The sequence below is a fragment of the Vulpes vulpes genome, chromosome 4, assembly GCF_048418805.1.
Source record: "Vulpes vulpes isolate BD-2025 chromosome 4, VulVul3, whole genome shotgun sequence".
NCBI classification, from domain to species: domain Eukaryota; kingdom Metazoa; phylum Chordata; class Mammalia; order Carnivora; family Canidae; genus Vulpes; species Vulpes vulpes.
This window is the reverse complement of record NC_132783.1, coordinates 126,658,819-126,894,373: the sequence shown is the minus strand read 5'-3', so window position 1 is coordinate 126,894,373 and position 235,555 is coordinate 126,658,819. Positions and strand designations below refer to the sequence as shown.

The window sequence follows — 235,555 nt, the reverse complement described above, 5'->3', positions numbered from 1 at the left end:
GTCCCACATCGACATCGAGTCCCACATGCTCCCTGCATGGAGTCTCTCTCTGTGTGTCTCTCATGAATAAATAAATAAAATCTTTAAAAAAAATAAAATATTGAGATATATAAAAAACTTGTTTTAGGCCACTTAATTTTGGGGCCATTTATTTGCAGTGATAAGTAACAGAATTCTTTGTTTAAAAGTTGTATAATTCTACATTTTCTATAAATGAAACTCTTTTCTTATCTCCTACTCTGACCTCAGATTAACACAGCTTAGAAAGATTGAATAGTGTCGACCAATTTCAAGTTTTGCTATGGTAAGAATTTCCCTAAGGATGTCAACATTAAGAAAAGCTACAGTTTATTTTATAACAAAGAGGTTCGTTTTAATGGGATCCATGGTGTATATAGCATCAATTTCTTTTCCCATAAATGTAGCCTTAATTTTTTAGAAAAATCAATTGAAACAACAAAAATTTACCTAACATAGAACTATGAGTTTGACAAAAAAAGCATCTTGAGAGAATGACTGTCATTTGTAAAATGAGTAGTAGCATTCCTTTTCTTTCTTTTTTACTAATCCCTGATTTACTATCTCCACATTTGCTTCAAATACCTCATTCACTTATATATGGATTCTTTCACTTATGTATAGATTCTTTCAGAAAAATTTTACAGAGTCCCTACTGCATTCCTGACATGATCCTAAGCATTGGTGAAGAAACTATGATAACTAAGAGGTAGTCAAGGGGCAAGCATTCTATCAGGGAAGACAAGTGTGCTACTAAACAGAGCCCATGCTAAAATGGCAGTAAGCACCCAGGAGACTGGGAACTCAGAGATGAGCAGCAATGCCTAAAAAAGTCAGGTGAAAATTCCAGAGAAGGTGAAGTTGCATTTAAAAGACAAATTTTGCAGACAAAGAAAAAAATGTACAGATAAATAAATGGTAAAGGATATTTCAGGCAGAGAAAATAACATTTGCAAAGGGAGGAAACAGTAAGGCAAAGATGACAAAACTTCTGCTGTGGATGTAGCAAAGGATTGATGGGGGAGAACAGGGGACTAACAAGAGCTAAATAATGGACTACAGTAGAGATGGGTGGAGGGCACAGAGCGAAGAACTCTTATGCCAGAAACTCACAGTCAATGGCCTTTACTCAATGCTCTCTATGAGGCCCACCGGATGGAGAGCATGCCCACCACCATCACCATCCACAACTGATTAAACCAGAAGCATATACCCAGCCCAAAGTCAGTTCATCCTTTGGTTTGATTGTAAGCAAGCAGATTCTCTATCTCAGACTTTTGCCTCAAGGGATATGATTGGAGACTACTCTGATCATACGGTAGTGAATACTGGATCAAACAGCCATGAACACATGGGGTCAGCTCTGACCTCATGGCAAGCCAGAGCCAGAAGCAAGTTAATGCTTCAGGGCATCAGCAAAGCTACAGGCCTCGTAGAGTCTGCGGGTAAGAAAATAGAGCTGTCATACTGAGAGAGGCCGAAAGGAAGGGGCAGGCAGTCAGAATGAAAGTGAGAATGAGAGAGAGAGAGAGACCCATGAAAATAGCCACCGAGAGGTCATTTCTGAGAGAAGAGCATGGGATTGCATAATTAGGCCATGTAGTAAAGATGTCAGCCACATAGGAACCTGGTTTTATCCATTGGACTTGACAGTTGTTACTGAATTCAGAAAGAATACGGTCTCAGAGGACCTATGGCCAGAGTCTAGACACTATTATTAGGAGTTCTGAGGCTACAGAGTGTACGAAATAAGGTGAATGAAATGAGACAGACACTGATGACTTACCCTATCAGCCAGTAAGGCTGTGGGAGATGGCTGCAAGCATGAGGGGATTCAAGACACATCCACATGGGCCACCTCTCTCATATTTTCCTAACTGGAGGAGGAATCCAACTCTGCGTTCTTCTGAGATCAGCTGCCTTCTCATTCATTAATGATCATAACCAATGTTGCTTATGTTCTATCGACTTCACCGATGTACAACTCAGCTAGTCCCCACTTTGTCTAATAACTATTCGTGTGTTCAAAGACTGGATGCAGGACTTCAGAAAATGTTACCTTTTAGGGAAACCTGTGCAGCCTGGGGCTGCAAAGAGATGGAGCAAAGTGAAATAGGTTTTGTATTGTTTTCTCTACCACTGGGATCTTTAGAGTGTGATTACGTGCCACGTAGATAGTAGAACACATGTCGACAACATTTCAAGGCTCATTATCTTGCTGCTGACATAGCAGTTGATGCCTTATCCACAACAGTTTGTGGTTTCTCTTTTGTCTGGTGATACTGTCTTTCAACAAAAAGCAGGGAGAGCGGGTATGCCAAGCGGTCTGTAGGGGCATGAGTTATGTCCTCCAGTGGCTCTTGGAGGACCACTGCTCGTGGTAATATGACATTCCCATTACTCACCCTTCCCCTTCCCTCCCCTGCAAAGGGGCTAGCACCTAAAATCTTTCAGGAAAACAGCTCTTGCATTTAGAACAACAATTGGCTTACTTTCACCTGTTTTGAAGGAGAAATGAGAAAAGGAAAAAAAAAAAAGGCAATGAGTAATGACCAAAGGAAGGGAAAAAACCACCAACAGAAGAATGTCCTATGAGAAAGCTCAAAGCTGAGTTTTATTTGTTTGTTTATTACTGGCTGAGATATAAAGGGAGTTTAAAGGGTAGAGCTGCCTTCTCTGGTTAATATATTGGCCAAATCCATCAAGTCTGATCGTCTTTGCTTACCGCCAGGGTGCACCAATGCACACACTATTCCAAACTTCTAACAAGATCAGCATTTTTAGCACTTAATAGTTGGGCTCAAGTCACTTTTGAAAAGAATGCTGGGGAGTTGGATCACTAAGGCTCTGTTTATTATAGCGCAGTTCTCAAATCCTCTGGATTTCTTTTTATCACATCTACAGTCTGTTCTGCTACATATGTGTTTTTAAATGCAAATCAACTCAAATGCAATCAGTAATTAGGGAAGTGATATCAGCATGACATAGAAAACAAATTGGACCAAACATGGTTTTTCCCAGTGTGTTCTTGTCTGAAGCAATCAACCGTGTAAGCGTTTCCACAGTTAAATAAAACAAAACTTTAATGGTATTTGAAGCGTTTGAAAGAAAAGAAAAGCTGAAAAGTCTTTAAATACCCTCTTGTAGTTGAGGAAAGGGGCTGGCTTAGTGGCCTGAAGTACCCGCTCTATTGGCCACCAGGCTGAACTCCCTGAAGAAACTGCAAATGGAAGATTGAGAATTTGGGAAGATATTTTCCCGTGTGAAAACAAGACAACAACAAAAAACAAAACTACATAAAAAAGAACAAACTCCCAAGTTGCATTTTTAGTTTGGATATAACTGTCCTTTATCTAAGTGACTGTTGCTGAAGACCTGTGTCTCCACTGGGGAAGCTTTGAGACATGGAAGGCAGACTGCTAGATTTTCAGGGCAAAGGCTAGTGGGGATTCAGCTCAATCTTACTATCTTCAGGATTCTTGTCATTTTTGTTAGTGCCCTCATTAAAAAGTGCCATGGCTTTTGAGGGTCTGCTCCTCACCCTATTTTTTCTCAGTGAGCGCTGTTATGTTTAGGGTGTGATTTTGCAAAAAGTGAAGGACGCATATGTGCAATGGTGTGGCTGAAACACCCGCACCAGTATTTTTCTCGAACAACATTCATGTAAGACTCATAACACCAGACATTTTCTACACATTTTACATACATTATGTCGTTTAATTCTCACAACTTAATGAGGTTGGTGCTATTACTATCCTATCTTTACAAACGAGGAAACTGAGGACCAGAGAATAAATGGAGAGCAGAATAAAGAGTGTTTCAAGTGGCTAGGCATCTGAAGGGGGTAGGAGGGAGAGGTCCTATTCTTTAAGTTATACCAGTTGGAGAGCTATCTTAAAAGGTGAGTTTGGGGCAGCCCCCGTGACCCAGCGGTTTAGCGCCACCTTCAGCCCAGGATATGATCCTGGAGACCCAGGTCCGAGTCCCAAGTCGGACTCCCTGCATGGAGCCTGCTTCTCCCTCTGCCTGTGTCTCTGCCTCTCTCTCTCTCTCACTCTGTCTTTCATGAATAAATAAATAAAATCTTTTTAAAAAAAGGTGAGTTTGATGGGAAGTCAGATTCTATTAGAATGAGACTATTATATACAGGTAGCGGATAACCTTACTTGATGAGAACCAGCTTTCAAGCTTTGCCATACACGGTAATATACATAACCAATTTCCCCTTTAACTCAATATTACTCTTTTCAAGCTTTTATTCAAGTTGTCAATAGATATTCCATATGAAGCAATTCGATGCTGTTTGCAATGGACTATAGTTATTGCACTGGTAGGAGTTGATTAATTGCAACTTCTTATCTTCCTTCTTGTTTCCTTCCTTCCTTCCTCCCTCTTTCTTTCCTTCCTCCTTCCCTCCTTCGTTCTCTGAGATTAGGTCAGCACAAAATCAGGCCAGACATGGAAAATGGAGACCCCACAAACCTCCTGTATACAAGCTTTAAAAGGCTCAGTTACTTACTTTTTTCTACATGTGAAATTGCCACCGATAGAGAAATTCTTTCGGAAATTGATTTAATGAGAGTAAATGAAATTTTAATGGTAAACAGGCATTGCATAAGCTGCCTAAGGCACGGGATGCAGTCACTAGCAGAATGTAATAGGTGATATTATCCACAGCTGCCTTTCTGTCCATCTGAAGATTAGTAAAAACCCTTTTCGTTTTCATAATGAGTTCATAATGCAACGAAGTACTATAGGAGCTTGCCGCATCCCCTGCTAATTGTATGCTGGAGCTCTGAAAGGAGAAAATTTCATCATTGAATTACCATTTTATTTGGAATATCACAACAAGGCAAGAATGTATAAAAATGGAGAAGATAATGCCTGTAAATTTATAAAGAAAGAAAGATGTGACATTGCCTTTTACAATTTCCTTTTCATTCTTTTGTAGTGAAATGCTCTTCTATTTTTTTTCTTTCAAATTTTCTTTCTGATAGCAAGTACCTGAGGCTTAGTTACAGTTCTTCTTTTGAGAACAAATCTGGATTTTAAAAAATCCCAGTAGATGCAGATCAGTGTTTAGCAAAGCATGAGCTAAGGACCACTCCTATCAGAATCACCTGAACTGCTTGCTAAAACAATATGAAATCTTGGTGCCAAGATCTATTCTGAATTATAGAACTCTGTGTGGGGTTCTAGGCCTCTACATTTTAACAAGGACCTTATGTCTTTTACATATACTAATGTTTAGTATGCAATCACTGATTTAGAAAATTCAGAGAATTCAAAATAGGTGTAATTGTTTCAGCCAAGCAAAATACCCATTGATTGATTAATTGGTTATTATAAATCTCAAGTTTTTCTCTGACATTTTGTGGACAGCCTTTGTTTCTTCATCCAAATTGAGTCAAGAGAATTAAATAATCCACTCGTCAACTGAAAACTAAGGACCAAGTCAATAAATCAAAATCCAATTGTGTAACCAATCGCAGAAGTCTTATTTGACTGAAAAATGGCATTTAAAACATCTGTACACAAAGTTTACTAAAACAGTTTGATTTATGAGTGCAGTAGCTGCCTTAAACAACCACCATCCCTAATATCATAGATATGTTTACATTTATCTTAAAAATCTTTAGTTTCAAATAATGATGCAGGTCACCCGGAACCTTTATGTTGCTAAATCTAAGAGACTCTTTCAGTACCTAATTTCCTTGACTTTTCAGCAGCCATTTGACATTGCCGATTACTTCCTTTTTGAAATAGTCTCATCCCTTGGCTTCTGTGAGTCCACACAGTGTGAGTGAAGGTGATGCTTCTTTACAGTAAACACTTAAATCTTGATGGCTTAACACAAAAGAAGTTTTTTTCTCACGCATGTAAAGTCCAATAGTGTTTTCCCCTAAGGGATGAGGAAGGTTTCTGACTTCCTCTTGGGGTTTACATTGAGCCATTAGATGGAGAAGAGACAGATCCTTATGGGAGATTTTTATGCACCAGCTTCACCAAAGTGTCCTTCATCAACTTCTGTTCCCATTCCATTAGTTAGAGCTCAATCATATGGCAACATTGAATTTCCCTGGAGGCTGGGGAAAACGCTCTAGAAGGAAGAGGAGGCAGATGGGTGCTCAGATAACAATTTTTGCCAAACAAACTCTTCTCATTTTTTTCCCTACCTCTTTGCATATTTTTTCTCAGATTCATTTGTAACTCTGTTCTTTCCCAATCCTAAAAAGTTGATTAACCTCATGGTGTTGTTCTAAGTCTGCTACTCTTTTTGGTCCCCAAATTTCCCCTGGCCAATGCCATTCTTTCACATGGCTTTAATGGATGTCTCTAGCCCAGGGAGCCCCCAGAGCAAAGTCCAATCACTACTGAAACTCTACCCATCAATGTCTCAGAGGTACCTCAACCTCAAATGTGCAAAAGTAACCTTGTCAGTTCCATCATTTCCCCTTCCAGCCTCCCTTGACATAGTAATTGGCACTAATCTTCACCAAATTGCCCAAGTCAGAAGCTTGGGAGTGCTCCCTGACTCCCCTATGCTTCCTCACGTCGTCCAATCAATCATTAACCTTCAGGATTCTAGTTGCTAATTATCTCTTAAATCCTGTCATTTCTCTCCATCTCAATCTCCAATATCTTGATAAAGTGTGTGTGTGTGTGTGTGTGTGTGTGTGTTTCTCCTTCCTGGTTTCTAGTCACAGTCCTGTTCTCCCCAATCTACTCTGCACACTGCCATCAAAGTCATTTTTATAAACTTGAACTATGGTTATATATTTTCTCTGCTTTAAATCTTTCAATGGTTTCCTTATGTCCTTTGGACAATAAAGTCGAAGCCCTTTAACATGGTTTATGGTGTCTTTCATAATTTAGTTCCATTCCCTCCCTTGACCTCCTGCTCCTTCCCCCTCACTCTTTCCCTTGAACATCCAATTTTCTTTTGGCTATTTTCTAAGATATGTCATTCTTTTTCCTTGGGACCATGTTGCTTCTTTCATTTAAGAACACTTTTTCTTGACCCCTTTCAAAGTCTAAGGCCAACTCATTTTTCAGGACTCAGCTAAAAATGTCACTTCCTTTTAGAGATCTATACTAACTCCTTAGTTTAGATTAGAAATCCTGCTTATACTCCTGTGACACCTAGGATTTTATTGTATTTTCTTGGTTAAAATGTTATTTACTCCATTTTTCTGCAGTCCTTATGAAAGTAATACCTGTATCTATAGTGTTTACTACTGTTATCTCCAAAGTTCTATCTAGGTGGGCAATCCCATTAGGAAATTTGTTGGTAAATGAATAAAGTTATTAAGTGAGAAACTTCACCAGCTTCTGTCATATTTCTACAAATTCTATGATACAAATGGCTACTTGTATATCATAGTTAAATTCTCTGTGAAACAATTTTCCGGAAGTCCAACTTTTGATAGCATCTTGACCTAGCATCTCCAATCACATTCTCTTATGAGAAGAACAGGACTACTCTTTATTTGCATGCCTTTGTTCATTCCCATTATTATCAACATCTCAACAAACTCTGGCAAAGCCAAGGAATGATTTCCCTAATACCTCCCAGAGGAACCACAATAAAGGAAATCAGAGACATCTGTGCATTGTTTATACCTCCATAATCCTTTCTAGAGTTGTAAATTACTTGGCAACAGCTGGGCAAGAGAGGAAGGAGAACTATTCTATTTGAAAAAGAAGGTATGAATCCAATAACCAACTCAGTGCTTTGAAACTTTATCATTCCTTGAGTTCCTAGACCCAATTTCAAACTGTGAAGGGGGTGTTTCCCACACCCAACAAGCAAATCTTGGACCCCAGCAGGGTGTCAGAAAAATCAACTCAATTCTGATATTATCTATGGAGAGATAGTACCAGGTTCCACAGGTTAAGGGTTCATTCCTACAAGACCACAAATCCCCTTCCCTGCCCTCACTTCAAATGTGAGTCATAAGCCTAGGTCGTTACCTGTACTTCTGACTAACCAGTTATAAATCAGAGGTTCCAACAACCTCCTCTTTGGGTCTAATTAATTTTCTAGAGCAGCTCACAGAACTCAGGGAAGCATTTTACTTACCAGACTATTGGTTTATTATAAAAGGCTATAACTCAGGAATAACCAGATGGAAGAGGTGCACAGGGCAAGGCATGGGGAAAGGGCATGGAGCTTCAATACTCACTCCAGAGACACCATTCTCCCAGCACCTCCATGTGTTCACCAACCTGGAAGTGCCACTGACAAGACCCCTATGGGCCCCCCTCCTTTTTTCAGAAATGTGAACTTTATCTTTAAGAGATGAACAACAGCTGGCTTAGATCAGTTTGAGCTTGACCACTGGCTGGCCCCTGCGCAGATGGACCATGAAGCATCCCACAGTTATCTGTTTCTCACTGCAATGTTAAAATTTCCTTCCAAGGAGAAGCACAAACCCCATTAACATAACATGCAATGTATGTCTGAGCATGTTTCCTTAAGACACACTCGAGACATTTTACCCACCTCTGTGTATGATGACAAAGTTTCCCTTCTGAATATTTACCCTAAACCCTAAATAAAAAGAATCTGTTCACGTCTGCTCAGGGAGTGATGGTTTTGGAAATTAATCCCCATGATCTCTAGCCCTTTCTGCCCTTACCAAAGGTCTGGGGGTGGGACTGAAAATTTCTAACCCTCTAATCATATGATTGGTTCTCCTGGCAACCAGCCCTATCACTAGGTGGGATTCAAAAGTCACAGCATTAACATAATGAAAGACTTTTATCTCTTAGGATATTCCAAGGGTTCTAGGAGCTCTGTGCCAGAAACAAGACAAAGACCAAATATATATTTCTTAGTATAAGCCACAATATCACAGTCATTTATAAAGTTATAGTATTTTTTTATTAGAATCAGAATTGGGGCACCTGGGTGGCTCAGTGGTTGAGCATCTGCCTTCTGCTCAGGTTGTGATCCCAAGATTTTAGTATCAAATCCTGCATCAGGCTCCCCATGGGGAGCCTGCTTCTGTCTCTGCCTCTCTGTGTCTCTCATGAATGGATAAATAAAATCTTAAAAAAAAAAGAATTGGAAATTATAATACTAATTAGAGGACAATAGTGTATTGCATATATGCATAAAATGAGTAAAGACAACTTTGACTTTTGAAAACTTAAATTGAAGAAAAAAATGTGTAGCCTGTGTGGATGTTGGTCTGTGCCACTCTGATCCCCCTCCAGCACTGAAAGATTTATTCCCAGAGCTGTGGACAGCTATCTGCCCTCTTTCAGGATTGCCTTAAAGAGAGCCAGCTTTGCCAAATGGCACAATCTTTTCCCAGGGCTACTTGCTCCGCTAACTGGTTTACTTGGGAAAGTAAAAGCCTGGGCCTATTGACCCAACTTGAAATAACTCTTAAGGAATCCTAGTTGAATTTGGAGCTTCTGGTGGAGTTGGCTAAGGGTTTAATGTGAATGTACCACTTCCCCAGTTCTCTGTCTCCAATATTGACTCCTGCTCTTTCCTCACTATTGAACCCAGGAGCACTAATAAACTTCCATGTCAAGTTTGTGACACAAGCCCTTTATATTAGGCTGGAAGTTTAGTCCCAGTTATGAATTTGCTTACTCTGTTATGAGTTCTGGATGTTATCCTTGGGAGATTAGATATGGTTTGTTCAATGAGAGCCACGAGGGAATAAGATTGGGTTTGGTGATAAAGGTGGTAACAGGAGCATGAGACAAAGGACAGACTAACTCCTAGAAACTTTAGCTTCGGTTAGGTAGAATTACTTAACCTTCCTAGGTGGCCTTTAAATTTTGCTCTGAGAGGAAACCTCTTCTGCCTCTGACCTATAGAGAGTATGTAGCTGTTCTTATAATTTTGCTTTTATGATTTGCCTTACACTGTTAGCTTACTATTCTATTTCCACTCAAGCCTCTCTAGGTAGAAATACAGATTTCTACCAGTAGAATACAGATTTTTTTTAAGAATACAGATATTATATCTAGATACTCCTACAGAGTTTCTAACTCAATGTCTTGGATATCCTAATAGCTTAATATTAATAAATTGTTATTGAGTGAAGCTCTTTAAAAATAGATGTCTACTTAGTCATTTATTCCTCAGCTTAGTCCTCCTATGTAGAACTTTTTTTTTTTTTGGTACCCAATCTGATTTTAAGATGTTATCAAAACTACTTCTCAAGACTGGTTAAATATAGACTTCTTTAATCCTCTTTGTTTGCTGACATGTCTGAACATAACAATTTCCATTATAATATAAAACTGATTCCAGTTAAAGTTGAGGACTTAGTATGTTCAAGGGACCGGCAAAATGCTCTACATGCAATCTTGAAATCTTCCTGGATTTTGAAAAAATATCTGCATGATTTTTTTAAAATTTTTATTATATTTTATTGTATTTAAATTCTTTGGAAGTTGACAATCCATTTAAAGACTAATTAGACTATTTTTCTTAATTAGAATAACTGATTAGTAACAGGAACCCATATTTGGGTGCCTGGGTATCTCAGTCTGTTGGACGTCTGACTTGGTTTTTGGCTCTGATAGTGATCTCTGTGTTGGGGGATAGAGCCCTGTGTCAGGCTCCATGCTCAGCTGGGAGTCTACTTAAGATCCTCTCCCTCTCCCTGTGCTATTCCTCCTATTCTTGCATTCTTGCTCTCTCTCTCTCTCAAATAAATAAATAATAAATAATCTTTAAAAAAAACCACAAACAAACCATCCTTATGCATATCATGTTAAGAGGATGACAAGTGTATTGTGGAGTCTGACTTTAGGCTCTGAGCACTCAGTGATAAGACCGGGTCTTCTGGGAGATAGCCATCCAGGACAGATGCTAAATCTTCTTTGACAATTTAATTAGTATGCCCTATTTTCATTGCTGTTGGAGCTACTCTTAGTTTATCAATGAAGGAATGAGTTAGTTCCCTCCTCATTCAAAGAGAATGGAGCAGTCAAAAGTCCAAGAACCACATTCAACTAGGAAAGAATGACAAATACAAGTGGCTTAAAGAGGAGGGTGTAAAGGGGAGGTAAGACTTCAAATAAGAAGAGCAGATTAAGTGTGAGTATGAACAGATTTCTTTCTGTGAAGAACAGGGCACTGGCAAGAGGGATTTAAATTCAAAATTCATTTCATTTTGGCATTGAGTTCCTACTATATGTTTTCCTGTCCCTGTGCTGTGGTCCCTGCTCTAGAAGAGTCAGCTGTGGGGGATTCTGACAGAAACAAACATAACATCAGTATCCTAAGGCAAGTGCTGATGGAAGAGTGGAGAGCAGCCCCAGTACAATCTAGAAACTTGAACTTATGTCCACAAGAGGTTAAGCCATTTCTCTCTCTGGGCTTTTAAGAGGTTTTTTGGGGGAGGAGGGGGAGGCGGGAAATATGTTTATTTTGCTCTATTGAGTTATGCTTTCCACATAATCTGCTTAAGAAAATCTTTGTGTTTGAGTAAGAAATTGCCTGAAGGAAATTTAACTTTATTCTTTTGTTGACAGTAAGTTTAGCAAAATCATTTACTGTGTGCACAACTTTATCCACCCACAAAAGAGATTGCAGTCAGAACTATGTTCTAATGAAAACAAGGCTTCTATTTTCTGCATTTATTTATACAGTGTGATGAAAATTACCCCACACTTCTCTCTGATATGCTTATACCTGTAGCAACTCCCTGCAGATCTGAGAATTTTCCACAGTCTTGGAAGAAGCAAGAGTATACGTCGGGGAGGGGCAGGATGTGTGTCAGCATCAGGTCACTGATTTCAAAATGCTAGCACCTCAAACTGGGGGCAGAGTTGTAACTGTGTAATCTGTAGAAGTTTATTTTCTGTTTTTTATCTGTCCTTTCTAATTAAAAAAAAAAAAAACCTTTGAGGAGGAGAGGAGATGGTGGCTGTTAGCACATTAGCTTTATTTTTTCCTCCCTGAGACTATACCATATACTTATTTTCCACAAGTGAGAATCAGTACTATGGACAGAGGACAGAGACCTGGGTTTCAATTCTGACTCTACCACTAACTAACTAGCTGTTAGCATTAAAACTCATTATCTAACATCGATTAATTTTCAAAAATAGCCATGTCTTGAGTTCCTGTGCTTTGTGTATACAAAGGAAGCAACAGTGTAAGAACTATATTTATAATCTGAATTGTTTTTGTAAATATACATAGGTCTTGTTTGTCTTTGATTTGTTTGGTGAGCAAAGAGAGAGTAACCTTTAGCTAAGGGAGACTAAGCAGTTTAGGATTTAAATATCAGTGATTCAAGCCACAGTTCCCTTTTCCTGTATCATTCCTTCCTAAAATGTAATGTCACCTAATCAGCAGATCATACTAAATCCTGTGATTATATATTCTCAAAAATGTTTTTCAGAAAGTTTATAAAGATATACAGCTGAACTAATTCAGATGGAGGTAAACCACCAGAAGATGTGGGAATGGGTCAGATTGGGGGCATGGGGAGGTAAAATGGAAATAATTTTACCATCAGTCTAGGATATGAATCAATCCTGCCAACAATCACAAAATTTAACTCTGCTCTTCATGGTAGACAAAGACATAAGAAGCAAAGGCATTGAGATATAAAGTAAATCTATTATGAAAGAAGAAGCCTTTCCTGGTAATAAACTCCACAAGAAACTTACAATTCAAATCCTTATGCAAGAGACAGATGGTTAAATTTGCTGCATAAAATAGCAAATAAACCCCAAATAAAAATGCTTTAAACAAATGAGCCGCTATTTCTTTCTCTTGTGAAAGATGGAGTCCCAAGCTTTTTGGAGAATCTTCAAGGTGTCACCAAGGACTTGGGCTCTTATTTTCTGTTCCATCATCCTCAATATTTGTACTTTCCATCCTCAAAGTATCTTTTGATCAAACATGACTACTGGTGCTTCAGTTATCACATCTGAGTTTCAAGCTGTCAGCAAGAAGGGGTAAGCCCCCCAAATTATTTGTATCTTCCTATTTAAGAGAATTTTCCAGAACTCTCACATACCCACTTCTGCACTTATTTTATTGGCTCCAGTTTAATCACATCATAGGGCAGCCCTGATGGCCCAGTGGTTTGGCACCGCCTTCAGCCCAGTGTATGATTCTGGAGACCCGGGATCAAGTCCTGCATTGGGCTCCCTGCATGGAGCCTGCTTTTCCCTTTGCCTGTGTCTCTGCCTCTCTCTCTCTTTCTCTGTGTCTGTCATGAATAAATAAATAAAATCTTTTAAAAAAATCACATCATATAAGGATGCAGGATTGCCTGGGAGGTGTAGTTTTCTTCTGGGTAAGTATACTCCACTAAAAATAGCTGATGAGCAACTGGTAGTCTCTGTCACAGAGGAGAAATGACAAAATGGAGAGTATTTCAATAGCCATTTTACGTAAAATTTAAATGTGGCCTTTAAAGAAATAAGTTATAAGAGACAAGGGAACAAAGTGTAACGACCTCAAAATATTGATGCATCTACACCATTTTAGCCCAGGTCTCCAGACTTTCTCAAAAGAAATGAATGCTAGAGCTCCAGAGAAATAATCACATGTTTAACATGTTGGCTCTAGTTTAAGTAATCACTTCTCTAGGGACCAATCTACTTTTAAAAAAATGCAGTTCTTATAGTGAAGACAGAAATCTAGTTTTTAGGAGATTTAATCAATGCAGAGTCTTATATTCCTTTAGCCTTCTAATAGGCAATAAATAACACAGATCTTTCATTTGCAGCCTCTATAACAACTGTGGGGAAAGTGCTTTTTTCAAAGCAAATACTTCTGTATTCTGGGTATTTGGAGTTTTCCCTAGTTCTTCAGATCTAAAGAGGATTGATGGGAGCCCCATTCCCTGGAATGTGGAAGACCAGTGCCCTTTCCCAGATTGCCATGAGCTCCAGAGGGACTTGTGTTCTCATGGTCACCTCTGGCTTTGGACACCTGCTTCCAACCATTGGCTCTGATTTTATGAATTGATTTGCTGTCCTGCTCGTGTTGTTTCTCTCATATTCTGCCCTGAGGTAGGACTTGGATCTTTTCCTTTCTTTTCACATACACAAAAAAATGCAACCTCCCACCCCCAAAATTAACCAACAAAAATAAGCAGATGCCTACCTATATGAGGTAATTTTGTGTGAGTAAAAGACTCTCCTGAAGTATATCAGAATACAAATGTGCCATTGCATAAACACGAACAAATTAAAATTAAACTGTAGACGTCTTTGGGATGAAAAGTCCTTTAGCCACCATATACCATAGGGAGCTTCATTTTCATTTTTCTCTCCCTCTGACCTCTTCTCAGCTCGTGCTTTGCTTATTTCTCTGTTCTCATATATAAAGTAATAAAGCTCTCTTTGGTCATTACCCCCAAGTTACCTTGGCATATTCAAGTTCCATTGAACGGCACAGCTGGTTGGCAGTTGTGATCACACGCAGCAAGTTTTGAAGGTATCACACCTGCGCTGGCCTACCCATGGCCCGTTTGTAGCTGTGGAAGTGAGAGCCCTTGTCATGATAAACTGAGATGAGGCATGTGAACAGTGAATAACAGTACTGGGAGTAAGTACATGGTGGTCATTCAATAAATCTTAGGTGCTATTATTAGCATGACAGTCTTCAACTGATAATGCTTTTTTCAATGAAAAAAAAGTGCTGAGTCTTCCTACTCTTGGGGTGCAGAATAATCCTAATTTGGATATAGAGGCCTCCAGAATCTGTGTACCCTTCCAGAGATGCTTGGTGCTTATATCATGTGACTGTATTTATTTTCTTCCATTGCTAATACACAGGACGTCTGTTTGAGTCCACATGTCAACAGTTTTGTTTATCAATTAAACTATCTGAAAGTTATGTGCTTCCTTTGTAATAAAAAATAAGGTTGCGATCATGAGAACTGATTAGAGTGCCAATTCATTTTCCTGAGAGATACAAAAGAAAACAGAGAAATAATTTGCTGAAAATGGAGCAATACATACAATTATTTTGATGAGGGTCACTGCTAGAAACCTGGATTTGTTTGTATTATGGGATGTATAAGGGCACTGCGACCTGCCTCATGTTCTCAAGGAGACATAACTGAATAAGAGGATAAAAACTGAATGGCAATGGGAAATAAGCACAGGAGGAGGATTCTTTAGAGCTATGTTAGAATTATTGTTAATAGTCATTTCCAGAATTTCAGGAACTTAATTTCAAAGTCATGTCCAGAAAGAAGAGATGAATAGTCTTTGACCTATTGAGTGCTTGTTATCTATGGCTATAGTATAGCTTATGCCCGCTGTGAATTCAACTCCTCAAACTCAGAAACTGTGTTTTATTTACCCTTGTATTTCTTACCTCACTTAGTGCTTAGGACCTGATAGATACTTTATAAAGATGTGTTGAATGAATGAGTAAACTAATACATTTATAAATGGATCAACCCATCAAACAATCTACAATTTAATTTCTGGACTTTTCAACAATGAGATTTCTCTTTTAGCTTTGACGAAAATAGAAAAAAAGGCATCACAGTCCAATTTTTAATATTACTTTATCACAACATTCCATGAACTACGAGGTAAAATTCTTATGTCAGTTTTGCTAGATTAAGATGTTAATGAAGAAAAATTCATGAGCCTTGGCATTCTTTTTTTAGCTGTTTTACCTTCACTTTCCAAAAGGGCAAAATGAACATCTGTGTGTCTGGAACAAAAGACAAATTAAAAATAAGAGGTTAATTAGGCATTAAATTGACATTTTAAACACAATTTTAGTGCTATGGAAGTGGTGAAAACAATCATTTCAAATGTGTTATTTGGGGGAGGTAGATTTTATTGATTAGTTTACTCAAAAGCTGACTCAGTCTGAACAATTAGAATATCAAGCAAAGAACACATATGAAACAAGCTTTGGAAGAATTCTCCATTAACTATTATGATTGTTGCAAGAAATAATAATAACATGTTTTGCACAGCTTTGTTATCAGGAGCCTTTACATTTGACATTTCAGAAGCAAGGAAAGCGAATAGCTTAAGAAGTTGAAAAGCCAATTCATCATGATGTCTGACATTTGGGAGCTGATATTATCATCTGTAATTTAAAATTCAGAATTTATAAAGTGCAGTCATATAATACTTCCCAGCAAACAAAGGTCTTGCTGAAATGTCTATACTTATCTGGGAAATAACATAGAGTCACAAAAAGCCGATGCTTTTGAATTTGAATGCTTATTCTTGCCACCTCACCCCTCAAATTTTATAAAATAATGAATTTCTACCTTCTGCAATCAGCAAAATTGTGATGATCAGCAAAATGCACAAGAAGCTGATTTTATGTATGGAGATTTAAAAATCTACTATGACCTTTTTGATCATGGTTATGAGTCTTTTCTTGACCATGTATCATGTGGTGTTTGTTGATCATTTGTTTGCTTTATTTCTAATCAAAGTACGATAGCACATGAAAATATATTTGGAGCTACTCTAGGATACTGCTGAGAATACCAATCACAGTTGTGCTATTGTGTGCTTATGCACAAGGTTTTCTAGTCCAGAGATTCCGATCTGACAACATCAGGAAGTATTTTCAGAAACAGCTGCATTAGAATATATCCATTTGGAGAAATTCTACAGGAACCCCAGCCCCTCAGCGTCCTGGGGCCCAGGTTATCTCCTTGGACCTGAAACTGATCTTCCAATTTCCTTTTCATTAACGGAATCAGCATTAAGATGGAGATTTCTGGTCTGGCATTGATAATCTTGCTGCTTTCCTAAAGACTGGTTTGCTCTGTGCACTATGCTCAGCTTTCTTGTAGTTACTTTCAGATGAGAGAAACAAAATATTCCCTTTCTTCGCTTCATACAAATACTTCAAGAAAAGGTACCCAGTGATTTGTACAACTGACAACTGCAACCATTGCTCCAGGGCAGATTGAGAAAAACTCATATTCTCTTTAACACAACCCAGAAGTGCCTGTTCATCTACCTTATGGCAGAGGCATGTGTTTCATTGCTGCTCTGTGATCTAATTCAGAGGAGAGATAGCTGCGGCATTTTCAACTGATATATAAAAATAGCTGGTTGCACTAGACACTGTCTGACGTCAATGAAATCATTAAAAAGCAGTGACCAGTCTGCAGAATGTCTCTGATTGCAGCTCAATGTGCAGATACTTCAGCCACATCATTTTTTCTTTTGACAGACAGCTATCTTTTCTTACTGTAAGATAATTTTCATCAGTCATTTAGCTAATATGTGGTTAAAGCTCAAGTTCTTCCTACTCTTCCATGGCACATAATCTGATGTAAAAGGTCAGCCACATTTGAGAAGGGTTCATATCCTGTGGAGATAGTGGGAACGGACAGTTGAGGACCTTTGGAAATTTCTCGTAGACTTCTAAATAAATGTGAGCCCACAGATTAATTAGTATTGTATTGGTTTCCCACCACAGGATTTGTGCTGAAACTTTTGAAGGTGACTGAGGACACTTGTAAATTCTTTCCAAAAGGTGGAGCTCATACCAAGAACCAGCTACAAATACCAAAATGCCAGATGGGGTCTGGCTCAGGAGTTTTCCAAATCTGCTATCCTGTTAGAAGTTTGACTGCCTTTCCCTCCAATATGGAGTCCCCTTCCCCATTCCTCACTATCAAGATAAATCCTAGCCATCCTGAAAATCACCCTGAAGTCTTGCCCAATCACTCTGCCATCATATTATCTTTGCCTTTCCTGATCAAACTACTCCAGTCCATAAACTAGTTTAGACCTCCATCAAAGTCTCTCTTTTCAGTTTCACAAAAGAATGCTTTCCTGACCTGTTTCTGTTCACTCCCTCTTTTACCATACCCTAGAGCAATTCTTCTAAAATATCAGTCTGATTATGTTAGCTCCTTATTTAACACCATCAGTGTCTCCCTATGTGAGAGCTCACCAAGCTTCATGCCTTTTAATCAGATGAACTCATTCATGTTCTAGCCAGAGGCCAATTAAATGAATCTGTTGTTCTCCAGCTCTTGGGACCCTTTATTTTACTCTATCCTTGCATTTTTATCATTAACCCATTCCTGCAACCATTTGCCTTGTGATATACTTCATCTATAGTGCTCGCCCTTCACACTTGACAGATTTGGCTTTCTTAATGTTAAACAATTGTGTTCTTTTTTGAACTAGGTTTGTAATAGTGCTATGACTACTTAGGGAACCGTGCTACTCAACCAATATCCAGACGAGGTTCCATGTGGAACATAGCTCAACTTCCTTTTGGGAATAGACCAGATGCTCCCTTATTACTGCAGGATAAAACCTGTGGCACACTACACGGAACCTGAATCTGTGGTTTCAGACTGTTCTTCCACCAGTTCCCACCATACACCTTATATCAGCCACTGGGCCCATCACAATCTTTCATTCTTCCACCAAACTATGCCTTAAGTTCCTTAAGTTTATGAAGCCCCTCCACCATTTACAATTTGGCACACTCACCCTTTAATATCAAAATCAAATATAGTTACCCCCAACCAATTTAATTGATCCTATTTACATGTTCCCACGGAAATGCATATTTATGTTAAGTACTTAAGTTTTGTACAAAACTTATGTTTTGTAATCTGTTTTTTTTCCCTAAAACTTGACTTTCCACAATGCAAGAAGCTAATATTTTATTCTTTTCTATATCTAGAGATATAGATATAACACAGGGTCTGTCAAATTATGGTTCCTCAGCAAGTGTAATTTTTTTTTGTACACTCACAACTCATTACTTTCACTTCAGATGTTGTATTACATTTGTAATTATGTAATTATCTGTATGATAATTGGTTTTAGCTTTCCCTTTTATAATGTAAGTTTATTCCATGAGAGCAAGTATGTTTATATATTGTTCACTTTTGTATCTATAGGAAATAGGAGAATACCTGAAAAATAGGAGTTTTTCATATTCATTCAATACACGAATGTCTCTTCTTTAGAGTTCAATTATTTATTGAGATTATGAATCTTAATTTAGGCTTGGGCATACGATTAACATCTCTAATGGCTGAAATGATGACTACAGGTGGAACATTGGATTATGCGTTATTCTTTTTGGCAAAATTCCCTTCCTTTTAACTGTGTTGGTAAGAAGCTATTCACATTTGAAAACAGTATGTATAGGAAGCTAGCAGGCTATATCACAAGCTTCTCAAGATAAGCCATCTTGTGATTCTGGACTTGGGTTAGTTAATTGCCTAGGTTGGCACATCATTGAGGAGTAGGACTTTGTCCTTTTGTTTAAGTGTTTCATTACATAGGTGTTTATAACTTGTTGGACAGATGCAGGTTGTAGTTAATGACTGAGAGCCACCACTAAGCAACTATCAATGAAAAATACAGAGCGATCAAATCAAATCAATAAAGATAGTAAAGATCAATTGCAGGAAGAGATGATGTAGTTAGACTTAATACTGTCTGGCCTGTTTCAGTCCACTTGGAATGTGTTTTTGGCTTAAAATACATTTATTGTAAACCATGTTGTTATTGGCAAGGTTTTTAGGACCCTTGGGAATAAAATTATCTTTCCTTTTTCTTTCTTATACTTTCTATTTTAGTGCAAACAGCATGAGGTTGGGAGTCAGGGAGTCCTGGGTTGAAATACTACTTACAAATATTGCAATGTTTTGAACATTATTAGCCTTTGAGAGGTCCTGCTTCTTCAACTTCATGGCTGTCAAGGTTGAAATAAACAATATGTATAAAATGCCTGGCAAATTACTGAAGCTGGATAAATGTCAGTTTTCTCTTCCTACACATTATCCCTTGATTTTCTCTTTCTTTGTTTTCCTTACCCCAACTCCTTTGTCACAGTCTTCCCAGTCTGTGAAACTCTTGATGATTTTCTTTAATTTCCAAGGTATTGGTTGGCTAAAATGTTAGCCTAGAGATTCTCCAGAGTTCTGTAATTTAGGAAAATTTGAGCCTTCCCTAAGCATATCAGTAACTAGTGAAAAATTCTGTTTTTTATTTTTTTAAAAGATTTCATTTTTTTAATCGTGAGAGATGCATGGAGAGAGGCAAAGACTTAGACAGAGGGAGAAGCAGGCTTCCTGTGGGGAGCCAGATGTGGGACTTGATTCCAGGAACTGGAGATCACAACCTGAGCTGAAGTCAGATGCTCAACCACTGAGCCACCCAGGTGTGCCTATTTCTTTATTTTTATCTGTTTCCATTGACTGAAGAGTTTAGAATCTTTCTTCAGTATGCTACATGTCTACAGCTAACCAATTTCTAGTTGGATATTGTAAGCTTAGATTAACTGAGTTCATCTAGAATTTTATTGGGTTGAGATTGGGCTATAGTTATAATAGAAGGCAGAGAAAAGATGGGTAAATATAATGTAGCCTAGTGAAAAATTATTAGATCTGTAGTAAAAGGACATTGCTAAAAATCATCCTTTACTTGTTAGCTAAATAAATTGAAATAGGCCATTTAAAAACTCAGTTTCTTTATTTACAGAATTGGATACTTTTCTGACAGGGTTTTTGTGAATTTGAAAGACATAGTGCATGTATAAAGTTTATTTTAAAAAGAAAAGCATTCTAAATGTTGTAATTTAATTTTTTATAAGTTAAGGCAAAGGCTAGTTCCCAATCCAGACATGACAAAAGAGGGCCTGACTATGTATTTGGAAAAAAATATAATGAAGGTTAGCCAAATGGAAGCAGACCAAAAGGAAGGAGATCAATATTTGTTCAGTTCTTAGAATTTCCTGGGGCACAGAAATTCTAACTCATACTTCTCTGGTAGATGCCCTAGAGGAAAGGAAAGAAACTTTGGCTTCATCCTGCCTCATCACAATATCCAGAATCCCCTAGATGCCTACCAGAGAAAGTTGGTTCAGCTTTTTCTCAAGAAGTTGTTCCATGCAAGAAAAAACGCTCAGCCTGACTCCTCACCCACAGAACTAATCTGATATCTATTAAACCATTGGGATGGGACTTGAAGATGGATTAGTGGTTGCTAAAGATATTCTAAGAGATTAAAAACAAAACCCCTGGAATGCCTGGATGGTTCAGTGGTTGAACATCTGCCTGCCACTTGGGGTGTGATCCCAGGGTCCTGGGAAAAAGTCCCACATCAGGCTCCCTGCAGGGAGCCTACTTCTCCCTCTGCCTATGTCTCTGCCTCTCCTTCTGTGTCTCTCATGAATAAATAAATAAAATCTTTTTTTTTTTTTAAAAGAGCCCGCTCTTGTGCCCATACCAAGTGGCCCAGGGATAATTAGAGGAGTTGAATGGGCAAAATTGTTTACCTGCTCACTATGAAACCCGTTCTTGAATTCTTCTATTTTGGTTACCATTTGGCATTGGTAATTGGGAGACGTGAGATGAGAGTGGATAGCTTAGAATGAAAGAAACCTAGAATTCTCAAACAGAAAAGTTGATAGATTACTATTTCGTGCTCTCTCCTCTCTTTTTTTAACTTCAACTCCTACTCAACCATCCTTACTCTCAGCTGATGAATGTGCTTTCAGTTTTACAGAATACACCATGGCGATCACAGGTCCACAAGTTTCCACATTATATCTATTCACTGGCCTGCATCTACACCCTTATATTATCTTTTGAGAGAGAGAGAGAGAGAACAAAAGAGAGAGAGAGCATGAGTGAGTGGGTGTGGGGAAGGGAGCAGGGGAAAAAGAGGAGAGGCAGAGGGAGAGAGAATCTCAAGCACACTCCACGCTGAGTGCAAAGCCCAATGTGGGGCTGGATCTCACAACCCTGAGATCATGGCCTGTGCCGGCATCAAGAGTCTGGCACTTAAAAGACTGAATTACCCAGGCGCCCCTGAATCCTTATATTCTGTTTTCCCTTTTGCTACTACAGATGAGGTGTCTATGTTCCTAGTAGGGCAACCTGTTCAGTTGTCCATCAGATGCCATTCTCACATTCTCAGGGCTATTTCCCCAGTAATACGCCTCTCCTGCATCAGTAATTTTCCCTCCTGGTGGATTAGTCTCATTATCTACTTATAAGCTCTTATTTTCACAATCTCAACTAAACCTTACTTTCCTTTTAGTAATCATTCAATTCCTTTACTCTTCTTAAAAGTGAAACTCTTCAAAGTGCAGTCTTTACTCACTACCTCTATTTTGTCTCTGCCATTCTCTCTTGAATTCATTTAAATCATGCTTTTGCCTCTATTATTCCAATAAAAGTACTGTGGTCAACAAGTTCCAGTAGCTAAACCCAAAGGTCAAATATCAATGCTCATCATAGTTGTCCTTTCAGCACTATTAGACACAATAAATCATTTATTTCTTTTCTTTGATTTTATCCTCTTTTTTTTTTTGAAGTGTTTTTTAATTTCTTTAGTTTGGTTTATTTATTTATTATTTTTTAACTGGACTTCCAGGATGCCACTCTTTTCTGGTTTTCATCATCCTCATTAACCACTCCTCAGGCTTCTTAGCTGATTCCTCTCTATCTACCTCACCTTAATGATGAATGTTGGTGTATCCTGGGGGCTCAGTATTTGCACTCCTTCTTTTTCCATGGTAATTTCATTCAGTCTCATGCCTTTAAATCCTAACAACACCTTGATGATTACCATTGTGAAACTTGAAACATAAACCCTTAAAATCCAGACATATATATGCAACTGTTTTGTTGGCATCTGTACTTGGAGTTTAATGAGTTTATTAAATTTAGCATGTCCAAAACTGAATTTTTGAGCTTTCCTCTCACACCTACTCTTTCCTTGTCTTCTTCCTTGCAGTTTATGTCAAATCAAGTTTCCTTGGAGTCATCTTTACTTCCTCTTCCCTTTTCAGTCCAAAAAGAAAGTCTTGATATATTTGATATATTTACCTTCAAACTATAACCAGAACCTACCACATCTCTTCACCTCTACTGCTACTATCCCAAACCACCATCATTTTTTAACCAGAATTATTACAGAAGACTTTTAAGTGGTTTTTCATGTCTACCCTAACTCCCCTGACTCTCTTGTTAACACAGTGCCCAGAGGAATCCTGTTAAATCATAAATCAGATCATGTCAAGAACTTTGACACACATTGAGCTGGCTTCCATTTAGTGCAATTAGTTGTTTGATTCAGTAGACTGCACTTTTAAGAAGCAATATTCCTGGGAAATATTAAGGGGGGAGAATTCATCCACAGGCTCATCTTTTGTATTTGTTAAAGTTTATCCACATGGGTATTAACTGCTTGGCACTTCCAACTTGTGCAAGTATGGGTTTAGGTGCCTGGGGATCTGCAGTAGTATCAACAAGAAGTCCTGGGGTAGAAGGAAAGAAGTTATATCCATCAGAGTCCACACAGAACTGGAACAAGACACAGATGAGGCTAAGATGACTTCAGGGATGCATGAGATGTCCAATAATCTCTGCTTGAAGTGTTCTTCTTCAATGTTGACATAGCTCACTTCACCTTCATACAAAGATGGTCTTTACTCGAATGCCATCTTCTCAGTAAGACGTTTTCTCAGCTTCTTATTTAAAATGTAGCCACCTATATATTCCTAATACACATTTCCTGCTTTGTTTTTAAAAATTACTTATTAATTTTTATTGTTAGCCTTCCTCACTAGACTTAAAGCTCTGGGATAGCTGTGAGTTTTGTCTGTTTTGTTCATTGTTGAATTACCAGACTAGCATGTAGTATGTATTCAACAAGTAGTGAATAAATTACTTATAAAAATTCTTGACTGGTACTGTAAGCTTTTACAAACACTTGAATTAAATACATGGAACATTCTAATTAATGTGTAGATCATATGTTTATTTTGTCAAATAATCAAATATTTTAAACATTCAAAGATAAGGTGGAGTATTTCCTAAGTAGGTCCTAAAGCAAATAGATGAAGGAGAAGATTTGTTAGTGTCCACTGATCTATGGGATGCTAGTTTGCAAGCTTCTTTATTCTTCTAAGTTACCTTTTAATAATTTTCTTTGTTGATCTTTTCCATTAAATCTCTATAGAAATAACTACAAGGATTGGTGATAAGCTCATTCTTTGTTCCACCCGTCCCTGGATGTTAACAGTGAATCCCTGTGAGTCAGACAGTGATAACAGAAGACCTATGAACACAAGGTTCTGAGTGAAATGGAATGTTGAAACAAAAAGGTGAAGTGGAAAAAAATGACCTAAGTTAGTTCCTATAAGCATACATAATAAGCATCATAAGTTATGAATGTTATTAAAAAATAATCATCGAGATCTGCTTTATTTGGTTTAACTCTGAAGAAGCAATAATATTTTCTATCATTATAATTGAAGGGGAAAAAGAGCCAAATAGTTAGTAGCAATGGTAAAACTTTTTTCTTAACAGTATTATTTTCTTCTGGGTGCTTGCTATGTGGGGGCCTGGTGAGTCATTGATCCAGATATGCCTGCATCTACATCCTGGTTCAATCAATTATTAGCTTATGTGGCTTGGGGTAGGTGTTAAAGAAGTCTTGTTTTCTTTAAAGAAAGTTGAGATGATAGTACTTAAACTTCAAGGTTAATATTCTTTTTAAAAAAGATTTTATTTCTTTATTCATGAGAGAGAGAGAGAGAGAGACAGAGACAGAGACACAGGCAGAGAGAGAGAAACAGGCTCCATACAGGGAGCCCGACATGGGATTCAATCCCTAGTATTCCAAGATCACGCCCTGGGCCAAAGGCAGGTGCTAAACTGCTGAGCCACCCAGGTGTCCCCAAGGTTAATATTCAACAATTAAGAATGGATGAAGAAAGTACTAGTTCATAAAAGATGTTTAGTGCAGGCTAGATCCTCCTATGTTAATGGTTATCAAGAAACAACAGTGTTGTCATAGAGTGTAAAATAAAAGCATGAAGTGAGAAATAAATAAGTTAAAGTAATTAGACTTTTTAATTAAAAATAATAATTTTATGTGATGATTTCAATTCTATTCGTATCAAAGATAAAAAGCATTGTAATTGGCCCAGCATTGAAGATCACTCTGTTGAAATGTCACAGATAGGACACCTCAGATATTTGAGCTCCAGGGTTATGGTGTTCTCTTAGCACTTGTATAATTTAGAGAAACTTTCTCTTCCCCGTAAAAGTTCATTTGCTGTCTAGAATATCTCATTAAGCAACAAAAGTCTGCTTAAAGTTAACAGTCTAGAATATTGCATTAAGCGATAGAGAGATAATTAAATTCAGTTTGCAAACTAAGGAAGTTGATGTCCAGATGTGCCAGTTATGAATTTATAGCTCCAAATCAACACTTCATTGCCTGTGTTGTGAAAATATAGCTGGGTCCTTTAAATAGATTTCCTTTGTCAGCTGTCACAATGTTAAGTTTTAAGGGTTAGAGCATATTGGAGGGAAACTCTTTTTGGGTTCCTGGACCCAACTCCAACATGGGTGTTGGCAGGACTTCCTATACAACATCAAACACTTCTCACCCAAACCAACAGGATGTCTACAAACTCATCTCAGTTCTAACCCTATCTCCCCAGAAATAGCATTAGGTTGCATAGGTTGAAGGTTCAGTCCTACACAGACTGTCCTCCTCCACACTCCAGATGCCAGCAGCAAGTTCATGTTGTTACCTGCACTTCTGTCAAACTGGCTACAAATCAGAGGCTCCCAAGTCCCCCTCCTTGAGTTCAATTAATTTGCTACAGTAGCCCACAGGACTCAGAAAAACATTTCTTTACTAGATTACTGGTTTATTATAAAAGGACATAACTCAGGAATAGTCAGATGGAAGAGGTGCAGAGGGAAAATCATGAGGGAAAGGCGTGGGAGCTTCCATATTCCCTTCAAGCCAGAAGCTTTATTACATAGGCACAATTGATTAAATCATTGGCCATTGGTGATTTTTTTTTTGGGGGGGGTTTTTAAAAATTGTTTTATTGTGATAAAATATCCACAATGTGTATTGTCCTAACTATTCACAAGTGTACAATTGAGTAGTATATACATTCACAATGCTGTACAACCATCACTGTTATTTATACCCCAAAAGTTTTTCATTGTCCTCAAAATGGTCTGTACTCATTAAACACAAATACCACTTTCCCCTGGACCCCCAGTAATTATGATTCTACTTTTTGTTTCTGTGAATATACCTACACTTGGTACCTTGTGGAAGTGGGATCGTATAATATTTGTCTCTCTGTATATGGCTTATATCACTAAGTACAATGATTGCAGGTCCATGTTATAGGATATATCACAATTTTATTCCTTTTTATGGCTGAATAATATTCCAATGAAGTATGTACCACATCTTGTTTTCCCTTCATCTGCTAATGGACACTTAGGTTGTTTCTATCTTTTGACTATTGTGGATAATGCTGCTATGATGTTGGTGACAAATATCTGTTCCAGTCCCTACTTCCAATTATTCTGAATAAATACGTATAATATATATTTTACATATATAATATATACTACATATTATATATATAATCTAGGAGTGGACTTACTAGGTCATATGGTATGTCTATGTTTAATCTTATGTGAAACTGCCAAACCATTTTCCACAATGGCTGCACTCTTTTACGTTCTCAACAGGTGTACACAAGAGTTCTAATTTTTCCATATCCTTCCCAACACCTGTTATTATCTGGTGTTTCTGATTTATGTATGTATGTATGTATGTATGTATGTATGTATTTATTTATTTATCATTATTATAGCCCTCCTTGTAGGTGTAAAGTGCTGTCCCATTGTGGCTTTGATTTGTATTTCTCTTGTAACTACTAATGTTGGGCATCTTTTTCTTTTTTTACAAAATCAATGCCCAGAAATCAATGGCATTTCTATACACTAACAATGAGACTGAAGAAAGAGAAATTAAGGAGTCAATCCCATTTACAATTGCACCCAAAAGCATAAGATACCTAGGAATAAACCTTACCAAGGAGGTGAAGGATCTATACCCTAAAAACTATAGAACACTTCTGAAAGAAATTGAGGAAGACACAAAGAGATGGAAAAATATTCCATGCTCATGGATTGGCAGAATTAATATTGTGAAAATGTCAATGTTACCCAGGGCAATTTACACGTTTAATGCAATCCCTATCAAAATACCATGGACTTTCTTCAGAGAGTTAGAACAAATTATTTTAAGATTTGTGTGGAATCAGAAAAGACCCCGAATAGCCAGGGGAATTTTAAAAAAGAAAACCATAGCTGGGGGCATCACAATGCCAGATTTCAGGTTGTACTACAAAGCTGTAGTCATCAAGACAGTGTGGTACTGGCACAAAAATAGACACATAGATCAATGGAACAGAATAGAGAACCCAGAAGTGGACCCTGAAATGTATGGTCATCTAATATTCGATAAAGGAGGAAAGACTATCCATTGGAAGAAAGACAGTCTCTTCAATAAATGGTGTTGGGAAAATTGGACATCCACATGCAGAAGAATGAAACTGGACCACTCTCTTTCACCATACACAAAGATAAACTCAAAATGGATGAGAGATCTAAATGTGAGACAAGAGTCCATCAAAATCCTAGAGGAGAACACAGGCAACACCCTTTTTGAACTTGGCCACAGGAACTTTTTGCAAGATACATCCACAAAGTCAAAAGAAACAAAAGCAAAAATGAACTATTGGGACTTCATCAAGATAAGAAGCTTTTGCACAGCAAAGAAACAGTCCACAAAAGTAAAAGACAACCTACAGAATGGGAGAAGATATTTGCAAATGACATATCAGATAAAGGGCTAGTTTCCAAAATCTGTAAAGAACTTATTAAACTCAACACCAAAGAAACAAACAATCCAATCATGAAATGGGCAAAAGACATGAAGAGAAATCTCACAGAGGAAGACATGGACATGGCCAACATGCACATGAGAAAATGCTCTGCATCACTTGCCATCAGGGAAATACAAATCAAAACCACAATGAGATACCACCTCACACCAGTGAGAATGGGGAAAATTAACAAGGCAGGAAACAACAAATGTTGGAGAGGATGCGGAGAAAAGGGAACCCTCTTACACTGTTGGTGGGAATGTGAACTGGTGCAGCCACTCTGGAAAACTGTGTGGAGGTTCCTCAAAGAGTTAAAAATAGACCTGCCCTACGACCCAGCAATTGCACTGCTGGGGATTTACCCCAAAGATTCAGATGCAATGAAACGTCGGGACACCTGCACCCCGATGTTTCTATCAGCAATGGCCACAATAGCCAAACTGTGGAAGGAGCCTCGGTGTCCATCGAAAGATGAATGGATAAAGAAGAGGTGGTTTATGTATACAATGGAATATTACTCAGCGATTAGAAACGACAAATACCCACCATTTGCTTCAACGTGGATGGAACTGGAGGGTATTATGCTGAGTGAAATAAGTCAATCGGAGAAGGACAAGCAGTGTATGTTCTCATTCATTTGGGGAATATAAATAATAGTGAAAGGGAATATAAAGGAAGGGAGAAGAAATGTTGGGAAATATCAGGAAGGGAGACAGAACATAAAGACTCCTAACTCGGGGAAACGAACTAGGGGTGGTGGAAGGGGGGAGGAGGGCGGGTGTTGGAGGGGAATGGGTGACGGGCACTGAGGTGGACACTTGACGGGATGAGCACTGGGTGTTTTTCTGTATGTTGGTAAATTGAACACCAATAAAAATTAATTAAAAAAAAAAAAGAAAAAAGAAAAAGATGCCATTGGTGATTAATTCAACTTCTGATCCTTCTCTCCTCCCTGGAGGTCTAAGGGTGGGACTAAAAATTCCTACCCTTTAATCACATGATTGGGTCCATTGGCAATCTTCCCCCAACTCTTACGTGGGGTCCAAAAGTCACCACATCAACATAACAAAAGACACTTTTATCAGTGTCAATGCTTAGGAAATGTCATGGATTTTGGGAGCTATGAGCAGGTAACTATGGATGAAAACCAAATATATATATTTCTTTTCAATCACAATATCATAGAAGCTAAAGGAAGAAAGTGTTATTGTCTTCTGGCCCCAGTTCTTCTTCTTGCCAGCCTCCTGCCAAATGATTTGCTCTAGGGCTGGGTTCCTGCAGTGCACAATGCTCAGAAACACCATCAGCTAGCAGCTTCTTCCAGGGATGGCTCTGTAACAGAGACTCTTGTGTACGGCACACCTCCATCCATGGTTTCTCCTATCCCTACTTCAGCAACATGCAATGAATTCTGAGGCATTACAGCTCCCTCTGGATGGCTTCCTCCAGAGGGCAGGTTACCATCAAGTTTCAGTGACAAAGCATCTCAGCAAATGCACAATAAGAAATGGATCTTACTCTGGGAGGACTTCTTTTTCGGATGCTCTATCTCAGACCTGGAAGTTGAGACTGCTCATTATTCCTGCTATTTCTATATTCTTTAGAGTTCTAATTCTTCTTATTTCCGGCTAACCAATTCTCTAGTACTTCAATATTTTGTTATAGTTAATAATTATTTGTGTTAATCTTTCCCTATTCAAGTGACTATGTGGTTTCTGTTTCCTTGTTTGATCCTCATGGGTACACTAAAGTTTGTTATTATCTATGTGGGACCACGAGATAACAAATCTGTTCTATCTAGATGCCGTTCTGTTAACTTGTTAACACAAGTTTATTATATCTCTTGAAGTGCAACCAAAAGTGGTAAATAAAAAAGGATAAAGGAATTATTAATCCTATACTCCTTCTACTAGGGAAGGCATCTACAGAGACATGTAATGAGGTGAGGTTGTAGGAAAAAGACACATTATTTGAGCAGAGTGTGCTAGAATATTATTTTTTTGAGTTACATAGTAACAATGTGAGAATGTTGTTTTTGGTGTTCAGGTCTTCCTGTATTGTCAGTCTATAAGAAAAAGAAGTTCCAAATGAGTCTTTACACACTGGTAATTTGAATTTCGACCCTGTTTTGATTTAAATTTATTAAACAACCAAATCAACCACTGAACTGTAGGGGAAATCTATCAAAAGAAAGATGGATGATACATTGATATTATGTTTGAACGAACTGTGGTTATTCCAGCAATTCTTTAAGATATTTACTAACTGATAGTAATTTGAAGAGTGTCTGCCAACACCATCTACTTTGGAAATAGGGCCTTTGCAGATGTAATTAGTTAAGATGAAGTCATACTGATTAGAGCTGTCCATAAGTCCAGTGAGTAGTGTCTTTATAAGAAGAGGAGAGGACACAGACATAAGCATGGAGGTCAAAGCAATATGGGGAGGGAGGCAGTGACTCATCCATAAGCCAAGGAACACCAAGGGTTTCCTACAACTATTAGAAGTTAGGAGAGAAGCATAGGATGGCTCCCTTCACCCCTAATCTTCCAACACTAACCAACCAAATGTGCTGACACCTTGATTTCAGACTTACAGTCTCCAGAACTGTGAGAGACTAAATTTGTTATTTTGAGCCACCCAGTTTGTTAACGCAGCTCTAGGACACTAATACACAGTTATTGTAGTATGAATTGGGAATTCACTGGTAAATAAAACAAAAACCATTCATGTCCTCATGGCTGCTGGTCATCTTTTGACATTTTCACTGATAGTTTAAAAACTTGTTTATATATAATATTTTTATTTGGAAGGCCCTTTTATGTTTGTAGCATCATAAGAAATTGTAGCTGCTGAAATGGCAGCCAAAATTTGGTAATGTGGCCTTGTGAGGAATCTTGTTAGATGGGGTCATCTATTAAGCCTTCAGTTCAGTTATTACTAAATAACTTTTGAGGAAATCCTGCAGAAAATCCTGTGGAGCTCCTAAACATTAACATACACACAGAGATAGACACTGCACACTACTTCATTCACTTCCTTAATTCAGAAACGCTTTATCTCAGGTATTAGGTAGATTCGACTCAGCCCATAATTTCAACAGTGACCCCAAGAGGACAGAGTTGATGACTTCTGAACCTCCTGCGATTAGTATTAATTAGGGAGAAATGATTTGGTGCTACCAAGGCTATAATTTCTCCCATTATAAAACCATTAATTTCACCTTATTACTTTCTTCTGGAAATGGTCTTGCTCAGAATTGCCTGTTACTTCCCTACAGCACGAATCCTAGCCTGTATCTCGTTTGGACTAAACAGCACACCTAACGTCCTCTTGTATATTCTACATCTTAAGGATTTTCCTTTCTCCTCTTTTTATGTGAATCACTGACTTTATTCTTATATTCTCTGTGGTGCTCTTAGCATATTGTGCATTTTGAATGAAGACTTACTTTTTTATATGAATGGCTTTAGGGATATAGATTTTTAAAGTTTTCAATACTGACATCTTAATTGCCTCTGGAATGTGAATAACACCTTAAAACATACTATTTCCCAGATGTTAAGAGCCTAACATGAAAAAGAAATTAATTAAAAATGACTCCAAGGAAAGTATATGTGAAAGTTTTCTCTAATAATTTTGCAACTTTTCTATAAGTTCATTGAAATTATTTAAAATAAAAAAGTAAAACAAACAGAAACCCTCTAAAACACAAACATTAAAAATCTACTTAATGCTAGTTTTTGCTTTCTTATCTCCTTTGGGACTTAGAACTGAAGTCAAAGCCAACAAGCCCAATCTGATGAGTAAATAAAGGCAGTGCCCCCATCCAGTACATGATCTCAGAGGTGATTGGAAAACCTTGATAGAGGACATTGGTATTTGTGCCTGACGGGAGCACCTTCTCACACCTTGTAGCAGAGTTTCGATTTTCCTTGTAAGTGACCACCTCCCATCCCACTCCATTCTCATTTGTGCAGTGCTCAATTGGGAAATTGACTTCAGCTCCAAATCAGACCAGTCAGACTCAATTCTGTTTCTTGGTGGAAGTTATTGGGAAAAAGAAGTGCTCCTTGGTCATCTTGACTCAATGTAGAAAACTCTACTTAAATATAGTCAGTGCAGAGGAAAGTAAAACTGAGAGATGGAGAAAATTCAAGCTCTCATGAGACTGTGTGAGATCCCAGATCCAGTTTATCCCAAAGCTGCTTGTTTCAGTTTCAAATAGACTGGGAAGTAGCCCCCTCTTTTTTTTTGGGCGGGGGGACTTAAATTAACTTGAGTTGGATTTCTATCACAAACTGAGAAAGTAAGAATTAGCTTGGACTGAGAATGTAAAATCTGCTTGGCCATTCATCAGGCTGGAATAGCAGGCAGAGATAAAGCCAGTTTGGCAAAGTGAACAGGAAATGCTCTTTCTCCCAAGGGCATACTGTGGTTCTAAAGTGTCCTAAGAATGCCCTTCTTGAATGACAGTGGCTACCTGAAAATCCAACAGTAAGAATGAGACATCCCACTCCTGCATGCAGGATCTAAGTCACTCTGATGCAGGTGAACAACCTCTACTCACAACCCAAGAGCAGAGCTTTGGAGAAGGGGTTTTCTCACATAGTTATCTTCTTTGTAGGGCCAAAGGAAGTAGGACACTGGGTCCACTTTGTAGTCCAGACTCTATACAGCTTTACTCAGCTTCGAATGTATTAAAATAGTGTTGCATTGAAATGTCATCTAAACTTCACCCTTTCACAGAAATCTGTAACCCTCTCCTTTCCTTTGTTTTGTAAGATGACCCATGTTTCATCTTCTGTGTGGTCTCCCTCATAATAATGGGCAAATTAATCTGATTTTTAAACTGATTAAACATATAAAACTGATCTGAGAAACCAGTAACAAATAGTTACAGGTGGCTTCAGGTTAACTAGATGTAAGAAACAAAAGGGTTTTAATTATTATAGCCTTTTTCCAATAATAATTCCTCCACCCAAATTGGCTTTACTTATTTACCTTTAAAGATTTTATTTGTGTATTCCTGAGAAACACAGAGCGAGAGGCAGAGACATGGGCAGAGGGAGAAGCAGGCTGCCCATGTGCCCCCAAAATTGGTTTTAAAATTAAAGATCTGGTCATGTAATTCTCCCCCAAAGTAAATCTCCTGGAAAACTCAAGACTTCAGAGTATCTCATTTGGACTAAACATTTATCGTAGGATAATTTCTTAAGAGAAGGCGTAGCCATGAAGATAAATTTGACTAGTTGTTTTAAAGTTGAGCTCCATAGTAGTTACTCAGAGTGGGATGCCTGTGCCAGGAGCATCGGCATCGTTTTGGGGGGGCTGTTTGAAAGGCAGAATCTGATGCCCCAGCCTTAACTTGCTGAATCAGAGTCTGTATTTCATTAAGATTCTGGTTGTTGTATGCATCATAAAGTTTGAGAAGTGCAACCTCAGGGAGTCTGGAGTGTTTTCATAGGGCTTTCCAAGAAAACTCCCAGGTGGGCAAGGGGACACACGGCTATTGGCCTTTCCCTTATGAAATACATCCTGTGATATATTATTTTGTGAGTTTTACTTTTTACTCTATGTAAATGCTTCTTTAATACTTCATTGTGAATGAGCTCGTTGGATTGTAAGAGAATAGGTTTTGTTTGCAGCGAATAAAGGAAGGATCCTACTAAAGAGAAGCTATGAACCTAAACATTAAAGTCCTCTACCCAATTCTGTCATTTGCATGGAGACGGCTGCTGGGAGAAGCTGCTGCTTCTTTTAGAGTACGAGCACCTGGGGTCCTAGAATGGCTCTAAATAACAGAATCGAGAAGGTGGGTCTATCAGAGGCCTATTGGTATAAGAACCAGGAAACCTCGTAGGATAATTTCTTAAAAGAAGGTGTAGCCATGAAGATAAATTCGATCAGGAAGAAAGTTTGGTCTTCAGAGGGAAGTAGTTGATTTTAGGAACATCATGGGGGCTTCCACTGGAATTAATTTCTGTCCCAAGCCCATAGATAATGGGGGAGGAGGGGGAGAGAAAGAGAGAGAACTGATTTTGGGGTAACTACTATTAGGGTAGTAAAGTCTGTCTATTAGAGTCTAACATAAAGGAAGGAGAAGTATTTCACATTTGCCTTTGTTCAGCTTTGATTGCTCACCCCTTTGGCACCTGAGGGCTTTACCTTTGCTGTGATGCCCAGCTGGGGATAAGCAGTGCCTACTGGACAGATTCTTGAGTCTGGTGGAAAAGAGGCCAAGATTGGAGGCTGAAGTGAGCATCGAGATGAGGAAGTAACAACAGCCAAAACAGCCAACAGCTGGAAAATGTGTTTTTTTGTTTGTTTGTTTGTTGTTTAACTAAGCATACAGGGAACATCTTCTGGGAACCCAGGAGAGTGTGGGAAGGGAGCAGTCTTGTTAGAAGCAGGAGCTGTGGAATTCTAGTTAATGTATTCAGCAAACCCCACTTGTGTCTACAAGCAGAAGCAGCATGGAAGAGTTTGCAAGGGATTTTGTGGAAATTCAAAATGTAAAAAAAACCTGACAAACCCCCAGACAAAAAACGAAATAAAACAAAATGTAATCCTTTTCCTCACCCTTTCTCAGCTCTTTTTAAATAGCTGCATCATAAGCCAGTTTCCCTGGGTAGATATTCTTCGCAATGACTGAGTTGACTTTATGGCTAAGAGATGGCGTTTTTCTGCATTTAGAGTGAACACCATGCAGTATATTTTCCCCTAAATTCCGCCAATGTTAGTATTTCTCCAAGGAATACAAGACGTGGAGGATACTGACTTATATTTTTTTGAACCCTCCTCACCACCAGTGCTCAGCATGTGCATGGCCCTTCTCAAGCACTTGTCTACCATTTGATTGGGTCACATCTACTCACAATTTAATTTCATTGTGTCCAAACATGTTTTAATAACTGCCATGCCCTGGGAATGCAGAAATAGCTAAGATGTGCCTTCTCTTGTCAAAGTTTAAGTCAAAGATTCAAAATCTTATAGTCCAATGAGAAAAGGATTATTGGTTCTATATTAGTATTTTCTGCTTTTTCCTCATGCCAAAATGAAAACCAGTCTGCAGACATACTTTCCCCGCAAAATGAAAGAAGCACAATTTAATAATAGCTGAGCACTTGTGTTGAGGCAAAAGATTTTCTCTCAATTATTTCTCGGTAAAACCCCAGGAGGTCAAGTTTACACATTTCCATGAGGTTAAAAAGTGTGAGAGGAGAATAAGTATTCTGACAAGGAGTTCTTCAGGAACTGTCAGCATTGGCATTCTTCACCATCCTCCTCTGCCTGTCACTGAGGGCACTAAATCCCACTTTCTAGAATTCAATGTGGTTTTAATGTGGTTCACCTTTACTTAATAGCTAGCTGCAGATGGTTCCAGGAATATATCTATCCACTGAACTGAAGGATATATGTGGTAGAAGGTGCTTCGCTATATTCAGGTTTGCTTCTTGAACTTGATTCCAGGGCAGCCTTTATTATGGTTTATTATTAAGGACTATGGTGAAGCACATGTTGAGAGAGCCAATGCTGAAACCATCCATCCCAGGATTAATAAGCCTCAGCCTTACTTTCTACTTTAAAAGAGGTATTTCTTCCAATTTCAGGTGATGTTTTCACTCTTTTGATCTAGAAAGCATCATCATTTTTACCCTGTGTGGAAGAGACACTTCTTTATGGAGTCTGTGTTACCTTATGAAGTCAGCCTCTCGTGGGAAGGAAAAAGTTTCATCTGAAGTGCTGGAGGCAAGGAGAGGAGCGAGAAGAGATGGAGCCTCCACTTTGGCTGTTTTAGAGTCATGGATAGAATGTGGTAGCCGAGCTTGAACACAGCGTTCCCATGCATGAGGATGGGGATATGGCAGGGAGAGATGGGGAATCCACTGTTCATTAATGCTCGGCCCTTACCAACCAATTCCCAGTTGTACTTGCTGCAGAAATTGTCTTTTTCTTCTTAGGTTTTCAGGAACAACTGTTCAAACAGCTTTACTCTCTGGGGGTATTACTTTGAAAAGGTCATTGAGAATAAATGCATGTTTGTTTGTTGTTTATTTATTAAAGGACAAAATGATGCCACCTGTTAGCTCCATGGAGAAAGTACCAAAGATGTGCTTCATCCATTTTCCTAAGGGACATTTTAGAAATGTCTTGAAGTGCTTAGCAGGGAGCCTACCATAGAGCAGGTATTTGGCAAATGTTTGCTAAATAACTGACTAAATGAACAATGGCTCCCATAAACTATGGCAATGTTAAGGACAAAGATATGATTATGTGGAGCATTTTTCACAGGTACACACTGTTTTACAAATGTAGAAATCACTACAGCTTTATAAATAGAAATCCTCAATGTCATGAACCCATGAATGTAAATGAATGTATCTAACAAGCAGAGGTTTTTTGGGGGGACTTATGTCCAAGTTCAGTCCCCCAAATAACCTTGGACTGTGTGTCTTTTGTTTTGTTTTGTTTTGCTGAATCGTATTTAAAGTACTATTACAATGCTTAAATTTTGTTTGAAGGCTGATTTGAACCCTAATCCATAGACTTTATTTGGTGAAATACAAAGGCAATTTCCTTTTTGAAATAGTGTTTCATCAGGCAACACCCTTTTTGAACTTGGCCACAGGAACTTTTTGCAAGATACATCCACAAAGTCAAAAGAAACAAAAGCAAAAATGAACTATTGGGACTTCATCAAGATAAGAAGCTTTTGCACAGCAAAGAAACAGTCCACAAAAGTAAAAGACAACCTACAGAATGGGAGAAGATATTTGCAAATGACATATCAGATAAAGGGCTAGTTTCCAAAATCTGTAAAGAACTTATTAAACTCAACACCAAAGAAACAAACAATCCAATCATGAAATGGGCAAAAGACATGAAGAGAAATCTCACAGAGGAAGACATGGACATGGCCAACATGCACATGAGAAAATGCTCTGCATCACTTGCCATCAGGGAAATACAAATCAAAACCACAATGAGATACCACCTCACACCAGTGAGAATGGGGAAAATTAACAAGGTAGGAAACCACAAATGTTGGAGAGGATGCGGAGCAAAGGGAACCCTCTTACACTGTTGGTGGGAATGTGACCTGGTGCAGCCACTCTGGAAAACTGTGTGGAGGTTCCTCAAAGAGTTAAAAATAGACCTGCCCTACGACCCAGCAATTGCACTGTTGGGGATTTACCCCAAAGATTCAGATGCAATGAAACGCCGGGACACCTGCACCCCGATGTTTCTAGCAGCAATGTCCACGATAGCCAAACTGTGGAAGGAGCCTCGGTGTCCATCGAAAGATGAATGGATAAAGAAGAGGTGGTTTATGTATACAATGGAATATTACTCAGCCATTAGACATGACAAATACCCACCATTTGCTTCAACCTGGATGGAACTGGAGTGTCTTATGCTGAGTGCAGGAAGTCAATCGGAGGACAAACAATGTATGTTCTCATTCATTTGGGGAATATAAATAATAGTGAAAGGGAATATAAAGGAAGGGAGAAGAAATGTGTGGGAAATATCAGGAAGGGAGACAGAACATAAAGACTCCTAACTCTGGGAAACGAACTAGGGGTGGTGGAAGGGGAGGAGGGCGGGGGGTGGGGGTGAATGGGTGACGGGCACTGAGGGGGACACTTGACGGGATGAGCCCTGGGTGTTATTCTGTATGTTGGTAAATTGAACATCAATAAAAATTAATTTATTTAAAAAAAAAAAGAAATAGTGTTTCATGCATTGGGCATAGTGAAGGCTCAGCAAAAAGTAGATTTCCTTTACCCTAAGCTTTTAGCCCCAGGATGGCATTTTATAACAATAACACTAAATTAATGTAATATTTCTGTATTGATATTGGTCTTCTTTGTGGTAATATCAGAAGCTCAGAGCATCAGACTTTGGAGATACCTAACTTTGATGTAATGGAAGTACTCGTGGCATTGCCTTTATTGGTGGAGAATATATCTTTTCACAGAGGAAATCCTTATATCATGATTCATATTTTTAAAAAATAATTATATTTTCTCATGCTCTGAATCATGTTCCATGTAAGAGATCTACTTTTGGACTTATAATAAAGCATTGATGAATATGAGATAAAAATAATAAAGATAACTGGTACCAGGACTTTATTAGCATTTCACTGGATACAAAGAAACTTTTTTTTACATTAAGAACAATAATCTTATCCAAAAAATTCACATTTGCTAAACAGAACAGTGGTAGGTATGTATTTTCTTTACACCACATTAAATTATCAATGACCAGATCCTAAAAAGAGAAGGCACAGATCTGTCTCCCTCTGGTGAATTTCTGGTGTCTAATGAAGGAAATGTCACCAGCTTTGCAAACTTCCATCCTTTAGAAATTAAGCAAATCAAATAAGAATATGTGTAAGCAGGGACCATGAGATGGAAACGTTGTAATAAGGAATTTGGATTTTATTGTCACTTATAGGAATTTCAAGAAAGGAGGTAGGTACCAAAAATGTTCCAAAACTCTATCCACATTCAGACCACATCAAGGATTCACTGTTGGATACAACAGTCTTTGAAAACTCTATTTTAGGAATTCCAACATAATTCTATTCTCTGCAAACTGTTCTAGAAACCGGCCCTAGATATCTTTGTTCTTACCCTGGGGTGTCTTGAGTTTTCAATTCCTCTAAAAAAAAAAATGCTGGTTGCTATAATCTGCTTTGCCAAATCTCCCTGTCAGGTACTGGTTCATTGTCAGGGTCCATGTTCTATTCGTTGAGCAACCAAGTTTCCTGAGAAAGTACTGACAAAGTTGTGCCTATATCCCAGACTCTTTTTTTCCTTTCTTTTTTCAGCAATCAAGAGGGTTTTTTTTTTTCTGTATCAATGTTCTATAATTCCATAGATGATCAGTTCTAAACTGATAAAAATAATTTGCGGTAGGGTGTTAAAGAGGGGAGTAATGGATTAGATTGTTACCTCTCTGAGTGAAAAAGAAATTGAATTTTAAGTTGAGTTGGAAAGTACTACCACTTTCTAGGGGCATTTTTAACATGGAGTGTGTTTTGGGGCATCCCAGTTACTGGGGAATGTCATTTATGGGATTAATGGGGAGACTCTAGAATGGTAAAGGAAAATTTTCAATGTGGTGGCATTAATCTTATAGAGGCACTTGCTTGATTATGCCATCTATATTTGAGTTGGTCCTTTGTAAAGCATTCATGGAACTTGGGATGGACCAAACACTTTCCTTCACGAGGGGTATTAGGACTATAGATTTCCATGAGATATCTTAGCATAGGGGTTTAGAAGGAGGTAGGAGCTCACCATCCATTATATATATAGCTCATCTGAAAAAGAGAAAGGCAAGACAGATAGGGCTGCCAGATTAAAGAAAAATACAGGACACATCCAATTAAATTTGAACTTAAGATAAACAATGAGTAAGTTTTTAGTATGTCTCATGAAATGTTTTGAAAATTCTTATACTAAAAAATATTATTTATCTGAAATTAGAATTTTACTGGGTGTCCTGTGTTTTAACTGACAAGCCTAAATATGGAAAAGAAATAATTGAGGATGGAGAAAGAAGAAGTAATAAGAGGATTGATTAATATTCCACACCCAGATCCTAGGCTCAAGGAAGATGACAAAGTTTTTGCTTTGAGCATGACAACTCATGCAGATCCTTGAATTAGTCACGCGTTTTCTATTGCTAGACTACACGTAGGCAGATAGCAAAAGTGTAAAAGGATGTTGCATGCCTATGTTTTGAGAAGGGAACCATGTTGGAACCATCCAATTTGATGGGTCTTTAGCAACTCTCACAGAGTCCAGGGAGTTCATCTTAACTGAGAAGATCCAATCTTTAAAAAGCAATGGTTTTGAAGAAACGATTTTTTATGGAAAACTTATGCTTACATGCAGAATGGTTCCGTGTTTGGAAGAACAGCTTTTGAAGTGCACTGGTTCTGTTGCTGACGGAAACAAATGTGAATCTAATTTTTCTGCATGATAATTAAGTTAATAAATGATTGACATTGGACACTTTTGAGAAGCTTCAGGTGCTCCACAAGCTTAACTATTTGCTTGAGGGAACTCAGGTAATTTCTAAAGCACATTCCTCATGTGATTTTATTTTTTAAAAAAGGCCATTTTAAACAAAAACATTATTTCTCTTGAAATTTTAATCCCAGATTACAACAACAAAAAATGGCAATGATTTAAGGCTGGTCATAATGTGCCCTTTTTCTTTAGGATAAGTTTGATTTTTGATAAGATACAATATATTAACACATAAACCACATACAAGCACATACTTTTGACTCATACAAATATACATTTAGAACTAATACCTATGAAATAGTATCACAAATGAAATAAAAACTGCACAATTTTCAACAGATTCAATCAATACATTTTACAAATTCTACAGAACATTTTATTGATGTCATTGGGAAAACAAACAATTTAGAGCATTATTTAAAACTGTATGTAACACAGGAGCCACCAAGAAGTTATGGCAAATATAGCATTTACACCATTGTGTCACTGAAATCTAGTTGAAAAGACTAAAGTGCTGTAAAATAAAAATACCTTTAAAAACCTTGCTTAGCATATCCTGAAGGACACTGTGCTTTGTTTTCTGTTAGCAACTCAAAACTCGAGCACTCTCTTTATGGAACTCTCATTTGGATGAGTGGCCAAAAGTTAGGAGACTGTGTCACTGGATCTGTAAAACTCTAGAACTGGAGACTCATGAGAACATGCATTTCCTGAGACTTCCAACTTTCCAGTCCTGAACAGGTAACCCTGGCTAAAACATGTTAGGACCTCAAAGAACTTAAAACAGCTTTTAGTAAAGATGAGTGTCTGTTGTAATTTATATTCAAGACTATCTTCAGTTCTCCAGCCTTGAAGTGTATTTGCAATGTATTTAGACTATTACTGCTAGGCATTTCTTATTTATGAAGGTCTTATTTTTCACTGATTTTCTAGAGATTTTTTTCCCCTCTTAAATATTTGAATTATGTTTGTGCCCATTAATGTAGGAAATGTTGATTTTAAGAATTAAAATGGCAATAGAATCAAGTTGAGTGATTGGAGAGTGCAGTTTTAACTTGAATAATGTGTGTGTGTGTGTGACATGTACATCCTGTGTGTGTTTGCATGTGTGTATACATACAGGTGCATACATGCCAAACACTTCATGCTCTAGTACATTCACTGTTAGGTGGCGCTCCATGAAAAGTGAGTTTTCCCAGTATGGCTGAAAGTGAATATTGAGGTCATATAGCATATCCTAAGGCTTTTCAAAGATGCCTCCTCATTCTCTGCACTCATATGATTGTGTAGTAATAAGGGAGACATGAATGATAATGGCAGGAGTGTTCATTATTTTGGTCCTTCAAAATTATAGACAGGAAAGCAAACCAAATAAATGATATTTCTTGCATATTTTCCCTCATCCCACCCATGCCTTTGATTTCCTGCGGCAGATTGACTAAAAGTTGGATTTTGTTTCTGTTTTTTTGCCTTGCAGGACTTGTGGCATAAAGTCTTAAGAAAAAGAAAAAAAAAAAGAAGAAAGAAACCAATCTAAAACAAAAAAGTGCACCAAGATGTATCTCCTACTATCTTGGGGCCTATTTGTAGCCCTTGTGCTCCTAGCTCTCTGGAAAGACAATGCCCTGCTAGGACAAAGGAGCATAGGCTGAGGGTAAGCTCTGATTGCATAATACTAGTCCTCACCCCCACTGTTTATTTAAGGCCCACAGTCTGCTCCCTAAGTGTGCTCCAGGGCAGGGCCAATGGACAGAAGACAACCAAAGATGCCTTCTCTCCATTCCCCTTTCCAAGGACTCCCTCCCGGTGATCTCCCTCTAGCTGGAGGACCCCTGGTCCACTTCTATCTGTTCCCTCCTTTAGAAATTAAGGCAAGTCCATTTATTCTTGGTGCCTGCTACATAGGGACTATATGTCCACATGGAAACCATAACATTGACTTGAAAATACCTTCCGTCAAACAAGGTTTCTGTGTGCATATCATTAATAGCAATAAAAAGCTTTCTCCAGTTAAAAAACTGCACAATTAGTCTAAAGCTTCAGCATGTTTGTTTTTTCCCAGCACCTAAATGACAAATGTGACAAAGCTAATTCTAAGCAAACATTACAAGAAAGCATCTAAGTGCAAGAAAATACAACATAGTTACCTCTATATTTTATTCATTCTTCATTAATATGTTGAAAGATTTGTTTTCTGTCATATTTATAAGTCAAATCCTTGTGTCATTGCAAGTGTGCTTGGCTAAAGATCCTCCTGAGGGATGAATAATGAATCATCAGAGAGAAAATCTGCTCACAAAGCAAATTTACAGGATGAAAATTTCAATAATCCATAGTCTTTTAAAAAGGATTCATATTCAATTGCACATGAATAACAGGTGAAAGAGATAAAAAGATAATAAACCACAAGAGGAGGAAAGGTGGACAGAAAACCATATTTGTAAAATAATTAAGTCCCAAGCTAGAATATTTTACAAAAATATTTGAATATGATTGGCTACTCTACTTTCAAAGGTCTTACTTCTGCTCTTTTCATCCCTTGTTAAGGGCTTCAGTCTCAAAATTAAATTATTTAATATTAACAATGTTTTCACTTGAAAAGAACTGTGTGTCTGGCCAGGTCTGTGTGTGTCCGTGCACATCTGTATCTGTCTGCTGGCGGGAGTGGGTGGATGTTGGCGTACTGTGTGTAGCGAGACATAAGACACACAACTGTAATGTGGAACTGTTGTGTGTATGTGCCTGCTATAGGTCTACCAAGCAGACCTATACACGCTGCATAAGCATTCTCTTCAGTATAAACAATTTTTCTTGCTTCCCTGCAACTGCTAATAAATACTATTTTCTGACAATGAATATTTATAATCTTATAACCAGCTCTTGATTCTTCATAATCTTGACATAATCGTGGGATCAACCTCCTGACCTAGATCTAGGAGATTAAATCACATGCCCTATGTTTAAATTAATTAGAAACCGAGGGCATGCTTGTTGTTTTTCCCTGTGGCCCTACTTTGCATGGACTGCATTTTCCCAAGAAACTATTGAGATGCAAATATTTCTAAACACAAACGTAAAATAATTCATAATCACAAGAATTTCAGCAATTTAGAGATTTGTAGAAGTGCCTCACAATATTCTTGTGAGGCACATAGGTGAAGGCTATTGTGCTCTTTTAAAGTTATCTTAGAGCTGTCAAATATTACAAGGACACCAAAGAGGAATCGAGGCAAAGTCATGTTACCATTTTTATTTTCCTGTAGACCAGGAATATCAAACGTTGGAATACAGAAAGGTTCCATAAAACTTTTGCCTCTGCCATAGTCTTGATTCTGGGGTAGGATAGAACCCAGAAGTGATGGGTCATTGTGAATTTTCAGTGCATCTGCCCAGATCATATGTATTTAGAAATCTCATAAAGACATTTCATGGATCTTTGAGACATTATGGGTATAGTTTCAAAAACTGCTCTAGTTCTTTCTGCCATCCTTCCTTTTTCCTCAACTTCAAGTAAGAATTTGAGTCAAAGCCTCTCAAAATATGTTCTGCAAAACCTGGGATTTAGAATTACATGTTTGGAGATCCCAATTTCATAGGAAAGCTTGCACAATCTTTGACTTCTGTCTTCTTTTTTCCTACCTTTTCTTTTTTAATCAAGAGAATTGTTAGGAGAGATTTTGTAAGAGTTCTTTTCAGAGTTTCCTGATTTTGACACATTTGTCATAATTTTTCATTTACTGAGCATTTGCAGGGCAATATTATTTAAGACATTCCTGAATTAAAATGGCATCCATCTCTTTCCCCCTCTCCCATTTTTCACTACAGAGTTGGCACAAATAGTTCTTCCAAAAAAGTTTTTACACTATATTTATAGCTGCCTTAAATAGAAATACTGTGAAACGCTGTTATTTTCATATAACACAAAAATTACTGATTATGTCTTCCAATATTACTGATGCAGGGAAACTGACTTGATGCATATTTTCTATGACCAAAAGTTAGCAATGATTGACCAATTGCAGATGGCTACAGAATATTATATTATACCAAGTCTCACAAAAACAAATTTCAGTACAACAGTGTAATACACATTACGTTGGGCATTCAATTATTTTGAGTCCCATACAGCATCTGATTAAAAAGAGCGCGGGAGAGAGGGAATGGAAAGGTTCACTTAGAGGAATCATTGTAGGAGCCCTACGCTGAAATCAGAAATGCAATCAAGTAAACACTCATGAGTTAATACGTTACAAAGACTAATTCTGAAAAACAAAATTCACTGGTCTTTTTTTATCTCTAACACTAGAAGCAGATTTTACTCATCAAATGGGAAATGAAATATTTATAGTAATGCAGAGTACAATAATAGTCACTGAAGAAATGGTTTCCCCCTTTTCCCACCCACTATCAGCCTAATCCCCTCAGAGACCAGTGGAATAGGAAGATTAGAGTGTTTATAGATAATATGTCTAATACAATGAGTCTTCTCAATCTTACTCATGGATACTCCAAATGGTACTATCAAGTGTTGGCTTCTCCTTCATCAAAGACATAGTTGAGCTTTATGACAGTGCTGATGAAATCACCAAGTTCTACAAAATCGGCAGTGACAATATTGATACCACTCTCTCCTGGCTTCTGTGTGCGGACCCACTGCATCATGGCAGGAAGAGCTCTGAGAAAGGAAAGAAAAAGAGAAGTCACAGAAGGCAGGATACTATTTTTCAAGCTTACAATAGCCAGGCTTTCCTTTAGTTTTCTAACATATTAAAATAAATGCCTCAGTTATAGACCTCTGAAGGGACTCTGCAGGAGAAATATTCACCATAGTGGTCCATACTGGACTTTTCATCTTTGGCAATCTTAGACGTGTAAGAGTTTATAGTGCAGCTTTTCCACTAAGTAAATGACATACTTGTACTCATATTCCAGTTTGTCATGGTATGATTGCAAACCCTGCAAAGCTAATGGGGGTGGTGAGGTCAGAACTGAATACATGCACTTAACAAACATTTATTATGAGCTGGCTATTTTCAAGAAATATGCTAGATACTGTAAATAGATACAATAGCAAAAACTCCTGCATCCAAAGAATGCATGATTTGGTGGTAGGCAGGTGGATAAAGAAAAACTTTTAAAATGACACAATCAGGACAAAGAGGGACAAATAATAATAATCATAAATTATATAATTTCATAGGAGGGAATAAGTGCTATAAAAATGGGGACAAAAAATGGATTTGGAGTTTGCAGGTAGAGAGGGGTGGTATAGATTACTACTTAAAATAGGATGGGTTGGGCAGCCCGGGTGGCTCAGAGGTTTAGCACTGCCTTCAGCCCAGGGCCTGATCCTGAAGACCCAGGATCGAGTCCCATGTCGGGCTCCCTGCATGGAGCCTGCTTCTCCCTCTGCCTGTGTCTTTGCCTCTTTCTCTCTCTCTCTGTGTCTCTCATGAATAAATAAATTAAAATCTTTAAAAAAATAAATAAATAAAATAAAATAGGATGGCTTGATAGGCCTCTTAGATAAGGGGACATTTGTGCAAAAGTTAAAGGAGACAAGGGAGTTAGTTGTCTTAATATCTAGGGAAGTATTTCAGTCAGCACCATGGCCTTAAAGGAGTAGCATGCCTACTTGGAAAATGAAAAGGGAGAATAGTAAAAGATGAAAATAAGAGGGCAGATCCTGTAGGCACTGTAGGCCATTTTAAGGGCTTTGAGGGTTATTCTGAGTGATACAAGGCGGCTTTGGAAGATCTTTCAGCAAAGTGTAGTGCCTACTGACTTTCATCATAAAAGATGACTCATTACAGGGGTGCCTGGTGGCTCAGTCAGTTAGGTGTCCAGACTCTTGGTTTCATGACTCAGGTCATGATCTTGGGGTTCTGAGATTGAGCCTGGTATTGGGCTCTGCACTAAGTAGGCAGCCCCTTCTTGAGATTCTGTCTCCCTCTCTCTCTCTCTCTGCCCCTCCCATTGCGCTCTCTCACTCTCTGAGATAAGTAAATAAATCTTAAAAATAAAAAGATGACTCATTACCATGAAAACATAAAGGAGAGTCACCTAGTTTAGAACCTGAGTAGTCAGGGAAAACTTCTCAGAAGCCTGCTCCCCAAATGCTGAAGATCAAGAGGACTGGCCAGGTCAAAGTGTGAATGGGGGATGGAGGATGATGGAGTGCATTTCATGCATAGGAAATGCCATTTCTTCACTTATTGACTGTATGATGTGTGCATAGGAGCAGGGCATGGGGACCGACAGACACAGGTGATGTTAATAATGCTGTGCCTTATCCTCTGAAGCACATTGAAGTGACACCTACTATGACTCCAAGTGTCTGGAAGGAAAGTTTACATGGGAAATGGATAAACAAGAAGTCCTGAGAGCAGACAGTGTGACAACAAAGAAAAGTGTGAGGAAATTGATGTTGACTTTGAATTCTTGAGTGAGAGGGAGAGGGAAGGAGAGAGGGGAGAAAGGGAAGAGAGAATGATGTGGTGGGTAGGAATCTCAGAATAGTTACATCATAAGATTTAAGGAAGTCTTCAGTTGGCAAGATAAGAAGGAACCAGATGAAAGAGGGCTTTCAAAATGTAGAACAACTGTCAGCTGCTAACTAGGGAAATCATATACTTAGATTTGTGGTTTGGAGAGAGTGGCTTGCCTTCAGTGTGGGTGAATGAATGAGACAGAACTGGAGTAAGGGCAGGAATAACAATCACGGAGCTGTCAAATAATCCAGACCAGAGATGAGGGAGCTTAAGCTGCACCAGTAGCAATAGATATATTTGAAAGGAACTGAGGCAATAAAGTGATGTTTGGTTAGTGCGGTTGGATGGACATGAAGAGAGGGAAAGAGGCCATGAATGGATGCCGAGATTGCTAGCAGTATTCTGGTGGGTCATTCACTAATCTTGGAAAGGCAGGAGGGAAGACTTTCAAGTGGACATGCTAAATTTGGAATTGGATGTTGATTTTGAGGTGACTTTGGGACACACGAATTGAGATCTCAGTTGGTAGGTGAGTACAGATCTGGTATTCAGGACAGAGCTGTCAAAAGCCATCATCTAGCATAGTTAGAACTGTGGGAGTGGATAAGATTATCTGATTTTATAGAAGAAGAAGAGAAAATGTGAAGCTCAGCAGCATCTAAGGGCTGAATGGAAAACTCGATTCAAGAAAAGAAAAAAAAGAACTAGGCATAGAAGTAGAAGGTAAGTCAGGAGCATGTAATTTTCATGAAAAATAGCACAAAAAGGAAGCCAAGCCTCTTTTGGTTTGTGAAGCCAAAGTGTGGAATGTAATGCATGTGCATTTCTCCAGATCTCAGAAAGCATATCTAGTCTAAACAAGCTCAACCCATCCAGGCAAAACTGGCTTCTCTGACTTGGACTACAGTAATCTGGTGGGTCATATCTTAAAAATTCTTATCCAATGTTTTTCAGCCATACATTTTCCCATTAGACAAAGCCTTTGTCTTTGACTTTCCCAAAGGCAAAAGAGGAGGATCCAACTGCTTCTAAAAGAGGTTAACATGGGTCTAAATGGCCAGTGTCCTCAGAGAATAGACTGGCAGCTGGAGATCTGGTCTTCACAGTAACCATTTCGGAAGATAATTCTACCTTACAATGAAAAAATCTAGATCCCTTAGCACACACACAAGTGTGTTCAAGTTTATTAGAAAGACAGATGCTGTGGCAATGTGTGTGCCGTCACTCAGTTCAAATTCCCTTACTTTTTCTTCTGGACTTGCTACAGCAGATGATATCTCTCTGTTGTGAATGCAGTATCACCTTGGCATTTTGGAAAAGGGAGACACTGTGGAAAAAAGTATCAGAATGGGGCATTTCCTGGGAAGAAAGGGTGGGAGGTGGGAGGTGGCATGGATAGGAACACCCTGAGGCCAGTGTTGACTCTGTATTGACCTTAACCAAGTGGTTGGTTCACCAGACACCTTGAGGTACTAGGGTTACAGAAGTTTCCAGGTCAACCAGTTCCCATCTTAGAACCATAACCATCATAGAAACACCTCCTCTGATGCCTTTGGCTACTCTAAGATGAAAAATCCTGAGCCTGAATTTAGAGTAACTAATTATCATCCCCAAAAGGAGATGTTAGGAGAACATAAGGGTGCTCTGCTCTGGTTCCCTATAAAATAGACTGAGGATCAATGAGACATCCTTTTGGAATAGTTTGTGGGACTCAGGTGAAAATTGGGTTTTACTGGGATCCCTGGGTGGCTCAGTGGTTGAGTGTCTGCCTTTGGCCTAGGGCATGATCCTGGATACCTGGGATCGAGTCCCACATCAGGCTCCCTGCATGGACCCTGCTTCTCTCCCTCTGCCTGTGTCTCTGCCTCTCTCTCTCTCTGTGTGTCTCTCATGAATAAATAAATGAAATGTTTAAAAAAAAAGAAAATTGAGTTTTACATTTAACATGCCATTTATCTGAGTCATGAGAATATTTTTATTTTTCTGTCCAGATATACTTTCCTAAAGTCAGTATGATACCAAAGACAAAGGAAGCAATACTGCCAGGTTTAATTTCAAATACTCAGATGGTCTTAAGTAGAATTATGTTGAACAAATATCCTGGATTAAAACAAGCTGACGCTACTGAAGTTATAATAATTATTTAGAGTACATTTCTTAACCCATTTTCTTTATTGCCCCCCTATGGAGCCTTTAAAAATATTTTTTTCTACTTTCCTCCTGTTCCATGATATACCACAGATAGACTGTTTCTGCTGATACACTGTTTATATGTCTATGTTTTATACACAGAAAAAGTAAATTTTTTATTCACTCTCCCAGGAACCAAGTTTTGCCACTTTGGGGGCCATATTGATTTGACAATGCAAGGTAATAGCTAATTGCCAAGTTTTTATTACATTTGGTGTTGGATAGACTGAATTGAATTGATAGAGTGAATTACTCTGGTGATAATAAAATATTGCCTCAATGTAACAATTTTCATGGTATAAACTAGTTAAGCTTTAGTTTTTAAAAAAGTATTCATTCATTTATTCATTCATTCAACAAAGATGTATTGCACACCTGTGGAGGATGGTGTTTAACTGTGGCTCCCTAGAGCCACCCTGGAGTTCAAACCTTCTTCATCTCTCTTGGAGAAATGTTGCCATAGCCTTGTCCATGCACTCCTTTTTTGTACTTTTTCTACACTATAGTCAGGCAATCTCTTTTTCATCTGCGTGCTTTATTCCTTTACAAAAACAACCACAAAGACTTCTCTTACCCACAAGATACACCTAGTTCTTTAGCGGTATCGATGAATCTGTCCATACCTCCCTCACACCATCTACCACATATACCCCTCTCCGGCCTCATTTGTTACTACTACATGCTAATTTGTTCTCCAGCAATACTTAGAGGCTTGTATTTTCCCCTAACCATACCCTGTAGTTTCACGCCCAGTACTTTTTCAGGCCTTCCTTTTCTATGAAATACCATTCCTTTTTGAGTACCTTTCTTGGTCTGACTAATTTTTACTTGCCCTCTAAGATTTGGCTCAGCCATGATCTTGATCCCTCCCATGTAAGGAAAAGAACTGTTTCTTTTCCTTATGCTTTATTATACTTCTTAAGCGTAATTCTGTGACTGTGCATTGCAAACAGCATTGAATTGATCCATTTCCATTCCTATTTCTGTCGTGCCTACACATTTTTCCAAGAACAAAAATCATATCACAGTCACCAATATATCCTCTGTGCTTACCAGAATTCCTGAAACCCAAAAGGAAAACAACATATTTGTTGAATTTAAATGTTGAACTAAAAATCTCGGTCTCAGATGTCACAAAGTCTAACAAGCAAAATGGGTGTGACACAACTGTGACAATACAATATGGTAGAATGGTCATGGGCATAGGATTCTGTGGGAGTATGTTGGATGAGATAATTTATGTCACTTTGGAGAAATAAAGGAGGAGTTTGTGATATATTTAAGGACTATATCACAAAACATGACATCTTGAACTTGGTCATGACTCATTAGACAAAGAAGGAAGGCATTTGAAGAAAAGGGAATAGTACATACATGAAAGCATAGGGGCTGTCTAGTAGATCCCCAGAATTTACTTATTCTGCATAACTGATATTTTATACCACTTATTTTTTTTTAATTTTTATTTATTTATGATAGTCACAGAGAGAGAGAGAGAGACAGAGAGAGAGAGAGAGACAGAGACACAGGCAGATGGAGAAGCAGGCTCCATGCACCGGGAGCCCGACGTGGGATTTGATCCCAGGTCTCCAGGATTGCGCCCTGGACCAAAGGCAGGTGCCAAACCGCTGTGCCACCCAGGGATCCCCTATTTTATACCATTTAATCATCACTTTTCCCATTCTTCCTTTCTCCCCAGCTCCTGCCAACCACTATTTTATCCTCTGCTTCTAGGATTTTAACTATTTTCATTTCCATATATAAGTGAGATCATCCATTATTTGTCTTTCTCTGTCTGGCTTATTTCACCTGGCATAATGCCCTCCTCCAGGCATATACTAAGATTTGCTAAGAGGGAAGATCCTATGTTAAGTATTCTTTGCTACACACACATGCAAAAGTAATAACAATAATAAAGGGGGCAGAAGCAAACTTTGGGAGGTAATGAATGTGTTTATGGCCTTGATGGTGATGGTTTCATGGGTATATACTTATCCCTAAACCCACTGACTTGTATACATTAATATGCACACATTTTAAATGTTAATCAGAACTAAATGAAGTGGTTTAGAAAAAAGCATATGGGCATGAAAGATGACATGATTAGGAAAGACAAGTTGACCAGAGAGTAGGGGCCATGGAGGTGTGGGGACAGTAAGGGGACACCTGTATTGCACATCTGCAAGGGAGGAACAGGAAGGTGTTTGGCCAGATTGTTAAGAGCCTCCTTTAAAAGCCTGTGGAGAGCGCCTAGGTGGCTCAGTGGTTGAGCGGCTGCCTTTGGCTCAGGTCCTGATCCCAGGTTCCTGGGATAGAGTGCCCCCCCACCCCCCACCCCGTACAGGGCCTGCTTCTCCCTCTGCCTGTGTCTCTGCCTCTCTCTCTCTCTCTCTCTGTGTGTGTCTCTCATGGATAAATGAATAAAATCTTAAAATAAAATAAAATAAAATAAAATAAAATAAAATAAAAGCCTGTGGAGTCTGAATCTCACTCTATATGCACTTAAAGGTTTGTTACTCATTTTGTCCAATTAAAGAAGAGTTCTTTGATTCTCCCATGTAAAGAAGAATCTAATATGAATTTCATACAACGTCTGCCATCTAATGACACTGAAACTTGTATTCTTGTCACATATATATAAAGAACACATTGTCTCCCTTTGAAAATTCTCAGATCGAATGTTAGGATCTTGTAACAATCTGAGAACATTGATTTATTCATTCCTTCTTTCTTTCATATTACTTCCACCATACAGTCAAAAAGTTGCTAATGGAAATTTGAATAACATTCACTAATATTATGAAGGAAAATATTTCATAGTGAAGTTATATATTCTGAAGAGATGACTAAATTCCCTTTGAATCTGTGTATTAATATTTTAGTATTTATTTATGGAATACTCTCTTTTGGTACAGAGGGATGTGACTATACAAACACTGCAAGGTTGTCTTATAAATGCCACCCTTTCCCTTAATCTCTCTTTTTCATTAGATGCTGAATTTATAGTGTAGATTTAGACTGTTTATTCATAAGACCACCCTGACAACCAGGAGAATCGCTTCAAGATAAATAAAAATTTAAATAAAATAATAGCATTAGTGTCAAATCTGAAACCAGGATGTTTTTACTCAAGTCTCTGCACCAGTGTTTATTATAAGCAAGTTAGTTAATACTCTAAGCCTTGGTTTTGCCATCTAGAAAATGGGCACAATAACAAGGGTGAAAATAGCATGTGTAAAGGGCTCAGATGAGTGTCCAGCTCTCAGTGGGACTGTATTGAATATCTGCTGAGTGCCAGCCTGTGTTATGCCCTCCTCCCTTCTCCAGAGTCTTCAAGAAGGTAGGCAGTAGGAAATTCTGAGAGCAGCATCAAGCCATACTACATTGTGATGTAAAAATGAGCCCACAGGATGTCTTTCCAACTTTCACAAATCCAATCAAAGACAGAAAGGAGGAGGGATGTCCTGGCAGAAGGACAAGACTGGTGATGATGTTCTTAGGGAAATGTTCTTGGAAGGGTTTTGTTTCTAGGCACACAGTTGTGGCAAACATCTGATATGCTTCTCCCATCAGGGTTGCTAAATGAAGGTGGCAAAAGAGCAAGCAGGTTCCAAACCAAAACTTGGTACAGGAAACCTCAAAGCCCTTCCCTGGACTGTGGAGCTCTCCTGAGGAAAGGTATCTTCAAACAGATTCAGGCTTCTTAGGAGAGAAGCAGGCACATCTGCAGGAATCAGAAAAGCTGCCTCTAAGGAACAACGGGAGGGGAAAGATATGGGAGCCAGAGGTCTTCTGATGTGTTGGCTGCTGGCTTTGAGAACTGGTTTTGAAAAGATTGAAAGGAAAAGACTTAGGAGTTGAAAGCACTGAGTTCAGTAACCCTCAGTATGCTCACCTTGACTTATTAACTCACATCCATCTCCTACATTGGATGCTTCAATCACTTCTCTGTGCTCCTAGCACAGAGGAAAAATCCTTAACTGGCCTTTGGGGCCTTGAACAAGGTCTCACCCACGGCTTCTCCTGTTCCATTTCGTTTCATCTCTGGTCACTCTTCCCCTCACTGAATTCTTTTATTTTTTTCTTTTTTAAGATTTTATTTATTTATTTGAGAGAGAGAAAGAGACACACAGAGATAGTGAGAGAGAGCACTAGTGGGGAGTAGAAGGAGAAGCGGGCTCCCCACTGCCCGAGGCAGGGCTCGATCCCAGGACCAGGGGATCATGACCCGAGTTGAAGGCAGATGCTTCACCACTTCACCGACTGAGCCACCCAGCTGCCCCGTCCCCTTACTGAATTCTAGTCACATCCTCAGTCTTGCTCACCTCGACCAGCCTATTTGCTCAGGAAACTTTGTAAATGTTGTTTGCTTTTTTTTTTTTTTTTTTAAGCAAGAATGTCTTATCTTTTATGCCCCTTCACTTGGCCAGCTCACCCATCTTTCAGGTGATAGTTTAAATGTCACTGCTTTAAAAACACTACTCAGAATTGTAATTATACCTACATATGTGATCAATATCTGTCTCCCCAGCTGGACTGCAATCACTTTGAAGACAAGGACTGTTTTCCCACTGTTGTATCCCCAGTGCTTAGCATAGTGCCTGGCATAGACTAAGTATCTAATAAATATTTACTGGGTAAATAAACAGATTTTATTTTAAAAATTTATTTATTTATTCATGAGAGACACAGAGAGAGGCAGAGACATAGGCGGAGGGAGAAGCAGACTCTCTGCAGGGAGCCTGATTCTGGACTGATCCTGGGACTCTGGGATCACACCCTAAGTCAAAGGCAGATGCTCAACTGCTGAGCCACCCAGGTGTCCCTAAACATTTTTTAAAATTATTTACTTATTTATGAGACAGAGAGGGAGAGAGCAGAGGGGCGGAGAGAAAGAAGGAGAAAAGCACACTCCCTCGCTGAGTGAGGAGCCTGTCTGGGGGTTCCACCCACAACCCATGAGATCAGGACCTGAGCCAACATCAAGAGTTGGAGGCTCAACCTCAACCCACTGAGCCACCCAGGCGCCCCTGAATTACTTTTAGAAGAGAGATGTATGCAGTAACATAATCCGCGAAAGGACTGCCCAGTTTTTCTCACTGTGGCTACAGCCACAGATTTTAGTTTGTGAATTCACTATTATTTTGTTAAATAAAAGTGGTGTCTTGTTTTGTTTTTGTTTTTGTTTTTTTAATTAACTTGACCACTCAATTTGCAAAATGACTTCTCCTGCATTATACATAGAGTGTCAGGAGAGTCTGTGTTATAATAATGATAGCAGTGGCCATCATCTTTATAAGAATAAAATTTACCAGAATTAAACTTCATCAGATTTCTTTATTTACTATCAATTTCATATTAGTTTTAATTATTAATTATAATTATGTATCATTTAATTAGATTTACATTTATTAGGAATCCATGTCAAAGTCATATTCAAGTGTGTGTGTATATACATAATACTTCTACTACAAATGCATTTTATATACACTACTTGTCTTACCTCTCAAACTGTGCTGTGTTGTTGTTGTTGTTTTGCAGTTACAAATGAATGATAATAAAACACTTGCATCTTGCAGTGAATTTTATTTGAATTTTATTTAAATTAAATGTATTTAATTTAAACAATGACATGTTTCTTTTATTGAATGAAATAGAATCCGCAAATTCAATTCATTAGTTTTTACAGAACTCTCTGATGCCCTTGGGGATAAAGATTACAAATGAAAATGTCAGAGCCTTGTTACTCCCTGTCCCAGACCCAGCCGCTCCTAAAAAAAGAATTTTTGTTGATCAGCAAAATTTAAAATTATAATCACAGGTCTTTCTTTCCCTGAGCAACTGAGTCACCCAGGACCAACTAATTAAAATCAAGCCTGATATATTTTTAAATGTGATTTCCTGTCAGTCTGGTCATTTCTGAAAGCTTAGAAATTTCACTTGAAAATGTAAGGAAGAGAAAGACAAAATAAAAAGAAGCCCTTGCTGAAAAGGTTGGCATTTCATTTGCCAAAGCATATCGTAATAAAAGGCAGGGCCTTTGCCTTTGTAGGTTTAAACCCTGGGAGGGGTTTCAAAATAATCTCAGGTAGACAGACAGGTTGTCTCATAAATCATAATTTCCTAAAATACAAGGCTTATCATTTTTTGCTAAACCTGTTTCTATTCAGGAAACAGCATATCTGATTTACAGCTGATGAAAATCACTCATTTTTCAAAAAATCTTTTCCCCCTAAATTCAGGCAGCAGAGAAAGAATGAGGTCGTATGAATTATCTGTAAAACAAATGGCCTCACAAACAACTCTAGAAATTTTAAAGGTTCTGAGCTTTCCTAAATAGAAGACTAAAGCCTTCCCACATCTTCCTATGTCCTGCACTATAAACTTGCAGAACTAAATTACTGCAACTATTAGGTGTAAAACAGAAAATAATTAAAGGCACGACTACATACATAACTGATCTGAATTTTTCCCTCTGTGGCAGTAAAAGGAAGATATCTTTCTTTCCTTGACTTTCCCAGATTCTCTACTTAAACTTCACTTGTAGCCAGATAAAGACATTGGTTCAACAAATATTTATAGAGCATCTCTCACGAGCTACATATTATTCTTTGTGCTGAGGACACAGTTGGTGCTCATAAACCAACACTGTCCTCGCTCCTCTGGTCCATACCATCTAGGAGGGGAAAGAGATTTCTTAAAAAACGAATGAATGAACAAACAAATAACAATAAAACCAACAAACTGGATTGGTGTTAAAAGAAAAATGTCAGTTCTGGTCCTGACTATACTAATGTGTTTTATTTATAATCTTGCATAAATCATGCAAACCCTCTGCATCCCCATTTTCCCTAATTGTAAAATTAGGAATAATAGCACTCCGAGGTAGACACAGTCACACCCAAAGTGATGATATCTATGATTCTCCTCAAGGACAGAAGAGAGGGAGGATCGGAAACCCAATTTTAAAAACCGTAAACTGCACAGTAAGGAGCAGACACTGACCATTCCCACTTAAACCTTCTGGTCCGTGAACCCACAATTCGCTTAAGTCCGTGAACCAACTAAATTAACGTGCCAAGAACTCGTGGGTGTTTGGGACTCAAAATAAAAATCAGGACGCAGATGGTCCCGGGATAAAACGCCACCGACCAAACACTGGCAAGTTAAACTAGCTGTGGTGTGGATACACTGAATTAAAATTCAAATAAAACACGTGAAGACACCGAATCGTTTTAAAGTTACAAGTTAAAACTGTAAAAGGTAATCTCGATGGTAGCTTTTCCCTCCAATTTTTGAAGTCAAAAAGGGGGGTGGGTAGCCAATTGTAGGAACTGAACACTTAGAAATCAAGACTGATACTCCACCGCCTCATACTTAAACTACACAGGAGGTATGCGTTTGTCTACCCCCAGAATCTCCCAACTTTCTGTTGTTTACCCTTACATTTCTCCCTCGCCCCCCTCCCCCATACCAACATCCTGAAATCAATAAAGTTAAAATAAAGGAGAAGTACACCCTATTCCTTCCTGGGTATTACCACCCAACAAAAAAAAAAAAAAAAAAAAAAAAATTACATTCAAATGTAAGGTCCAGGATTGTTTCTAATGTGACTTGGTGCAGCCATGAAAGCAGACATGTTCTGGGAGCCGCAGGATAAGGACACAAGAGCTGCTGTCACACCAGGCATATGGTGCAGGAGACTGACCAACCTTCCTTGTCACTCTTACTTGGTGCTTTAAGTTTTCAAAGGGACACATTCCAAGTCCCCAGGAGTACACGAAAGCTATTTCATCTCCTTCCTGTGCCAGGCAGGTTGTATAGTTTATTTTTGTATTTGTTGAGCAAAAAGCAATGCAGTCAAATCAAAGCAAAGGACGCCATTGGTTTCCTTTGATGCTGGCAACAGCAGCCCTCTTTATTGTGGCGTGAAAGAAAACCGTTAAAAATCCATTTTCAATTAAAATAAGATCATAGAAAGGACAAGAAGGATGGTGTTTAGAGTTCATAAAATGTATTGTGTCTGCAGGCTCATCATTTGCTCTCAGCCAATGTTTCAGCAGAAGCCATAACCCTGCCAGGAGCACTGAAGGTGAACGGGTCAGCCTCCAGCCAAGCAGGGACTCTCCTGTCTGCTAATTTTCTAAGGGAGCAAGCAAGAAAGCATCGCAAATTCTAAACATAAAGACCCTTCCATCTATTGCAATTTAGATTGCCAGGAGGCACACAATGGGTTTTCTTTGAAGGGTAGAGTCTCAAGATGATGAACACTTCCATGTGGGGTCAAGTGTTCTCACCTCAGTTTGTTCATCCACACCAAATGGCCCCTCACTCAGGGCAGTGTTTGGGGAATGGGGTATTCAAAGTTCAGAAGCAATTTACTTTATTCAATACAGTTTCTATATTCGGGCACCTGCCCGGCCTTTCTGCTCTTTGGAAAGATTTCCGTTTGCTAAGAAAGAGCTGCAGTTGAACTTGCACTGAAACGAAATTTGACATTTCTGGTTTTGCTTGGAACAAACATCTCAAGGAATCTCCAGGTTGATCCCTTGGCTCTCAATGATTCCCCACTTGGGGGTTCCTGGACTAGGGACACCAGAGGTTGTAATACAAGCAGTGACAGAAATCAGTCACCCATGAATTGTGGTTGCACGAGTTACCTGAAATGTCACTTTTCTTTACTGCTGGCAGGATCATTTCATCAATTCAGCTTTAGTATTGAGGACCTATTGTTTATAGGGAGTTCTGGTGGAATTCCGTATGCATTTCATTTTAGCAGCGGGAAGGTAAGTTATTACTTATCAAATATACACTTATTAAAAGGAGATGGGCTCTGTTGGGGAAAATGTAAAATGTCCTTCAGGGTAAAATCCTGGAAACCGCTCATCTCCATCACATTCATATATTCCCTCCTACCATCAATAAATGCTTTATTGGATACTTATCATGTGACAGTTTTGGGGACAGATACAGGGATGGATACATGGTCCTTGTCTTAATTATGGAACTAATTCTGGAATTACCTGAACTGCTACATACAGAAATTGCATAACTGCCCTGAACAGCCTTCCATGGAAACAAATGGAAATGTCCAAGAAGCTTCTTTTGGCCTCACGAAGTAGCTGCTGGCCTCTTTTTTGACATACACTCTAATTCCAATGGAAACATTCCATGGACTCTTATAAATTCATGAGGCTAAATAAAAACTACTCTCTGAGGACTCATAAGTTAAGTGAGTATTTATCGAGTTTTAATGGACTGTCGACAATCAATACGGGGCAGTAGAAAGAGCAAAAGCTTTAGAATCAGGCAGAGCCATATTAGAGATACTAATAAAGTGTGACCTCAAGAAAGGTTATGTAACCTCCCAAATGTGAAGTTTCCTCATTGTAAATTGGGGGTAATAGGCCTCATAGTGTTTTTGCAAGAATAAGATTAAACAGCACTACATGGATAGGTGCTGTAGCATAGAGGTGATGAGTGAAGACTCTGGAGCAGATTCTGAATTCACAACTTGAGCTCTCACTTACTCTTGTGTTACTTTAGGCAAGTCACTTAAACTTTTCTAGTTTCAGTTTCTTCCCTCACGAAACAGAATGAAAAGAGGGAATTAATGTGAAGAGTAAATGGAATAACACACATATAAAATTTAACATAATGCATGAGAGATAAGAACTCCATAAATGTTAACTGTGACCTCATTTTTAGTGTTAATACTTAGAGTACCCAGTACACAGTAGACAGTGAATGAATAAATGTTAGTTACCTTAATTTTTTTCATTTTTCCTAGTTTTAAGTTATTTTAAAGCAAGTGACTGAAAAAGCTACTCTCTATATAAATGTATAGTGACCGCTGTGAAGAGTGCCCAGGTTCCCCGTTCCAGGTTGAGGGTGCTCATTCTCCGAGCTGCTCCGAGTGTTGTTGGCAGTCAGCTCTCAGTTGAGTTTCTGTCCAAGAACTGCCCTCAGCCAAAGAAGGCCACCTCACTCAAGGTGACAGACCCTCTCTGGGGACAACTTGAATCATCTCTGGGGTTATATAGAGGCACTTGCCTCAAAGTGGGACAATTCGGAAGGTTCATCCCAGCTCCAGAGCTTCAGTGGGCTTGGCTGAGGCCTTTGTTGAGAACAGCCTAGCTTCTCCCTCTGCCCAATCTTGTTTTCTTCACCCTTTTCTAGGCATGGATCCCAAGGGAGCTCCCAGAACAAAATCTCTGCATACAAATGTCAGCATCTCAGAGTGTCTTTCTTGGGAAACCCTCAGTTTAGATGGCAAGAAATTCTGTGATAAGAAGACTTTTTCTTTCAACCCAAGTAGGAATCAAGAGTGGTCTTTGGAAACCTTAATGAGATAGAGAAATTAAAACTATTTCCATTTCCAAATACAAACAGAGTGGGTCTTAGACTGGTTTGAGGTATTTTTTGGAGGGAGGGTGGCAGGGGATCACTTGAGGAAAACTGAATTTATGCTTAGTGCCAAGCACAGTGCAGAGTCACATGGGTACCTCTACTTCCTCAGCAAAGTGGGAAGGCCACCAAAATTAGACTACTTAGAAATAGCTACCACATAGTCTTACTTTAATCATCTGTTAGAATTTTCCTCTGGATGTCATTATGCTATGAATAATATATCAGGCTCAGAAAATCTAAACCCACTTCTAAAGAAAATGTTTGTCATGGTCACTCTAATGGAAGCTTTTTCCAATCCAAATTGCTCAGCAGAAGCTGGGAGGAGGGTATTTATTACATCATCACAGCCTTTTGTGTATAGTACTTTGTGCAACTCCATTTCCCTGACACATTCTTTCAAAGATAAATGTGGTTATAGCATCCACATCAAATGTTCAATTTTTTAAAAGGCCAAATCCAGAAATTTCACATTCTTTAGAGAAAATGCTAACAGGTAGAATGAACAAACACAGAACTTAATTTCATCATAATATCCCAGGTGCTAATGTGTTCATGAGCCTGTGGGTCCATGTAATCATGCATAATTATCAGGGGTAATTTCTTTGGCCTTTTCTCCTTAAGCAGCAACAACTGCAGGCGCAAGGGGGAAGAGGATATGCCATCTATTCCACAAGAGAATAATCCATTATGCTATTAATTCTATAGTTTCCTCCTGACAGTGGTCTTACAAAGTCAGTCTTTTTAAAAAAGATTTAATTATTTATTTGAGAGAGAGAGAATGCACTCATGCAAGAGTGGGGAAGGGGAGGAAGGGGTAGAGGAAGAGGGAGGGAGAGAATCCTCAAACAGACTCCCCACTGAGTGGGAAGCCCTAGGAGGGATTCAAGACCCTCAGATCATGATCTCAGCCGAAATCAAGAGTCGGAGGCTTAACTGACTGAGCCACTCACGTATCCCTCAGAGTCTTTTAATAGCACCAAAGAGTGCAAAGTTTTAGGTCAATTAGCCTAAGAAGAGTGTTTTCCATTGTGTTACCTGTTCATTACATCTTTAGGAAATCATGTTACCCGACACTTTTTATTTTTTTATTTTTTTACCCGACACTTTTTAAATTGTCCACTTTAGTATTCTTTGTTCCTAGAAACTTAGAGACATAAAACAAATATTGCTAAACTATACAGGTGCTATATATATATATATATATATATATATATATGTAAAATTTGTTAATACATTCTCCCTATTCCTTGCACATTTTTTCCTTGACACGTTTAGAAAAGTGACAGAGGGTATCAGGTTTGAAAATATCCTTAAGACATTTATAAACAGAGGCACCTGGGTGGTTTGCTGGTTAAGTGTCTGTCTTTGACTCAGGTCATGATCCTGGGGTCCTGGGATCAAGTCCCACATCAGGTACCCTACGGGGAGCCTGCTTCTCCCTATGCCTATGTCTCTGCCTCTCTCTCTATCTCATGAATACGTAAATAAAATCTTAAAAAAAAAAAGATTTATAAACAGTGACCATATTCTCCATAAAAATATAGAGAATTTTTATAAATGGAGTTCTATGGGACAGTGCTTCATGAGATATTGAAAGACATTCCTAAGACAAACAAATACTCCTAGGGTCAAATACATATAGGTAATGTTGAAGCCTCTTTGATGTTCACAATACACATAGTAGTATACTAAGCATATTTTCATATTAAAAGCATTGAGATGTTATTGAATAAGTTAAAAATGTCTTTCCCTGTTTCCAAACTTATTTGACCCAAGGACAGTACTACAACTACCAACATGAGTACACGCACACACACCCTTTTTCTTTCTTCCTATAAACTGCCAATGGACTAGTGGGTCTCATCTTCTATAGAACACTGTTCTGGAATTATTGCACTACAGCATCATCTTGAAGGGCTCAACTCTGCCATAGGTTCCAGGGACTTGAAATTCTCACAGTCTCCTGAGTCAGACATATTTGGACTACTCCTGCTATTAGAAGGTTCTTTCTGACCACCCACTAGTCTTTCTTAGGTTCATCCAGAACAAGTCTATTACTCTTCCACATGATACTCATTTAAATATTTGAAAATAACTGGGACTCTCCTGCTCCTCCATCTGTATCTTCCCTTCTCCATCTGAAATATCCCATTTCTCTCTCCGTGTCTCTCATGAATAAATAAATTAAAAAAACTTTTTGGAAATATCCTATTTCCTTCCCTGATATAATTCAGTTTGGAAAATTCTTATTGTTCTGTCTCTTCTGAACACCCCACTTTGCCTATACTTCCTCGGAAAGAGGTACATGGAAAATAATACAACTTTCTTACTTGAGTGTAGAGTAGAACAGAGTATTTCCACCTTCATTCTGGATTACGATTATTTTCTTATCTTGGTCAAAGATCATTTTGACTATTTCTCTTTTAATGCTTCCAAGATCTTTGAATTTTCATATTTTCCCTGCAATTAACAGCTTCTTCTGAAGGAAGCAGGAAGGTATTAGGCAGTGCTAGTAGAGGGGAAGGAGCTCTGCTTTTAGAAGAGTCAACGCAAACTTGATACCTTCCACATTCTTCTCCCAGTTTAACTCAGGGAATCTCCTCTTGGCTGCCAAGAAAGATATAAAGGATGCAGCAGCTGAGCTCCCACGAGAACTGTAGAAAAGCCCTCAAGAATGGTATGAGGCTGGATGGTGGCTGGAGACTAAGGAGTCGGAGAAGATGAGAAATGGAAGTTTTGATCTTCTCAGAGATAGCTCCAGTTGGCAGTAGCAATGGTGTTGTCAAGGAATGTTAGCCATCCAGGTAAGTTCCTCTGGGTTGCTTTAGAGTTAAGATGTCAACATCAGAAGAACTTGTACAGAGACAGAGAAATTTGAAATAATGTAATTTTTTTTGAAATTAGGAATCAGTATGCATTGTGAATATTTGGCCATGTAAATGATCTCCCTGCCTGATTGAGCCTGCACTTAGCAAATACAGAGGTGGGGTATGGCAAGGTGACATGGTGACAATAATGCTGCTTTCCTTAGGGCTGGTGTTCACTCTAGCCTTAATTAAGTCATTAATTAACTAGCTATTGATTCTAAGAGTCAATGAACATAGAATGTGCTATATGAAAGATGAACATTGTTAGCAACAGTGTCTGGTTGAATTTTAGGGAAGAGTTTGGAAACGTGGTCCTAAAAGAACAATCGCTACACTTTTTCCTTAACTAAAATCTTCCTTTATGTTAATCTATAATGCTAGTAAAATGTTCCCCCTCCCCTCATCAGGTGAAATAAAATGCTCCTTCATGGCAGACCAGTCCTGCATTATCTCAGGAGAGGTCTGCAGGGATAAGACTTTAAACATTGTTATAGGATTGATTCAGGCTGGAGTAGAAGGAAAGACACTGGCACACAGAGGTGAGAGGAGCTTTCTGCTGGGGGCGTGGAATTGTTAAAAATTCAGAAAAGGGGCTGCTGTGTGTGTGTGTGTGTGTGTGTGTGTGTGTGTGTGTGTGTGTGAATCTCAATTAACTTCCAAAATTCTATAGTCACTCCTACAACTGCATTAACCACATGTTTTTATATAGATGCTGCTCTCCTGTGTCTTTCCATCAGTACTACTTCTGTGAAATAATGAAGAAGCAGTTTCATTTAGGGAATGAAGTGACCGACGTGCACCCCAACCTGCCTTATATCAGTGCATTTGCTTTCAACTGAATTTTGAACTTGACTGCACACAGTGTCTTTGAAAACAGATAACATGATGCTGTGAAATTAAATAACTAACATATTAAAATATCAAGACTGTCTTAGAGACAACAAAATATATTTTATGTACAACTGAAACATCAATTAACTGATAATATCAATTAACCAAAAGTCAGAAAATAATGCTAGGTGTCTTAGTTTCTCTACTCTAGGCAAGAAGTACAATTATAAAAATCCTACATATCTTCACCATTATAGGTGTTTCTTTCAAACAACTCAAGTTCAAATTTGAAAAGCAACTTAAAAGGGGAAGTTGGTGGTGAATGAGACAGCTGCACTAGTGACAGGCATTGTCTGTGATGACTTACGGGCCAGCTGTTCCTCACTTTTACCCAGCCCTCCCCTGGGGAGATACAAGGCCATGGAAGAGCCTTCTTCTTCAAGGTGGAATAGTCTGACAGGGAACTGTTTCACAAGGACAGTGCTATTTTCAAGTGAAAGAATTAATGAATACTTTTCAACTAAAAGTTCAAATCAGCGGGAAAGAACCTAAAGAATAATTCTGCTAATTTTATTAGGAACTCATATCCCACTGGAAGTCATTAAGTGGAAATCATTTGAAAATATCTTCAAATGTGTGACTTTCTTAGCTACTACTAATAAGATGTATTTTATAACAGGTTTTATTCCTGGTATTCCATTCTACTTTAGGGAATAAAAAGGGGTTGATATTTGGGGGCACCTGGGTAGCTCAGTTGGTTAAGCATCTGCCTTCGGCTCAGGTCATGGTCCCAGGGCCCTGGGATCAAGCCCCTCATCAGGCTCCCTACTCAGCAGGGAGCCTGCTTCTCCCTCTGCTGATCTCCACCTCCCTGCCCAACCCACTTGTGCTCTCTGTCTCTCTGTCAAATAAAAATCTTTATTTTTTTTAATTTTTTATTTATTTATTTATGATAGTCACAGAGAGAGAGAGAGAGAGGCAGAGACATAGGCAGAGGGAGAAGCAGGCTCCATGCACCGGGAGCGCGACGTGGGATTCGATCCCGGGTCTCCAGGATCGCGCCCTGGGCCAAAGGCAGGTGCTAAACCGCTGCGCCACCCAGGGATCCCCAAATAAAAATCTTTAAAAAAAAAGAGAGGGGAAGAGTTGATACTTAAAAAAGAAACAGAAAATTTTCTTAATATCTTACTGAAGTGTTTAAAATAAATATAAAATCATTACTCATAAAATACTTGCCATTTTTAAATGCTCTTCGTTACTATTTTTGAGGAAATAAAGAAGGTCCATAATGCTGATTTACTTTTCTTAGCTATGTCATACTATTATATCTAAAGGAAGTGAGTGGAAAACAAAATCAGTAAGAATGACTTGAGAATTATGAATCCATGAATCTGATCCTGGCTCCACCACTAATGGGCAACCTAAAGAAGATAATACCACCAGTATCACATTTCTACACTGCTACATTAATGTCCAGAAGGACCAGCTTCCTTCCTATGAAAAAGTATTTCTTAAAACCAACTTGACTTGAGCCATGTCTGCCAATGACCATCTCTGTGCAATGTGCAGGATAGAAATAATATCATTCCACATCTGAGTTATTGGGAAGCTTAGATACAATCATGACTCTGAACACCCTTGAAAATTGCAAAGAGCTCTACAAATTTAAGTTATTCCACTTAAATGAATTACTTTGAATTCTGTAAACTCCTTGCCTTCAGCTGAATTTTCACTTATAAACGGGTTGGCTTGACATTGGGTTTTCAATGTTTGTTTGCTCAACCTTGGCTAGGCATCATTCCTCTCACCTTATTGGAGGCCATAAAGGAGGTGGGGAACTAGTCAAGGCTAGAGAAGAGAAGAGAGTTTCTATCAGTTCAGTCTTTTTGTATTTAGAATCTTCTTTATGTTGCTAACATCAAATAACTTGAATAAAAATGAAGTTGGAGACTTCTAGTTAGGTACATAGAGGCTATAAACCGAGATTCTAGCATACTGATTTGGGACCAAATAACTCACTTGGGTTCCAAAGGTGCTCATTTATAGTAACGTTTTCTTATTTAAGGTACAAGACCACATCCCGTCTGTTGGGGTTTCTACTGTCCACAAGAAAACTTTGTTCTATTCATTATTAAAAAAATGAGACTTCATTATGGGACTGAAGCTTAGTGAGCCCCTGTCTTCTTATTTATCTATTAAAAAAGTAAATCTAGGTAGACAGTAAAGGATCATTCCCTTTTGGAAATGAGCACAGCAGCAAGCAGATGTGATTGTGAGGGCACTGTCCCTTATAGGGTGATCGATATATCCTTTAATTGATCAAGTCATGGTAACATTAACTCACACTCTTAGATCTTTCTGGCTAGTGATGCTGTGGTTCTCAATTAAACCAAATGCTACTGCTTTGTCTGGTACTGTGCTAGGTAATGGAGGCTCTGTTCTAGGTGCTGAAAAGTGAACTCAGAAGAGTATATGGAGATGAGACCTTAGAGTTTCTGGTTTATTTTATTTTTTAAAGATTCTTTATTTATATATTCATAGTTTATTTTATTTTTTAAAGATTTTTTAATTTATATATTCATGTTAGAGAAAGAGAGAGAGAGAGAGAGAGGCAGAGACACAGGCAGAGGGATAAGCAGGCTCCATGCCAGGAGCCCAACGTGGGACTCGATCCCGGGACTCCAGGACCATGCCCCAGCCCAAAGGCAAGTGCTAAACCGCTGAGCCACCCAGGGATCCCCTAAGGTTTCTAGTTTAAACCAGAAAACATATACTCAGGAAATGGCCCTAGTTTCAACATTCATGCATTAGTTAGGTGTTATTGATTCTGTCCACCAATTTCTTTAACAATGGTACAGAAAAATTTGGGCCTCAAAGAGCGTGAGTCACAAGATAGTTTGATGATTAAGATGAAGGCTCATAAATATTTCTTATTGAATATACAAAATAAGATGCCCAGAATACTTTGTAAATTTTGTGTTGATATTCTATTATCAGCTTCAACATTTCATCCTTCATCTCTTTGTAATACATCAAGTCAACAGCAATTGAATTCGTAGAAAAATTTCAAAATTGAAGTAAAACTCCCAAGTGCAGCATAAAAGTAAACATAGTCAATGGAAAAGGAGCTGGTTCATTCTAAAACTGAAATATATATGATTTTTGTAATGTACTTAGTTATTTCAGTAAGTTCATATTGTTGCTTCACATATCAAGAAACATGAGCAATGGTGTCACCTTTTCCCCCTCTTTTTTTGTATTTTATCTAAGGATAGTATCTGGACAAAAGTAAAAATAAGTCCAGTATCTGGACTGGTGGCTATCTGGATGTGTTCTAGAAGTCTTCACATTCTCAAGTGTCAAATTGACAGCTTCGAAAATCTGTTCTTACCTGAATGTGAGTAGTATGACTATAAAGTTTCCTTTCATCTGAAGTATGTAAAAACTTAATGATAATTAATTCATCATGGTAAATACACCTGTGCTGACAAAACTGCTCCAACTTCACACAGGCTGTGGGGATCCTCAGAGTTAAACCGAGATAGCTCCAACTTTCCTGCTCTGAGTCTTTACCCACTGACTGGGCTTTAAGGGCTTGGATACCTGGTGACCATTTAATACACCTCAATAATATAGGGAAACTGGACTAAAGATACTAAAAGCATATTCTTTCCTTTAAATGGAGTGACTATCTTTTATTACTCAACCTGAAGATTTTATGTTTACTTGAAATCTAGTTTGTTTTGCTTCAAAAATCTTTTCCATAAACAGAAAAAAAAAATCCACAACCCAAACAAAATATCTTTAATTATCCAATGGACATTTTGAAAATGAATTACTGTTAGGCAAAAGGAAGATTAACTTTGTTTATATCCAAAGTGTCTTTCTTTTGACTAAAGTAAGTGGTCAATTCAATTCTGAAGTCAAAAGTTTTAACCTCAGTAGGTGGTTTTTATGGTGCACAGTCACAGAAATCACTAAACTCGGCATGTATCTACATCCTGAGCATTGGAATGAAATAATTTAAAACCATAACACATGTCTAGACTGAGAATATAAAAATGAAAATCCAAAATGCTTGAACCTGGAGAAAATAAAGAATGGCATGGACTAATAGTGTATTCTGACATTTTTCTGATCTTAATGAAAATGTTTTTCAGTGTCAAGTCATATTAAAACATTTCCCCCTAAAGCCTAAGCATATATTTGCTATATACAAGGCAAGCATTTCCATGAATTGTTATTTACTGGCTTAAGCTGAATTGGATGATTCATTTGTTTGAAAAGAAAAAATCATCCTTACACCTCAGGCATCTATTTCAATTTCAGATAAGTAACAACAAACTATATTGCTTTTTCCCATCTTGTATTAGCCCTAAGTTTTAAATGTCATCTATGATTCTCCATTCACCAAAAAAAAAACCCCATTATCTTGGACTGAAGAAATAATCTTTCCAAGTTGATGTTCTGAATTAATGGGCATGTTTAAAAGAAATGATTTCAGATGGGCTTCTAAAACATGAATAATAAATTGGACATAAAGGCAAGCATTAAGCTGGCATTTAAAATTACTTTCATGAACACAGGATAGAAGAAGGCAAAAGGTAGCCCATCCAATATTTTATTGACATATTTGGCCAAAAGACCAAGTACTAAGTCAACCATCTAGAAATGCAACTTATTTTTAGAAAGAGTAGACTCAATAATTAAGGTTTCAGATTTCTTTAGCTCTCATTCAGATACAGAATAGGACTTTTTACATTTCCAAATAATCAAGTCATCAGTTGAAGAAATATTTGCATTTAAATAAAAATGTACTTCCATTTTGTCACATGCAGAAATAATTATTTTTCTTATGTTTTGTGTTCAGCATAGTTCCCACTGATTTGCTCTTATAACTTTAATTCATTAGTTTGCCTAGAAATTATTTTTTAAAATACATTATTTATTTATTCATTTGAGAGACAGAGAGAGTGACTGTGGTGAGGAGCAGAGGGAGAGGGACAAACAGACTCCATACCCAGAAATACATAAATGCAACTGATGCCTGTGGTTTCTATCAATTAACAGAAGATCACTTATATAAAAAAGAAATTACCACTGAGTACTAAAAATTAAAATTCCAAAGTTTCTATTGGAAAACTTTCAGCTCAAATCTGCAACTATGTTTGGTTTAAGAAAAGCTTCTTAATTTGTGTAGACGAAATCATGTTTTAAATATCATAATTCTCTTTTACTTCATATAATTAAATCTTATATTTTGTTGCCCTAAACTAATACATGGAATCATTCACGGATTCATTTATTGATTGATTCGGTACATATGTATTGCTCACCTATTCTGGGCTCTAGATGCTGGGAAGTTAATGATAAATACAATCCATTTATTCCTTGCTCTCACATAGCTCACAGTTTAGTGGTGTGTGTGTGTGTGTGTGTGTGTGTGTGTGTGTGTGTAGGCATTAACAAAATGATCACAAAAATAATAGTGTAATTAGAAACTCTGGTGAGAGATATGTAAGGAAATTGAATGGTTCTATTAAAGCATGTAATAAGGCAAGCCTAACCTAGTCAGGGAAGTCAGGAAAGCAACTTGAGTATTTTCTTTTCTTTTCTTTCTTTTTTTTTTTTTTTTTTTTAAGATTTTATTTATTTACTTTGAGAGAGAGAGAGAGAACACACAAGAAGGAGGGAGGGGGAGAGGGAGAGTGAGAGGGTGAAGCAGAGTCCCTGCCGAACAGGGAGACAGACACAGAGCTCAATCCCAGGACCCCGGGACCATGACATGAGCCGAAGGCAGATGCTTAACTGACTGAGCCACCAAGGCACCTGAGTATTTTCTTTTTCAAAGTCTAAACAGTAATTGATGAAGTAAATCAACATTAGATTTGTTTCAAAATGAAATTATCTCTGTAGACATGGGTTTTCTTTGAGATTCTCCAAATCATGTTTTGGCTCTATTTAACCAGACAATACAAAAGAACTTGAAAGCAAGAATGGAGTTCAGGGAGTATGTAGTCCAACCCTCTTATTAGATGTGGAAACTATGCATGAGAAAGGGTAAGTAGCTTGTCCTTGTATTGTTTTCATTCAGCACCAGAGCTGAAATTGGAACCTCATTATGCTAAAATCTCATCCAGAGTGCATCCCTCTCATCCATACCACTCTGGGTGTGGCTTATCTAATGTGATCTACTCTGATGCACTGAGGCAATAACTGAAATAGCAAATGTGATAAGAGAGGCTAGAGAATGAGAATATTCATGAAGGAACAATTATTTTCTGAACACAACCTGTTATTAAGCTCAAGCCACTGGTGAAAGAAAAATATAGCTAATGCACACAATCAAATATCTTGGTAAGTTTCCAATTACTTATGTTTCATCTTTTCCCCTAAATTGTGCACATAGTGTACATGCATGCATGTGTGTGTGTGTATGTGTATATGTGAATTTTCAGGTTTAAAGCCATTAACTTTTGTAGATTTCTATTCTTCTGCTCAAATCAAAACTGACATTAAGTCATGGCCGACCCATGTTTAATTTTTGTAATATACTTATGGTAAATGGATATTTTTAATAGACTCTATTTTTAAGAGAAATTTTAAGTTTACAGAAAACTTACATAGAAAATAGAGTAAGCTCCCTTATATACTCTCTCTCACCTCCCCACATATACAGTTTCTTCTATTACTAACATCTTGCAGGAGAGTGTTATATTTGTTACAACTTGTTGCAATATTGATATATCATTATTAACTAAATCCCATAATTTTTATTAGGATTCATTCTTTGTGTTGTATAGTTCTGTGGATTTTGAATGATGTAAAATGTCCTGAATCTACCAGTACAGTGCCATAGTTTTGCTGCTTTAAAAAAGCTGTGTTCCGGGATCCCTGGGTGGCGCCGCGGTTTGGCGCCTGTCTTTGGCCCAGGGCGCGATCCTGGAGACCCGGGATCGAATCCCATATCGGGCTCCCGGTGCATGGAGCCTGCTTCTCCCTCTGCTTCTCCCTCTGCCTGTGTCTCTGCCTCTCTCTCTCTCTCTGTGACTATCATAAAATAAAAATTAAAAAAAAAAAAAAAAAAAAAAAGCTGTGTTCCGCCCATTCAACTCATCCTCCCTTCCCCTAAACTCTTGGCAACCCCAATCTTTTACTGTTCCTATAGTTTGTGTGTGTGTGTGTGTGTTAAAATACACATACCATAAAATTTACAATCGTAACCATTTTTAAGTGTACAGTTCAGTGGTCATTAAATACATTCACATTGTTGTGCAACCATCACCACCACCAGACTGTCTCTATTCAGTCTATCAGACTGTGTAGCTTTTCCTTTACCAGAATGTCATTTTGTTGGAAACACAATATGCAGCCTTTTCAGGTCAGCTTCTTTTACTTATCAATATGCATTTAAGTTTCCTCTATGCTTTTTTCATGCCTCATTTCTTTTTAATACTAAATAATATTCCCTCGAATGGATATATCACAGTTTATCCACATGCCTATTGAAGAACATCTTAGTTCCCACCAAATTTTGGTAATTATGAATGAAGCTGCTATAAATATCCACATGCAGGTTTCTGTGTGGACATAAGACTTCATCTCATCTTAATAAAGACCTAGGAGTAAGGTTGATGGATAAGATTAGGTTTAGCTTTGTAAGAAATTGCCAAACACTGGTCCAAAGTAGCTGCTTCATTTTGCATTCCCACCCAGAAAGAATCAGAGTTCCTGTTTCTCCACGTCTGGATGAGGCATTTGGTGTTGTCATTGTAGCCCTTCTAGTAGGTGTGTAGTGGTATCTCATTGATTTCTTCTCTGAACTCTTACAGCACATTGTTCATACTTCTATTACTTGCTTATCATACTACACTGTGACAGTTTATCACTATGCCAGCCTTTCTTGTTGGACTTTGAGGTCCAAAAGGCAGGAAGCTCAATGTTTCTGGGTCTGCATCTCTAGGCGGAGCACAGTCTGTATGTGGCAGTTATCAGCTTAGAGTTGTTCCTGATTATGACAGATCCTAGTAGGGGATATATGAAACCAACTCAAACTCCTGCTGGCCTTCAGCATCATGATATTCTCTCTGACAAGTTTGCCCTGAGTTGCATTGACCCAGGCTTTCCCTGTTCCAACACTACATCAGGTGGAGGCACCGTTACTCAAAGCATCACCAGGCAGGGGCAGGAAAGAAAAGACAGAGAGAAGAAAGCCACATTCCTCCCCCAAAGGGCTAACAAGGCCATAGATGTGAAAGATGCTGGCTTCACCAGTCTCTTCTTTGCTTCCCCACCTTTCCAGGCAATGACACTCGCTTCTCAGTCACAGCTGCTGCTCTTTCAGGGGATGGTGGGGATCCTGTCAGTACTATTCAGTGCTTCTCCAAAGGACTAAGTAAAGATGGTTCAATGGAGATTTTTTTAGAGATGTTCTCTGGCAGCTTTAGAGAGTATTTGGAGAAACAAACACTGTTTTCAAATGATTATTTAGCACTTCATGGGATTCTCTATTGTAAAGTGTTTCTCGCTTTGTAAGGTATGAGCCTTGTTTCCAAAATGAGTTAGGGGAGCAGCTGTTCTGGATGCCATTTTCAAAACAAAGGCATGATTATTTGTATGATATTATGGTCTAATGGAAGTTCAAAATGGACCCAACACACAATTATCTTAAAGTGCAGGTAGGAGGATAAAAAGAAGTAATCACAGTATAGCTGAGAAATCCTGTCAGGAACTAATTTTTTTTTGTATCTTTATATCTAATGTCACAAGAATGGAAACTGGAAAAAAAAAAGCCAGCCATTCTTTGCAATGTCGGTATCTACTAGTCTAACTTAACTACTTAATTAACAAGATAAAATGGCTTTGGCAAATAAAAGGAAAAAAGGTCTTTCTGACATTGAAACAGATTTTTTTCCCCAGAAATTCCATACCACCACATAAAACGATGACTTACAAATAGAGCAAATTATTGGGGCTTTTGATCTGCTTTTGTTTTCTACCTCAAACAGCACTGGGCCAGAGGTGGTGGTGAGCACACTACAAGCTTGGCAGTTCCTAAAATGCAGGATCACTAAGGAAAAGGCATTGGGAGAGACTAAGATCTGCAATTGATCCATGAGTGCTTGGCAATGAACAGTGACTTTTAAACTGCCTTCTATGCTTTTAAAGTATAAAAATACCGAGCTCTGGAAAGTCTGCCAACGGTAGTGAAGAATGATAGGAACTAACAGGGTCAAATAATCACACGTCCAAATCCTTGTATTAATTATCTGGCAACTGGATCTAAAACATAATTCAAAATCCCTAGATGATTGTAATGTCACCTACTGATCTTTCCTATGATTTACTGGCAATATCCATCAACAGATAATGGCTGTTAGGGTAAAAGTAATAGAAAGATTCCGCATACCTACAGGTTACCAGTTCTACATATGCAAGGTGAAAACTCCTAATTCCATCCAGTAGTTGTTTAAATGGCCAGAAAATTGTTTTTGTGCTTGATCTTCTGTTTCCAAAGAAAGATTTACTTTTTTTTTTTAAGATTTTATTTATTCATTCATAGACACACACACACACACACACACACACAGAGAGAGAGAGAGAGAGAGAGAGAGAGAGAAAGAGAGAGAGAGAGGCAGAGACACAGGCAGAGGGAGAAGCAGGCTCCATGCAGGGAGCCCGATGCAGGACTCAATCCCGGGTCTCCTGGATCACACCCTGGGCTGCAGGCGGCGCTAAACCGCTGTGCCACCAGGGCTGCCCAGATTTACTTTTTAAAAGGGTAGCTGGTCAGTTACTCTTCAACAAAATAGGAAAGAATATCCAATGGGGGGAAAAAAAACTGTCTCTTCAACAAATAGTGTTGGGAAAACCAGACAGCAACATGGAAAAGAATGAAACCAGATCACTTTCTTACACCAAACACAAAAATAAACTGGATTAAAGACTTAAATGTGAGACCTGAAACCATAAAAGTCCTAGAGGAGAACAAAGTCAGTAATCTTTTTGTATTAGGCTATAACTTCCTTCTAGATAGGTCTCCAGGGCCAAAGGAAACAAAGGCAAAAATAAAATACTGGGACTTCATCAAAATGAGAAGCTTCTGAAGAGTGAAGGAAACAATCAACAAAACTGAAAGACAACTAACAGAATGAGAGAAGATATTTACAATGACATATTTGATAAAGGGTTAGTATCCAAAATATATAAAGAACTTACACAACTTAAATAATCCAGTTGAAAAATGGGCAGAAGGGGCTTCTGGGTGGCTCAGTGGGTTAAGCATCTGACTCTTGGTTTCAGCTCAGGTCATCATTTCAGGGTCATGAGATAAAGCCCCAACTTGGAATCTACAGAGTACAGGGTCAGCTTGAGATTCTTTCCCCTCCTCCCTCTCCCCACTTCTGCTGCTCCCCCACTCATGCTCTTTCTCACTCTAAAATCAATCAATCAATCAGGGGATCCCTGGGTGGCTTAGCAGTTTAGCGCCTGCCTTCGGCCCAGGGCATGATCCTGGAGTCCCGGGATCGAGTCCCATATCAGGCTTCCTGCATCAGCCTCCCTCTGCTTGTGTCCCTGACTAACTCACTAACTCACTCTCTCTCTCTCTCTCTCTCTCTCTCTCACCCCCGCTCTCTGTGTGTCTCTCATGAATAAATAAATAAAATCTTTTTAAAAATATTTAAATATATATATAAAAGTCAATCAATCAAATCTTTTAAAAAATGGGCAGAAAAAATGAATAGATATTTTTTTCCAAAGAAGACATACAGATGGCCAACAGACACATGAAAAGATGTTCAACTTCACTGACTATCAAGGAAATACAAACAAAACTACAATGAGATATCGCTTCACAACTGTCAAAAAGGCTAAAATCAGCAACACAAGAAACAACAGCTGTTGGTGAGGATGTGGAGAAAAAGGAACATTTAAAAGAATTTATTTATTTATTCATGAGAGACAGAGAGAGAGAGAGAGAGAGAGAGAGAGAATGAGAGAGAGAGAGAGGCAGAGACACAGGCAGAGGGAGAAGCAGGCTCCATGCAGGGAGCCTGACTTGGGACTCGATCCTGGGTCTCCAGGATCACGCCCTGGGCTGAAGGCGGCACTAAACCGCTGAGCCACCCGAGCCGCCCCAAAGGAACCTTCTTGCACTCTTGGTGGGCATGCAAACTGGTGCAGTCATTCTGGAAAACAGTTTGGAGGTTTCTCAAAAAATTAAAAATAGAACTACTCTATGATCTAGCAATCACACTACTAGGTATTCACCCAAAGAATACAAAAACACTAATTCAAAGGAATACATGCACCCCAATGTTTATAGCAGCATTATCTACAATAGCCAAATTATGGAAACAGCCCAAGTGTCCATCAACTGATGAATGGATAAAGAAAATGTAGTATACACATACACATACACACTGTAATATTACTCAGCCATAAAAAAGAATGAAATCTTGCCATTTGTAACGACATGGATGAAGCTAGAGAGTATAATGGTAAGCAAAATAAGTCAGATGGAGAAAGACAAATACCACATGATTTTACTCATATGTGGAATTTTAAAAATTAAATGAATGAAGAGAAAAAAGAGAGAGAGGGGGGAAAACCAAGAAATAGACTCAACTATAGAGAACAAACTGATGGTTACCAGAGGGGTGGTAAGTAGAGAATGGGTTAAATAGATGATGGGGATTAAGGAGTGCACTTGAGACAAGCACCAGATGTTGTATACAACTGTTGAATCATTATATTCCATACTCACAACTAATATTACATGATATGTTAACTAATGGAAATTTAAATAAACACTTAAAAAAAAAAAAGGACGACCGGGCTCGTTAGAGGCAGTTAGGATACTACATATAACTTTAGGAACAAAGGAGTGATCACAAGTTCAAAGTATTATGCTTGGATGAAAAAAGTCATTTTGATAATCAAATAGCTCCTAAGCAGGGCTGACATTCTCAGGAAAATAACTTCTCCCAAATTCAGAGATGTCAGGTATTCTTTTTCAGAAAGGTGTACGGAGTTCTTTAACATTTTGTTATACTAAATTCTGCCAGAAAGTGACAAAAGGATATTATCCCCAAGAAATCAATATTCCTTTAAACCACAACCAGAGGACATCTGGCTTCATGGAGGAGGGGAGAATTAGAGGTGATGGTTTGTCCAACACATCTCACACTTTCCCTGGGGAAGGAGTCAAGGGCTTAAAGCAATGGTTCTTATACTTTGGAGATTCAAATGATAGTTTAAAATGCTATAGAGGGCAGCCGGGGTAGCTCAGTGGTTTAGCGCCCCCTTCCGCCCAGGGCATGATCCTAGAGACCTGGGATCTAGTCCCACGTCAGGCTCCCTGCATGGAGCCTGCTTCTCCCTCTGCCTGTGTCTCTGCCTCTCTCTCTGTGTCACTCATGGATAAATAAATAAAATATTAATAAATAAAATATTAAATAAATATAAAATAAAATAAAATGCTATAGAATACTTTGTTGCACACTTGACTTAAAAAAAGCACTAAACAAATAATTATTACAACACAGTCACATGTACCACAGTGAGTATGAATCACCCTGCATTAATGGCTGTCTCTGTTGGTTGTCCTTTAGCTCTGTGCTTATTCTACCCACTTAATCATGTAACTGTACCCGTAAACTACGAAGGCAAAGTCCTAGAATGTGCCAGGAAACATGCAGGTTTTTTTTTTTCCTTAGGGCTCTGCTCCATTTTGTTGCAGAGAAGTGCACCCAGTACTATCTTGTGTTGCCCAGCCTGTTCAGTTGAGCTCATATCACTGGTTGAGGCTGGTGAAGATTCCAATCATACTTCCTATGCCAGAAGTTTCCACCGTCCCCTGTGTCACAATCCTCACACAACTCCCTCTTGCTCATGTTTTTAAGCAGTTCTGCATAGAACATTTTTAATTTCAAGGTCCCAAGAAACTTCAAAAGCCAAATCATTCCCCTCTGGGCAGAGTATCTACTAAGTCTTTTCTTCCTCATGTTGTAAACTTCAGGGGGCAGTTTGCTGTCTGCTTTCTTTATTTTCACAACAAAGCCTAAGTAAATTCTACACATTGATCAAAAGTTGACAGCTCAGTGTGCAGTTTTATAACACACTGGTTGGGTGCCCTTGCTTTAAATTACTCAAGGTCATTTCCACAGTCAGATTCCTAGGAACAACTAGGCTTGACACACCATGCTCTTGGCTGAGGCTCTCCTCTACTTTTCTCTCTTGAAGGACCCAGTTCTCTCATTCTTTTCATTTCTCCTCTGTTTATTTACTGAAAATGAATGAGGCATGTTGGTTTTAACCAACTGCACAGTATACCCCATGAGGGAGGCACTGGGAGTGTTCTGCTGCGGTTTCTACTACCTGACCCCACATCTACCACATGCCCCATCTCTTTGAGACTTTCTCTTCATTTGCCCTTGCCCTTCATTTGCTCCTTTTCCTCCACCTGAAGCTATAAGAATAGGGTAAATAATCTTAGCATATCAGGTCCTATCTCCTTTATGCAGAGGATACTATAAATTTTCATGGGATTCTTTCTTTTTAGGGCTTAAATACATTCCATTAAAAAGCCTGTCACAGCAATGGAGAACTGAGTAATTAAATACAAATTTCATCTTTCTTAAGTCATAACCTAAAAGAATACAACAATAGGAGTGATCTGAGCATAAAATGAATAAAAAAATCAGGCACAATTCTGTCCAAAGATAAGATTAAGAAAATTTTCAAAAAAAAGAAAAGAAAAAAGAAAATTTTCCTGGCTATCCATTCTAGAAGACTTAGTATGAGAAAAGTCCCACAGAGGTCGATGAAGTAGAGCAATTATAAATAACATAATTTTCTGCAGAAAATTGCCTCTTAGTCTGATAAACTAAGATTTGCATAAACAAATCAAAATCTATTTTTTAAATTCCTTTTTAGATCTTGATGTTTTTATTATTATTTTAGAATTTGAGACTGGTAACTACTTTTTACAACCTTATGCCTTTACTACTTTTTACAACTTTATGCCTTTATACCACCTGGAAGTGAAAACTTTGTGAAGAATTGTTCCTTGCTCTTACAGTGGGCAAAATTCACCAAATCATCCTTTATGGACATTTTTGGCAAGGATTGGAAAAAGTTTGAGTTAGGTGGTGATGTGTTTCATAAACTATCAAGGAAATCCCAAGTGCTATATCATTTACTTTTTTTGAGGCATACTTGCTCTAGTCTTCAGATTTATTGGATTTTTAAGAAAATTTAAAAATCAAGGTAAATAGCCTCACTCACTCACAAGGTTCCCCCCTACTGTGGAGCATACATCTTTCCCACTCATCATTCCCTACATTGACATTTCACATCAGAGTGATTTTATTTAGCATCACACTAAAATCTATTCTCATTGAAGGATGAGCTTCAGGCCAATAAGGACCCTTTTCTGTTTTATCCATCATTATATTTCCAGAATGTGGTGGGAGGTCTGAGCACACAATGTATATAAGTAAAGTGAAGTTCTCACTCTCCTCCCTTCCTGGGCTCCTTGCAGAACAGAGGAAGTTCAAACATTATCTTAGTGATGACAGGAGACGTATAGTAGGAAGGAACCATTGGCCTGGGAGTCCGAAGGCCTGAATTTTATGACCAACTCTGTTAAACAGCTTTTTGACTTAGAGCCCTCAGTTTTCATATATTTAAGTGAAATTCCTAAAAGGAGAGCTTAAGATCCTTTCCAGTTTGCAAATTCCAGGTTTCTCACTGTTGTCAATGTAGTAAATTTTTTATTCATTCATTCAATGAATAAGCAATGTTAATGATATTACCACAGCCCATTACACTTTAAGGATCTACAGATCTTGGTCTTATGATGTTAAATCCAGTGTATATCATTTTGCAATTAAGTCATATCCTTCAATTCCATGCCTCACTTTACTGCTTTGAAATATGTGAGAAATATGTCATTTACTATTTTTTGAGGGAACATTTGAAAAAAGGAGCAAAATAATTGCAATGTTCTGGTATGGTGAATATTAAATTTCATGGTGAATATTACATTTAAGAACTAGGTCACTTTTATCTAATTTACCTACTGCAACATTAAATCGTGCAGGCTTAATGAGGCCAGAAATGTCTATTTCCATGAGTGGCCAGATCCTGAGAATTTTAATCAATGAATCTGCCTGGTGATAAAACTGGTAACAGTATGAATGGTAGCCACAGATATATTCTCCTGATGTTTACATGTACTTAAAAATATAAAATAAAGAACTATGTCTCTCATCAATTGAAAGGCTTCACACAAAGCACCCAACCCATTGTCTGACCTCTTTTAAACTTCTGGTTATTTTGTGTGGCTCTCTTCCACATGAACTTGTTCAAACCTCATTAAACACCTTGTGCATCTTTATTATTTATTTATTTATTTATTTATTTGACAGAGAGAGAGCACACATGAGCAGAGATAGGGGTGCAGAGGAGAGAGAGGGAAGGAGAAGCAGACTCCCTCTTGAGTGCAGAGTCAATGCAGGGCTCAATTCCAGGACCCTGAGATCACGACCTCATCTGAAGTCAGATGCTTAACCAACTGAGCCACCCAGGCACCCCTACCTTGTGCATCTTGAACATGAACATCCTTGCTTATTAAACACCTCCTGCAACCTGCATGCAGTATTCCTTCTGCCTTAATAGTTCTTTTTTCCCAGATTCATCTGAAGAATTCCCACTGACTATAATTTTGAGATCAAAAACTACTTTTTCTGTGAAGTTTTCCTAGAAATCTTTGGATTTATGAGCACAGGGACAGTATCTTCTTTAAATGGACAACATCTAGCAAATGCTGGCAAAAGGAGGTGCTTAAAATATGAATTAATGATAATTAGCCTTGTCTTAAATCTCTGCCTGTTTTTCTTAATGTACTTGGTTACAATAAAGGTAGCAATCCATTGCACAAACTACATATGCCCAAACTATTCAGAACTCTGCACTAATAAGTCTGATATTTTAAGACTCAGATATCTTTGAGTTGTTTAAGCAACAAACATACATCTGAATAATTCTTGACAGCTGAAAAATGCTTTGTTAGAGAGCTTAAAATGAGACAAATCATTTTATAACAAGTTATTCTTCTAGAGTTGTTTTAGTTTGGTTTTTTTTTTTTTTTTTAAGTTTCAGGTAATTTTCTAGGAGAATTCTAAATGAGAAAAGTTAATTTGAAGAAAGACCCTTCACTGCATCATACTTCCCAGAGGTGGACCTATTTGAAGGAGAATCCCCTTAGTGAAAAGTTTTAAGGAGAAAGAAAATATAAAGATTTTATCATATGATCTAGAGACACTGTATACCATTGCTAAGGAGGTTTACTAGAGGCATTAAATATCCTGATGACACTTTGAACGCTTATTTCACTAAAATACTACATACTGTAACCTGGAGTCCAAACCAGTATTTTGAGCTCTCATGTTTTTGTTTTTTTTTTTCAAACAATTTATTTATTTATTTTTTAGAGAGAGATAGACAGAATGCATGCAAGTAGGGGGAGGGACAGAGGGAGATAATCCTTAAGCAGATTTCCCTCAGGAGGTTGCAGCCCCAAGTGGGGCTTGATCCTATGGGATCACGACCTGAGCCAAAACCAAGTGTCAGGACACTTAACTGACTGAGTCGCCCAGGCCCCCCAGGCATTCAGCTTTTAAGAGAAAGAGCCAAACACAAGAAAATAAATTTATTTGAGGAGTTATATATAGGTAGGCTTTCCTAGATATGGTCTGAGGTCAGTATTTATCTGGTCCAGATGTATGAGTTTCATTATATTCATTTAACAAATATTTATTGAATATCTGCTATCTGTTGGTCACTGTTTTAGGCACTAGGAACACAGAAGTGAGCAAAAGAGACAAAAAAAACTATGCCTTTGTATTCAATTTTATTAAAGGGAGACATAATAAACAAATTATCAGGGAAAACACAGAGTCATGCTGTGTTATGAAATCATTCACTAGCTAAGCAATTGTTCAGGTTCTACTCCTGAGTTTGTTTTGGTTGAGGATAGGAGTAAAAGGATTGATAGGGACACTGATTCTCTGGGCTCCAGCAATACTTTCCTTTACTATGATCATTAATTGCTCTGAATTATCTACTTTAATGGTCTCCTCCCTCACAAGAATTCAAACTTCTTCTGGGAAAGACTGTTACTTTTATCTTGATATTGTCAGTGCTGGAATATGTGCTCCTTTTTCTACACATATTCTGAACATTTCTACAATCACTTTTCTTCTGCCCAAACCTAAAATGTTGGTGGCTCCCTGTGGGGACCCTGATGTGGGACTTGATCCCAGGACCCCGGGATCATGACCTGAGCCAAAGGCAGATGCTCAGCCACTGAGCTACCCAGGTGCCTCGAACTATGTCCATTTCTTTTTTATGCCCCCCTAACCTGTCAATCATCTCATTTCCATAGCTTTAATTCCCATCTACAGGATTGTAACCTCTCCAGAAAATTTCACAGCCCAGATCTCTCTTGAGACCTTCAGATCCTTCTACCCAGGGCTTTATGGTCACCAGGACTTGGATGTCCTACAGACCTCTCAAAGACAGCATACTGGAAGCGAACTATCATCTTTTCTTTCTCTCTCTCTGTTTTGCTCCACATCCAGTATTTCTGACTTTAGTGAATGGCACTGGGAGCCAAGCCAAAACCCTGTTTTTATTTTGACTCCTACAGCTCCTTCCCCTCACCTTTTCCTATAACAAGTCAGTAGTCAACTCTTATAAATTCTACCTCACTAATATCTTCAGAATCTCTGTCTACCTCTTTTAATCCCTGTGACCACCATATTAGTTAGTCCACCACCGTATGGTATCTAAATTATAACCACATCCTTATGCAGCAACAACAAACATTTATTGACTACCTATTATGTACCTAGATCTTGAGCTGTAAACATAGACAGAATTCCTGCTCCACTGGGAATTTTGGTCTAGTACTCCACTCCGGTCTCCTTGTACTGGCCCACTTGAACCCATTCCTTCTACTGTAAATGGCATGATTTGCCTAAATCCAAATCCAATCATACTCCTTCCCTGCATAAAACCCTTTAGTTAGTTCTCACAGAAACCTCAAATTTCTTTTAACATGAAATCCAAGGAAGACTCTTTGTAATGTGTACCATTTCTCTTTCACTAGAATTATCTTTTGCTCTAATCCCAAATGCTATGTTACAGAATACAGAAGCCCTTGTAATTTCCCTAATAAATTGTATGCTTTCTCTTACCCCTAAGCACTTATCGTTCTATATGTCTAAAGACAAAGCTCCTAACAAAATACAGATACACACCAAACTTTTGAAACCCCAATGTATCCATGTTTATGCCAAGACACTTCACTGTATTACCATTTCTTCCCTCCCCTAGCATGAGCCTGACGCCAGGCATCAGTCTACTACGAGTGTAGAAGCAGGCAACCTCTTCTACTGTGACAGAACGTACTCTTTGGGTTCTAGGTACCACAACTCCTAACTTAACATTTTATTATGTAATGTAAATGATTACTATGTCTTTAGAGATCATATTGTTTTTTAGAGATCATATTTTAAGATACACAGAGCTACAAAGAACCATTTAACACCTGGAGCATTACCTTTTCAACAGGAGCAGGGACAACACACTCTAGAACACTTCACAGCTTGAATAATGACCTTTCCAAAGCAATAAGGCACTTGTCTGAAATGCTAAAATCACAATCCACATCTACTCCAAATTCCACGCTCCAGTTTCAGCCTAAAGTCCTACCTTTTTCTGAGCTCTTAACAGAGCAGAGTCATACCATGTACAGTCAGTGTTCATTCACACTCCATCCAAATTCTCTCCCCGCTACTCCTAAAAAAGACCTCCATATCTTCTCGGGGTGCTGGAAGATTGTGCCTAGGAGTTTTTCTGTAATCGGTTGACACAGATTATACACATTTAAAGGAAATGAGCATATTTGCATAGTTTCCATTCACCAAATGTATCTCTCTCCCAATCCATGCTGCCCTAATCACAAGAATGTATTGCATGTAAGATCTGAAAATGGGGGTGAAGGTGCTGGCCAGGCTAAAGTTTGCATTGGAATAGGTGAGGATAATACTAGAAGAAGAAGAAAGTAACTCCTGCTCATCATAACTCCATCCTTCTTTCTTGTCCCACTAGTTTATCTTTTGCTTTTGGACATCAAATGATTTCCTTTGGCTTCAATTTTTAACATATGTGAAATAACTGTTTGCAAAACCAGGCCACCTATCTTTACTACCCAATCACTTCTCCAAGAAAACTGAGCATCTTGATGTCCCTGAGAAATTTACTACAATGGTGGACATTACTACCAACCAATGACCTTGTGCTATGGCTAGATGTGATTACAGGAGATTTTCACCTAATTAAAAATTAGCAAGTGACTGGGCAAATCATTTCAGGTATGTGGATCAAAGATCACAGACATCAGCAATTGTTCAGATGCTATTATTATAGACTGACTTTTGGGTCACTCTTTTAGATTGTTCTTTCATTAACACAAATATTAAGCTTTATATTATTGGGGGTATCAACAATTATCAAACTCTGTGGATCACTGTTAAAAAATGGCTTCTCACTTTAATCCAGTTTATAGAGTACCATGTCTTTCTGATATTAATATATTCTGGAACACATGCTATGAACCACTTCCAAAACCTTGTGAGGAAGCGACTCCCAAACATAGAAGGAATCTTTCTCCCTCCCTGTCTTTCTGCTGATGGGGCCAAAGTGGGGAAGGCTCACTAAGCCATAACATCTGGAGGGTCACATGATGTTTTTGAGAGCTACATGGCAAACAGGGAGGGCAGCCTAAGGGTGTGGAAAACTTATACATCCCAGGGGCCACCATTAGCTCCCAGAATTAGCTGCACAATCACCCATTCACATCAAATTATCACCAAGGGTGACGAGATTCTAGAAGAGACGTAATGAATTATTTTCAGTTTTACCATAACAACCATGTGTGTGCAGACATGCTTGACCTCACCCTGAGATGGATATATGCTTACTTGCAACAGAATCTGCTGCATTGGTTGACCTATTTATGTGATGGAAATGTGATAAATGGCAACAATATGTGTTTCTCAGAACAATTCCTTGTCAACATTATCTAGCCAGCCCAACCTGTCAATAGATCATTAAAGGACAGGTATTTAAGCTATTTATTAATTGTGGCTAGTCTTTACTCCTTGGTATAAACCAATATAGATATCGGAATACTACTACATATTGAATTTTAGAAAATAATGACATCAATTAAAAATTGTTATTGTAATAACTTTAGGTGGTTTTGGTCAACTATGAATTTGTTAGATATTAATTCACTTCTAAAAACTTGCAAGGCTTGGTTTCTTTGGAATATGTAACTCAATTTTTCTTTCATTATCTTCTATGATATCTGACTTCCAAAACTCCAGAAAATATTTAATAGTTATTATAAGCCATTTTAGGGGATACAAAACTGAAAAGGGGCGGTCCTTATCTTTGAGGAGTTCATGGTATAGTCAATCAGTGGTTCCCAAACCTGACCCAACACCAAAAAGACACTGAGATCCAGGCTCTTTGCAGAATCTCCAGAGAAGGGGTTTGAACACATGTAGATTATAAAGTCTGATGGTAATTACACTGATAATTCTGATGTACAGAATCACTGTAAAAGATTTAAGTTTAGTTTTAAAAATGATTATATAAGAAAATAAAAATAATGAGAAACATAATAGAAATCTGTAATATGAGTGTTAAAGAAAAACAAAACCCCAAGATACATGCTGCAAGATGGCCATATAAAATCTGACACTTAGTGTATGGAATTGCCCAATGTATCATATCTACTAGAAAATCCAAATCACAATAATAAGCTCTATTTCAATAAGGTTCTATTTAAAGTCAACTTAATTAATCTCAATAATGAAATCTCTTCATAGGAAACTAGGTTCTCAAAGAGAATTACTTACTTTTTTAATTCATCAGATTGAGTGTCCTTACAAAACTGTTGTTGTTAATAATAATAATAATAATAGCCAACATTTATTTCTCTCTCACTATGTGCCAGGCTCTGAGGTGAACACACTGCATAATTACCATGTTTATGCTCTATAGTAGGCTTTCGATACAGGTGTATTTATGCTTCTATCTTACAGAGGAGGAAATGAGGGTGAGAGTTTTAAAAACTTGCCCAAGATCACACATGGAAAGTGGCAGAGTAAAGATGAGATCTGTGTCCAGAGTGAATTCTCTAAGCTACTATACGGGGAAACTTAAACAAGATGCCTAATGGAATGAACAAGAGAATCTACCTCACTCCCTCCTCGGATGAGAATAAAGGAAGGAATAAAGAAATGAATGGATAGACTATTTGGCCACTCTGCTGGAAGCCAAAGCAGAGGGCTCTTGCTAATCCTTAGCTCTGTAATTCACTGCAACTTTATTTTTAAATCTACAACCTAAAAAAAATTAGTTAAAAGGGATATTTCACTTAATTGTTTTAATCTTGAACTATCACAATTGTAATACACAAACCTTTGAATCACCAAGGCTCCTCACAAATGAAAGTTTAAAACTAGAGATGGAAGTGGCTGTTTGTTGAGCAGGCCACCAAACAGAATCCCACACTTATTTTTGTTAGCACGTCAGTTAGTACGCTAGCCAAAGGAGATAATCTGAAAATTGGATTGCCTTTCCTCTATCCCTGAAGCATTGGAAATGTAAAATATTCTGGATAAGAATCAATGACACTTATCAGAAGCCACTTTAACATATTGGAAAAAGCTACTCTTCTGACAGGACTTTTAAGTTGTTTGTTACTTAAAATTCCTGATTTTGGAAGTAGATGGAAACATTTTCTTCTTTTTCATTTTGCACTTGTTGGTAAATATGGTACTTTCATATTACTGCTTTGGGTTACTTGTGAAAAAAAAATCATACAATTTAAGAACTCAATCAGAAACAATTTAGAATGTGGAGTGATGTGTAGGGGCTTAAAAAAGAAACACAGACTCTGAAATCAAGCAGACATATGTTTATATCCAGCTCTGACATAGATGCTGTGTAAGGCTGGGTGAGTTGGTTTACTTTGCTAAGCTTCCTTTTTTCCACATATAAAACAGAAATGAAAATATTGGTATCATTCAACATTAGGAGGTTTAAAATGAGAATAGACATATCTACTATAGTTATTCAAAAATATAACTTCTCATTCCAATTACTTCATCTTACAGTTGAGAAGGTTGAGGTCAGAAACCGACACCCTTAAACTCATAAAGTTGAACCTAGGTTTATGGATGTCACTCATTTTTTTTTTTCTAACAATGCATTGGTTTGAATAACAAAGGATTTACTAAGTTAGTTTTTAAAGATAAGCACTTTACTTTCCACTTTACTTTGCCACTTTCCACTGTTTGACCTTCTGGTCAACCAATGCTACATAAACTCATTATAACACTACATAGTCCAGGAAAAATAAAGTCAGTATAATTCATTTGCTTTACAATTACTCTTTAATAATGAACTACCAGTAACAGGTCAGGTTTCTCAAGAGGTGGTGTTCATGAACATTTAATTGGCCATTTCTTCTTGTTTTGGTAATAATTCAAATGAAACTAAAGGTTAGTATTTAGATACCATATCATTATATTTCCCCTACCAAACATTGTAATATATATGCCCTTGGAAATTGTCACTATTACCAGAGAATTAGAGTATTGATGCCAGAAGAGGGGACAAAACTAGTCAATGTATTTACTTTATAAGATCAGGAACCTTAAGGCAGATGAAATTAACTTCCTCCAGTTTACATAATTAGTTAGTAAATGGCAGTGCTGGGTTCAGAAATCAGTCAACATCTGCTTCTGATTTATCTTGGCACTTACCACACTGTTGAAATAAACTGTTCATGAATATATCTCTCCACTAGAAAGTAACCCCCTTGAGGACCAGGGACTATATATTAGTGATTCTGAAGGACAGGCACTTAGGACAGACTCAGTAAATGTTCTGTAAATATCTATGGTTTAATTGACATAATACAAATAATAATAAACATATTTAAAGACAGACATTATTTTCAAGAATCAAGAATATTTTCTCTTATACTACTTTATTCTATGAGGTATGACTCTAAAGACGTGGGATGTTCTTTTTATAACACACATCCCAAAACTTACAAGCTGAAAGTGAGCTATCATTCAGAATTGTTACCTGTGGAGATGATTGTTCACTTATCCCATCAATGGTAGGATGACTCAAAGTCTTTTTATAACTCCTCTACTGAAATTGCCTTCAGAGTATGTTCATGAGGCACATAAGAAAAATCCATCTCATTATTGTACCACTTGGATTTTGACTCCAAACAGCATTCATCAGCTTCGCTCACCCACCTTATTTACTAAACTTGGCTGAGGTTAGGTTGTTTCAAGAACCTACTCACCCTGAAAAGAAGAAGCTTTACCCCCACTAACACTAGTCTTAAAATTGCTTCAGTATCACTTGGATGGATAAGTAAATTCCCAAGGTGACTAATCTGAAGGCAGCAGACACTGAAAATGTATAAATTTTGGCATAGTCATTTAGACAAAAAAAAAAAAAAAAAAAACACAAGTCATATAACTAAATATTTTATGTTTCTCTAATCCCGGAGCAGTTGGTATCATTTGTTTAACAAGGAAAGGAATTGAGCTCCAGGAAAAATAACTGTCACAGATTTTTTTGTGTGCAGTGGCTGTTGTAGGCCAGTGGTTTTCAACTAGAGAGAATTTTTGCGCGCGCGCGCACACACACACACACACACACACACACACACTGGATGGGGGTGGTATTTGGCAATATCTGGAGACATTTTAGCCTGTTCTGACTGGGGGAGGCAAGGTAGAGTCCTGTGGTAGAGGCTAGGGATGCTGTTGAACATCATACAATGCACAGGACAGTCAGTCCCTCCCAACAAAGAATTACCCTGTCTAAAATGTCAATTCAGCTGAGTTAAGATATGCTGCCCTTGACTGAGAATTCTGACTCCCAGGCTCTTTAGCAGCCTTCAATACTGCTAGTGTTAATATCCCTGTGTCCTCAGATCTCCACAAGTATATACATGAGCTTTTCTTTGGTGACGAAAGAGTAAATGTTTTCTCTGCTATTTGCCACTTGAAAATCTTTCTTTGCCTTGGGCTCCTTTACCGAAGGGTACTAAATTGTCACAGAGGTTGCCTGGAGATACATTTGGCATCTTAAAAGTCTAATTGGCAGGAAAATTAAAGCAACCTAAAATGTGTGCACTCTTCTGGGAGATGTGCTATTCCCACCCTATGTTATTAGATCTCGCAGGCAGCTGGGGCAAGAACAGCTGGGACTTCCTGCACTACCGTTTTGCCAAGTTGCTATAAAATTGTCCCTTTTCACTGCAAAGCTGAGAAGGAAGAGAGGAAAAAATAGTGCAAAGACCAACCATATTTGTCAAAAGTTGCTTCTCAGCTGTCTTTTTGGGGTTCCAAAGGCTGCTCCCTTGTCAAGTTAATTCAATAAGTGAAGGAATGTACTTCATTGATATGTGCTTCTGATAACAAAGGAATATATCTTGGCACATACAGTGGGCAGGACAGAATGTCAAGCATAAAAGCATATTTTTCTACCTCAAATTTTTAAAATAAGATATGTAATGTGTAGTTACTGAACTTTCTCAGGGGACTTGCTGAATTTTGTGGTAAAAAAAAAATCTTTTCCCATAGTGGTTTTGTCTTCCCTTCTCTCAAAAACAGTCATCACTAACACCAATCAACAACACAAAGTGTTGAATTCTGTGACTGGGTCTTTCAGAACATCATGGAACTCTCACTTGTTGGCCTAGTCTGAACCTTATTGTCTGGAAATGTTCCCAAAACCAAGCAGAATTTTCTACCTTAGAAAAGATGCTTTTTACCATTGTCAATGGTCAACGATTGGACAACGAGTACTGGCAACGATTGGCAAAAGTAGATCACATTTGAGTCAAGGAAGTAGATATGCTTTTGATATTTAAGTGTATTATAATATTTTGGGGAAAGATAAAGGGCAGGAAACGCTAGTGTATTATTGTCCTGAGATATTAGGTAAGTCACGTTAGTCATCTTTTCTTCTTTTGAGCTCCTATGGCATATGAAATCTACAGGCCAAAATGTCAGTATTCAGTTGCAAATTCTGTCATGTGCCATTCTCTAGTTCTTATATAAACCTCAAATTCCAAAAAGATTGCCCTGTAATCCAAGGATCAGGAGGCACTATAGTATTTATAAAATACTATACCGTGCCTCTTTTATCTGTACTCCAAGCCCACAGCATGGTCTTAATATGTTCTTGTTGGTTGAGTGACTGGCTGATTCAAAGAACAGATGAATTCTTGAGCTGAGACTCTGGGAAAAACTATTTTGGTCCACTCTGAAAAATAGGAATTAAAATTCTCTAAATCCACAGCATAAAAAACATCCTATTCACTAAGTGGATTATACTGTTTCCTTCTGCTCTCTATCCCACCACAGCTATATTCTATTTGAATTTTTAGCAAGAGTCATAGACAGAGAAAAACCTCAAAATATCACAAATATAAGCTATGCAATGTTGAGACAGGAATTTTCTTTTCCCCTAACTAAACTGCCAAAGAAGTACCTCAAGAAAAACACTAAAGAAAATGTAAGGTTTAGGGACACCTGGGTGGCTCAGCGGTTGGGCATCTGCCTTCAGCTCAGGGAGTGATCCTGGAGTCCTGGGATCGAGTCCCACATCAGGCTCCCTGCATGGAGCCTGCTTCTCCCTCTGCCTATGTCTCTGATTCTCTCTCTGTGTGTCTCTCATGAATAAATAAAATTTTAAAAAAAGGGGAGGGGGGAGTCTTTCTTACCAGTTTCAACACACACACACACACACACACATACACACACACACCATGTTTTCAACCTAAAGCTGGCTACCTGATGCTAGTTGGAGCAGAAAATGGTGGACCACTGAATAAGACTTTATTTGTATAGCCCATGTCATGGAGACATCAAAATGTCCCCATTCATGTTTATGGCGTTAAGGAGGCTCTCAGTCTTGATCAGATACAAGAGTCCTTGGCCATATCCTGTTTGGGGGCTGCTTAGACACATGGGTAAAGTGTAAGCATACAGTCGCAATGATGTGTGTATGTACAAAGGTGTGAAATTCTCCTTCTGTCCTATCAAACCGGGTAGTAATGCACATGGCAACCTGCTTATGAATGGCAGTAAGAGTCAAATTCATTAAATAAACCTTCAACAGCTAACCAGTAAATGTAAAACCAAGACAGGAATAAAACTAAGTTTCCAGGTTATTCTTTAGCTATAGATTCATCATACCTCCCCCAAATAAGCATATGGTGTCTGTTAGTAGATTGAACTTAGACTGAACGATCTAACCAAGTTTCCCCACAATCGACTCACTACAAACTACTTCTTACAATTATTTTATTTGGAGAAACAGGCTATCTAAATTAAACTCTTCAAAAATGAATTAAAAAAATCTTAAAAATGTACATTCATGAGTAACTCGTAATTGTGTTACTTATTCTCCTGACTGGTTCATTTTCGAACCTTAGCTAAGTGATGTTGGCAATAGCTTTTCTGCTTAGTATACAGATAAGAGGCAGCTACATGGTGAATTCACTCAGTCATGAATTGGCCAAATATCCCATACATTTCTAAAGGGCAGCCTGTGCTTTTAGCATTCACTAATGAAATCACACATTACTGTCTCACTGCCACATACCACTCCTTCAAGAAAGGATGTCACAGCTCCAGAAACAACTCATAAGCTTCTTTTCTTTTAACAGCTGAGACCACAGGGAAATAAGTGATGAGGGGGTGGGAGGAAGGAATAGTTTAAAGCAAAAATGCAAGCCATACTTGTGATTTCTGAAAAAAAAAAATTAATTATGACAAGCAAGTTTTTATCTATTCTTGTCTAATTATTTTTAATACTTTAAAATAAGTTAATTAGCAAGGCTACAATCTCAGACATACAGATCAAGAGCCAGAAGATTTGTGTTCTATACTATGAAGCCAAGTTTAGTCTGCAGTTGACGGAAGTAGTATTTTCTTCTGAAATGCCAAAGCCAGAGAGTCTGAGAAAATTCCAGCTCTTTAAATTGTTGTTCTTGTATTGAAAAACATTCTGGAAGAAAATATTTTATCAACTGAATGTGATAGATTAAAAGCTGCAATGTCATTGCCTAGAGTGGTAAGTTATTTGAGATTTATGTAACAATTTGTTAGGTGGGGTGCAGATAAAGCAACTCATTCTTTTATCCTTTGACAAAGAGGATTTAGCTTATACATCTCAGTTAAATAAGTATTCATACTTGTTGGAGTACCCTTGGTAATGAGTAGATCAGTCACCCAAAGCTGTATCTACCATGTATAGTCAACACAAATAAGCCTTCGGGGGGACCCATCCAAACAAGGCCAAGACAAATATGCCTCCCCCTGCCAAAAAGGGCAAGAAAATAGTTCAACTGTAAATGTGACAGTTGACTCTCACCTCCTGCCTCTTTGTGCCCTGAATAAGTTGTGAAATTTGGGGAAGGAAGTTGGAATGTTCACAAATATTAAAGAGCCAGCAATTCCCTTTTCAAAATGCTGTGTTCTCACATTTCTTTCTCACCCCCAACCTCTTTGGTATCTACCACCTGGGATTCCAACCCTTGCCCAATGAGACAGGCAGAAACTTAAGACTGCAGGGAAAGAATATCAAGTTGGTTGTCAATATGGCTCAATGCGAAGAGTTTGCGTTTTCAGTAGACAAGCAAAGGTATCACCAACTCTTTGATTGACTTCATTATCAAAATGGTCTGGGCTTCCGCATAGATACAGCCCACATTTGTTTCAGTGAGAAAAGTAACAACAAAGAAAGAGCATGGGGAAAGTCTAATTCACACCAGAGGCTTTCAAAGCAAATGGAAATAAGTGATATTTTTTTCCTTGCATTGCACCTGAAAAGGGTGAAAAGAAATTTAAAAGCAACCCCTGATGTTAGGAAGCTGGCCTGACACTCATAACTAGGCCATATTACTCTCCCAGAATACCAGTCTCAGACAAGGTTACTCAAGCTCATGAGGCAGTGAGATGTAAAAAAAATACTTTGTAATTTTGTCTAAGCACAAAAACAAGATCACCCATAAAGTAACCAAACATCTACCTCTCTACACTGAAATAAATGTGACTGCAACTTTTTTACCAATTATAGTTTATCCTCACTCTGGCCCTAGAGACAAGACTTAGGGTGGTACCATTTATAAAATTACCCTTGCTTTCTAACAGCATCCAATCTAGAGGGGACCTCTGCTTCCTTAAACCCTCTCCCAAGCCACTCAGCCTAAGCCCCAAATATATCGGGCTTAGAAGTACCTCCTAACAACAGTCTCTCCCTGGGGTGTCTCATCGTTCCCAATGGTGCATGTTCTCCTTTGCTGCAGCAAGTAAGCTCAGCATGCTCAACTATATATTTGTGTCTAGTGATTTGGCAATGCTTCCTCTTCCCCCAGTTTTAAATAAGGTCTCTCCAGAGTATAGCTGTTTCCCTTAGATGAGCTTTCAGCAGAGTAGACTTGAGCTCCACATTGGGAGCCCTGCGTGCCCAGGGCAAGAAGGCAGAGCTGGCCTCAAGTCCTTGTCCTTGTATCTCAGTACCCTGTGCTGATCAGATCTGGTGCTTTACTTTGAGTAAAGTACTTTACTTTGACACCACTTACTGGCTCATCTACTGACAGTACATGATATGGTCCATTTCAAATGCCAAATAAGCTTCCCTATCCCCCCAGTTGCTGGCTGAGGTCTACAAATTTTTGTGCCATAACTTGTTGACTAAACACTCCTGCTGCCTGGACCCTCCTTCTTTACTCTGCCCACCGTCAACTTAATCTGCTTTTTGTGAGTTCCACTACATACTAGGCTAGTTCCTTTTCAGATGATAAACTCAATCTTTCCAGCAATTCCCCAGAAGGAAACTGAGGTCCAGTGAGACTAAAGTGGGTGAACCTCTATCCTATGCCACGCTTTTTAGAAAAGTATATGTATTTTTCCTCCCTGCCTCCTACACACACTTCCTCTCTCTCACACACACATATACCTGCACACATACACCCCCTCTCTCTCCCTTACACATACTCACGCTCCCTTCCTCTCTCTCTCTCTCTCTCTCTCTCTCTCTCACACACACACACACACACACACACACACACACACACACACCCTCATCAGGCACTGAATGAACATCTGACTTCCCAACAGCTTGGCATTCTCTCTCGTCTTTGACTGTTCTGACACAAATAATGAAAGGTGCCTGCCTGTATTCACCTGTACTTTAATCATACAACACCAGCAGAATGAGGGAGAGAGAGAGCTTTTATGTGTACTCCTTATTTAAAAGTTCTTGGGTCAAAAGTTGTTAAAACAGAGAGTAACAGACAGCCTTCCCTCCTGCCATACCCCAGCAGGACCCAGGCTGAAGTTGCTCTCGTGTCACATGGCCTCATGGTTGGAAGTTGTTACAGAATCTTCTTTTTTACTGTTTGAAATCAGGACTAGGAGGCCACTGGGTTGCAAGTGCTGCAATATTAATTGGTTTTGGTAGAAGACATGAGTCTCAAAGTTACTAAGGCTTCTTGCAAAGGTATGTGCTTTTGAGCCCAGGGGAAGGAAGGCTTCAGTCCCCAAAGCTTTGCTCATGCTCCTGCAGCACAATAATCCTAGGATGGAGCTATGTGACATGGGAGAGAAGAAGCACGAGAGAGAAGAGCAGAGAATCATCTTTTGGAAATCAGCGATGGGCAGCTCTGCTTTAGTGATAGAACAAATCTGGCACGGTCTGGGGGTAGAGAGATCATGGCTTAGATTTAAGGAAGAACTACCTGAACCTGATTTTGGAAGGGGACTGATAAATCTTAACCCTTTCCAGGTTTCCAAAAACTAAGTTTATCTGTTGCTGGGAGGGAGGGATGTGGAGCTTGCTGGCAAGAGGAGCAATGCTATTCAAAGAAGGGCCCACTTGGAGTCCATTAGAAATTTAAAACTCTGATAGTGCTCCTATAAACGCTGGGATGCATGTGCCCCCCATAACAGGATTGTCCACAATAGCCAGATTATGGAAAGAGCCCAAGTGTCCATCAACTGGTGAATGGATAAAGAAGAGGTGATATATACAGACAATGGAATATTATTCAGCCATCAAAAGAATGAAATCTTGCCATTTGCAATGATGCGGATAGTGCTTGAGTGTATTATGCTAAGCGAAGTAACTCAGTCAAAGAAAGACAAATACTATACGATCTCACTCACATGTGGAATTTAAGAAATAAAACAGATGAATACAGGGGAAGAGAAAGAAAACTTAAATAAAATGAAAACAGAGAGGGAGGCATACCATAAGAGACTCTTGACTACAGAGAACAAACTGAGGTTTGCTCTGGAGGGGGAGGGGGGGAGGATGGGTATTTAGGAGGGCATTTGTGATGACCACTGGGTATTTATATCTAAGTGATGAATCACTAAATTCTACTCCTGAAACTAATACTATACTATATGTTAACTAACTTGTATATAAAATCTTGGGGGAAAAAAAGAAATTTAAAACTGTGAGCCACAGACTCATGAATCAGAGTCTGTGGGGCAGCACCCAGAAACTTGTATTTGGACAAACTCTCCAAAAATACAGCTCTGTTTGCCAAGCCTTGTGCTCAGAAAAGGCTGCTTTCTGGAGCTTCCTTCTGATTTACAAACCAGGCTCCTCTTTCTAGTGGTTCAAAAGACCTAGATTCTGAATTGAAGGTCAGTTTTTCTGACCTTCAGTTTCTTAAATTAGAATTTGAGAATAATACCTGTTGAATAAATGAGGCCTCCAATAAGTACATATTGAAGACATGAAATCTTATGACAGAAGCATCTTACAAACAATGGTTATTCTAATACCAATTTGTCATAGGTCCTTGATATTTTTTCTCTGTAGGCATATGTAACCTGGGGAGGCGGCTTTCTCTTCACTGAACAGACTGATCCAGTATCAGCTGTTCTACTGGTACACTGACTTATCTAGGGACACATCCCAGGGAGCAGAGCCAGAAAGTTACTCTTCATGGAGACTGGTGCTCTCTCATGTCACCCTGAGCTGCCTTTGAACCATTGCGAATCTCCATCCTTCACGAGGTCCCTAAAGCTCCTAAGAGAACTGGTGCTGCAGATGAACAACTTCCCAGACCTGCTGGGTCCAGGCAGTAACAGGGTAAATTGAGCAGCAGGTGTGCTGTTTGAAGTGTGGTTGTGAACTGGGGTATGTCCCCATTAGATGGCAATATTAGAGCTTATTGTATTTGTGAGGTTGAAAGAGGGCCCAGGGAAGGCCAGCCCTGCACAAAATCCATGGCCCATCTCCAGGCCTGACCTCTGACTCCTCCAGGCAAGGTTCTAGGGCACCTTGTTATGTTGCATGCAGTGCAGACTGAGAGCCAGCTTGTCCTTCCATGTTGATCCCTGCAGCCTAGTGGTTCAAAGCCTAGAGGGCCTGATGTCCTCTGGCCCTCTCCAGTTTTCCTGTCCATCCTCTGTGCTCACCCCTCCCAAAGGTATAGAGGATAGAATTCAGCCTATAAACTGAGAGACCTGGATTCTAATCCCATCTTTGCTGTCAGTTGCCTCTGTTACTTTGGGCAATCATTTAGCATTCCTCTGGCCTCATTTCTTTACTCAGTGGAAATAGTCCAATAAGCAGTAGGCACAAGGCTAGAGGATTAAGCTGAGTCACCTTTAAGTTCCTTTCCTTTCTATTATTCCACGGTGGTGCTTCCGTAAGGGCCCCCATGACAGCATTCTACCTGGGTTTGTTTTATTGAGGAAGAGCCACAACTTCACATCTGTAGCCTTGCCCACCCAAACTGTGGCAAACTTGACCTCTGAACCTGACTCTGTCCTCCAAGAGGACAGATAACATATTATATGTTATATGTATCCACTGCTAAGAAATGTGAATTTTACCTAGTTTGCAGGAGTAAGGATAGAACTTGGTCAAACAAACCCCAAAATAATCCTGATTTTGCTCAATTAATATAAGAATTTTAAGCAGGGTACTAGACATTTCTGAGGCTCAGTTCTTCATCTCTAATGGATCTAATAATACCTACCTTATTGGAGGGAAGATTAAATGGATACGATTCACATAAAGCACTTCCTACTGTGCCTGGCACATGATGTGGGCTCAACAAATCTAATTGCCTACATTTTCCCAGCTGGGTCATATTGGTGCTTATTAACAACCAACCAACAACCCATTACACCCTGAAAATTCTAACCTTATCCTTAAGGCAATGACTGTGATGATGAGAGAAAATGGGCCAGGTAGTTAGCACTATATTAAACAGACATGGAACACTTAAAATAGATGATGATGATGATGATGATGATGACGATGATGATGATGATAGTCATCATTTTCATCACCTAAATTGTTGGCCTGTATAAACATTATCTAAATTAATTCAGCACCAATTGACTTGCCAAGATGCATTGTTCCTTGAATATTCTGACAGGTGGTCTGATTTTTTTTTTTTTTAAACTAACAAAACCTATAATTTAATAAACCTCCACAAATTAGGAAAGGACTCGACTCAAGTTGCACACCTTCTTTTTAAGAATGTGTGAATTCCGTGGGGGTGAGGTGCAAAAGCTCGTGTTTGAGAAATAAATTAAAAATAGGTCTTTAAGAAATAAAAATCTGTGTCTTTTGGCATTGCTGAAACATGGAAAATGCATCTGCAGTATTTGGAACCAGTGACCAGATTGAAAGCTACACTACCTGAATCCAGGCTGGCTTTGGTTTCCCTGAAATCCACTCATACCTTCAAACACTGTTTTCTAAATGCACGTGCTCACAGTTTTGTTAGCACAAATATTAAGCATAATAAAAAAAATTATAGAGAAACTAGTCAAATACAGGATCTTAGAACTGTAGGATTTTAGAACTGGAAAGTATCTTGGAGATAGTCTAGTTCAAACTCCGAATTTTGCAGTTAAAAATACTTAAGGCCCAGAGAGGTCTTAAAATCACCTAGTGACTTCTCCTTTGGTGGCAAAGGAGAGTTCATTATATCTTTTGGTGCTAATATAGGCCTTTCTGAATGAGTAGCTTTGTGCACATAGCAAGAGGAAAATGGTAGAAAGTCGTCTTTGTGGGCTTTATCATTTGATGAGAAAGAGAAGCAATAGGTCCTTGGGGAATCAAATGTTCTTTCACTCTTTCAGAGGTAAGTCAATTACCTTTGCAAGGCACTATCCAAGGACCACTATCCAATGACCTTCTCCTATAACCCTTACTCAGAAGGCTGAAATATGTCAAATCAAATCAAAACAAAACCCGAGTTCCACACGAACACTATATGCAGAATATAGGCATTGCAATTTGTTTACAAGGAGGTCTTTCTAGAACTTCTGAGGGCAAACTCTGTCATCTGGCCAGGTTCAGATATATTTGCAAATCATTTGCAAGTAATTTGCATAATCCTAGAGAGAGAAAAAAATGTTGATTCTACCTATTGTGTCTTCAACTTTTTAAATTTTTTCCTCCCACCCCTGTGCCCCCTCAACTTCTCTTTCTCTTTTCAATGACACAATTCTACTATTCCAGATAAGTAAGTCAGAAGCAAGTAAAAAGTTCTGAATTAGAGCAGATGACTGAGGACACTTTTTCAAAATGAATTCCGTGGGCTGTTAATAAGTGGTATCTGAAAAAAAAAATTAAGTGCGTGCACAATATTGCATTCGTTCAATTTAAATAGGATTCTTCACTAAAATGCTTGTTAGTGCCTTTTGTATGCTAAAGATTGTGAATCTTTTGAGAGAGTTGTATAGATATATAATTTTCAGCACTATCTAATTTGATCTTTTACCCACAAATGCTACTTTACTAATACTGTACTATATAGCATAAGTAACCAAAGAGCAGTTCAGCTTAAAATGTGCAAAGACCTAGCTGCTTCAAATGCCTTAAGAGAGAAAAATGAAAGTCATCTATTCCTCGAGTAGATTTTTCTTCTCAACTACCCAAAGGCTATTTCCTACACAGGTAAAATCTGGGTATGGCTCTTGGCCAATCCAAAGCAGGAATATTATATGGAAAAGTGTTTTTCCTAAATATAGAACTAGGCAACAGAAGGTAGAGCTGGAAGGCTATGGGAAGGGTCCTTTAATGCCCAATGTGTAAAATTTAGAAATGGAAGCTTCCTTCGTTAAAGATGTAGTGAGAATAAAGAATATTTGGCTTGGCTGATTCTCAGACCCCTCCTGTCTCTTCCCCACTTCTATGGGTTCTCAGGGATTCCTCAAAATCTGAGGCCTTTGTGGCGTATGGTGGAGAACACACATTTATATATATATATATATATATACTATAACTCCCTCACTTTTAAGGGTGTAAGAGAGGTGATAAGTTATTTACCAAAACAATGACCTTTTGTGGAATGTGGTCCTATTAAATAGAAAGCCTTCTTGGTCTGATGAATACTTTGATGGGACTACCTGAGCCTTAGGGCCAGAAGAGAGGTGAATAATTTAGCATAATAATCTTAAGGAGAATATGGAATCTCCAAGACAATGTGGGGGTAGGGTAAGAAAAGAGATGAAAAAAAAAAACCAGAAGAAGGAGGTGGAAGAGAAGTTTCAGCCAGGAGACTTGAGGATGGGGTTAAAATGATATAGATGTCATTGTGGTAAGATATCCCAGGCCAGAATATTTGTACTTACAGACAATTCTAAAAATCACTTTTAAATTATCAGTGTCATTTTAACTCTGTAGGGAGGAACCCTTCAACTCCAATGGCGTGTGGCTTTCACTGCCAGAAAATGACAATAACTGCTACTTGAGTTGGCTTATATTCCCAGTGACCAGTTGGACACATCTACTGGATCCATAGACCTGACTATAGCTTCCCCACCTTCTAAGTCCCTGTGCCTTTGTTTCCTGATTCCACAAATGTCTGCATCATTCATTCTACTTCTCAAGAGGAAACTTTATCTCCAACCCTTTTCTCCATTCAGACCACAGAGGTAAATTGTTATCAAATAATCCTAATTTTTGCTATGGCATACCATTCCCTTCTGTGTTTTCTCCCTTTCTCTGGTTTGTGTTACTGTGCCAAAACCGTTCCAAGCACCTCTTCATTGTCTCTTCTCTCCAATCCTCTGCCTCCATGCTACACCATTTATCTATCTAAAATGCAGATCTGGTCAAGCTCCTATGCCACTAGCTCCCCACAAGATGAAATCCTTTCTTTAGCCTGGCTAAAGGCTTTCTTGCAAATGTGTTCCTGTCTCACTGCAAGCCTATCTCCTGCCATTCTGTACTCTACATGCTGTGCTATGAAGCTATCCATACCATTTCATCTCATCTTTTCTCATCTTCTGGTCTTTCCCTACAATGACCTTGAGGAAAACGTGTGTGCTCTATCTCCTTACCATAATTCAAAATATCAATTAAAGTTAAAGATAAACATATGATAAGAGTTACATTTTCTCTTCAGACAATATTTGCATTGTTTAATACTTCAACTCAAAAGAATAAATAATGCATACAATTCTAGACATTGTATCACACTCATGGGAAAGAGCTCAAATTATATACCTCACAAGTAATCACCACTCCAACATATATGGCTGGGTTTGACACATGGAATACCCACACTCTGGAAGGTGATTCTTGCTTACGGCATAGTGTAAGGAATAGAACATAGCTTGAGAAGAATGGAATTTGGGTCTTTGTGTCCTTGTTCATAGTCCAACTGGCCTTAAGCAAAACATTTCACTTCTCTGAACCTCAATTTTTATCTGTAAGACAATATCTACTTCCCAGGGTTGTGCAGGTCAAATAGAATTAGGTAAAAAATACATATATTCTCTATTGCGAACAATAGAGAAAAGGCTTTGTAATCTATAAGGCGCTATGCAGATGTGTAAAGGAGTGCTATGAAAAGATATCTGAAAAAAATAAATAAATAACACAAAACAAAACAAAACAAAAAAAGAAAAGAAAAAATATCTGGACATGGAGTCAAAACACATGGTTCTATATGTTGATCTGTGTCCTAGGAAAAAAGTTGAAGTCTTAATCCCCTGTACCCATAACTGTGGCCCATTTGGAAGTAGGGTGCTTGCAGACATAATTAAGTTAAGATGATATCATTAGGGTGGGCCCTAATCCAATATGACTGGTGTCTTTATAAGAAGAGAAAACAAAGACACATGGGGAGAACACCATGTAAAGATGGAGGCAGAGACTGGAATGATGCATCTACAAGCCAAGGAATACCCAGGATTGTCAACTGTCACCAGAGTTAGTGGGGAGCCATGGAAAAGATTCTCCCTCAAAGCCATCAGAAGGAGGTGACCTTGCTGACACCTTGATTTCAGACTTCTAGCCTCTGTAACCGGGAGGCAGTAAGTTTCTTCTGTTTTAAGGCACCCAGTTTGTGGTATGTTGTGTGCAGCCCGAGGAAACTAATATACGTAAGTATAAAGTTTAGGTCTATCAGTTAATGGCTCTATGGATTCAGGTGAAATTCCTTAAGCTTTTTCTCTGATATCTTAAGGACACTTACCTTTCTGTGATAGTTTCTCTGAGGCCACTGGCCACTCCTTTGACCACAGTGCTAGCTTTTGGGGTCAGCACCACCTGAGATATAAAAAACGAGCCCTTCTTTCTTCTCTCAGTGATGGATGCCTGAAGAAACTGGATCAGTTTTTCTGGGTCTGTGGTGTTGGCCCAGGGTGCTGGCATCATCTGCCCAGGCCAGAGAAAGGGCACTTCCAAAGCCACTGGACTGTGGTAGAAGACTAGCACTTGATAGTCTTTCTCCCACAGGTACGTTAGGCTAACTTCCTGGGCAAAAATTGCTGGGCACATCTTGTTTCCATAGATGTCTTTCAGCATTTGGACCAGTTTTTCATGGTGATATTTCTGCATCCCATAAAAATGGTTGAAGTCCAAGAATACTACCTCCTTATGGTGATCTGTGAGGAATGCATTAATCTCCTCAAGGCCTTCATTGACTTTGGCACTGAACAAACCATGAGCAAAGTAAAGTTCATTGTCAGGGTCTCTGGGCTTGGTGGAAATTCGAAGATCAAAATAACGGATCCCAGCTCCTAGCTGACCAGTAAAGTTCATTGTTTGAGTGGCTAACCATTTCCGCATCAGCTTTTTGGCTACAGTTCCAAACACAGAGACAAAATTCTGGACGGTTTCTGGTTGTTCAGGCCCTACGGGTGAGGCTTCATCAATGTAGAAGCTGAAGGAATCATGAGATCCTAGAAAAATAACAAGGCACAATGCGGTTACAATTCAGTCCTTTGCTCTTCCCAATTTCTTTCCTCCTTACAATGTCCATATCTCTCCCTCAAATGAACAAAAGAAAATGATAAGCAACATTTACTTAGTTCGATCTTGTGTCTTAGGTAGGTCCTTATTATAGCCGAAATAGTACACATGGCATTCAACAGAGCAAACTGATTATGAAATGATTTAAAAAAATCCCTTCTGATCTATATTATAAAAAAAGATCATATTTTACTTCTGTAAACAAAGAACTTAATGCATGCATTAGGATTGGCTTTCCATGTAGATGGCATAAATGACCATCCATAAAGTGGAATTCACTGGTTCCCAAGTACTTTGTCTATGATCTTGCTCTTTCCTTTCACTGTGAGTTGATTTTACCAGTAGAGAGCTTGTTTCAATGAATAAAGGAGACTTTTTCAAGGGCAGATGATCAGCATATGAACTGGTACCTCATATACTTTGGAAAGCACAAGAGATCCCTATAGAGGAAGGGAGAAATAAACAAGAGGACAGTACAATGTTGATATATTTAACATCATTCCTGATGCCGTGTTTGAGCAACTATGAAGGTAGATGAGGTCAAGTACTTTTCAAATATCGAATAAACAATTTTTCTTATAAGTTAACAAAACTAACAGCATTTAAAAATTAACTAATAGACTATTTTCTTCACAAATATTTCCTTTCAACAGTGAAAGCTCTCTTTGGAGATGGCTTCCAAATTTGAAAGAATTTCTTTCTAGGAAGAACAAGGGCAACCTATTTAATTATGGTTATTATTATTATTATTAGTAGTAGTAGTCTGTTAAAAATATCAGAACTCCAGAAATGTGGCAATGAACATGTGCATGATTTGCCTGTAAGTATAGAGGGCCATTTAAAATATTATTGGACCCAATGAACAAAAATGATTTCAGTTTTAATTTGATTTTTCAAAGTCTCCTTCAACTCTTGGGCATAACTTACCAAACAGGTAAAATGAAATTAACGTACACTGAATTTTTACACATTACAAAGGGGAGATGTCGTCACTTCCTATCCGTTATTCAGGCTTCCTCAGGCCATGTTGCCCCACTCCTGATTAGTTCTCTCGAAACTAAAAAATACACATCTTGTTCTAGTTCTTATACTCTTCCCAACCAAGACACACAACACTCCCCTTTATGTTTATCACCCATCACCCCAGGGCCTTTGCCTGATAAGCTATTTGGAGCAAATATTTATCTTTGTCTATATTCCAAAGCTACATCAATCTATCTCTCTCCCTGTACATCTATCTCTGTCAAGCATTAAACAGCCCAGAGGAATCACAGAAGTATGAACTTCAGACACTTCTGTAAGTTGTTAGAGAAAATGTTTTGAAAAATACTTTAATACCTTAAAAATGATAACCTTTAAGATTTAGAACAGCTAACTCCTCAGAATTATTAGATTTTTTTTAAACAATGAAAAGTAACCCCCAAATACAGAAATGCCATGTTTAATTTAATCTGGAACTGTCTGATCTATTTATCTTTAGTACATGGTATGGGAAGAAAATGTCAGCACTTTCTGAATAAGCAGAACTGGCAGTTTGGATCTGGCATTGGCAAATTTTAACAGGGATTTAAGTTGCTGCATATTGATTTATTAGTGGCTGTTCAGCCAATTGCTAATATAAATGAAAAAGCTAAACAAACTGTACTGTGGATCAATATACAGAGAGAATATATTGAAAGAAAGAAAGAAAAAGATGAGTTTAAGAAGAACTATAATCAAATGTTCTAGGATTAGGATAAGTACAAATGAATAAGTAAGCCTTCAAAATAAGGGTTAATTAATAAAATTTTTTTAAAAAATTTAAAGTTGACTTAAAGGCATATGAAAAAATATGGAGGAAAATAATCAGTTACCTCTATAACCTAGTAGAAGACATAATTGAAAGTAAGCAGAAAGGGAATCAAATATGACTAGATTTCTTTTTCCAGAAATGAGTGGTTCTTTACTCTCAATATGAATTTAGTTTCACCATTCTGTCATGTGGCTATCTGGCAAATTAAAAAAAAAATAAAAAAGCCTAGGAAAGTTACCAATTTTGAAAAGCCTATAAAATAATTTTAGTCTCTAGATTAAATTATTTGTTGACATTTCAGGAAAATATAAGATCAAAATAAGGTAATGTTAAAATAAAAATTAAAAACAGCCGTCAGAAGAAAAAACCATTCATACCCCCACCAATATTTATTCTAAGCTAGATGACTCTGAAGTACATGCACAGCATTTGGTGCAGAATGATGCACCAGATGCAAACATTATTTGGAGAGGAGAATTAAATCATCAATCAATACAAAACACTATCTTTGCATTTGGGGAGAAAAAACATAATCTAATGTTGGCCAAAAAAGGAATATCTTCATGGCTTTTGATTTCATTTGGAATAGTACTTCCTCCCCAATCTCAACGTTTTCACTAAGCCAATAAGTTTTCTATTGGTTTGAACTTAAAACAAAAACACAACAGTATTTTATGCCCTTTCAATAACAGAGGAAAAGTCTGGCCCTTCCCTGATTCTTTAAAATCAGAACCCTGCCCACAAGACTGCTAAGCATTATGCCTTTGTTCTTGGCTATATCTACAACCTTTCTGCCTTATCTGGTCCGATATTTTGCTACTACATTGGCCCAGTATTCCTGGGCTCCTCACTTCTTATCGTTCTCTTATCTACAACCCAAGCTCCTATCTCAAATTTGATACTTAATGTTGCTCCCCTGGTTCTGAGCTTAGACTCACAATTTTGGGTCTGATTTGCCTTCTCTACTCAGAGAAGAGTTGGCTACTCCCGTTATGAACCCACATTCAAGTTCATTTGCTCTGGCTCTGAATAAGTGAATGGAACAGAAGAGGTAATTTTTTTCCATTTCTCTGAAACCAGCACTTTTTATTAGTTTCTCCTCAGTCTGCTAAATCATTCCTTCATTGAGGAATGCTTCTAAAATAGACTCCAACACTCCCTGCCCTCTGGCATTCATTGCCCCTTCCCACAGTCCTCCAGTATGGGCCCAATCAGGTGACTTGTTTCTAACAAATTAATAACAAAAACATGATGGGATACCACTTCTCAGATTAGATTACAAAGACTGTGACTTCCATCTTGCTACTCTCTCCATACTGACATTGATGAAGCAAAATGCCATGTTGGAGAAGCCCATGTGACAAATAATTGGGAATGGCCTCTAGCTAACAGCAAGCTAGGAAACCAGGCCTTCAATCTAACAGCCCTCAAGGATCTGAATCCTGTCAATGGCTGGTAGGTAAGCTTGGAAGTGCATCCTGCCCCAGAAGGATCTTGATTTGTAGCCTTGTAAGGGACCCTGAAGCAAAGAATCCAGTTAAGTCTTGCCTGGATTTCTGACCCATAGAAACTGTGTGTTATTTTAGTTTTTGGATAATTTGTTATACAGCAGCAGTTAATACATGCTATAACAACTTTTGTATTAACAAAGGGATTTGAGGTCTATAGACCCAATTGCCTAATATAAGAACTTGGAATTTACTACATATGTGGTGAGTGTAGCATAACATACAGAGTTAAGTCACTATGTTGTACACCTGAAACCAATGTAACATTGTGTTCAAAATAAATAAATAAATAAGAACTTGAAATTTTAATGAAAATAAATTAATTAAAAATGTTTATGTGCAGGGGCATCTGGGTGGCTCAGTTAAGCATCCAACTTTTGGTTTCGGCTTAGGTCATGGTCTCAGGGTCATGGGATCAAGCCCCATGTCAGGCTCCACACTGAGCATGGAGCCTGCTTGGGATTCTCTCTTTCTCCCTATGCCCCTAACCCTGCTTCCTCGAAAAAAAAAAAAAATGTCCCTATGCCCCTAACCCTGCTTCCTCGAAAAAAAAAAAAAATGTTCATGCATCTTTCTATACTTGAGAATAATGCATCAGGTAAAAGAATGAAAGAAAAAAAATTAGTTTAAAGGGTCTTCTTGAATGTACACACAGAGTTATTCCATTCTGTGTACTGTCGTGGATGATCTTAGATGTCATCTGGCCTAACCAACTAGCATGCAACATCCCTTTTATTAACTCAAAAGTGTAAGAAATATGTGTGATAATCTAATTTTATGGTCTCTGGTAGCACTGGACTTAGTTTCTCAACCTATTGTGTGATGTGGTAGGAAAAATTCTAAGATAGTCTCGAAGCATCCACACCCTGAGTATAGATGCCCTGTATAATTCCTCTCCCCTTGAGTGTGGTGAGTATGATGGGATAGCATTCTCATGATTATTTTCTAGTATACAGAAAGGAATCCCCCCCCCCCCCGATGTAATTAAGGTCTCTAATCAGTTGGCTTTGAGTTAACTAAAGAGAGATTATCCTATTCTGAGGGGGACTGACCCGTAAACCCATAAAAGAGACAACAGGCAAAATGCAATGTCATAGAGAGGACTGTATGGTATTTGAAGGGATTAATACTAAAGTAGTATGAATATTCCTTTCAAAAAAAGAAAATTCCTTTAAGGTGAAAACATCTGAACCATCAGGAACCACAAAAAAAGAAACATTCATCTAAATTTAAGCAGAGCTTCTAAAAATACAGCTGCCATTGACTTCACTCCCAGAGAGTTTCTTAATTGGGAAAATACTGACCCTTAGCACCAGGAAGTATAAATTCACCTACTCATTAGATTTAAAAAGCCCAATATAACCTTCCGTGCTCTCCCATGAAGCCCTACCTGCCTCCTTTTGACTAAATTTAACATACAAGCCTTTTCTTCCTGGTTATTCAGTGAGATACTCATGTCCGAGTGATCCTGCATGTACACTGTGCACGCATCAATAAACCTCATTTTTTCTCCCGTTAATCTATCATCAATTAATTTGCAGACTGCTGATCACAGGACCCAAGCTGGGAGAGGAAAAGTTGTCCTTCCAAGTCTGTGGAATAGTGGGCAGATTCTAGGAGCCTAACGACCACAGCCCCACAACTCAAGGAACTAGATCCTGCCAATAAGCAGCAAACTTGCAAGAGGAGCCTCAGCCTCAGATGATGAGATTACAGCCTTGGCCAACACCTTGATTTCAGTCTGGTGTAGTCTGGCCTTCAGATTAAATTGAGTAATGCAGTACATCGAAAGGAGCACTGAAATGGGTGTTGGGAGATGAGCCTCAAACTCAAGCTCAATGACTAATGCACAATTTAATACCGGTGGATCATCAGGTTGTTAATCATTCTGGCTTTGGGTTACCCAATTTGCTCAATTAAAATACTCTGCATACCTACTTCACAGGACTTTTATAAAGAATAAATGAAACCTTGTTCACAAAAGTTCCCTATAAGGACTATAAACCTTAAATTACTGTTATTTTCTTGTGGCAGGATACCTAGTCACAAAACATAGATTCACTTGTGACCCAGAAAACATCATCTAGATTAATACACTTGGGATGGCTGTGCAAGCTCACATGGGAGGGAGGACAAGAAGGGAAATGATTTAAGTTGTAGGATTTAGGTTTGTAAATAGTTTTTGGAAAACAAGATTCTTATCTTCCATTTGTCTAAGATTTTAGCCAATATTGAGCAATCAAATTTACCCCATTCTCTGTTGCTCTAAATAGCAACTAAATATTTATATTCTGCTGTGCACTTAGACTAGATACTGACCCTCTTTCATTCAGTATCTTTCCAGTATTATCTATAAAAGTTCTTTGGGATGAACTTCTGGTTGATCTCTTGATTTGGCTACAGTTCCATTTCAAATTCTACAAAACTATGGGTTTAATAAACATCAAAGAGAATGTATTAAGTCAATTTCATCTGTGAACCTTCCAAATAAAAGGCCTAGTAGGCCAGGGCCTGACTTGCCCATGCCTGTATGATTCCAATATCTCTATGTTGACCTCGGAATTCAGGTTCTGACTCCATCAAAATCAGAACTGCTCCCTTCCTTGCTCTGCAGAGTACTGAGCTTGCTTACGAGTTGACGTGTGGAGTGCCATGCTTCCCTCTCCCTGCCTGTTTCATTCCTGTCCTTTGGCACAGTGCTGAGGTTTTTAAGACTCTTGCTGTCTGGTGGCAGGTTTCTAGCATATTTGATACTTTGATAGCTTTTATGATAATAGGGCCAACACCCCAGAAACAGGGAAGCATAGGTACCCTCCACCTGTGAACCAAAAGAAAATTGATGGGTGAGGAACTGAAAGGGTTTTTGAGGCCCCTTTCTAGGGTAGAGATAGGCAGGTGGCACAATTTCTACCTTCCATAGGAAGAGATGCAGCTCTGGAGTGAAGTTTACCCTTTTGTCTTCCCTTTATGAAATTCCTTTTTTTTTTTTTTTTAAGATTTTATTTGAGAGAAAGAGAAAGAGCAGTCATACACAAGCCAGGGGGTGGGTGCAAAGAGAGAGGAAAAAGCAGACTCCTCACTGGGCCGGGAGCCCAGTGCAGGGCTCCATTCCAGGACCCTGAGATCATGACCTGAGCAGAAGGTAGCCGCTTAACCAACTGAGCTACCCAGGTGCCCCTGCTTTATGAAATTCTTAATCCTAGTCTTCTTTTATGACCCACGTGTATTCCCTTATCTGTGGTGAAGAAGTTTTTTCATTGATGGTGGCCTTCCCTTCTCCTGAATGCAGTCCCCTCTCATCAACTAGGAACTTATTAGATGTTGTTACTAACACTTACCATGTTTTAAATATTTTCTCTTTATATCTGGCTCTCTGCCTGCAAACCCTCCTCTCTCCACACACACATATATGCACACATGATAAGCAGACTGTAAACTTCCTAAAAAGAACAAAAAAAAACAACAAACCAACCCTATGCCTTATAATTCTGTGTCAACGACTGCACCCGGTTTTATTAATATAAAACTATTTGAAGTCAATGGGTCAAAATTGTTCAAATGGGATATGCTGCAAAGGTGAAATAACTACTTCTAATAATCAGTTTTATAGCTTAGCCCATTTTTCTTTACATCTCGTCTCAAATTTCTCAGGAAATTAGTCTATGCAGCCTGGCTCTCTCTCCCTAACTTCAGTTCCATCTCTCATCCACTGTGATCAGACCATATCAGTCATCTGTGAAATATCATTGATGACCATTACAGAGGACTCATGAGCCATTTCTGTCACCTCATTCCTAAGTCTTTCCACAGAACTCAGCAGGCATTCAGTTAAATTGTTGTAACTCAGCAACAATTCAGTTGTTGGATAAGAGTGAATCCTGCTCAGCCTTTCTGGAACATTTGACACTGCTGTGCTCCCTTCTTGAAATGTTTTCCCCCTTTGGCTTTTGGGATATGGCTCTTCCTGGTTTTCCTACACACTCTGTGATTGTCCTTTCTCAGTCTTCGTGGTGACCTTTTCTTGTTCTTCCAGCTCCAAAACGAGGGTGTTATCCAAAGCTCTATTCAAGACTTCAGGTGGCACCCTGCTTTTTCCACAGGTAGTCTCACTCACTTCTTTAGTCTCATGCCTTTATTAGATGCACCATGAACTGATACCACCTCACCTGACCTGCATTCCACAACCCCTATCTGCCTACCAGGCAACTCAATTTCATCACTCCATGGGAATCTTAAACTTAAAATGTCCTAGATGAACCTAAGCATCTTCCCCTTCTAAACTGCTCCTTTTCATGTGCCCTCTAACACACTTAATTTTCTTCTAATCCTCCTATCTCATCCTTGGGTTCATCTTCCATTCTTACCTGCCTCGGGAGCCTCCCATTTAATCGGTCTTAAGGTCCCACTGTATTGACCTTCAAATCCTCTCTCAGATGTTCTTTCTCCTTTTCTGTTCCAGTGGCCTGGTTTCCTGTTGGGACCACTGAAATAGCTTTCAGGTACTATTCCATTCATCCCAGCTGCCACTTCCCTTCCACACTCCTCAAAGGTTTTATCCTGTGTCAGCCAGTTGAATGGATTTAATCTTAGAGAAAAGATATAATTGATTCCAGCTAAATACACTGGCATTCATCAACAAGTTCCTCTTGCCTTCTGCCCTATTTTAATCAACATGAATTTTGAGTCGGTAACTTATATCTAGTATCCAACTCTTCTAGGGGAATCATCTGCTTTTATGACTCCCTGCCACCTCTTTGAGACTGAAATCTCATTACTAGATGCTAGAATGGTAACTACAACCTGGTTATCTGCTGAGTCTGTTTGCCTGTTGGTATTCCCTTCATTACTGTCTCCAGCGTACTAATTAGCCAGCTCCATTCCCTAAACACAACTAAATCCCTAAACACAACCTTTTGTGTGGACTCTGACCTTGAGAGGCTGCAAACCTGGCTGAGGGCATATAGGACTTTCACATCAGCACATGATCCTCTCTGCAGGTAGAAGTGTATTGCCCTGTCCCTGACAGTATTTAAAGTAAATAAAATTCACTCTTGGCCTCTAACTATAATGGAGGAGAAAAAATGTACAGATTATGAAAATAATATTAATTCTCAAGTCACTTTTACTTGGTTTGGAAGTGAATCAATTCTCTCCACTGTAAATGCATGATGCTCAATTGGACAGAAAAAAATTCCTTTAAAATTAATTAGTTGGTTCTTACCTGACGACCTATAATAAGTCTCATTAATTTTTGTTTACCACATTAATTAAACTGATCAGTTATAGGATTTTTTTGGAGACAAGGACCACACCTTGAAGAATAGGAGTCATCCTTACTCTCAGCACATAATCTTGCCTCAGTCCTCCAGCACATGATCAAGTCTTTTTGGACAATATAAGAGATTTTGCATCATCAGAGATAATGTACAATATGTATCAGAAACCATAACACTTCTAGAATTGAGCAGATAATTAAAAACCACACACTGGTAATATGTAAACCTCACTTGACATAATACATGTATAGAAAATAAATTTTCAAATAATAAATCTGACATATCTTGCAGAACACTGAGATGAATCCTTTCATAAAAGAGTGATGAAAATAGTCGTGCTGTGATTTATCTTTGGCTAAATCTGTATCTTTCATATCGTGTAATGCCTCCCCCTCCTACCCCCCACCAGCACACCTCAGAGACAGTAAGCAGAAGTAAAGGAAGTTGGTTTCCTCACTTAAGTCTTTTGATCCAGGATCCCAGATGTTAAATTTGAGAAGCCCTATTACATTGATGCTTCCCAGGAGTACAGAAGCTCAATATTCATCACAATTTCTTTAAAATTGCTGGGCTGTTTCCTTAAACCAATAGATGAGCCAAAAGCGAATAGTTTAAGAGCAGCAGTGTTCCAATCAAGGGGCAGGAAAGACAGCTTGTTCTAATTGCCACCCTTGGTGAAACTATTAAACCTGCTTTTCATATGAATTTCTTTTTAGGGACTATCAATAGAGCTGCCAGAAAAATAATTAAAAGAGACCCCAAGAAACAGAGAAGTTCGAAATCACTGTCAACGCCAGCTCAGCCACGCATTCTCCCTTGCACTGCATCTATATGGGTGCTTCTCAACAGCCAGTCACATGAAATCATTCTTCAAGGTTTTGCTGTGAGGGCAGCTTCCAAAAGGGGAAGGTCCTGAGACCAGGAAGGATTTACAAGCTGAATATAAAGATTTAACAAACAAACAAACAGTAGATCAGGAGTATTTGTTGGGTAATTTGAAAGAACAATAGACCCATCTGCTTTCCTAAAGCATGGTACTCAACCAATGGTCATTTTGACCCCAGAGACTTTTTTTTTTTAAGATTTTTATTTATTTGAGAGAAAGAGAGCACACAAGCAGGGGGAGCTGCAGGCAGAGGGAGAGGGTGAAGCAGACTCCCCACTGAGCAGAGAGCCCGATGTGGGACTCGATCTGAGGACTCAGGGACCATGACCTGAGCTGAAGGCAGATGCTTAACCAACTGAGCCACTCAGGCACCACGACCCTAGAAATATTTGACAACATGTGGAAATACTTTGCATTGCTACAACTGACGGGAGTGGCTACTGGCACCTAATGGGTAGAAGGTCAGGAATGCTTCTGCACATACACCAACTGTTCCCACAACAAAGAATAAACCAGCTCAAAACGTCAGTAGTAACAAAGTTGAGAAATCTACTCCAGTGGAAACCATATAGGCAGATAGAGTGATTTCCAGAGGTAGAAACCAACACTCTGAATTTCTCTGCTTCATCTATACACACATTACACACATTTCCCCACACCTATAGCTCATCTCTTGCACACTTCTCCTTGTCTCATTCTACTTTGAACTGTCTAAATACATACTGCATCTGAAAACTGTCACACATGAGGCATTGCTTTTGAGTTTCTTTAAAACCCAACAGAATATGTGGCTTTGGCACTTCTACTAATCTCTTGATTTTTGCTTCAAAATTTCTTTCAACTGTTCTGACAAGTTCTCAAGGTAATCAGCAGCTCTTTTAGACTAAAATTAAACCCATGCAGACATGTACTTTTATTGTTGATCTCCATCAACACTCCAGAAGTTTCTTCGTGGCATGAGTGTTATGGGGACAAAATTTGTCTAGATTTTATTTGATGTATTAAATAAATCAAGCACCTGTTGTGTGCAAGACAGTATGGAAGTTCTATGTATGGCTGTAAAGAGGTAGGGGTGGGGAGTTGGAGAGATTAAAATAACAGCCCTTACTAATAAGTCAAAGAAGGGAAAGTGGGTTCCCTCTATTTCTCTTTTTTTAGAATTTTTTTCAATTTTTAATCTAAATTCTAGTTAATATACACTGTAATATTAGTTTCAGGTGTAGAATTTAGTGATTCAACATTTACATACAACACCTGGTGCTCATCACAAGTGCCCTCCTTGATCCTCATCATCCATTCATCCCAACCCTTCTTCCCCTTCCCCTCTGGTAGCCATAGTTTGTTCTCTACAGTTACGAGTCTGTCTTGGTTTTTCTTTCTCTTATGCCCCATATATTTATTTGTTTTGTTTATTAAACTCCATATATGAGTAAAATCATATGGTATTTGTCTTCCTCTGATTTATTTCACTTAACATGATACTCTCTATTATGTGGCATACATATATATGCCACATCTTCTTTGTCCTCTATTTCTTATGTTTCATCTTCTGCTTTGCCAGGGCAAACTTTTGGTAGACATTTATGGCTTATTCTATGCCATGCATTGGGTCAGGGATATGGAAGTAAAACAGACACGAGATTCATCTGGGTTCTGTCCTTGTGGAGTTCAGATCATAGCTGGCAGAAATAAGCTAGAAAAGCACTATTATCATAAAGTATGATAAATGCTATGATAAACCATATATGATACCTTTTGATAAAACAGTAGTTCAGTCCTGAGCTCAATGTGATCTTTTAGAATAATTAATAATCAAAGTTAAAGGGTAAGAACGAAACCCCAAATACATGCAATCATTAGGGTTATACTTTTTCAATGTTAAAATGCATAGGGATCACTTAGGTATCTTGTCGAAATCTAATTATGTTGGTCTGGGATGGGGCACGAGCTTCTGCATTTCTAACAAACTTCTAAGGTATTATTGATGTTTCAAGGACCACATTTTGAATAGCGAGGTATTAAGGTAATGCTGGCCTCTTCTTGCTCAACAACTGCCATTATATTGCCTTCTCTCTCCATTTTTCTATGCTTCCCCATTCCCCAGTTCCCTTATCTTCACACACACACACACACACACACACACACGTGCGCGCATGCGTTTTTTGGGGAGATGTCATAATGCCTGTGTTGTGGGTTATTGATGGAATACTTTGCTGTGTCATGAAGAAGAAAATCTGAACTAATCTTTTTATTTATTAATAAAACATTTATCAATAATTTCTATAATAAAACAGAACATAAAGACTCCTAACTCTGGGAAATGAACTAGGGGTGGTGGAAACGGAGGAGGGCGGGGGGTGGGGGTGAATGGGTGACAGGCACTGATGGGGGCACTTGATGGGATGAGCACTGGGTGTTATTCTGTATGTTGGCAAATTGAACACCAATAAAAAATAAATTTATTATTAAAAAAATAATAATAAAACATGTATTTCAATAAATGGAGGTCATTTGCTTAGTAGTACTAATATGAACACTGAAAATCAATCTGCATATCTTAATCAATAATCAAACACAAGTTCCTGGCCATAAGAAAAAGGTGGGAACACAAGTAAGTCTCATTACTCTTATCCCTGAGGCCACCAAGCTGCAATTTCTTCAAATGTTTGTATTTCCAGATTTGTAATGGCCACTCTACCAGAGGCTGTGATTCAGGGAAAAAGACGAATCAAGGATGACTGAATAAGAAAGATGGGAGGTGATGTCAAAGAAAGAAATGTGGCAAACATTAGGAAGAAAAATGGTATATTTTGTCGATAGTGTTGTGTTTCTTAGCAGTGTAGAGGGGAACTCAAAAGGGATAAATGTGTTGGCAAATAATCTAGGAAAGAACCAGAAAAAAAAAAATCATGCCCCTTTTGGCAATCTGCTCTGCCTTGACTCCTAAAGGGCCTGGACAACTCAAGAGGGACCAGACTTTCTGGACCTGAGAGAGACACATTTTATCTAAGAGGCAACAAGAAAATCTGTTTTGCACAGCACACCGTATGGTTCTTTCCCCATTCACTGCCCCTGAAGATGTTCCATGAAGTCAAAGGAAACTGGACTCCTGGGAATCTTTAGTAGTACATAGCCCAGGGTCCCATGGTCACAAAGGTGGGTCACTCTTCCTCTGCTGACTGGACTCCAGCGACACTAGGATCATTCCTGCTTATTGAATACCAACTTCCTGCTTATTGAATACCTTTCCAGCTTAGCCCTTGTGCTGACTATTCCCACTGCTTGCAGTGCTCTGCCCCTAGTTGTTTTTAGGGCTGGCACTTTTTTGTTCAAGTCTCAGCTCAACTGCCATCTTTTTAAGTAAACCTTCCTGCATCTAAAGTGTGTAACTCATCCAACCCTGCCATGCTGCCTGTCAGTCTCTATCACATGATCAACTTTTATTTTCTTCATAGTATTTATCACTAGCTGCAAGTTTCACTTCATTTAATTGCTTATTTCCTTATTGTCTATCTCCCCTCACTAAAATTTAATTCTATGAGAATCAGAATCTAATCTGTCTTGCTCACTACTATATCCCCATTAAAAGGCACAGCAACTGACACACAACTGTGTGGCTCAGTTGGTTGGGCATCTGCCTTTGGCTCAGATCATGATCCCCAGGTCCTGGGATCCAGCCCCAAATCTGGGCTCCCTGCTCAGCAAGGAGTCTGCTTCTCTCTCTCTCTCTCTCTCTCTCTCTCTCTCTGTCCCTTCCCCACCTCGTGCTCTCTCTCAAATAAATAAAATCTTTTAAAAAAGAGATATTCAATAAATATTTGTTGTATGAAATAATATCTCTCCATCTCTCTAAACCTCGATATCCTAATCTGTACATAGGACTGATAATGCTATCTGCAAATGGAGTTTATAAATTAAATGGTAAACACTAAACACTGATCACAGAAAATACTCAATAAATGTTAGCTTTTATTATTAATATTAGCTATTATTTCTGCATTGTTAATTCTGAGCACTAATGGCTTAGCACACAGTAGATCCTCACCAAACATAGGTGGAAAAAAATGAATCAATGAGAATTGAACCAAAAAGTTTTTTGGTTTTTTTTTAAGATTTTATTTATTTATTCATGAGAGACACAGAGAGAGACAGGCAGAGGCACAGGCAGAGGGAGAAGCAGGCTCCATGCAGGGAGCCGGACGTGGGACTCGATCCCGGGTCTCCAGGATCACACCCCAGGCCGCAGGCGGCGCTAAACCGCTGCGCCACCAGAGCTGCCCAAACCTAAAAGTTATAAACACTACAGCTGTCGTAAGTTCTTAGAACCACTCCTTGAAAATACTGCCACAACATCTAGGGGTGCTAGAGATAGATAAGTGTGTTTTAAAGTCCTCTCTCTTTTTGATTCCCTGGACCATAAGTTTCCTTTCCTGTACTAGATGCAGCATTGCCAAGACCTGTCTTCACTGGAAGGCTCTGTTCCTGATGTACACACCATTCCAGATTCTTACCACAAGTGTAAGTCCTCCCCCTGATATCCAGAGCTACAACCAGCTTTCCCCAACCCAGACCATCTGTAGGGCAGCTTATTCCATGACCATCTCTTCCCCCAGGAGTTTTATCCTTGGGACAGTACCTAAAACTGAAGGAGAAGCTAAGGAAATTCAGTCACACTCTGGTAACATGCATCAAAAAGGCAAAGAAGTAGGTAAGGGAGAGGTGGTGGCCAGACCTCAATCCAGTATGGCCCACGCCTCTCTAGGAGCTAGTTGGTTATGATGCTGATGTGTTTCTAATGCTACTTCCCCCTTTGGTTTCTTCACTATCCTGGCAGATTCCAGAGTTTGGGGCAGCCCTGAATATCTATAAGCACTGGAACAGCTCTGGTCACCTGGGCAGAGAGAATGAATGGCCTGGGGAAAGGGAGGGGACAGATTATGTAAAACTGAATCCCTATCACTAACACCAACTATTCTGAATGAAAAGAATCTCTATTGTGTTTTCCCTCTAAGAAGAAAACAAATATGAAACATGGCAAATAAACAGTCCAATTATTATATTCTCTTGGATTTGAGAGCCAGAAGGCCTCTGAAGCCTATTTGGCTTTGTTCTTGCATATCTGGCACTATTGGTTTTCCTTTTATGAATAATGAAAATCTGAAATAACATAACATTACCCTTAATCATGTTTGTGCTACAGAGAGAACATCTCCTTGATATTTAAGCCTTTGATTCTATGATGCCCTCACAAAACACCACTTTTTGTCAACAGCTGAATCTTTTCTTATTTAAGAAGTGTTTGAGGTATGAGGGTTTTTATTCCTTTGGTCCTTCCTCTAAACTCCCTTTCCCTTCCTCCAGCCTTGGGATTTGAAATCTGGGTATGTAGAGAACAGCATATCTCCTCCTGCTCTCCAAACTCATGACAGAGCTAAGGTAATAAGTGGTGTCTTGTAGATCTTGTGCACACATAGGGACTGGTTGCTAAAAACTAGTGTGACATGCTATTTTGTCTCATAAATCCAAGAACACACATACATACTACACCCAATACAAATATTCCCAAATCCCTTCACCCCACTTCCTCTTCTACACCCCAGCATACATACAGTGTTGCTACTGGCTACAGAGCAAATGCGACAACATTGGTAATTTAAAAATATAGAAGATGCAAAATTATCCTACCTTAAGGGAGCTACCCTAGAGAAAACCATTCATTTACCCATATATCCTTTTAGTATGCATCCATACACTTCCATAGTTTACATAGTGGGATCAGTGTGTACCAAACACATTAGGTTGTATCATCAAAGTTTTTCCATAGTCTTTTTCCATCACTATGGCATAGTCTTCACGCGTTGTTTAAATGATTGCATAATATTGCATGTGCTAACATATATTTTAGTAATTCGTCTATTGTTAGCATACATTACTGAATTTACTTTCATATAAATTATATGGAAAGGAACCTCCTCCTATTTTTTTTAGATTTATTTTACGTGTTCATGAGAGACACAGAGAGAGGCAGAGACCTAGGCAGAGGGAGAAGCAGGCTTCCTGTGGGGAGCCTTATGTGGGACTTGATCCCGGGGCCCCAGGATCATGACCTGAGCTGAAGGCAGACGTTCAACCACTGAGCCACCCAGGTGCCCCCCCCCCCTTTTTTTTTAACAATAAGTTCTCAGAAAAGTCAGTAGTCTCTTTTTCTTTTCTTTTCTTTTTTTTTTTTTTTTTTTTTTGGTGACTTCACACACTCTCTTCCTCCTCCTCTATTCTTCCTGTCTCCTCTTGAGGTTTTGTCACTATTATAAGAGAAGTAAAGGACACTAAAAGCTGACTGTGGCAGCCATGGGAGCTGTGAGTGGGGGAAGTTACAGCTCCTCTGCCACTTGCTCCTGCCACAAGCTTCTTCTGATCTCATACCTTTCTCCATTTGTTCCCCTGCAAGACACACATTTCTTGTTTCAGTCTCAACGCCTCATATCTCTATTCTTTCATTTATCTTCTTTTTTGCTAGTCCTTACTTCCTATGTCTAGTTACTCAAGGCCTTACCTCAAGGCTTCTGGACTTGGACATGCACTCTGTAGAGCACACATGAAAACAAGTGAATCTCAACCAATTGTTTTACTTATTAAGGAAAAAAAAACCTTTTTTTTTAAACCCTTCTTATTGTACCAGACCATTTGTGTCATCTTCAGGTAGGAACTGTTCAGACTGGATTTAAATTGTGGTCAAATGTGCATTCCATGTTCTTACTCACTTTTGGTCTCCTCAGGAAAAAAAAAAGACTTAACAATAGATGGAATGATCCCACACCAACCAGTCATTTCTAATGATCCCAGGCTCAGATGAGAACAAAAGAAACGTAATCATAATAAACCCTGCCATTTATTGTATTACACTTGTTAAATGTTTAATTTGGGAGTTAACAGTCAACCACACAGGATTGCAAATAATTAAAAAACAACTCCCTAGTTAAAAGTTATTTATTTTTGTACAAGCCAAGCAAATACTTTGCAACTGAATGAGCCCAATATTAGATCATGAAAGTCACAAATTTTCTGGAACATACAGAAGGGATTGCTGTTAGCTGGCTCCATCTTAGTGTCAGGACAAGCAAAACAAGAGAAACCATGAGGGTTGTTTTGTTTTCACATTGAACTTGAGTCATTCAAATCAGATGAGTAAATACATATTGAATACCTGCAATATGAAAGAAAGGTGCTAAGCACCATATCTAAAAATAAATCAGACTATTTCTGCCTCTAATGAATTCAAATAAATGGTTTTTAAAACAAAGGTCCCTGCCTTTAAGGAATTTTAAGTGAGAGGTTCTACAGGATACTGCTGAAGAAACTATTATTTTACTTTACATTATTCATTTCTAATAGTGTATTTGAATTTGGCTAAGCCAAATTAGCTTCTTGGCTATGAAAGTTTTTCTAGTTTCATAATTAGGTTAGGCAATGGTCATCTTGCCTATGAAATGGGAGAAGAGTTTTCAAACTTTCGGTATGAGTGGTCTTTGATTCTCAGTAGAGGGTCTCACTTCTCCACCCTGGTGCAGAATGTGATAAACCAGATATTTTTAAAAGTCTTTACTACAAGAGAATTATGTGAAGATATATTTTTAAACCATTTTATTTTTAAAATGTGCTGCTGAACCAGTAAGAAAATAAGGAAAATCTCCAATGATCAAAACAGAAGCAAAAAGCAGAGAGAATCCGATAGGGGGAGCCCGTCCTGAAACTTTGGATGTCATGAAAATATTACTGTTTTAAATTGATAAGGCTTTGGGTTTCTATAGATACACAGCAGAAAGGCCTGGGCCGGAGCAAGCAGTGTTCACATAAAGCTAAAATCTTTTGAGGGTAAAAGTTTATCCCTATAGCTTCAAAGAAAGTGAGGCTTCACTACTCAAAGGGATTTTGGAAAGCATTGTGTCCATCTTGACCTTGGCTAGGGTGGGTGGGTGGAGAGGGAGTAGGGATTATCTTTGGTGGGAAAAAAAAGTAGTATCTAAGTGGGGAGGATATACTGTAGACTTCAAACGTATTGATAATACTTTATTTTTTAACATATGATAGATATGATGGTGATTGTTATATTATTCTTACATCAGGGTGTATGTCTTTAATATAGCTGAATCAAAGAAAAAAGTAGCCTATGACAAATCAAATAAAAGAGAATTATTTTCGGATCAAAAAACATTTAAGGTAGAGCTAACAAAAGACAACTGAAATTAGAACTCTAGTCTCTCGACTCCTAATCTGCTTTTCTCTATACTTTTTTTGAAAAAGCATATTTCAATTCAAGAAATCCTAGAAGTTTTAAATTTTGTTGTGGGATGTAATTGAGTAAATCATTTGCAAAAGGCCTCATCTAAGGTTAATTAATATCGTGTGGGCTCTTTGGAATAGCTCCAAAATAGGCTTTTTGCTTGGTACAGCCTTGAATACAACATCCAAATTGGATCTAGATTAGAAAATCCTCTAACAAATGGTTCTTTGGTGTTGGGGCAGAATTTACTGGCAGATCCATATGTTTCCTTTGGCCAGTCAGCTTATAGTGACCTTGCCCATTTCCAAATTCTTAGAGTGTTTACTGTGTATCCTAATCACTTGGATACTCTGTTTTATTCAGCACTTCAGAGGTCTGTAGATTATCTCCTTAATGAGATGTGAAGCTCCTAAAGAAGAGATTTACTTTTCAGTCCCTACATTACCAAGCAAATTTTGAGCTGGATGCTATCTGCTTTAAATTTCTCATATAACATTTGAGGTTAACTAGTTCTGTGAAGGGGCTTGCCCCAAATCACACAATGCATTTGTCAGAATATCAACAGAAAACAGATGGCACAATCCAATTAGGATAATTCAGGGGAAGTTTATATATGATGGGACCATGTAAATGAGGTTTAGAAAACCACAGACTATAATGTAGTGTCTCAAGGCTAGTTATCAGTTGAATACTTTGCTATTACTGCTAGGCAGCAAAGGGTAAGGATGAAGAATACTACAAAAAACTGGTAGAAGAGGGCTCTAAAGACTCCTTGGGAGGAATCTTTAGTGAAGGAATTCATCCATCTCAAAGCAAGCTCAGAAAGGGATCCAGAGCAATAAATACCCCAGACCCCAACATCACTTTCCTATATCCACTCAAGTTACCTCCATTAGTCAAACAATGAAAACTTGAGAACACAGGAGCTGATTGATGAATTCCATAATAGGAGCCAAGGACAAGTGAATGGGTAGAGAGATCTGAAGGAAAACAACAACAACAACAAAACAATACGTAGGACATATAGCTTTGGTTGGAATGGAGTTCTCCTAACCCCAAGTCTACTACCAATTAGAACATAATTCTTCTCATACTGTTCAAAATGCATAATGGCTTTGAGTTTGACCAAATTGAATAAAAACTCTCCCCAAAGAAGGAAACTCCATGCACATAAGGTTGAGTCAGAGCCCAGTGAGGGTGGGTCTCAGACCATCTCCTACTTTCAGAATTAGAATCAGATCCAAGAGCTGTACTCAGAAGCAGATGGGAAGCCAGTGTAGTGCCCAGGGCCAAGTGAGTGGAATGTTCCAAACAACCAGATCCATTCAGCATCCCCTTTTGCTAAACAGTGACACAACACAGCATATGGCAGGCCGGACACTCTGTGAAGCATGGGACCATAGCCAAAGATAGATCTAGTTGGATTTGAAAGAGACATGCTAAATTTCAGAATTTGAGTTAACTCTGTGAGGTGTCTTTCTATGTGAGAAGGGATCTGGCAGGAGGAAAGAGTTCAAGAACCATTGGTGTCCTTTTGCCCACATCTAAGAACTCTGCTCCAGTCAGAGGTGGAACTGAACTCTGGAAGACAGGAATAGACTTACACTTATGTGTGGGCTTGAAGGCAGCTCTTCTCAAAATGTACTACCGTAGAGTCCCAGGGATAACAATTAATCCTACACACGAACAAAAACGTTTTCCAGGACCAATCATCAAGCTGAGAACACTGATAATGCATAGGCATGACAAGAACAATGGTGGGGACATTTCAGGATGATCTAGTAGATGTCTACTAAACCTCTCTCTTTCCTTCTCAAATATGTAGTTAACACTAATGGTGCCCATTAGTCCTTTGTAGATATTCCTCATTGGGCTATTATGATAATTAAATGAAACAATGAAATAGCACTTTGTAAATTGTAGGGCTCTCTACATATGACAATTGTTATTATTACCCACTGTGGACTGCCTAATGGTCCCAGGAAGGAATACTCATTTCTATACTTTAGCATGGCTTCTCTCCTGAAAGATGGTTCCATTACTATTGCCTGCATTACAGAGAGTTTCCCCCCTGCAGTTGGATGGCAGTTGATGGAACATGTCTTCTTAGAAGCCCCAGCTGAATTCACGGGTCAGCTTCCTTCTTCCCACCCCAGGAACTAACAGCTAGAAGCAGATGATAACACTTGGCTTGATACTAAGAAAAGGACTCAGGGTGCTATTTGATCAGACTGTGAGAAAGTACTTCCTTGTCTCTTGTTCTAGCTAGCAAGGCAAGAAGACAGACCTGGTGATTGAACAATCAACAGGACGGGGGCAATCAGGCCTCTGAAAATCCTTAGGGAAATCCCATGAGAAGAAAAAAAAATCCTATAACAGAATAACACATTAATATTAACTACTCTCTGATTGGCAGCTAATTGTTGCAAATGAGTTTACAGACCTTTCCCCGGACAATTAGGAGAGTGCTGCCATTACAAAGCTGTCAAGCCATGGCATAGATTTGTGCTACATAAGCTTGCAATGACTGGACTCCCGTGAGAGGGCCATAGACACCCGGGAGGGGTGGCCAGGGAAACCTGCCTGAAGTGGAGTCAGATCTGATGCACATATCAGACTGGCTGAACAGACCAAGCAGGTTTTTGGAGCGCAGGATATATGGGATAGAGAAGAGAAGATACCCTCAGGTGCTGTTTCATCTCATTACTTGCTAACGGTTTGGAATTATCTATATATTGGTGTTTGGAATTCAAATGATATGTTGAAGTGTCCGAACTTAAGCCCTATCAAATAATCAGACAACAAATATAATTGTGGGGCCCCCGGGTGGCTCAGTGGTTAAGCGTCTGCCTTAACTGCTCGGGGCGTGATCCCTGGGGTCTGGGGGTAGAGTCCCACATCCGGCTCCCTGCGAGAAGCCTGCTTCTCCCTCTGCCTGTCTCTGCCTTTCTTGCTGTGTCTCTCATGAATAAATAAATAAAATCCTTAAAAAATATAATTGTTCCTTCATTATTAGGGGAAAACATTGTCCAGGATGGCTTGAGATGGTCTTTTCAAATGACAATATAGGTATGACAGTGTGGTGTTCTAGAAGCCAATGCATAAGCATGGCATATGTTTCTAGAACATCCATGTTACCTGAAACATTTTTAAAGATTTTATCCGTTTTAGAGAGAGAGAGCATGAGTGCATGCGAGCAGGGGGAGGGGGTGGGGAAAGAATCTTAAGCTGACTTTGCTCTGAGTGCTGAGCACATAGTGCAGAGCCCAGCACCAGGCTGGATCCCGCTACCCTGAGATTATGACCTGAGCTGAAACCAAGAGTTGGGTCCTTAACTGACTGAGAGACTGAGGTGCCTCCAGTTCTGATTTTTTAAGGAGAATCAGATTGTTTTCATCAAATGCACCCACATATACACACACACCAAGAAGATGAGGACAAAATTTGCTTTTGTTTTTAAGATAAAACATGAGGCTTCAAAGACTTTTTGTTTTGTGACAGCTACCCTGAACAACACACTCCCCCCATTACTGTTTGGGGGCTGCTGTTCATAAAGAGTCAGTAGAAGTTTTGGGGTAGAAAATTCCAAGAAATTCTGGAAATGTACAGCCCTGTGTGAAAACAGAGGGACAGAGAGTAGAAAGAGCCCTCACAATCTTTTATAAACCAAGAAGCTGAATACAAAAAGAAATACATAAGAGTTATATTAGTTTTTTGGTAAGCTTTACTTAATATTTGACATATGCCTGGCAATATCCCAGACACTGAACCAAACACAAAGTTGAACACTACAATCACCTCATTCACAAGTCTTCCAGTTTATAAATTAGACTAGATCAAGTGTTCCTAAAATGGAAGTAATATCTTCTTGTTCCTTCTCTTCTTCCTGCCACACCCCCTCCCCACACCTTCCACCCCAGCTTCCCAATGAGAACACATTTACTCATAAACTACCTGAGCCATTTGTTATTCCAACAGTGACAATAAATCATTCATCTTTTTTTTTGAAAGAATATGACTCTCAAATATTTTGTTATGTCCTCCGATTCACAATGAAATGAACCATTACACCCCACAATGTTACTCTGTGCCTTATAAAATCACCTTGGGTGTAGAGAGAGGTAGAGTCAGCAAGGCACCGAAGCTGAGACTTGGCCACAGAGTTCAAGGTTCTGCCATCTTGGAGGAGTGACTGAGGCCACAACCCTTGATTGTTGGGCAATGGGTCCTACTTTATGTCATAATTAGCTCCCTTTTCTCCTACTATGTAGATTAAAAACATCAAAGTTGGAAGTTGGGTGGAGAAGGAGTTGGAAGTTAGTCATTTTGAGAAAAAATATCCTCTGATGGGATTTCCAGGGAGAAGAAACCAGGCAAATGCAGCCAGCAGCAAGAGTCTTTCCCTACCCAGTTCTGCTGAAGACAGTACAGCCACAAGTTTCCTCTAAATCACTGAAAACTCCCTATCCTCAGGTTTCATGATTCAAAAAAGGATCTCACAGAAAATTAGAGCCTATATTCTATACTGTGCATGCATTATTTAGAATAATTTCCTGGAACGGTGGAATCAAAGAGCTGGGGGAGGATTTTAAGAGGTTTCCTAGGACATGATATTTTTTTTTTAAAGATTTTATTTATTTATTCATAGAGACAGAGAGAGAGAGGCAGAGACACAGGCAGAGGGAGAAACAGGCATCATACAGAGAGCCTGACGTGGGACTCGATCCAGGGTCTCCAAGATCACGCCCTGGGCTGCAGGCGGTGCTAAACCGCTGCGCCACAGGGGCTGCCCGATATTTTTTTTTTTTTCCAATAGAGAACAACATATATGGCAAATCAGACAGATCTCCATAATGCCAAGACATAGTTGGAATTTGGGGAAAATGGTAAATAGCATTTTGTTCTGTTTACCACGAAGCAATTTAAAAAATTCTGAGACTGAACCCCAGGTAGCCAGGGCAAAATCTTTGGTTTTTTGAATAGTATTATCCTATTTCCACTAAATCATTTCACATCAGTGATCATGCTGGAAAGAAGGACATGGATTCTAGAATTAGATTACCCAGTTCCACTACTTCTTAGCTATGTGACAAGTTAAATGACTTAATCTCATTGTGCCTCAGTTTCTGTAGCTGTGATATGGAGAGAATACCAATGGGCCACCAGCAGAATTAAATTATGTAATGCATTAAAGCACTCAGCACAGTGCTTAAATACCTAAGAATTAATATTATGATTTTGATTATGATTATTGTCAGAAAATATGTCTTGTAGCAAGTTCCTTTGATAGCTAAATAGTTCAAAGCAAGAGATGCACGGTACTTCCTTTTTTTCTCTTTCCTTTAATTACTAATCTCATTTTCTTTCTTATTTTGATTATTTAGTGTCAGATATGTTGTTGCTATAATTTGCTCAAATCTTTTCAAAAAGTAGGTGGGGTGTAAATTACAAGTAAAAATGAAGACCATGATTGTACCCGTATCAAATACCTCATCTATGAGTGCTTAAATGGACTTCTTTTTATATCTAATTATTATCCATAGAACAGAAAGGAATTTCTGGATTTATATCAATTAGAGAATATGACAAAAGAGAAAAAAAAAAAAAAGAAAACACATAGGTGTCATTAAGTGTTTGAAATGAATCCACTATATCTGTTTGTCTCTATTGCTCAGCCCAGAAGAACACACCTTTCCGAGTCATACGGCTGTTAGGGAAATCTTAGCCCAAGCTATGTAATAACCCAAAGATCTACTGGCACAAACTCAGTGGTCTGCATCCACCAAAAGAGTCAACTTCAGATGCCACATGAAACAAGATTATAATAATCACATTTTCTATTAGGAATGTAAAGGGTAACAAGAAAAGATGCAAAGAAGCTTAACTGTCTGTTAAGCTACCTACCAACCTCCTTCCCCTGCTAGTCTGCAAATAGGTTACATCTCTTGGGCTGGGCTTCTGCCAAACACGCCATGTTTGGCAAGGCAAGTCCTTCCATTCCTCTGTGGCAAGTGGTACCTCCAAGGCTCAGAAGAGAATTTATCTTTTCCCAGCAGGATAATCAACAGGCAATAGGCCAGGCCATGGGACACAGATAAAAAATGACATTATTCCTGCATTTCTAGTCTTTCCCCCACCCCTTAATTTTGTCATATCACCTCTGCATTGTAACAAGTTACTGGTTGTTTTCAGGCAGCTTCTCTACAATCATGTGGCCAGTTAACTCCATTATGCCAGCCTCCAGATAATCAAATCCTACTATCTTATGAAGCTCACAGACTAGGACATTTTCTCTCACATTCTCTGGTTCTTTCAGTTGAGTCCTAACCACCAAGCAGACCCCTTTCCAGTAACAGTATCTGCTGTGATACCCCAGAGAGTTTTCTGTAACATAAAAATAGAAAAATGTTTAGTATCAGGACTCCAAATACTAAAACCAGAATGTATTAAATTCTTCCCTACTAATATGTATGCTTGTGCATCTCTGTCATAACATTTATGACCAGATTCACATTGCTCAATCCTTAATTCCTTTTTAATTGTGTTCTAGACTCTACCTCTCTAATTAAAAGATAAGGAATTTGAAGGTAGGTAGAGTCCATGAATTATATATTTTTTAAGAGCCTACAGAGTATTATAGCATTGGATGTTTAGCAGATCTAAAAAAAAAAAAAAAAAAAACTAGTTGGCAGAAACCTGATGAAGGGAAAACTTAAATATATGCACATTCTAATTTCAGCTGATTTTAACAAAAATTCAGATTTAAGTCATCTCCAGTGTCCTGAGCAGTGAGCTCTCATGTCCTAGTTATCCATTAAAAAAAAAAAAAACAAGTCTGATGTAACAACATGCTGTTCTTCACATATTCTTCTTCACATATTTATTATAATTCTCAGTATCACTCATAAAATATATATTTTATATATTTTTTTCTAATGCATATAAAAAGTTGTCATCTTTGCTTTAAGAATTACTTATATATGTATTCTTTTTAACATGCTTATTGTATTTTTTATTCTTATTCTGGATCTTGATAGATAATGGAAAGCGTGTATTATTGGGCAAAGACTTAGAATTCTATACTTCTGAATAGTATCCAGAATGTAGTTTCAGTGTGGTCCAAGCTTTAGGTTTGCTCAGCTAAATTAATTAGCTGTTCATTCTTATTAATAATTTCCTTTTCCCTGATTGTTATTTTACATGTACCTTATCCATTTTATCAATCCTAGAAATAACTTTAAATTATGCCTTAAATGTTGTCGAGGAACATGATATGTGAGAATGTAGGTTTGGCAGCAATATGAACCAAGATTCAATCTTAGCTCTGACTTTTAATAAACTCTAGTCTTGGGAAATTTATCAACCACTGCTTCTTCATATCTAGATAGGTTGGGTCTCACCTCTCCCACTTCCCTTTCTTGGTCAAAACTGCTTTGACTAATCTTGGAGTTTCATTCTTTCCTATGAACTTTAGATTATATTAGAAATGTAATTGACAAAACTTGTTGGTAAACTCATTTGCATTTGTTGAAATTTTGATTGTGATTACATTGATTGATAGAACAATTTTGAGAGAATTGTCATCTTCACCATTTTGAACTCTTCAATTCTTCTTTTATGTCCTTAAGGCTTTATAATTTGTTCATGAAGTATCTATGCTTCTTTTGTTATACTTATTTTCAGTTATGTTATAACTTGATTTGCTACAAAAAGTAGTTTTCTTTCTTCCCAATAGGTGTTATTATTTCTTAATATACTAGCTGGATCTCCAACACATTGCTGGATAGCAGTAATGACAGTGGGCATCTTTGCTTTGTTTCTAAACTTAAAGAGAATCTCTTTATTGCTAATTAGTGTAGTAAATTTACATATTTGGTAGATAACACAATCACGTTAAGGAATCTCTTTTCTATTATGGTTTGCTAATAAGTACATATATTTTGAAAATTATGAATAGCTGTTTAATTTTGTCAAATACATTCTCTGTATTTGTGAGTTGATCAAATTTTTTTCCCTTTCAAATTTGTTAAGGTGATAAATATCACTTACAGATTTTCTAATTTGAAAATATCTTTGCATTCTTGACATAAGCACTATCTGGCTTTGATTTATTATTTCAAGCTTTCTTTCTCCAAAACAGTTTATATGAAATAGGGGTTATATATTCTTTGTTGGTTTGGAAGATTATAATTGGAACATAGTCTGGTCCAAATGTTTTATCTGTCCGGATAGATTTTTTCCAAGTTTTTTTTTTTTTTTTAATGCTTAATCATTTAAAAACCTTTCAGGTTTTCTATTTCTAATGAGTTATTTTTAGTTATTATATTTTTCTAAAACAGGAAGTTTTTCAAATGTATTGGCATAAAGTAATTCATGAACTTCTTTTAAAATTCTACTGCACTGTTATGACTTCTCATTTCAAGAATTATTTATTTCTATGTTATTTTTTCTTGATTATTTTTTCCAGAGGACAGTCTATTCTATTAGAAGAAATAGATTTTTATTTTGTTGAGACGCCGTGGGTGGCTCAGGGGTTGAGTGTTTACCTTTGGCTCAGGGTGTGATCCCCAGCCCCAGGCTCCCTGCATGGAGCCTGCTTCTCCCTCTGCCTAGGTCTCTGCTTCTCTCTCTCTCTCTCTCTCTCTCTCTTTAAAAAAAAAAAAAAAAAAAGATTTTTATTTTGTTGTTTCTCTGTGTTCTCAATAATATCTAACATTATTTTTTCCCCTCCTTTGTTTGGGTTTAATTTCCCTTTATTTGTCTAACTTCTTGAGTTAGATGATTACTTATTAATTTGCATTTTTTCTTTTCTAATGTATGCATAAAGGGCTCTGAATTTCATTCTTATGACCAGTTTAACTTTTCTATGCAAGTTTAGATACCTATTTTTACCGTCCATTACTTTTTTCTTCAACACAGGAAATATTTTGATTTTTTTAGTGACTTAATGTTTTTTTAAAAATCACTTTTTCTATGTTTTTGTTATTTCCTTCTCCTTTTTTGCATTGAAAATGAGGAAACTGGTAAGTAATCTTGCTTTTGCTGAGACCTGCTACATGACCTAATATGTAGTTAATATTTAAATATATTCCATATGTGCTTGAAAAGAATGAGTATCCTTTAATTTGAGGGGAACATGATTCTATATACCCATTATATCAAGCTTTTCTATTGTATTGTCAAATCACACATAACCTTACTAATTTCTTAACTGCATTATCTAGCACATAATATGAGAATTTACTAAAATTATTCATCTAAAATTGTGATTTTAATTATTTAAGTATGTACAATAAGCTTTTATTTATATATTTTGAGGCCATTTTGTTAGGGTTATGTCATCCTTAGGGCTGTTCAAAATTTTTCTTGGTGAATTGCTCTTTCAATCATTGTGTAGTAACTTTCTCTTCTAGTAATGCCGTTTGCTTTATAGTCTAATTTGTGATATCAACATTAGCTGTATCAACTTTCTTTGTTGGGCAGCCCAGGTGGCTCAGCAGTTTAGTGCTGCCTTCAGCCCAGGGTGTGATCCTGGAGACCAGGGATTGAGTCCCACGTCAGGCTCCCTGCATGGAGCCTGCTTCTCCCTCTGCCTGTGTCTGTGCCTCTCTCTTTCTCTGTGTCTCTCATGAATAAATAAATAAAATTTTTTAAAAATCAACTTTCTTTGTTAATATTCACTTAGCATATTTTTTCCATCCTTTTACTTTCCTGTGTCCTTATGTCTCAGGTGTGTCTCCCATAAGATCATCAAAACAGGACTTTCTGAAATTGCCTTTTAATAGTCTTTTTTTTTAAGTCTATTTAAAAATAGACCTTATATTTTAAAGAGGTTTTAGGTTTGCAGCAAAATTGATTGAACTGAAGGTACAGAGATTTCCCATATATTCCCTATATTCACACACTCAGAGCCTCCCACACTATTAGCATTCCCCACCAGAGTGGAAAATTTGTTGTAACTGATGAACTTACAGTGACATGGCATTATCATCCAGAGTCCCTAGTTTACATTAGGGCTCATTCTCGGTGTGATCATCTATAGGTTTAGATAAATATATAATGACATGTATCCACCACTATAGAATCACACAGAAAGTTTCCACTGACCTAAACATACTCTATCCATCAATCTAATCCCTTCCTCCCCTCTGCCTAATGTCTGGCAACCTCTGATCATTTTACTTCTCCAGAGCTTTGCCTTTTCCAGACTGTCCTACAGCTGGAATCATATGGTATGTAGCCTTTTCAGATTGGCTTCTTTCAGTTAGTAATATGCATCTAAGACTTTGTCATGGCTTTTTATGGCTTGATAGCTCATTTCTTTAGAGTGCTGAATAATATTCCACCGTCTGGATGTATCACAGTTTATTTATCCATTCTCCCAAAGGACGTCATTGTTGCTTCCAAGTTTGGGCAATTATGAATAAAGCTGCTATAAACAAACATGTGTAGGTTTTTGTGTGGACATAGTTTTCAGTTCCTTTCGGTAAATACCAAAGAGCACAACTGCTGGATTGTGTGGTAAGAGTATGCTCAGTTTTATAAGAAACTGCCAAACTGTCTTCCTAAGAGGCTGTACTATTTTGCATTCCCACCACCAATGAATGAGAATTCCTGTTGTTCCTTATCCTCACCAGCAGTTGCTGCTGTCAAATGTTGGTTTAGGATTTTGGCCATTCTAATAGGTGTGCAGGGGCCTCTCACTGTTGTTTTAATTTGCAATTCCCCAATGACCTATAACGAGGAGCATCTTTTAATATGCTTACTTGCCATCTATATATCATCTTTAGTGAAGTATCTGTTACGGTTTTTGAACCATTTTTTAATTGTGTTCTTAATTGTCCTTTAATTTGTTTGTATTCGTTGTAGCAATGAATTTGGATTTATTCTTACCATCTTATTTGTGCCTTCTATTTGCCTTACTTTTTCTAATTATTTTCCGCTTTCTTTTGTATTAATCAAGTTTATTTCCCTCTCGTCCTTCTACTGGTTTGAAAATTATTTGTTCTATTTCTATTTTAGTCCTTATCCTTCAAATTTTAACAAGCATACTTAATTCAACAATCTAACATTAATGCTTCTATCCCTCTCTAGAAAAACATATTAGAAAACTGATTATCCTTTCAGTTATTATTGTCAACAATCCTAGTTCTATCTTGCTTTTAATCCTCTGCCCAAATTACCATTGTTGTTATTAAATTCTGCATCTAATGTTCATTTAGATTTACATATGTATGTTAATTTCTTTGCTCCACATTACTTTTTGCATCCCATTGTTTCTTAAAGTATCATTTTTAGTGTAATTCATTTGACAAGAGTCTGAGTGATTAGTTCTTGCAGTCTTTGTTTTTCGGAAAATGGCTTTATTTTGTTCTTATTTAAATAATTTATCTGAATAGAAAATTCTAAAATGCCTATTATTGGTATTTGTATTTTGAAGGTCTTATTTCACTCTTTTCTGATCATTAATGAAATTATTGAGGATTTTGCTAATTGATTTTATTATTTGTAACACATTGATCTTTTCTCTCTTGTTATTAAGACTTTTTTCTTTGTTGTTTTGCAATGACACTGCAATACGTTTACATGTAGATTTGCTTTTTGTTTTTTCACTCATAGCGTTTTTCAATATGAGGATTCATGTTGCTAATCAAATCTGGAAAATTCTCAGTCATGGTTTCTTTGAATATTGAGAATTCTCTATTCCATTTCTTTCAGAAATCCTATTACCTTTATTTTGGATTTTCTCATTCTATCCTCTATGACTCTTACCCTATCATTTGTGTATCCATTTATTTCCCTCAGTGTTGCAGTCTTCTTTTTTTTTTTTTTTAATTTTTATTTATTTATGATAGTCACAGAGAGAGAGAGAGAGGCAGAGACACAGGCAGAGGGAGAAGCAGGCTCCATGCACCGGGAGCCCGATGTGGGATTCGATCCCGGGTCTCCAGGATCGCGCCCTGGGCCAAAGGCAGGCGCCAAACCGCTGCGCCACCCAGGGATCCCTCAGTGTTGCAGTCTTGATGATATTCTCAGCCCTGTTTTCTAGTTCATTAAATTTCTTTAGCTCTATATAAATCTACTATTTAGGGGCAGCCTGGGTGGCTCAGAGGTTTAGCGCCACCTTCAGCCCACGTCCTGATCCTGGAGACCCGGGATCAAGTCCCATGTTGGGCTCCCAGCCTGGAGCCTGCTTCTCCCTCTGCCTGTGTCTCTGCCTCTCTCTGTCTCGGTGTCTCTCGTGAATAAATAAATACAATCTTAAAAAAAAAAATCCACTATTTACCCAGTATATTAGGTTTTAAATTCAGTGAAGAATATTCTATATATCGGAGTTTTTTGTTCACATTTTTCTTATTCTGGTAAATAACACCTTGTTCTTTTTTTGCTCCTAAATCTTATTTTAATCTTTTAAATAATTTTAGCTCTCTTATATGAATATCTCTTCCAGATAATTTGTCTATTACTATCAAGGTTTTTGGTTTCTAATCCTTCAGCAGCCTTACAAATTAATTATCTGCTGCTTCATGTTCATGGTAATTTCCAGGTGTGTTTTGAAACTTTTATTGGGAGGTCATTTTAAGCAAGCATTGTTTTTCCTAAGGGAATCTTGACTCTCATCCGTAAGGGAGTCTGGATAGTTGAAGTGTTGCTCTCAAATATTTTGGGATTTTCTTCCTCCATTCACCCCATGAGTATCATTCACATGGGAAAAACTTTTAAGTTTACTTTTCAGGGTAGGGCTTGAAGTACTTCTTAGGTAGGATAAATTTGGGCTCCAAACTCATTAAAGGCAGATGGAAACATGTTTTGATTCTACTCAAAACCAGAAAAGAAATACATATCTTGTATTTTTTCCCAAGCTAAGCAGTGAATCCATGTAGACCCCCTTTGGGCAGAAATGATTCAGTTTCCCATCTTTCGTTGGGAGTCTCAGCACCCATTTCACACCTTCTGTGGGATCTCTTTGGGTCAGATGTCTTATCTTCTATCCCTGGGAAGACACTCAAACCTAAGCTTTATCCCTCTCCCCACACATTGCACTCCACTCTGCCATGGCTTAAACGCAATATAATTCCTCTAGCTGTTAGCTCCCTCCTATCTCTGGCTTAAAGGAATTTCCACATCTTTCTCCTAAGCTTGGGCATATATTTTAAAAATTATATTTCAACCAGTAAACCTCGATGTTTATAATAGATTGAACTGTGGTCCTGCAAAATTCATGTGTTGAAGCCCTAACCCTTTAAGTTTAACCTCAGAATGCAGCTGTAATTGGAGATAGGGCCTTCATAGGGGTCCTTAAGTAAAAATGAGGCCATTCAAGGTGAGCCCCATCCAATCTGACTGGTGCCTTTATAAGAAGAGGAAATTTGGACATACAAAGAGAGACACCAGGGGTGTGAACACACAGAGTAAAGATCATATGAGGACACAGCAAGAAGGGGGCCATCTGCAAGCCACAGAAAGAGGCTACAGAAGAATCCAAATCTGCTGACACTTTAATCTTGGATTTCTAGTCTCCAGAACTACAGGAAAATAAATTTATTTTATATGGCCACTCATTTATACTATTTTGTTTTGACAGTCCTGGCACACAATTATAGTGTTTTAACACATTTATCTCCATCCTAGTCTACTCTGATTTTTTTTTTCAGAAATTGCTTAATTTTTAAAATCAATACCCTCATCCTCCTGACTTCCATTCCATAATATTTAGTGCACTTTTCCACACAAAGAAAACGCTTTACAGGAGCTTCCAATGCTATTAAAAAGCAACAAAAAAAAAAGTAAATAAACGGTGACAAAGGTAGTTTTGTTTTGTTTTGTTTTTAAAGGGGTATCTCAGTAAGATACATGGGGAGGGTAAAAGAACTGCCAGTTTTATCCACACAGTATTTCAAAGACTCTCTGAGTTCAGACTATTTCCAAAAACTGGACTAGTCAGACTACAGACTGACTTGGGAGAGCTGGGAGAAAGCATTTCTACCTTGGAGAAGTACTGAATTATTCCAGCTTCCTAGAAAGTCTCTGTATCTATACCACTCAGAATGTACCCAAACAGCCCAGACTTTGGAATGTCCCTCAACACAGAAATCACTCATTCTATCTATCACATCAGGCATACTAGCAATCACCAAAACAAACATGCAATATAACCTATAAAAACTTTCACCATTCAGAAAAGCCACTGGACTCATGCATGCATGACCTGTTCTCTGCTAAGATTTACTTAGTGACCAAGTGATCCTCTGATGACATCAGGAATGGATGAGACTGAACACTGAATGGAATAGGACAAAGCCAACATGGTTACTGGGGAGAAATGGATAGATTTAATATCTGGAAATTATACTGGGTAGGAGGAGGAATAGAAAAAAGGAGAAAGAAAGAGATCATTAGTGATGTTATCTTGTGTTGTCTTAGCAACTACCTGGTCAAATTGAATTGTAAAGACTGATTAAACATGGTATATGCCAAGTGATAGAAAGGAAATGTGTGGATTTGTATCTTACTGGATTGGGATTTTTGTGTCACTGACTTTGGGATCCAAATCACCTGTAAGTTGAATGTGTTCATATGATTTCACACAAGAAAAAAAAAAGCACGGTTCAGTTTATTGGGAGTGGATGCTGTGAATATGTGGATGCTTTAGGTAATAAATGTCCTCAAAAAAGACAAACAAGCAAACCTGATAAGGAAGGAGAATGGAAGAGAGAAAAAAGGATGAGGAAGGAAGAAATTCAGATCTGAGACTTTTTCTGTAAGAGACAACATCTCTTCACATCCAAATTAACCCAAAAATCTATGAAAGCCATTTTAGGAGTCACAAAAGCTAAAGTTTTAACTTTTTAATAAGAATCGATTTATTTGAGAGAGAGAGAGAGAGCACAAGTAGGGAGAAGGGCAGAGAAAGGAGAAGGCTCCCCGCTAAGCAGAGAGCCCAATATGGGGCTCAATCCCAGGACCCTTGAGATCATGACCTGAGCCAAAGGCAGATGCTTAACCAACTGAGCCACTCAGGTGCCCCTTAACTTATGTTTAATGATCTTATTCAGCACCAGTTAATCACCAGTATCGTAATGTTAGAAAAATATTCAGCTTCTCATCAACCTTGATGCCTCTGTAAATACTGTTTTATATATCAGAGGAAAGCAAATGTCAAAGACAGGACCTAATGCCAACTTGGCAAGGCATCTCCTAGTGATCTAAAGCAGGAGAGCAAATTCTAGAGCAAGATGGAGTTTGAATCCTAGCTTTGCTATTTGCCAGCTGTGCAGCCTTGAACAAATTACTTAACCTCTCTGTGCCCTAGTTGCTTCACATATAGCATAGGAATAATAATAGTACTTACCTCATTAGGTTATTGTGAATTAAAGGAGTTAACATTTATGAAGCACTTTTAACAGGTACCTAGTACTTAGCAAACGCTATATGTTTGTCAATAAAGTAAATACATATGTTTAATTAATTTGCTTTGCACAAGAAAGGAATGAATCCAAGGAAAGTCTGACTTGAATCAAACAGTTGCTTGGAATTCTGATAAGTTTAGATTATAAAATTAAAATAGTGAACTCATAGAGAAGGTCTCATAGAGAGACCTGTTTATAGTTTTCCAAGGTTAAATATGAAAACAGCACTACTTCAATTCATTGAAAATAACTGCAGCTTGAAGTAGCAAAAATTTCCACATCTTCCTGCGATAACGGAGTTTAATGAGGCAGGAATATTTAGGAAAGACACGAAATGTTTCACAAGTGTGGTTAGCTTTTCACCAGCCTCTCTGCTTGGGCCTTTGGCTTTCTAAAATTAATTTGGCAAGCCTACAAGAGAATTCTCTGACCTGATGTGTGCTAAGTACTCACTAATTTGTTTAGCGGGTGACCTTCCCCAGTTTCTCTCCAGGACACCTTTAAGGTGGGTCAGCGTCATACTTGACACTCACATAATTTGAAGATATAAATTACCTATAAGATTTTGAAAGAGGAATGAAATATTTAAAGCCTTAAAAACTTATTGTCAGGTGTAAGGGAAATAGGAAAGGAAAGTGACCACGAAAGAGGAAATGCTGCTACCCCAGAGCTGTCACGCTAGCCCGTTACAACGTTTCCATGTGTTGCTTATCCAAACTGGCTCTGGGAACAACTATTGCCCCCTGCTTTGGCTGACCAATTGGTGGTCCTCTACTGGGGGTTTGACCAAACTGTCTTCACTTGGAAATAAGCAAGAAAAGAATTCTCTGCTGAGATCTCATTATACCGTGGGCAAGAGTCACCAAAAGATGCACAGAATGTCAGTTAAGAGAAGATCCATGCCAAATCCCCAGGTTGGAGATCATTAATCCATTTCCATGTAGAGCTTTTATCTCTTACTAATGATGTGCTGAATTCCAAGCACTTTAATTAACTAAAGAATGGTCATAGATAGAACTATTGGCCCATTATTTGGTTTGAATAGGATTCAGAAAAACAGTTATATATATATATTATATTAATTATATATATAAAATATATAATTATATATATATTATATATAAATATACAATTACATATATAAATTATATATATAAATATATAATATATATTATATGATATTATATATATACTTCTCTGAATGTACGAGAGACTGCGCTAAGAGCATGCAAAAGCAAAAAGCACACTGAGTATACAGAATTGTTGATGTTTATTTTTTATACTTACATTTTAAACCACCTTATTGAGGTATGATTTACCTACATAAAGCTATGCTTTCATATGTAATAAAAACAACTTGATGAGTTTGGAGATTAATATACATCTGTGAAACCATTATCACAACTCTTGCCATAAACATATCCATAAAATTGAGGCCCCTGGGTGGCTCAGTGGTTGAGTGTCTGCCTTCGGCTCAGGTCATGATCCCAGGGTCCTGGGATCAAGTCCCGCACTGGGCTCACCACAGAGCCTGCATCTCCCTCTGCCTATGCCTCTTCTTCTCTCTGTGTGTCTCTCATGAATAAATAAGTAAAATCTTTAAAATATATATATCCATAACATCTCAATATTTAGAGTTACCAATTCTTACACATTGCTTGGTGGTGACTTTAGTATAAGGTTATAGATTTATTCATATAACACAATCATTTTCATAAGAAATTCATCCTAAATTTTCCTGTCAAAGTAGATAACTTTATAGATATAGAGGTTCTAGAAATTACACAACATGAATTGGGAGGGAAGTTGTCACTAGATACTACATTAAGTGGCTGTCTGCCTGTCTATATATGTTACCTCTCTGTTCTTCACTCTAAAGGAAAACTAGCAGAACAGAATTCAATCATCCTTTTTGTTTGTGTGCAGACTAAATGTGGAATCTGAAAAGTCTCACATTAAAACCCACAAAAGGAGGTCTCATTGACCTGGCTGTCTTGGTAAGCCATTATTCACAAATCTCTAATAGGCACAAGATTTGGAGGTGAGAAGCAGATCATTTTGGCAGGATTCAGATGCAACTTTGTTTTCAGAAAGTCAAGAGGGAAACAGTAATGTGATTACCTCCAATTTCAAGGCTATCTCTTTACAACTGGTCCAGGATGGGTGCTAAGCCCCTGAGATTGGTTGGTACATAAAGAGCCCAAGTCAACCATGTGAGACCTTGAACGAGAGGAATGAGAAGCAGCAACCGGTCAGGGACCAGCAGAGAATACAGGAGACAGGAAGATGAAGTGAGAGCTCTTTCCAGGAGACAAGACAGACTTTTTCTAACTACCCTGTACCTCCCCACAGAGGACCCAACTTTCCCTGGTTTCTTGCTGTTGGATGCTATGAAAGTGTTTCAACGGACTTTATGATCCAGCGTGATGAAGACTTGCAGGAGGCCCCCACCATGGATATTGTTACAAGCCTCCTCACCCTGCTATGTAATTCAAAATAAAAGCAATTCTAATGCAGAAATTGCAATTCTTACACTGGTGCCAAAAGTAGAGTTTCTATCTGAATATTTCAACTGTGTAATTTGGGTAAGATTATCAAAGCTGAAAAGCTCTCATTTCTTTGACTACTTCTGCTTTTCTGGTGGCCAGCATGCATTTATTCAAAAGATAGAGGAAGAAGAAGGGAAAAAAAGAGGAGGGGAGGAAGTGGAGGGAAGAGGAAGGAAGATGTACTGAACCGATGTTGTTTATTCCTGATTTCTTTTGTCAGGGCTTAGAAATTTCAGTGATGAGTGGCATGGCATTCTTTCAATGCCTACTTCTCCAGAAAGGACTTTAAAACTGGACTTCCCAAAGCACAACCTGCCAAAGAAAAGCAAGTAAGAGAACCAAATTCCAAGTGGAAAGACATGATGTCTGTAACATCTGAGCACCCAGAAAAATCTTCCCAGTCCGTGCATAATGGAAATTTGTTGAGTAAATAAATGAGAGCAAAAAGATTCTATTTAATATGATAGCACAACCAAGGTTCTATTTAATATAATAGCACAACCAACAGATGAAAAGAAAAAAATGTAACCAACCAGTTGTTATACCTTAAATAGCCACAACCCAGCGACTGTCTTGATATGTTTGTTGAGCTGACCTGCTTACAGGTTGCATTGACTGATGCATTTTTTTTCTTTTCCCGTGAAAGGACAAAAAGGGCTGCTGACCCTGTCCTCATCTCATTCTGTCTTGCCTGAAGTTTTCTTTGAGCCCAGAATCATTTTTTTTTATTTCACAAAGAACTCGACCTTATTTTCAAGGTCCCGGAGCAGCGAGCCAGTGCTGCTAGTGAGGTCAGGCTGCACACCTGAAGCTCTGTTCCGCCAGCCTGCCAGCTGGGCTCTCACTATCACATCAAAGAGTTCAGGGGCACCATGCACAGCACCAGCCTCTCTTCTATGCCTTTGTCACTGCTTCCCTGCCAGAGTCAGGCCAGGATGAGAATCTGGACTCTGCTACTTACCAACCAAGTAACCTTGGGCAAATCTTTGCTTCTCCAAGCTTCAGAACCCATACCCTAAGTGAAGATAACCACACCCACCTCATTCATCCCTCTGTTTGAGGAAGGATTATATGACAATAAATCTTTCATACATATAACCTGGAATATGCCCCATGACCATTAAGTGATGCTTTTCTCTTTCTCTTTTGCCCCTTTACCCACCTATTACATTTCTCAGTAGTGCTAACAAGAAAGCAAAAAAAAAAAAAAAAAAAAAAAAAAAAAGGACTGCTACTGACTCCCCGGACCTCCCTGTTGTAAAGTATCCCACTCAATAATTGCTAAAACACCCCTTTCTTCAGTCTCAAGCTGAAGGCAGCTAGATTAATTTCTCAGTAACCTCTGAGAGGAATTTTATAGGTTTTTTCCCATATTTGCTTAGAAACAGAAGATACAAGATCTGAGCTCTTGGAGCCAAAGTGTTTCTTCTATTACTGACTCACAAGGATCACAGTAGAAATCGGGAAAAAAAAATGCTCATCCCAAGAATGATTAAAGTGGTGTGAATGCAGCCTTGCTCATGTCAGTTGATCTAATCAGCACTCTCACAGTAGGAAAAGAAAATTTCTGCAATATCCAGTAATACATTAAAACCTCATGAATCAATTCTTTAATGCACAGAAACAAAAACATGAAATGAGCCATGTCCCTTGAGGTGATCTGGTTTTTCCCCTCCTCTAATCTGTTTCCATCAAGAGCCTAGAGGTGGGAAAAGAAAATGAATGGGTCACTTGTGTAGCTGTGAGGTCATCTGATGTGACTGGAGCCAATGGGATGGCTCCAGTTTAAGCAAGGGCAGCCCACACCATGCCAACACTTCCAGTAGCAGCGCCAGAGCCATTCACTCCTCTCCCACTGCGCAGGGAGGTGGCACTAAAGAAAGTCCCTGGGGGTACTTCCTCAAAGCTGGAAACCCTCGTGATTCTTCTACATATCACTGCTTACCTCTATTTGCCCTGGTGGCAGTTACCCAAGTTACTATATTAGAAAGCAGTCCAGGCTTGATTTCTGTGTGTGATTTTGGACGAGTCACTTGACCTTTTATTCACACAGTGAATATTTATTGAGTACCTTCTGCATGCCAGACACTGTACTAGGTGCTGGGGATATGATGGTGAGGAAAAGCAGACCCAAACCCTCTCCTTGTTGGGTTATGAAGAGATGATTATTGATAATGTATAATTGCAGGTGGCACAGTGGCTAATAACAGGGAGATCTGACCTAGTAATGGAGGTTGGGGGGCCTCAGGCTGGTGATCAGATTGCAGCCGGGATTTCATTCTCCACTCACTCCCTTCATCACGTGCCTTTATGCAGGGCATGAAGAGCACAGAGCCCTGTATCCAATCCTGCGATATGGAATCTTGTAAAAGCAGCATAAAAATACAACAGATGGGATGATTTCAAAGGCACCAAGCATCTGTTTATTTAGAGGTGAATCTTGGAATGGATCTTGAAAGGTAGAGATTATCGATGGATGGAGATAATATGGCGAAAGGTGAAGAGGCAGACATTGTGTAGATAAGAAGGAAACCAACCATTGCAGACCTGGGGAAAGAGAGGCCGGTGAGAGAGGGAGCAGGAGGAATTGTTTCTAGAGGGCTCCTGGGGTTATGCCTGGAGCTAGCATTAGCCTGTAATGTTGGAGGACCTGAGGACAGTGTGTGGGTTTAGAATTGGTAAAGATGGAATGAAAAGCAGCTCATGTTTTGTTTCTCTAAATGAAAACAGCTTCATAGCTTTTTCCTCTTAGCTTTAATGGTAGTACACACTCTTCATAAAACACTTCCAGCACTGTAAAAGGTAAATGAAGAAAATAAAAAAAATATATGTCTATTCAAATATTATCCATTAATATTTTGGCATACAGATTTTAGATTTCTTTGGCACACAGATGTGTGTCCACAAAAACATACAATATGACTTTAAATGATGTCATACTGAGAATATTATTTTGTAAACTGCCTTTTTCCCTTTTTGATATGCTCTGGGCATCTCTTCAATTCAACAAGTGTACAATGTTGTCATCATTTCTATGAAGTTAGTGGATGCTACTATATGGTTGCACCACAATTTATATAGGTGGTCCCATGTTGATGGATATTATTTTTCAAGTTTTGACTCCTATTACTAACTTTCTGATAACATCTTTAGAGAAACCAGGGTATGCAAAAAATGTCAACCTGCCATTGACACCCAAAATTAGTGTCTGGTTGAGGTTCACTGGGTACTATTCACATGGACACTGGTCAGCTGTAGTGTACAAGCAGGGGGATGTAGTAGAAAGTACACTAGGCTAAGATGGTAAAGATTCTGAAAACTCAAGACTCTCAGCTTTTGCCTGATAAATTTAGAAAAGTCACCAACTATCTGAATCTGAATTTTCTCAGATGTAACTGAGACAGACGGGGAGAGTAGGGTGGTCATATACAGAAGGGAAAGACACTTTCAGATTACATAGCACTTCCCAAAACACTAATTCAGAGCAAAATTAATAAGTATTCTTTGGTAAACATAATGGTTCTGTTGCAAAATAAGTTTTAAAACACTGGAAAAATTTTGGAAAAATTATTTATGGAGATATAAAGGAAAGAAATATTAAAGGAACAGAGGTTCTTATTTGGAATTTAGCAGAGAAAGGAGACTCTGTTTCTACCATGAAGAAACAGGAAGCATCATTCAGCATCATACTATGCAGAACCCTCTATAGGACCATAGAAGTCATTCTATACTACCTTATAAATGGCATCCCTGTACCTCACAACTTGTCTCACCCTGCAGATACCACTCAATACCAACACATTAGTTGTGGGTGAGAGGTTCTTGGTGTATTTTCCGAGGAAGTGGCAAATACTGAAAGAGTAGTTGAAATAAGAATGATATTCAGGAAATATGAATCAGGTAAGATGTGCTGGCATCCATTTAGATTAGTTCAGTATCCATTCTAACTGAATGCCTGATACATCATTTAAATATTGCAACTGGTTCGATCCATAAATGTCAACCCTGAAAACTATCTTAGCAATTATCTAATACAACATTTTCTAAGATATCTGAGCACCATCCCTGTAAATGCCCATTAATACAAGGCAATTTAGCATTGTTTAAGACTCAGTCATAAACCCAAGCTGAGTTCAAATTCTGACTTCATTTCTCACCAGCCATGTGATCATTTGCAAGTGACTTAATGTCTCTAACCCTTGGTTGACTCATCTCCAACCAGAGACTTGGCTAAAGATTTACATTACACACAAATTCAGAGTTTGCTACTTATTTTTTTTATTGGAATTCGATTTGCCAACATATAGCATAATACCCAGTGCTCATCCCATCAAGTGCCCCCCTCAGTGCCCGTCACCCAGTCACCCCAACCCCCCGCCCACCTCCCTTTCCACCACCCCTTGTATGTTTCCCAGAGTTAGGAGTCTCTCATGTTCTGTCACCCTCACTGATATTTCCCACTCATTTTCTCTCCTTTCCCCTTTATTCCCTTTCACTATTTTTTATCAGAGTTTGCTACTTAATATGTTCAATAAATATTAGCTGTTACTATTGCTGCATTATTTGAAAGGTTCTTATTAGGCATCTCTTGGCAATAGCATCAGCAGGTATTCTACTAAGAAATCCCAATAATCAAAGGTTGTGACCCTCTACTACCCATTGTGACAGGCAGACATGACATCTTTCAATTCAATCCAGTATTATTCAGCAGACACACAGAAAGAAGGTATAGAGGGCTAAATCCAGATCTTGCAAAAGCAAAAAACTACTACACATTTCTGTGAGCTGTACTGGACAAAAGATATAAACCTACTTCAGAACAGATTTTTGAAAACCAAACTTAAAGTATTGAAAACCAAAATAATATATCTATATAATTTGACTAAAATTCAGTTATTTTATTGTGTGGATTCTATACTTTGGAATATTTAGTAGGTATAGCCAAGGAAAAAGTATGAATTTAATAGGAAATGTCACCTTAATTCTTTCTGAAAGTTCTTTTACTTAAGCATCATAGGTACAAGCCTTGTCACCAGAATTTCATGAGACTAGAAAGGGAAGTGGTATGTAATCTGATCTTCTGATTGAAATGTTAGCCCCTTAGGCCATTTTCTCTTTAAAACCTTCTATATTTTTCGCTTTTATCTTTTGTTAAATAAACTCACCCTACTGGAAATTTAAATATATAATTAAGTTGGAAGACATCACCTCTGTCTTCGTGGAGCTTGTAATCTAAAAACAGGAAAAAGCAACACACATGAAACAAATAGAAATATGAACTACTGAGATATCAGGCCCATTGGAAAGGGCCAGAAGCCAGTTTTAGAGAGGCTCTGGTCATAATAAACTTTCATTCCAAGTGATGGTAAACACATAGTAAATAAACAAACATGATAAATAAGTAAATGGATATTTAAAAGGGCAATTTCAGAAAATATTAAGTATTAAAGAAGACCATAATGACAAAGTCTCATGATAGTACTTGGTGACAGTGGGAAATGGTTGGGGAAGGCCTTCTTGCAGAGGTGACATTTGAAGAGAAAATGAACTCATGAAAAGGAAGAGCAATGTGATCATGTCAACATACTGTAGTCCAGACTCATGATAACAAATTCATGAGCTTTAAAGCTAAAAAACATTTGTTGAGGTCAAAAAAAGAGAAAGAAGCCAATGTGGCAGAACCCAAACAATGCAAGAATGGACAGGGTGGGGTGAAGAAGAGCTAGAAGCTAGATGATGCCCTGTCTGGCAGATAGCAGCAAAAACTTTACACTTCATTCAAGTATTAGGGGCAGCCATCCAAGAGACTGGATCAGAAGAACTGTATGATCTAATTTACTTTTTCAAAAGACCTCTTTGCACTACTAGGTATTTACCCCAAAGATCCAAATGTAGTGGAACAATGCGTACCTGCACCTCAATGTTCATAGCAGCAATATCCACAATAGCCAAACTGTGGAAGGATTTGAGCAGTCCATCAACAGATGAGTGGATAAAGAAGATGTGGAATATATATACACAGTGGAATATCACTCAGCCAATAGAAAGGATGACCATCTTACCATTTACATTGACATGGATGGAACTAGAAGATACTATGCTGAGTTAAATAATCAGAGAAAGACAATTATCATATGGTTTCACTCCTATGTGGAATCTAAGAAACAGCACAGAGGATCATAGGGTAAGGGAGGGAAAACTGAATGGGAAATCATCAGAGAGGGAGAAAAACCATGAGAGACTCTTAACTATGGAAACAAACTGAGGGTTGCTGGAGGGGAGGCAGGTGGGAGGATGGGGTAATTGGGTGATGGGCATGAAGGAGGGCATGTGATGTGATAAGCACTGGGCGTTATGCACAACTGATAGGTTGTTGAACACTACATCTGACACTAATGATGTACTATATGTTGGCTACTGAATTTATTTATTTATTTATTTTTATTTATTAATGAGAGAGAGAGAGAGAGAGAGCGAGAGAGAGAGAGAGAGGCAGAGACACAGGCAGAGGGAGAAGCAGGCTCCATGCACCGGGAGCCCGACGTGGGATTCGATCCCGGGTCTCCAGGATCGTGCCCTGGGCCAAAGGCAGGCGCTAAACCGCTGCGCCACCCAGGGATCCCAAGCTACTGAATTTAAATTAAAAACAAAAACAAACAAACAAACCCCAAAAGACCTCTTTGGTATTGGGGGAGACTGGATTATGATGTGGAGAGAGACTTGAAAGAAGGGAGACTACTGTCCATCAATGTGAGATAAATACTGCTAGCCATTCACTCAAACCTAGTTTTTTCTTCTTGGGCACAAAGCTACAAGACATTTCCTAGCGCTTCTTGTAGCCATGTGTAGTGCTTATTACTGGAATGTGAGAAAAGTAATGTTTGGAAAGAGATCTGTAGCCCTGGACTTTGGTTTCTTCTGCCTTAAGTTTCCTGGAAAGGTGATCACTAGACAAATAATTCCTGAGTCCTTGAATGACTATGTGGACTTATAACACCCACATCAGAATTTTACATGAGAGGGAAATTAAATTCCTCATTTTTTAAGTGAAAGTATTGTTGGGCTTCTTATTTCTGTTGCTTTCTCATTACCTTAATAAATACACAAGGCAATAAGAGCAGCATGCAAACACATGTGCAAGTCTCTCCATTAGAAATGCACAAGGTTGTTAACTTGGGGAGTGTCCTTTGGAAATTATTTAGTACTGAACTTCAGATTAGAAAAGCAACTTTACAAGCTATTTATATCAACTAAAATCAGAGCATCAAAAAAAAAAATCTAAGTAATCAGCCAAATGTTTTCCTTCTTGGAAAACAGCCAAAGAAAGCAAAGTTCTACTTGTGTTCATCCCTATAACCATAAAAATACATTTATCAAGGTAAATTTCAAGGCTTTTTGCTTGTTTGAATGCAAATAAACCCTCATCTTTAATAATCTAAGCAAACAAAAGCAGCACCATTAGTGACTGGCTGATACCTGTTTCCATAGAAAGGGGACCAGGCTGCTCTGCAGGTGTCTAGGCACCTCCCAGGACCTACCCAGAATGCATTCTAATTCCTTGCATGGGTCATGAATGGAAAATCTTTTCATAAAATATAACAGGTAGCTGAGAAGAAATTGATAGAAGACTATTTTCATTCTTCTTGCAGCAAAACTTACTAGTTGCTTATCTAACATCCATTCGTCCCTTCCAATTTATTACTAAGACCTTGATTTTTAAGTGGGCACATTGATAGGCTAAATTAAAGACTACATTCCCACTCCACCCTTGCAGCTAGGAGTAGCCATATAAAGATTTCTATCCAGTGAGGTGTAAAACTGAAGTATTATTTGAGACCTTCAGGAAGTCTTCTTAAAAAAAGTTTTCCCATTAGGGGGTGCCCTTCCTCTTCTCTGCTGTCTGTAATGCAGATGTAATATCTGACCCAGGAGTGACCTTAAGGGTGGACATCAAGTACTAAGAATGACAGAATACAAAGATAGAAACTTGGGTCCCCGAAGAATCATAAAACTCTCATCTCAGCCCTGTGCTAACTCCCTCCAAGCTTCCTTCAGGCAAGAAGAAAAAAAATCTTGTTTAAGCTACTATTATTTGAAATTTTTTTCTATTTCGTATAGTGAAACTTACTCTTAGGTTGACAATATCCCATGTTCAAACTTAATTTCTTTATTTTTTTAAAGATTCATTCATTTATTTATTGAAAGAGAGAGCATGCACATGTGAATGTGTGTGTGTGCAAGCCTGGAGGGTCAAAAGGAGAGGGAGAGAAGCAGACTGCCCACTCAGAGCTAAGCCAACCTTAGGACTCTGAGATCAGGTCCTGAGCTGAAGTCAAAAGTTGGATGTTTAACAGACTGAGCCACCCAGGTGTTCCAAAACTAATTTCTAAAACTTCCAGTATCTCAAGATTCCATTGAGTTGTATATTGGTCCCTTTTTAAGTACTGGATTCTCCAGAGATACAAAAGAATCATGTAACATTGTCTTTATTCATACATTTGCTCAGGCTAGGTGAACAGGACAAATTCAGAGAATAAAGAGTAAAAAATAATAGTAACTAGTGCTAAATTGGAAAGGGACTATGACTTTTAAAAAGTGGAAACGAATAAGCTAACTGAGACAAGGGTAATAAGGGAAAAATTCATAGGCAGGCAGGCCATGAATTTGGCTTATATGATGGCCCTTTATAAAAAGCAGTGGAATATAGTGATTAGGTCCATGGATTCAGGAGCCGGACCACCTGCGTTCAGATCCTAGCTCCACCACTTATTAGGTATGTGGCCTTGAGCAAATTATGCAATCTCTCATGCCTCGGTTTTCTAATCTATTATATAGAGGAAGTAATATCTACCTTATAGAGAATTGTAATGATTCTATTAGTTAATATATGTAAGTACATAGAGTGACATACCATAAATATTCTGTAGGTTTTAGCTGTAATGATTCTGATTTGGACACTTTTTCTAGTAACATCACTCTCCTGGTTTTTGGAATCTGTTCATACTTCAGGGTAATCATAGTACTTCTCTCCTGGACCATTTCACAGGTGAATAAGAGGATGCAAACTGGGCCAAAGAATACTTCACCTTCTGGCCACTTTGATTATTCCAAGAAGTAAACATGTGACCTAACCTAAGGCAGATAGGGTATTCTCTAGGACTTTTAGAACTGAAGCCGAGAAGGAGGGATTCTCCTCTTTTAGGGAGACTAGTTAGAGATGAACCTAGAAGCTATGGTTCCAAACTTACTGAAGAAACTATTTTAAGAGGAAAAAGCTGATAGTCCTGAGCAAGCAGGGTCGCTGCCCCAGGCCATGTGCCTCAGGACCCTACACTTTGGAGTGCCTCCTGGACATGTTTAAGGCCCCTCTGGAGTATGAGACCAGTTGGGTTTAGCAGTGTCATCTGGGTGAGCCCTGAGCCTGGATGGAGATACATGTGTACCTGTTCCCTGTCTCTTCCCTCTGGAATGCTCTCAGGTCCACTATCCTTGCACATAGGCTTGAGCATCTGGTCAGTATTTGTGTCTACGTGGTCATCCCAAGGCCCAGGCCCTGCCTTCATGTTCCTTCTGCCCAGTGTGGTCTCTTTTCCAGGAATACATAAGATCAGGCAATATACAGGGAGATGTAGAGACAAAAACAGAGAACATTCTAGTGATAGTTCAGGCCCACAGAATCAGAGGTGCCTGATTATTGAAGCCCTTCCTTTAGTTTTATGAACTATTCCAACATCTTGCCACTAAGTTTTATCCATTTGTCCATTTGTTCATTCATTCATTTATTTTTACTTGAGATAGTTCAAACTGGACTTTTGGTACCCCAAATGATGATAGACCAAAAAATAGCCTTAAAGAAAGTTGCAAGGAAGAGGAGTGGATACCTGGCAAAAAGGAAGAGCACGAGCCAAGCCCCAGAAGAGAAGTGATTTAGAAAACCCATTTATGCAATGTCAGTGTCACCACTCATTAAATGTGTAGCTGAGATGGGGCATCTCTGCCGCTGTTTGCAAGATCACTATTTCTCACAAGGAAAAATACAAATGCATCAGAACCCAACAGTTCTGCTCGGATTTTCACCCTTCTCCCCATTCTTATGGAAAGCTGGTTTTTCTTTAAATGGCCAAGAGATATTCCTCATCTGAGATAACTTTTCTAAACATACTCCCAGGGACCTTCTCTGAGGGTCCAAGAGACTTTTCCAGGACATCCTCATTTGCCCAAAGGCATCACCATGCATGGTGTACATTTACATAATCTGGACTTCACCATATACTTTTAAGGTAGTTTCTTAATTCTTTTGTTTCTCTGCATGTCCTATGTATCACCTGTAGATGAAGTCCTGGATACGCCTTAGGGATAATGTCAGTTCTGCCAAACGAACATGAGAAATGATCTCACTTCCTTATGTTTCAAGCTCCCTGCCTAGAAAATGAAATACATATGCAGTCCATGATATAAATGTAAAAACCAGGAGTGTCTCCACATACAAGACACAGATGCTTGCTTTGACCACCTCTAAAATCTTGTTTAAATCTATATGAGGCCTAATTTTTGTGGAGTTCTCAGTATCTGGATTTAAATTATTCTTTTTGAAAACTTATACCATGTTTGTGAAATTAAAATATAGATTTTGAGTCACAGACAACTTCAGATTTTTCCCCAAGTCAACTCTATTGTTGATGTCCATTAAAGAACATTATGCAGATCAGCAAGGCTACCAGAGTCTTATTTAGATAATCATATTGCAATTTTAATAATTTCATACCATTAAAAAGAGTAAACCTCTCATCTGCCAGAATAATAGTGAATTTCCCTTCTAAGTCCATATATAATAATGAATAAACAACTCAGGTATCAGCCCACCGGGAAGTGGATGCACACAGTAGACTCATTGTCTGACTTAGCTGATAATGTTCTACAGCCTTCCATGTTCACTGACACTTTCTAATGCTGACAAAGTTCTCTAAAACATTTTGGTAGGTCGGTGCATCCCAAGCCTATTATGTATCTTGACACACATTAATGTCATAATGTACCTGAGGCTGCTGTCAACCTGCCCATATCTCCATGTTTCTAAGCCACACTTTTCTGTAAAATAGAAGAAAAATAAAAGTCAACATTGTGACGATTAATAGGAATAAATGAGATAATGAATGTGTAAACTGTACATAATGTATCATTGGGGTGTTTTATGCTTTGCCTGAGCACACAGTACCATTGAGAAATAACACTTTTCCGACATCCAAAAATAATGAAAGCAAGCTTAAAAAAAAAAAAAAAAAATGTGTCATAGTAGCAAAACAAAGCCAAAGAGGACTTCCATTCACTGCACAGAAGAAAACTTCACTGTCTTCTTTCCCTAGCTCGTTAGCTGCTCCTATATCCCCTGCCCTCCTGTAAACCCCTCAAAGACCTCTGTTGTCTTTCTTGTCCCTTCTCTATCTTCCAGTGTGACTCAGCTCACCATGGCTTGTTTTAATCCTTCCCTTTGCTCCAACCTGCACAAGTCACAAAAACAAAGTCAGCAGAGACAGAATGCTCCTTCATATGAGTAGGAGGATCTGTTTTTGTTTTTTTAACCTTTTTCTGCCTTGGTACTTTTCCTGAGTTATTTGGTTGGTAAGAGGTTAGAATCTACTCTCTCTCTTTTTTTTTTTTTTCCTAATTATTGTAGGCCTTCTTTTAAACAGGAAAAATAGTGAAGTGTAAATCAATCTGTGTATATATTTCCTTCTCATGTTTTACCACTCATCTCTCAGCCAGTATTAAGTTTCCCTCTGTAATTTGGTGGCCTTAATTCCAAGTGAACAGCGGTGACAGCCATGTCTCATAACAATCATTTGGTTGTCTGCTACTTTAGTCTCCTAGTGGACCCAGGGCTATCTCCCTTTGATTAGGCTTTCATCATATATGTCCCCAAGACTCCTCAGGCTTTCTTAGGAATCTGATCCTATATCGCTTCTGTCTGAGAATGGCAAAGTTATATTCAAAGGAAAGAAATCCTAACAATATCACCTCAGACACCTGCAGAAATAGGTGGAGTCACATTTTTGGTTGGGGTTACAAGGACTCATTCAGTGCTTCTCAGATAGCATTAGCCAGTATCTTCCACCTGGGCAGCAGTATCAACTTTGTCTGCCAAGAACAGCCTGTTTACCTATAATTGAACTAAATTCCTCCTGCTGGAATAGAAGCCCAATTCTTCTTATTTTGTCCTCATTACCTAAACAAATGACTTGGGTCCTATAATACCAGTTAAGCCACAATACTATGCTGGAAGGTTAATAATACATGAATTAATAAAAGAGGATACCTTTTCAGCAGTGGTTTTATAATGGCAGATAATGATATTAATAAAAATGAATAATCAGATGGCTAATTCTATTTTAAATAGGTATCATGGCCTGAAGCCCATTAACTGTGCATCAAAGCAAACAGTCACAAACAAATTACTCAGAGCAAATCTGTGCCAAAGTTATTTTATTGGCACCTGGTAGGCATTTTGACTACGGTAGCATATAGTAACCTCTATGTAAGATTCTCCTATTGGTGCAGGTATTAATTTTGGCAGTGGAATTAGTAGAGTACTTTTGTGTATTATTTGAGTGGTATATTTTAAAGAATAAAACAAGAGAGAAGGTAGTAATAAATGGTTTATATTCCTAAAGTGAAAGGAAGAGAAAGAGCTTATCCAATAACCTTTTGTCACAGAGATAGCTAGTAATAACATGCAAATATGTAACCTGCTCTCCCTGGACATAGCTCCAGAAAAAACTCTCCATTGATGAGGATCTAAGTCCATGGCCCTGAAGAGAAACCTGTTCTTTATATTAATGTGCTGAGCACAGTTGACAGGGGTAAGGTCAATTTTGATTTGTGACGCTAGGATCCTGCCAACTGAATTCATAACAAGGCTGGTTTATTGCATTGCGGGGAATAATTCTTGGTGACAGACTATTTTCAAGTACCAATTTATTTATATCCAGTGTTCAGGGTCTCTTATTAAGGAAGGGCACATAAATCAGATCATCCTGGCTCCAAACACAGGAATTATGCTGATTGGGGTGTTCTTATTATGCCACATTTTATCCAGAGTCAAAAGAAAACTAATATCACACCTCAAATGCACGACAGTGAGCCATTCAGCAGCTAGAGGATTATTAAAGTCTTTAAAACTCCTTCAATGGGAATATGGCAATATTACCATGGATTCTCACTAGGAAGCAAGACTTGAATTCAAAGGGCAAAGACTTCTTTGAGTTCCTGATACTGTGGCTGCATCTTTCTTGAGAAAAAGAGCAATGAAATAATATCTCCAAAAATGAAAATGCAAGAGAAACTATATGGTGGGGGGGAGTGAAACTATTCTTCAGAAAAATCAGAAAATAACGTATGTGGGGTGGCTGAGGCGGAATGTCAATGTTTGGTTCCTTCTTACCAGTGAATTACTACATACAAACTATTTTAGAGTCTTCTTGGCTTTGGAGGATGGATTAGCAAATCACATTCATACTGAGGCAATTAACCAGTAATGGAAAGTATGGCTTCTATCCAGCTGGCTGTTCATTCTGAGATTGATTGGACTGTGATCTGACTCAACTAGTCAACTCCAAAAAAGAGCTTCATATGGGTATTTCATACTGGCAATAGAGCCTGTGTAAAAATCCCCATGAAATGAATAAGTGCTAGTTTCAACTGAACAAGCTTTTTAATTTGGAACCCAGTCTTCCAGATAAATGCTAAATTAACTATATAATTGCTTTATTCTGATCCTGGCGAGGGCTACATGTAGGGGTGCTCTAATAATTGTACAATAGTTGAAAAAGCTATTAATGTTCATAAATAACTTCCACCTACATGCTACCCTTGCCAAAAGCTCTTATGCAATGGCTGTATATCTAGGGGTGGAGGTCAGGAAACCTCATGAAGATTGGTTTGGAAAATGGGCTGAAGAATGGTTCTATTAACCTTTAGTGCTTGTAAAACTCTTACCCATTCCTGGTTCAGGTCTGATTATGAATCAATTTGGTTGTGTTAATAGAGCTGTTGCCCTTTTCTTCTCAATGCTAAGCATTAATAAGTTACCAGAAAGGCAGACTTGGAAAGGCATAGTCATTAGCTGGGGTTAAAGACTCAGTAGTAATTGAAGTGAATGGAGAAAAAAGAATTTGAGAGAAAAAGGACAAAGTCAAAATATATATAAAAAGCTAAGGCCAAGCCTTTGGTCAATTTCCTGTTCTTTGGGAAGCACTGGTTTTTATGTCATGTTATTTTCAGGATACTAAATGCTGGTAGTTTAAAAGAGAAGAAGGGAGAGGGAGAAGGGGATGGGGGAGAGAGAGACAGAGAAACAGAGCCAGTACACTTAGACTCCACTTGGTAACAGCATATTGGAATTAAGATGCAATTCCCTGGAATATGTAACTTGAATAGCCTCTTCATCTGAGCCACATAGGTGAGCCCCCAGGGATGTTGCATTTAATTGCCAGGAGTGAAGGAGGATAAAACTTGAAATGGCTCAAAGAACAGAGCAGCAGTAGGAGCCATAACATCTGTCTTTCTCTGCAAATGGACCTGATAATATGTCAGCATAAAGCCACAATTTCTGCTTGTATCCACTTAGGTAATGCTGACACATACAACTAACAGAAAAACCTCCAAACCTGGAAGGCAGTTATTTCATTAAGGCAAAGCCCATTTAACTTGCTATCATCATCTGGTTATACACAGTGCTGTGAATAAATTAAATAAGGATTCAGAAACATTCTGGCTGTTGTTGGTTGACGTGCAATGTAAAAATACAAACACCACCAATCATTCACATGCCAAAATTATGAGGGAGAGAGGAGGAGGCGAGAGAGAAACCTACCTCAGACATCAGTGCAAGTGTAACTGAAGGCAAGGCCTCATAGTAGCTCTTAACATGCCAGAAAGTGTTGTAACATCAACTCTACAGATGCTATTTCCCCAGATCTCTAAGACCAAATCTATATCAGAGATTTTGTAAAAAATCAATGCATCTAACAAGGAGCTCTTGACTGGCACCTGGAGCCCATTTCTCCCATCACTCCTGGAGCCTCAGAGCTGACCCAAGCCAGAACCCTTGTGGACTTCAACAAACCTAGCAGGATGAAAATGCCACCTGCCCTTGAGGAGAGGTCAAGGGCCAAGCTTCAAGCAAATTTATTTTGGCTGGAGCCTTCTTGCATCCCACATCCCAATCTGGCCACTGACCAATACTGTAATCCTTTGGAAAATATCCTTAAGAATTGGTGCCAATGAGGTTTTCAAAAAGTGACTGAAAAAATGGATAGAATCAGAGCAAGATGAATTTGTAAAGACTTCTCATGTTGTAAAAACCACACAGGGCTGGTACATGGGTTAAGTGTGGACTGCCCTAAATGTTTCTGGAAAAGTTAGTGAATAACTAAATAAATACACAATTTGTCGCAAACTAAACTCAATTCTCTCTTAAGTTGCCTAACTTCTTATATCATCTGAGTCATCCTTTTCTTCTGTTTTCTTTTCACCAGGTAACAAAACCAAGTATATGCCTTAAATAGAGCAGTTCAGTATGTGTGTAAAGAACAGAGGATAAAATGAATAAATTTTAACACTTTATTAAAAAAAAAAGAAAAATTGTATTCACTTTCCAAACTCCTTGGACATATTCAGGTTCTTCTTAACTGGGACAATGTACCTACATATTTTTAAATTTAACACTTCTCTAAAAGAATCTTCCATTTCAACCAGATCCAGAATGCCACACACACTCACTTTTTCCTCTTACCCGTAAAACTTCCTTTAGTCTGTCAGGAATTCTCTTCCATAGTATTTTCCAGGACACTTTCTATATACACATCCTTTTTCTGGTATATATTGTCTCCATTTTCCTGTTCTATTTTAACATTTACTCCTTGACATTCTGCATATTATTTTATCTATTATCTTGTTATTTTCATGTTTTCCCTAACTTCTTCTTATGTATAATCTACTATTCTTATAAACACAAAAAGATATTATATTTCTTGATGTCCTCATAGCAATTTGCATTAGTATCTTTTATATCAAAGCTCAGGAAAAGATTTTTAAACAAGTGACTAAACAAGATTTTGCTGAGATTATAAAGCAGAAATCTCAGAGCATAGATCCCAGTCTATTTTCAAGATAACTTTCTAATTTTCTAAATTATACACAGATTTCTCTACCTTTATCAACGACACTGTACATTTTCATTTTCAAAGAATAAAATGTATTTTCTTTGCTTGTAGCTGAATTTAGATTGCCCGAAAGCAGATACCAAGCTTAAGATTTTAACTCAAGTAGTTTATTTGGGAGGCGACTGCAGAAGCCCCAGGAGAGTGGGGAATTGAGACTGGAAAGGGAAAGAAGCCAATACAAGGTGCAGTCATGAGCAGGATTCACTGGAGACAAGGGCCATGAGAACATGCCTCAGAGCTGTCTCGCCTGGGGCAAGGGTGGTGGTGGTAGAAGAAACTGGGATATTTATCTACCAACTTCCTTTTGACATTGGGTTAAATCTCTGCTGGCATCCCACCCCCACTAATCAAACTTTTTTTTTTTAATTTATTTTTTATTGGTGTTCAATTTACCAACATACAGAATAACCCCCAGTGCCCGTCACCTATTCACCCCCACCCCCCGCCCTCCTCCCACCACCCCTAGTTTGTTTCCCAAAGTTAGGAGTCTTTATGTTCTGTCTTCCTTTCTGATATTTCCCACACATTTCTTCTCCCTTCCCTTATATTCCCTTTCACTATTATTTATATTCCCCAAATGAATGAGAACATATAATGTTTGTCCTTCTCCAATTGACTTACTTCACTCAGCATAATACCCTCCAGTTCCATCCATGTTGAAGCAAATGGTGGGTATTTGTCGTTTCTAATGGCTGAGGAATATTCCATTGTATACATAAACCACATCTTCTTTATCCACTCATCTTTCAATGGACACTGAGGCTCCAAACTTGATTAAAATTTGCAATTTGAAGCCATTGGCAGGCACAGGAATGGGGAGTGCCAGGGGATATCTATGCAAGACATCAATAGTGTCTGCTATACCGTGTATCTTAAAGCCTAAGTATAACTATTAGCAGAGAAATGATACTGACACCAAACACTTCTATAATTTTCATCCTAAAGGAGAGGTCAATGGCATTCTTTGGAGAAGTATTCAAGACAGCAACAATGTAGTAAATATGCCTACATAGGGGCAGCCAGGGTGGCTCAGTGGTTTAGTGCCGCCTTCAGCCCAGGGCCTGATCTTGGACGAGTCCCACATCAGGCTCCCTGCATGGAGCCTGCTTCCTCCTCTGCCTGTGTCTCTGCCTCTCTCTCTCTCACTCTGTGTCTCTCATGAATAAATAAATAAAAATCTTTAAAAAAAATATGCCTACATAGAGCAGTGGTACCCTGAAAACAAACAAACCAAAAGTGACTCTATACGATGAACTTCATCCCTTCTTTAATCTGCAAAACTGTCCTTGGTTTTAATTTGATTTTCCTAGGATCAAGATGTTGAGGAGCTTGGTGAATATAGGGATAAAGGACAGGCCTGAGAAGATGTCATATAAAAGACTGATGCAAAGAAAACAGGAAAGCTGTGGATTTTCTTGCAAGTTGCAATTGGTAAGAAATTAACATTTATAGCATCTTAGGTACAAAAGCTTCAACCCAGATAGTAGTTATGCTAACTCTAGACAAGCTTCTATACTCCATTTTTCAATGGTCTTTTAGGGAAAGGAACATGAAATTTTAATTGGCAAGTTTCAGTTGGCAGAAAATTAAAAATTAACCTTCTATTCCTCAATAGCTTAAAGATGAAGTTCACTGGGCACTCCCTGGAAAAGGTGGCTGTCAAGAGAGCTGCTGGCAGTTTACTCAGACTTTACTAGTTGACAGCACTGATAGAAACAGGTTGAAATTTTCTTGCAAAGACACATCTGACTTCAGGTCTCCCCATTGGCAAAGAGGCAAATTTACTGTCATCCCATTTAATTCTCATCTCCCAAGAATGCTTTACTCATTAAGGGGAGATGAGAGTTTCTATAGAAGTTCCTTATCAGTGGCACATTTTCTTTTTTTTTTTTTTTTTTATTTATGATAGAGAGAGAGAGAGAGAGAGGGAGGCAGAGACACAGGAGGAGGGAGAAGCAGGCTCCATGCCAGGAGCCTGACATGGGACTCGATCCCGGGACTCCAGGATCGCGCCCTGGGCCAAAGGCAGGCGCTAAACCGCTGAACCATCCAGGGATCCCAGTGGCACATTTTCTAAATGCAAGTCTCCTGAATCCTTGGGCTGCCTCTGATGCATGGATACACATCCTTCTCTGTGAGGAATGCGGAGAAAGACGGGTGGCATCAACTCGTTCCCTCCTCTCTGTTCAAATGTTTCCTCAGATGGATAGAGAGAAGAGAGGCAAATAGAAAGGGGGTACAGAAGGAGAGAGTTTGCAGCACAGACCCACCTATCCTGGGGAGGGCAGAAGCAGAAACATGGAGGAAGAATAGGAGGCAGTTTAGCAAAACTGGAAGTGGAGCCTCCTGCTGTCTCTATACCAAAGTAGTATGACCCTGGAATATAATTCTGTGTCCTTGTTTCTAGTGAAAGTCTCTGAGTCAAGAGAATGTTCTTCAGGTGTAAGCTTCAGATGAAATAAGTGGAATCTGGGAAAATAATATTCTTCTGATACATGATGAAAAAAGAGTTTTACTCTAGGGCAAACTCTTCCTAAGATACTGAAGGCTCAAAGGTTCCAGATACTTCAAGGTATCCTAAGATCTCAATGAAAAAGAAGTGCACATCTAAATCTGTTTTATTATTTTTGGGGTCCTGAGATACACATACGGAATATCTTGTAAGTCAGCGAATTTCATGCCAGAAGAAATGTATAGAATATTCACCGTCTGATGATCATTGGGATATTATATGAAAGATCTCTCCTTGAGGAGGAAAATGGTCGGATTATATTTACAATTCAATTTGATAGACATTTTTATGTGCCTATTATTACAAAAATGAGCACAAACTGTCCCTGGTGTCAACAAGGTCAAAGTCTAACAGAAAAGCTGGGTATAGACCACTGTAATAATAAAGGTGATGTACCTTGGACACTTAATGCAGAGATGAAGAAGCACTGCTTTGTCAAGAACATTGGAGAAGCCCCTCAGAAAAGGACTAGAGTGATTATTTTGTCCGGTAAAGCTGGGCTCCTTTTATTTTCCACTGGGCATCAGCTCCTAATCCTTGTTATCAGCAAAGGACCAGATGAACTCACTGAATGAAGACACTGAAGGGAGGCTGTACCCTACGAATTGGCTCTCCTTGGGTTTTTTTTCCCTTTTTTTTCACATTTATTACTTTATTCTAGAGCTTTCAGCTAGCAATTTTCTTTAAACAATATAATCAACTGATTCACTGAACAGTAAGATAAAATATCATTTTCTTCTTGGTGTAGAGGCTTCCCAAGACCTGCCTGACACACAAAGTGGAATATTTACCCAACTCACAGATGAGAATTGTGGCTATGTTGAGAAACAGTGATGTTTCGGGGGCTGTACCATCAGCCTAGTTTTTTCTTTCCTCTCATAGGTATCACATTCTTTATTGAAGTAAAACCAATGCCCAAGGTACTGGAGCCTGAAGGAGTTTGATGGGAAAAGCAGACTGAGCTGCTCTGATTTGGGCTTTGCCCTTCCCACAGTATTCTCTTCTCCCCAAATCTGCTGGCATTGTCTCCTGTTAAATTGCTTGTCAGAGTTTGGACAAGACTTCCTTTGGTTCTCTTTCATACTATGCCACAAGACTTTCACAAGTCTGGAGCCTTACTAAATATTAAAGGCAAAGAAAGGGGATATTATTTAAGAAAAATCTTCATACATGAAAAGAAGCTGGTAAGATTTTCACCAGACTTATCAGGCATGTTTGAGAAGTCTAAACTTTGTAAATTGAGGTTTATAAGGCTTTCATCCAGGGCAGCACCTAAAATGAGTAGTTCGTGATCTCCAAGAGCAGGTGAAATTCAGTCCACAAGACCTGTGTAACTCTTGATAAGGAGACAATGCCACAAATAACAGAGAAAAAATTAACAACAACAACAAAGATAGGGTTAAATATGGCCTCCAAATGAAAAATCTCAAGACCAGACACACAATACAGTGAGCCGCCCTCCTCACAGGCATCTCTGTGTAGTCTGCTTCAAGATCAGTGTGGGTAGAGACATATTTCTTTAAACAATGGTTAATGATTCTCTTGAGGGATATTGGCACTCCCAGCAAATATCAGAAATTTAAAAGCATTTATAGTTAAAGCAACACATTTTTGAGGCTCCCACCTGCCAGAGAGTCTCTCAATATTCTTCTGCCAAAGAACTGATACAAGCATCACAGACTCTTGGCTGAGTGTTTTTTGCTATTAAGCCCACTATTTTCTATCTCCTTTTTCCTGTCACATGGGAACTGGTTTCCTAGAGGTCTGTATTCTTTCACAGGTACGTTCTCTCATTTAGCCACTCACCTGGAGTTTGTCTGCTTTGTTTTGCTTCTGTCGTACAGCATAACTATAGACAAATGTAGGTACAAATCCTAGTCCAGTGATTCATTAGGACTATTTATCTTGGGCAAAGTGTTTTTAACTTTCTTAATAATAAAAATGGAGCTAATAAATATCTTACAGGGTTGTCTTGAGAGATAGATGAATTACTTATGCTTTATAAAGAGGCTAGCATAGCTCCAGGCATGTAGTAGGCACTAATATAGTAGGCACTATATTTCCTTAATGGAACATAGATGCTTTCTCTGCACAAGGTTGTGTGATAAGTTCATATGAACATATTCTCATGTAGGAAATTTATGTCTCAATCACTTTTCCCCAGAGGGAATCACTCAGCATCATTCAGCTAGTCCCTGGTATTCTTGAGACCAGTATCATATTTCTGTGGCTTTGTCATATGTTTCTTTGAGGAACTCAAAAAGACTTGGTCTGACCTATCTTCATAGACCATTGTTTTTAGCTCATTCTTCCAAAAAAGTGATGTTCTATAGTTCCAAGAAAGAAAAACAGTTCATAAATCACAGAAATAGAATGCTGTTTGTGGGTGGTTACAAACAAAAATTGTGTATATATGAGTGGGCAGAACCAACAGAGGCAGCAACTTTAGGGAAGAATGAACCATCGTTATGCACAACGTGTTTAAAACAGGACAACTTTCAAAGAGAGAGAACAAATGTGTGTTGTCACTGGAGCAATGTTGAAACATCAGGTATCAGTTGCTTTTCCTTCTCTCTCTCCCTATTCTAGATAAAATCCATGGTGGTAAAAGTTAGCTAGGCCAAGTAAATACAAATATTGGATCATTATGTTGTACACTTGAAACTAATATATCCTATGCCAATTATATACACTTGAAACTAATAGATCATATGCCAATTATACTTCAATTATTAAAAAGTTAATTAGATCATAGATGAAAGGGTAGAGGATGGTCAGTGCAGTATTTTAGAAAACAGATTTAGATGCAATCCAACCAGATGAAGCTTTAGGGATTCCATATTTAAAGAACTGAATATAGAAGGAATAAAGGACATAGTGAATAGCCTGAGAATCCCCAGTGGAAATAAAAGGTTAGACACTGAAACCATAAAGTTGAAAATAAAACCAAAAGTAATGAAAAAGTAATTCTGCCGAGTAAGAGGGAAGAAGAAATGTGACCAGGATGAATAAGGAATTAGAGTCATTTACCTTGAAGAGCAGAAGCTTATCAGGGCACCTGGGTAGCTCAGTCAGTTAAGCATCTGCATTCGGCTCAGGTCACAATCCCAAGGTCCTGGGATCGAGCCCCACGTTGGGTTCCCTGCTCAATGGGGAGCCTGCTTCTCCCTCTTCCCACTCTGCCTGGGCTCTCTCTCTTGCCATCTCTCATTCTCAAATAAATAAATAAAATCTTAAAAAAAAAAAGGAGCAGACGTTTATCAGTGATGAGGAAAATTGGGGCAAATAATAGGAACTTTAATAAGTTTCATCCGATAAGTGTTAACTTAATGCGAATCTTGTGCCAGAAGTGTGCTAATTACTGGGGTCTGATAGTGGGCTAAGCAGTTGGATTTAAAGCAAGTGGCCAGGGTAGAGGTTCAGGTCCTTTCACAGTAATGCTGAGTTCCCCTGGAAATCCAAATGCTGTTCTTTAGGCTGTGAGGCCAGAGAAAACTAAAGCAGGAAAAATGGGCTGAAGTGAAAAACAAGGGTCCAGAGGGAAGACATTCAAAGACACCTACATAAATTGCATTTATTTCAGGAGCTACATACACATTTCACAGGGCAACTTCCTTATCAGAATGTAAAGTAATTTATGAAGAAACACAGTGATGTTATGCACACATATGCAACCCATGCTACATGTTAGCATATATTTTCAAATTAAAAAAGACATATTTCTATTTTTTCAGTGTCTGTTTCTACAATTTATTTCCCTATAAAAGCATCTTTTGTTTAGACATTTCCACAGAGCATTGCTTGAGGTTTTTTTTTCTTACCTATTTTTTCAAAGAAAAATATTTCCCTTAAATGCCAAGTACTCTTCAAATGACTAAATAAAAGAACAGTAAAGTTATTGATTAAACATTCTCTTCTTTTTCTAAGTCTCCTCACTTATGCTCAAGGCTGTAGAGAAAAATACAGCTTAAGAAGACAAATAACAAAAATACATTCACAGCCACTTTCATGTTTGAAGAGGTTAGGAGGATTTCATGTCTTGATTCTTCCAAATGTAAATGGCATTCAGACTAGATAAAAGGGGAAAAAAATCAAAAATGTTATAACAAATCACCCACATCAGTGTGGCAGAGTTTCTTGCTTAAAAGTCCTTCAATTAGATTCCATTACTATAAATGGAGGTGAGAAATTGGTCAACACAACCCAAGACAAAAAAAAAAACAAAACAAAACAAAAAACACCACACAATGAATACATACTACAAATCCAGTTTAATCTCAGTAATTTTGAAAGAATGGTATATTCATATGAATGAATGGGACATGTCCAACTAGCATCACACTACTTAAGTCCCTTTAACACATCAACGTCCAGTTAATATTCCTAAAATATCATGTTTGTAAAGTCAATAACAAGACTTCATAGCCCTGTTCAAGACTGCCAATGGCAGTCAATGGCATTTACCTCTTATTGCTTCCTAACACATCCCACTCCATTCCTTAAGACACTTCCCTACAATTTCTCAGTTTTCCATTATGTTCTCTTTCCATATCTCACTCTCAACTACCTGTCAGATTCTGACTTCTCCTTACCAACTTAAGGCTTACCTCCATTAAACATAGAATCAGGTGAGTGACAGGTAACTGACTGGGCATCTATTCTGCATGAGCTAAGATGTCATGGAGAAGAATGGAGGGAGAAATGATTAGATACATAAATACAAATCTTACCAAGGAACTAATGATGAAGGTCAAAGTACAGTTTCCAGAAACAATCCCAGGTCAAGTTCATATGCAACAAAGGCTTAATTATACAGTGCAGAGAGAAAAGGAACTCCAATTTAAAGGAGTTAACTCAGCTATATTTTCCAAGAAAGGTATGTGTATATAAAATATAACATAATAATTCCCAGGCTCCTCTAAAAGGTGCTTTTACAAGTGCTTTCTTTCCCCATCTACATCATAAGACTTTCAGAGACAAGGAATTTTTATTTCAGCACACCAGTGGCTACCACAGTGGGGATCCCACTGCTAGTTCTCAGTAATGTTGGCTGAATTTTAATATACTTCACCTTTGCTCCTGCTGAACTGTACTTAAATATTTCAGAATGTGGCTAAATAGAGGTGCTCATCTTCTGTTAGAATATGTGCTGCTATAAACTGAACATGTACTCCCAAAATTTGTATGTTGAAAGCTAATCTCCAATGTGATGGCCTTTGGAGGTGGGGCTTTGGGAGGTGTTAGGTCATAAGATTGGGATCAGTGACCTTATAAATGAGGCCCCAAAGCTCCCTTCCCATTCTGCATGCGAGGATACTAAAAAAAAAAAAAAAAAAAAAATAATAATAATAATAACAATCTATAAACCAGGAAGCAGGCTCTCACCTTAATCTTGGATTTCTCAGCCTACAGAACTGTGAGAGATAAATTTCTGTGTGCTTCACAAACTGCCTGGTCTGTAATTTTGGTATAGCAGCCCTAATGGACTAAGGCATGGGCATCAACAGAATCACTTTTTTTTTTCTTAAATTGGAGAAATGTTTGAACACGAAGTACCAAATCCCAGCTTGGAAACTCTAGGGTTTACTGGAGCTCATCAACAATTAGAATAGAGTGCCTGGTGCACTGAAAGAAATGAGGTGCTTTACATATGCTTCTATTTTAGTGCCATTGAACTATGTGTAACTGAGAAATTAAATGTGTTTTCACACAAATAGTTTTACCTAGTGAGTCCTCTTTACCCTGGAAGAATTGAAAGATTCCTTGATTTATGACAGATTTTTAAAAATTTATTTATAAAATGAAATTTCATTTGAAATCTTTGATAATTTGATTTCATGTATTATCATTAACAAGTGGCTTACGTGTCTGCATTCCGCAAGTTATTTAAAACTCTTATTAGGAATGTATAAAGTTATTGAAACTATTCTTTCAGTGTTTTGAAATTGCCAAGTTTTTATTCTGGGCGCAATTATTGTTGTTGCCTATTTTGTCTTTGATCAAAGGGATTATAATAAGTCTGGCTTCTGGGATGGCGCAGCGGTTTGGCGCCTGCCTTTGGCCCAGGGCGCGATCCTGGAGACCCGGTATCGAGTCCCACGTCGGGCTCCCGGTGAATGGAGCCTGCTTCTCCCTCTGCCTGTGTCTCTGCCTCTCTCTCTCTCTCTGTGTGACTATCATAAATAAATAAATAAATAAATAAATAAATAAATAAATAAATAAAAATAAGTCTGGCTTCTAAATTCAGTATCAGGTTAATTTTTTAATATTTTATCAGCAAATACATTCTCAGTGGCGTCACATTTTTGTCCTCTAACAATTGGTTTGTTATTTTCTGAAAGGACCAAAAGTTATCCAGACTACATCTAAAAATTGAATTAGATAATCAAATTATATAAGACAGTTGGCATTATATTGGTTTATTTACAAATAACTAAAGCAAAACATTTCTTCTAGAAACTGGAGCAGACTTTTCTATATAATCAATAAATTGACTCAACAGATAAAACCAAAAGGGGTACCTTAGTGTGCTATGAATTACGAATGAAGGCCAGAGGATTCTAAGCTAGGGAAGCCCATAGGAAGTGTAATGCTAAGAAGCTAGCAAGTATAATGCATGACTGAAATAATTTCCTTTTTTTTTTTTTGGTATCCTACAAAGGATCAGGAAATTGTTCCTCCTACCCTTAAAAATCTGTAAAAGAGGAGAGGAGGAGGAATAATATGGTTATCTTGAAATAATGACTCTCTTCTAAGTCACTGAGATTGGTTTTACACACACACACACACACACACACACACACACACACGAGAATTTAGTTTTCTCTCCTCTATACAGTGTGCTGCAAAATTGTGGTGGTTTCTCTCTCTCTTTCTTTTTTCTTTCTCTTTTTTCTTTCTCTCTTTTCTCTTTTTCTCTTTCTTTCTTTCTTTCTTTCTTTCTTTCTTTCTTTCTTTCTTCTGTTTCTTTCTAAGACACTGGATTACAAAAAACATTTTTCATCACTGCCTTACTTGTTAACCTACACTGATTTTTTTCCTTTTTTTTAAGATTTTTTTTATTTATTCATGAGAGACAGAGAGAGAGAGAAAGAGAGAGAGAGAGAGAGGCAGAGACACAGGCAGAGGGAGAAACAGGCCCCATGCAGGGAGCCCAATGTAGGACTCAATCCCAGGACTCCAGGATCATGCCCCAGGCCAAAGGCAGGCACTAAACCACTGAGCCACCCAGAGATCCCCTACATTGATATTTCTACTTTAGCTTTATTTCCACAGTATTTCACAGGTGTCTGATCATCTTTCAAATGATTAAGTGAAAAGACTGTCAAGAGAGGAAGGGGTGGTGACATCAGCCACAGTGTTGCTCAGAACACTCAGAAGAGAGAGGATGAAGTGGCTTGTTCTACTTCCAAATCAGCAGCAGCAGACCAATTCGGTGTCATGGTCAGAACACAAGTGGGCTCCACACCAACATGTCACCCTCCCATCTCAGGAACAATGCTTCAGAAATTGAGCTGTGATAAATTGGGTACATATTTCTGTTTTACATTAACAGAGTCTATTTTAATTTAGGTATCAAATCCACTGAAGAAGTACATGCCTCACAATCGATAACTTTGTTTTACCCACAGCCCTGAGAAACTAACAATATTAACACTGCATCGAGCAGCCTTTGAGAGCCTCAGGGTCACATGTGATTTCAGGCTCATTCTTTAGCAAGCCATTTAGCAGCCCAGGCAAGTCACTGTCATATTTCTGCAAGGGACACGTCCAGTTATAAGAGGTGCCATATTCAGGAAAGCCCAAAGCCCTGATGACCACACCGAGTATATGGCATTGCTCTTAGCCAAGATTCAGTTTAGAAATTCAAGGTCATTTTCTCATAAGCAATTCTGCCTAAAAATATGGTTGACATTTTGCTCTGATCAGGTTACCAGGGGAACAGAGCTAGCAAGTTACCCAAAGGTCAGATTCTGACATTGCAGGGGAAATGGGGTTTGAGAAGCGCAGTTTCGAACATATTTGCAATACCTGTGAGACAATCCAATGGAGACGGCATGTGGGGATTGGATAGTCCTGGAATACAGATGATAGATCTTGACTGGAAAGAGAAATTCAGGAGTTATTTGCATATAGGTGGTGTTCAGTGATCTCATCTAGAGTGAGCAGTGAGAAGGTCCAGGATAAAGGCAAAATCTGATATTTAGAAATCTGATAGGAGAGGATGGCTGAGGAGGAGTGGCTTCGTAGGCATGAGGAAAAATCCATGAGAGTGCCTACAGCAGAAGCCTATGAAATAAGGGTCTTCTTAAAAGAAAGAGAGTATGGGGGACGCCTGGGTGGCTCAGCAGTTGAGCATCTGCCTTCGGCCCAGGGCATCATCCTGGAGTCCCGGGATCGAGTCCTACATTGGGCTCCCTCCATGGAACCTGCTTCTCCCTCTGCCTGCGTCTCTGCTTCTCTCTCTCTCTGTCTCTCATGAATAAATAAATAAAAGCTTTAAAAAAAAAAAGGAAGAGAATATGGTCACCTTTGTGAAATGATGCTGAGATGATTAAGAAGTGTACATTTGCTTTGCCAACCAAAAGTTACCCATGAATTATAAAAAGCATTTTTAGTAGAATGGTGAGGGCAGCAACCAGATTGGTTTGAGTGAGAAAATGAATGGAAAGTAAGAAACTGGAAACAGCACATGTAGAACTCTGAGCAAATTTGACTTTGATAAACATTTATAAATTGTGTATTTTACAGCCAATTGTGTAAAACAACTGTGGTTTCACCTAAACACAAATCCTACCTCAAGAAGAATTTGCCATGTGTACTTGCTTCTACTGATAAGAGATTCACATCTCTGGTCTTTGTCTGAGTGTTTGCTTTCTACCTCCAATCCCTATTTGCAACTTTTTAGGGATTTTCCCAGATCTTGCTATCTGGATGCAAATGTTCCATGAGTTAAATTTTCCTCCGAATTAAGTGACCATAACATAAGGCTTGCATTCTTGATCATGGCAGGTGTCTCCACCTGCTGCTGCACTATTATTTCCATTCCTCTCTGTATTGGGCATTGGCATTGATCACTGGCTTGGTTTTCCCTGAGCTTCCTTGATTCTACCAGTCACAGCATTTGCTTTCAGGACTACCTTTCCTCTTTAAATACTTGCCCTCTCCAGGAGGATTAGGCTTCTGGAATCCTTTGGAGCTCAACAAAATCAGTGACAACACTTTTTAATGTAAATGTTTTATTAGTAATTATGCTATAAGCATTGCTCTAGACACTTTTGGTCAGGTTCTTGCCAATCACCTGGGGTTCCATAATTAAGCCATCCAATTGCCCCTTACAGACCAGTCCAACATCATGCTCAGTACTGACTGCAAAATGATCACTATTCTATCTTTCTAGTCTGACAGGATCCCTCAATCTACACTGTTTTGACTTATCTGTCAGCTTTAATATGAAGAACTTTGTGGTCTAGTTTCAGGAGATGCAAGGACCCATTTATCAAGTTCCCACAGTTTTGGTTGAACTTAATTACCTATTTATTTTAAAAATTCTAAGATTATACTTAAAGAGATACAAATATCAGTGAGTTCCAAACTTTACTGACTTGTACCACAATCAACAAAAAAGAAAAATAATAATATTTGTGTATACCATTGCTTTGTATACTATGAACAGTATAATGCATATAGTAAAAAGAGAGAAGATGAGGTATAATAAATATGAGTAAAAATTTTGTCTTCAGGGTCCACTTTCAAAAATCACTCCTTTATTTTCCCCTGGTCATTGTTTATCTTGCTCAGTACTCAGAAGGTTATTTCTAATCCAAATACTTTCATGTTTGTTCTGGGGAATTCTCAACTATTATCTCTTGAAATATTATTTCTACACTGCTCTTTGTATTTTCTCCTTTCTCAATTTGTGGCAGATGTACATTGGACTTTCTAAATTTTCTATGTCTCCTCACTACCTTCTACTTTCCATTTCTGTATCTTTGTGCAGTGTTCTCCTACTTCATCCTTCTCTCTTCAGCTGTTTCCAGTCTTCTGTTCATTGTATCTGTTTTCCTTTTATTCCTGTAACAATTTTACAAAGTTCTAAGAATCATAATGTTAATTTCAATACATCTGCTTGTTTCATAGTTACTCCTTGTTTTATTATCACTGATTCCTTTATATGTCCCTATTCCATTATTTATCTTTTAAGGGACATAGAAATCATTTACTTAAGTTTTTTTCAGGTTTTTTAATGTTCCCCATTTGGGAAATATAGATTTCTAAACTTGTTAAATGTATTGTGTGCTTTTCATTGCATTGAACTTCTCTGTATGCAGGGAGGCTGTCCTCTGTATAAACCCTTTATAGCTTCATGAAGTCCCCAGTGTTGATGGTGTAGTGCCCACCACTCAGGTCCTCTTAGGGAAACTGAACTAAATAAAGAAAAGCATTTTACATTCCTAAGCTTCCGTTTCTACTTATCCCCATAGACGCTTGTCTTTTTCTTTTTTAAAGCATTTCTTCTTCTTCTTTTTTTAAAGATTTTATTTATTTATCTGACAGAGAGCAAGAGAGCACAGCAGGGGGAACAGCAGAGGGAGAGGGAGAAGAAGGCTCCCTGATCTTCAGGGCTCTGATCCCAGGACCCTGGGATCATGACCTGAGTCAAAGGCAAGTGCTTAACTGACTGAGCCACCCAAACACCCCATTTTTAAGTATTTCTGCTTAGAGTCTCCAGAGATTTCCTTTTTCTAACATTTAAAATTTATGCTTTTTCTTAATTTTTATAAGTACCCAATATTTTTTATGAGCTTGAAGCAGATGAGAGAGGAGTCAGCATGTGCTCAATTATCAATTCACTCTCTTGATACAGAAGTCTTGCTCTTGGTCCTTGCCTCGGCTTTGCTTTCAGTCCCATAACCAACCCAGGGCATAAAAGAAAAATTGAGGTTGAGTAGGCAAGTGACTCACTCTCTTTTGAGATATCCAACCATTGCATATTCTAAAATGATCTTTTAAGCAGGAGGGGGAATCAGGGAACATGTGTCTGTGGTCTGAAAACTGGACAGGCCATTACAAATATCTATTCTTAGCTCTGCTCCTGACTTTTGAAATAGCCTAGGGCAAAAGCTGCTGTCTCAGCTCCCTATTGATGCTTCTTACTAACCTCAAAAGACCTTTCCCCTCAATTCAATTTGAAAATACACCTCTGCTATGAAATTGGCTAAGAGTTTCTTAAGACCCAAATTTTCCTAACCCGTGAAAACAAGATCTTGAGTAAGAAAAAAGACTACCCAATTTAGTCTGTTCTTCCTTTTCTCCCCTATCCTCCTTGCAAACACAAAAGGAAACCCACTTCTTTCATCTTTCTCCCTGGATCTCATTAACCAACACTTAAAAAAAATATTACTCTCTTTCATGCCCTCTTTTTCTAATCTCCTAAAGAGTCGTAGTCTCCAAATAGAATTAAAATTCTAGTAAGAATATGACATTAAAATGCTCTATAATTGTTTAATAAAAACAGATCTTGAGGGTCAGAAAATACTTTTTAAAAGATTTCACTGAAAAGTGCTTTCAGGGATGCCTGGTTGGCTCAGGTAGTAGAGGATGTGACTCTTGATTTCGGGATTGTGAGTTTGAGCCTCACATTGGGTGTACAGATTACTTTAAAAAGTAAATTTTTAAAAAAACTGAAAAAAGAAAAGAAAAATATTTTCAAATGTGTAAGAAAATTGAGCACTGGACAGAAAAAGCAGATCTAAAAATGGATATAGATTTAATAATTGGATCTAGCAATGTGGGAAAAAATAGCATAGGTACTATAAAAGGTATCAAACTTAAATTTTTACAAAACAGCAGTAATTGTGTTTTTAAAAACTTACCATCACTGAAATAATGAGTGAGAAAAGAATTAGGGTATATTTTCATCTTGATACTTATATATTATCTCGGTAGGAAAATGTTCCTTCTGTATTAGACCATATGCTGTTTTTATTACTTTTCTTAGTGGTATGAGTCACAAATTTATCTACCATATTCTTTCACCCTAATGGTGAAAGGTCTTAGGCACCAACAGCCTTATTCATAGTCTCTATCTTCTTAAATATCTCTGCTCCCCTTCAGAGAGATGAAAAATAAGAATGGTGGGACCCAGGTGATTATGCGCTAGAAGGAGCTAGTTTAGAAAACACTCAACAAAGCCTCTTTGGTGTGATCTGGACCAGCAGCTCTGTCCAGTAATTTTGCTAATCAAGATATCAATTAAAAATACATGATGTGGGGGCACCTGGGTGGCTTTCAGTCAGTTAAGCATCTGCCTACAGCTCAGGTCATGATTCCAGAGTCCTGGGATCGAGCCCCCCATGGAACCCCTCTCAGAGCTCCCTCTCCACAGGGAGCCTGCTTCTCCCTCTCCCTCTGCTTGTGCTCATATGCTCTCTCTCTCTCTGTCAAACAAATACATGAAAATATTTTTTAAAAAGACATGATGTCTGGTGAACATAGCATAATGTAAAGATTTGTTGAATCACTGTGTTCTATACCTGAAACCTATATAGCATTGTATGTCAGCTATACTTCAATTTTTTAATAAAATGGACAACAGAATAAACTTAGGAATTATGGCAAACTAAATATGTATTTATCAAGAGATTTAAAAATTACAAGAATAATGAAAATTTAAAAAGAAACAGACATCAACAAATATCTGGAAGATAAAAGGTGGATGAATGAATGACTTAGAAGAGCAGAGGATGCTGAAACCCAGGGCTTGAAGAGAGGATACTTATGCAAAGAATGACATTTCTAGAAGCCTAAAATGCATAGGATTTAGAAGCACCAAGTATCATGGACGATGCAATGAGAGAAGGTAGAAATGAGGGAAGTATTAATTAAAACTCTATGAATCAGAGAAGTTAGACCCATAGGTCTCTTCCTCCATACCATACAACTACACAAGGATTTCTTCTCCCACAAACTGGAAGAACAAAAATTTTGCTCAAGAGGAATTGATCCAGGAGGGGCATGTATATTGTGGAAATCGAAGGTGGGTAAATGCCATTCAACAAGGAAAATCCCAGCTCCCTTACTGGCCTACTTTCCCTAATGCTAGAAGCCTAAGGGGCAAAAGAAAAAATCTAGAATTTTCTTAAAATACTTCCACAGAACAACCTGGAGAGGTGCCTACCTCAGTGAGTCAACATGCTTACCATCTGATCACCTTAAAATGAATCCTAAAAGTCCATAAACTGCATCCCTCCAACACACATGTAAATCATCATCACCATCATTATCAAACTTCCTATGAACTTTTATTTGGTCTCTCTCTTACATATAAGTGGACATCCAAGAAGTCAATAGATGGTGCCTAAAGTGGACAAATCAGCAAGCATCAATATAAGATTATTATTTAGAGGTATGGAGGTAAATATCAGAAAAGGCAGTAAAAAGGAAGTTGAGTAGTTTTCTCTATGGGAGAAAAACTGGATGGGGATAGGGGACTTCTGCTTCTCAAAACAGAAGCCTTTGGTACTATATATATATAATTTATATATAAATTAACTGTTAACTGTTATATATATATAATTTAACTGTTATTATATAATTTAATATATTTTATTAATTTAACTGTTATTTTGTTTACAATTTACCACAAAATAACAAAATTAAAACTAAGGTAACTAGAGTAAATCATGTCATATAAAAGTACATTTCTTCATTAAAACATTATTGAACCCCTGCCGTATGCCAGATGTGTTAGATCTGATGTTAAAATGCATAAAACAGTTTTAAGCTTCAGGAGCTTACATATTAGCAAGAGAATTCAACAGAAAATTCTTAATAGGAGACAAGTTGATAAATGTGATAATAGTAATATGAACAAAGTATTCTGGAGAACATGGGACAAATCCATTTTCTCTTCCCAAGGAGGTAAGTTTTTTAAGACAACATTTTGCCTAGATAATACATACACATTGCAAAAGTCAAAAGATAGAAAATAGTACATATGGTAAAATCTAAATTTTTCTCTCATCCTGGTCATCTTTACAACTTCCAAGAGGCAATGATTGTTACCAATTATTATGTACCCTTCAAATATGTTCTATGCATTTTGTGCATGAATATAAATGTATATTCATAAATAAGCATTAAAAACATACTTGTATACAAATGGTTGCACATAATATAGATTTCCGCATGATGATTTTTATTTAAAATATCGTGAAGATCATTCCACATTGAACATAGAGAGCTGTCTCAGTATTTTTTTTTAATGCTAGAAAAGTATTTTATTGTTCCTAAGTTATTTAAACAGACCTCTGCTAGTGGATATTTTGGTTTCCAATGTTTTACTACCACAAATAATGTGGAAATATCTTAGTACATACAACACTTTGCAAAGGTACACATACAGGATATATTCCTAGAAGTGGACTTTCTAGGTAAAAGCAAGTTTCAAAGTGTGTTCATCCTGAAAGTTACAGTTAACCTAATGTCACATTTTGACTGGATAACTTAAGTGAACACCTGCAACAAACCTATATAAATTTTAATAAAACAAGCATTTTGACCTTGAGTCTAGTTGAATCAACGAAGCCAGAACATTTCCTTAAGCCCATCTTTATTTATTTATTTATTTTTAAATAAGCCCATCTTTAAAGGTAAATGAACCGGCCCCCCTACTTCACTAACCAATGTTCTGGTATTGAGATCCAGCTTCGAATTGCTCATTGGATTTAGACATTCATAACCAAGATTCTAAACCTTTGGCTCAATCTCAGAACAATGCCACAGAATTAAAATCTGGATCTATTTCCCACTTAAGTTGCTAAATGTAATGAGTCCACAATTTAAAGTTTCAAAGAGGCCTATGGCATAAAGTGTACCCTATCTGGTTATAAAAGATATATTGTTGAGGCAGTTTCTGTTTTCATTTTTCTAACTGTAATGCTCCTGCCATTCCATACGTTTCAGGAACAGGCAGTTAATCTGTAAGCATCAGCACCTGCATTCGATCTGCCCTGCCTAGTTTCTGAACCATTTGGTTAATACAGTATGACCTAAAATTTGGGTAAATTATTCATTCTCTTCATTATCTGACTAAATACCATTTTTTCATGATTTAGGAGTCCCTGACCTACGAAACTCAAGAAGATATTTAAAGTGATGAAGAAACCCATAAATTGTACTAAATTGTACATGATAGAATTAGAAATAGCTACATTTTTAGTTTTCACCCAAGGGTTGTTTTTGTTTGTTTGTTTGTTTGTTAAGTCCTTCAGTAATTAAAGCAGGCTCTTAAAAAGAAAACAATCTAGACCATCATTTCTATATAATAAATTAACATGAACTCTCATCCCAGAGTAGACAGGCCATATTGTTCTCTTTCAGAGATGACACTGCAGTGGCTTAATGCTCTGCTTTCTAAAAAGTGACGATGGCCTGAAAGTTATTATGGTTTTGTCAGAAAAGCACTGAATTATTAGAGAATTGATTATCTTTAGCGTGGTATCAATTGCTCAATACTTAGGAAATTTAAAAAAAAAGGGAAGAACTCCTCATTGCAGATAATAATATGTTTCTTAAGTAACATCTCCATTATAAAAAGAATTGTTTTATTATGTGTAAAGAATATGTCTATTTCCTTAATTTATATGATACCATTATGCAGAAGATATTTAAATGTTTTACTTTCTAAAGTATTTTTATTGTCTAAAAAAATATCTTCACATAAAGGAAAATATTCTGGATGGCAAGGGAAACTGCCCAGTATTAAAAATTAGCATCTAAATTAGCCATAAAGTGGAAAATGCATTGGCGGGTAATTGAGGATTAACAGTATCTCAACAGAATAAAAGGGGAACTCTGACATCTTAGGCCTTTAATGAATCAATTTATGATCACTAGGATTTCTGCTGCACAAAACAAAGTAATGACTTGCTCCCTCATACAAACTGATAGCGCATTTATCATTCCTCCTTGGTACCAACTGTAAGCAACACAATGACTGAACCAGTAGAAGAACCACTCTGCATTCAGGCTTCCTTAGTAGAGAGAAAGGGATGTAGTAGAACAGTCCATAGAGGTAACCTTGTCAGTTACTATTGTACAATGACATGGATGCCCCCTCCAGTCCTTCAGTGGAAACTTACATCAAAATGCCCCTTTTTCTTTGTTAATTTCAAACAAATCTTTGAATCTTCGAGAGTCCATGAGCATGAGTGTCCTCCACTATCAATGGAGTTCTAACAGCAGGATGACATGGTCTCTTGTGTGTGAACCCCTCTGAGTATTTGCTTGACCTATAAGGCATAACACTGAATAAATTATTGGCGGGGGAGGCATATTCTTAATTGCTACAGTTTAAAAGGTAAAATTAATGACACTCTCCCACGTGTTTATATGTATATGTAATGATTCATACCACAAAAATATATTCATGAAAGAATGTGCCTTATCTGCAATCCTATGAGACTTTCTCATGATGCCTTCTTGCCTCCTGGGTAATCTTCTGTGAATGAAATGTACAGGTTTGTGGGCTCATTCTCTGCCAAGCATTATTTAAGCACAATATATTAACTCATTTAATCCTCACCACTTTGGGAAAATGGACAGAAAAGAGTTAACATAACAGGTCTGACTGCTACCCTTTGAAAGGCAGTCTACAAGTTTCACTTGGCTGGCATCTAGGAACTTGGGCTTCAGGAGGGGTTTCACATTCCCAGAAATAATAGTTGTTCACTATGCCTAAACTATTTGCAAATGATATAGTTTACATTGAACACCCGCTTTCCTTCTGGGTGTCTGGAATTTGACACATGCCAGACAGAAGATGCCTACAAGATCAGCCCCCAGTAAAAACCCTATTGAATCTCTAGTGCTCTTTCCTCATTGGCAACACCTCACAGGTGTTGTCTCAACTCATTGCTGAAAGAATTATGTATGTTTCGTGTGACTCCACTAAGAGAGAACCACTGGAAGACTGCACCTGGTTTTCCTAGCTATGCCCCATGTGCCTTCTCCCTTTCCTGATTTTGGTCTGTATCCTTTCAATCACAGTACATCACAGCTGTGAATATGACCAAATGCTGAGTTCTATGATTCCTCCTAGTGAATTGCAGAACTTGGGGTTGGTTTCAGGGAACCTGACATACAGGTGTATTCTTATTACCCACATTATACAGAGGAGAAAATTGAAGTGCAGAAAGGTTAAGGAAATCCCAAAGTTCTCATCAAGGCTTTAAGTAAAGTTCAAAGATGATGCTAGGGGATAAGACAATGCTGAACCTTCCAATCTTCCACTGCTTTTGAGATGGCTACAGAACGAGGTTTCCAGATTTCCCTGTTTTACCAGTATTCAGTAAAGTGTTGTTCTCATTTCCTGCTATAATAAATAATAAAAACATATACATATTGATACATACATACTGCTGAACACCAGGCCAGAGGTCAGCAAACTATAGATCACAGTACAAATCTAGCCTACCACCTGTGTTTGTATAGCCTTCATGCTAAGAATGGCTTTATATCTTTAAATGGTTAATAAAAGGCAAAAGAAGAATAATATAAGGTGACATTAAAATTGAGAAATCCAAATTTGAGTATTCATATATGGTTTTTGTTTTTTCATATATGGTTTTATTAGAACACATTCATGCCCATTAGTTTACATATTTCTATGGCTGCCTGCATGTTACTGGCAGAGAAATTGCAACAGAAACCATATGGCCCTCAAAGCCCTTTATAGAAAAAGATTGAGCTCCCTCCTCTAGACCCTTCATGTCAAGGCCTTTCTCTCCTAGCCAATCGTACACCACTTGTATTGCTATCATCCCCCACATATAATTTTTCTAGCCCTGTTATCCTGAGAAAACTCCCTCAATCTCCTAAAAGCCAGAGCGCCAACATTTTATATTTCTGGTCCTGTGAACTTAAAGAAAAATCACTTCTTTTCTCTGGGTTTCATTTCCTCATCTGAAAATGGTAATAATACTATCATCCTTACAGTAAAATTGTGAAAAATAAATGAAATAATACAGATATAATCATCTAGCTCAAAGTAAGAACTCAAGAAATGTTATTTGCTACGAGTGACAGTTGTAGTTTTTATAATACCCAACAATCTTTTCATCTCTTAGTACCATGCAGAGGTTATTGTGGATGATCAGGTTTTTTTAAGATTTTGTTTATTTATTTGTTATTCAACCGCTGAGCCACCCAGGCTTCCCGGATGATCAGTTTTTAAAAACATAATTAGCATGGCATTATACAAAATAATCAGAGTATCACTAGGTAGTAGGAAGAATTTGGGTGAATTTCCTAGGTTCTGAGTTTCTGCGTCCTCATGGCTAAAAGGCCAGGGACACTGCCTGGTTCTCTCTGAAGGGTCCTTCAAAGGATCAGATACCTCTTTTCTCAGATACTTGGTCTCAGATGGTACTCAGAATCAAGAGGTCTCCCCACGATACCTAAGATCCAGCACCCTTACACCACAGTAACTTCTAACCTCCAAATTTCTCAGCATTGTAGTGTGCTCCAGAAAAACTTGTCAAGGCATTCGAAGTCCTTTCGAAGAGGCTGTCCTATATCTCTGTGCAATTTCCTAATTATCCACTAGACTCTCTCCTGCTTTTATCACATTATAACTGACCTAATTTGTAAAAACTCCACTGAAAAGAGTCTCATTAAAAACCTTCATCTCTTCAAGCAGCTGCTCTTTTCTCCCCCAAATGATCTAGGTCAGCATGGCCCAATACATAGTCACTTGAGAACCTTCTGAAGGAAGTGTGCAGGGAGTGGTGTCTCTAAGGACTGATGACAGACATGTAGTAATGGGAGTGCAGTTGGGTGTAGATGCAAGGGTAAAAGTACTTCCAGAAACATCTGAAAAGTAGAGTGAAAAAAAAGGGGGGGGGGTGGCAGCCCGGGTGGCTCAGCGTTTTAGCGTTGCCTTCATCCCAGGGTGTGATCTTGGAGACCCGGGATCAAGTCCCACGTCGGGCTCCCTGCATGGAGCCTGCTACTCCTTCTGCTTGTGTCTCTGCCTCCCTCTCTCTCTCTCTCTCTCTCTCTCTGTCTCATGAATAAATAAAATCTTAAAAAAAAAGAAAAGAAAAAAAGAAAAGAAAAGAAGAGTGCTCAATAACCACTACTCCACTTCCTCTTACAGAAAAGTTTTGTAAGAATCCTTAATCATTGCAGTTTGCATTGATAACACCTATGTAACAAAGGGGATATTTTATTTTGACCATTGTGCTTCACGCAAAAACAATAAAACAATTCTCTATTTATCAAGTCTACTATATACAAAATACTATAGCCATATAGACTGAATCAGTTAGGTGTTATCAGAAAAATTCTTATAATAAAAAACTTCAAAATCTCAGTGGCACACAACAAAAAATATTCACTTCTTGTTCACAAGTTTGAAGTAGCCAAGATGGCCTGACCCAAGGGAGCAGTGGCTTGTGTGGCTCTGCTCCACTTGTCTCTCATCTTCCTCTTGGGACTGGCAGGCTACCCAGAGAAGCCAGTTTCATAATCATAGCAAAATTGCAGGAGAGAGGTATCTTTACGGCATAGGCTCAGAACTAGCAAACTGTACCTTCTGTTCTATTCGCAGCAAGTCACATGGCCGATTGCAAAGTTAAGGTGTAGGGAAGTACCTCTGCTCATAATGAGGCTATGTCAAGTGGTTGAATGGAGACATGAAGAAAAGGGATCAAAATTTCAATTTACTATGAAGTTGTAGGATAAGTAGCCTCCTGGATCCTAGGACCATCTAGTCCGATGCTTAGATTTTAGAAATAAGAACTCTGAATACCAGAAAAGTTAAATGATAGCTAGCCATAGGAAACCATTTTTTTTGCACACAGTGAATCACACATACCATGATCAGCCCTCTAAAGGAATAAGAGCTTGGAAAGACTGAATAAAATCACCCATTAAAAACAATACTTGCAAATAAAATAAAATAAAATAAAAACAATACTTGCTGTTAGGCTTTGTTGACAGGTTATAAAACTGAGACAAACCTAGAAGGCAATCAGGGGAAATTTAAATAAGAGGTAAGGAAAGAAAGTCAAGATGAAGGCAGTCTCCTTAGTGTCCAATTGGATGACAGGACTGATATGGAAACCATGATTGCAAGCATAACTTAAGTCTTCTGGAAGATTGATTCTGTGGAATGACAAAACTCAAGTCTATGGAAACCTGAGCAATTCCTTCCTCCTCTTTATGCCTACTTATCGGTTTTTCCCTATAAGGGCACAAGAATAACTCCATCACATATAGCACTTCCCGTTCTCTTGCTAGACATCCTATCCTACCAGAAAATGTGTTATACTTCCTTCTCTGTCAGGTTATGACAATTAGAGTTCTGAAGAGTTAGGCAAGCTAACTCTAGATTCTGTATTAAGAAGCCCATTTGCTGAGGTGCCTGGGTGGCTCAGTGGTTGAGCATCATCTACCTTTGGCTTAGTGATCCCAGGATCCTGGGATTGAGTACCCACTCCCACTGGGTTCCCTGCAGGGGGCCTGCTTATCTCCCTCTGCCTATGTCTCTGCTTCTCTCTGTGTGTCTCTTATGAATAAATGAATAAAATCTTTAAAAAAGAAAAGCCCATTTGCACCTTGTACAAAAAGTTAGAGTGAGATCACCAGTTTGATGGAGAAGCCAATCCAAGGCCTCTTTTATTTTTTTTATTTTTTTATTTTTTTTAATTATTTATTTATTTATGATAGTCATAGAGAGAGAAAGAGAGAGAGGCAGAGACACAGGCAGAGGGAGAAGCAGGCTCCATGCACCGGGAGCCCGATGTGGGATTCGATCCCGGGTTTCCAGGATCACGCCCTGGGCCAAAGGCAGGCGCCAAACCGCTGCGCCACCCAGGGATCCCCAAGGCCTCTTTTATATTGAGAAATCGACATACAGGTAAATAAATATTAAGTAATCCATTGGGAGAGATATCGCCATTGCCCAAAGACAGTTTTAGATGAATTTCCTAGAGGTGGAAACCCTATAAAATGAAACCTTAATGGTCCTAGTTCCAAAGATCAAGGAATGCGGTGATATGAGATTCCCCAGACTTATAGCTCTTCTAATATGGAGTCTTATTTGGCAGTTCTTTTCATTATGTCATATTTACATACGATCTTAGAATCATTCCCTAAGCATTGATACCAGGATGTTTCTTACCAGCTCTAGCTAAAAATGTCCCATGCTTCTCTAGTTCTTATCCATTCCTTCTCCATTCTGTCTCATCTTCAAATATGTCTCCTTGTGTCAAACAACTAATGATTTTCTAAATGGGCCATATTACTTGACACCTTGATGCTTTTTCCACATATTGACCCTTTTGCCTAGAATTGCCCTGGGTTTCCTTTTCTGCCAAGAAAACCAATTCCTTAAGACTCAACCTTAGCATTACTTCTTATGGTAAATCTCTGTCCATTCCCCCTACAGCTTATACATTGCAGAGAAGCAAGGCCGATCCCTACTTTGGTTCTGATCATACCATATTATCTTTATTTTTTGACGCATGTGCTTTCTCCAGAAAGCTATGAACTACTGAAGGGCATAGAACCTAGCAGTGTTTGATAAGTTCTATAAGATAAATGGTCATTGGGTAAATAAAAGACAGGGAGGGAGGGAGGGAGGGAGGGGGGAGGGAGGGAGGGAGGGAGGGAGGGGGAGTAAGAGTATACTGATTTCCTCCTACTAATCCTCAATAAAGTAGCTTCTCCATTTCAGAAGAAAAAAAGTCTTTTCCATTTTGGTTTTGGTGTTGATAAAGTTTCTAATGTAGATAATTCTTTCTATTTTATTTTCTAGAGGTCTATTTTTTTCCCTGTCATCAAGTGTGAGAGACAAGTAGAAATAGGAGAAAAGCCAAATAGGTCAGAATTCAAATAGATTTTGAATAGAAACACAGACCCAGAGCACAAGTGGGAATGATGACAAAAAAACAGGGTCCAAAATAAAGGTCTTGATTAGTGCTAGGGTGTGAGGTGCCTAGTGCCAGCTGGGTAGCCTGGCTTGCCTAAAAAAGGAAAAAAGTCAGGGAAGACAATTTGCCAAAATGGTAATCCTTAAAAAAAACCCCACACAATTGACAAATTATCCTAGAATGACTTGCATATATCATAGCTAAAGATCTAATATTTAATAGTCGTAACAAATCCCCTTTCCATGTAGCCATGTTATGTATTGGTATTTATTTATTTTTAGTGAATTCATTGGCTATTATTAAAATTATTCGTACCACCAGTAAACTATGTCTTGTTTTGTTTTGGCAGATGCACAAAGGCTTAAATTTGCATTTTACACTCAAAATCTAGACTACTTCTACATAGCTAATCTGAATTGTGCTTAGAAACTGACATACATAATAAGCATCTATAATAATAATTCGTGAATTTCCAAAAAAAATTCTGCCATGGGTAGTATCCAGTGTTTGGTTCATCATGAGAATATACATAGTTAATATCTAGATCAAGGAATCTTAATTCAAATAACCAAATAACTGTAATATCTTGCTTATCTATAAGTCACAATTCATATGTTTTAATTATTTAAGACACCATCAATAACACTTTCAATTATATACATTGAAAGTGTATAAAAGGACCTTTCAGTGTTAAAGTAGATATAACATTTATATGCTAAAGCTGATGAACTTTACTTAATTAAATGTCCCTCAGAACCTATTTACTTCTATTCTAAGCACAATTGTAATCAATTTAGTTAAATCCCTCTTCAACTAAGAGAAAATAAACAGCAAATAAAGAGGTGTAATTAGGTAGGAAGAGGTTTCTAAAGACAAGCATGCTAGCACTACAAAGAAATGGCAGCAAGAAAAGAGATCAAAACTATAGCAATCATAGTCCTCAAAAAATTACACGTAGAACTACCATGTGACCTGGCAATTACACTTCTGGAAATGTACACAAAACCAGCAAAAGCAGGAACTTGAGCAGATACTTGTGCAACCACGTTCATAGCAGCATTAGTCACAATAGCTAAAAGGTAGACACACTGTAAGTGTCGATCAACGAAGGAATGGATAAACAAAATGTGATATATACGGACAATGCAGTGTTGTTCAGCCTTAAAAGAGAAAGAAATTTCGACTACAATACGGATGAGTCTTAAGCAGTACGCTAAGTGAAATGAGCCATCAGAGAAGGTCAAATATAACATGAGTCCACATATATGAGGTTCCTAGCATTGTCAAATTCAGAGAGAGTATAAGATGAATGGTGATTTCTAAGGAATGGGGGTGGTGGTAGAGAGTAGTGTTTAATGGGTTTTAGGAAGATGAGAAAGTTCTGGAGATGAATGGTGGTGATAGTTGCACAACACTGTGAATGTACTTAATGCTATAGAAATCTACATTTGAAAATGGTTAAGAGGGTAAATTTTACATTTTATATATTCACTACAATTTTTGAAAACTGTAATACTCAAATGCAAGAAAAAAACAGATGTCTAGTCCAGTGACTGTGTGCAAACAGCTGTGCACATACCGGTATCTTTTTCCAAATATCTTTGTGTGTTACACAGTTCAGTAATTGATGCTAATAATTATCCTGTATCATAAAAATGATTAAATTATATTGGTCTTTAATACAAGACATAAAAGAAAAAAGAGAGTATGGTCCTTTTTAAAAAATTTTGTTCACAAGAGTTGATATTAATCATGGTATCAGCCTTGAGGGGAGAAATTCTCTAATTAAAAAAAACCACACAAATTCATTACATAGAAATGTTAGCCAATATTTGGCTAAGTATCTAACACATGGCGTAGAACATAAAAAGCAATCATTAAATGTTGTTTCCATAGGCTTCTCTTTTTTTAATGGAGGAAAAAAAATCTGGCAAAATGCATTTCTTTCATTTAATTTTCGATGAAAATATTGTCTTAAAGTTTGGGAAAATATATTTGTTATGACCATCAGCAAATGTGACAACGAAATGAAATAATTTTAAATAGCTGGGAGCCAATGCTTTGCCATATTCTATTCTGAATTCTGATTTTAAAATAAAAAAGATGACTTTCAGCTGGAAGAGAAATGATTTTTGCCCAAACATTAGCCAAGAAAAATCCCCTAAAAGCAATATTCTGGAAAAGGTTCTAAACTCTCCATAAAAAAGCAATCAAAATCAAAATGCCATCTCTCCGGGTCAAGGACCAATGCATCACCCATTGAGAGGCTCTCTGAGCTGCACTACACAGCAATGTCCTTGTGAATGTAACACTGGGATTTAAAGTTCCACTTAGGCACTTGTGAGGTTGATGTAGCTGCACTGAACATTTTTCTCATTTATAACATTTGCTGTTTCTCATCTGATAGAAAATGGTATGATGACATTTGCAGCCAGGGATAGGGCATAAAGAAAAAACACAATTTGGGCATGAAGCAAACTTTTCATCTTACTCTTGCTGAACTTAATTCCATTAGGTTTGGTGCTTTCCTTGTTTAAGGATTTTAGAAAATATCTAGGTCCATTTTTAAAGTTATAGGACAACTGGAAAGTAAGTCAAAACATTAAAACGCATGAATAGTGATTGTTTTTAAAAGAGTTCAAATAAGCTCTTTACTTAGAATAACACAGACAAATATAATTCATAATAGTCAATGAAAATAATTCTGGATGAATAATGAGGACTGCTACTCAAGACCTAGGAGTTTTATTCAGGATAAAAGACCTAATTTGGGAAAAGAAAAGAAAACAAATACTTGAACATGGAAACTTGATAGCAGTCTCTCCATCACTTAATACCTCTGTGAGCCCAAGTATTTAATCTTTGATTGCACCTCTGTAAAATGGGAATAATACTGACCATACAGGGTTGTTATAAAGATTAGAGTTCATACCTGTGACTGCCAGAAGGCAAGTCTTTGATAAATGGCAGTTATTACTCCCAGCTCTTCGTATGAACATACTTCTTTTTTTTTTCTTCTTCTTTTTTTTTTTTTTTATGATAGTCACAGAGAGAGAGAGAGAGAGAGGCAGAGACATAGGCAGAGGGAGAAGCAGGCTCCATGCACTGGGAGCCTGATGTGGGATTCGATCCTGGGTCTCTAGGATCGCGCCCTGGGCCAAAGGCAGGCTTCAAACCGCTGCGCCACCCAGGGATCCCTGTATGAACATACTTCTATAGGACTTCCACCTAGACCTCCCAGAACTAAACTCTGCCTGCCTGAGAGCTTTCCAGCCTACTGAAGATGAGTCACGTCACACTTCTGGATTCGCACACAGGGAACAAAACCAACAACTGCCTTTCCATCACCTCTGAAACAACTTCTTTGCGCAGGGTGACCCCAGAACTCAGCAAGTGTTCTTGAGTCAGATGGACAGCTTCTGAAAGAACAGATGTTGTCTTTTGATATTACTGTGGTCAGGGCCTGGAACTGTATTTGCAGGTAAATAAAGAGTGTAATATAATTGCAAGCAGCTGTCCCTAGCCTGCAAGGAGACTAAAAGAAACTGAGACCCAGTGGGGAATGAGGTTAAAGTCAGGCAGAGAGTCTTCTGGGATGAGCACCTCAGCCATGGCCTCCCTCCCTTTCCTAAACCTTCCAGCACAAAGATCAGAGAATGAGTCCACGAAAACATCCCTGAGAAAGGTAAAACGTTCAGGCCTTCATCTGGATAGTTGAAACTATCTAAGTGAAAATTTCAGTCTTTCAGGGCCCCAGCTAATGACCTAAGAGTGCTTATGGAAGCATAGGATGGGGCCCCAACCATTGTTCCCATGTTCTATATTTTAAATTTTTTTTTTTTATGATAGTCACACAGAGAGAGAGAGAGAGGCAGAGACACAGGCAGAGGGAGAAGCAGGCTCCATGCACCGGGAGCCCGACGTGGGATTCGATCCCGGGTCTCCAGGATCGTGCCCTGGGCCAAAGGCAGGAGCTAAACCACTGTGTCACCCAGGGATCCCCCCATGTTCTATATTTTAATGTGAATATGAGTGAAATCTTCCAAGAGGACTTGTTCTCACCTAGAGCTTAGATATTTCAATAAAAATCAACATGATCCTCTGATTTAGGTGAATTCTGACAATGAAGAAAATAAGATGGAGTAACCATCGCTAAGAGAATTATTTAAAACGGAGCCGACAGGACATTGAGGAAGTAAGACTTATGTACATCTTTTGTTTCAAAATCTCTTGGATTTTGTTTTTCTGAATTCGGCTAAAAGCCAAGGCATCTACTTATGATTATAATGGACATAAATGGACTTTCTGCCTACCACTAGCCCCGGCAACCAATCACACACAGATTAATGTAACTGTAGATAAGCCAGCACCAAATATCTTCTCTTCAAAACAATTTTTGTAAATCCTCTTTGTCTTTAAAACCTCTAACCTCTGTCTCTCCTCAGCTCAATTTTGATTTCCATCAACTCTGTCTGCTGGATTGCAGTCTCTAAGACCCCAGGTAAACACATATATTTTATTTTGCAACTTACAGTTGTTGACAATTCTTTCAAAGGCTCTTCTTCTCTGTTTATGGTCTCCTTCTTACTACTGAATGGAACTGCCTGTTCTAGCTTGTTGACTTCCATTTCCAGCTCTAAGAACAGCTCCAGATACATTGTTTGGTAAATAATTTCTAAATGAACCAATCCTGAATCCTGATCTCGTCCAAGTTGTAATATGGCAGCCACTCACTCCATCCAAGAAGGGAAACTGTCCTTGGTAGGTAACTCTGGGCAATGTGAATCCTAATGTGTTTTACAAACCCAGGAAGATGTTTCCAATAGAAAGAATTTGAAAGCTTGTCAAATATTGTTTTGTTAATCCTTACCAGCAGGATACTTAAGATGCCAAAGTACATTAGTCTGATATCACACTAAAACAGAGACCTAAGAAGGTAATGTGACTTGGCCATCTCCAATCAGTGAAATCATGAGTGAAATAAGAGGGAAAAAAGAAGATTATTTAGTCTCATAGCCAGAAGCAAAGCTAAAGAAGATGCTGTTTCTTGGTGTTAGAACCTTGAAGAATTAAAACACCACAGGAACCTGTAGAGCAAACTTCCAGGTGCTTATGTCAAAACCCATAAAGCCCATAAAGCATGATCTGATTGGGCAAGTTCTGTCCCCCTCCACCAATTATGGTAATGACAACAACAAATACATGCACACACAGCATAAGACTCACCATGTGTTAGCCACTTCTAAGCATACAGTTAGTTCAATAGTGTTAACTCTATTCACATTGTTATGCAATGGATCTCCTGAACTACTTCATGTTGCAAAACTGGAACTCTAGTCATACCCATTTCCCCAGTTCCTTTCCCCAACAGAGGCCCCTGGCAGTGACTCCCTGATTCTATGAGTTTGACTATTTTAGATATAACACATGCAAGTGGAATCGTGCAGTATTTGTCTTTTCGTGACTGGCTTATTTCACTTATGATAATGTTCTCAAGATCCATCCACTCTGCAGGTTCATTTTAACATCAGTTTCTACATAGATCATCGAAAGCAAAAAGGGTCTCAATTAAAGTGAACCTCATATGATCTCATCAGAAAAAAACACAAACCTCAAATACTAGGGATCAAAAGAGATCCTGGAGAGCAATACAAAGTTTACAATAGTTAGCACAATCAAAGAAAAAAAAAATCCCAGTTACTTGAGCACAGGTGAAAACAGCAGTTAGTTCATTTTGCATTATTAATAGATTAAACAGGAAAAATAGGCACTGGAAGCCAGATGTCCTGAGCTTCAGTTCTGACTTTCCAATTAATTGAAAGACAGAGAGCTAGCAAGCTACCAAGTGTTTCTGAGCCTTGAGCCCCCATTTTTCTTTTTTTTTTTTTTAAAGATTTTATTTATTTATTCATGACAGACATAGAGAGAGAGAGGCAGAGACACAGGCAGAGGGAGAAGCAGACTCCATGCACCGGGAGCCCGACGTGGGATTCGATCCCGGGTCTCCAGGATCGTGCCCTGGGCCAAAGGCAGGCGCTAAACCGCCGAGCCACCCAGGGATCCCCGAGCCCCCATTTTTCTTAAAAGATTGTTGATGCAAGTATGATAAAATATATATGATGTTTTTGCAGTATCAAAAGTGCTTTATAGGTAAAAGATAAAATTATTTTTAAAGTAATTTTTAAATCTTATTGTTTAATAAGTTTCACTTTTAGAACATGGAAATGCCCTGTGGATAAATGGCAGTGATGGTTGCACAACAACATGAACGTGCTTAATGTCATAGACCCACACACTTACAAATAGTTAAAATGGTGAATCTTGTGTTATGTGTATTTTACCACTATTTTTTAAAGTATGAATCTTTGAATTTATATATGTATAAAACAGTTTACATCTTGAAAAATGATTGGTCAATCAGATTATATATTTTGGAGGTAAAAAAAATCACATTATTTTCCTATGTAAATTCAGTCATGTATGTTTAGATTTTTGAATTGCCATTTTTATGGCCTCCTCTATCCAAAATATTCTCAGCATCACAAATGCACACATAGTCTAATTTTACTCATCTTGGTATTGTCATACACATTTTGTAAAGGCTTCAAATGCATTAACTTAGAATCACCATCCAGTTATTGATATTACCATCTAAGTAGGTGGAAAAGCAAACACAAAGAGGTTGAGTGACTTGCTCCATCCCAGGAGGCCAGACTGCCAGCAGTCACCAAAAAAGTAATGCGCATTTTATCAGGTGCATGGGATGCTGGGGGAAGGATGGAAAGCTGGTTTTATATGTTTGATTTCCAATGTTTAATTAGGTTGACTTGGTAATATTTATGCCTATAAAATGTGTGATTTAAGATCCTAACACACACACACACACACACACACACACACACACACACACACGAGTTGTGGGGGGATGGGTGGAGAAGAGAGAATCTTCCACACCCAGCACAGAGCCCGCCCCAAGTGGGGCGCAGTATCACAATCCTGAGATCATGACCTGAGCCGAAATCAAAAGTTGGATGCTTAACCCACTGACCCACCTAGGTGCCCACACACCTTTACTTTTTACAACTTTTTGCAAGCTCTCAAGTCCAGCAGTTTTTTCTATTGTCAATCTTTCATTTTATCAACATTGAATAAACAAATACTGTTGCCAAATACTGTAATGTGCCCCCATTAAAACTGTTTAATGGCCCTTCGATGAATTGTCCACTAACATAATGAAATGAAGAATAAGCTGGCTTTAGAGAGGAAAACATTCTTCAAAAATTTTGAAGTCAGGGTTGTTGTTTTCGCCTTTAAGTACTTTGCTGGATGTCAGGCCCTGAGGGTCATTCTAGCAGCCTGACTTCAGGAAAGGCCCAGGGGATCCCGGTCTGTGTATGGGTAATGGAATGATGGCAGCTTGGAGTCTGCACATCTTCTATCATAGGAGGTCAGTCCCAATAATTATATTGACACAGGAGAAAAATAAGTTCCAACTACTGATATGCCAAAATATTTTTCTTAATCTAATAGCCTTGAAAATAATATTCAGGTCCTAAATTAAAATGGGCTTTGTTCCTGCTATATTCAATTTTCAGTTCATATCCTGCCTGTTAAAAGAGATTGCTAAATCCTTCTAGGCAATTAAACAATAAGTAAAACTATAAAAAATGAAGGTGATAGACCAAAAATACGCTACATCTGAAGGACAGGTAAGGTAGAAATAGTGATTATGAGAAGGTTTGATTTATTCTGTCTGTGAAGAACTCATTAGGTAACTTTATATAACTCACAAACTCCTGCATTGAGAACTTACTAGGGGTCAAGCACTATGCTAAATGTTTCACATCAACTACTCCATTTAATTTACTCCATTTAATTTACTCCATTTAATTTACTCCTATTCCTATTTTCATATAAGAAACTGATGTTCCAAAACACTGTAACATACCCCAAACCACACAGCATCTTAGAGCCAGGAAAGACCTTAGGGGTCATCTGGCTCAAACTCCTAGTGTCAATGCAGATGTTTGGAAGATGACCATACAGCCTCTCTTTATACACTTCTACCAGAGAGGGTGAATTCACTACTTTAAAGTCACATTAATAAAGGCTTCCCTTCTCCTTTCCTTTCAGCTTGCCAAAACCTTCATACCTTGAAATTCTATTTATGGTTGCTTTCATTTAGAATTCTAGAGACGACTCCTTCATGTGTTTGAAGAAAAGTGGCTAGATTCCCATATGGTTTGGCTTTCAGAAATGTCAGTCAATGGCTTGGTAAAGCCCTCCCCACAATCCCCACTCCCTTGCTACCCCAAAACACTGCCACTTTCCAAAATCTCCAAAAGTTTGGAGCTCAGAACCGAGCACCGTGCTGCAGATGGCGCAGTTGAGTCAGGGCCAGCCAGGTTATCCCACCCATTGCTCTGTAAACTGTAGCTAGGTATGCAGCCCAAGCATGTATATACATTTTTGTTGCCAGGTCACACTACTAATTCATAATCAGCTTCCAGTGGTCATATGTCCTGGGTCTTTTTCTCATAAACCACAGGTTTCTGTTCACCGGCTATTATATATTTTGTATTTTAATTTGCTTTTATTTTTTAGTTTGATTCTTATTAAAGCTCATCAGAATAACTTCAATTAATCTTCAAGTTTGGAAGTCTTTTTAAAATTTAGGCTCTGTTACCTAGTGGATCAAATTGTAACAACTGAGAGCATTTAGTCATAAATCACAGTGAGAGAGCGCAGCTGTCTAAACTGGGTAGAAAGAATCATACAGAACTCTTTCTATACTATGATATGGGTACAGTCTGGGGCTGAAGAGCTTACTCTTAGAAAAATCTAGTGATCTAGGTGGTGTCTGAAGTTCCAATGCAGACAAGTAAGCTTCATACGAGGAAGTCTAATCTGACTAAAAGCTTCCCTGTGTTTCTGGGAAATCTGCTTGTAGATTTCCTATTATCTCTGTCCATATATTGGAACCCATTCCCTCTGCCACACCAGAACTATCACTGGTCACTGTCCTCTCTGAATATGGACATTCTCACAACCACCTGTTCACTGTGTCTACCTAGCCACCATCTCCACCAATGTGAGATCCAATCTCCCTCCGCATCACTCACATTGCCCCTCCCACAGCTGCCCATTTTCTGTACTCAGCTGCATCAGGAACCTGAGTGCTGGACATAGCAAGGCAAGCATGGAAATAGCCCTCTTCACGTTCCCTTGTTTATGGTTGGACTGGTTCTGGAGCCCAAGGCAATGTTGAGCTTGAACAGGGAAGAGAGAAAAGTCAAGAAGCTTTAACTCAGGGGAGGCAAGTAAAGGGGAGCTTAGAGAGGCAGAGAACCAGGAAGGCCTGGCCAGGGACCCTGCTAGCAAAGTAAAGGAGGTTATTTAGGAGATTGTTTAGATATGATGGAATGATAAAAAGCACTCCACTTACTCTGTGACAGGTATACTACATATACACACACACATATTGATCCTTGCAATGAAGAATGTGAGGTTGGTACTGCCATTATTTCCATTCTAGAGCTAGGGAAACTGTAACCCAGAGAGTTTTTAGTAGCTTCCCTGAGTGAGCTGGTAAATGGTAGAGACAAGTTGGGACTGAGGTGGTACATGACGTCAACTGTTACGTAGTTCCACAGAAGTCACAGCAGAGACCCAGTGGAGATAAGCGACTTCCCCAAGACTTGGTTGCAAATCAAGCCTGCAGTCAGGAGCTTGTATTTCCCAGGCCGTTCACTTTTCTCAATAGAAGGTGATCCCTGATCCACCCAGGACGGAGATTATCATCACTTCCTTTTTAATTACTCGCAAACCACTCATCTTTACTATGTAAAGTTGCTGGGACCCATTTTTTTTCTCTTTTGAAAATTGTGACATTTGTATACCTTTATGCTTCGGTTTTTACAATCTCTAGAAATGACTGTTTATTTCTCTAATACTTTGTCAGGTTTTTTTGATGTTGCTGTTTCCTTAGGACCTGGAGATACATATTGCCTTGGCGCAAAAGCTTGAATACACTTGAAAACATTTCCTCTATCTTTTTTCACTTTGCTTCTGAAGATCATTCATCCTGATTGAAAATCACAAATAAAATATGAATAGGTAGCATCACATATGCCAGGCACTGTTAGGCACTTTCCATGTATCCTCATTTAATCCTTGCAACAGCCCATGAATTACTATTCCTATGAAGTACTCAACCTATTAGCTATTTTTTAGTTGCGGAAACTGAAGCATGGAGAGATGAAGTAATTTTCCCAAATTCCTGGAGCTAATAAATGGCAAAGCCATGCTGCAAACCCAGATATTTGAAACAAGAACCTGAATTTTTAAACTATGTGTCTCCTGCCTGCATCAGGGAATGGTTATTTCTTGTCATCATTTGTTAATGTCACATGATCTATCCCAAACAGTGCTCCAGCCCTCTGGTACTACACCCGGCTCCAGCACAGCGAGGAGAGATGTTGGTATTGTCTTGTTTCAATCTCTGCCTTTTCTGGACTTTAGTCATACTGACACATTTCTGCAATTAAATACCAGCTCTGACATCTTTTGTACATGCCATTTAAAATCTGTTATATTGGCTCCTATTTGGATCCTCTTTTTTTGCCTGTGGTTATCCTGTATACTTTTGCTGTAGTCTATCACAAATTTCTCTTTTTTAAAAGATTTTTTAAAATTTATTTATCCATGAGAGACACAAGGGGAGAGAGAGAGAGAGAGAGGTAGAGACACAGACAGAGGGAGAAGCAGGCTTCCCACAAGGAACCCGATGTGGGACTCGATCCAGGATCCTGGGATCACGCCCTGAGCCAAAGGCAGACGCTCAACCGCTGAGCCACCCAGGCGTCCCCTATCACAAATTTCTTATGGAGGCCAGTATATAATAAAACTTCCAAAGTAATTGTGGAATCTAGTATTATCACTATATGTTGGTTAAATAAGTCACTATGCAGATCACATTTAAGTGACTTACAATTAGAATACAGAACTTAGAAACCTGAGCTGTATTAAAGATAGCAGTTTTTTTTTTCCAAAAATCACAGTCCAATCTAATATTTCTTCAAAGTCTTTAGTATGACCAATCAACTTAGTATGTAAACGTAGAAGAAAACTGGCTGAACATGTAGTGCCATAATGGCTAAAAACTGCTATATAAAACAAATTCTTATTTTACTTTGTTCAATTGTCATGTGTCTTATTCACAAAAATATTGGATATTAGGCCAAGTGTAATCTTAAGTAGTGTTCATGGAAATCATTCCTTTGCTGAAATTAATTTATTTTGGGTTAGGACTTTATAAAGAATTCAAATAATGGATTTGCCTTGAATACTTTAGTCGGATTGCCTCATTTTCAAATTAACTGAACAAAGGTCTTTGTGCAAGATCAGACTCCCCCTATATTGTCATTTATTAGTCAACAAATATTTATTGCACACTGACTGCAGCCCAGACATATTCTGGGTACCTGGAAAGAATGACAAGTTCCTATTCTTAGGAGCTTAAATTATTTGAAGGTGACATAATAAATATATAACTAAAGTTGCTGTTACTATTTAAGCACTACGAAGTGGATATATTAAGGAATTGTTGGAAAAATTATGAATATAGAGGTAAACTGCATGGCTAGCATGGTCAAGGGATGTCTCCTGAAGAGAGGACATCATTAGAAGAGGAAGAAGGCAGACTGGTGACAATCTGGAGGATGATTCAGATCTCTAAAACAAGAGGAAATCTGGAGGACATGAGGGCCAAAAAAAAAAAAAAAAAAAAGGAAAGGAAAGAAAAGAAAAGAAAAAGAAAATGGCTAGGATCAGTGAGTAAGGAAAAGGTGGCAGGAATTGAGGTCAGATTGATAGACAGGGATCAGTAATTTTAGTAAGTACATGCAGAGGATTTTTAACAGGTGAATAGTAGTACTGACTGCATTTATACTTTTGAAAGCTCCTCTGTGTAGAGGAACAAATCCCTGAGGACAGTGATACGGGTTAGTGACCTTTGGAGTAGTTCATGTGGGAGGGGACAGTAACCAAATTAGGATTGTAGTATGGAAACAGCGAGAAATGAAAAGATTTGGGATACATTTGGAGAAAGATTCAACAGGAATTACTGTTAGGATGATTTTAGGGTTTGAGGGGGGAAAGTGAAGAATCATTCCAAGGTTTGAGAAACTGATGAACAATGATGCAAAACACTTGGATGAGGAAAACTTGATTAGGAACAAACTGGGCGATGGATGATAAACTCAAAAGTTTTCAGGTCATGTTAAATTTGAGGTTTCAAATGCAAATGATGGGAAGGCAGTGAGATATCTGAGGATAGAGTTCAGCAGAGATGTCTGGCTAAAAATAGAAACTTAGGAGTTATCAGCACATATTATCTCAAGCCATTGGTTTATATGTTATCACCTTAGGGAAAAGTATAGCTATGGAAAAAAAAAGAAAGTGATCAAGGCCTGAGCCCTGGATACCCCAACAGTTCCTTAGATGTAAAGAAAAGGAGGCATAGCCAGCAAAGATGACCTAAAGGAAATAGGCAGTAAAGTTGAAAAAATAAGGTAGTAATGAGTAACATCTGCAAGATGGCAGAATTGGAACCCCCAAACCCTTCTTCCCCCCATGGAGACACTAATTCAGCAATACATGAATTAATTCCCTTTGTAAATGATCCAGACACCAGTACAGAGGCTCCTGTACCCCACACAAATGTATGTACCCCACATACCGACTATTGAAGCCAGTAGGAAACTTTGTGACACACTCTTGCCTTAGTCCCTTTCCTGGCACAGTGCCACATGATTAAGAGTGAACTCCCAGCTTCTCTCTAAAGAGGGAAACATAAGCTTGGACAACACTTCTAATGTTCTGGCTTTGGCAAGGGAAAGGCTTCCCCAGCAACTATCTTCTGCCTCACCTGTCTTATAGCCCTAATGGAAAACCCAGCACATTTTAAATGCCTGGGGGCCACTGAGAGCAAGAAAGCTGGGTGGCTTGTTACTGCTCCACAGAGGCCAATACAGCTTGGGAGACTCACCCTGAGGAGGTAAGAAGAGTAGAGCATGTGTCCAATGTTTTGGCTTTTCAAGGGGCTACCCAAGGAATGGATTGCTGCCTTGCCTGCCTCTTGATGGGACCTGGCACATTCTATAGATGTCCAAGAACTGTTGAGAACAAAAAAGAGCTAAGTGGCATGACAACAGACATGAGGAAATGAGAGATTATAAGATGCTGGCAGGGTGGAGGTGGGGGACCAGCAAATCCTTCTAATGAAGAATCTACAAACATAAGCCCAGAGAAGACCTATCCACAAAAAAAGGTTTAAGAGGCTCTCCAGAATCTCTAGCCAAGTTAATTGTATTTTTGATAATGGCCATCCTAATAGGTATTAGGTGGTATCTCATTGTGGCTTTGATTTGCATTTCCCTGATGATTAGTAAATTTGTGCATGTTTTCATGTACCTGTTGGCCATTTATATGTTTTGGAAAATGTCTATGCAGGTCCTCTGTCCATTTTTTAATCAGATTCTTTTTTTTTTTTTTTTTTTGGCTATTGGATTGTGAGGAATTCTTCATATTTTGGAAATTCACCCCTTATCACAGATACAGTTTGCAAATATTTTTTACCATCTCATAGATTGCTTCATTTTGTTGATTACTTCTTCTGCTGTGTAGAAGCTTTTTAGTTTGATGTAGTCCTGCGTTTATTCATTTTTGCTTTTATTTCTTATACTTGTGGTGTCACATCCAAAAAAGGCGTTGCCAAGACTACGGTCAAGAAACTTTTTCCCATATGTTTTCTTCTATAAGTGTCCAGTTTCGGTCTTTAATCCATTTTGAGCTAGTTTTTGTGTATGGTTATAATAGAGGTCCAGTTTCATTCTTTTGCATGCAAATATCAGTTTTCCCAACATCATTTATTGAAAAGACTATCCTTTGCATTCATCTGTCGTTTTCAATTTCTTTCATCAATGTCTTATAGTTTTCAATGTACAAATCTTTCATTTCCTTGTTTAGATTTATTCCTAAGTATTTTATTGGGGGTTTTTTGTACTATTGTAAATGGAATTGTTTTATTTCTTTCAGAAATTTTGTTGTTGGGATCCCTGGGTGGCGCAGCAGTTTGGCACCTGCCTTTGGCCTGGGGCGCGATCCTGGAGACCTGGGATCAAATCCCATGTCGGGCTCTCTGCATGGAGCCTGCTTCTCCCTCTGTCTGTGTCTCTGCCTCCCTGTCTCTCTCTCTATGACTATCATGAATAAATAAATAAAATCTTTAAAAAAAAAAAAAAAGAAATTTTGTTGTTAGTATATAGAAAAGCAACTGATTTTTATATGCTGATTTTGTAAGCTGCAATTTTATTGAATTCATTTATTAGTTCTAACAAGTTTTTAGTTGAGCCTTTAGTGTTTCCTACATATAAGATCAGGTATTCTGCAAACAGACAATTTTCCTTCTTCCTTTCTGATTTGCATGCCTTTTATTTCTTTTTACTGTCTAATTGCTATGAGTAGCGCTTCCACACCTGGATCAATAAGGAATGGTTTAGTGTTGGCACCCTTGTCTTATTCTTCATTTTAGAGGAAAAAAGCTTACATCTTTCACCAGTGAGTATGAAGTTAGCTCTGGGTTTGTCATTTATGATCTTTATTTTATGTTGAAATATGTTCCTTGCATGCCCAATTTGGTGAGAGAATTTATCATGAAATGGCGTGAGTTTGTGAAAGCTTTACCTGCATCTATGGAGATGATCAGGTGATGATTTTTATCCTTGATTCTATTAATGTAGTATATCACATTTATTGATTTGTAGATATTAAACTATCTTTGCATCCCAGGGATAAAACTCACTTGATAATGGTGCATGATCCGTTTAATATGCTGTGGGAAAAAGAGACTTACTTTAGATTTAAGAACACAGATAAGCTCAAAATGACAGGATAGAAAAAGATATTCCATAAAATGGTAGCCAAAAGAGAGCAGAGGTAGCCATACCAATAACAGTGAAAATAGACTTTTAGTCAAAAACTCATGAGAGACAAAGAAGGACATTATATAACCACAAAGGGTCAATTCACAAGGAAAATATACAAATTATAAAAATACATGTACCTAACACCAGAGTACCTAAATATATGAAATAAACATTGACAAAGCTGAAAGGAGAAATACTCTACTTTGAAATTTCAATACTCTACTTTGAATAATGGATAGAATATCCAAACAGAAGATCAGTAAGGACATAGAGAACTTGAACACTATAGACCAAATGTACCTAGCAGACATATACAGAATATTCCATCCAAATGCAGCAGAATACACATTTTTACCAAGCATCCATGAAACATTCTCCAGGATAGATCACATGTTAGGCCACAAAACAGATCTCAAGGAATTTAAAAGATGAGAATCACATCAAATGTTTTTAATGTCCATAATGGAATAAAACTAGAAATCAGCAGAATGAAACTGAAAAATTCTCAAATATGTGAAAACAATATATTCTTTAATAACCAATAAGAAATTTGATTAATTTAGGTCAAATAAGAAATTAAAGGAAAATTAGAAAATATCATGGGACAAAGGAAAATGAAGTCACCACACCAAAACATATGGGATACATCAAAAGCATTAAGAAAGATTTATAGCAACAAATTCCTTCATTAATAAAGAAGGAAGTCTTGGGGGTAACTAGGTGGCTCAGTTGGTTAAGCATCTGATTCTTGATCCAGCTCTGGTCATGATCTCAGCACTGATATCGAGCCCCACATCAGGCTCATTTCCTGGGCATGGAGCCTACTTAAGAGTCTCTTTCTCCCTCTGCCCCTTCCCCCCACATGCATGTGCTCTCTTTCTTTCTTACTCTTTCTCTTTCTCAAATAAATAAATAAAATGTTAAAAAAAAAAAAAAAGAAGAAAGTCTCAAACAACCTAATTCTAGACACTCAAGAAACTAAGAAAAGAACAAATTAAGCCCAAAGTCAGTAAGAGAAAGGAAATAATAAAGATTAGAGAGTAAAATCAATGAAATTGAGAATAGAAAAATAGAAAATAAAACTAAGAGTTGGTGTTTTGAAAATGTAAACAAAATTGACAAGCCTTTAGCAAGACTAAATAAGAAAAAAGAGAAGACTTAAACAAATGAAATCAGAAATGAGAAAGGAGACATTACAATTGAAGCCATGAAATAAAAAGGATTTTAAAAGACTAATATGGACAATTATATGCCAAACTGTATAACCTAGAATAAATTCCTAGAAACACACAGCTGACCAAGACTGAATCATGAATAAACAGAAAATCTGAATATTAATCTATAATTAATAAGAGGTTAAATCAGTAGTCTCAAACCTCTGAACAAAGAAAAGCCAGAGATCAGATTGCTTCACTACTGAATTCTACAAAACATTTAAAGAATTAATACCAATCTTTCTTAAACTCTTCCAAAAAATTAGAGGAAGTAACACTTCCAAACTCATTTTGCGAGGCCAGCATCACTCTGATTCCAAAGCAAGACAAAAATACTATAAGATAATAAAACTATAGGCCAATATCCCTGATGAGTTAAAGATGCAAAACTCCTCAACAAAATAGTAGCAAACCAAACTCAACAGCACATTAAAAGGATCATACACTATAACCAAGTGGGATTTAAGTGAAGAGTGTGAGGATAGTTCAATATTAAAAAAAAAATCAAGGTGATACATCACATTAACAGAATAAAAGATAAAAAGTACATGATCATCTTCACAGATACAGAAAAACTGCTTGACAAAAACTCAACCTTTCATGTTAAAAACACTCAACAAACTGGGAATAGAAGGAAATGACTCTAATGTTAAAAAGGTTATATATGAAATGTCCATGATAATATCATACTCAAAACTAAAAGCTCTTAGGAACAAAGCCAGTATGCCCACTCTTACCATTTCTATTCAACATAGTACTGGACCTAGACACAGCAATTAAGCAAGAAAAATAAGACATTCAAATAGGAAAGAAAGAACTAAAATGATTTCAGCTTACAGATGATATGATCTGATGCGTAGAAAACCCTAAAGATTACAGAGAAAAAACACTGTTTGAATACATTGCAGTTAGGAAAGTTGCAGTATACAAAAATTAATATACCAAAATCAATCTCATCTCTACTTACTAAAAACAAACTATCCACAAAGGAAATTAAGAAAACAATCCCATATAACAACATTAAAAGGAATAAGATATTTAGTAATAAACTTAACCAAGGAGGGAAAAGATCTGTACTCCGAAAACTGTGAAACATTCGTGAAACAGACTGAAGATTCACATAAATGAAAAAACATCCCCTATTCCTGGATGGAAGACGATATTATAATACCCAGACTACACAAACTGATCCATAGATTCTTCGCAATAAGCCTACACATATAAAGTCAACTCACCTTTGATAAGGTTGCCAAAAATACACAATGATGAAAGGATAAACTCCTCAATAAATGTGTTGGGAAAACTATGTACCTACATTCAAAAGAATGAAATTGGACCTTTATCTTACACCATACACAAAAATTAACTCAAGGTGAATTAAAGATTTAAACATAAGACCTGAAACAGTAAAGCTCTTAGAAGAAAACATGGGGGAAAGTTTTCTGGACATTGGTCTTGGCAATAAATTCTGGTATAGGAGACCAAGAGCACAGACAACAGAAGGAAAACAGGAAAGTGGGACCACAAGCAAAAACACTTCCACACAGCAAGAAAGCAATCAAGCAAGAAATAGAGTGAAAAGGCAACCTATAAAGTGGGAGAAAATATTTTCAAACCTTAATTTCAAACCTAATTTCAAACCTAATTTCAAACCTAATTCCTGTAAGGAATTAATTTCCCACACATATAATTAACTCCTACAACCAAATAGTAAAATACCAAGTAACTCAATTTAAAAATGGCAAAAGACTCGAATAAACATTTTTCCAAAAAAAGATCTACAAATAGCCAACAGGTAGGTATATGAAAAGATGTTCAACATCAGTAATCATCATGGAAATTAAAATCACTACCATGAGATATCACCTCATACCTGTTAGGACAGTCATTATCAAAGACAAAACAGAAAACAAGTGCTGGTGAAGATATGGAGAAATTGGAAGCCTTGTTTACTTCTGGTGGGATTGTAAAATGAAGCAGGTGCTAAAGAAAACAATACAGAAGTCCCTCAAAAAAATAAAAACAGAACTACTTTACAACCTTACAATTCCATATTTGAATATTTATCCAAACAAATGGGGAAAAAAAGATATCAAAGAGCTATTAGCACTCCCATTTTCATTGTACCATTATTCACAATAGCCAATATATAGAAACAACCTAAATGTCCATCAGTGGCTGAACAGATAAACATAATATGGAATATACATACAATGGAATATTACTCAGCCATGAAGAAGAAGGAACTACTGTCATATGCTATAACATGAATGAACCTTGAGGACATTATGGTGAGTGAAATAAGCCAGTTACAGAAGGAAAAAATACTACATTCAGTAGTATCTAAAGTTGTCAAACGCATGAAAGCAAAAAGTAGAATGGTAGTTGCCAAGGACTAGTGAGAGGAGGAAATGAAGAGCTGTTACTTGATGGATATAAAGCTTCAGTCATGCAAGATGAAAACATTCTAGAGATATGCTATACACCCCTATACTTATAGCTAATAATACTATAAAAACCTGGGTAAGTCTCATGTTACATGTTTTTTTAGCACAATTTTTTTTTAAAGTGTCATAAGCCAAAGGAAGAACATGCTTAAGACCACAAGCATAGGGCAGCCCCAGTGGTGCAGTGGCTTAGTGCCACCTGCAGCTGGGAGTGTGATCCTGGAGACCCAGGATCGAGTCCCACGTCGGGCTCCCTGCACGGAGCCTGCTTCTCCCTCTGCCTGTGTCTCTGCTTCTCTCTCTCTCTCTGTGTCTTTATGAATAAATACATAAATAATCTTTAAAAAAAGTTTATCTTAAAAAAAAAAGAACAGAAGTGTAGTCAAACACATCAAATGATGCTGAAAGATCAAAGATGATGATAAAGGATTAACCATTAGCTTTGGCAAAATACAGGTCACTGGCAACCTTGATAAAAACAATTTTAGTGCAGTGGTAGGGAAATAATGAGATTAGCATGGGAGGGGGGGAGGGAGGGAGAGAGAGAAGGAAATAATTTCAAGTCAGAGGGCATGTTTTTACAAATATCAGAGAGAACTAGTACCATGGAGAGAAAGGCTGGTATGGAGGCAGAGGGCTTTTTTTTTTTTTTTTTTTAAACAGGGACAATAATAATATGTTTGTGTACTGACTAGAGCGATCTCGCAGAGGTAGAGAAAAATAGGGACACAGGAGAGAGAGGGGATGAATTTGGGAGTAAACCCTGAGGAGATCTGAGTGGGTAGGATCCAGACCACAAATAGAGAAGGTGGACTTAGGAAGGAGTAGATTCAGGAATTTCTCTTACATAAAGAAAATACAGAATATGCACAAACAGATGCAGGTAGGTTGCTGGGTTAATGGTGGGAAACTGAGAAAGTTCTTCTCTGTATTTTTTTATGTAAAATATAAGGTGAGGTCCTAAGTTTAGTGAGGTGGGAAGGAATATTGGTTTGAGGAGCAAGAAGAGATATTAAATTATCGTCTCAGAGAACAGAAAAATGAATTTACAAGGGATATGCAAGAAGATATATGGTCAGAAATTTCTAGTGAATTGAGGCATCCAGGCTCAGTAATGTTTAGCCACTGAAGTTTTCTGGGATTGTAATAGGTAAAAAACAGGGGTTAATGAAGTTAAAATTTTTCCAGGTAAGCAAAACAAAAAGGAGTGAGATAAAAGAATTAAGGACATTTTCAAGACTGGGACTCTAATATCAGACCCAAAGAAATTGAGCAGATACAAAGAGAAATAAGGACATGAGGGAGTGATAAGAACTAAACAAAACAGTCCTGTAGCCTTCCCTTCTAGCAACTTTCAAGTCGATCATCCTCTTGACTACCTACCCGCCCCCCACCCCCTACTGCCCACCCCTTCCCCTGGAGAAAAGCCCAGGGCAGGATATGGCAGGAGTGTGTTTAGAGCTAACTTTGCTAAAGGCGGCCCTGGTATCCTTCTCTTCCTCCTTCCTCCACAGAGGAGTGTGGCTTGAGACATAACGTTGAAATAAGTTCCCATTTGCCCATTAGAATGTCTTTGAGCACATCTTCCTCTTTACCACACAACAAGCCAGAGGGAACTTCCAGGAAAGCCTAGCAGGCAACTAAAATTGCCATTCATCATAGTCCACTTTTCTTCATGAAATTAATTCTCCAAGTGAATCAAGGAACATAACCATCATTTATAACATTGACTAAGGATAAACATGGCTGCTTCCTAAAAATTAATTCACAGGAAGAATTCTACGTGAAACATAGTGTTAGCTGGCATTTAAGATAAAGTGGTAACAGAGCTGTCCATTCCCAGGTTTGTGATGAAATACAGGAACATTACAAGAGCACATCTAAGGAATCAATGTGCCATCTGCTTCAGTACCTGGTCTCCGGAGGTGACTAATCCTGGCTGCTTCTCAAAAATGTTTAACCATCTCCTCCTGCCCCTCTTCCTGACCTATCTTCCTCTCTTAATAGAGCATAATAAAAGCATATGGCTCTGTAGAAAGCTTCTGGAAGCAGAATTCCATCTGAAACATGGTAAATTTCTCTCTTCACTCATCCCTGCCTTCTGGAATATATAATTTAGATATTTTTCTGGCCTTCAGTCTTCTAAGACAGATCCTAATCCCACCCAGAGAAAGAGAAATAAGAGAATATATAAGTTTCTTGGGGGTTCAAATGCTGCGTCTAGAAGTTCCTTGAATACCCATTAGCGTTTTCCAAAACTAACGCTTTAAGGTAAGAGACAGCATTGTTGATCATAATACGTAAAAATTTCTAGATTAACAGAGCTGACCCCTTTGATCAACATTAGTTAAAATGTGTGCATATATAGGCATGTATGCATGAGATTTGACATTTTCTTTAAGGCTCAGAGTTCATCTATTACCCTACTATTCTGCTTTTAAACAACGGAGGTGTTAGCGATTACTTTAGGTCTGTCAGTTTATTTGGCTCCGTGTTGTCCCAGGCTGCTCACCAGGAATAGTATGGATCCCACCCATACTCCATAGGATTAATTAGGTAGCATCCACCAGAGGTCTACTTATAGGGCGGGGAGGGGGGGAGGGACAAGTTTCTTGGAAAAGTAGTAAGGCCAATACACACTACATATGTGTACACACACACAAATAGGCGCACACAGAGAGTGGGCTAAAATTGAGAATAATGCAGAATACAGAACAAAGTCTATCCCACATATTATCCTCTCTCCAGTCCTCATAAACTCATACCTCAGTTAGGGCACAATAACAAAAGAATCAATATAAATTCTAAAAGCTCTTTGGCTGAGATCCATACTAGGCACCAAGATTGAAGGGTTCTATGAGTGTTGGCACTCACAGCTCTAGCAGTGATGGCAGACAAGATCAGAAGTGGGTATCCACAGCTTCCACAAAGGGGAACCCAGTTCTGGGAACCTTTGACCACAGCAGAATTCAGGGACCTTGTTACACACTAACATCCTCATTGTTGGGTCTCTGCAGGTGTAGCACGGGCCCTGGTGGGACTGCCAACAGCAGTGGTATTTTAGGTATACAAATTATGGAAGCACACTTCCTCTAGATTTCCCATCAGCAAAAGTGACAACTTTTCAAGGCTTCCCTGAAATAGGAAGGAAGAAAAATGGCAGATACCATGTATATGGTAGTCCCCAAAATTGGCTTATAATGCATACTTAAGAATTTGTGGGCAGCCCAGGTGGTTCAGCGGTTTAGCGCTGCCTTTGGCCCAGGGCCTGATCCTGGAGACTCAGGATCGAGTCCTACATTGGGCTCCCTGCATGGAGCCTGCTTCTCCCTCTGCCTGTGTCTCTGCCTCTCTGTCTTTCATGAATAAGTAAATAAAATTAAAAAAAAAAAAAAAAAAAGAATTTGTCCAGAGATTTCTAGAACTACTTGGAAATCCATTAAAGAGGTGCTTGGGAAAGGCCAAAATGGACAATTTAACATGATTCTGATTTTACTCTGGGCAGGGTTTAGGAACACCTACCTTCTGTGTCCGTGTGTCTTCATTTCTTAGCCTTTCCTCATGAATATTCCCTATGTTACTAATGATGTATGGCACCCAACAGTCTCATTCCTCTTCTTTGTAACCACGCTTTCCATTTTGATTGGGTGGAGTTGGAACTAAATAGAAGAAACTCTAAGTAAAGACATGAGAAATTTTCTTAAGGGTGTGTAAGCCTTAACATACAAACATTGTGTTATCCATTTTAGCAAATTGAGGGTTTTTTTAATATTTGGAATACTGATTACACTCAATAACTACAATTCAAGTAAGTGAGTTATGACCACATTTATGTTTCTATTCCATTCTACGTCAATGGTGCTTCAAATAAATGAGGTATAGTTTGCAAATACAAGATTGATCATTTCCTTTTTAATAAAAAAAGGAAATGCCTCAACTTACTGTTTACCTTTGTTTTTGATGGCTTTCTGATGCTGATTATTAACACATTTGCCTTCATAATACCACTGTTGCTCAAGAGCAATATTGAAAAGTTTAGCTTCTAGATAAACTGAACGACTCTATAACCTATAAATACAACAATAGTAACTGGGCCTGTACAGCAAAGAATGAGACCAAATGGACAAAAAACCAACACAGGAATGTTTCCTAAATTGCCATTAGTGACCACTAGCATCACCAAATAGGCTGATTTTAAGTGCTGTTGATGGCTGATAGCAGTACTTTAAGGATATGAGGGGAAAGGTTTTACATTTATCACAGCGACCTAATTTGAACACTTAGGTAGCAATTAAGTCACATTTATGTTCAAGGTGCATGATGAACTATAATATGAGTTATCAGTATGTTCCCAACCTGGGCCATTAGCCTTGAGTCAAATACTCACATTCTGGCTCTAAGCCTGATTATAAATTTGAACACTCATAAATAGACTGCATGGTCCAAAAGAAAGAGCTTAGTCAAAGATGTATATTTAAATTTGGCTCTGTCGCTTACATAAAGGTTCCCCATAGAGCTACCCTAAAGCAGTGTTTTTCCAACTTTAAATGTGCATAAAAGTCACCTAGGGATCTCGTTAAATGCCCATCCTGATTAAACTGGCCTGAGGGATGGAGTCTGAGGTACATTTCTACCTCCCCTGGTCCCTGGACCAACTTTGAGTGGCAAGGCCTCGGAGGTTTATTGATAGAACATGTAGAAAAAAATGTGTGTACATGGGGAAAGCATTTTGCAAGCTGTAAAATGGCATCAGTATCACTTTATATTAATAGGTGGTGATTCAGTTCAACTCATCAAGAAAAAAATCCTAGAATAAATGATGTTCCACATATTTTAATTTTTTCCTTTTTTAGCAAAATCAAAAACAAAACAGGGAATGGGAAAGACAACACAAAAAAGGTATTCATTCTAAACAACTTTGCTGCTTTTTGGTTGCTTTTAAAGATTAACTTCAGCATCACCGTCCTGACTAAAATGATGAGGAAAAAACCCCAACCCTGCTTTTTATTTATCTTTTTTCCAACCCTGCTTTTTAAAAGAAATTTGTACAATTAGACCCAATCCTAGATTTGTCCTGTAGATGGTCTCATCCCAATCAAAATAGAAATAGTAAGTTACAAGGAAAAGGAAGACAGCTGGCTCCAGAAATACTGGAACATGAAGAGATTGTTGTGAGGAAAGAAACGAAAAAGTAATAAGAGACACAAGAACACAGAAATCAGAACTGTAATAAACATCTAGTTTCTCTAAGTGAAACTGCTCTTTTTCATTGCCATTGGCATTTTCTGGAAGAAATGAACAAAATGGTCAAGTGTAACTATTGATTTCCAAAGCATTTCTGTGTTCCTTATCTAAAGTACAATCAACAATTCCTGTTTAAGTGTCAGTTCGAAAACTAACCCCTGACCACAGAGGACACACAGGGGACCAAAGAAGCAAGCAAGCCACCCCAGAGTGGCATGTGGCAGGTTTAATAAGCAAGGGAACCTACGTACAAGGCTTGTCTTGGGTGGCCACAGGAAGAGTACATCTTCACACCCACCAACCGGAGGAATCTTAAGAGTTTATATAGAGGCAGTGCCTGGGCTTGGTCACGTGTAGTACTGCCAGATGGTCTCAATAACAACTTACTCTCTTAAGGCAGCGTCCTTGGAAAGAGCTCCAACCGTGGGAACAGTGGGTGGTCACAGTGCCAAGGGTAGGGAGGGTGTGAGGAGCCTCTGATTGCTGGGGGTCCATCTTTAGGGTCAACTGGAGGTCTCGGCCTCTCCATGAACTCCAATACCGAGGAAACATACACTCTCTCTGAGTCCCAATACCACAACAGCTTGGCCAATCTTTCATTATCATAGGGTCAGTTTGCCGTCTTCTGTGAAGATTTTCATCGCCTATCAGAAAAGGTATGGAGAAGCCCTCCCATGGAATAAAAAATCCTTCCTGGTCTTTCAGATTTTGGAAAGAACGACTCCCTACCGTATACCCAGATCACCAACACCTTACCCACACCAAGCAAAAAGCTTGCTTCCTCCCATGATGGATCTCTTTACCACGGTTCTGGAAGTGCCAGGATTATAGGGTTAGAACTCTCCTGCAAAGATGCCAGAAATTGATCAGCCTCACTTTCACCTGAATTTTACCATTTGTCTTCCTGCCTCCATTTCTGTCTATTCTCTCTCACCTGCCTGTCGTGACAGGAAGCATCACTCATAACCCAAAATGCCAGGATATTGTTTAAAAAACATGTATGGGGCAGCCCTGGTGGCACAGCGGTTTAGCGCCACCTGCAGCCCAGGGCGTGATCCTGGAGACCATGGATCGAATCCCACGTCGGGCTCCCTGCATGGAGCTTGCTTCTCCCTCTGCCTGTGTCTCTGCCTCTCTCTCTGTGTGTGTCTCTATGAATAAATAAAATAAAAAATCTTTAAATAAATAAATAAATAATAAAAAACATGCATGAATGAAAATTTGGTTTGGTGTCATCAGAGACTGGAAGAAATGACGAAGGACACTAAAATCTGAGTAACTGTCAATGTATTCTGACAGCACCATGACTTTGAAAGATAAACTGGAAGTAAAACTACTAATACAGATTACTAACTTAATCCCTTAGGCCAGTCAATACCAAATCATGAGGCCATTTAAATGCAAAACAGCTGGGCAGCCCCGGTGGGGTGGCGCAGCGGTTTAGCACCGCCTGCAGCCTAGGGCGTGATCCTGGGTGATCCTGGAGACCCTGGATCGAATCCCAAGATGGGCTCTCTGCATGGTGCTTGCTTCTCCCTCTGCCTGTGTCTCTGCCTCTGTGCGAGTGTGTGTGTGTGTGTGTGTGTGTGTGTCTATGAATAAATTAATAAAAAGTCTTTAAAAAAATAAAATAAGTGCAAAACAACATTTCTGGTAGCATTCAAGATGCAGACTGCAGACACTTGAGAAATGTTTCGAGAAGCCAGAACAGTACACATGGTGGGGAATATCCCACACCTGCAGATTGTTCTTTGCACTAGCCCCGGGTAATCTGGGTCAGCTGCCCCAAGTGGGTGGCCTCTTAATTAAGCAGCTCTTCTCTCTCTGGTTGCTTCACCTAAGAAAACCTGAACTTTGAGGATGACCGAGCAGTCATTCCCTTCCACAAAAACACTTGCATGGTGCATCAGGAGTGGTTTTAAATGGTGGAGATAATTACTTAATTCAAGCTGTAGCAACTGGCCAAGTAAACATGTAGCAGCCAGGAAGCTATTAGCATGATTTTAAGGCAATTATTCCATTAGTGTTTAATAGTCTCCAATTAGCCTCCTCTATCAAAGTTTGAATGTCTCTTTTCCTCCAAAAATTCTCACAGTTGAATAATGCAGAAAAGTACCAAACCCATTTTTACACCTAGATTTATATATATGAATTTACCAAACCAACTTTACAAAATCATGGGGAAATTCAGGGGTGTAGATTTGGTGAAATGATTTTTTTTTTCCATCTCAGAAGTACTGGGGCTAAGACAAGTACTGGAGGCCTTGCAGGAGATTCATATTAAGAAGGGCTGGGAAAGCAGTGAAAGTTCCCACTGCAATCAATGCCACAACCCCTCCTAGTATTATACTCAAAATGGATCCCATGCAAAGGCTTCCATTCTTACCCCCAACGCCTCTACTGGGAGACACGCAGAATATCAATGTCTCTGACCTCAGGAAAGAAAAGGAAAATTGCCCTGTATGGGCTAATGCCTAGTTCCTTGTCCCCTCCCCCTGGTTAGTAGCTGTTGCTACTGAGCCACCCAGATACAAACCGCAATGCATTTCCCTCGAAAATCCCTAGGAGGGGCAGCCTGGGTGGCTCAGCGGTTTGGCGCCTGCCTTTGGCCCAGGGTGTGATCCCGAAGGCCTGGGATCGAGTCCGACGTCAGGCTCCCTGCATGGGGCCTGCTCCTCTCTCTGTCTCTCATGAATAAATAAATAAAATCTTAAAAAACCAAGAAACTTTAAAAAAGAAAAAGAAAAGAAAATCCCTAGGAGACTTTCCCTAAGGACCACGTAAGGGGTCAGATCACTGATCTGAGGGTAAATCATTTGCCTTTACTAAGCTGCAATTTTTACATCTATGAAATGGAGTTCGTAGTACCAGCACTGCCTCCTTCGTGAGGTTTGGGGAGGGGTTCGGTGATCTGAAAAGTGAAGAATTACAGAAATATCATATAGATTCTGACATAGCATCATACCATCCCTCAGAACTAGCAATGTGAGCGCGGGCTTTTAAACTCCCTAGGTTTCTGGCAAGTCACCCCTCAGAAGGCTGGCATCAGAATCCTTGCCTGTATCACATTTGATGTGTACGGAAATGTTCAGGTGAGATCCTACGAAAACAACTGCCTAAAGACCGAATAAAAAGGAAGAGGATAGGGATCCCTGGGTGGTGCAGCGGTTTGGCGCCTGCCTTTGGCCCAGGGCGCGATCCTGGAGACCCCGGATCGAATCCCATGTGGGGCTCCCGGTGCATGGAGCCTGCTTCTCCCTCTGCCTATGTCTCTGCCCCTCTCTCTCTCTCTCTTTCTGTGTGTGACTATCATTAAATTAAAAAAAATATATTAAAAAAAAAAAAAAAAGGAAGAGGATAGGAGCGCCTGTGGAAGAGAGAGTGAAATTTCGCCCACAAAGTCGTGCACTTCCTACTGTCTCCTTCCAAAGGCCAATCCGCAGGCTCACCCAGGTAGCAGAGTAAGTGCAAAGTGGGGAGGCTGGGCGGTTCTTTCCCTTGGAGATACTTGGGCTCTCGGGAAGCTACCTTTTGAGAAAAAAAAAAAAAAAAAGGCAAAACGAGACAAATCCTTCCTTCAGGGGTTGGCGCTCAGAGTGCAGCCTGTGCCTGTCCTCGCAGCCAAACATCACTTGACTAGACCAGTGATCTGAGTTATGATCAGTTCCAGCGCTGCTGGTTAGAGCCCGTCGGGATTTCTCTAAGGAATCCTCCCCCCCCCCCCCATCCTGTCTTCCTCCAGTGGCTGAGAGGGGGCGCTGGACGGGGCGTAGATCACGAGGAGACAGACCAGAAGGTCGAACTTGATAACCCGCCGGGCTCGGGCGGGGGCTGGACTACCTGTGGGTCAACTGCCCTCTAGCCTAGCCGGGTCCTGGGGGAACCGGCCGTCTGCGCCCTCGGCCCAGGTGAAAAGCCACAGTGGTAGGGACGCGCGGCCGTGTCCGCGGCTGTCACCCAGCACCGCTCCCGGTCCCGGGCACACCTGAGCTGGGGGCCGCTGCACGCTCCCGCCCCAGACACCTGCCGGGTCCCGCGACGCCGGCCGCGCGCGCCGGGCTGCAGCCTCGGATCCGGGCGTCCTTACCCCGCCTTGCCCCGGCCTCCTTCTCGGCTGTCGGGACGCTCGCACGACCCCGTCTCCCCCGGGTCGGCCGGTCCGCCGCCGCCCTCCGCCGCCCCGCAGGGTCCCGAGCCGCCGCGCCGCGGTCCGCACGGCTGCGCCCTCCCGACCGCGGCGCCCCCAGCGCTTGCACCGGGACCCAGACGGCGAGCGCCCGGCCCGGCCCGGCCCGGGAAGCGGCGCCCCCGCCCCATCCCTCGGCTGCCGGTCAAGGGCAGCGACCCCGCCGCCGCGGGTCCCTGAACTTTCCTCGCTCTTCGCGAAGCGCTTTGCGCCTTTCACGGAGACTCGGGGGCGAGTGTCACCCTCGGCGGGTCTAACCGCGAAACCTCCCGAAGACGCTCGATTCCGCGGCCGGGATGGAGGAGTCGGAGGTCCGGCGGCGGGGCCGAGCCCTCGGGACCCCGGCGCGCTGCCCCGGCAACCGCCGTCGCCGCCCTGCATCCGCCGCCCCCCAGGCCCGCGAGGACGACCGCGGGAGCGGGCGCGGGCGCGGGGGGCTGCCGGGGGGGCCCCCCCCAGCCCCAGCCCCAGCCCCAGCCCCAGCCCCAGCCCCAGCCCTGCCGCGCAGCCTGGCAGCCTCCAGAGCCCAGCGCACAGCAGTCACCTTGACTGGCCGCGCCGCGGTCCCCAGAGGTCTGCCGAGCGCCGAGGCCCGAGGGCGGCGGGGCCGGGACCCCCCCCCCCCCGGGGCCGCCAGGCAAGTTAGGGCTCCGCGGCGGAGGGTGGAGGGCGCGGGGCGCGGGCGCGGGGGGGAGCGCGGGGGGGAGCGCCCCGGGGCTCGGCGCGCCTACCTGGGATGGCCAAATTGGTGAGGGGGATGCTGTGGATGCTCGCGGGCAGGGCGGCCATCCAGTCGGCGAATCTGAGCTCGTGCTTCCCCTGGGACGAGGCCATGGTGCGGGTCGGCGTGGCGCGCTCCCGGCTCCCGGCTCGCGGCTCCCGGCTCCCGGCTCGCGGCTCCCGGCTCGCGGCTCCCGGCTCCCGGGCAGGCTGGCAGCTGCGGCCGCGAGTCCCCGCTGCGCTCGGGCCCCGCCGAGTTACCCCCGGCGCCGCGCCACACCCACAGGATGGCGCAGACACATGCTCACTGTAACGATTATTCAAAACACCCCCTGCTCCCCCGGAGCCCCCGCCAGACTCCGCCGGAGCTTTTGTTCCCGGCGTCCGCGCTCGCCTCTCGGCGGTGCGCGCCCTCCTCCCGCGCCCTCCCCTCCCCTCCCCTCCCCTTCCCTCCCCTGCGTCTCGGCCCCGCCCCGCCCCGCCCCGCCCCGCCCCGCCCCGCCCCGCCCCGCCCCGCCGTTCCGCAGCGGCCCGCGCCTCGCCTCTAACTTGGTTCACCCCGCGGCTGCGCGCGGGGGCTTGCTCGGCGCTCGGGGGTCACTCCCCGGTCCCGCCTGGGGGAAAGGCAGCCTCGGGGGTGGACCTAAGGCGCCTCGGGACGGTCCGGCATCCTGGGCTCCCAGGACTTGGCATCCTTAGCCGAGAGCTTTGCTTTCCGTCGGCTACAACAGGTTGCGCCCTGCTCAGCCGGGGCCACTGCACTGCTCGTGGCAGAATGGTGGTCCCGAATCAGCCCTTGGATTTCTGGAGTAGTTGACCAGTGTGCGAAGAGCAGGCAATCCCAGTGATTCCTGCTTGATCCCTGGCATCCTGTTCCGGACACTGCAAGGTGAAGAAGCACTTCAACCCCTTCGTTTCCTGGACGGTGCAAAACCTGCGCCTGCTATGGAGAGAGCTGCCTGTGTCCTCTCTGTGTCGTTTTTTTTTTTTTTTTTTTTTTTTTGGTTTTTTGTTTGTTTGTTTGTTTTTTTCGTGGCACTCCGGACAAGGCTAGACCCCGATGCTAGAAGCAAATCACATTTCCCAGCGACATTCTGTAATTATTGCCAGTAGCATTTGGTGGAATTTATTTGGCAACATTCAAAATGATTTATGCCATTGTCTGATTTTTTTTTTTTTTTCATTCCTTGGCAGACTGGAGAGATTGTGTCTCTCTCAGGAGAAATCACTCACTGAGCCTCCAAAGAACTGTCTTGGTCCACCTGCTTTCAGATGAGAAAGAGAAGGGAAATCGTGTTTTGCCAATGTGATGAGGCCAGAGGTGGCCTGAGGAATGTATAAGCAGTACAGTGAAAATAGGCTAGGTCTTTGCCTATTTTGCCAAAGAATGTAGAGGCAGTGGTGTGTAGATCCTGTTCCTAAGTAAATGCTGTGGGGTTGGGGCAATGAGAACGAGGTAGGAGAGAGCTATAAAACCTGGGAATGATCATTTCATTTCAGCAAACCCTACAGTACTAAAAACCACAACTAAAGGTTGCTTATTGTATGAGGATTTGGGGTTCACAGAGTATTTACTCCAAATGGGATACACTATGCAAAAGATGGGGAGAAGAGATCATTCCTCATCCTTGTGATCAAAATTTCCATTGCTTCCTAGAATCAATTCATAGCTTCGAGAGAACATGGTTGGGTTATCTTTAAGAAATGTCCTAGGATTTTTTTTCCCCCCTGGGGTAAATCTTAATATTCTTGCTAGCCCAGTAGGAGCCCACAAAACCTTCTGATTAGAGTGAGAATTTAGCTTGCTATAAGATTCTAGGTTGAGAGACCTACAAATACCACTCTTCTGACTAATATTGGTGTTCTGCTGGCATCGTGGCAGGGCCGTGCATGAGGAGAGAGCTCAGATCTGGGAATCAGTTGCTCTGTCTCAGAATAGTTGGGGCAAGTCTTCTTGTGTCTGCCAGCCCTGCTTATCTCCATTATAAAATGGTGATAATAACTCAGAGATTCGTGGTGAAGCTTCCAGGAAGGAGTGTATCTGAAAAAACTTGGTTACCAGCAAAGCATCACACAAAATGTGAGATGTATGTCTATTAAGATAGCATATGTTTCTTTCCCTCATTGCCTTTTCTATCCTCACAGAGCATTCATCTTCAAAAGAATGAAATAATTATTGGATTTTGGGGATATTTTAAAACAAAATACACTTTAAAAACGTGCCCTGGGTGAAATAAGTCAATCGGAGAAGGACAAACATTATATGGTCTCGTTCATTTGGGGAATATAAAAAATAGTGAAAGGGAATAAAGGGGAAGGATTAAAAAAAATGAGTGGGAAATATCAGAAAGGGAGACAGAACATGAGAGATTCCTAACTCTGGGAAACGAACTAGGGGTAGTGGAAGGGGAGGAGGGCGGGGGGTGGGGGTGACTGGGTGATGGGCACTGAGGGGGACACTTGATGGGATGAGCACTGAGTGTTATTCTATATGTTGGCAAATTGAACACCAATAAAAAATAAATATATTATTTACTTCCTTCTTTTGGCTTTAGGCTCCATCTGCTATTTAAAAAAAAAAAAAAAGTGCCCTGTTCAAGTGTGTTGAACTTATGTGTCTCTAAAAGGTTTGTGAAGCTTTTTTTTTTAATGAAACTACTTTAAATGTTGAGGAACGTTGTCTCTATAAAGAATTGTACACTTGCCTTTTGGTGAAGCAACAATCCCTCCCCTGTTTTATCTGCTTTAAGTTTCAGAATTTCTAATATATTGGTTTTGCATAAAATTTCACATTTCTCAGCATGCAACCTACCAGAAAAGACAGGGCTGAAAGTTGATAATTCTGGATTTCTTTCCCAGCCTTATAATCAATATTGTAGGCAATTTTATGACCCAGTTTCCCCATCTCTCTATTACCAGCTCTGCCATCACTTACTAAATGACATTAAGAAGATCATGTAATTTCACTGGACTTTAGTTATCCCACTGTATTAGTTACGATTCTCTAGAGAAATATACATATTATATATATTTATTTATTTATGAGAGAGAGAGAGGGAGCAAGGGAAGGAAGGAGAGGAAAAGATGGAAGGGAGAAGGAAGAGACAGATTTACTTTAAGGAACTGGCTCATGTGATTGTGAGAGCTAGAAAACCTGAAAGACAGGCCAGTAGGCTGGGAACTCAGATAGGATTTCTATGTTGTAGCCTTGAAGAGAAATTCTTTAGGAAACCTGTCCCAGTTCTTAAGGCCTTTAACTGATTAGATGAGGCCCACCCACATTATAGAAAATAATCTGCTTTAACCAAAGTCAAATAACTATATATGCTAACCACATCCACAAAGACCTTCACAGCAACATCTAGACTAGTGTTTGACTAAGCTACTGGGCATCATAGCCTAACCAGTTGATGCATAAAAATAACCATCGCAATCAACTGATAAACTAAACTAGAAGTTGTTACTGATCTCTAGGGCCCCCTGTGACTCTATTATTCTACAGCTCTGTTTCCTTTGGGATTCTTTCTCATGTGTATAGTTGCTGGAAATAGCAAGAGGAGGAATGAAAATATTTCCCTTGTTTTTGTTTTGTTTTGTTTGTTTGTTTTTACTCTATCCAGACAACTCAAGGTGTGGAATAAGATTTTCATGTCTACATGCTACAGCATGAATGAGCCTTGAGGCCATTATGTGGAGAGACATGCTCCGGTCACAAAAGAATGTGTACACTTATCTGAGATATTTAGAAGTAGTCAAAATCATAAAGACAGAAAGTAAAATGGTGGTTTCCAGGGTCTTGGGAGAGAGGAAGGAATAGGGAGTTATTGTTTAATGAGTATGGAGTTTCAGTTTTACAAGATGAAAGGAGTTCTAGAGATGGATGGTTGGTGATGATTGCACATTATGAATGGCTTAAATACCCTTGATATATACACTTTGAAATGGTTAAGGAGCTCCTGGGTGTCTCAGTTGGTTGAGCGTCCAGTTCTTGGTTTCTGCTCAGGTCATGATCTCAGGGTTGTGAGATCGAGTCCCATATTGGGCTCCATGCTCAGCAGGGAGCCTGCTCAAGATTCTTCCTCTCCTTCTGCCCCTCCCCTGGCTCTCTCTTTCACACACTCTCTCTCTCATATAAATAAATCTTTAAAAAGGAGAAGTGGGTAAGATAGTAAATTTTACATTATGTATATTTCACCATAATAAAAAAATAGGAAAAATTAATGTGCCAATACAATATATAATAAGTCAATATGTACAATGAGCCAATAAATACATAATGAGCCAAAAAAAAAAAAGATTTTCATGTCTACAACAGAAGTGAGAAAATACCAAAGATTTTTTTTTTAATACCAAAGATTTTTAATTGTGGTGTCAATAACAGCTAATCTTAAAAAAATGTTTTAAGCATAAGTGGAAAGAGCAAAATGACTTGTTGCAGTGCTTTCATGCTACTTTAAAACTTTCATGTATATAATCCTTAGCTCTTCATCAAAATCACACTGTGCCCAGTTTATAAACATTACTACTTGTTTGTTTGGAACATTTCCTTACTTCATAGCCACTTCCACTCTTAAACATACATGGCTCTTTCTTCCTAGAAATAACCCCATACTTATATGGTCAGTTAATCTATGACAAATGAAGCAAGAATATACGCTGGGGAAAAGACAGTCTCTTCAGTAAATGGTGCTAGAAAAACTGGATAGCTACATGCAAAAGAATGAAACTGGACCACTTTCTTACACCATACACAGAAATAAACTCAAAATTAAAGACCTAAATGTGAGACCTGAAACCATAAAACTCCTAGAAGAAAATATAGATAATTTCTTTGACATTGGCCTTGGCAACATTTTTCTAGATATATCTCCTTGGGCAAGGGGAACAAAAGCAAAAATAAACTTATGGGAACCACACTAAAATAAAAAAGCTTTTTCACAGTGAAGGAAACCATCAACAAAACAAAAAGGCAACATACCAAATGGGAGAAGATATTTATAGATGATACATTTGATAAGGGGTTAATATCCAAAATACATAAAGAATTTATACAACTCAGCACCATAAAAAAAGCCAATCAAAATCTGGGCAGAAGACCTGAACAGAGACATTTTTCCAAAGAAGATATAGAAATGGCCAACGGACACATGAAAAGATGCTCAACATCACTCATCATCAGGAAAATGCAAATCAAAACCACAAAGAGAGATCACCTTACACTTGTTATCAAAACGACAAGAAATAACAAGTATTGACAAGGAGGTGGAGAAAAAGGAACCCTCATCCAACTGTTGGTGAGAATGTATGTTGGTGCAACCACTGTGGAAATCAGTATGGAGGATCCTTAAAAAAATTAAACATAGAAATACCATATGATTCAGAATTCCACTACTGGGTATTTATCCAAAGAAAATGAAAACATTAATTCAAAAAGATATATGCACCCCTATGTTTCCTGCAGCATTATTTTGGTAGCCAGTATAATGAAGCAACCCAAGTGCCCACTGATAGATAAGTGGATAAAGAATTTGTGGTATAATGTAATATCATACCACATGTATATTAAACCATATATATAGTATAATAGATTATTTCATAGTTAATGAATGAGATTTTGCCATTTGTGACAACATGAATGGAACTATGGTATGGAACTTATGCTAAGTGAAATAAGTCAGAGAAAGAAAAATACAATGTGATTTAACTTATAGTGTGATCTAAAAAACAAAACAAATGAACAAACAAACAAAAAAGCAGACTCTTAAATACAGAGAACAAACTGATGGTTGCCAGAAGGGAGGTAGGTAGAGAGTGGGTGAAATAGGTGAAGGAAATTAAAAGATACAAACTTCCAGTTCTAAAATAAATAAATAAGGGGGTGAAAAGTACAGCATAGGGAATATAATAAATAATATTATAACAATGCTGTTTGGTGACAGGTAGTGACTACACTTATCATGGCGAGCATCAGCAATATATAGAATTATAGAATCAAGGTGCTGTACACCTGAAACTCACATAACATTCTATGTTAATTATATTTCAATTTAAAAAGTAAAATATATTAGAGGAAAAAATATACATGGCTCTTTGCTATGTGTTTTCTCTCGGTAGTTCACAGTATTTCCTAATTGCTGGAGATATATATATTTTATTTTTATAATTAAATTGTTCTCAAATTATGTTCTGAAAAACAAAGATTCTTCTCAGCCAGAAAACATTAGGACACATTTCAGCTGTACAATATTTTTTTTTGCTGTACAATATTTTAAAAGATGAACTCTGTTTAATGATCTCAGCCAGGTCATTAAAAAACACAGTGTTTGGAAATATACGTGTATAGAGTCAAACTTGAAGAAAAGGAGTATAAAAGGGCAATGAAGAACCTTTGTAAAAGTAACTATTAATAATCAGTGCTGCTTTACTATTCTCTACAATAGTCCATTCAAAGAACTTTATTGTCTTTTGAGTATAAAAATGCTCTCTGTACTTAGTTCAAAGTAGGTAAAAAGCAGTGTCCCCCACTTCCCTCCACCATCTTAACCCTACAGTATTCGGTCTTTTCTCTTCTCTCTTTGCCCATGTCTGCACCTTATGTGCCAGCCCAGAAGCAGCTAATTAGCACCCACTGAATGTAATCTAGGGGCTGGAATCACAGGCTCTGGCATCTGAAGGCCTGGATTCAAATCCATGTTTTCCCGCTTCTCGGTTTCCTGACTCAAGTGTGAAGAGAAAGTATTTCCTGAACTCAAGTGTGAAGAGAATGTGGGAAGACGGAAGGCATTATGAAGCTTAAATGAAGTGGAGAATTTAAAGTTTATTGAACAGAATGGGAACTCAGTAAAGTGTAGTTTATAGTTATGCCTCTTACCACCCCTGTGGAATGCACTTCTTGCTTTTTTCTGGCAAAATTCTTCCCATTCAAACTCATCTTTGCTACTCCCCTTCCTATCCATAGTAGAAGTAATCTCTTTTTCTGCACGCCCACTGCAGTTTGTTTATAGCTATCTTGTGTGTTCTAATTCTGCATTTAGTCTTAAAGCATTACACAGACAGGGATGGTGCTATCTGATATCCTGTAATGCCTCTCACAGTACTAAGGCATAAGGGCTTGTAATAATTATTCATTTACTCACTTCATAAATATTTCGTGAGTATCTCTTATGTGCTCTGTTCTAGAGAGAGAAGATAGAGCAGCAAGTCCCTGAACTTGTTTCCAGCAGATAGTGGCAAGTGACAGCTTAATGGCTGAATAAAGAAATGACAAGGCTGTATCTCTCGCCTTGATGTCAATAAACTTCCCTTAGCATGCCTATCTTTTAGCACCCCATTGAGTACCAAAAGACTTATAACTTAGTTTTAAAAATATATTTTGAAAGAAAAATTGGTTCAAAATTGTTCTGCATCTCTATCATTTCCCCTAATTTGTCCCATCCCTAGTACTATTTTGGTAAAGTCAGTGATGACACTTAGAAATAACATGATGTAGATTTTGAAGGACTATTACTAGCAAAACGTTTGATTTCTTTATGGCATGGGAGTTGCTAGAGGTGGAGGGTAGCCTGGGAAGGAAGAAAGAGATTCCTGTATTCCTGTAGATTCATGTGCAGAATCAAAAAAAAAAAAAAAAAAAAAAAAAGAAAGAAAGAAAGAAAGGAAAAGAAATCCCAAAACATTTTCACTCATCCTTGCTAAAAAAAAAAAAAAAAAAAAAAAAAAAAAAAAAAAAAAAAAAAAAATTATGACTATAATTACACCAGTGTTTATAGCAATATTGTTCACAATTGCTAAAAGGCATTGACAGATGAATTCCATTGACAAATAAATACTTAAAATGTGGTATAATTGCACGATGGAATATTATTCAGCCTTAAAAAAGAAATTCTGACCCCTGCTACAATATGGATAAACTTTGAAGACATTATGCTAAATGATATAAGCCAGACCCAAAAGAAACAACTATTATGTGATTCCACTTATATCAGCTATCTAAAATAGTAAAATATGTAGAGAGAGAAAGCAGAACAGTGGTACCAGGCAGGGGCTAGGGAAGTGAAGAATGAAGATTATGATTTAATGGGTATAGAGATTCAGTTTAGCATCATGAAAAAGTTCTGGAGATGGATAGATAGTGATGTAGCTATAGTGATGTAACTATACAACAATGTAAATGTACTTAATGCCACTGAACTGTACACTTAAAAATAGTCCAGATGGTAAATTTTATGTTATGTACATTTTAACATAACAAGAAAACCCTAATGACCAATGACTGTTTGTCATCAGAAGCACCATAGTTGTTCCATCACCTATAAAGTTCCCATCATAACCATCTAGTAAGTTTATCTTCTAGCCAATGATTACCAGGAACATACCTGAAATTATATAAATTGGGTTTATTACTTTTTGTTGTGAGGAAAAACACACATCATGGGAACCTTAGAACATCTCCCTGAGAAGGGGAGCAAAATTACAAAATTTGCTCTTCTGTTATGCGATTTGGGGGATGGATTTAAGGAAGTGGTGTTTGCTCTGATTTGGATGCTGCCAGGAAATGGTGTAGGGGGTAACTGAATGAGGATCTTGGTAAATCTCATCTAGGAGGATAGACTAGACTAAGGCTAGAGCTGTAAATAAAGAAGCAGGAGTCACTCACGAGAGTGTGGAATATTGGATCATTTTTGTGGCATAGATATTATCAATATTTTGTCTATTTACAGACCTGATTACAGAGGAATCATATTCTTTTTTGTTATTCGTCAAGGTTACAGAGTGGCCTCATCTATTGTTGATGTTCTGTGAATGTGATTACATTCCACAGGTGAACACCAAGGCCAAGCTGACAGTAGTACCTGGAGAAGAGCAGTTGGATGTCAGGTCATGACATGGCCCAATCTAATTTATCTGGCGTTCTCAGAGTCTTCGTCTAGTAGGCCTTTGTCAACAATGGATGTTATTGGCAGCCTTGATATGTACTCCTTATCAATAAGATTTTCATTTATACTTTATGGCACAAATAGCTTGATGCCATAAAGCAAATTATATGTCTGTGTATGCAAGCTCATGAGGGTTCTTGCACAAGTATGGCCTGTGAGACCTTTTGTAGCTTCTTGCCAACCTTGAATAGTTCCTCAGGTACACAGAAACAAAGATTATCCCTGCTGCAGGGTAACTCACTCAATTTGCAACCCTCAAAGGCAATCGCGTAGATCTGTGGCTGTCTGACAGGCACAGGTAACACTGTGGGACACCACTAACACCCTGGAGAAAGATTCTGAGGAGAAAAGTCAGATAACAAGCTCTTCAGTCTAGCCCTGTTCCTAGAACTGCTGTGGAAGCGTGTGTCAGAAATCCAGGCACAGTGTGAAGGGAAGGACAGGTCTCTGGCTGTCTGGGAAGCTCTGAGCGAAGTGCAGCACTGGGAAACAAAGGAATTACAGACAATGACTGTTTGTGCTTATTCATTTTTCCAATTACCGGTCTGGCATCATTTAAGATACACCTTGGCCTAATAGAGGTTTACTCTAATGATGAGACCATCATCTTCATTCAATACGAAACCTTTCCTTACAACTTTATGCAACCCTTAAGCCCTATATGAATTTTTTTTCTTTTTGCTTTCATTATATAACAAATGATTTAAAGATTGAAACTCCTCTTTTCCATGCTTGCGCTTAATGGCTCAAATGTAACCATGTATTAAAGAAATGCTACGTGATATAACGAGCACTGGGTGTTTCATGCCACTGATGAATAACTGAACTCTACATCTGAAGCTTGTGATGTAATATATGTTGGCTAATTGAATTAAGATTAAAAGAAGGAAGAAATATTACCACATCCCTTTTATTTGGAAAGGTGAATTCCACATCATTTATAGTGCCTTGAGTTTTTAAAATTAATATTGTAATATTTGGCCACACCTCTCTTGTCAGAGATTACAAGAGTGAGGGCAAGATGGAGGAAAGCAAAGCAGAAGGCATTTAATTTTTTCTTCATTCCATTAAAAAAGCTTATGTGAATTATTTATTTTTTCAAAAACATAAAAATAAGTAAAGATATAATAAAATGCCCAGATCCTGCATTTGTCTTAGTAAGTGCATAAACCTGGGAGATCTTTATTCCAAGCCATAAACTACAGACACTCGGAGCAGCTGTACACAATTCTAGTCCTGAACACAAACAAATTCATAATTTGCCCTGGGCATGTGTTTATCATGGCTAGCTGTCATAAACCTGTCACTATGCTGTCCTGGTGGTAAACACCAAACTCTGTGTGTGTGTGTGTGTGTGTGTGTGTGTGTGTGTGTGTGTGTGTGTGTAATTTACAGCCACAACTGGTTTCTTATTGATGTCATTTTATTATAAAAATTTCATTTGACATATTGAGCTGATTATTTAATTGGGTCAAGCAATCAGTCAATTCATATTTTTAAAATTACCAATGATTGAATGAACAGAATTTTTCTGACTACATTTATTATTAACCTATGGAATATAAATGTGATGCTCTAAATTCTCTTGTTAAAGTCAAGCTGCATGTGCAGAAATACATATAATACATATACAACCTGGGGATGTTGTATAAGTATGTTGTATAAGTTGTATTCCCTAAATACAACTTGTAGGAAAATTATAAAATGCAAAATTAAAACTTTACATAGACTATCATAAATTCAAAGTAATCACATCGTCTGGTTATAAAATTACTGTAGGCATATACCATTAAAAAGATAACTAATTTCCCTGAATATGTGTGTTTCATAATCATTGCATTTATTCTTTGTAATCTAAAACCTTTCTCTTTTAAAATGATTGAAATTTATGTATTTTTATCATTTTGTGCATTTTTATAAGTCTGTTTTTTTTTAAAGCAAAAAAATGCATGCATTTCTTTTTGTAAAGTTTCTATTTAAATTCCAGTTGGTTAACACACAGTATAATATTAATTTCAGATGTAAAATTTAGTAATTCAGTGCTTCCATACAACACGGGGTGCTCATCACAGCAAGTGCACTCCTTAATCCCCATCACTTTTTTAACTCATTTTCCCACCTACCTCCTCTCGGGTAATCATCAGTTTGTTCTCTAGAGTCTATTTCTTGGTTTGCCTCTCTCTTTTCTTCCCTTATGATCTTTTGTTTTGTTTCTTAAATTCCACGTATGAGTGAAGTCATAGTATTTGCCTTTCTCTGACTTACTACTTAGCATAATACACTCTGTCTCCATCACATTGTTGCTAATGGCAAGATTTCATTCTTTTTATGGCTAATATTCCACTGTGTGTGTGTGTGTGTGTGTGTGTGTGTGTGTGTATCACATCTTCTTGGGCTGTTTCCATAATTCAACTATTGTAGACGTTGATGCTATAAACATCAGGGTGCATGTATCCCTTTGAATTAGTATTTTCGTATTCCTTGTGTAAAATGCCTAGTAGTGCAATTGCTGGATTATAGGGTAGTTCTAGTTTTAGGTTTTTTAGTAACCTCCATATTGTTTTTCAGAGTTGAGGCACCAGTTTTCATTCCCACCAACAATGTAAGAGGGCTCCCTTTCTCTGCATCCTTGCCAACACCTGTTGTTTCTTGTGCTGTTAATTTTGGTCATTCTGCCTGGTGTGAGGTGACATCTCATGGTAGTTGTATTGTGTGCTTCCCTGATGATGAGTGATGTTGAGCATCTTTTCATGGGTCTGTTGGCCATCTGTATGTCTTCTTTGGAAAAATATCTATTCATGTCTTCCGCCCAGTTTTAATTGGATTATTTGTGTCTTGGGTGTTGAGTTTTTAATTACAAAAAAAAAAAATCGTAAGGTTTAGGCCTCATTTTGTTCACTACACACCAAGTCATCCACATGATTACTAAGTCATTTTATTATGTATCACATATATATAAGCTAATAACTGCATATAGCTTGAAATAACATTTGACAAACAAATTAAGAATACATTTGCACATGTCTCTGAAGATACATATAAAGTCCCTTTCACAGTTATAGAGAAATCACACTTCTAAGTGCTAAATGGCTATATTGGGAATCAATGTATCTTTAAGTTTATACAAAGAGCTTGTAAACAAACTTGCCTTTATACACACTGCAGAAAATGGTTATGGTTATGAAATTTATACTACATCAAATAAGAACAAACTGTCATTAATACAAGGTAGTTAAAGAGCAGCTTGCCTGGCCCCAGCAAAGATAACTGTAGACCCGGAAGACATGAATGCCAACTCCATAATGCATTCCATAGCAACTGACAAAAAGGTCCAAAAGGATAGTACAAATGATTAGATGCTTACTTCCCTGGCTGAGGGATTCTAATTTGTAAGGCACCTGGAAGAGGAGAGGAGCTGAGAAACTATAATCCAAAAGGAGACCTTCTCCCCTGCTTCCTACATCACTATGGGATAGGCAGTTATGGAACTACCTTCCAGAAACAGAAAAATCGGTAGGCATGCAACCTCTAGATTTTAATGAAATTGGCAGAAAACTCATGCTGTCAGGGCACTGAAGAGTGACACATTTCTCAAAGTGAATCATGCTGGTTTGCCGACCAAAAGAGTCACAGGACTAATCTGGATTTTGCATGGAAATTAAAAAATGCAATACTGAAAGTTATGGTTGAGTAACCTGGCCACCGGCAGGCAGTTAAGCAACAGAAGAATATCCCAGTATCCACTGACTAATAAGAAGGAAGTTATTTCCTATTTAAAATAATTTATAGTAAGAAAATTATAACCCAGCATTATCATACCCTTTGTGTAATTATAAAACTTGAATTTTTCATACATGACAATTGTTGGTATAATTTTCCACAAAGATATTACCCATTATACCTCATCATTAACTTTGATTAGTGAGATTGAAAAAGAATACATCTATTATGATTATTCATGCCACTATTATTTCACAAGCACTGAAAAAGCTTAGATGTGGCTCTTAGCTTGTACCAAAAAGACACGGGATTTGGAAAATCCAACATGTAAAAAGAATGGGTTTGAATTGACTTAGGCTGATTACAATGGCTCTAAAGGGGATTGAGAAGCCTTCACCTTGTTAAAAATGACTTTGAAATAAACTATATGAAATAGGTGTTGGAAATAATAATAAGATTATTTGAAATAAGCACATTTCCACATACAAAGGTATTTAATGATGTGGTTTGATGGTGAGGACATCAGTTGAACTTAACAGTTATAGGAACAATTAAAATATATTGTAAAAAATTTAGAAATTATGTGAACAAATTTCATATGAGGCAGATAGTGGCGGGTCAGCTAATTAGTAATATGACATAATGGTTTCAGACTACCAAAGGATAATTTTGAGTATCTGTCACTGATCACTATTGACAATTTTAAGATTGAATTATAGACCATCTGTATAATCTATACTGCAAGCAATGAACAGAGGAGAAGAAAAGCAGAAGCCATCATGGAATCAAAGTAGAAGAAGCCAAGAAGAGGAACAAAAACAAAAGTTGGATGTAAAGCATGGTCAAGAGTAAAATAGAATGATGACAAAAAATACATGAATTTATTTGATCATTCTTTACAACAAAAAGAAAAATTGAAATTTGGAAATTACTCAGTTACTGTAGAAAATTTCACTGATTAATTTGGATCAAGATACCAAGTTTGGCACCTCTACACTCTTGTTTATTTGACAACACTAATTAGCTCGTTCCTCTCCATTTCACTTTCTATTGTGTAGTTATGCCTAAAGCTACCCTCTAACAAAACACCCAGATGAAAATGGGGTGATTCATTCAATTATTCAGATATTTTGCCTTTATCAGTAAAACTTGAATTTTTTTCTTATTTCATTTAGATATTTTGGCAGTATATATCATTTCAACAGAAATTAGACCCAAGTGGTAAATTTTTGTGTAATTCCCCAGGGAACATTTGCCAGGATAGAAAATAACATTCTAAAACATAATCTAAAATATTTTTTAAACATTGTCAGAAAATATACCTTCATCTGACATATAATTAAAAGAGAAATTAATCAGCCATATTTCACTCAGTGATCCAGGCTCTCTACCATAGATTACCTGCAAATCACTACCAGGGAAGAAGGCAGGCACATCTAATAATATTAGGTATAGTTACTGAGTCCTTAGTACTTACTGGAGGCATGAGGATAAATAGCACAGCATATATATGATTCTGTTAGCACCTCACATGGGGATTAAGATCCATTAACCCATTAGTGCCCCAGATCCTCTCTCCAGGGTTAAATTTTCAGTTGAGTCATCAGAGAAATGCAAAAGTCCTAATGACTAAATATATAAGCCACTCAAATTGATTTGTCACTTAGCTCACTGAGGCCACAGTGAATGTTTCCCTTGCTGATATGCTAAGAATCCTCAAACCCTCTCTCTACCATCATAGTCTTTTTATACCCCTTACTGTATGTTTTCTTAAAAATTTCACTCTTCCCATGATCACTCTCCTGTGATATTAAGGAGAAGGGTATATAGGAGTCTGGGTATAGCACTAAGGTTGTCAGTTAAACCTTTACCTGTGGACTTGAATCATAAATCTGGTTTTAAAAACTCTAAATTAATTTATGGGTAGGTTTTACTCTTCTTTGCTTTTGTCCTTATATCTATATTTTCAAATCAAAATTAATATTTTCCCAGAGCCTCTTCTCTCTTTTCTAACTAGCATGCATTATGAATCTCTTATATTACACAATAATTCATACTGTTAAAGCCATTTCTATGATAGGTCGACTTATTAGATAATGACATAACTAATCTCATCTTAAGAGCTCATTAAGTTCTCAGTAAACAAGCTTATCTTAGGATATGGGAAAGCTCTGTGATAACCCTGAGCTCTGTGCTCAGAGGAGAGTGCAGCCAAGGATGAGCAGTGACTGAAGAAAGCAACTAGTAACCAGCAAGAAAGAGTCTACACACCTGAACCTCCATTACATTCCCTACATTCCCTACATTCCTTACTACGAGCACGAGACCTCAGATTGGAACATAAGAGTATTATCTATGTTCTAGTCTAGACACATGCAGACACACACACATCACTTCCGTTTTTCCTTTTGTAAATTTTTTTTCCCCTTTAAACTCCATTGTTCATGTAACTGAATTTCATATATCTGGTAGCCTTCAGTGTGACTTGCTCCATGCCCCCAACTCCTCCTACCAGCCAAGGTGTCATCTTTTTAATACACATGTGCTTGATTGTTTTGACTTCTGGTAGATTTAAATCACATCACCTCCTCTCAGTGTCTCAATGACCTCAAAGACCTATGTAGGCCATTGAACTTGAGTAGGAGGTGGGGGAGTAGGAGAGGATGAGGATCTGGACATTTTAGAAATAATGATATTAAGTCCATTAAGAGAAGTGCAGTCCTAGACAACCATCATTCCTATCTGATGAATAACCTCTTGAAAGACTGGGTGTGGAGGTTTAGAAGGGGTTCTGCGTTGCTAATTAATGTCAGAGTATAAAAAGCAGATTTAAACATGATTAAGATCACATTTCCATGATTGAAACATTATTATTTTATGTTGAGTGCATTTATCTCTGGCAAGAGTGTAATCTAAAGGATGTTCAAACATGCAACGAGGTCACAAATTTTGAGTATGGTTGCATTATAGCACACATGTAGAAATTCAAATGCATACTTTCTTTTGGTAGCTTAAAGACTATAAGACTCTACAACATAAATCTCTCTTACACATACACATATACCATGTATGAAATTTTATTAAGCTCTTCACTGAGAAGACTATTAAACTATTGGTATCAAAAATTACATAAGTATTGGATCCCTTGGGTGGCTCAGTTGGTTATTGTAGGACTCTTGATCTCACTTCTGGTCTTGATCTCAGGGTCATGAGTTCAAGCTCCATGTTGGGTTCCACACTGGGTGTGGAGCCTACTTTAAAAAAAAATTGCAGGGGGTCCCTGGGTGGCTCAGTGGTCTAGCGCCTGCCTTTGGCCCAGGGCGTGATCCTGGAGTCCCGGGATGGAGTTCCGCGGCAGGCTCCCTGCATGGAGCCTGCTTCTCCCTCTGCCTGTGTCTCTGCCTCTCTCTCTCTCTCATGAATAAATAAATAAAATCTTAAATAAATAAATAAATAAATATTGCATAAGTATTGAATTAAATCTGGACAAATTCAATTTCTTGCATCGTTTTAACTTTTAACTGGATTAAGATTTTCTAGTAATCCTGTGTTGTATTCTTTTAAATGATTTTTCTATTAAAAAAAAAAAGTAAATGTCTTTGGAATTTTTATTGCTTCACCTTTAGAAAAAAGTTTGACCTTATAATCCTGTGAAATGATTTTGTTGGCAAGATAGATTTTTATTTCTACATCATAATGTCTCTTGCAAAACAACTGCATCAGACAGGTTTGAGATCATTTCGCTTCCCTCACAGCTCTTTCTAGCCATTTCTCCTATGGCTATTACCATTTAGTTTTGTACCCATTTGTTGGGGGAGTTTAAAAACTGATCACAGTACAAATGTAATAGGAAAACAGAAGTATACTAGGTACTTCAAACAAGAGATTTTAATGTTGGGAAATAGTTAAACAGATGCTAGAGAACTAAAAAAAAAAACCTAAAAACACACACTGCAGTAATTATTGCAAGAAGCTGTTGTCATCTCTATGGATGGAGAAACAAAAGAAAATAATTTGAGGTTTTTAGAAGCCAGATGCTTGGAGCAGTGGCTCTGCTGAATAGAGACTCGAACTTCTGAAGAGGGCCATTGTCCATTTTATGTGTGTAGTTTGAGGGTAATGAGACTGCTTCTGGAAATGTGGCCATTCTGAGAATGTGGGGAAAACTAGGATCTACACCATCTGTTGCTGCCAGGGAGGACCATTTCTGAGGCAATGCCAATAAGAGCATAGAGCTAAACAAATTAATTCCCTTCCTCTTCCTGCCTTCCAGTATCCTTTAATGCCCCCTATTGGCAGAACCTAAGAGAGAGTCAGCAAGGCAACCAGAAATACAGTTTGCAGAGTCCCATTATCTCAAATCAGAGATTGAGAAAACAGGATTTGTCACCAAGGAAAAACAGCCTAGCAACTGGCATGTGTGGCAGAGAGAATGATGACTCCCCCAAAGTTATCCATATCCTAATCCCCGGAAACTCTGTATACATTACCTTACATGGCAAAAGGAACTTTGCAGATGTAAATATGTCAGTGATCTTGAGATGGGGAGATTATCCTGAGTTATCAGGGTAGGCCCAGTGGAATTATAAGTGTCCTTAGAAGAGCGATGCATGAGGACAGAAGAGTCAGAGTCCAAGAAGGAGATGGGGAAGACAGAGCAGAGGAGAGGGAGATTTAAATAGATCTCTGTATTTAAATACCACTGTAATAGATCTAGTGTATACATACCATTCTGAGTAATGAATAAAGTCTTATTCTTTGAAAAATATATTTACTCTAGTAAACATTTCTCTAATATTTTTGGAATCAATCAGACTTCAACTAGAGACAATTTAGAAAATAACACTTTCCTCTCCAAAGACAGGCAGGAGGAAGCTTAGAGATAATTGTGTAAATACTGTCCGTTACATGCTCAGCAAATATTGTCAATTAATACCTCTTTTTACAGTTCCATTACTTCCTCTAAGAACTTTGAGTTTAATGGATTTTTTTTCAGGACAGTTCTGCCTCTCAACTCAATAATGTTGCTCCCACTGTTGGGAGAACATGGACGTGCCCACAGTCCCCTGAGTTCTATAGCCCTATTGGCTGATGCTCCAGCAAACTCTAGGAACTGTAAGTTCCTAAACAGAAAGGAGAAAACAGTCATGTGATGACTTTGGGTGGGGGGCAGGAGTGCCTTAGAGGGAATTGAGGAAATACAAAAGAAATTTTTAAAAATTGCATTGAATACATACTACTTGAGGGGTTGGCTGGTTTGTGAAGGTGTGTCTTTTAAAGAAAAATTGCATTTCCTGTTGGCCTTATGTTAATTGCAGCCAAGATGGTGGAAAGCAAACAGGACAGTATTTATCTATCCATTTATTTACTTATTTATTGTTTTTATTCCAATATAGTTAACATACAGTGTTATATTAGTTGCAGGTGTACAATATAGTGATTCGGTAATTCTTTACATTACTAGGTGCTCATCGTGATAAATGTATTCTTAATCCCTTTCACCTATTTCATACACGCACACCCCTTCCCCACTGATGGTTACCAACCTTCCCTCTGGTAACCATCAGTTTGTTCTCTAAAGTTAAGATTCCCTTTTTTGGTTAGTATCTTTTTTGTTTGTTTTGTTTCTTAAATTCCACATATGAGTGAAATCATATGATAGTTGTCTTTCTCCCACTGACTTACTTCACTCAGCATTATACTCATTAGTTGCATCCATATTGTTGCAAGTGGCAAGATTTTATTCTTTTTATGGCTGAGTAATATTCCATTGTGTATACATACTACTTCTTCCTTATCCACTCATCTATCGATGGACACTAAGGCTGCTTCTATAATTTGGCTATTATAAACAATGTAGCAATAAACATAGCGGTGCATGTATCTTTTCAAATTAGTGTTTTTGCATCCTTTGGGTAAATACCCAGTAGTGGAATAACTGGATAATATGGTAATTCCATTTCTAATTTTTTGAGAAACCTCCATACTGTTTTCCAGAGTGGCTGCACCAGTTTGCATTCCTGCCAACACTGCAAAAGGGTTCTTCTTTCTCCACATCCTTACCAACAGCAAGTTGTTTCTTGCTGCTGATTTAGCCATTCTGACAGGTATGAGGTGATATCTCATTGTGGTTTTGATTTGCATTTCCCTGATGATGAGTGATGTTGAGCATTTTTGTTGGCCATCTGGATGCCTTCCATGGAGAAATGTCTATTTGTGTCTTCTGCCCATTTTTAAATTGGATTATTTCATTTTTGAGTGTTGTTTTATAAGTTCTTTATAGATTGTGGATATTAACTCTTTATCAGAGATGTCATTTGCAAATATCTTCTCTCATTCCTTAGATTCTCTGTTAGTTTTGTTGATTGTTTCCTTTGCTGTACAGAAGCTTTTTACTTTGATGTAGTCCCAATAATTTATCTTTGCTTTTGTTTCCCTTGCCTCAGGAGATATATGCAGAAAAATGTTGCTAAGGCCTTATCCTAAAAATTACTGTCTATGCTCTCCTTTAGGATATTTATAGTTTCAGGTTTCACATTTCGGTCCAAACAAGACACTCTTTAGATTCCTTCATCCAAAGAACAAAGAGAAGGAATCTTGTCACATTTTCCTTTTCTCCTTCTTCATCCTTGTCCAACTACTACTGAAGTTTTGAATAAAGATCTTACTAAATATTGGGTCCATTTTCATAATCTGATATGGGCCATTTGGAATGTGAAAGAGAATGGGCTTTACTGTATTCACTTAGGTCTTTTTTAGTATTTTAAATTAGTTTTATAATTATCAATATAAATATTATACTCACAAAGTAACAACAGAGACTCTACCCTGTGGAGTTAATTAAATACCTATAAATTAGCACAGCTCCTCTTCCAGGGCTGCATAACCTTATGACTTAAATGTGTGCTTTAATTGCAAATGCAATGAGTTTGAATTCCTTTGAGTTTTATTTTTATTATAATTCTCCCAATCTTTTGCTTCTGATATTCTGTGAACAGCCACAATCTTTCATTTCATTATTTTTATCAAATCATTTCATCATTCTTATTAAATCACTCTATCTTGGCTCTAATGGAAATATTTAAGTAATCTATGGTTTCAAGAAGGAAAAAATAATGCACAGTATTAAATCTAATTTTCAGAAAAATTTGCTCCATTTTTAATGAACAGGGGACTGTGCCTCTTTAGTACTTTATAGCACTTTATTTGGTATTGTGCAGTATGCTTTTCTTCAAATTCTCAGCATGTCTCTGCAGTTTTAGGAACAAGGGCAGACCCCACAGCAGCAATCCTTTAAATGGGAATTTTTATTGACTAACATTCAATCAAGACGAGTGTTCCCAGCCTGTTAAAATATAATGATGCTTGCTCTATACACAGTTGGATGATACTATAAGCAGAAAATTTTTATTTGTCCTATTAATCATCTCTTCTTCCACTGTAGGGTTTCAGTCCAGGATAGCTTGCCCATTGATAAAATTAGGCATCACATACTTTATGGTCAAATTGTGGCTAGCATGGTAGAATTGTGGAATTAACCATTTGTACAAGTACAGCACAGTCTGTAAATTCTGCTCTCTTACAAATTGCTACTGTAAAAATCAGAGCAGTATTCATACAGGGAGAAAAGCCTCACACTAGGCTGTCAAAAATTATTGATGAAGGTGGGTTTGTGTTGTCAAAGGAAGAACAAGCTGTTTTGTGTTTTTTTTTTTTTTTTTTTTTTTTGACAAGGGAGTTGGAAACTACCTCAACAGGTCTCACTTTTCTGATAGATGGTCTTTCTTGGGTCTGTCTACATTAGTTGATAATTCCTTAACTTTATATCTCCGTATCTCGACAGTGTGTACCCTGGAATAGTGATAAGAGCTGGGGAGTCTGACAGACATTGTTTTAACCTTATTTTCACCACTTAGAGAAATTATTCACCTCTCTGGGCCCCAATTTCTGAATCTATAAATATAGGAGAAATAATGCCAAATATACACATATTTGGTATATATATATATATACATATCTTAACTTCTTTGTTTCTGGATGTCTTGGTCTTTCAATACATTGTAGGTAATAGTAAAACTCATAAAACATAATGATGTAAGATTTTGGGGGAGTGACAGGATTGTTCCAGATCTTTATTTGGGTGGTGGTTATACAACTGTATGTGTCAGCCAAAATTTAAAGAACTGAACAACTAAAAAGGGGGAATTTTGCTGAATGTAAAGTATACTTTAAAAAAACAAGGAAGAAAAATAATATACCCCCAATGTAGGCAATTCTGATAGTACATGAATTATATCTATTATTAATCACTTCAGATGCTGAACTTATAGACAACTTAGTTTTTAGACTTTATTTCCTCCTTAGAGTTAAGTCCTGTATTTTATACTTTAAAAAAATAATGTCACTTAGGTGTTTGAGATGGCAGCTATGCTTTTGTTTTCCTTCTCTAATGATTCAACTAAAGTTTGTCTGATACTTTCTAAGCCTAAAGCAAAATGTGGAGCTTTGTTTATGATTTTTTATAAGCTTCCTACATTTATCATGGGTGTCTATTAATTTGAGGCAATATAACAAGATCTCCATGAGATTCCTGTTATGACTTAGTATGACCTACCTCTTGGAATGTTGTAATGAACACTTCCTGTATAACATCAAGAATTGCAAGGTTTGGTGCCAATATGAGATAGAAGGGGGAAAGGCTACTTGCTAGTTCAAACTCTCTAATTTAAAAGCTCAAAAGCAAAGGATTTCATGTGAAAGTCTAGCCTTGCTAACCACTGAAATGGAATGTAGTGACTAAGTCAGATGACTTCTAGGCCCAGCTTCTCCACTTACTGGGTGACCTTGAATGGACCTCCAATGCATAGGGTCCTTATTTTATGGAAATTTATGAAAATCAAATGAAACAATATATATATAATGTATATAGAAGCATGTTGAAATTGTGAAGTCTTATATAAATATAAGGTAATATTAGCAAGGATGAATGTGTACTGGACAAAGAACTACCAATTACAATGTTTTATAGCTCTTTGCAGTGCCTTGTCCCTAAAAATCACTTATTCTCTTGTTTTCGAAAGCAATTTATGAGGTTTCAACTGGCCAATATGTGACCACAAATACTAACCTGCCTCCCTTTATAGCTTGAGATGGATAAGAGTCTGAGATGGCCTTTATGAAATAGGGCTATTGTTTTAGTCATTATAATTTATGACACCAAAGACTAAAAGTTTACGATGTTCTTGGTTCAGTTTGGCATCTAAGCCAGCGTCCAACACTGAGCAAGTTTAGGGCAACTGTAAGCAATGATTTAGACAGGACTTTTTGGCTCTTACTTCCAGCCACAGCAAAGTTCGAGGATGTGATATAAAATCCAAAAACCAGATATAGAATACTTTTACTTCTTGAACAAATTCATCCATTGAATGAATTAAAAATAGTTTTCCAATGTCCTAAAATGGATAACCTAATGGCAATCTTATTGACAATGCCTAAAAACTCATCCTTAAAAATGTTTGCCCAGAATGGAACTGCTTTTTTATGGAAAATGAACAAAAAAGCCAAGGTCCAGTGTCAATATATGCCAGGGGCACCCTCCAGGATTTGCTGGTGAGATAAGGAAAGTCTAACTGCCAAAAGTCCCCTTCTGCTTGCTAGAGGCTACGAGGCTGCAGAGTCTAGCTGGCTGCCTGAGGCTGCTCAGTTCTCTGCTCTTTGAGGTACTCGTGCCTGTTTGTATCAGCTGAGTCATCCACAGAAGCTGAAGGGCTGTTAGCTCTAAAGTCTGCTGCTCAGGGGGCTAGCTGAGCCCTACTGAACTTCAATCCTGCCCAGACCTCAGTGTACACTGCCTTCTGCTAACCCCAGAAAACTGTAACCTCGTGGTCTGCCTATGCAGAGGTGTGAGAATTTGAGATTTGTCTTCTTCCACATGTTGGTTTATCTTTTATTATTTTATCTTGTTCTTTTAAAAGTTTTTATTTAAATTCCAGTTAGTTTGCATACACTGTAATATTAGTTTCAGGTGTACAATGTAATGATTGAACACTTCCATACATCACCCAGTGCTCATAACAAGTGCCCTCCTTAATTCCCATCACCTATTTCACCCAACCCCACCCACCTCCCTCTGGTAACCAAGTTGGTTCTCTAGAGTCAAGGGTCTGTTTCTCTTTGCCTCTCTCTCTCTCTCTCTCTCTCTCTCTCTCTATCTCTATCTACCTCTCTTTTTTCCCCTTTGCTAATTTGTTTTTTCTTAAATTCCACATATGAGTGAAATCATATGGTATTTGTCTTTCTCTGATTGACTTATTTCACTTAGCATCATACTCTCTAGCTCCCATCCCCATTGTAGCAAATGCAAGATTTTATTCTTTTCTATGACTGAGTAATATTCCATTGTGCGTATATATAGACCACATCTTCTTTATCTGTTCACCAGTCAAAAGATATGGTTTCCATGATATGGCTATTGTAAATAATGTTACTATAAACATCGGGATGCATGTATTCCTTCAAATTGGTATGTTTGTATTTTTTTTTTTTTAGATTTTATTTATTCATTTATGAGAGACACAGAGAAAGAGGCAGAGACACAGGCAGAGGGAGAATCAGGCTCCATGCAGGGAGCCTGATGTGGGACTCGATCCAGGGACTCCAGGATCATTGTCCTGAACAGAAGCAGAACCTCAACTGCTGAGCCACCCAGGCATCCCAGTATTTTTGTATTCTCTGGGTAAATACCTAGTAGTGCAATTGCTAGATTGTAAGCTAATTCTATTTTTAGTTTTTTGAGGCATCTCCATCCTGTTTTCCAGAGTGGCTGCACCAGTTTGCATTCCCGCCAACACCACAAGAGGGTTCCCCTTTCTCCACATCCTTGTCAATACCTGTTGTTTCTTGTGTGGTTGATTGTAGCCATTCAGACAGGTATGAGGTGATACCTGTCTGAATTTGTGATGTGTATATCCCTAATGATGAGTGACGTTGAGCATCTTAGTTGGCCTTCTGGATGTCTTCCTTGGAGAAATGTCTATTTGTGTCTTCTGCCCATTTTTAAATTGGATTATTTGGTTTTCTGGGTGTTGAGTTTTATAAGTTCTTTATAGATTTTGGATACTATGAGTGGGAAATATCAGTGAGGGTGACGGAACATGAGAGGCTCCTAATTCTGGGAAACGAACAAGTGGTAGTGGAAGGGGAGGTGGGCGAGGGGTTGGGGTAACTGGGTGAAGGGCACTGACGGGGGCACTTGATGGGATGAGCACTGGGTGTTATGCTATACGTTGGCAAATTTAAATCCAATAAAAAATATGAAAAAAAATATTTTGGGTACTAACCCTTTATCAGAGATGTCATTTGCAAATATCTTCTCCCTTTCTGTAGGCTGCCTTTTAGTTTTATTGATTGTTTCCTTCACTCTGCAGAAGCTTTTTATTTTGATGAAGTCCCAGTGGTTTATCTTCTGTTTCCTTTGCCTCAGGAGACATATCTAGATAGAAGTTACTACGGCTAATATCAAAGAGGTTACTGTATATGCTCTCCTCTAGGATATTTATGGTTTCATGTCTTATATTTAGTTCGTTAATGCGTTTTGAATTCATTTTTGTGTATGATGTAACAAAGTAGTCTAGTTTAGTTCTTTTTTTTTTTTTAAGATTTTATTTATTCATGAGAGACACATACAGAGAGAGAGAGGCAGAGACACAGGCAGAGGGAGAAGCAGGTTCCATTCAGGGAGCCCGATGTGGGACTTGATCCCGGGACTCCAGGATGCACCCTGGGCTGAAGGCAGGCACTTAACCGCTGAGCCACCCAGGGATCCCCTAGTTTAATTCCTTTGCATGTAGCTGTCCAATTTCCCCAACACCATTTGTTGAAGAGACTATTTTTTTCCTATTGGATATTTTTTATCGTTTGATTATGTTCTTTTAACTAATACTTTTGACTTTTACTAAAATCCAATTTTTAATTTTGCTTACTTTTGAAGTATAATGCCCATCAGCAAAATGCATAGAATACACAAATATTGGCCAGAAAACTGGATGTATCTTCACATATGTATATTCCTGTGGAAGCAATACTGAATCAAGGCAGAGAATATTACCAGCACCCAAGGAATTCCTTTCATGCCTCCTTCCAATAATTATAGTCCCCTGAGATAAACACTATTCTGACTTCTGTCACAAATACATTGGTTTTACGTGTTTGAACTTCATATAAACAAAATCAAAACTATATACTTTTTTGTGTCTGGCTTCTTAAAGCATAATTATTTTGTTATTCATCCATGTTGTTGATTAGTAGTAGATTCTTTTTCATTGCCTATAGCACTCATTGTGTGAATGTACCATGGCTTTTTATCTATCCTCCTGTTGATAGACATTTTGTTGTTTCTTTTTTTTTCGGTATTATGAGTAATAGTTCTATTAACACTCTTGCTAGAGGTTTTGGTGAGTACATGTATATATTTCTATTGCTTATATAACTAAGAGTAAAGTTCCTGAATTATAAGTTGCAGTTTTAGTAGATATTGTCAGTTTTCTGAAGTTAGTATATCAGGTACCCTCCCCAGAAGCAATGTATGAGAATATGCCTTTATACTGTAAATACTTTAGCTTTTTGCCATTTTAGTGATGTAAAGTGTTCTTTTATTGTGGTTTTAGTTTACATTTTCTTAGCTTTTTTTGAGTATAGTTGACATATGATGTCACATTAGTTTCAGGTATACAACAGTGATTAGACAAGTCTATATATTATGCTATGCTCACTGCAGTGTAGCTACAATCTGTCACCAAACAACACTATTATAATCACCATGACTATATTCTCTATATTGTACTTTTTATTTTCATGACTTATTCATTCATAATTGGAAGCCTGTATCTCCCACTCCCCTTCACCCGTTTTGCCCATGACCCACTTCCCCGAGAACCATCATTTTGTTCTCAATATTTATAGGTCTGATTCTGCTTTTTGTTTTCTTGATAAATAATAATATTGATTAGATTTTTATATGTTTATTACTTGGATATCCCATTTATTAAATGCCTGAAATTAAAAAAAATTGTATGGTTTATATCACATTAATTTGCATGAACTCTATATATTCAACATACTAGGTCTTTGCCTGACATAAATTATAAATATTTTCTCCAGGATATGGCTTGTCTTTTCATTATATAATGATTAATATCTTTTGATGAATCAATAGTTATGATTTTATTGAAGTCCAGTTTATCAGGCTTTTATTATGGTAATGCTTTATGTATCTTAAGAAATTCATGCCTACCCTAAGGTCATAAATGTATCTTCTTACAGATGCAGTGAAACGCCGGGACACTTGCACCCCGATGTCTATACCAGCAATGTCCACAATAGCCAAACTGTGGAAGGAGCCTCGGTGTCCATCGAAAGATGAATGGATAAAGAAGATGTGGTCTATGTATACAATGGAATATTACTCAGCCATTAGAAACAACAAATACCCACCATTTGCTTTGACGTGGATGGAACTGGAGGGTATTATGCTGAGTGAAATAAGTCAATCGGAGAAGGACAAACAGTGTATGTTCTCATTCATTTGGGGAATATAAAAAATAGTGAAAGGGAATAAAGGGGAAAGGAGAAAAAATGAGTGGGAAATATCAGAAAGGGAGATAGAACATGAGAGACTCCTAACTCTGGGAAACGAACTATGCGTGGTAGAAAGGGAGGTGGGGGGGGGGGGATGACTGGGTGATGGGCACTGAGGGGGGCACTTGATGGGATGAGCACTAGGTGTTATTCTATATGTTGGCAAATTGAACACCAATAAAAAATAAATTTATAAAAAAATAAAATAATAAAATAAATGTATCTTCTGTTTTCTTCTTGAAGCTTTATTTTTCTATCTTGTACATTGAGATCTATATTCCATCTCAAATTAATTTCATTGTATGCTGTAATATAGGAGGTTCATTTTTTTCATATGAATACTTAATGCTATATCACAGTTTAATGCAAAACCAACTTTCTCCCACTGAACTGCAGTGGCACCTTTATAATATATCAAGAGACTCTATATGTGTGAGTCTATTTCTGGACTCATAATTCTGTCCAGTTGGTATATTTGTCTCTCCTTGCATAATAGCACACTGTCTTAATTACTAGAGCTTTATACTAAGTCTGGAGGTCTGGTAGTATAAGCCCTCCAGCTTTGTTCTTCTTCAACATTATCTAAGCTTTTTTAGGTCCTTTCATTTCCACAAAAATTTTGGAATCAACTTGTCAATTTCTACACAAAATCCTGCTAGAATTTTGATTGGGGTCAGATCGAATTTAAAGATCAATTTGGGAAAAATAATATCTTAAAAATATTGAGTCCTCCAATCCACAAACTTGATACATTTCCCCATGTAAGTATTCTTTCTTTTAGCAACATTTTGTAGTTTTAATTATAGACATCTTATAAATCTTTTGTTAAATTTAACCCACAGATACATAGTTTTTAGGTGCTATTTTATTTTTAAAAGATTTTTATTTATTTATTCATGAGAGACACAGAGAGAGAGAGAGAAAGAGGCAGAGACACAGGCAGAGAGAGAAGCAGGCTCCATGCAGAGAGCCTGATATGGGACTCGATCCTTGGACTCTGGGGTCTCATCCTGAGCCAAAAGCAGAAGCTCAACTGCTAAGCCACTCAGGTGTCCCTAGATGCTGTTTCAAATGGTATTACTTTCCCGATTTTATTGTTTTATTTTTGGCTATGTAGAAATAAAGTACTTTTTATATATGGATTTTCCCATTCAGCAGATTTACTAAATAACTTAATTCTAATAGCTTATAACCTACTTGTATAATTATGTCATTTGTAAATAGAGACAATTTTATTCCTTTTATTATATAATATTTTCATGATTTTTATTCTTTTTTCTTCTGACTATAACTTTCAAAAGTATGCTGAATATACATGGTATCATTGGACATTCCCAAATTTAAGGGAAAAGAGTTCAACATTACACCATTAAATATGGTGTCAGCTGTAGAGTTTTGTAGATGCCTTTTGTCATATTAAGAAAGGTCTCTTCTGGGGCGCCTGGGTTGCTCAGTTGGTTAAGCATCTGCTTTCAGCTTGAGTCATGATTCCAGGGTCCTAGAATGGAACCCTACATCAGGCTCCCTTTTCAGTAGGGAGCCTGCTTCTTCCTCTTTCACTGCAGCTCCCCCTGCTTGTGCTCATGAGTGCTCTCTTTCTGTCAAATAAATAAAATTAAAAATAAAAAGGATTTTCTCTAAAAAAGAAAAAGAAAGCTCTCTTTTATTCTTAATTTTCTCGCCATTGTTTTGTGTTAGTCATGCATGGGATTAAATTTTGTCACATGCCTTTTTTGTATCTATTGAGATGATACTATGATTTTCTCTGTTTTAAAGTTACTTCTTAAATTATTTTGATTAACTAGTTTTTAAATATTAAACTGTTATTGTATTCCTGAAATAAACTTTACTTGGTCACAGAGTATTATGTCATTCCTATATTGCACTCTATTTGCTAATACTGTGTTTAGGAATTCTATGTTCATGATAGATAAAGGTATGTAATTTTTCCCCCTATAATATCCTTATCATGTTTCAGTTTCAAGGTTGTACTGACCTCACAAAATGAATTGTGTGAGTTCTCTTTCTTTATTTTCTGAAAGAATCTGTGAAAAAATGGTATTATTTCCTGAAATTTTGGAGGAATGAACTAGTGAAGCTATTTAGGCCTAGATTTTTCCTCATGGGAAGGATTTTGATTATGATTTTAATTTCTTTGGCAGATATAAACCTTATTCCAGTCTTCTCTTTTGTGTCAGTTTTGACAAGTTGTGCTTTTAAAGAATTATTCTATTTCATGTAAGTTTTCATGTATGTTCTTTGCATAAAATTATTCATAATGTTCTTATTATTTTATTGTGTTTAGAGAAAATCTTTAGTGCTAGATAAAGATGCAGACTTCCTCATCTTGGGAGTAGGCATCAAAGTCCCCAAAAAGCAGAGCAGCCACAGAGAGGAAAGATAACATCTTAGGAAGGAGGAATGGGAAGAGAGAGGAGGACCAAGGGAGAAAAAACATGGAGAGAAAGAACAAAAGGCGAAGCACAAAACCATAGCAACAAGTTTACAGAAAGCCAATTTCTTAGGCTAATTTGAACTAAACAAAGGATGGCTTGGTAGTTACACCTAACCTAGTGCTGAATATTAATTTATTTTCTTAGTACTAGTCCCATCAAGAGTGGATATGAATGAAAACCTTCAGCCTTCTTACCCCATGAAAATACTGGATGGTACAATTTATGGTCCTGGAGGGACCATCCCCAGAACTGCATCCCAGTCTGGTAGGACATCTATCCCCAGTCACCTGACACTAACAGACATGACACTGAGGGTCAGTGACATTAATGACTTGCCCAAAGTCATACAGTTAACCAAAAGTTGCTCTTTAAGAGATTAATGTAAAAATATTAAGTTTCTTTCCAAGAATTTGGTTGCCTGGTAGTAATAATATACTTTATGAAATCCTTGCTTTTTAAAAATTATACTACATTCAAAAACATGCCCTAGTTTCCTAAATTTAGGGAATAGGACAAAATATGCTCAGGACCTTGGCATCATGGGACTTTTCCTAGATCTGTGTTTGATAAATTTGCTTTCCTCAAATCCATTGCAACAGAAGTATGAAGCACCACACCTGGTCTCTAATTTGACACCTATAGTCCTTAAAATAGCTACTATATATTAAGCACTTACTATGTATCAGTAGCTGTGCTAAGTGCTTTGTATGGAACCACTTATTCATTCAAAGCTATTAAATGCCTACCATGTACCAGGCACTGTTCTAGGCACTGGGGATTCAATAGTGAAAAAATAGATCAACATCCCTGTCCTCATTTTCTTAAATTCTAATAGTGGCTACAGACAAATACACAATCCATAGGTTTATCACTTAGTGTATTAGAAGATGATAGGTGCCAACAAAAGATCATAATAGGCAAAGGGGACAGATAATGCCAGGGAGGCAGCATTATATTTTGACTACAGTAGTTAGTCTAGGCCTCACTGAAAGGTGACATGTAATAAATTTTTAAAGCAAGAATGAGCTCTATGCATATGTGGATAAAGAATGTCCCATAGATAAGGAGCCCCCAAAAGGCCTCCCGGCAAGAATATCCCTAACATGCTGCTAACAGGGAGAAAGGGGGAAATAGTTAAAGTGGATAGCAGAGGAATTAGAAGGGCCAGGTCACATATGGCCCTGTAGGCCACTTTGCAGACTTTGGTTTCCATTCTGAGCAAAATGGCAAGCCATTCTAGTATCAAGCCAAGATGTGACATAGTCTGACCTGAAAGTATGCCTGTAACTACAACTGCTGTGTTGAAATAGTTTTAAGAGAACAAGAATAGAAATAGAAAGGCCATTGAGGATCATGTCATTCGATCCTCACCACCACCCTGTGGTGCAGTGGATACTATTATAAAACCCACTTTAGATGAAGAAACTGAGCTGCAAGAAAATTACATAACTTACTTAATGTCACACAGCCAACAAATAGTATAGAGGGCCATAATTTGGAGTTGTGTATATGGTCCTCTCCATGCACTAAATAAATTTTAATTTTCCTAATGTTCTTCTGGATGCCTTTTTTCCATATTGGTGCCTGAAGTCATTAAAGCATAGGCTGAAGATGGTATTAGATATTTAGTTTCTGTTA

At 38.4% G+C, this 235,555-nt stretch overlaps 1 protein-coding gene across 1 annotated transcript; it reads right to left on the bottom strand.

Annotated features, from left to right (window-relative positions):
* Window positions 1-37,837: 37,837 nt before the first annotated feature.
* PLCXD3 (phosphatidylinositol specific phospholipase C X domain containing 3) lies at window positions 37,838-205,587 on the bottom strand. The gene is made up of 3 exons (XM_072756993.1): window positions 205,182-205,587; window positions 99,219-99,927; window positions 37,838-44,449 (listed from the first exon to the last, which is right to left on the bottom strand). The coding sequence occupies exons 1-3, from the start codon at window positions 205,282-205,284 to the stop codon at window positions 44,296-44,298; spliced, it is 966 nt and encodes a 321-aa protein (XP_072613094.1). The 5' UTR covers window positions 205,285-205,587; the 3' UTR covers window positions 37,838-44,295.
* Between the last annotated feature and the right edge of the window lie 29,968 nt (window positions 205,588-235,555).

What these genes read in the sequence shown, in the direction of transcription:
- PLCXD3 (XM_072756993.1), bottom strand. Translation starts at nt 205,284, where the DNA reads ATGGCCTCGTCCCAGGGGAAGCACGAGCTCAGATTCGCCGACTGGATG. An exon ending in CACCAATTTGGCCATCCCAG is followed by an intron (nt 99,928 to 205,181) that starts GTAGGCGCGCCG and finishes TTATTTTTCTAG; the next exon opens with GATCTCATGATTCCTTCAGC. An exon ending in AGAGAAACTATCACAGAAAG is followed by an intron (nt 44,450 to 99,218) that starts GTAAGTGTCCTT and finishes TTCCTTTCTCAG; the next exon opens with AGCTCTTCCTGCCATGATGC.